This window comes from Corvus moneduloides, chromosome 13 (genome assembly GCF_009650955.1).
Source record: "Corvus moneduloides isolate bCorMon1 chromosome 13, bCorMon1.pri, whole genome shotgun sequence".
Classification (NCBI taxonomy): domain Eukaryota; kingdom Metazoa; phylum Chordata; class Aves; order Passeriformes; family Corvidae; genus Corvus; species Corvus moneduloides.
Window position 1 is genome coordinate 7253715 of NC_045488.1, and position 251377 is coordinate 7505091.

General features: G+C 43.0%; 1 long non-coding RNA gene across 4 annotated transcripts; it reads left to right on the forward strand.

Moving 5' to 3' along the window:
* The first annotated feature begins 16392 nt into the window (after positions 1-16392).
* LOC116450611 lies at positions 16393-229978 on the forward strand. 4 transcript variants are annotated; one of them, XR_004242848.1, is made up of 10 exons: positions 16393-16633; positions 25235-25373; positions 82991-83208; positions 172597-172719; positions 191392-191502; positions 199039-200301; positions 204361-204500; positions 207345-207412; positions 224359-224471; positions 224671-229978. It is a non-coding gene; the product is annotated as an uncharacterized LOC116450611 (long non-coding RNA). The 4 variants fall into 4 exon arrangements; XR_004242845.1 differs by lacking the exon at positions 172597-172719 and having other exon boundaries at positions 224359-229978; XR_004242846.1 differs by lacking the exon at positions 172597-172719 and having other exon boundaries at positions 191395-191502; positions 224359-229978.
* Positions 229979-251377: the final 21399 nt, after the last annotated feature.

Sequence of the window (251377 nt, forward strand, 5' to 3'; positions counted from 1 at the left end):
GTAATGAATCTGTGACAAATAGCTGATCCACTTATTCCCTTCTGAGAGAGCAGTCTGGGAGGAGCACCATGAGGGGCTGTAAGGGCACGGCGTAGCTCTCCCTCCTCTGCTCTGTGATCTTCCAGCTCTGAGGTTTTGGCCAGCAGAAGTCTGTCCATCACTTTTTAGGAATTCTCCATCACTATTTCTTGCATCCATTGTAGCGACTGAAAAAGAAGGGAAAATAAATCTTGAAAACTACAGATGAGAAATGTTACAAGGGCATCATCCTTTGGTTAGGCATGTACTTGGAGATATTTTAGCAAGGTTTCCTTTTGAAACTGAATTTGACTGTATTTCTTAGGGAAGGGAGACCAGAGCTGCAGCTGCAGAAGTGCTGTGCAATGAGACCTGGAGCAGCTCAACTCCCTGCAGTGCAAAGGGACCTGGATTCTGACCTCACCCGGGCTGCAGGCAGTTGCAGCAGGAATAAAAAATAAATCTGGGCTTGTTGACATGAATAATATGATGTCTTTACATCCTGACCTAATTGTATTAATTCTTCATGGCAAATATCATATGGAAGTGGCTGATTAGGAGCTAGAAATGAGAGTGGTATTGGCCATCTGGTATGCTCGGTTTGGAAGGACAAAAAAAAATCAGGATGAAACAAAACTGAAACACATGAGTCTTTCAGATAATGAATTAGCCAGATTCATTAAATTTTGGTTCAGATTTGCCTCTGCTGACACTTGTGTATGGGCAAGGCACAAGGCGGTGGTGTCTAGGAGGAAAGTGATCCCTGCAAGCTGATGGTGTGCAGTGAATTGTGGTTCTTTTGCAAGTAAGAACCCATAAGAAGCAGTGGTATCAGCTCTATTTTACCTGAGCTACTCACAGGTTTGCTTTTGTTAACCTCATTTTAAGTTTCTATGAGCTTTACCCTGGGAGTGCAGCTCATTCATGAGCAAAATTAATTAAAATCAACCTGGTTTTCCTTCTGTGAGTCAAAGTAGAGAAGGGAAATGGATCTTTTTCTTATGTCTTACCTTGTTAAAAGCATCTGAGCTTTGTCTGGCAAGGCAGTCATATAAATCCTTCCCTTTAAACTCTGCTCACCTCTGGCTGCATAGTGACAGGCAGCTCAGAGACAAAAGACCTGTCTGTGATTTTGCTCTTGTTGATTTTTAAGAAATTCTTTTCCTTTCCCTGCAGCCCTGGGAAAAGGTGGTATGATGGAAAGGCACTCTGCACTGACCTGAGGAATGCTGCAGCTTCTCCTGGGGTTTGGCAGCAAAGATCTCCCATGAGGTCTCCTGAGGCTGAGGGTCTTCTGGGGTGTGCGCGCTTACTGAGTGAGATTTGGCTTCACACACCAAGATATTGGGGATTTTGCTGAAAAATTTTGTTGTTGTTGTTGGAATTAGTCAGGAGAATCCCAGGGTAGTTTGGAAAACAGGGTGGGAAGCTTAAAATGAGTACTGGAGGGCTCCAGGGGGATGACAAAGTGGCTGGGTTCCTTGGCTGGGTGGGGAGAGCAGCCAGGGAACCTGGGGTTGAGTCAGAGGTTTCCATCTGTGTAAGGGTTGGCCAGAGGTGAGCTTGAACTCACTGCTCGGCCAAATGTCCTTGCTGCACTGGTCACTGAAAGACCTGGGTGTGCCAAAAGTTTGCTGTGCTCTGCAGCGCTTCCTCCTGGAAGGCTTTGGGGAAAAAAGTTTAATTTATTTTTTGTTACCAGGGAATTTCCTGTGCTGCACCTGTGAGGGCTGGAAACAAGTGAGTGGTGGCAAGTTTGTTTGGATGAGAGGGTGCTGGAATGGGTGGAGGAAAGGGGATAAAATCTCTTGGCTGAGACTCCAGAGACCATGCCTGTATGTTTCAAACCCAGAACTCTGCTAATCCCATGCTAAACCTCTGGAATCAAGGAGGTCTTGAAGGCAACGTTAAGGATGGTAAAAAAGGGTGGATACATTTCTCAAGCAATTGAATCTGAAATACTCAAGGACAATAGCACCATGAATTGGCAGGAGAGCCCTGATCCCTTGGTGCCAGGTATGGTTACAGGGAGGAGCCGAGTGCCTTTGTCTTTATTCCATATTTATTAGGTGCCTAATGAGTTTTGGTTTGGTTTTTAATTGAAGCCAGCCCTTCTTCCCCCACTCCTCCCCAATAATTAATGATCAGCACCATAATCCAACCTGCCTGCCCGACAGACAAGGAGTGCTCTACAACTGTGGCCTTTTTAACAGGCTCCTTATTAAACATTCTTACTGGATAAACAAGCTGAGGGGAGGCTGTGGGGGTCATGTATTTCCCAAACACTCCAGAGTTGCCAAAGCCCTGGACCAAAGTGTGTGTGCTCAGAGCTCTGAGAGGCGTTTGTCAGTGGCTTTACTGACAGATGCTCCTAATTGTGTGTGCCTTTCTCTGAGGGGTGAGTCATGGGCTGCTGAGAGCAGCAAGAGGTTCCAGAGTAACTCTGAGCAGTAGGTGGACATGATTATTGCAAGAAGCCCTAAATTTGTGGTGTTCTTGGAGGAGCCAGGTTCCTGGGACACAGCCATCACCTTGCCTCCCTTGTTAAAGATTGCACTTGATGATCTTAAAGGTCTTTTCCAACTTCAGTGATTCTATTTAGGCAGGTGCTGGAGGATCCAACCTGATGATGTTGCAGGATAAAGTTTTATGTGCTGTGGGCTTGGACTGTGCAGACATCCCCTTCCCTGGAGGAAGGACCTTCCTAGTCCTGCTCCAACTTGACTAGATGGAGTCTTTTGCTGGATTTATTTCAATTATGATTATAACGATGGATTTCAGACTTCTGTAGATACTAGAGCTGGTTCCAGGGAAGTATTTCATGGCTGTGGCTGCTCATGGAGACCTGGGCATGGTGACCCCACTATGTCTCACTTGGAATGCAGGAGTTACTCTTCTCCAGGGTGCAGGGCTGCTGCTGGAAATCATGCAGTTGAGCACTGAAGTGTGGCTGTTGTCAGCTAGGAGTTGGAGTGAGACTCTCCTATTTATTTTGCTTAAGGACACAATCAGATGGGAATCACTCTTGATCATTGATAAAATCTCTCTGGGTTTGGAGCCGGTGACCTGCAGGTCAAAGGCTTTGTGGCCTCTTCAGTCCCTGGAGAATTGAGGCTGTTGAATGCCAGGTACACCTGGCTGTCTGTGACTGCTGCTTTGGGAGCCAAGTGTGCAGCTCCTGTGTGTCCCCTCATTGTCACACTTCAGCTTTTCACTATTTTTTGAGGCTAACAAAGTGGGATGGGAACCAGCAAAGCCTGCAGCTTGAGGTGCATGAGAGCAGGTTCTTTCCTCCCTCACCTTCTTCCCAAATTGTTGTGGCTTGTGTAAAGCATTACCTAATGGTGGATCAGCCCATCGCCTCCTGCAGTCCCTCTCGGAGATCATCTCATTAAATACAGGCCATGGATCCTCAGCATTCACTGCCAGCCTTTTTCTTGTGTAGCTCCTATCTGTGAACCTGTGATTTTGTGCCTTGAGGTAGCACCTTGGTGATACCATGCCCAAGGGGGGAAGGTAAGTGAGGCCAAATTTGTATTTGATTCCATTTTTTGGCTGGATGGTGTGATGTAATGAGCAGTAGGTGTTGTGTCCACACTGCTGCTTTCAGCAGCAGCTCTAGGATCACTCTGTTTCCCAGAGAAGTGGCTCTTTATTTCTCCTGTGGACTCCTGGTGTTTGTTCATTACTAATCTAAAAATAAACAGCATCTTGCTTGGAAGCAAGTCTTTGCCAGCTGACTATGGGGAACCTAAAATATACTGAACTCTGATTCATCAGGGCATGATAAGATTTGATCCCTTTATAACTGGTATGTGGAGGACTGCTTTATAAATAATATTATCATGTGATTAATATGACATGGAAGTTATAATTAATAGCAACGTCCCATGTGATGGGAAAAGTGGATGCAACCCTATCTGAAACATGTTGAGGCAATAAAGCAAGTGTTAAAAGGACACCTGGCACAGCACTGCATTTAACAAATGCTACAGAACAAATCACAAATAAAAATACAAGCTTCCATTGATGAAAAAATTGGGATAATGATAATGAGTAAGTGACCTCAGCTGCAATGGATGGCACTGTGCAAATACACATAATTATGCAAGTGATTTGCTTAGCATTGATGGTGTCTGTTATGAGGTGAAACCATCCTGGAGCACTGTGGGAAGGTCCATGCAAAGCACAACAGGGCCAGCACTTGCTCACTTCCTTTAGAGCTTTGCTGAGCTTTGGGTAGTCCCTGCAACTGCTCAGCCTCTGGGGGTCTGGAATGGTTTCTGCTACCTGCATCTTCCACATATTTGCTGAGATCAAGGCAGAGAGAACTCCCACCTCCAGGGATCACCAGAGTAGGCAAATATGTACTTGTATTTATTTGGTTTAAACAAAACCAACCACGTAATACCAACCTCAATATATGTTTGTTCATTTGCTCCAGTGTTAGCAGGACCCAAATGTATTGTTTTCAAAACATCCTTGCTTCTCTCCAGCAGTTTTACTGCTTCCAAATATGTTCTGTGCCCCTGCTCAGCAGTAGGTAGTTATTTAAAACAATACATTTCTCTTCTGTGCAGTGCTTTCTCAGAGGTCTTGGCTTGTTCAGGCTTTAACTGGGCTTTAGCATGCAAATTTAATGTGTCATTGTGGCATACTTAGGAATAATTAATATAGAGGGGTTACTTGTAAATTGGTGCTGGGGACAGATTTGAGGCCAACCCCAGCAGTGGTTTTCCTTTAAATGCTCAAACTGATGACGGGTTTGATGTGAGAGTGTCAAGTGACATTTACTAGTGGGAGGAGGCCAGGAGTATTTATATTTTGGATGTGTGTGGTGGGAGGTTTTTAGTTTTTTTTTTTCCCCCCTCTTCACTTTTTTCTGTTCCCAAATTTTGCAGCTGTGCTTTGATTTACGTGAAGCGGACAAAGCTGCAAGTTTACAGTGTTCCAGTTCCTTCCCTTGTCAGGGACCAGAATGGCAATTCCAGCAACCCCCTGGGAAATGGGCTGGGATATTGCACATGTGACATGAAGGCAGATGAACTTATCAAATCTTGGCTAAGATATGGCAAATATTGATGTGTCTGCTATAGCATGAAGGCTCTGTTAAACTGGTCACAGAAGGCTGGAAATACCATGTTGGGTGCAAGGGTCAGCTCTTTTGCTATCCACAAAAGCTGGCTGACCCTTGTTCTCTGCAGTCCCCTTCTGGAAGCACAGTGTAAAATATTTGTGATTTTTTTTTTTCCTTGTAAAATGTAAAAAAAAAAAAATGGAAAGCTGCAAATTCCCTTTTAAACCTGGAGGGATAGGCAAGCCCTCCTGTTTTGGGATGCAAACGGACTTGTTACAGAAAAGGACTGGGAACAAACCTTCCCTGAAACAGCTGGGGCTGATCCCCATCAGAGTCAGGATGCAGGACCAGATGGTCAGCTCTCCTGTGACAATTCTATTTTTTATTTACATGAAAACACACTTTTAGTTGGGGAAAGAAACCCGTAGCCAATTCTGCTGTGAAGAAATGTAAAGAAAATGAAAACCTTCTCTTTTCTGAGAAGTTCCCTGCCTGTTTGAAGGATGTATCAATAGGAATATCGAGTAAGGAGATCAAGACAGGAAGGCATCAGCTCTTTTTTGGCTTTCAGGGACCAGCAGAAATACAGAGAAAAATTGCTGGTAGTTGATATATTGACTGGTTTTCATTATAACTTCAGTGTTACTTTCATCTGAAAGAGAGGATATGATATGTCTTGATTAAATGAAATGTCATCTTATTGTTGAATTAATTATGTAGAACATGGGCAAGGACTTGGTATTGTATTAATTTGTCTGCTCCAGAGAAAACATCAATAGGCTGTTTGTGGATGACAACTTCATACTCTGTCAGCTTCTGCCTAGGATCTCACAGCTCCTTGCAGGTTCAGGTGTGTTAAGCTTGGTAGAGGCAGTGAAATCATTAAAATTTCCCATTTTGTATAATCTAGAGCAGCACTAAGACAACCTGCAGGCTTTTCCTCTGCAGTTCAAAGCAACGGGACTTTGTTTCCCAGAGGTGTGGAGGACTGGACTCTAAATAAACCACTGAAAGCATTTCTGGTCCCTACCAGCTTGCACAGGGCTGGTCTCAGAGATGGAAAGAGAAGACCAGATTTCCGTGTTATTCAGTACTGAAGATTTTAAATGAGTATTGGGTTGTTCCCTGCCTGGTGGCTGATTAAGAACCGGCCACAGCCAGGGGTTGGCAAAGATCAAGATCAGTTTTACAAGCAGAGATTGACTCAAGTGAGTTGTCACAGTCTGCTTTTCTGGGAAAAGGCAATTATAACTCAGGAAGTTCTGATGTGAAAATTATTTTGGCAGATATACTCCTTTTTTAGTAGCTCATGCATGCAAAAGCAGTGGTGAAGATAAGGTGATGGGAAAGGTGAATCAAAGCAAAAGCCTCTTTGTGTGGGATCATATTTTGTTTCAGACATGTGCTTAAAGAAAATTTAAAGATATTCCCTGGATTTGCCACCATATTTATTAGGTAATTTCAGGCTTGAGGAGATGATTCCTGGAACTTTGTGAAAGGGCTTAAAACCTGCCTTTATGAAAGACCCCATGGGCAGAGATACAATGACTGCTCTACCCACAACATCCCAGCCCTGATCTGGGTTACACTTGGGGCAGGGCAGGATAATAGTGGTGGTTCACTGCCTGCTCAACCCTTCACCCTCCCATAGAGATGGCTAAAAAGGTTCTGTTCCGTATCAAAGTGCAGAGCCCTCCCCTCCAGGTAGTGTCTCAAATCACAGCCATCGTTACTGGCAGTCGCTGTGGGAGGCTTTATAGCACAGACGTTGTTTTATGGTTATTATTTATTTTTATGGTTCATTGGATCAAGGCCCCCAGTTTGCTTCATAGCTCTCCAATGTCAACAATTATCAGGCAGCTGCTAATTGGGGCTGGATCAGAAAATCAGCAGCCTCCTATTGCTGAAAATCTCCGTGGGTGACATTTCTGACACCTCCAAAATCAATGGCAACAAGCCCAATGACACTGAGAGAACCAGGAACATATCCTGCTCTCCCATACCCATCTGCAGTGACAGGTCTGCAGACTCTGAATGAAACCTGATTTCCACGCTGATAAAAGCTAATGAAGCATGGAGGAGCATCATTAAGCCATAAGCAGTTTTTGCATTAGAGACTGGATGCAAGGAGGGATCCATTGGGTTTTTTGTTAGTGGTTGTATAACTGAGTGAGACTCTTCTGGAGAGTTCAACCTTTGGATAAGGATGAGAGAAAAGGAGAGACAGACAAAAGACAAGGGGAGAAGACATAATGATGGCGTCCTTAGAAGAAAACGGAAAGGGTAAAAGGATTAACTTTTTGGACAACATTTCTTAAATTTCAAATTCTTGCAAAAGTAGCAAAAAATGGAAAATCAAATGTAGACTAGCCATAATTTGGTTCCAAACCTCCACCTCCTCAATGACCAAAAGAAAGGTCAGACATGATTTTTGGTCTCAAAACTTTAAGATTTTTAAGTTTTGGTTGAGTTTAAGCCTTTAAGTGAAGGTAACCTTTTAAGCTAAATTTAGTTTTGTATGCATTTTCTATGAGGCAAAATTTAAAAACCAGCATTTTCCACATGCTCTAAGAGTGGCAGAGATCAAAATGTGCTCCATGATCCTGGCTGTCCTTGGTGCCACCTGTCCCATGGCTTCCAGGTGGCAGATCCTGCAAACTTCGTGACAGCTGGAGTGTAGGAGGGACAGGAGTTGGATACATCCGACCTATTTATTCCACAGGCTTGGATAGCAGGTCATGGACATTTCTCCGAGCTGAGCAAACAATTGACATATGTGCACTGAGAACAATTTAAAAATGTGCATTTGGTAGATTTTAAATAATAAGACACTGATGTTTTGTGCTGTTTTTCTGAGAAACCACTAAATCTGTCGCGCTCTGCTCATGTGCCGTGCAGGGAAGTTGCAACTCCCCGCCCAAGCTGATTCCCCAGCCCTATATTTCACCTTCCTTTTGATGGCTCATTCATTTCAAGCCTTCAGATAATAGGCCATTATTCTCAGAGTTCCTATTATATTTTATTAAGGGGGGGGGGGGGGAGTTATTGTCACAAACTCTGGAAGATTTGCACTTGGAGCACTCATGGCTCTTGAAAAGAGAGCAATTCATTCAGCTGCCTTGCTTGATGGGTGTAGATCTCATCTCTTCCCCTACTTTTCCAGGTCCTACCGGCCTTTGCAAGCCATGGGGACAGGTCCCCTCCCAGGGTGGTGGCAGGAGCAGCAGTTTGGTCTGCCAGGAGTTATCCAGAGTGGGATTGCTGCCAGCCGCAGTGCAGGTTACGGGCATGGAGGCTGGGTTAGTGCTGGTGGCTGCAGCCCAGAGGAGCTGAGTTCTCCCCTCGCATCTGTGCGTGTGGGTGTGTGTACACGTACAGACAGCCAGAACAAGCCTGTTCCTGTTTGGGAGATCAGTGTCAAAAGTGTATTTTGTAAGAGCTGGCCAGGCTCCTGTTTCCACATTACTAACCAAAAGCAGTTAGATGTTTTTTTGGGTGCCTCTGCTTTTCCAAATCCCTTCATGGCTCTGTCACTCCCTTTAGAAATGGAAAGGACGTGCTCCAGAGCCTCTGTGGAGGCATGTCAGCAACTCATCCCATTTGGTGGTGCTGGGCATCACATAATAGGGTGTCCAAGGTATGACTGCAGCAAGAAGGGAAAGAAAAGCCTGTGCTGGGGGTGGGGACCAGCTTGCAGAAAGGTTTCTGCTCCCCTGGTGCTCACAAGAAAGGGATGAGTACAGACACGTTGGATCCAGCTGTGTCTCTCCCTTTGTCTCTGTACAAATTGTACCTTCTCCAACCCTTCAGAAACATAGGACAAGGATGGGGTTTTTTTTACCCTGAAGTGCCTGAACACCTGAGGCTGAAAATTCCGTTCTGTCCTCTGCCTCTCCTTTTTCTCCTTCATTTGTTATCCTTGGTGGAGGGTCAGCTGCTAATTGCAGTGTCCTGCATGTGTCCATCATCGCCCAGTGAAAAGCATCTTCTGGGGGTATTTTAAACACCATTATACAGCTGGGAGGGGCAAAGAACTAGGGTGTGCTGGAGGAAAGTGGCTTTGTGGCTCGTCTGCCTCTGCTAGCTAGAGAGAGGAAGGGGAGTATGGCTTGCTCCAGTCTATGCATTAACCTGTCCTGCTGCCTCTGGAGTCACAGCATCTGGGGAGAGGGGGACACAAACAGCAACAGGTGGCCCTGAGGGGAAATAAGACACCTGTGGTGGGAATCTGCTTTTAGTTACTAGCTATTGCCTGACTGGTTTGGGTTTTTTTCTTGTCTTAGACATATTTTTTCTCCAGCTCGCTTTTCTGTCAGACCCAGAACAAATGGTGTTTAATCTGCAGATACAGCCCACAGCTGGGATAAATGTATGCATTCCTGCACCTTTGACTAGCTTTAGGTATTTGTCTGGGGGACCAAAAGTGCTTCCATATTCTTGGATAAGGGTCGTGTGTTTTATGCGAAGGAGGAATATAAATAGCTACCTATTACAACAGTAGCAGCTGGTCATATTAGACTTGCTTGTATCCTAAATGGTCTGTTGCAGTCACCAAGGTGCTGGTTTAGAGCCTGAAAGAGGATGCTGCAGTCTGGTCTGCGGCAGCAGGAGCACAGGTGGGCTGTATGAATCCCCCATGGCCATGCTCTGGGGTGGTGGGTGCTGGAAAATTCCTGTCCCGACACCCAGTCCATGCTTTGAGCTACAGGGGGTTCTGCCTTTACCTTATGGTGAAGTGGGGAATCACCACCCCTGGAAACGAGCAAAAACCATGTAGATCTTGTGCTTGGGAATGTGGGTGAGTGGTGAATGTGGCAGTGCTGGGTTAATGGTTGGACTTGATGATCCTAGAGGTCTTTTCCAGCCTAAATGATTCCGTGATTATTAATGCAAAGGCTTCACGGTCATAAACCAACACTGACAAATTGATATCTGATATGGAAGGATTTGAAGATGATCTTTCCTAGAAGAAACTCTCCCAAACATCATTACTGATGGAGTTGGAAATAGAAATGGGATTTCTTGACTCCCTGTTCAGTCTGCAACCAACAGATTCAACTGTTGAAAGAAATCAATTGGGAAGTGAGTGGGTGCTTTGCTATTTTAGCTGTTCATTTTCAGTGTTTTTTTGTCCTTTTAAATCATGAACTTCAAATATTCCTGGTTGGCTACGAATGGTATAGTCTAGTTTTCAAAGCTGCTGAGCTGTTAAGAACATTTTGAAAATTAGAATAAGAATGTTGGATGGTCAAATATATCCTCAGGAGCCCAGGTTTAAGCATCTGGATTTGTATACTTTGTTTTTACTATCTGCACCTTTAAAAAGAGGAAAGCAATTACCATTGCTGCTCACCACTATCATTAATCCAAGCAATATGAAGATAGTTTGTTATGAATCAGTCAATTAATTCTGTTTGTTAATTCACTCTGTTGCAAAATATCAGGCTAAAGAAATTTTCTATACATTAACACAACAAATCTTAATTTGTTACTGCTGTTTTCTGAGTAACCCACAGGCATCAGAAATCAGATTCACTTATTTTTTCCATTTTCTCTGGTTAAGTCCAATTCTTATGCAGTTTCTTCTGTCTCTCTGCTGATTCTTCAGTTTTTAAGATCCCATCACTTCTAGGGATGAGGTTCAAATGTCTTTTTTGGGAAGAGCTGGTTTGCATCCTGAACTCAGGAGCAAGTGTTGCAGGTCCCAATTTGCAAAAAAGGAACTCTAATACTAATTATTTTTGTTGCCTGTTTATCTCTTGATAGTTCCTACAATCCAATTAAAATCATTGCTGTTCCTTGCAGGTGGCATGGACCTTCATTTGAATTTCAGGAGACATGAACAACAGCAGCAGCTTGGGAAGACAATGCTTCTGTGAAAGGTAAATTCACTTGTGAAAATTCACCATGAAATTCACTTTTGTTCCAAAAAATAAAATGAAAAGAATTGCAGAAACTGTGGAGCGATCACAAGCCTCCAGCAGTGAAGATTTAAGATGGTAAATACTGTAAACCTTTTAATAACCCTTATATCATGACTTCATTTTAAAGAAATTGAATTAATTAGGTCTTGAATTACCAATAATTTGTGAGAAAGCTGTCAAGAGAAAGCATACCGAAAAAATGTGCTTTTAGAAAAAAACAAAATGTGCTTTAGAAAAAAGACAGTTTTTTGGTTTGGTTTTTTTTTTTTTTTTTAAATCACCATCCACTTTCAAATGGCTCCCTAAGAAAATTATCTTTAAATGGCTGAGGGCAATTGGCATAATTATTTAAAGTTGGGCTGGAGAGCTGCAGGCTGCATGTGGGTCCTAGCAGTGAAATGAGAGGTAACGGAGAGGCTGAGCTGTGAGACAGAGATTGCTCTAATGGAAGGCGTCATGGTGACACTGCATGAACTTAATATTTAGCCAGTGACGTTTACACTCCACAAGAACCCAAGGGAGGCAATTAGGAGGGCTGGAGAAGGAGGGAATAATTTTACTTGTCAGGTTTGTAAGTGGGCAGCTCTCTGAGTGTGTGAGTACTTGTGTGTGTGTGTGTGTGAAATATCCAGAAACTAATGAAATAGAGAGGCTTGGTGGGGACTGTCAAGCCTGTGGTTAGAGGTGGGGAAGGAGCTCTTTCCAAACCCACAAGATTTATTTCTGGAACTGGTGGGTAGGTGGGAGGCAAAGTTAGCAGGCTTTACCCTTCAGGGCTTTCATCTGCTTTAAATTCAGTTGAAAATATTGCCAATTGTAGCAGCAGGCAGGCAAGGTACCCATGTACATCTTGCAGGTGACTTTATTACGTTTTTATTTAAAATTTTTTCTCTGATTTTTTTTTTTTTTCTCCCCCTCAATTTCTCAGGGTGTGACTAAGGAGCCCTAGGTAGGGAAGACTCCAAATTCAGTGCTTGCACCCAATGGTGCAGTACTGCCCAGAACTGACCTGGCAAACCAGAGGTTTCCTTTTGGGCTGGAAAATTAAACGGTGCTAAGCTGGTGTTAAGAGCTGTACAAAAATGGTCCTTTCTCCAGGAGCTTGCTGATACCAGAACTGCTGCAGTGTCCCTGTGCTCACAGGAAGGTTTGGCTGAAGTCTGATCTCAGCTTTGTGATCAGCTTGGTCTTCAGTGAGTGATGAACCCTAGATCTTTCATCTCATTGTTTTTGGGAGGTGTGGATCTACAGTGTTTTATATCCAAGGCAGATAAAGCTGATGAGTGCCACCAAAACTCCACATCCAGAGTCCTTTTTATTGTCAAATTATTAATGATTTTCCATTTGGACATGTGGGGGTGACATTTTTTTTATTCCCCCTCCCCAAACAAACCCTTCACCCTATTTCAGTGCTCACTTGAGGCATGTCTATGTTCCTTGCTGTGCAAGAGGGCACTGGGGACAGGACCTTGGATATAAACAAGATTTCAAACAGCCTGAACCATCTGAGGTCCCTCCCTGATTGTTTCTAGGACAAGCCCCTACTGCAGGGGCTGGGAGGGATTTCAAAGTAGTGGCCAAACATCTCAGGAGCTTGTTTCTGGTGCCCTGAACCAAACACCAGCGATGGGTCCAGGTGTTATTGCTTCTCCTCAGCACCCACGTAGGCACCTGCCCTGCCTCTGCCTGCCAGAAATTATTGTCCAAAACCAGTTCATAGAATCATAGAATATCCTGAGTTGGGAGGGACCCACAAGCTGTTGGTGTGAATACGTGGATCAACTGCTGCAGCAAAGCAAATTTATCATCAAGCAGTGCTTTGAGCTAACACACTTCTGTGGCTCTGAGGCAGTTATTTTGGGGGGAATATATATGAACTAGAGCTTGAAAACTTGGCTTGAGCCGAGGGCAGAGAAGACGCCTCACTTAGCCTGAGGAATGCTTTTGACAGAGACACATTGTCGCCACATCTCTTGGCTGGGAATAAGTTGTACCTTTCCTGCAAATGGAAATATTTCTCTGAAGTCCAACAGCTGCAGGAACAGCAACTTGTCTCTTGATCATGTTTTCAGTTTTAAAACCCATTTCTAGTCCAGCAGTGAGGAGAAAACCCAAAGCTCATTCAAATTAGCTTTTTAATGGAAAAAGTCACATTAAATCTAAACCAATTTCATGATCTTGTCTGAGTCATGACTTTTTAAAGGCTGGGGGCTGAGGCTGCAGTTAACATTGCCTTAGCAATGCTCAGTGCTTATCTGTGAGTAGAAAGGTAATGGTGGGGAAGGGCTTGTGGTGTTCTTTTTCTAAGGGCCTGATCACTTAGCTATCTAATTTGGGAAGCAGGACTATCTCTGGCTGACTCTTATCACCCTTTCAGCAAGGCAGATAGCAGCCAGCACATTACTCACTGTTACCCCGTGGATATCTGGTGTCTGAGTATGTGTTACAAAACGTGGCAGCCAGAACAGTGAAACCTCTCAGTGCTGGGCACAGGGAGGTGACTTCAGCCCCATATGGTACGAGGTGGATGGATTTGTCCTCTGCACTTGTCCTCATCCCCTGACAGAGCCTTGGTGGCTCTGCTCTGTTGCCACTCAGTTACTTCTCCTGGGGATTGAAGGTTGGGGAGGGGATATACTGTGATATGGGAAACTTTCCTTACTTGCTTTATAACTGCAATAATAATAATGGGCGACTTTATTTATAGTTAGAGAAGAACTTTCATTTTTTCCTATCTCCTGCTGTCTTCTCCCTGACAGCTGGTTGTGAGGCAACAGGGAGGGATTTAACCTCTTACTGGTACTTTGCAGCTTTGTCTTCCCCACAGGGTTTCAATGTGGGTAGCTTGTGTGGGAATTTTTTTGTTTTCTGTTTTGCAGATGGAAAATAGAGACATGCAGTTCAGAGGTGTTAGTAGGGAATCTTCTGACTTGAAACAAAACCCTCAAACCACTCTAAAATAATTTTGGCAAGTTCTCTCAATGCCTTCTAATGGACCTTATGGATTTTCAGATGCTTGTGATGTATAAAAGTAAAAATGGTCACTGCAGAGGTTGGAAAGTCTGGAGAGCCACGGGTAGAGCCACAAGGCTGGATTGGCAGGAAGGAGGCCAAGGTTGCACTTGCTCATTGTGAGGTGTGACACATCCCACACTGACCAGGGTGACTGAGAAGCACCTGTGGCTTTGTTTCATCATCCTTGAATTTATCCCAGTGCAAACTGGCCCTTTAACAAGAACCCACTGGCATGTGTGTAGAGGGGAGCAGAGACAGAAAGGAAGTAATATTGAGTCGCAGCAGTCAAGAAGGATCAAAGATTGGCTATTTTTGACACACAAAAGGGTAAGTGATGCTGAACTCTCTCTAGACTGATTCCAGCTGAACACAAAGCATTTTAACCTCTTAATCCTCACTTCTGAGTTATAGCCCAGACACTGAGGGCTTTGTGGCTTTTTGGAGATTCTCTTCTGCGTGTGACCCTCGTCCCAAGCAAATAACACACACCCCTGGCCGCTGCACAGTGTGTGTCAAGTGTTGAGCATGGTGTCAATCCTGCAAGCTCTGGATTTTTGCCTCCCTCACTGACCATGAGTGGAATTCACGGGAATTCTTACTGAGAAAAGCAATCAGGTTGGATGAGGCTCCGAGCAACCTGGTCTAGTGGAAAGTGTCCCTGCCCATGGCAGAGGGGTTGGAATGAGATAATCTTTAAGCTCACTTCCAACCTAAACCACTCTGTGATCTATGAACTGTGGATGTAATACCTCGTTTCCCATTTTGATTTGTGAAGGTGGAACCCCAGTTTCACCTGGAACCAGTTAGGGTTAGATAGCCCTAACCTCCTTGAGTTTCCCCTCAGAGAAGCTGTTCCTGGTCTCTCCTTTGCCGTCTTCCCGCCTTGGCCATTCACTTATCCCCTCACCAAATCCTGAAACGTTCCTCCATGCTTCCCAGCACATGGACTGGTGTTGTCTATGAATTCATATCCACTGACTGTAGGTATGAAAGCACTATTTTGGTTTGAGCCTTGTTTGTATTATTTTTGGTTTACGTATTTGGGCTTGACGTAAAACCCAGCGGAGAGACTCTTGCTTAGCCAAGGCCATTTCTGCATTCGCTGCAGATGAGCGTGGTGCTCCAGGGAACCAGTTTTATTCCAGGCTTTGCCAGTGATTCATTTCTGGATGCTGCCTGCGTGATTCCCTCTGGGCCTCAGTTTCCTGTTCTGTAAAATGGAGATAATACCCTTTCATGGCACAGGGCTGCTTTGAAGCCTTTACAAAATTACTCTGATGTGTTTGGATGAAAGTTTCTATAAAGCAGATTTTAAAAAGCATGCAGCTCTCATTGAGGGGTTTGTATGGAGTGATCAGGACCCCAGAATTACTTCCCAGGATGAATGTGTCTGTGTTGAACCCTCAGACAATGCTGAACACTGAAACAATATTCATGTAACTCTTCTAAAAGCATCCACTGTTGGTGCCCATGGCAGGGTTTGCTGCTATTCATTCTTTTTGTTTATTTTATGTAAATCCTTTTTCCTTCTCATTGAAAACACAAACAAAAAAAGGGATGACCAAAAAAAAAGAATTTTGCTCTGTAGGCCCCATAAAATTGATTCATCTTGAAGAAGTTTTTAGCAGGACCAACCCTCTCTGCCTATCTGTGTGATTTTAAAAGAAACTCTCCTCTTTCTACTGACTGTCATATTATGGGCAGAAAAAATACCCTGAAAGCAGAAATGAAAGAGATGCAGAATTTTTGTCTCCTTGCCTTTCTCGCTCCAGTCCCTTTATGTGCTCTCCCACCGCCCCCTCCTCCATCGCCCTCCCTCCTGCTCTGCCTCAGTTCCCATTGAAATGTCAAATGCAGCAGTTGTCTGCGAGTGAAAGAGGGGCTCCCTGGTGGGAACAGGCTGCCCTTCTAACCTGAAGGCCTCGGCTGTTCTCTTCTCCCCTTTTTGGTGTTTCCCATCCCACTTTCTCAGCAGATGTTGTGTGGGGCAGCACAGGCTGTAAAGGAATGAGTTTCTTTTCACCTGGCCATGTGAATGGGCTGGCACAGAAACCCCGGCTTATTCTCTCAGACTCTGGCAACAGCTTACACAGAAAGAGATTGTTTCGAAGAGCTGTCTCTTTTCTTTCTTTTTTTTTTTTTTTTTTTTTAGACTAAGATAGGGAAAAAAGGCTGAGAGACGCTGGCTGTATTTTAAGCTTCCTCCTTGGGTGCCAAAGGAGTCCTTGGAGTTTTGTTGCTGCTACTTTTGTTCCTTTTATAGTTTCCATTCAAGCCCCAGGCTTTCAGCTCCCCTTTGTCTTAGTCCTACTTTTCCCAAGCAGTTGACATGAGAATTACTTCAGAAAGATGGTGGAGGTTCATCCAGGAGCATTGACCCATTTTAGTCCAGGGCTGTAGTTTTTGACTCTTTGGTGGAAACTTGGAAAAGAGTGACATGTCCCATGCTTCTGCAGGGAAAATATTTAGTTTCAGATGACTTCTGTCTGAAAACATGTGACAACGGTGTGCAAAATTGCACAAACTCGATCCTAGTATTGAGTTTTGTCATGTGCTACTTGAGATTGGAGAGGCACCTTAAAGGTGGAAGAAACAGGAGGTGAGTTTTCACCTTTTCTCTCTTTTTTTTGGCTCCCTGTTTATCTGTTTAACGTGGCTGGTTGTTTTCTGTAGCCTGCTCTCTCTCCCTTGCCAGGACCTTGGGCATCTTAGAGTTGGTCAATTGAACCACACCAGAAAGGAACCCAGAAGAGATGTTCCCTCCCCTGCATGGATGTCTTTGCTTGGCACCTCCAGAGCACTGTCACTTATACAGCTCACTTTTGGCTATGTCTCTGTGCTCTGAGCCCAACTCATTATATCTAAACTTTATATATATTCAAGAGCAAATTATGTACACGGCTTGTGAATAATTTGATTGCCGGCGTGAGAAATGCACACACTGCTGATCCTGAGAAATGGAGCTGTCGTTTGCTGATTTAATGAGTAAATAATGAGTTATTCTGAAATACTGTAGGGATATTATGCCAGTGGTTCTCTTTGGGTCTTTATACACATTTTAACTCCAGTTGGTTTTTTTGTTGTGTGTGCGTGTGGTTTTTTTTTTAAATCTGAAGTTTATTTTTGCAGTGGTGCTTGGAAAGCTGTAAATGATCCACAGGGAATTAACAGACAAAAGTCCCTGGCTCTGCTCCACCCTATTGAAGTTGATGGCAAAGCTCCCATTGAATTCAGTGGAAGTAACAACTAGGCCCTGTGAGAGTAAACAATAAATCAGTTTTATAATCACAATATTTCTCTATGTCCTGTTCTTAGTGCTTTATGTGGTTGAGGTGTTAGGTGGCTGTAAGATGATGAAAGGCACAGACAAATCACAAAGATCTCAGGTGAAATACAGGTTTGTGAAGGCGAAATTTCTAAATTGAAAGTTTTGGGTAGACTTCACCTTTCAGGCAGTATTTTGGAAACCTGCATTCCAATTGTGTTAACAAGAATTCATTGTGAGAGGTTGAACTGCCTCTCCATCCATCATGTAGCCAGCAGGTGTAGGAGAACATTTTCCCTTTCCAGTTTGTAAAAAGTGCAGTTTTTAGAGATGTGGGACTGTAGGAATCAGCAAATTGAACCTCCTGCCTGGACAAGTGGACACGTCACAAATCCCATTCAAAAACTAAGCAGGAGGAGATGGATAATCTCCTGTCAGATATCCTGCAAGTGTGGTGCCTGTAGTTAAAAGTTTGCAGAAGCTTTTATCCCCGTGTCTGCTCTGGCACATCTCAGAGTTAAAATTATTCTGTTAAATAATGGGAAGGTATAAATAGCTCAGAGGCTTAGTTCTTGTTCAGCCTGTTCCATCAGTGGCCTCCAAGCAATTTGATTAAGGAAACAAATACCAGTATCTTACCTTTTACATGGGGGAACCCATGAATCCATGGCACGGCCAGATATTCAAGGATAGAGTTCAGTCTTACCCTAAGTCCTAGTCTAGCATCTTATCCCCTGCCTTTTAAAGGCTTTATCCCTAAAACGTGTCTTGAGCTAAGGGCTCCGTATTGTAAAGTTTTCCTATTGATTCCTTCCCTGGAGTTTGTGCCTTTTGGAGGAGAATGGGGCATTGCTAATTGCTTCAGCTGTTCTTGACTCTTACGGGGCACTTTGGCAGAACTGTGTAGCCTGAGTGCTTGTGCTTTGTAAAATAACCCTTTGGCCTTGCAGAATGGGAGGATTTACAGGTTTAGCCTTCTTGATTTGTTTTGAATTATTTTGTACGAGCTATTAATGGAGGGTACAACAGAGCTGAAGGTAAGGCAAGGTTGTTGCTAGACTATCTGAAGATGAGAGCCATGGAAATAAAGTGCTATTGTTGCTCTTCAAGCAATGACACTGACTGAAATAAAAGACATCTGGCTAGGAAATAGCAGCCAGCTTCCAGGGAGCATCCATGGTGTACCTCAGCTTGCCATGAATGCTAGCCCTGCTAGGCAACCAGGAAAGGGATCTACAGGCAGCCATGAGCCAGGCCAAAGAGAGAAAAAGAAAAAAGTCTAACCCTGAGAAAAAGGGGTGCATTCTTCCTAATTGTGCTTTGGAATGGAAGTCCTTTTATCCTTGTCTTTTGTTGCATTTTTTTCTCTTCCTTTTCATGCCCCAGCAGCACGCTGTGCTTCTCAGTGCTAGAAAGTGTTGGGTGGCCATACCCCACCCTTCCAGCTCTGCCTGGCCTCCAGGTGGGTTTGGGGCTCGTTGTAGGAGAGCTGCAGCACCTCTGCATGTTCATCTCACAGTGTGTGCCCAGGGAGCTGGGTCAGACTGCAGCGTTGGCCGTGACCCTTGGGAAGGGAGGGTGAAACCTGCCTGAATCTGCTGAAGAACAGAGTCTGGCTATGGTTGATGGCAGAATTGCAGTTTCACCTAAGGATAAACATCCAGCCAAAATTGACAGGATTTTTTGACGTGGCTGGTGGCTAACATCAAGTTCAAAATGTTTTGAACGAAGTACAACTATGTGTATTTAGTTATCATCAAGAGCTGGAATTGAGGGACTAGATTTAATATGTTCATGATGAAATAGCCAGATATATCTGAGCAGTGTTTTGAAGAAGGCAGTGGTGGACAGGAAGAGGTGTGAAATAAGATGCCCAGGGTTAGGCAAGAAGTCAGTGGCAGAGAGAATTGAACGTGACTCTCCCCTGCCCAGGCTGTCACCCTCACTTCTAGGCCATCTTTTCTCTCAGCAGTTTGTGCTAGTAGACTAAACCTCACTCAAAATCCAAGTGTGAGGGACAATAGAAAGTGGGAGGTTGCTCAGGAGAGAGAGAGAAATGTCTTTAGGCAAGAGCTGAGAGGAGCTGGGGCAGCACAGGGCAGCAGGGCAAGAGCAGTGGCAGCACCAGTGAAAAATGCTCCGAGGTCATAAGGAAGCAGGACCAGGAGCTGTCTGGGTGAGGAGAGAAGTTCCCCATGGTGATGGTTTCACCTCACACACACATTTCTTGTTGTCTGTTTTGTCTTTGATGTTTCCCTGTTCTCACTTTATTATTAGATGTGCACTGGCAGCAAATGGGTTCTCAAGCATTTATCAAAGTTCTTGACTTGAATAATCAAAATTTATCGTATATGCCTCCCATCTTTAAACACTGAAGCTGTGATACCTTCTGGAGATCCAGAGGTGCTGGAATTAACCTGAGACATCCCCTCCCTTTCAGCACAGGCTCAGGGTTGAAATGCAGGGAAGGCTGCTGGCGGGGCCAGCTGTAGCTCAGGCAGCAGCCTCAAGAGGGAGAGAAGGCTTTCTCACAGGCTTTTATGACCAATGTTGAAAGGGAAATGCCTTTAGAGAAGAAAAGGCTGGGCTTTCTGGCTGTACAAAACTCAGCCCTGCAAATCTGTTCTGTGGCTTTGTTTTCCCTGATGCTCCTCTTCTACCTAATCCTTCCCTTTGCTCCTGCTGATAGCTGGGGATTACTTTTCTCAACCTGAGGACTTTAAAGCTTAGCCTGGGATGAGGAGTCTCACCTAAACAGATTCAAGTCTGCACCTTTTCTCCTCTGTCAGAGATGCATCATCCCTGTGTATGACAGGACAAATAGCCTGGACAGGAGGGGAACGAACTGATTATTTCCCTTGAACTGAGGGATGCCCTGGCACTGTGTGGTTGATCACTGGACAAGAGCAGCACAATTGGACAAATGACCAATATAATAGCTAACAAATGGAAAACACCACTGCCAGCAAAGGAGCTGGCTATTTAAAGGCAGCAAGAGGTTTGCAGCACCAGCCCTAGCAACAAGGACAAAAGTTATTCCAAACACATGAGACAAAGCCACCACGAACCCACTGTAGCATGCTGTTAATAGGAAAGGGGCCTTCATTAATTTCTTAAAGGGTGATGCCAAAACATCAGAAGAAATTTGTGGTGCACATAAAGAAGCAGCACGTAGTACTGTATCTAATTGCCAGAGTAATTATTTTCTGCTATGCAAATTACCAGGAGCAAATCCACTGCAGTACATCTATGTGTATTTAATTATCATCAAGAGCTGGAGTTGAGGGACTAGATTTAATATGTTCATAATGAAATAGCCAGAATTTGTGTGTGTATTTGCAGAGAACTCGTTATTTTACCACAGCTGGATTTGTTTATTTTAAATAAATCATTATGGCAGATACAGTTTCTGCGTGCTCACCCATTTGCTGATTTATCGTAAAAATTGCGGTTTCATTTATATGGGTGGTTTCTATCAAACGCACATCACCCCTCTTGCTTGCAAGCTTCATGTTTCTGTAGGATTTAAGGAGTAGTTCAATGCAAAGAAAAGCCATTTTGCCCACGGATAAACCAAGACTGGAGGAATAGAAGGAAGTAGGACAACCTGGATGGGTTAAGATTTTGTAATTTTTTGGGTCCTCATACTTACAAGCTTGTTGTGGTTTAAAACCAGGACAAGGATGAAAACTGGAATTCTAGCAACACCCATTTGTAAGCCAAACCTCTTATTGTTCAATGTCTATTTGATGGTGTACATGAGGCAAGTTAATGCTTTTGGTTTCTAGGCAATATTTAATATTTTCTCATCATAGCAAGAAACAATAGAAGTGTATGCAGGATGCAGGATTACCATTCTGAACCTGAGATGGCTCTTCCCCTCTTAAGCTTCAGACTTTCTGGGCCAGAGCTTTACTAAAGATATTGGGATATCATTTCAAGGCTCAAGTTATAAGAAAAATATTAAAACTGGGAAGAAATGCTTTTGCCACTTTGTCATGTTTTAGTGGTTTTCTGTTAATGGAGCTCTTGGAAAAAAAAAAAGGACCTGAAAGCCAGCAGTGTAGGTGGCTGCCTGGCCAAGAAAAATCATGTTGTGTAGTCCCCAGGAGCAGTGTGTGTGACCTGATCCTGTTAAAAAGTTGGAATCTACAGCTCTGGAGGAGATGCTCCATATCAGTCCAAGCTCCAGCCAGGAAAAGTGTTCGGTAAGGACAGATTTATTTCCTGTGTCTCCTGCCTTGTAGCTTTGTTCACCTTGATCTGGCAGCAGCAACCTGGATGCAGTTGGCTTCTGCTTAACACCCAATTGTTTGTTGTGGTCACTGTTTCAAGAAGCAGGAGGGAGGCTCCAGGCTGTCCCGTTCTTGACGTGCCAGGGGAGTGCCAGGTGAAAACGCACGGTTGCAATGCAATTAGAAACACAAACCACTGCCAAGCCTTTGTGTTCCTTTGTTTCCTCTTGCGGGTACCAACTCAAGTTACGAAACACAATAAGCCAGGGGTAACAAAGGGTCACGAAGGTACCGTGCTGTGTCACCGGTAGTGGGTTGGGGCCAGCTTCTGGTGACATTTCTCTGATGGTGCCCACAGGACCCTTTTTCACAGTGTCCCCGAGCTGGTTTGTGCATAATTGATGGGTACCCTGAGGTTCTGCCTCCCCCTCCTCCCCAGGACGTCCTTTTCTGTGTTAGTTTATTTTTTAAATAATTAACAGACTTTGTGACTGCCTGTCTATCTGTCCCGCTGGAATTCCTCTCCAGCTGCTCGCACCCCTTTCCACCGCCCCTCCCTTTCCTCCCCAGCACGCTTTTCCTTTCGCTGTATCTTAAAGGGGTGTCTCTTATTTTTGCTTTGTGCGATGGAACTGCTGAGCACTTTTTGAATGAGATGCCCTTTGCTGCCTGCTGGTGTCCTGAAATCTTTCCTGCCCAGATTCCCTCTCTCCTTCCCATTGAAGGGAACCTTTGATGCAGGGTAACTCTTGCCCGATGGCACCTTCTCTCCCTCTGAACCACAGCTATAAATTTCCTGTCCCTGTAGCATGAAGGGGTGGGCGCAGCTGGGGATGGACAGGGGACCCCGTTCCCACCCTGTTTGTCCCCTCCTGTGGCTGGTGGTGGCTGCTGTGGTCTGACCCATGCGTGAGTCGGTGTGGCTGATGTGGACATGAGGTTATTCCAGCAACACTCTGTGCACCTTCTGAAGGTATTGGCAGCAAGGACAAGAGCCTGTTCCCTCTCTCTTCCCAGAGCATCCATTTCACTGTGGTGCCAAGCAGCAGAGAAGCTGTGGTGCATCTTAATGCTACTGCGAAAATCAGCTCTGGAAGGTGTTGGCTTCCCTTCTGCTGCCATGATTGCCTCTGTTCCCAGAGGAAAGTCCTCTGAGCAGAAGAAGAGAAGCCTCAAAGCACAATGGAGCTGCTGGAGATATTTGCTCTATGTTTTGGGCTTTGTAAAAGTGGTCTGCAGCAGGGGTGGATGATGTGGCCCTGGTGGAAATGGTGATTTTTGTGTAAAAGCCTGAGATCCCAGGGCAGTGCTGGTTTCTGGGCACGTATTTGGGAGTGAGAAATGCTGATACTAGGCTCGTTGAACTTGAACTTCTTTTCGTTGTCGACAGAAGAGTTTGTCAGGTTGTTCCTCTTGACCTCTTATGATGACCATCTACCCATTTTAATCGCTTAATAAATAAACTTGCTGCCCATCTCTGCTTGCCTGGGCTTGCTGCTCTCCAGATCCCCATTTTAACTGACACACAGCTTGCGGCGTGGCTGGAGGCTGTGCCAATAACTCACATATTCCAGGCATGGTAGGCAGATAGGCCCCCTCCGTCCAACACCATCATTCCAAGCAAACATCAGTCAAGCATCCGGCTTTGATGTGGGTCCTGGGCTTGCAGCCTCAAAAGAGGAATCTTTGGAGCCCTGTTTGTGCTGTTTCTTGTGCCAGAAATTGCAGCAATGTCATAAGAGCCAAGCAACTGGGTGCTCAGCATGGCAGAGGGAATATTTTGCAGCTCCTCAGCAGACACGGTTGTGCTGGAGAATAATCAAGAGCAGCCTGAGCTCGGCAGGGATTTGGGCTTTGAAAATAGTAATAATAATCAGGGATGGGGAATGGGTGATAGGGCTGCTGTTGGACCATCTGAGGCACTTGTCAGAGGACATTAGCCCTGCAATTAGGAGAACCTGGGGAGGAGGGAAGGGAAGACAGCAAGAGCAGTGCTGCAGCAGGGAGGGCTTTGTGTCAGCATACAAAGCTTTTTTCTCAGCAGGGCTGCTGGGATTTGCTCAGGTCTCCTCCCAGATAAATTAACTCAGTACAACACCTGCTCCTTTAATATGGCCAGGGTAACTCCACTGAAGACCTGGCCTTTCTTTCTCTCTTGCTCTCTTTTTTAAAATTTTCTTCCTTTTTTTTTTTTTTAATGACATTGAAGCAGACTGTGAACTCCCTTGTCCTGTTTTCTTCCACCCCTAAACCACCCTTTCTCATGGAGGGTGAGAATGTTTCCCCCCATAAGAAGGACTGGGGGAAAAAAACCCCAAAAACAGTTGAAAGATTTAGAACAAAACCCCACCAAAAAGAAAAAAAAAAAGAAAAAAGCCCAAGCTGGCAAGAGGTGAAGGGTATGTAATTGCTATTCCTTCTGCAGCCCACGAAAGCTGCATGTTTTAACCATCTGAGGACAGCAGGGAATTTTTCTCTTCCAAGAGAGTCAAATGTGAGGTTTACATTTTCTTTCTTTTCAGGAGGGGTGTGGGGTTAAAGAGGTGGGCTTCATTTTGCTTGGGATTAGCTAAAGCTCTTTCCACTTTCATGTTGGCAACATGAAGTTTCGTCAGCCCTCTGATCCTGCCCTGAATAAAAATATAGCATTACTGTCAAACTGCAGAGCAGAGAGCTCGAACTTAACTGGATTAAAGCACATTTGAGGCAGCATTCTTGGCTTCATGGAGGGATGTGTGAGGGCTCCTGTGCTCCCAAATTCAGCTCGAGCATAAGGGAGTTCTATTCGTGCTGCTGACTGAAGAACCTCAGAATTTTCTTCCAGGATGTTTGACTTGATGCACAGCTCTCCCCTCACTGCAATTCCGTGTATTTATCCTTGACAATGCCCCATTGGCAGCAGGCCCCCTCGTCAGTGGGGTGCACCTCGTATTTATGGAGATGTATGCACGAGTTTAATTGCAAATAAATGCCACATTTACTTATAGCTTGGTGTTTGCCTTTCCCATATGAACAAACATCCCTGGCTGCTCTGCTCTGTCCCGCACACACCCTTGAGAACACTTTCACAGCCTGTTTGCTGCCCTTGGCTCTTGATTTGCTCTTTGGACACTTTTCTTGCCAGATTTTGCAGGTTTTTTCTGACCTCTGCTGATGGTCCAACGTGTTGTGGTTTAATGGTGTGTTTTACAAGGAAGCAGAAGCCTCGGAACATCTACTCCTGCCTTGTTGTGTGTTGTGCCTCCCATCTTGGTGAGCGCCTGCAAGCTTGGATGTATCCCCATATGTCCGGTAATGAGCATGGGCTAATTGCCTAGGCAGATAGAAAAATAGATAGGTAATTTGTAGCTATTTAATTTTACATTAGGTGGAGGGATGTAGGGGCAGAGGCTAATGTTGTTGGCATTCCTTTTCAGGGTTGTTAACCAGATATGTTGCCTCTGGGGCATAACAATGCCTCCCTCAGTAGAGCTCTAATACTTTTATTATGTTCTTATTAATTTAGCAATGGCCTAAAGTATGTGAGGCACCTTCCAAGGCATGATCCCTGCCCTGAGGACCTTACAGACTAATTCCAAAGCATGATACAACCAGGGATTACTCAGTGAGGGCAAGGGCCTAATGGAGTAAGAAATGGTTTGTATTAGATAAATGGATAAGGATGAATCAGTGCAAGAGTTAATCACGTTGTTCCTTACAGGCACATGGGGATAAAGCAGCTCCTTAGGAGATCTGTGATGTCTTTCAAGCAGGGACCATAGCTGAAGGTGTCTCCTGTCTCCCAGATCCATATGGATGGCTGCTCTGGGAAGCAACGTGCTCCACATGCAAGAAGCTATGTGAGTAAATGGTCTGTCAACAAAAACCTTGGTTGTAACCTCCAAAACTGGCCATGTCCTGTCTCCCAGAAACACCAACAGCTCTCACTCCATCTCCCCTCTCGGCCCTTTAGGGGCAGAGGGCTGGGGGAGGTTTTTTATTCGGAGTGAAATTGTAAAGCTCTGCCTTTTTGCCGCAGATTTCAGTTCTTGGGAAGCCACAAACTGATGGTCCCAAACAAAAGAGCTGTGCAGGAGGTTGGGGAAAGGGCCGGAGGCGAGCGGGGGCTGGAAAAGGGTTTATGCTCAGGGGTGGCCAAAGAGCTCCCCTGCTCCCCCCAGCACCTGTCCTCCCTGTCTGAAGCCTGTAAGCTGCCCAGCATGGCCAGAGGCTCGTGGGACAGATGGGTCTGCAACAGCTGAGGGAGCTCAGGGCAGGCGGGATGAAAGCGAGACGAGGAGCCCTCCCCTCAGAGCCTCGGCAGCGCGGGCTGGTGTGAGCCAGTGGGGAACATTTGGTGTCCATGTGGCATCTGGCAGCAGAGCTTGCTTCTCTGGCATTTCCTCTGGTGAAAGGAACAGCAAAGCAATTCCTTTCCAAGCAGCTGCTCTGTTCCACTGGGAGGGAACAGCATCCTCCTCCTGCTCCCTGCCCTGGCCCTTTGGCAGGGTGCTGCATCCCAGCCCCCTAAATTAACACCCCCAGCCCCAGGTAAACATCCTTTACACTCATTTACTCTCTCATATTTTTTTACTACTGAGAAAAGGAAACCTCTCTGCATCACTTACTTTAAGAACGAGTTGCTGTGGCAACTGGACGCTGCACTCAAAGTGCTCAGCTCTGTCTTCTTGACATCATTGTTTGACTTTGAGTTGCTGGAGCAACAGATCTCTGGGAAGAACCAGTGAGGCTGAGGTTTCTCTTTCTTTCTTCCTCCACATTGCTTTGCTTTGGGGCCCGAGAGCACCAGCAATGGTTTGCTTTTCACTGAAGACACGCACACACTGCTAACATATGATGGGAAGATGTCAGGCAGTGTTAGAAGAAATGGGGGTAAGGTCAAAGGCTCGTTACAATGGGGGAATTCCTACAAAACTGCAAAAATGCGGAAGAGAATGAATGAGCCGTTATGTGTCCCAAGATCAGAGGGTTAGAGGAGTGCCTCCAGCACACTCAGTGTCAGGCATTTACCCTGCAGTATTTTTCTGTTGGTGGTTCTGAGCCCCAGGTTTTCCCAAAGCAGACACGTAGCTGGGGTGATAAGCAGAGAATGTGAAATGCCATCAGCTATAACTGTATAAGTCAATACCACAATGTAGCTCCTTCATTTCCTCTTAATGAAATATTAGACTTACAGCTTCCTTCCAAAAACTTTTTTCTTGCTGTCAGTGTTGTCTCTGGCCAAAGAACAGCTGTGTAACCCATCCTACATAACTTTCTTCTGCAGTGGGGTGCAGGAGGGCACATGGGACAGCTGTTTACTTAATTATGGCTCTCTAAAAGCTGCATGTCCTCCATGGTAATTGTTCAGGGCTCTGGCTGTAGCCACACAGGGTGGTTGAGGGAGCTGCCCATTGGGTGCATCAATGTCATCCTGTGCCAGCAGCACAGAGGAACCATGTCCCCATTGGCACAGGGGCATCTTGGTGGTGCACTGGGACTTCAAGAACCAGAATAATGTTGTTTGCCAAAATGCTTACAGTCAGGAATGCTCACCTTCATTTTCCCAGAGCGGGACTCTCTGCTGGGTTTATGCACTGTGGTGGCTGACAACATCCAGGTCCTACCTCAGCATTTTGGGTGAACAGACACCATGGTCCTGCACAGAGCTCTTGGTGAAATGTGGCTGCTTTTCATAGAATCATAGACTCCTAGGATGGTTTGAGTTGGAAAGGACCTTTAAGATCATCTAGTTCCACCCCCATTGGCACGGGGTTTCCTCTGGGATTAGTATTTGCAGAGCTTGAGGTGACAACAGCTACTGTCTCGTAGCCTGATGCTGAATTCACAGTTCTTTAGGTCTGGGTTTTGAATTTCTCCCTGGCAGGAGGCTGACCAGGTGTGGTGTAAAGGCCAGGGCAAGAGGGAGGCTGGAGGTGTGATGATGGATGCACTGGAATAAACTTTTGGCATTATGCATTAAATCAGTAATAAGTGAAATGTCAAAGCAGGGATTTTTTGGCAAACATTTTAACCTTAAAACCTTAGCGATAAACTACTGCACTTTTAGCAGGATAAGCGTTTCCTTGATTACCTGATAACAAAACCATAGGATTTCAATTTGTATCAGTAAATTAGGAGAGGCCTTAAGTGATACTGTTGGATGGGCTAGGATGTGTGAAATTTAAAGTGCAGTTTTTAATTGAAAGGGATTTGAAGTTAAATGTTAATTCTGAAAACTAAATTTGAGAAGTAGTAATAAAAATATTAAATCTGTTGGTGTCAAGATAAAGGTAAAGGCAACTGTCATTAAAAGGTAGTTAGACTCATAGAATCATTAAGGTTGGAAAAGACCTCTAGGGTCATCAAGTCCCACTGTTAACCCAGCACTGCCGAGTCCATCACTAAACAATGTCCCTCAGTGCCACAAAATTACTTAAAAACCTGAGATTTTCTTTTTCTGGGAATTCCTGCTAATCTGTCTGTCCAGCTCATACCAGATTTCCCTATATATACAAAAGTGCAAGCTTTTTCACAATGAAGTTATGGTTTCAGTATTACACCCTCAATGCCCACAAAATACACAGAATTCAAATTAACAAATATACATGCCTCAAAGTCTACACAATGTCAGCCACAAATATGCAGGCAAGAATGCTGGTTGCTAGAACTTGGAGTTAGCTATTAGTGAACATTTGTATGGTGCTCAGATAATTTGTTCTTAAATGCCACACATGTACCACATGGTTCAGATGTGGTTTGAGGAGCTATAAAACGGGATTTCAGACTGGTTCTGTCCCTACTCTTAAAGCCATGGCTCAATTAGGGCTCAGATGCATCTCAGCTCTAGGGCTGCCATCCTGAGTCAGGGATTTGTGACTAGCTGGGGTTTGTGGGAGCTTAAAGGCAAGGATGCAGCTGCTTATTAGTGAACTTGTGCACGTGCCAGTCTGCAGTGAAATGTACTTGAAATAACCTATCCTAGATGCCTCTATGAGGATGATGGCCCTGATGATTTAGCTATTTTGGTTCGAGCTTAAATTATTCATGTATTTGAAAACACTCATGAATTATTTGTGTTTTTGCTAAATATATAATTTAAAACCCCAAATCCTTCCGACAAAATATAATATTTATTTATTTCTCACTGCTCTGATGTGCTGCCCCTAACCTGAGACAGTCCTTCAGCCAGCAGCTCGTGGGGAGATACAGAGTCAGGGCACAGTGAAGGCATCAGCATCCCTGCCTTGATCTGTGCCAACAGGGAATCAGCCCCTGTTGCAGCAAGAAAAAGGAAGACTTGTATAAAACTCAGGTTGAGCCCCAACTTGTTTTCTTTAATTCTGGCCGCTGGGTTTTGGGGAATGATCACTATCTTGCACACGTGGGTTTAGGATTTAGAGGCTGCTTTCACAAGTTGACACACCTGGACTTAAGGTGCCCAGCAGTGGATCAAAGGAGCTTGATCCCTGTGATGGAAACTCCTGATCTGGTACAAATTCACCACCTGGTTCAAGTGCATTCAACAGCTTTGTGACATACCTTGATCCTGAGAACCTTTATGCCAAGCCCAGAGCTGTGTGTCAGCTTCACACTGCCATAATGTGGCCAGCTAACTTAGAGCTGGAGCACATCATATCACGTGCTCAGGCTAATTCAGCAAAAATGTGTTTGTGCTTGATCCAGATCGAATCTGTCCTGCCACGAAACCTCAGAGTACAGCAGATGTGATATTAATAGATGTGGAACCACAGCCTGAGCCTCTCCCCCTCCCCAAACATCTGCAGAGAGGGGGGACGGCAGTGCTGGGAGGAGGCATCCTGCAGGGACAGCACTTCTGCTCTCGTTTAACTGTGTGAACTTCCCAGAGCTTCCATTAATTTTACAGAAAGCACTTTGGCATAACTGACAAAAAACCTCGTCCCTTCACCTCAGGGGATTTGTTTCTTCCAGGGAAAGTTTGAGTACCTGCTCTCTAATGAAGCATCTTAATATACTGTGTAGTTTTTCTCTTTTTTCTTTTCCCTCACAGCTCTTTCACTGCAGTAAAACTGCTTTATCTAGCCACAGTATCAGTAGTTTTTTAACCTCTTTGGGCTTCATATTATCTTAAAGATCTTGATTTCACCTGGGCATGAACTGCCCAGTGCCGCTGCTGAGCCCTTGAGAAATGTCCTTTCCATTTATGTGCTTCTGAGAGACCAAGATCTGTGTTTTTCCCTAGCAAAAAAAGAAAAAAAAGGCTCAAAGCCTCATGGTTTTCCATGAGATTCCCTGGTCTTTTTTTCTACTGCATTGACAGTACATTCCACCAGAAATCTTTCATTTTCGTGGCTTCTGTCATAAGAATTTAGATTTTCCCCCCTCCCTATTAGCTGATTAATGTGCTTTCATTTTGTCTAAAGTGTGTGTGTGAGTGTGTGTGCGTGTCCCCAACAAAAGCCTTTTCTCTCTTCATCTCTGTGTTCTGGGACTGAGGCCAAGTTGTGATTGTAATAATGTAATCTCTCCTGAATACTTGAAGTGATGGGAAAAAATGAGATTTTTGAAAATGAAATAGATTAATCTATACAGCTAGAGGGGGAAAATCATGCATTTTAATTAGCTCTTGAGAGTAATTTTCCTTAAAGTAGTACAAGCCAGGTGTGCAAAAGTATTCTCCTGCCTTAAGAGTCTTGTTTCTCCTTCTGGAGTCCTTGGAAAAGATGGTGACAAGTGACAAGTTCATTTGGAATGCTTCTGTTGAAGGGATGGAACATAAGGTAACTTGATGGGACCTGATTTTTTAGAGGTTGTACTTAAGGATGTATCTGAAAATCAAGCTCCTCTCCCCCTAAAAACGCCTCAAACCCTGAAGCAGCTGCTCACTTCAGCTTGCAGGAAGACTCTGGTTTTTTGTGTGCTTGTGCACACAGGGGAACGGTGATTTATCAAGTTGTTTTATTTAACTTTTGTTCAGGATGAGATCATTCCCTAAAAGGTGTTCACAGTTTATTCCCTTTCTGGCTGGGGCTGCTGGCTGTTCTGCAGGCAGGAGGGCAGGGAAAAGAGGGTGTTTTTCATGAGGCACGGGCTCGGGGCTGTATTGGAAGAGAAAAGCTGAGCTGCTGTAACTCACTGTGTACCTGCTCCTGCTCTGCCTACAGGGAAATGAAAATCTCTGCTCCACGGCCTGGTGGCTGTGCCAGTCCTCACAGTCTGGGCTGGTGGGACATCCAGGCAGTGTCTGGTGAACACCTTCTATACAGCCAACATACTCAGCGACTTTTGATTGTCAGACAATGATCTTCATAACCCTTTGTTGTGAAGCCACCTTAAATATTCACCCTAATTTCCTTTTCTGTTAATGGTGAAGGAGCAGTTTTCTAATGGTACAGAAAATAAAGTGTCGTGACTGGGGCTGGAGAAGCATTTGATTCATTGATGAAGATGTTTATTCATAGAATCATGAAATAGTTTGGTTTGGAAGAGACTTTAAAGATCATCCAGTTACAACCCCACTGCCATGGGCAGGGCCAACTTCCACTAGACCAGGTTGCTCAAAGCCCCATCCAACCTGGCCTTGAACATTTCCAGGGATGAGACAGTTTGGGCAATTTTTGGCTGATTGAGTCTGTTTTTTTCTCAGAACCACCCCCATTTCTCCTGTTCCAGCTGCATAACAAAAATCTCCCATCCTGGAGTGCTAACAAGCTCCTCTACCTCCTCTTTCAGCCTTGGTCTATAACCAGCTGCAAAGGACACATGATTTCAGAGAATGTGCTGTTTTACCTCAGTCTGAGTTTTATATCCCAGCCAGGCATACTGAAATTTTTCAAACTTCCTTTTCAATCAGTCACTTTGGCATCGTAATGGCTTGGGTTGCTCTTTTCTTAAGTCTGTTTTAATTCTTTACCTTTGTATTTTAGCAGCAAGTTGCCTTGAATTTACAGTTCCTGTTGAATTCCTCTATGAATAGCACCTAGGTTTCCTACTCTGCAGCTGCAAACAAGGTTTAAAAGCTTTTGGGATTTCTTGGCAGCTAATAACTCCCAGACTCCAGCATAGTTCATTTTCAAAATGTTTCTCATGCCTCAATCTGGACAGCGTTATGCAGGTCAGGGAATCCTGTCAGACTGGGGGCCAGGGGAGGATGTTCCATCAAAAGCTTTTTTGGCAAATTGAAAAAAAAAAAAAAAAAAAAAAAAAAAAAGGCCAAAAGGACCTTTAGGAATACTGCTTAATATCCTTTCCATCCAAAATAGGAAAAGCACCTGTAACTGATGCCAAGCACAGGACAAAATAAATAAAAAAAATTCCCCAAGCAAAGACCTCCAACTGGAAATATTTCCTGAATGATCTCACTGAGAATCCCGTAAGTGGCTGGATCAGTTTTTGGGAAAAGGGAACATGGGCTTGAGCTCCATACTGAAAGACAAGAAAAAACTTCAGGGGAGAAAAAATAGCCAAACCCAGATGCAAGCTGTCAGAGGTGCTGGGATTTTTTTCATTCCTGATTGGGACCTTTTGACATTTGCATGGAAAATGCCACAGGAATACAGCAAGACTTGAGGTGAGGAAATGGGTCTAAAAATTGACACAAAATGATGCTTGTAGCTTTTAGCTTGTGCCCACCCTGGTACAGAGGCAGAGCTGAGCAGGGGCAGAGCTTGAAGGAGGAATATTGTCTTTACAGACCTGTATCAGTGCAGGAGGGATGTGGCAGGTGATGGGTTGAGCAGCAGAGGACTTGTTTAGTGTCACCTTGGACTTGAGCTGTTCATTCAGCTGTGCTGTGTGGTAAATGTGGATAGTTTTGGTGACAGAACACTTCTAGGCTCATGCCCTCAGCTAAATTTCAGGCTCCTCATTATTACAGACTGGCACTTTTAGCAAGAACATCGAGCTCATCACCAAGTTGGGGTTTGTCCTTAACTCTGAGTGGATCTTTGCTTGCGTCGGACCTAGAGTCAGATATTGTCTCTCCTTTTTAATGATGTGTCTGCAATTAGTATTTGTTTTAGATTTAATCAGTCAGTGCCTGTCAGCTAAAACCTCAATAATTATGATCTTGTTGTCAGGGAGGAAGGAAATTAAACCTCAGGAGGTCATATCAAAGCCGTGAGTCCGCTCTCAGTGTATTGCGGATCCTGGGCAGGACTGAGTGTATTTAGGGGCATGACCCAGAGGAAAATGCACAAGGTTTTTTCTCTGTATATTTGAGCCAAACTGAGGCACTAAGACACATTTGGGTGGGTATTTTCACTTAGCAAAAATACCTGCTCAGAGCTGGATTTCACTCTTCAGAATTTCTGTGGTTCATGCTCTGCTTCACTTCTGCTCTTCTTCATTTATCACTCCAAAGAAGTTAAACTGGATGTATCCTGAGGCACCAAGTCCACCCATCTTTGCTTCCAGCTGCACTGGAAACGTTACAAGGCATTTTCTTTTAGAGGTTAAGAAATATAAGATGACTGGATACAGATGAGATGTTTTCAACCTGTAAATTGCAAATGAATAGGAGAGGCCTCCCTCCTATTTTAACTGCCAGGAAAAAGAATCCTGAAATCTTTCTTTTCCATTGCAACATAGACTCATGAGATAGAAGAGATTGAGACCTGCCAAAGTAAATCCTCATTGAGAGCCTGCTTGGAGCTTTGGAAAAGATTTGAAGAACTTATCTGAGTTGAATTAATTTGCCTGATCCTAGTGATAATTTGGCTGGAGGTGTTCGCTCCCCTCAGATATGCTGCAGGCTGCATGCTGTAGTACTTAGGCACAGATTTAACAAGAACAGAGAGTCTCAGGGAACTTCCACACCACCATGTGAACGCCTTCAGCTCGCCAGACTGATGCACTTCATCAAAGTGGACTTTTCTGTCACAATATGGTTGCTGGATGTGAGGTACAAGCCTGCAACTGCAGGTCTGCTTAGAAGGAGAAGTAATGCATGTGCCATATGGTAGAAATTGATGTCTGGTAATAGATGTTTCATATATTCCAAGAACAACATTTGCTCCAAATGAAAATTCATACTCTTTAACTCTTTTTTAACCTACAGCTTGTTTTTTGAGTTGAGCTTTCTGCTCAACTTAAGGTTCTGCTTTCTCTTAGACTCCTCAGCATCCGTCGCAAGTACTACACCCTTCCTCCACAAATACTCTCTGTGGGCTCAGCTTCACATGTCCCTTTATCCCAGGTGGCCTGCTGGGAGGGCTATGCAGTGCTGACAGCTTTTAATGAGCTGCAGAAACCCAGGGCAGAGAGGGCTGCTTTCCACAGGGGAGGGCAAGCTTATCTCTTAATTTCCAATCTCAAAAATACTCTGGGGGTGCTGGGAGATGAAGGGCTTGTGTGTGTAAGTGTAAAAGCTAATTACAGCAGTGTTTCTGGCAAGTGAAGATGATGGAAACACCATGACAGAACCATCCCTTGGCAAAGGTCTGGTTAGAGGGGGCATTTCTGTCTCAGGCTCAGTGTGCTCCAGGACTGTGCCATCTCACTGAATGCTTATTTAGGGGAAACAGAGGGAAGAGGCTCCAGCATTATTGAATAGCTCAGTACTTTAGTGAATTTGGAGTTTCATGGTCTGATGCTTCATTAAAAAAAAAATATATATTTTTAATAAATTATAGTATTTAGTTGTAAAACAATTAGTTACTTATTGGAGTCTAAAGGAAACAAAAAGAAAAATTACTAAACAATTTGTAAGCCTCAGAGCAAGGCTGAATCTTATTTTCAGGAGAGATGTGATCCTTAAGTACTTCATAAGAATGACCCTGGTAAGTTCTCTTCACATAATTTAAACCTGCCTTGGTTCAGCAATAACAATGCTTCATTCTTTTTGGATATCTTCAGTGAAAATCATCTCTAAATCATCCTTTAGGAACAAACGTGGAAATGCAGTAATGTCTGGGGTGGAGGATGAACAGTGTTCAAATAATGCTGGCACTGCTCAGCACTGAACTTTCCTGGACTGGAAATTAACAAAAATACCATGTTTCTCTGAAGCTTTTAGGGGCATGCAAGGTACCAGAATATGTTTAGTGGATTTAGGAATAACCATGCAAGCCCTGACTGTAGGACTGCCTGCGGTCTCCTCAGAGCTTTATACAGGGATTTATCAAGGGGCAAGTGTTCCCCACTGCTCCCTGACCTCTCCAAGCTTGTCCAGGAGAAAAGGGCATCTACCAAACCCTCATCCTAAGATCTGCAGGATACATGGAGATATGGATATTTTCAGAAACAGCTGGGCTCTTGGGTATATGATAGGCAAGCAGAGGTCTTCACCTAGGCACAATAGTCCTTTGGCTGCTCCACACACGACATTAAACACATCTAATGTAACATATAAAATACAAAATAATTATGTATATAGTTTGTATATGTCTTGGACACAGTTATACTTTTCTCCCTGGCACGTTTGCTTTTCTTCCTCCCCGTATATGACTCTGATCAAGCCGTGCAACTTGAAGTGCATTTGGGTGGGTCTTGTGAGGCCTTTTCATTCTGGTGGGGCGAAGGACCATGTGGTTCAGAGTCCCATCAAATAGAGTGGCAGAAGTTGTATCTGGTGAAGTCCAGGGGGTCACATCATCGGTTCAAAATGAGGGAACAAAAACAGAGCAGAGAATTGCAGCCAATGTGCTGGGAAAGACTCCAACAAAAGAGCAAAGCTGCTTTTTTGTGCGGACAAGACGTGTTAACTGGACAATGGAGTGAAGAAACACCAGGAAACAGAGACCTTTGTTTGCAGAGACAGACTTTATCCAGCGTTGTCTCCTTTCTGCTGGACTGGCATGTGTCTGTTCTGGCTGGTGCCAAGAGAAGGTGCAGGGCAGGTGCTGGGCTTCTGTGACAACCTTGAAGACTGTAAATGTCTGTACTTTGATACACAGATCACATATGGCAACACAGGGAGGTTTTCAAGTCTCCTTTCCCATCATTTAATGACACTCCGGCTGCAGCAAAGAGAACAGAGTCCTGGGCCTCTTCCCACGTCTGGATGTTTTGCTGGAACAATATCTGTGATGCACAGACCCAGCTTTTTCCCCAGGTATGAGGGGGAAGAGGAACTTAGGGAGAGATGAGACTGCTGGTAGGAAAGAGAAAGCCTGCATATATTTTGCATTGTGATCATTTAAGCAGCCCACGCTTACTCAGGTTATAGTTTTTGGCTTCTCAATTTTAATATGATGGAAGGGTGCCTAGAACGATGGATGATCTCCTTTAGTGGAAGAATGCTTTGTGTAACTGGTAGTCATAAAGTCATATCTAAATCTCCAACAAACTGAAAGGTGCTTTTATCTGCCTGAAGAAGATGATGTTGGTTTAAGTATTTTTTTTTTCTGACCGTACTGTTTCCTATCAATACAAAATCTCTACAGAGAAGGAGGCTGTGAAGAGAGCTTATGCTGAAATACAGTTCTGTGGGAGATATTTCACGTTCTCCTGAAGCTAGGCAGGACTACCATCCAGAAATGAGGCAGCTGCTGGAAAATACCCACTCCTCAAAACACCAGTTGGTGTGTCCTTCTGCAACCACTCTCTGATTTCTACCTTGATTTAACCAGTCAGCCCAGTCAGTGCTGGCAGGCTGCATTTTCCTCTCACTTTTCTCAGCCCTGGGAAGAGATGAGTATCTGCCTGACAGTGGCACAGGGAAGAGGAGGTTCCAGGACTCACAGCTTGCAGATGCAGAGATAAAGATGAGAGGACATCTGGTCTCACCCGCAGCTTGTGAGACAGGCTCTTGGCAGAGGTTTCTGAAGTGGCTTGAAGTGGGGAGGAGGGAGGGGCTGCTGGGGATCATACGCCCTTCTTTTGAAAACGCAGGAGGGTCCTGGGGAGAGGGCTGGGTGGGAGAAGCTGCCAGATGTGAAGGGATGCTTGGCCAAAGGAAAACTTCCAAAGGCTGAACCTGATTTTCAGGTGTGCAGAGGTGTTCCCATGCAAAGCTTTCAGACTGGTCTCCCTCCTCAACATTGCTCCCAATCAGAATGATTTTCAAGTTAATGGTACACTGCCCTACCCTCAGCCCCCACAACTTGCACATATCAACCAAAGATATACAAGTTTTGGCTTTTTTTCAGGTTCTTGTTATTTAAAGAAAGAATAATCTCAAATAAGCAAAATCTGTGATCAACCTGTAAAGACGCTTCAAGGTTGTGTTGTCTGATAAGCACAAATAGAGATTGACTATCTAAAATTCATGTATCGCCGTGAAGCCCCCCAACTCAGAAGAACAAATATCTCCCACACACAGAATCACCTAGGGTCAAATTCTCTGCTGGTGTAAACTGGCAGAAATCCATTGACTTCTCCCATAAATCAATTTAATTAAAAGTGTCTTCTGATGTGTCTTTGTTTAGCAATAATGTTAATTTGAGAAGGTGTGATGGCAAGAAAACAAATCCCTTTACATTCCCTCCCTCCAACCCTCTGGCTCAATTTTGTTTGTAAAGAAAATATTTATTTTTTAAAACTGGAACAATAAATGTATTGTTCACAAGGAGTCTTTTGTTCTGCCAATACATTCACCCAGAGGAAGCTTGTCTGAAGTTGTGTATTGGAGAGGGAGGAGAGAAAGGGCCAACTCACAGGTATAAATTGCCCATATACCTAGGGACAATGAGTTCACCTGATAAAATCAGACCACCCTCCCTGCAAAACTATACCTGAAGCATAAAAAAATTTGTACTTTCTGAACTTCTGAAATGCTGTGATTTATTTAAGAACTTTTATCTTTCCTACAAATCGGACTACTCCACCCGGACTATCCCATTAGGCTCAATTCAGCAAAATGCTCCCGAGCTTAAATTCACCAGCAAATCACTTAAACACATGCTTAACTTTAAGCAAAAGCTTAAGTCTCAGGCATTCAAACCGTTCATGTGTGATTTATTCCTGTCCTTTTGGAGAGCAGAAGGAATGTAACTTGGCCAATCCACAGCCGATAAGGAGGCAAAACCGAAGTGACAGACCGAGGTGTTGGGAAATATTTGCTTGGCTCTGAACTTGTGTTGGCTGGAACGAGTTCAGATGTTTCCTTGAACTCTGTAGGGAATCCTCATGGGGTTTTTCCTGCTTTTCTCGTGGGCTTTAGACAACACGAGGGCTCCTAAGCCCCAGGTGCTCTTGCTCAGCACTTGACAGCATGTAACACTTCAGGACTGCTTTGGGAAAAGAATTGGGACAGATGGCCAGCCTGCTGGATTGCTACGGTTGTCAAGGGTCAGTTCTCAAGTAGGTCTCTCTCAGCCTTCGGTGCATCTGTGATTTTAGATGACTTAAACTGTATGGAATATGTGTCATGAGCATTTTCTCACATTTATGTCCTGAGGGCTCTCCCAAAACCCTGAAGTGTCAGGTGTCACTGTGCCAATCTTATTTGTCATGTACCAAGACAGCCCCCAAAACAGGTCGTGCCGGAGACTGTCACCACAGTCATTCTTTTAAGCACCCTTGTGATCGTTTCATTTCCTCTGGTGGAGGAGCCATCCAAGCTGTGCCCTCAGGTACCAGGTTAAAGCACTCGTGCCTCTGCAAATGACACAGGATGTTTGCACTGCACTTTCTTCTGGTTTCAGCCCACCTCATCTCTGTCACCAGGGAGGAGCTGTCTCTCAGCCTTCCTTTCTCTGCAGAGCATCCCACGGGTTCCCAGCCCACCATGCCGGCAGGTGCTGTAAACAATGGGATCATCCAGTGGTTTCCAGCAAGAAAGTCCTGGAGTCCTTGGGACTAAAGGAGAAATTTGGGGGAAAATCCAGACATTGAATATACACTTTGTGAGCTAATGCGAGGGTTTTCTTGGAAGTACAGGAGCCTTCAGCTCCCCCGTGGTTGACTTTGGTGGATGGGCTCCGGTCCTACCTCACAGCTCATCACCTCCTGTCTCTGCTCCCGAGGAGGTAAGGGCGACTTTTCCTTGATCTTCACTTCTGCATCCTCCCTGAATACAAGGGTGTAGTTCTTCCATGCATGGGAAAGGAGCCTCTGTCAGTGCTGCTACAGTGAGACCATCCACTGAAACCACATTTGCTTTATTAAATCCATTTTTCTCAGAGGTTTCCCCACATTTTGCTGGATGTGTTGAGCTCATGAGACCTCTCACTTCCTGAGATGTTTATAGGCTTTAATAAAGAATCTGATGGACAATTTTATCCTTTGAAAACACGGATTTAAATTTTAGCCTGTGTTAACTGAGGAGATATTGGGGGATCAACTAATATTTCTTATGCAGAAGTCTTATTTAATTCAATCCAAAGCACCTTATTTTACAGAGTTAAACATTACTGCTGGAAATAATTTCAAATTTGCACAACATTGAATCCTAAGAATAGTTCTGAATGAGCTTAAAACTTGTGTGGGGACTGAAAGAGGGAAAAGAATCAAAAAGGGATAAAAGAGAAAAGACTGCAGGAGCTAAAATAAAGAAAGACAATCCCTTCATCACCTGAATAAAACCCAGTAAGTGTTGAAATGAGGTCGAAAGATATTCGTTAAGACTCTGAAGTAGAAAGGCAGCAATTATTTCTTTGGAAAGTCTCTCTTAAGAACTTAAGCAGAAGCCTGGAGGGGGCTGTCTCCAGCTAGAAGGAATTGCCCCTGGCTTTACCAGGAGAGAGGGAAAGAAAGGAAGCAATTACCCACTGAACAATGGCCCATTAAGACGCTCCTTTCTGTTTTCAAACCCAAGCTCTCTCCCCAGTGTGATTTCCAGCTGGGAGAGAGGAGAGGGCCCCGTGGGAGGCAGCAGCTGCAGGCAGGGAGCTCCTCTTTGCTGGCTGGGACAGCCCCGATGGCCAGGCAGGAGATGGAAGGGAGATAGAAATCCCGTGTGACCTCTGAGGATGCTCATTCCTTCAGGGACGGGTAGCTGGAATAGGGTTATCCTGTGGGCCCAGTTTTGGAAAGCCTTTCTTCATTCATCAGGTTGTACCAGGGGAGGTTTAGATTGGAAATTAGGAAAAAGTTATTTACAGGAAGGGCTGTCAAATATTGGAACAGCATGCCCAGGGAAGTAGTGGAGTCACCATCCCTGCAGGGATTTAAAAGATGTCTAGATGTGGCACTTGGGGACATGGTTTAGTGGCGGGCTTGGCCGTGCAGGGTTAGTGGTTGGATTTGATACTCTTAGAGGTTTTTTCCAACCTAAATGATTCTCTAATTCCTGTTGCTCTCTGCACTGTCTCCTCTGCACCCGCTGACTCCCTCGGCTGTCCTCCATAGCCAAAACTCATCCCTCTGCTCCTGGGGAAGTTAGAAGGAGCTGGGGAGGATTAGTCAAACATGCATAAAGTGGAAATCCTGAGCCCATTTAGAAAAAACACCACTTTTTAAAACTAGAACCCAGATCAAACCATTGCAGTCCCCCTCTCAAACCTGCCTTGCCATCAGAGCACATTGCAGAGCATCTTGCATGCAGCAGAAAGTTTCTGGGGTTTAAAGCATTGCTACAGCGAGATCTCTGGTGGGGTGAAATAAATCAGCAGCACACATGGCCCAGTGTGAAGGGCAGAGAATACCTTAGAGACAGGAGGTCCTTGCAGCCTCCACCACCCTTCCAGGGCAGGGGGTGGAAGGAAGGACTGCTCTGTTCACTGCCCACCTGGGAGCACTAAGGGGGTTTCAACACACACAGACACACAGACACACACACACACACACGTTCTCTGGATGGCTGTGCTGCACCTTGGCCTTCCAGGAGCAGGGGCTTCACCCATCTCCATTATTCCCCAGCGCCTGGCTGTGCCGAACAGCCCATGGCACCCGTGTGTCAGGCTGAGTACAGGGAACAGCTGGAGCCTGCTCTGTTTTATGAGGTCTGTAAAGCTCTTGTAGGTGCTTGCAGCCTCTCTGCCCCTCCTCTCCCACTCCAGCCACATCTGCCCCTCCTCCCACAGCCAGGCACCCAGCCTTGGCCTCTGGTCCCAGGGCTGTGCACAGCTGGACAGTATTTTTGGGCTGTTTGAAACAGCCGATTCCCACCGCCTTTCTCAGCCAGCCTCGTTGCTCTCTATGTATGACCTTAAACCCTTCTTCCTGTTCTTCCTCTTGCTGCCTTTTTCTTACACTTTGCTTTCCCTGACCTGTTTCTGCACTTCTCCTCTCCCCATCCTTTCACAATTAGGTCAGAGGGATGCTTTCCCATTTCTAGGACACTTATTTCTAGTTGTCCTCTCTGGGTAGAGTTCTACCTCTTTCCTCATGATTCTGTTACCAGATCTGTATTTCTGTCAAGTTGGTATGAAGGCATTTCTGCAGCCACAGGTAGACCTGAGTGACTGGATGGGTTTGCTTATCTGGGTGGAAACCACTCCAATGCCTCGGTGGTCTATGTGCACCCTCCACTCCTGTCAGGCTGCTGGAAGCTGCTGCCTTGTTCATGTGTGTGCTGCCTCACATGTGTTGGAGGGTGTTTTTCCCCTTCCATTCTTCTCTGGATGGAGCTGACTTCAATGAGATTTTGTTCTTCATATCTGAAAGTCAAACCACTAGAGAAAATGATGCAAGCAGGGCTGATCCCTGCAATGTCTGTGGGTCAGAGGTCAGCAAGGAGACTGGTTTTGTTCCCTGGTCAAAGAAAACTTGTTGCAGTGCCTCTTGGGGTGGTCTCTGCAGGAAGAGCAATAATGGGAAAACGAGCCAAAGCAGGGCTGCTGTGCCCCCAGGGACTTCAGTGTCCATCCAGGCTAGAAGAACCTGATGGATGAAATGTGGAATTTGAGCTCATCTAACAAAATGACCTTGATGCTCTAGGTGTTCTTGCCCATGGCAGAGGGGTTGAAATGAGATGATCTTTAGGGTCACTTTCATCCAAAACCCTTCTATGATTCCATGATTCTAGGCAACAACCTGGATATTGCCGTGGATGCAGCCACTGCTGGGCATCAGTGTTGCAGGTCCCTGATGTTCTCATGTCTTTGATAGCACAAGTCTATTCACCCCTGTGGAACAATGGGCCAGACCTGTTCTTGAGTCCCATGAGCAGATTTCTCCTCCATTCATGCTGTGAAGCCTGAAGTTTGCACTATTTTTCACCTGAGCCCTGCTTTGGGGTTTACTGGTGGAGGGGATCTGAAGACAGTAAGGAGTTTGGGTAGGTCTGGGAAGGGTAAGAGTAGGTCACAGGTGAACCTACCCACAGGTGGCTCCTCTCTGCTATTTGTTGGGCAGAGGTTGGAAATAATTAAAGTCACAGAGCTTAGGTGTTGAGCTGATGGCCCTGCTCAGAGAGTACAAATACCCACCCAGGAGCTGGGAGTGCTGGTTTGTCTGCTGAGTGGTGGGGTCTGCAAGTTGTGGTTCATCCTCCATTGCTTCCCAAGGTAGGCTTGTGCTATGGTCTTGCTAATAGGCCTTTTTTGGTCACTTGGGGACAGGGCTGTTGCTCTGTTCTCCTGTCTCACCCCTCTCCTGCTCTTAGCTGGGAATGTGCAGTAGAGCTCGTGTGCAGCCGTGTGTGGCTCCCCTCTGCAAGCTCCTCTGCCTGGCAATCCGTAATCCTGATAAAGCACCATCTGGGCTGGAAGTGTGTGAATATCCAACATGACAGCACCTCAAATTCCTTCTTTATGCTTATTAATAACAAGCTGTAAAAATAGCAGTCAGACAAGATGAGATCATAAGGCTGATCGTGGGATGCCATATGCTGTCTGTTTTACTGAGTGAGGCACACAGAGGAGACCTGTGCTGTCTTGCTTGCACAGGGTGGGGCTGGGGGGCAGCAAGGGGTGTATGGCCTCTATCCTTTTTAGGATAAACCATGGGAACAGAGAGGCACTGCTGGAAATTGCTGAAAATCTCTGAGGAGCAGCAGGTGTGAACAGGACAACTATTCCATGGGTTTGTGGTGGCTCTATCTGGTTGTGACTCCAGCTGCTCTATCCTGACCACATAGCTCTGTTTCTTTGAGGTGATGATACCTTAACAGAAACCAAAGATTTTTATTTTTTAAGATTTTTTAAAAAAATTCTGTTTACTGTGAACTTAAGATTTGAAAAAATGTGGAGAGAAAACATTGGGCCCATTTATGTTTGTACGTGCTTCAAAAAGATGATGTAGCTGTTGGCCAGCTGTGGGATAGCAACATTTTCTGTGCTTAAAGGAATGATATTTCCAGCACCTAGCAGTGTCCTGTTTGTCTTTCATAATCCTCTGGCTGAGAAGTGTTAGTGTAGATTAGGGCTCTTCAGACTTTGATAGCTCGTGGACAACAATGCAGTGTTAGTGAAGTGTGGAGGGCAAGAACCTGCTCCCTGCTGACCCAGGCCAGGGTGCTGTGATGCTTTTGCCTAGGGGATTTGCCTGTGTTACACCTGGGCTGTGGTTCGTGATAAACTGCAGAAACAAACTTTCTGACTCTTTCCTCTGTTTAAGGAATTCATTTTCTAGCTCAGGGTGTTGCTCCCTTGGTAACGCCCTGGGCTGTGGAGCTGCGTTTTCTGCTGACCCTTGTGCTGGTGCATTGCTGCCTCGCTGGAGGGGCTGTTTTTGGGGAGGTGACTCTAATACCCAAACCAGCCCCTTGCTCCTCCGGTCCTCAATGAGGCTCAGGTGCCAATTAAACCTTGCACAACCAAGAGCAAGCGGGACCTTCGCTAATATCCCTTCCCAAGACCGCAGGTTCTGCTGTCCCAGGATGTGTGCATGAGTCATTGTCTGGAAATCCAGGTGGCCAGATGTCCTCCAGATACCGCTGGGCTCCTCCAGAAGGGGCCAAGGAGCGGAGGCTGCTCCTTCGCTCGCTCCCTCCCTCGCTCCCCGCGGAGGTGCGGCGCAGGTGAGGAGCTCGCACATCCCCGCGGCGCTGGGGCAGGGAGCCAGCGATTGTGGGGCCGGCCCCGGGGGAGGCATCTGCGGCAGCTGGGTCCATCTCTGCCCCCCACCCTGCTGGGAGGGAGGTGGGGAGGGGGCTGTTGTCACAGCTGCCCCGCAGCACTCGCTCTCCAGCTGCTTTTGGCTGCCGCGCTGGTGGCTTGCAGGGAGCAGAACCAGGGACCCCTGCAGGCCCCCGCTCCAGACAGCTGGGGAAAGGCTCCTTTGGGCTTTCCCGGTGCCAAAGGTTTTTATTTCTTAGCAGAGCATTGATCCAAGGGCTTTGCCCCTCCCTGCTCCCCTCCGGCCCGTGGGCTGCAGGCTCTGTGCAAAGCACAAGCGGACAATGTTGCTGGCGAGTTTATGTCTGGAGTTTCTGGAGGGAGGCAGAGTCCTGCCTTGGGCTTTGGGTTGTGCTGGCTTTGCAATCAAGATGGTATTATTTAATTAAAAAAAAAAAAAAAAAAGGTTCGTTTTTTTCCCCGTGATTTTTCAAATTGTTGAGAAGTCTGGTGGCAATACAAAATGAGGACGTTGTATTGCTTTTAGACAGTGACACATGAGCTTTTCATGAAAAATCAATAAAATAACTAGTGTTGAACTTAATAAACTTTAAAAAGCTGTGAACACCAGGGAATCCTCTTTTGAGGAAGATCATTTTCTTTCCAGAAGGAAAAACAGATTTCTGAGGAATAAGTGTGGCTAGATCTAGGTGGTAACTTGTTGGCAGTGAGTAGTGGTCTCTCTCCTTGCCTCAGATCCCCCTTCAGTCTTCCCCATAGCTCTGGGCTGAGCTGTGCCATCAGTGTGCATTCCATCAGCCGTCATAGCTCAGGCAAATCTCTTCCTTCTTGAAGAGGTAAAATCAGCCAAAGCCTTCAAATTCTGTTGCTGTGAGGACCAGGGCACTGCAAGAAGCAGCTCTGCTTTAGGGCAGCTCCTCCTCATCAATGCAGTTATCCCATGGGCACATTGTTCCCATCTGTGCCCACCTTGGGGGAGGCAGGGATTAGGGCTCCATAAAGCACTACCATGCTCCAGGAACAGGGCAGAAAACCCCTTTTTGTATCTGTCCCTGAAGCAATCTTGCTGGAAGGTGAATCAGGGCAATGGCTCTGCAGGAGCCTGTTGTAATTGCCAGATTTAAGATGTTGGGCTCTGAATCAATCTTAGCTTTTACTTTGCTGGGCTAATTCAGGCTTGAAAACTGAAGTGACAGCTTATGGCCAGGCTTTTCAGTTTGGCTTGTCCAAGATTGTGCATGTGTGTTATGTGGCTAAATGCAAATAAGCTGCTCCCAGGAAACACAGTCACAAGTGCTAAACTTATTATCTGCATGGGCTGACGGCGTGAGCGACTGGAGAGCACATAAATTACCTTTTTTCTGCTCAGAGTGAAAGTGATACTGGTGCTGTAGTCCCTGACAGTAAGGAATGACTCTTTCTGGTTGGACAGGTTTGATTGGCTGCTAATTTACTCTTGCTCCTCTCATAATTCAGCACAGCTTTCTTGATGTGCTCTGCCAGCTCTCCCCAATTTGCTGCTAGGAGGACTTTCATGCAAGTGAATTGTGGATTCCAGTTAAAACATGTACGGAGCACGCTCGTGCTTGATGGCTCTGTGCTTGGATGTCGCAGGAAGAGACAGCATTTTGTATAACTGCAAGAAAAAGACCATGTTCTAATTAGTGTAATTTATAGTCCCTTGCAGGCTAAAACAACAGCTGATGAGTCATGGAAGTTCCTTCTTCTGACACTTGCTGAAAGAAATGTTATTTTAGCTCCCATGACTTTTGGGGAGGGGGGAGGAACAGGGTGTGGAGGAACTGAAATGTCTCACCCCCTCTCCAGCACCTACATCCTGCAAAGTGTTTCCTGTTTGAAGCTTTCTGGGGTGGTTGCTGTGCAGTGAGGGAACACTGATTATGGCCATGTCTAATTATCAGTCATGGTGGATCCCAGTTTGGGTGCCTGTGTCTGAACTGGAGCTCCTGAGCCCACTGTGTTTGCTGGGACAGGAGGTCTCAGTAGCTGCAATAGTGTCAGTGTTGGATTTATAGCTGAGCAGGCAGAAGGATGAACACTCAAGTTCCCTGTGCTCTACCTGGGCACTGGTGTGTTGTGAACATGTGTGGGCAGATGAGAGTGGAGTGAAAGGTGGGACTTTTCAATTCCATTTTCAGGGATGGTCTTGCTACTGAATTTCAACCTAGTCCTACCCCTCTGGCCCAAGACTTTGTTCAAACTGGTCTCTGCGAAGGTTAGTCACTTGGATAAAAGCAAAGTTTTACTCCAGGTTAGTTTTTCCACCCTGAACTTGTCACTGATGATTGGGTGAATTGAGATAAACAGCCCAGGACCTGCCTGTGAGCTGCAGGAGTGACAGGCACAAGGGTGGGGGACCCTCCCACCTTATCCTGGGGACTGTCCCTGGCCATGTAAGTCTGGCTCCGACCATGAGAGGTCAGCAATGGACCTGCCCAGCAGCCAGCTGCCCTCCTTGGAGCAGGCATTGCACAGCCCCCTCCATTCAGGTATAGGGGATGCCATATGGATATTTTTCTCAGGGCGTGCTGTCCATGCATGTGTTTGGAGTGGTTAGTGATGTAAAATAAGCTCCCTGGAGCAGTGGTGTCTATAGCAAGCTGTGTCAAGGGTTTTGCTCACAGCAAAGCCGAAGATTTCTTCACTGAGCATTTCTTTTTTTCCTGGTGGCTTTTTTGTTTGGCCACCATGAGCTACTGGCATTCTTTGGTTTTTGCTGTTGGAAGACAGACTATTCTCCAAGAATACGTAAATTGTGACTATCTTGCATGCTTGTCTGTGAACTTCAAGAACTTATGGAGGCTTTTGGAGGAAAAAAAGATTCTACAAATTGGAATCTTTGTGTAAAAACGAAGTTGCAGAGAGCTCACCCAATGACATGTCAGTTACGAAGGGTCCTCAGACAGCAAATGAAGTGGCCATTGCCTGGCTCTGCTGAAAATGTGCCAATGACTGTGTTGGACCACAGACCTCATGCTCCTAGATGTGTAACTTCAAGTTCTGGCTTAATCCATGATTTTGGAGAATTTCTTCAAGATCCTGTGTGCTCATGGCAGCAAAATCATTGCTGTTTTGGCTCTGACAGACAGTGGGAGTGTGCACCTGAGAGTGGAGAGACAGAGATGGCTCTATGAAAGTGGTCAGGAGTGAGTCTGGTGGTATGTGAGAATGGGAAAAATGAGAATCCTTAAGGAAAAGGAATCTTACAGGGGTAAGAGAGGGCCACAAAAAACCCACCCCAAGCAACTTGCTAGAACTTTGTAGGGTTTTTGGTGATATCTGTGTAACTTGGTGCATCTGGAGCAATGTGTGACCTTTGTTATGCAGGTTTACCAAGGTCAATGATAATAAAAAAAGGCAGGAAGAATACTGCTTTGTATCCATATCCAAATGCTCTGTGCTTGTGTAAAAACCCAGAGTAACTCCTGAGGCAAGTGATGATCTCAGCTGAGTGGTGCCAGATAACAGGATTTCTGGCAGACACACACAATTCTAAGGTGCTTTTTCCAGCTATTTTTATGACTGTTCATGAGATGGTATTTAATCCATTACTGATATTTGCAGCATGACTTTAGAAAAACAGTGGAGGATTAAATAATTTCCAGAGGAGCAATTTCTCAGGAGGAAAATTTCTTTCTTAAGGACTGCACTTAACCTGAAAACTTCAAATCCCCAGGTAAATTTATCAAGCTACTGGTTTTAAAAATATATTGGTTCGAACAGATTTTGGGTGAAAGGATCTCTCAAGTGAGTAGCACTCAATTAAACTTAATCTGAATCTCCTCTTTCCTGATGTATTCAGTCTTAGTTTATATTTTTTCTTCTATCTTTGTAGCAGGAGGCCTAAAATCCTATTTTCAGGTATTTGGTTGTGACAAAACCAGATGCATTTTAAAGCAACATCTTCAATGTTTTTTCTGTATTTTTGGGGGAGAGATGCTACTTTCATATATGATTAAAGAGAGTTTGCAGATGCCTTGTAGCTCTTCCTTTCTTGGTCTTATTCCACCCTTCAGCCTCTTCTTTTCTTCCTCTCATAAGTCACTGTTGTGTGAATTGTCTCAGCCCCTCCAGAGCACCAGGCTGGCATCTGAATAGTCCCAGAGAGAACAACTGATTTTGTTGTTCTGGTTAAATGTGTTTGATTTTTCCCAGAAAAATGGGAACATAGGCAGAGATTGCTGAGACAACAGTGGAAGAGTTAGTAGCTGCTTATCAATAGTTTTTTTTTTTTCCTCTGGGCCTGTATCCTAACAGGTGGGGTGACTTTCTACAGCCAAGTGTGGCAAATACTTGCCATTGTGAATGGGGATATTTTTCTTTCTGCCTGTTAGGAATTAAGGATGGTCTTGATGAAAAGTCTTAAAAGGCCTCCATGTGTGTTGTTACACCACGTAGCTTTGTTGGAATGGCCCCTGGATTTCACAGGGCAGGGAGGTGGCTATGAGCTTTTGGTTGTGGCTTCCTTCCCAGAACTGGCACTGGCCTGGAGAGTTGTCCTCTGCATCTCTCCTCCCACTTCCATATCAAATGGCTTATCTTCCCTCTGCAGAGTCTTTCTTCTCTCTGACAACAACCCATAGCACTGATAAGATGCATTTTCAAGCCAGTTCTTGCCAGTTCTTCTCTGGCACCACATATGAGGCTCAGCCACAAGGATGGTTGGTGCTCAGCCTCAGCTTGGTTGCCCAGGAAGATTCTGGGCTAGACTAACCCAGCTCTGGGAAAAATGGAGCTAATTAATGTTCTAGTGCTGAAATTTGTTTTCCAACATATTATCTCCAGAGATGTCTCCTGAAAGAGTCCAACCCTAGGCTTGGATGTCCAAGGGGTTGGTCAGGACATGTCAGTGACTTGTTTATCCCTCCTATCACACACCCAGGGGTGGGAGAGGTCAGTCAGTGCCTTGGACAGATACTAGAAATATGGATGGTATTTCTGCCTCTGAGGCAATTCCTTTGTGATCCTATAGGCCACTCTTGGGCATCCCCAAGTGTTTTGTCGGGATTTAAGCCCTTTATTTTTGGGAGCAATATTTAAATTTGGTCTTTCATATCCTGTGCCTTTGTTTCTCTGAGTTAGTAGTACTCAGCTGTGTGCCAGGGCTGTTGCAGGGCACCATTCATGGTGCCAAGCCTTGAGCCTTAGATCTTCTGGTGAAACTTGCTGTCCAATTGCAAAGATAAAATTCTTCAGAGAGCTTTAAAACTCAAACTCACAGAGCATTCCTGAAATTGTTGTGAAGTGATATTAAGTAAATACCTAAGGCAATATTTAGATGTGGCAAGCAAAGATGCCCTGAAGCTGTTGAGGCTTGCTGGTTGCCTCTCAAGCGTATTCTGGAGCATCTAAAAAGGACTTTGTTTTTGACATAACTGACCATGCAAGGTGTGTGAAATGCCCAGGTAAAGTGGCAATCTGCTGCTTGAGTTGGAACCTGGCAAATGAACTCCCACTGGGCAGGCACTGCAGCTCTGCAGTGAGACCCTGGGCAAAAACATACCTGATGCTTTTAGAAGTGACTTTTTACCACCTGCCATATATCATAATTGGTGGGATTGGGGAGCAAAGGGGGGAATGTCTCCTCTGCTCTGCTCCTTTGTGTTAAAAGAAAATCTTATCTGAAAAGCTTTAAATCTTTCCAGGAAGATAGCCCTCTCTCAGAAAAGCTGAAATGAGTCTGGGCTTTACACATATAACAAGTGAAAGTCACTTTAAAATCCTCTATTAATAAATTGTCATGCTTATAGATAGTCTTGTTCTGCTATGTGTAATTTATAGAGGTGCTCCAGTGGCTAAACACAGCACAGGGCACAGGGACAGGTAAGTTCAGCAACTTGTAAACACAGCTTGTGTTCTCCTCTCAGGATGTTTGAAGGCATAAAAAGAAAAAATTCATTGCCTAGACCATAATTTATTAAGGAGTGTTAAGATCCTGGTCAGCACAGTCAGGCTGGTGGAGCAGCTGATGAAGAATCTGATCAAAGCCTGGATCTTAGGGATGAATCCAAGCAAGGTGGATCTTTCTCTGAAGTGTCTACAGAGTATTGCTGGCAACTGCATTTTCCAAGTCTTATCTCTGGATACCTGATCAAGAAGCTCTGATTCTCTTGTTTGGGGCTTTTTTCCTACAAGCCATCAAAGCTCTCCTTCCAGTTCAGGAGAAGCTGAGTTTGCTTTTAGCAAAGATGGACAACATGGGCGAGCACAAAGTGTCTCAAAAAGTGTCTTGACCTTCATGCAGTGCAGAAAAACTCATCAACCAAGCCAGAGGCTGCCATGCTTCATCAGGCAGTTCTGAGCTGGTGTTCCAGCTCCACATGGTTTAGGAGTCAAATCTATTGTGATCAATTATGCAGAGAACTAAAAGTTGTTGTACATGTTCTTATACTCCAGCAGTGCATCTGAGCACAGAGAAAAGTTTCAGTATGTGCTGACCTTGTTGAATTGCCAGCCAGTGTCCTGGAACAGAGTGGAGAAGCCTTGGGATTTGGACTGTCAGGCAGAAAAGGGGTGGCATAGGACAGGTTGAGTTCACCCTCCCAGCTGTGGCCAGAAAAAGGCAGGGACAAAAGGGAAGAGAAGATCTCAAGGGAAAGGATGTGGTTACTTGTGGAACTGATTGCAGAAAGCTGTGAGCTGGGAACGGGGAAGAAAGCTGCTGGATTTTCTAGGAAAGACAGTGTGACAGTAGAAGATGGGCTGCTTTTAATAATCTGTTCAGAGCTATTTCTGCAAGAACAATGAATCTCTGTGCCCCAGTCATTCCCCATCTGTTTTCTCATCTGAAAACTCATCTTTCCTTCCTTTCCTCTCCCCTTCTGCTCTCTCCACTGTCATCTTTATTTTAATTTTGCTTCTCTGCTCTCCAAAGTTTTTGTGGGGATGGAGTTTGAATGAGGCAATAGAAAAGGTAATATTAACCAGCAAAGCAAGAGCTGATTTATTTTTATTGCACCCATTTATTTTCTTCACACTCCAAACATCTTCATAAAGGAAATGGTTTAACCTTTCGAGTACGAAGTATATGCCAAGGAGTTCTGGGTTTGTGTTGTAAAATATTGTGAAATGTAAATTGAGAGAGGAAAGGCATGATTCCCTCCCCAGTTTGATGAAGCTTTTGTGAGGTGCTCCAGGTGATATTGTTTGCTGTAGGAAGGGTTCATGCCTTCACTCCCTTTGTAAATATGAAAAGTAAGTAGCCTTTGTATTTATATACAGATATAAAAAGGATTAAGGAAGGGAAAGACATTTTTACCTCGAAGATCATATTCCTTCCTCTCTTCCTTAGTTCATGGTGGAATTCAGGTGCTTTGGGAGAGGCAGAACATGAATGAAATGAAGATATGAGGTATTAAAGGGTTGAAATCTCTTAATGCATTAAACATGGGCTTAGATAGTCTCTCATTATGCTTTTCCAGTCCCCCCCACCCAATGTGCTCTCAAGGGTATGCTTCCCCTGGGTTAGAATAATCATCTCTCTGGTCTCCCCTCAGAGAGCCTTTGCTCAGTGAGTATTTCCAATTTTTCATTAGGATAATTTTACTGTGAGGATTTTGGTTTTTTTCCCTCCTGCCAAAATACCCAGCCATATGGTATTAGTTTCCTCACATAAACTGCCACCACTTCCCTTTCCTGAGCCCGTGGATGTCAGGGAGAAGCCTGACAGCCTCCTGTCCCGATAAAGGATGGAAGCCTAAAGGGCAGTGTCTCCAGTCGGATCCTGCGCTGGCCGAGTCTGCAGAGGGAATTTGGGAGTTCTTCTTGCTGAGGGAAGTTTACGCTAAAGGTCACAAGGAGATTCATCGTTTGAGTTTTTTCTGCAACGACAGTACTGAAAGGAGCTGCGTGCCAGGAAGGGATATTGGTGGTAATAAGGAATAGCAGTTTTCCTAAGCTTGTAAAGGATTTCACTTGCAGGGGTATGAAGTTCTTGCTGGGGAAATGACCAGAGGTTTGAAGCCTGTCAGCTTAGAATAAAGTCGAAGAAGTGTCTCTCTTTTCTTTTTTTTTTAAATAATTTACATTGAAAGATTTCTCTGGACTACAATCCCTTTGGTTTTCTATTTTTTTTTTTAAGACTTGCCTCCCTGCTGTGTCTGCCAGGAGTGGGCACTGTTAGTGCTGCAGTTCTTTCTCCCACTGTCTGTCTGAAGCCCTCAAATATTTGGAGCTATCTTGGGTGTCGGGGCATTAGGGACAGGGAGAGCTGTCCCATGAGAGCTGAAGGGTTGTGCTCTTGAACAGAGAAGTGGGAGGTGATCAGTCTTTGAGCTCAGTGGAACAAAGCCTGTGTTTGTTGTGTTGCACAGCTGTGGTTGCGTCCCCCTTTAAAGCTTGGGAAGCTCTTCTGTGAGCCCTGATGCTGAGGAAGAAATTCTACCTCCTCTGTCCTCTTCCCCTGTAATGGCTCCCTGCACCCCATCTCCAAATTAAATGAATTTTTCGAGGGAATTCTAAACACTTAGCTACAGATCAGCTAGAATACCTCTGACTGAACCGGGCTATGAAGTAACACTGACAAGGAGTTAAAAAAAAGGCATTTAAACATAAAATAAAAGGCTGAGAACCAAAAAATCTGCTAGGAAAAAAAGCAGACTTCCCAGATCCTATAATTTCTAAATAAATTCCCTGTTAGCAGCAGCATTGCTATGGCTCATGCCATTTCCCTGCTGTAGTTAGCCTGAAATATTTTATCCTCCCTTTCCTACAGATCTCCTGACTGCTTTGAAAATGAGACCTTGTGTTTTTCCCTTCAGCATCCACTTTAGTCTCTGCTTGTGTTCACAGACCTTAGGATGCAGTGCATGGCAAGGAGGAAAAATGGAGTTAATTTGCAGGTATCGGTTCTGAACATGATTGCTGTTAATTGTCAAGCTTGTCCTCTCCTGACTGCAAAAATAAGCTGGTTGAAACTAATCCACTGTGTGCTTCTGTATTTCGCTGACAACCTGCCAGCTACCAACTAGGGGTGTGATAAATGCCCAAATGGCTAAAATTTCCAACCAGCTTTCCGCTCTGCTGCTTTCTGAGCTGTGCTTTTAGTTCCAGGTTTGTCATCCATGTGCCTGTTGCCTCCTGCACCAACAAAAATTCAACAGTATCTGCAAATCAGCTGGAATTTCAGACTTTGGCCAGCCTGTGCAGCCCCTGAACCTGGGCCCACTGATATATGGTGATGCAGCTTCTTTTCTAGCCATGTCTTAGGAAAATTCTCCTGAGCAAGTTCATGCTGCTCCTGAGCCAATTGCAAGCAGGTTTACATTTTGGAGGACTGTGGGGAGGAATGGTGTGTGTGTGATTAAAGCTGTTAGACTTGAGAAATCATACTAAAACACCAGGTTCATTGCCTGGCTGGAATTAAGCGATGGAAGATTTCTGCCCACCTTGTACAGCCAGAGAAGCAGTTGTGTCTGGCAATTCAGGATGTGGCAGTGCTGTGCACAACCAGTAACTGATAAAGGCCCTCAGGTTTTGTAAGCCTAGGTCTGACCTTCTTTTAAGATGCAATAAACCTCAGAACCTGGCTTTGTGGAGATGGGGAGAGGCCTGCTCAGTGCATAAGCTGATACTGGCTGTAAGTATTCCCTCTCTGTTTTGCTGCTGCCATGAGCACATTGTGCTGTCAGTGCTTTGCTTGAAGACCACAGTTGTGCTTTTGCACCCCCTCACGCTTTAAAATGATTGACCACTTATTGTCTGGGAAGTGAGTAGCCTTGTGTCGTGGCTCTTTGGGAGGGGATGGACAAATATTGAGGCTGTGCACTTAATAACTTTCACTTGTGTCATTTTCCCTGGAGATCCATAAGCAATATATTTCTTGACTCCAAGGTAACTCTTCAAATGAAACTTTGATGCCCTGAGAAATACCTGCAAAAAAGACAGAGCAGAGATCTACTCACCTTAGCCCAGAGCTCTTGTTTGAGCCTGAGATATAAAATACAGATGGGAATCTGATGTTTCTTTGAACCCAGATACAGCTGAAATGAAAGATGTAATTCATAAAAGCTGAAAACATCTTGGCTGTCAGTTTGAGCTTGGTGGTTTTCTACCTGCTGAAGCAGAGAAAGCAAGTGAGAGCAGCACAGGCAGATAATGTGGATTTTTTAAAATTATGATTTTTATTGTTTATTTCTTGTTAAAATGAAGTTTATAGTACAGTTTAATTGTGCTCAGAGGAAAGAGTGTGAAGAATATAGCTGTGATGGTTCAAAATAATAAAATGAAGGATAATAGGGCAAAGGGAAAAGTTAATTATGAGTATTTCAAAGGGAAAGCATGAACTGGGTCAGTTCTCTGCCCTCTGAGGTTTTTCTAATCCTGCTTGCTTTAATACCTCATGCAGTTTGATTTAAAATGTTCGTAGTAATGGGAACTCCACTGTTCCATAAACAAGGAGACCTCTGCATCCTGACCTGTGGCCCAATCCTCAGACTAACACGTCACCACCTTTATTTCATCTTTGTGGTCTCATTTCTTCACCCTCTGCGATGCTGGGACAGATTCTATCTCATTTTTAACAAAGAAAATTATCCCTAAAGTAAAGATCAGCAGCCTTTGTAGATCTGTTTCCTACATAATCTTGGAAATGGATCCATGGCAGAATGGTTCAACCTTCTCTCACTTCACATTAAGGTTTGATGGAAACGCTAAGGTTCTGATCTATGTAATAAACCCAGGACCATCGTTATTTCTGGGAATTCCTCACTGTGTAGATTTCAGGCCAGGTGAGCCCACCCTTTCAAAACAAAAAACCCCTTGTGTATCAGCATGGTACAGTGCAGCAGTTGATCACACCATAATATAAATAACAGGACAGGCTCATGGAGCAACATGAGGAATAAAACTGACACAAGGACTCAAAGATAAATGAAACTAAGAATGAATTCCATGCCATGAGAGCAAAATGTCACAGCTGGAGAACATCAGGCCTCCCAGTATCTAACAATGGTGCTGCATTAGACATATGGGTGAATGCATTTTCCTCTTTTAATGGGAAGAAAAAGCAGATTAACAGACCAGAAGGGAACCACAGTGTGGACTGGTTAGACCTCTGACAAACAGCACAGGAGCTTTATTTTTATTTTAATGATTTGAGCATTTGATGTGGTATTTCTGAAAGCGCATTGGGACCTTTGTCTGAACAACCATTCCTGAACCATTGGGTGGAGAAAGAGGTCCAGAAGGCAAAAGGACATGACTGAGGTCACACAGAGCCTGGAAAGAAAAGCTTCCTGCTTTCCAGGCTTATTTCATCTGGATGACTGAAGAATTCTCCTAGAGCCGTTGCTACCATCCACCACCTGCCTTTAAAAATGGAATGTTTCCTTGCAGTATTGTGGTTGTTTACACAATGTAGTGTTGGCTGTTTTTTTGGGGTTTTTTTGGCACTTGACAGCTAAAGGAGGTTCTACACAAGTTTGTTTCTGTGGGGAAATGGGGCAGGGTGACTCAATGGGTTAAATCTTGACTTTATTCCATTGTATCTGCTTTTCCAATTAAAACTGCTGGCTGGCAGTTTGCATTATCAGGAGAACACTGGGAGCTGGGCTGTGCTGAGGGCTTGCAGGCAGGATTTCTCCTGGGCTCTGGGAGCCACCACGCAGTTCAGTGACAAAAGCCACTGGAAATTCTATCGTGGCCTGGCAGGTGGATGGAAATCTTCAGCCATTTCCCAGCCAGTGTGAGCAAACTGATAGTAATTCCCAGGAGCTGGATCCTAATTACATTTCTCTGCTTGGGGATCATTTCAACCTTTAATGAGAGCTTGGTAAGGAGAGAAGGAGAGGTAGTTTTCTATTACAGCTGAGGATAGGGGAAGGCTTTGCTGCCAGGGAATGTGGGCTCCTTCCAGTGCCATACTGGAGGAGATGTCTTTCCCACTCACCATAGAAACAGTAGCTGCTTCCTTTTGGTTGAGGGAGTGGGCAGGCTTGGCTCATTTCGTGGTTAATTTCCCCACATGTTGCTTTCTGGTAGCAGGCTTCTGCTTTGCAGAGCTAGATTTGACTTATCATCCCCAATTCTAAAATTTGGTGGCATTTCTTTCACTTTTTGGGAGACAGGATGGAGGGGGAAGGATATTTTGTTGACTAGTTATTTCCAGTTTGGTAATGTCAGAGGTGGATCCACTGGTGTGGGGAGAGTGGTAGGCCAGAAAGGATTGTTCTTCCCTCTGACTTCTGGCCACTATTTCTGGCTGATGGCTCCAAGTCAGACAATTGATGTGTACAGACATTAATTTGCAGGGACAGAACTGAGGGCTGCCACAGAAACCTTACTGGGATTAGCTCAGAGGTTGCTCCCCCAGTTTTCTTTAGCCACTAACCCTTGATGCTGAAGACTGTTCAAGGGATTGTTGGTACAAAGTCATGCAATGGGTTTTTGGAGTCCACCATGTCCCTATAAACTTTTGAATCGTGTGATCTGGGAACTGAGCCAGTATTAGACAGTCTAAATCAACCAGACAGAGAAAAATGCTTGAATAAACTGTTACAGGAATGACAGGAGGGAGTTCTGGGATGTCCCTGACAAAACAGCTTAAAAAGTCTATAGTGGTTTTATTGAAGTCTCTTCAGCTTGAAGAATAACAAATTTTAAGACCTAGCCCACTCTCCTTTTAAGTCCTGGCGTAGTTGGAAGCCTTTTGATGCTCACTTTGTTTTCCGACTACTTAAAAAACCTAATTCAGTTCTATTGCTGCTGTCAGCATTTTGAGACTTTGACCATCTAAGATTTGTCAATATTGTTCTTGCCATTCTGCACTAATTTATTGTAGTTTATCTTTTGCTAACTGTGGGTTTTGCAGATAGAAGGTTTTGTAGCTTCAGTGAGCAAATGCTGACCACAGCATATGAGCAGAAATAAACTCAGCTGTGAACAGGAAAAAAGTAATTTGAGGATTTCTTTTGTATCCCATCTTTTGTGATGCTAAGTAAGTGGCTGAGGACCAATGTGAGAAACCTATGGATAGGACAGGCTGCTCCTAAGATGAGGAGTCACTTCGTTCTTACAGTATCATGAAAAGTTCTACCAAGAATATCACAGAATTTTTCACAGGGGGCCAGTATGAAAGTTACTGCCTCTGCTTTCTCTGGAGGTGTTTATAGTCTAAATGTCTTAGCTGTGTGGTGCCACCACAGGAATGAGGACACTAAATCCTCAGCAGGCCCCTGGGAACCCTCTGTACAATATCACTGTTTCCAGACCTTGGCACCAGGAAATATTTTACTGTACCACTGAGTTAGTAGTGAGGGTGGTATAGTTTAAGCTGCTCATCTTCCACTGCTCTCTTTATTCTCATCTTTACCTTCTTTCATAAGTTTCCCACCTGAGCAGCTTTTCAAATAACATCAGCAGGCTTGAGAAGGATAATTTCATAAGAAACTCCTCTCTGAATGGATGCTAAAAGGAGTAGGCAGGGATGTTTTCTTCAAAGTCCCTTGTGCAATGACTGTGGGTGTTGGAGGAATCTGCTGAGGAAGGGATCACACAGGCTTCGTATTCTGTAAACAGCATCTTCTGTGGTTGCTGCTGGAGAAATGACATTGCACTACATGATCCACTGATCTAATAGGGACTTCTCAGGCCCTTCAAGCAATCATATCTGTTCTTTTCTGAGTATAAATCCGAGTCCCGGAAAGCAATCATCACTCTAAAAAGGCTGGATGTGTCCTGCGTATATCTGACTCACTAACACAACTGAATTTCCAGCTGAGACCCTGGCAGAGCTTGCAGCCAGGTGCAATACTAGCTGAGCTAAAATAAAGCCTCTCAAGTCAATCCAGCTGGCATCCTGCTGAGTGTCTCACCTTTTGGCATCATCTTCCCATTTACTCATGCTTCTTATTGTGATAGAGCTCTTGCTGTTGCTACAGTTCCTTTAGCTATCGTAATTCACACTGATGCCTGGCACCCAAATGGTTAAATGCATTTGGCTTTGCTGTCCTGCTCAGTCCCTGTAGATTGTATTGGAAGAATTGAATGAAATTGATAGAGCTAGCATTACAGTGAGCAAAACCCCCTGAAGAAAGACTAGATGGGTGGATAGAGAGAATGACCCCAAAGAAAACAGCTGTCAAGGGCAGCTATTGGTTTATCTTTCATTGAAAGAGAGACGTAATGAATTCTAAATTAAGAGAAACTAGAAGCAAGGCTGTTTATCAGCTCTCTGCTGCAGCATAAACAGGCACTTTAGAGGTATCGACTGCAGTCTCACTTAATGTACCAGTAGGTGCATTTCCTCAGTGCCTGGGAACATCACGAACCTCAGGTTGGACTAAAGCTCTGATATTTGAAATATGCCAGGTCAGGGCAAGAGCTGTTTTGCATCTTGGTGTCCTTTCAGAGGGTCTTTGGACATGGTTTTCTTCTGTTTGTCAGCTAAAAGAGCAGCACGAGCATGTGCAGCCCAAATGGCCTTTGGCTCAAGGGAGCCACAAGGCACAAATATAGGTGAAACCCCAGGGACAGCTGTACACAGGCTCTCCTTGAAATTACTGGGGATTCTGAGAACAAAACAGCCCCTCAGTAAATCTACTCTGAGAAATTTCAAAGAAAATGTTATCCCACCTTATCTGTTCCCATTGTGAGAATAATTACCTCTTTGTAACTCCACTGGGCAGACCCTGGCCGAGTATTTATCAACTGACCATTCAAGGGTGGCAAGCAATCTGACAACTGACTCCAAATAATGTAATAAGGCTGACTGATGAGTTGTTCTTGCCATTCTTGACTTTTTTTTTTTCTCTACAGCCTTTCTCTGAGATACAGGATAGGAAAGCTGCGTCTGCCCAAAGGTGGGTTTGTGCCATGAGCATAGATTCTCTTAGACTCCTAATTCAAAGGAGTTCTTGATGCTGGAAAACATCATCGCCTAGACAGGATCCTCAATTATTTACAGAAACATCTATTTCACGGAACATATTTCAGATATTGTCCACAGAAGTCCTATATGAAGCTTGCCTTTGAAAGAAAGTCATATTCTCAGCATCCAGTTCACAGCAGAGGGACTGACACCTGAGCTTGTGTTTGTGAACAGTGTTCCCAGTAGCAAACTTTTAAGAGCTGATATAATATATCCAATTGCCTTGTTTGATATTTCAAAGTATATCTCTTCAGAACTAGTGAGCATTTAGTAAAACATTACTTTTTGCTTAGATTTGATGGAAATTTTGATTCTTCCATGTCTTGTGCTCTGGCATTGGTTTTTTTTTTTTTTTTTTCTTATGTTTAGACAGATGGCAGCAAGAGTTTTCTGCATCCCAATAACTTGCTGATTCTCTGGCTTTTGCATATCTTCGTTATTGAGCTGCAGGACTTTGAGGGGGTTGAGTATAAATGGCTGAGCCACAGAGCTCAGGATGCTGGAAGTGGGTCCTCCATTCCTTCATCAACACCACTTTCCCTTAGCTGAAGTCTTGAAGATGAATTTGTCTCAATGTGTCAGCTTAATAAGGTCAAAATCCAGATGCCAGGGATGAATATGGCTCATTACATTATCTCCTTGTGAAAATAATCCTCACCATCCTCTGCGGTGCTTTGACTCTTGTCCTTACTTGGCCACATGCTCTTTTGTCATTTTTGCACATTTTCATGCCTTTAATTAAAAGAAAAGGCCTTCCCCATGGAAGATTAATTAGGATAAGTGTGCCACCATTAATATCTGCCATGTTTGGAAAGAGATGATTCACCCTGTGATTAAAGCCAAACGGAATCTGGAATCTGAGGAGTAATTAGCCCTCAGCGGCTCGTAAGTCTGAAGGAAGCACTATTTATCAGTGGCAGTGCTAATGCAATTACTTCTCCACTGCAGCCTCCTGAACTGATAAATCATGGCCTGAGCATTGGGAGAAGCTATCAGTTCAGGATTATGCTTCTCTGAGTCTACAGAGACAAAAAGGGAGGAAATGAAGGGACAAGCAGCTTCTCAACAGCTTTGATTGTATCAAAACTATGGAGGCCAATGGAATCTGAGGGTCTTTTCTAAACCCATTTCCTGATATATAAAGCTCTGATGCTTTGCAAAAATCATTGCAACTGGTTGAGTTGAGAGTATGCATTTTTTTTTTTTGGGAGGGGGAGAGAGCTAAATCCAAGAAAAGCTTATGTTCAAACTGTGAAATCTGGGCAGAACAGCTTATCTCTGCTGAAGTTGAACTTGTGATGCATCTTTCCTTAGAACATTTTTGCATGTTTTCCTATGATGGATTTGTTTAGGAGTGGATGGTGAGCAGTGGGTGTTTAGATGCTGCTCCTGTTTTCTCTGTTGCCGGGGGGTTTTTTGGGACTATTTTGCAAAAATCTGGAGCACCTCTCCTGTGGGATTTAAAAGATTATGAATATATTAATCAACAACAAAAATATTCTCTTTTTTCATGTGTATATCCACTCAGCCTCTGAGTTGAGGCAGAAGGTGATAAAATGCTGTCTGGGCCCCTTTGAGAAGCCAGGTGCATCCTTGATGATGTTTTCCTCACTTGGAGAGAATTGTGTGCCCCTTTCCATGAAGGATTTGTCCTTGAGACTTTCCATTCCCCCTCCCTAACAAAAAGCTCATAAAGCAGAGCAAGTAACCCCTGTCTCTTCATCCTGGTGTTTCACAGGTGCCATTTTCCAAATCTGAATTGCACAGCACTTCACCACATTGAAAGCTCAGAGAGCCTGGGCCACTCCTGGAGACTTTCCAATGAATTCCACAAAACTGTGCCATGTGCCTTTCATTTACTTTGCATTTCTCAATCCCTTCCATTTCCTGTAATTCCTAAGATGGACCCAACCTGCCAATAAAATATCTGGAGGTACTGGAAGAGGATATAATGTGCTAGGAACTGATTGCTGGCCTGGACCATGGGGAAATAGCTTGGTCCTTTGCATTATGGTCATATAGAAATGGTCTGGGTTTAAATCTGACTTCTTATATCTGACTGGTATCCAAATAAACAAGGGCAGCTGGGAGAAGTCTAGTGGGGTTCAGACTAGATGAAATCTTCCTTCTTGCAGCTGCAACCTGCTGATAGAGTTGTTCTGGGATTGTTCTCTTCATCTTCTCTGACACAGAGGAATTTGGGCCAGGACCAAGCTGTTTCTTGCACTAGTTGAAATAGTGACCCTGTTTTAGGCGTGCTGGAGCAGCCTTGTTGGAGCTGAAGTCTGTGTAGGGTGGAAGACCTGTCCAGTGGCTTTTTTGGACCCCTGTGTAAGGACTTTCCGTAGTATTTCAGATCTGCTGCTTAAACCAGAGAAGGGAATGGGGTTAATCGTGGAGCAGCAGTGAAAAGATGGAGTTGTCCTTCAAATCCCAGGCAGGTCTTCCTTCAGCAATATGGAAAATGAGCAATGTTGGGATGCTCTTTTGGTAAGCATTATGTTGATGTTTTGTTTTCAGCGGATGGGCAAACAAAGTCAGACTGAGATTTCTTGAAGGAAAAGATAACACATAAAATTACATTAGCAGCTGCTGTGTTGCATTTGTTGACGTGTTGGCTGACTATGGTACGTGTCACAGTGAAACAGCTCCAGCACCACTGAAAGAACACTGATTTTTTTTTTTTTATTTTTTTTTTTTTTTAGGAGCTAAAGGAAAAAAAAATCTGATGTCCCCTTTGACTGCTGGGGAAAAAAAAAGCCTTAATTACCTATTGGTCCTCTTACAGAAGAGATCTGGCATGAGATAAACATTTTTCTGAGATGATTTTCTTTAACAAGTGTGTCCTTGACCTTGCTAGTGAATAATAAATGCTGTTTGTCCTGTATCAAACACTTTGATTCTTTTTATTTTCACAGTGCAAATATAAGGTAGTTTTGAGCATTGGAGAGTGGTTTGCCTTTCTAGGTCCTGTTCTCTCATGTCAAATTTTTGGGCTGGTATGTTGTTCCACAGGCAGCTTGTTAGGTATGATGTTGGCCCACAGACCCTCATGAAGATCAAAGGGACTAAATTCAAAACTCAGGGAAAATATGGAGAAAAGGTAAGGGCTGCTTTTTTGAAAAAAAAAAAAAAAATTAGAATTTAGACAAGTGGCTCTGCCTTAATGTCATGATAGGAACCAGTCAAAATCTTTTGGCACTTTAACTGGGTCTTGGAGCCACATGGTAAAATGAGGCATGGGCTCATATAGTGGACATGGTAATACTAAACTTCTGTGTACCTATTCTTATATGTATTCCCCACAAGAACACTTGGCTTGGGTGAAGAAAAGTGATATTAAGAAATTCCCAGTACCTGTTGATACTGTGTGATATAAAATTAACTCCAGAATTGAAATGCAGGCCAAGAAGTGACCCATTGCCTTCTCTGTTCTGCACTTCCTTAGGTAAGGTCAAGTACATCAATCTTCTGTCTAGAAGGTCAGTAGTGAGAGTTATTGGGTTACCAAGGAGGTGGATTTCAAGAGACTTTGGAAATGTGACTGCTTGACTGCTTCTAGTTAGCCACAAAGTCAAGTTTGTGAAAAGGCTGCAATGGGGAAAAAGTAGCCAAGACAAGTGAAAAATTACTAAATTCAAAACAAAAAAGTAATTTTTTTCCCACTTTGGTTTGTGATGCTCCTGTTAGGGGCTCAGGGGGCCAAAGGAAGAGATTAGCAGGGAGGATTTGGCAGGATTGTTCCCTGTTATGGGTTCTTATTGCATAAATCCAAATTCTGCACTCCATCCCAAGCATTTCTTTTCCCTGGATGTAGGAGCTCTGGATAGAGAGAGGTGCTGGGGATGGAAAGCAAAGTACTCCACCCAGCCCTTAAGATGATCTGCTAGTTGCTTATTTATAGTCTGTGGTTTGAGCTAGTGTTAAAGCCCTTGCTGACTTTGCAGTGGTAAATAATACTAAAGAGTTGGTTTGTCGATACCTCATAAAGCTGGGAATGGTTCAGTAATGCATGATGGGAAGTGAGGTGAGACTGGCTTCAGATGTAACTTGAACACTTAAACTTCTTTCATAAAGGCTGATTTTTATTTCTTTTTCTCCCTCAACCTCCTTTGTAATTTGGGATGGCTGAATGGATTGAAATAGAGACATCAGGTGTCTCACTCATTCTTCATTCCCAGCTGGAAAGGCTTCTTAAGAAGTAGTAGGCTCCCATTTTAACTGGTGTCTGTTGTTTCCCACATATTTGGTTAAACACTCCTACCCAAAGTGAGTTTTGAAGAGGTGCTGAAGCAAAAGTCTGTTCCTGGGAGCAGTTTGGACGTGTGGCTGCAGAAACTCTGTTGATAACATTCAGGTTCCTCAGCAATGGCCTGCTTCTGCTGACCTTAGAGTCAACAATCTCACCTCTTCCCATTTCCAGCACAGTAATCTCAGAATATCCACACCACCCTTGGCTGGAATAAGCATTTTAAGAATATTCTAGCTCTTGAGTTGTTTAATTCTGTACTACTAGTGATTAATTGTACTTCTTTCAGGGAGTAGGAATTGAGGCTTTTTGCTCACTTCTGGTTTTGTTCTTGAGATCTCTGAAAACCTCAGTCAATGTTGATTTTTTTTTTTTTTCTCTTCTCTTTGTTTCTTAACGCCTCAGATACTGCCTGTTTTGTTAAATTCTGGCTGTGGTTGGACTTGGAAGTATTAAAACAGCATTTAACAGAACTACCGGAGAAGTCTGAAAAAGCTGGGGAGAGAACTTCCTCTTAGGAGATTTAAAGCCCTTTCCTGGAGCTGCAGGAAAGTTTTCATCACAGTAGAAAGTTCCTTTTGCTTTCCTCTGTATCAGCCTGGGGTTTATTCACCTCCTAGTGTTTTTTTTTCTGTGTTTTCTTCACACCTGCAAAACCGATCAAAATTCACCACTATTTTTCTAAACTTGCTTGTTTTCCTAGTTTCTTCAGAGGAACTTGAAATGTTAACAAACCAGTTTCTTAAGGTTCTATGCCAAAAGCCTTATGTGTGCAAATGTGGGTGTGCAGTTTGGAAGCAATCTGTGGAGCCGCTGGCTGCAGGCAACCTCCTTGCTCAGTTGCAATTGCCAGGTGTTTGTCCAGTGTGCCGTTAATTCTGTGTGAGCTGCTGAGTTGCACAAGTGTAAAGACCAGGGGAAAAACCCCCTCAGAATTGGTCCTGTGTTCTTACAGCTGGATAACGATGATTCTGTCATCCTGAGATATCCTGAAGAGTCACTGTTTCCTTCCCTCCTTGTATCCCTGCAGCACACTGTATTAGTAATTTCTCTTTGGAAATGACTTTGTATGGCAATGTGGTGTATTGGTTGGGTGTCAGTGACACCAGTGTCATGCCAGTAGCGCTTGTCACCAGAGGGCCTGGGAAATTGGCTAAAGTGGAAATTATATTCTATGTTCTCAGCCAGGAAGTTACTTCTGGGCTTCCCAGGAGCCTGCTGCAGTTTGGTTTTGTTGACAGTCAGAGGTACCCGTTGGCCCTGCCCTTCTTTACTGTCCTGTTTGGGGTTTCATTCCTTTATACTAACACATCAAAATGCTGAATTAAATGTAATGTACAAGGAAATGTTGTGCAGGAACTTCAAGCCATGCAGAAGGTGAATGGCACCTGCTGTCCAAAGAGCTCGTGGCAGCTGCAGGCAGTAGTGGGTTCCTTGCACCTCTCCAAAACATGTGGTGTCATCCTGACTTTACAGGAGGCTGGAGGCACAGGAAGATGTGCCTGAAGTGTCAAGCAACAGAGCCTCATGCTCTCTTCCTTCCCTCCTTTCTCTGGGCACCCTCAGCTCAGTAGCACCTTTCAGCACCCAGCAGCCGCCCTGGGAGGCTGCAGCAGGGATAAAGTGTGTGCACAGCTCAGCCTGACAGGAGCCCCAGTAGGATCCTCTGCTTGCTCATTAGCAGCAGACACCCGTGATGATGCCTGGCTCCTGTTCAGGAGGCAGCCAGCCATCCCCACTCAGCAGCTCTCAAGCACAGCCAGCCCTGCAGATGCTTTCCAGCAGCATCCAGCATGCCACAGAGGGGCTTTGAGTCCAAAAGCCCTTTGCTGTTTTCTCTTGGAGCAGACCTGGTTGCCTTCATTGTCAGCCCTATATATAGATTAGCAACTACCCTTTCAGCTGGAGGGAACAGGGCAGACAGCTCAGGAGGAATGTGATCTGAGTGGGCTAGAAAGTTCAGACCTGAAGCATCACTGCAAATATCAGAATCCCCCACTGGTCAAATGACAGGCCTGGGTAGTATTTCACCTCTGGGCCTGTTTAATCTTTTTCCTGTGCCATTGGAAAATGGAGAACTGTGAATTTCCTGCTCAATGCTTCATTCTTTGTGCAGATGGAATCAGAAAAATGTCTTTTAGGACCTAATATTATCCATCATTGTTTTTAAATTTGGTATATTTGCAGGTGCAACACGTCTGGGGGGAAAAGAAAGTATTTTTACCATCTGTGCTGCTCCAATGTTTCTGCAGCCAGTGGAATTAATTATTATCTATTATTATTACACTTAGTGATAAATGTTCTGCATTAGTGAGGAATGAAGGAGGAGTTGACATTGCTGGCTTGAACATTACTTGGAGTTGAATGAACCTGCTCTTGTCCTTATCAGAGATAATGTGTGGTGATTTCTGACCCTTCAGTATATGCATCTCTTTCTTCTCATGAAGGAAGTGGTGGAGGGATTACGCCCCAGTATTTTTGTCCATCATCACAGGATTTTCCAGGTCCACACTGAGAGCTTGAGGTATAGACTGGGAGTGTAGAAGACAAGGATGAGAAGGCCAGAGGCAATGCACATTATTCTTTTCCTGGCTGAAGGAAGCTGCCTCAGCTGCTGTTGCAGGATTTTGGCTACTTCTGTCCCATCTTGGGCTGCCCAACGTGAGGGCATCCCAAAAAGTGCACACTGATTGCTTGGGAGGTATAGGCAAAGGGATTTGTCAGAATTAATCCATTGGGAAATGATGAGCGCTCCAGTGATGGCAGGGATTTCTGCTTCTCCATCTTCCATTTTTATCCTATTTTGGTTTTGTATGGCCATGTGTGCTACTTGCCATTTCCTGTTACCCTCCTAAATGAACCTGTTTAACAGAGATCTCCTAACACCATATGTGCTGGTGATGAACTCCTTCCTCTTCAACCATTTGCATTAAAGTCTATTAAGGTAATTACACTTGCTCTGGGAGACAAATCATTTCAAGAATCTGAGCTGCAGAGAAGTGAAATTCTGTTTCACTGTGCCAGTGATGCCAAAATATCTGCTGACATTTGTGTCCAACACAGCAGGGGAAATAAATTTCGACACTAAACTGCATGAATCAGATTGAGCATTGAGGGCTCTGATCTTCTTGCCCCACCTTTTCTCCTGGCCCATGGATTTTGTTAGTAATTCCAGCTTGCTCTGGTGGCTTTGCCTGAGGCTTGGGATATGAAAGCTTTCTCTCTCTGCATGGCTCCAGTAGAAACAGGAGTTTATTAATTTCCACACCTCACTGGAAAATAACAGAGATGAGGCATCTTGAGGAGTTTACATTTAAATGTTTGGCTGGTTTTAGTCTGGCTGGGAGACTGAGAGCTAAAATCACAAGTGGAAATAATGCAGGTTAGGAGAATTTTGAAACTTGGAAAACTGCTCTTGTTGACTGTTTGCCACCCCTCCCCAACACAGGTACCTAATGAAAAAACCTATAACATCTCTCTGCTCAAGGATGTGTAGATAGTAGTATTGCAATGAAGAGATAGATAAGCATTTACATTAGCCTAAAATATGGAGGTTTATCATGCTATGAGACTATAGTCAATAATCTAAATATTTATCACAGCATTTGGAACTGTTTGTAAGTCCTTTATCCGCTTAGTGATTTTCCCTTGTGTGTTATACTTTATGGCACGGCTCAAGAGTTAAATACAGTCAGCTCACCAAAGAGGTACCAATGGGAGTGGATACTCTTAATGAGTGTATCCACTCATTATATATCCACTGAGTGGATTCCCCTCATTGCATCAACAGACTGATTCAGAAAAGATATTTTGATGACAATTGCTTTCTTTTATTCCAGTTTGCTTGGATTGCAAATTCTGTGCATCAGGAGAAGTCAATTTTTTTTTCCCCCTGTATCTGTATTATAGCCTGTGAATTCCTGGGGTGAGCAGGGTTGCTTGGCTTTCTCGTGATACAGGGAAGAAGCATTGAGAATTTAACTAAGTTTTCTGTCCCTGGGAATTTGAAGATGGTTCAATTACAGGTCAAAAGCAATTCTGTGCAAACTTCTAATTTGAAAAATGTTACAAGAAGGAAATATACATCATTAACTCATTTCTGTTACAGGGATAACTGTTTTTCCTCTTCATCTTTCTTTCAGCAGTAGTTCGGGGAGTCTGTCCATATAATTAATGATATCTGATTTATGTTAATCACTTATGATGTCTTTCTTGCTATGAAAAATGACTGTATTAAGCACACATGTACCTACCTTTCATATAAAACCTCCAAAACACGCTCACCAGAGTAAGACAAAAGAGTGCTGCACTTTAATGCCTGTGCTTGACAAACAGCAGGCACGCTCAGGAAGGAGCCGGAAATTGAAAAGTCAGGTCCTCCAGCCTCTTGGGGATGAGACGAGGGGAAGAATGGGAGATAGCAGGGGCAAGACAAAGGGAGGTTACAAAGGAGGCTGAAAGGGGATTTCTCCTGTCCTTGCCTGTTAATGGACACTCTGGCCATTGGCCTCTGTGGGATGTCCAAGGACTGCAGTAAATGGATCTTCTCATTGTTTGTAACAATGTGGTTTGTTGGGCAGGTTTGAAGCAGGCCAGGAAGGAGGTAAGGATTTAATGACTACGAGCTCTTTCATTGCCCGTGCCAAATCTTTCCTGGAGGCTGCAAGCCCAGGATATTTCAGTGGAGATAAATACATTTCAATTACTGCTATTTTTAATTAAAAATAGATGTCACAACTGATTTGGCACTTCGCTCTGACTTGTGCCTTGTTTAATCTACAATTATTTAGAAGAGTGCTTAAGACAGGGTACTGAGATGGGGAGTCTTTGTAAATTGCAGTATGAATCTAATTTCAAATGACATTTTGGCAACCCCAGTAAGCATTTGTTCGGAATTCTGCATCATCTTCCATCCACACAGAAGAGCTCAAGCTCCCAACAAAAAGCAGAGACAATGCCATGCTATGGATTGAAACCATGGGATGGGTGATTTGATGAGTTAGAGCTGGGGGCAGGGAGCTCTACTCACCCTCTGTGCTGGTAGGTGTTACCTGTGTATTTGAGGAAATTTTGTCTCTCATATGTGGCTGTAGCTTCTGTGTTGGGGGGGTGAGCTAAGTGAGAGACTGTGAAATAAAGAGGAAAGGAGAAACTTTCTTGAACGTGAGCTCTTGTTCAACAGCTCTGTCTTATCAGCTGGATTCTTCTTGAGTGAAGGCTTTGCCAAGCTTTGTCTTCTTAGTGTATCTTAAAATTGCTGTTCTATTTAATGTACATGGGTAGCTGCTTATTAAGAATCAATCTCAACTAAAATGTAGCATCTGGTTTTTTTCAGTGGGCTTCATATTTCTCACTCGGTTTTTCAGCTTATAATATGAAGGGGTGAATTGTTTTGCTGAAGGCCACACAATGAGTGGCTGTGCCAGGGGGAATATCCTGCATAGTTTTTTATTCCTGTAAATGTCCTTTATAATAATGATATTGTGGCACCACTGAGGCAGATGTTCAGTGGTAAAAAGTGTCAGCAACCCCTACAGGTTTAAAGAAGTAGGATAGGAGGAGAAATGGTCTTTCAGATGTGGCTTGTCATGTATTAAAAAAAAAAAAGAAGGTTTATTTCTTCATTGAAAGTAAATGCTTCTCACAATGCAGAAAATAAAAATAAGGAAGAGGTGGTTGGAACTGGTCTTTGGCTGATGTGGCTAAGAGCTGCCAGCAGTGGGCTCATTCATCCCCCTCACTGTCCCTTCCTCCCACCTTGATGTTGCCTGCTTCCCAGGCTGTGATGCATCACAGTGCTGACCACATCTTTGGCCAGGTCTGGTCCTCTGGAAACTTCTTCCAGGCCACTGGGTGGATTTTTCAGTGGTCAGTCCTGTTGTGTTTTTGCAGCCTATATGGGGAGTGGTGGAGAATTTGGCTGACTGACGGAAGCCTACATAATGTATCTCAAACTTTCAGCTATAACCCTGCACCTCCCTTTTGGCAGGACTTTTTATAAGACTTTTGCATTCCCCCAGACTTGTTCCTCCCGAAAACCTCCTTCCCCCACTAACACCTTAGGCTGGCTGGGATCCTGGAGTTTCTCCTTTCCAAATGAAGGGTCTGATAGGAGGAGGGATTGTCCCCCAGAGTCAGCTTGGTGGTGGTTTCAGCCATTAGGAGAGCCCTAAATGAAGAAATTTTGCTTGGCATTAAGGCCAGGATTTCATAATTTTCTGCTTTTATTAGTTTGTTTGTACTTCCTTAGCCCCTGGATGACAGATTTTAAACCACAGACCTTGCTGCAATCCATCTCTGTTCTTTCTTAACTGTGCTGTTCGGTTCAGTCTGATCCTGCTAGACATTCAGCAGAATGTCTAAAAAGCTGCAAAAACTAGGAAAAAAAAAATACAGAGAGGAAAAAGAGGGAAGAAAGCCTTCTTTTCCCCCTTTCACCTTCCAGAAACTTTGGCTTGGCCATGCATGGCCCAGAAATGAGGACTTTCCAAGACAAACGGGCTGCATTATCACACCAGACTCCCCTGGCAAGGAATGAATTTTGACAGCCTAAAAACATATTTTTTCTGTGGATGGGGGAACAAATAGTTGCAAAGCAAACACTGAGCGTGTTTGCAGGTGCTGTGCTCCATTGTGTTTGCCAACCAGATGTTCTGTGCTGGGACGCTGCCCTGGCCTTTTCTGGGATGAAATGTCAGTCTGGATGAAATAGAGTAAAACTCTGCACAGTCTCTTAGAATGAGCTGAGCTTTTAATTTGTCAGCTATTAATATAGCTGTGTCTTTGTATTGCGCAGGGCACCCGGCAAAATAAACATGTAAAATTTGACCTTTAGAAAATTAACTACCATTGGGCCATGGAAATCTGCCTTGCTACAGCAAGCTCTGGTGTACTTAGGTCCTATGGCAGTGCTTTAAAATCTCCTGCCATATGTCACTATGGGGCTGAAATGATTTCAAGGAGTTTTTTCTGCATGGAGTACCTCGACCTGCTCCAGCTGAGTGCTACCATGTGCATCTTGTGGTGTTCTAGGGAAAGGTGACAGAATGTGGACTTCCACCAGGCAAGCGTTAAGGATGTCTGTGAGTAACTCTCCCAGAGTTGTGCTTTCTCTATTGCTCCTGCAACAGGTTGGATTTGGGAGAAAATATTTCAAAATGTTGGGATAGGGGTGCTGGGTCTTGTAGTCAGTGATCCAAGAAGAAATTAGGTGACAAACAACAGGATTTGAGCAGCTAAGCTTTGCTAACACAGTGATAGGACCAACCTTTATAGCAAAAACTTTCTGTGCTGCAATGACTGAATGCAGCTATTAACTGCTGCTTTGGATCAGTGAATCCACTGTTGCTTCCACCCTTGCTTGAGTGATGGCCAGTATATGTTCCTTTCCCTTTCTAGTTCTGTTCTTACTGGAGAACAGCAGCAAAATTTGTCATGAAAATGAAGCAGATCATATTTAGCTTTTAGTAAAGGGCTCTAAGGAAGAGACTGTGATATTGACTTTCAAGCTGGTTTTCCCTCTCAAGGCCAGTGGATGCTTTTCTCAGTTTCTTGGTTCATCCAGCAAAATCCTGACTCATAGGTTTTCCCTGAATGAGCAGACACCTGTTTTCCCTGTGAGGAAACTGCTATGGTGTCAGCTTCTCCCCCACCTCAAGAATTAACTTTCTTCTTCCTTCTCCCTGTTGCCCAATATGAGCCCCTCTTTTCTTTGTTGTCACATCTCTCACGTGGGCCACAAGAGTGGCTTCTTTGTTTTTCTTGGGTTTTTTGACCTTATTTTACACACACACAAAACACTGCCCTCGTGCTTGAAGCAGCACTGCTAACTGACAGGGATTTGGAGGAAGCATACCCATGTCAGCTACTGTCTGCTCTGGGATCTCTGGAGAACATTAATCATGGAATCACAGAATTGTTTAGGTTGGAAAAAACCTTTAAGATCATAGAGGCCAATTGTTGACCCAGCGCTGCCAAGTTCACAACTAAACATGTCCCCAAGCATGAAGGAACTCTTATCTTTCATCCTGGCAGCTCCCCTTAAAGATTTTCTTTGCTAAAATACTGCAGGCCATGTTGTCATGTACACAAAAGCCACATTTCACCTCTCCAGCAATGCATAGCATCCTAGAGTAGATATAAATAAAAATGGCCTTCAGAGTTCCCTTTGTGCTCCCATAGAGTAATGTAAAACAGCCCAAAAAGAGAAATCAGGGCTCTGTGAGAGGGAGGATGCTCAGATTGTTGATGAGGTGCTGTCCCCAAAGACTTGAGCACTGTTGATTCCTTTCCAGTTAATAAAACATTTATTCATGGCCTGCTTTTAGCAGGAACCGAATGCCTTTTTCACTCAAGCTGTGATGTATAATTATATAGCTGACATCAAACATGAGCAGATACCAAGTCAAAGGAATGAATTTGGTCTTGTTCCTGTAACTCCATTTCCATGTTAACAATTTTTCTCCCCCTCTTTAAATTATATTTTTATTGAAAGCTTCAAAGGTCAGCATAGACATTCAGAGAATATTTGTAACTCGAATTGTTTAGTATTCTCTCATACAGCACAGCCCTCCATTACCCTGTGTCAGCAAATTACGGAAATGAAAGTTGTGGCCAAGGATTACAATAGTGCTGGTGCTAACCTTTTACAGCACATGGCATGCTATCAATTTTAGCCACGGGAGAAATGTGCTGTTCACATACAGCAAGTGGGTGTTGAAGTTCTTAATCTAAAAATGAAATCTTGCCTCTAGGAGAGACAAGTAGAGCCCATAGATTTTCCTTGCTGCTGGATAAACCTCTTGAGCAGCTGAGATCTTTTCAGCCACGTGTTTTTCCTTCATCCGCTTTTCCTTGCTTTCTTCCTCACTTGGAGGCAGAGGCGACATCTGTTCTACTTGACTGGAAGGACAATACTGTAGCATAGAGATATGTGGGTGCCCATATATTCACAAGATGGAGGGCAAAGGAAGATGGATGGGTATCCTACAGACTTTTTCCTAGTTGCAAAACCCTCACAAGGTCTAGCAACACACATTCACCCAGCATCAATCTTCTGTGTAGTCCTAGGGAGGTTAATGGGATTGCTCAGCTGTTTAAGTACCTTGCTGAATGAAGGTGATAATTAATCAGGCTGCAAATTATTCAGGAGAACTGAATTTTAATGTGAGGTTTGCTTTACTCAATAGTTGCTATATAGTTGTTCAGAGCACACTTGATTCACCTGGGCCAAGAAAAAACTGATAGACCAGTTTCACTTAATTGCTATTCAGTGTTAGGTTGTGGTTTCCCTGGTAGTGTTTCTTTTCTCTTTCAGACAAGGGATTTTTGACCTGCTTTTCTCTGTCTTCACTCCAAATCACAGCGACACATACCCTGTAGTCTTGGAAGGGCTTCAGTTTGGTCTCTAAACTTAAAAGGCTGAAGGCAATGCATAGATGGTTCTACACTGTTGTCAGAAACAAACTTCCCTGGAGTGCAGTGTAATAAGGTCAGAGTTTATTGGGTAATGCTTAGTTAGTAGATGGCCCAAATATTAGGAGTTATTTTAGCTGGGGCATGAATAATTGAGTTGAAGGCAAACTAAAGTCAATGATCCCACTTATCAGGTTCTGTCACTGTGGGATATGATCGTTCAGTCTTTCACGTTCCACAGAACTGGAGTTAAGTTCAAAGTGATGTTGCCAGCTGAGCAGGTGGGGAGCAGCCAAGGAGCCCATTCATGCTGAAATGCCTTGATGCCTGAGCTGGATAGTCTGTAAATGCTCTTTTGGAGAGAGAGGTGGTCCCTCAGGCAGGATTTCACAGCCCCTGATTTCATCTCCTGCTTTTATTTGGATTTAGAGGGGGTTGCCTGTGGCTTGTCTTGCCTGCGCAGCATCACCCCAGCAGTGATGGGAGAATTAGCTTATTGCTGGGCCAGGTTTAACATCCCTTGCCAGTCCTGGAGACTGATGTGTTTTAAAGGTGGTGTGGGCGTGCCCTTTCCTACCCATTCTTTAAATGAGTCTTGCTGTGAGGATGGACTGGTGGGAGCAGAGGCTGTGATGAAATGAAAAACATTCCATGCAAGCAGAAGGGTGGAACTGGGAGGTGAATCTTGCTCTAAGACCCCCACAAAAATACCCATTTTTGACATTTGTTTTCTGCTGCAGTCTGTGAGTTGAAGAGGTGTCTATCCCCTGCTACTTTCCATAGAGCCCCTGTGGGGCTGTTCCTGATTTTAACTCACTTTGATAAAGATGATCCAGTTTGCTCAAATTCTTATGAGATCATTTTGACAGGAAAGACTCTGTAACAAAGGGGCTAATAATATCTTAGAGAAGGAGAATTAGAATGCACTGAGGATCATAAACTTGTCATCTCACATAACTGCAGCCAAAAGAAGATGGAGACTCATAAGAAGGAACTTGAGTTAGCCTTGAAAAACAGGTCTACTTTTAGATTTAGCAATTATAAAATCTGTAAATAGAAGGTGTTGTTTTCTGGTAAAAAAATGCTGAAAGAAATGGAGTTAATGTATTTTAACTATTTTATAATCTCTTTAGATATGCATAGAAGGACCTAATCCTATTATTTCACGTGTAAGGGGTAGTAATATTTCACATGAACCATTTTCAAAACTATTGTGTTCAGCAGAAAATGGATTCAATTTCCCCTGGGCTGATAAACTGGCAGCCACTAATTTGGGAGTCCATCAAACAATACTGGACTCATAGATCTGAAATAACTGGAAAATGAACAGGAAGAGAACTGTGCTGCAGCTAGAGACCATTTCAGAGGTGGATTAATGGAACAGCGATTCAGAAATGGATCCCTGATGCCTGGGTCACCAACCTGTTCCATAGGGCTCAACCCCAAACAGCAATAGGGGTGTTGAGGGGTATTGACAGACAATATCTGTCTCACACACAGAACCCAACACAGTCCAAGTTAAACAAAACCACATCTGCCAAGGTTGGGGGCATAGAAGTTGTGTGTCAAGCCAGACCTTTGGGATGTTATACTTATCCCTCAAAAACAATGTGAAGGTCTGGCCTGTTCTTTTCAGCATTACTTTCCTTTTAATTGGGAGAAGTAAGGCTTGTTTGCGTGAGAAATACAGCAACTTTATGCTGGGCAGGAATGGCAGAAGTGAAGCTGACAGGAGGCAGTTGGACTACAAATTAAAATTGAAGCAGACCAGTCTTTTCTCATTCCACCAGCTCAGGAAAATATTGAAAGTAAACCGCTGGCAAGTCGGCAGTGAAAAGCAAATTAGATTTGGGACCAGATGGTGTAGATCAGTATAATACAAGTTGATGTCAATAAAGCAGTGTGATTAACGCTGCCAAGAATATCACTCACGATCTTTTCCAATTTCAGGTGTTATTTGTAGCACAGGTGAGGAGCACACAGATGCGTGCACAGATCATTTTGGAAAGTGGGATTTAATTGAATCTCTGTTCCAAAAGAAAGTCTGTATCCAGATTTATCTGGCAGTGTGCAGGCGCCAGAGACTGTCCTGGAGGGGGGAATCTGGGGCTGAGAAGGAAAAGAGCAGCACATAGGGTTATCTGATCCATGTCTAACCGTGAAACTCAGTGCAAGACTTGATCCCGAGCACTGAAGGCTTGTGTGTCTGATAATTGGGCAATGTGTTTTAGGTTTATGGATGTGATTTCAGCATGCTTTATATCATTCCAATAATTATAAATTTTGTTATTTCTCAGTAAGTATGAGTGTATCAAAGTAGAGTGTTACCTCATCAATATTGGCTTATTCTTATCAAACTCTTCGGTGTTGGTGGGTATTGTCTGACCATAATATATCCTTGAGACTCTTCATTTTTAGAATGCTCTGTGAATTAATTATGAAGAATATTTCATATATTTGCTAGTCTGTGTTGTAGTTCATCTTCTGATGGCACGCTGAAATTCTATGTGAATATCTGATAGAAAAATGAGGCTTATGTAAAATGAAGGCCTCACTATTGGATTAGATACCAGTCTGCAAAACAGAGTTGTAAAATATGAGTTTGATGATAGAATGAAGAATAACTTTAAAAGTGAGTCACATTGTTTTGAGTGATGTAGTTGTTTTCCAGGAAAAATCTGTTGCCAAGGATCAGGGCATCCTTGGCAAGCTTAAATGTGCAATAACATCCCTTCTCAGTGCTGAAGTCTTTTCTTTTGGACGTTTTTTGGTGGGGAACTTGGTAGGAGACTTCAGCTTTTCTCAGGGGGTGAGTATCAGTTAAAACTGACTTTCTGCCACCTTTGCCCCTAGGCAGAATGAAATAGGCCATCTCTGAGGGTATATAGACATTTATTCTTATATCCTATGCATTGCCATAGGGATTCAGTCAGATAGAAGATCTGACCTTTATGGCAGAATATTTTGTTCTCTGACTCTTGCCTTTCAGAACATATTTTTTGTGGCTTGATATGCAAGTTCTTCATTCCCTGGATGTGCCTTTTCTGGTGTTTCTTGTGCTCATTAATCACATTAGCCATTCCTAGTCTTTGTAGCACACTGGGAGTTAATATATTCTCTCCCTTTTGTGTGTGTTTATAAGCATGTGTCTTCCCTTTGGTTTGTATTGACTCTGAAGGCTGGAGTGAGGATCAATGGCTCAGATTATTTCCTTGCTGTCAGCTATTGACTTTCTCTCGGCCTGATATCAGAGCTCCTTTCCCAGGGTGATGCTGGCAGGGTAGGAATAGGAGGGGGAGCTGAGCAAATGCTTCACAGAAATCTTGCAGTTTATCTCAAGGCATCTTTAACTGAATGCACATGAAGATGAGAGAGAAATTGCCAGAAACCTGCAAATTAGGGTAGAAAATTAGAGAGGCTGAAATTCTCTATCAATGGTGACAAAACTGGGATAGCTTTTGCCCCAAGAGGTTTATTTGTTTATATGATGATTGTTGTTCTGCTCAGATGGTTTTGGAGCTGAAAGTGATTTCTTTAGCTAAACTGCTGTGCAGGTTGGGCAGTGTGGATTCCCTTCACTGCAGCAGAAATAATCAAGACCAGTATGTGTGGACACAAAATCCTCCAGTTTCTGTAAAAAGGTTTTTCCTCCATTCATCTACTGTGCTGTGGGTTCTTAATTCATAATTCTCTGCTATATCTGTAATTATCTACATCAGAGTACAGTAGTCACAATTTAATTCCTAATTAGAACAGCAGCATTTTACCTTTTCTGCCAAAGATGATGCTCAAGTGTCAAAATAGAGAAAAAGGGTAGATACTTTCAAGGGAAAGTGAATTTCTTGGAATATTAATAGCTTCATCTTCTACTATAACAATAGTCTGTTTTCCAGTGTTCCCAGTTTTTTTACAGGTAAGTAAACACTTTTATCTGGAACTCTTTAGGCTTTGAATTACAAATTGTAAACATCTAGGTGATAGTATAGATGTGGAAGAGGAGATGATGGAGTAATAGGGAAAGAGAAGCTGGGCATGATTAAGTCTCTGAAGTACTGGCAGCTGATTCTGGAAGAAGACAAGGTCCTGTGTTGGTCAGCATCTCTCCAACTTGGCTTCTTGTCCCACCTCCATCGCTGAGGATTGGGAGACTCCTTCAAGCCAAAAGGAAAACTTCCGCTGACTTCAGTGGACTGGAGTTCTTGGCATTGCTCCAGAGCTGTAAGGCAGTGGGAGAATGTGTGTGGCAGCCCTGACCCCACAGTCTGGGTGTCAGGTGGGAAGCTGGAGAGGCAGCTGGGATGTCTTGTGTCCCTGAGCCAAAGCATTGAGGGTGAATTGGGATCCACTGCTCTGCTGGGTGTGGGCATGGGGTTCATGGAGAAAAAGCTGGAGGAGGGAAGGATGAGCGTATCCATGGGCTGAGAAACACTTTGGGTTTGGATCTGGCTTGGGTTAGCTTTAGATACTGAGTCTGGCTGATCTGTCAATGTTGGAGCTGTAATTGGGCAGTTCAAGGTGTTGGGGGAATTTAGAATAAATGCATTGATCAAAGGCAGAGTATGGTTTAGGCAGCTAACCACAAAATTGGCACGATCTCTATTTTGCACAAGGGAGATCCTCATAGATCTTCCTGGGCTGGGATCCAATCCTCCCCTCCTCTCCCCATGCTTATTTTGTTGGTCAGCTCAACCCTACCTTTTCATCAACACAGCCCATCATTAATGTATGTACCTAGCTATGTGTAAACACAAATATATAAACTAACTTCAGCTAGGATGGAAAGATAAATAAGTGCCTTTAGCAGAATTTCCCCTCTTGGATCTGCCTGAAAGCAGACAGTGGAGTTGGTTGTTTAGCCTAATTTAGTTTTCATTTAACCAGACCAGAGAGTCTATATTACAAATGACATGTGGCTACCACAGTAGCAAAGTCGCTGTTTACTTAATCAAACATGATTAATGCATTGGTTTTACATTAGGATCTGCTTTTCTCCATTGTGGGAGTAGTCAAGGGGTTCTCTTTGTCTGCTAGCAAGGAAGAACATGTTTTTTATCCTATCCTGCTTATTGTGCAGTCATGTCAGCAGTAAAAAATGTCTTTTAACATGCCTTCTTTTATCAGTAGAGAGATCAATACAGCAACTTTCTGAAAGCATAATTCAGTTACATGTGTTGTGGGAGACTAACGTGAACTCTCTTGGCGAGAATGCTTTTCAGATAGGCAGGGAAAGACATCATGGACTTTATTTCAGAGCAGGGTAAGATTAAAGGGATTTCAAGCATGCTTTGAAAATATCTTATAAAGGAGGTTGGTTCAGGCTTGCAGAGGGATCTGTGGTCCAGAATGGAAATCAAGCATTGCTGCAGATAAGGTTTGCATTTGCATCAGTGGTGGAACCAACAAAAAAATCTCTGCTGCTGAATTGGACCTGAACCTGAAAATGACAGTGGTGGATGGTGAGGATAGCAGGTAGATGGATGTGTTGGCTTCAGGAGAAAGCCACCACTGAAATGGAAAATTTTCGCCCAAGAAATAACTGTAAGGAGTAAACTCTGCCCTGAGAAAAGCTGAGAGATTTTAAGGGGTTTTGGGAGGTGTTGGACAGACATATCCTCAGTGAACCTGCACTTGGTGAGTGAGGACTACTGAAGCCATTAAAGGAAGCACTGAGGTGCACCGTGACCTTTTCTGCTGTTTTATCTTGGGTAGGACATGCTGTTAAAAGAAATACAGCAGCACTATTTGATGGCTTTTCCTGGCAGAAAACAAGGAGCTGACCTGAGTTAGAAAGTGGGCAACCACTTAGAGTTTGGCTGGGGCATGAGTACAAAGGGCTTGCAAAATATATGTCAGGTGTGGTGTAGAGGGTTTTGAAGCACCACCTGTCACAGGTCTGGATTTTATTTTCCCATTTATAAACACCAAGGAGGTTTTCTTCCTCCCTTGAAAATGCGTGAGTCCTCCTTGACTCCAAGAAATGCTGGGCCAGTACCTTCCCTTGATTGTCATTCACTGTCCTTAATAACCAGTCAGGGTAAATTTAATAACTTATGACTATTTTTTATAGTGTGCTCACAAAATCTCATCTTGAATCAGGAGAGATATCCATAAAAGCTACTGAAATCCAGAATATTTATCACGTAAGTGACCGTAACATGTTTCTCCCTTTTTCCTGATGACTTTGCTGACCTTAGCACATTGTCAGCCTGGTTGGACCTCACTACCTGTCTACAGGAATGTTTTAATTTTCAGACAGATTCCTGTACTTACCATAGTCATTAACATGTAAATACATCTCATAAAGCACAGAAATGAACTAATAGTTACAGCTTTTCCAGCCATTAACACATGTGATAGTTAAGCCTGATTATGAACTTCACTTCATTGGCAACATGTTTCTGTGGGTCTCTGTATTTCTCTGCCTGCTCTGAGCTGGACTAACTTGAGAGTCCATAAGGCTAAAATCTAATTAATTAAATAGCAGCATTAGTGCTTGCACTGGGGTTAAATGTGCCAGGGAACATTTTTTTCTAATTCTCAAATAAATCTGCTTATTGAAAATACCATCCTAGAAATAGGAGTCTGACTTTGAGAGATGCCCTGGAATTTAACAGCCCATTATTTTTATATGGGCAATTTATTGCAGTCAGAAGTGATACAGTTCATGGAAAGCGGGTGGATGGATGTCTGAATCATTCCATCACCTGTCATGACTCATTCCCATCATTTCCGTCTCCTCGGGAAGGGTGCATAAACATGTCTGCAGACTTAACCATGGCCCAGAGCATCTCATTAAAATATTGCCTCAGTTAAGGTCAGGAAAGTGGTTATGTAGCCCCATGACTAGATTGTAGAAGAGAGGAGGGATTGAGATCTTGACTGCTTCATTCAGAGAAGGGTGTCCAAACCAAAAGCACACCAAGGGTCTTCTGCCTGGGCTTTTTCTTCTCACTTTTGCAGGCAAATTCACAGCTGTGACTCCTTAAGGAATTTTATAGAGTAGTTTGGTCTGGCTGCTCTGTTCCTTGAGCTCTGCCTGCTTTCAAGGGTCCTCTCATTCTCTGGATTATACTGGATATGGTGATATTTTTGCTGGTAGTTCTGTGTCAAAATATGCTGATGTAGCTGCTTCTCTAGATACAACCACATGTTTTGGTGATAGTGAGCCAGATGACTCCTGTTGGAACTCAGACAGTGAAGCTAGCATACACCTCATGTATATTCTGTCTTCCTTCCTCAGCAGACTCCCATAGGGTGAATGGTGCAAACCCTTTTGTGGATTGGCTAAATCCACCTTCAAAGTGTGCTCAGAGAGTTTATCCAGCCTGTTCCTCACAGCAAGAGCTCTCTTGACCCAAGCTCTCAGCTGACCTGCTGTGAGCTGACCTGGCCAAATGCCACGTGGCCAGAGTTAACTCAAGCAGAATTTATTAGCTTGCAGAGGGCACTGCATAATCCAGTTACACAACTTCACTTTTGGAGCTGGCTTGTGTCTGGCCAGGTTGGAAGATGGGTAAATGTCTCTGGAAAATTATTTATTATTATTTATTAACAATGAAATCTTGTTATTTGCTTGCTGTAATGGCTAAGAAATCTAATCACTGATTAAGATTGCACTAGGGTAGAGATACCTCAAACAGGGCAGCAAAAATACAGTGTGTCGAAAGGAATTTGTATTCTGGATGTCGCACACCGTCAATAGCAAAAGGAGCTTCAGGCTGAGCGCAGCAGTGATAAGCTCATGCATCTGTGTGCTTTGTGAAAGAAACATGGTGCCAGTGGGGAAATGAAGGCATTCTGTGGCTCAAAGTGGGGTTGGGACACACAGTAGGTGCTCCCCAATGGATACAGACTCTGGGACTGCATCCCTGGAGCGCAGCGAGGCACAAGAAGGTTTGAGCTTGCCAGCCCTCGGCCTCTGGTGGAGCTCACAAAACACGAGCAATCTCTGTCCTGTGTCTTCCCCAGGTCTGTGCCTTGCAGAAATCACCTCAGCAATTGTTGCTGGCTCTTCCTGAGCTGAATCCTTGGCTTCCTGAGCTTCATCCCTGGCTCTGCATGGTGATGTGATGTAATCGTGTGAGTGCGGCCCTTTTATTGCACTGAGAGCATAATGCCCCATTATTCTCCAGACAAGGGTAGGGGGAAACAGCTGTTTTACTGATTAAGTAAATAAAAGCATGACTCTCCAGTCGTTCTCCCTCGTCCAGCACACGGAAATCTGCCCAGACTCTGCACATTGTCACCGTCCACTCAGCTCCTTGCCCCCAAGTGCCATGAAGGCAGGCAGTGCCTGCAGCTGGAAGGCTGCCCTCGCCTTGCTCGCTCTGCTCCAAGTGGTTTTGTGAGTCAGGCGCTTCGCTTGTGCACAGAAACCCGTATTCCATCCTGCCTTTCCATTTGCTCATGCCCCTCTGCTGCCAAAGTAACCATGGTAGGGGCGGCGTGGGGGGTGGAGGGGAGGGGAGCGGCGTTGCCAATCTCTCATTAATTTCTAGATGCAGAATGATGGGGGTGATGCATGTGAGAGTCTAATAATAATGACCTGAGGTCCCAGGCATGGAGAGCAAGGCAAACTTCTTTAACTAACAACTTAATTATAATAAATTTGAGTCTAAGAGCACCAGGCAAGTAAATCAATCAACCCTTGCAGGCGGGCTCATTAAAACTAGCAAAGTACAGACCATAAAGTTCATCTTATTAAAAGGGATTAGCATTTTCCTGCTAAATCCTTTGCTGCCCATGGGTGCTAGGAGAGAATGTGCATTCTGAGGTTCTCTGTTGTTGCAGTGGTAAAGGGCTGGCCCTGCACAGCAGTAAATGCCTTCAGTCCCCACGGTCAGTCTCTTGGCTGCCGGTGGGCAAGGCTGGATAAATGCTGGTGGATCTTTGCCAGTCTGGCCCAGCTGTGGGTTGCCAACTGTCCCGTGGAGCAAGCGAAACACGATCGGGGCCGAGGTCTTTCTTGCAAAATACGAGTCAGCTTGCTCTCCAGGCTTTTCTCTAGTCCTGTCTTACAGACTGAGACATCACCTCAGTAATTGTTGTTGGCTCTTCTTCCAATGACTCTTCCCTGGCTGTGTGGGATGTCTCTTCTCCTGTCAGGTCTTAATATATTGTAGCCCTCAAGCAGCATTTTCTATCTTTGCCTTTCTTTCCTGGCTGTGTGGTACAGTACTTTGGGTTTTCTAGTGTTTTGAGAGGCAAATTTTCACAGACCCAATTATGATCTTGTTCCTTTAGGAGAGTATATTTACCTTGGAGGACACATTAAACTGAGAACAGCTATCAAAACAGCTGGCATCCTCCTTCCTGTTTCCCTCTTCTGTCAGATACAGTGTTGATGGCAGGAGAGGCATTTTTTTCCCTTTTCAAACTTTCCTCTGCCCACACTTGCATTCCAGTGGTGACCCTCTGCCTGTGCAGCACCGCTCACTGCTATCGTGGAAACGTGGTATGAAAATTGCTGTTTTTTCCACGGATCCTGGAGCCTGCAGGGGATGGTGCTGGAGGGGTCTTTCCTGCTCCTGCACTGGATTTCTGATGGAAACTGATTTTTTGGAGGAAAAGAGAAGTGTATCACAACAGGGTCTGTCACTGGTTGAGCAAAAGATCTGGAGTTAAGAGGATTTTTTCCATGGAGAGACAACTGCAGTTAGGAAGGTGGGGAGGAGCAGGCTACACAGACCACCCTATGCTGCACCACCCCCACAGCTCTGCCCCTCTCACCCCCTTCTTGATGAGACTGCTCTCTCCCATTAGATGGACACTACCCAGTGCCAGCAGCTCAGTCAGCTGGTGAGGAGAGCGGACACATGGGCTCAGACTGAATGTAAAAGGCACAGCTCATGGCACACTTCCCTCAGCTCCTGCTGTGCCCAGGCAGCACTTTAATTGCACAGCAGTTTACAAATAACTGTACTTCATAGGATGGAAGTTCCCCTGCACTATTTTTAATCCTTTCCAAAGGTCTTTTTCTTTTAAGCCCTGGGAGGCCTCGGGGGCATGTTGGAAATTAAGCAGAGCTTTGCAGCAGTTCAGGAGTTCATTGAGAACAAGGAGTTATGTGTGGGGAAGTATGGTGGGAGAGGTAAGGATGAGAAAAAGTGGAGCATCTCTTTTATCCCACTAGGCTTCCCTTTTGCATAGGAAGTACTGAGGGTCTTTCCTGCTCTGCTTGACCCATCAGCAGAGCACATCACAGAGAGCTACAGGCTGCTTGGGGGAGAAAAAAAAAATGGAAGAAGAAAATACTTATTTTCTACTGTGTTTCCAGTCAGCCAGCACTGTGCTGCTTGAAGAGCCTGTGCTATCTCTCTGTAATAGCAAAAAACTGCTGAGCAGAAGGAATGGATTTTGAGATTGCACTTGATAAGGAAGTGCTGGCAAGTGGACACAGGTAGGTGTCTACCAGTCTGTGCTCCCTCATCAGCTCCAAGAGCTTTCTGGGGAACCTTTGGATGTTGTCACTTAATTTTTCTGCGCCAGGTTTATGATTTGGAGTGTGTAGTACTTAACACTGTGCATATCAGGTAAAATGATTAGATGAAAGGCACTGCTTACTGCACAAATGTATTTCAGCTTAATTCAAGAACTCAGCCTTCCCTACTGCAAATGAGTGCAGAATTTGGAGCCACTTTTATGCCTTTGCCTTCAGGCACCTTCAGCTTCACACATCCCTTGAACCTCTGACTGGCACTAGCTTTGCATGGTTTTGTCTTGATGAAGGAGTTACCACAAAAGAGGAGGAGCCCCTTGTGCTCCCCATCTCTAGCAATCTTTCCAACTTCCACAGGGGCAGGAGCAAATTCAGGACAGATCCAGTACCATCACCACTTGTGTGAGTTCTGCCTGCCAGTGTGATCAATGCAGGATTCAAAATAGTACAGTTTAATTAGAATACTGTAGAAAATATTTATTCTTTTTTTCTGTTGTTTCCTCGTATTTTCCACTCACTGCCTTCCCTTCACATCCCTTTAGCTTTTGCCCAGAATTCACCTCAACCCACAGGCTTTCTTCTATTTTTTCCTTTTTTTTTTTTTTTCTGGGAGGTGAGGGGTTAAAACAATAAATATATTGGTTCCTGTTTTTTCTTCTCTGCAGCTCCTGAGCCCCAGCTGGGTGCAGACATGGAATAGTAACAAGTCCATGGGAAAGGCTCATCTTCTCACAGCCCTTGTAGCAGCACTCTGAGCTCAGTGTGAACTTCCCAGAGCACAGAGGCAGAGCTGAAACCCTCACTGATGCTGCCAGGAACTTTCTGCAGGGATTAAAGCAATAGGGTGGAGATGAAGTGTGTGTGAACCCAAACTGGATTCCAGGTGTGTATGAGGAACAGTGTACTTGGTCTTCAGCTGAGTTTAAAATATGTATATATATACTTACATAATCTGTGGCCATTGGCAGTTAGCTCTTTATCATCCAGAGACACACAGTATGGAACTTCCAGACCTTGAAGGAAAGCGCATTTCTGGTGCTGTCTGGAGACAAACACAAGGCAGCAACTTCAGCTCAGTGTTTGTTCTGGTTCTAGACACTTAATGATAACTTGGTTTTGCTTTTGCCCTTTCACAGCAGGTGCTCTGTTTCTATGAACTGTAGTTCTGCTGAACACTTTCTGTTCCTCAATGTTCCTGATGGAACAGAGGGAATTCTGCATCCTTGCAGATGGATACGTTTGCTTGGATTGGTGGCTCAGCCTGGAGAATGGCAAGAGGGAACAGGCTCACCCCTGCACAAAGACTGGCATGATGCAGGCAGCCTGGGTGGTCTCAGCTGGGTGCAATCCCATTTCTATTTCCCCTTGGCTCTGTGTGTGCTCATGGAGAGTTACTGTGGCTCCGTTGTCACTGCTGTTTTGTTATAATAACCCGATTGCTGTCTCAAAGCCCAGTTCCTAACCTGGCACTAGGGAATGCCAGTTCCTGGGGGGTCTCCAGTGTGTTGTGCATGGCTTATCTCCTGGGGATGCAGTGGAAGGCAGCATCCAGGTGATGGTAAAGTTGTGGCAGGGGGAGACACCAGGTTGGCAGAGGTGTGTTGGCACTGCAAGGTGACAGGGTGACCTTATGTGGTAGAGCTGTTCAGCTCCTGTTTTGCTAAAACTCAGAGTCAAAAGTACTGAAACTGGAGCAGGTAGAGATGAGAAAGCACTGGTGGATGTTTGTTATGTCAGCTTAACTGGGGTGGAAGTGCCAGGAAAGCAAATGAAATGAAATGCCCTACAATTGTGCCTGATGTTACCTAACACTGCACTCTTTTCAGTCACTTTGATTAAACACAAGACATTTCTTTATTTTCATGCATTCTTCACGGAGAAAAATAAGGGGAAAAAACAGAGAGCAGCGAGACAGTCTGTACTTCCCCAACCCCTTGCCAAGCAGTAGAGAGCAGTGGGAAACAGTTAGCAAAGGTGTCAGATTTTCTCTAAGGGCAGTCACAAGTCTCTTGTGCCAAACACTATTTGACATTTAATTTAAGATCCATGTAAAGTAACAGCCAGGGCAGGCAGAGTGTTCCAGTTGACAGACTGGCTCTATTTGCTTTAATTTCCTTAGTGTGATGGCCAAGTTTATCTGTGAGTGAGAAATAATCAGAGTATTATTTTTTTTGTTAGCCCATCATGAAAAGAGAGTGCTGTGTTGTGCTCAGGCACCGTTTTGGGCTTCAGGTGGCCCTCATTAGGGAACATAATGCAAGAGAGCTGTGCGTCAGTGCCGGGGGAGCCAAGGAAAGTTGTGCCTCTTTGGTTAAATTCTGCTGAAGTCAAACACTCTGTTCATGTTCTGAACTGAGCCATTCAGCAGGTTTAAAGGTGCAGAGACGGTGTCTGTGTGTGGTGCTTTGCAGCCCCGGAGCCAGGATGTGTGAGGAGAGCAGGGAGAGCTTCCTCCTTCCTCAAATGTGGGGTCAGGACCACTCAGTGCAGAGGGGTTTGTGTGAGGATGTGTCCTGTGTGTGTGCAGAAGGACCATCCACAGAACCTTGAGGGACCAACCTGGTCTAGCAGAAGGTGCCCCTGTCACTAGCAGAGGATTGGAATGAAATGATCTCTGAGGTTCCTTCCAACCCAAACCATTCTACGATTCTGCTCTGTGTTGTTCATGCTTGAAGCCCATGGGTAGGGAAGGAAAGGGCAAGGGTGGTGAGGGGAAGATTGCAAAGGGGTTATTCGCATTCTTGTTTCTTTTCTCCTGTTGGAGCTGAGAAAACTGATCTAGTGTGTTGCTGAGGAGGTGAGATGGGAATAAAACCTACCTGGAGTACTTGGAGGGAGTGCTGGGAGTTCATCTGAGGCCTGTGTGAGGAGGGAAGCAGTAGTGGAAGCTGTGCTGGCTGTGTAGCTAATACTGGCAAAGGGAAAATGCTGAGGGGTGCATGTAGGAATGAGTCAGGAAATGTATTAGGTACTTAATTTTTTTATTTTTTTTTAAGAAAATAAATGCGTATAGTCAACAGCATTTTATGTTACCTCCAAGGGTACCTGTTTGGTGATGAAGATATGGAATTATTATGTTAACCACGCAGATAAGGAGTATCAGGGGAGGAAAGTCTGTGAAACAAGTGATTTGTCACATTGAAGACCAAAAGCAGCTGCAGAATATGAAGCAATGGCAGGAGAAAGGTTCCCCAGGCAGTGGGACAGAGACAGCAGCCTGCAGGCAGCACTGGCTGGGTGGAGGAGCACTTGGCTGCTTTTCCAAGGTCATTAGGAAGTCTAGACTTTCCCATAAAAGGGTCCCATTTGCTGGAGAATCCTTGGGCTAACACTGCCCTGAGGGTTTCACAGAGAACTTAAAGGTATCCAGAACAGCCTGGCTAGACTGAGGGCACCTTCCCTGAATTCTTCTGTGTATGGACCTTGGAAGACAACTCTGGGGGAGCCTGGCAGGAATTATTCCATAGAACATGTAGCCTGCCCCACCAGAAGGTAGCTCTGGGGCTGGCCCACCTGGTGGCTGGGCCACTGCTGTTCCAGACTGGCTGAATTTAGCTCCTCTTCAGGTTCCTTGCCCAGTAGACAGAACAGAGGAGCCAAAACCAACTGCATTCCTCTCAGAGAGCCAGAAATTAAAAAACTGCTTCTGTGTGCTGATGGAGGCATTTGAGGAACTCTATATATGCAGTTATTCCTGAAACTCAGAAAGGAGACTTCCACCTTTGCTACAAACCTCTCTTGGTGCCTCATCACTGGGTTGTTTGACCAATTTCTTGCTGCCATCCTATGGCTTTAAGCACTTTAAATACCAGCTGTCCTCCCTATGCTAGAGAGCATCTCTGTCTAGCACAACACATCTGGAGAGAGCTTCTCCATAGCAGTTTTCAGAGCAAATCACAAGTCCAAACTCCTCTGAGATCACAGAGTGTGCTCTTGTTCCTGTTTGCAGGGGCTGCCAGCTTATGCTGCAACTTACCTTGTTAGGAAAAACCAGAGGGAGATGCTAAAGGCAGGGAAAAAATGAGTGCAGCTTTCTAATTGAGTCAGGGAAAAAAAAAAAATCCACGGTATGTTAAAGAAAGGGTTTGAATGACTGGAAGACTGGTAATTGTTGGATCCCATTCTTCTTGCAAGCCCAGCTATGTTATCCTTGTCTTAAGGCCCCCTTGAAGGTCGGTGTCAGGAAGACAGGGCAGGTGGACTGAATCAGTATTTGTCGATGTGAATGGCTCCTGGGGACAGACAATGGTGTCCACCCCAAAAGAAACCAGCCTGGGGGCTGCAGTGGTGGATAAAGAGCATGGTCAGGCTTCTGCCCAAGAGAAACAGTTTGCTGAATGTGAGAAGCCTTCTGGAATCTGCACAAATTTAGATGATGTCGATTCAAGCCTTGAGGAGTTTGTTGTGTAACTGGGACCAGCAGTGTGATTTGGACAACCATAACACAGCTGGGGATGATTGCATCCTGGGAAGGTGTGACTACCCTGGGGCTGTTGCAAAGTGGTTTCTGTGTGTATTTACTGTATGTTTTTGTGGCAGGATTTCTTTTTCATAATTGGGTCTTCCTGAACAGCAGTTGGATGTTTTAGCAAATAGAAGAACGTGTAGTAAAAATCAACCGACATACCCCTAAGTGGGGAGGAATCCTGGATGGCGCTAGGGGAACTTCCAAAACTGGTGTTTACCTTTGCTTTGCTTTTAGCAATCCAATTTCTCTCTGTGAGTTGTGTGTGCAGAAGGGATAATCTAAACTGAGTTTATCACAGCAGCAGAGCTGGAGCAACTCCAAGTACATTGGTCTATATCCTGGAAATAGGAGACTGCTTATCCAATTATTTGCAGCTTGTTTTCAAGGGAAAAACGATTGACTTGAGTCCTGCACAGGGTAAAATCCTGTTAGAGTGTGTCATTTTGTCCTTCAGAGTGGGATGTAGTCCCAGGTTTTATGAGATGCTGTTTTGCCCCCTGGAATTGTTGAAAAGCTGCTGGGTCAGACTGGGGATCTTTAGTGTTCAGAGGGGAAAGTACCTCTCTGTTGGAGTGAGAGATGAGGCTTAAAACACGTGATAAGCTTTATCTGCCTGTCCCAACCCTTTTCACCCACTGCCATGATTAAATTTGTGAGAAGAGTCACTGTAATAAATAAACTATACATTATTGAGGGTAAAGAGTCCCAGGAGGGGAGGCATTGAGTGGTACAGAGATACAGGCACACTTAACAATGAAACAAAGAGAGCGACTTTGGCTGAACATCAGGAAAAACATACTGAGAGTGAAATAAATTTGGCCATAGGACAGTTCCCAACAACAGTAGCAGCAGTCCTGTTACCCAGACTAATTTTAAACACTCCTGTAGGCATCACTCCCATCTGGGCCTGGTAAGAGATGTCAGTCACACGCATAGTTTGAAGATGTCTCCTGTTCTTTGGCCCAAAGTTTTCCATGAAATTTTTTTTTGGATCAATGGAGATAATTTCTTTCCACTTGAGCCATTCTCTTTGTTTCATAGCAATTTTAAAAAGAAAAAATCACTTTGGTAAGGTGAGGACAAGGGAAATTTTCAGCTGTTTTAATGTGTCTCTTCCTTTAAAGGGGTTTGGAATCAGCCATATTCAGACCAGATTTTTGCAGTAGGTAGCAGAATCAAGATGCATTGGAGGAAGGTATTAAAAGACAATTTTCTCTCCAGTCCCTATCACAAACCTGCATCTTCTGGGGTAATAAGTGGGTCTGCACAGACCGGTGGCATCTGATGTTCCTTGCCCCCATACAAACCAACCAGAAAGGAGTAAGGAGTCAGGAACAATGTTTGGCCAATGAAGTGGATGCTCCACATCAGCCACAGTCTTCTCCAAATTCTTGCTTCTTCCTTCTGGTACTTCTTTTTTTGCTATGGCCAAAGTGAATCCAGTATGAAAGCCCTGTTACTTACTCACTGGGATTAAGCACTGAGGAGAAGAGGTTCGAGAGGTAAAGAAAAGATGGTGCAAATGATTCAAGCCCTCCTTGAGTGCCTGTGTGGGCAGCCTGAGGGCATCCCAGGCTGTTGGTTGGGAGGGCGTGGTGCTCCTCCCCAGGCTCCTGGCCATCTGGAGGGGCTGGATGGTGCTGGATGGTTTTGTGCTTGCTCCCTGGCTTAGTCTCTCATAACGTGGTTTGCAGCACATATTTTGTGATGTGAGAATGTGCTCTCTGTTCACTTCTAATGCACCTGTTGGTTCCACAAACAAGCCTGCCAATTAAGCCCAGGAGTCAAATCCCATAGGAGCTTGGTTGCCTATGCTGGAAGACGTATGTATGTATGTAATAAATGGTATTATGAGGTATACACCCAAGCCTATTTATGAATTACCATATGAGAGAGAAAGCATGGTCAGAGTACTGAATAGGTTCAAATAATATATGGATTTATATGCTAGATCCACCTTCCAACCATTTGTTTCATCTTAGGCAAGTTATTTAGCTTCTCTGGGCCTCAGATCCTCTACTGAGTACATCTGGGATGATAAAAAAATTCCTTTTTATCTGGTTTTTCTGCTCTGATTCCTCATGCTCAGAAAAAGGAATTGCCTCTCTGTGCACGCACTTGATTTTGTCGGGTTTTTTACTAATGCTCAGGTATTGCTGTTGCATTTCTGCCTGTACTCTTGCAGAGCAGAGATGATTCAGGAGCAAAAGCAGAGATACGCCTTCGAGTCCCCTTTTATATTTTATTGTTGGCACCTCCTCTCACAAGTAAGTGAGCTGTATTTTAGTCATCAGGTCGGAACTAAACTTTGGTTTCCATGGAAGTCAGGTACCTCTGTCTTCAGCAAAGTCCTGTTATTACTCACCAGGAGAAGGGCAGCCAATATTGTACCTCAGCTGTAGCTGACAGGCAATATATATGGGATGAATCCCTTAACAGTGGACTTCAGCCTTTCCTGAAATCTTATCCCTTGCCTCTCCATGTGAGTGGGGCCACTGGCTTCATGGAGCAGCTCATTCCAGACAGATGCTGACAACTGGAGCTGAGTGGTGCTGAGGGAACGTGACACAAAGCTGCAGCAAATGTATTAATTGCATTGCTTGGGGAGGGCTGGATTCTTTCCCCTGCCCCTCCTTTCTCTCTGCCAAAGCTTTGTGTGTGCTGGGAGCCTTGCTGGGTTTTTCTCGTGCATGGCAATTAATGAACACAGCCCGGAGTTCTGGGCATCTGCTTCACATCCCGGGAAGGTGCGTTATTAACCCAAAAGGATTTGATACCCTCCCGCTGTGTCCCATTTTCTCTGCTCTTGCTTGGTCCTTCTATTTGATTCAGCCTCCCAGGTCCATTAAGATCTTCACAGTTGCCCATGCACAAACCTGACAGGCTCATGGGGAGATTCTAAAATGATGCTGGTTCAATTAGCAGGATATAATTTGCCCTTTGGTGAAACCCTGGGCTCCCCTGCCAGGCTAAGCACTTGCTGCCAGGGCACTTAGCACAAGGAGGACAGTTGCCATCACATCTTTCTCAATGGCAGGTCACAGAAACCATGAACCCAAGCAGCTACCGTAAGAAAGGAATTGTATTTTTATCACAATTTTATTTTTCCTCGTGAAATGAGTTTTAGAGAAACCAGAAAGCCTAGTTTGGATATTCGATGTGAACAAACCAGCTGGCAGCTGTAGTTTTTATTTTAGGCTGGGAATCCTGCTGGCTGTTTTTTTTTCTTCCTTCCCCATGAGCCCCTCTTGCAATTTGAGTTGTTATGCCCCATAGGTCACAGACCAGTTTGCTATACAATTTTCTGTTTCTGTGTTGATCAAATGTTTTTCTGAATGATTTGCTGTTTGTTGTGGTTGTTAACCTCCTGAGTACTCAGCCTTGCTTCTCTCTCTCACCTCTGAGGTGTGCTGAAATACCTGAAGAGATACCAATATCAGATCATGCATATTCACAGTGGTTGTTCCCTATTCAGCTGCACAGACAACAGTTTTCTCATGCTCTCCAAAAGCAGATATGAGTCAAACTTCAAGTGAAAGTGATATATTCAGGATGGGGGGGAGGAAAGGAGATATAATTTGATTTTTTTCCTCAGCCGTCAGTCACTGTGGACAGTAGCTGTTCCCATGAGATCCTCTGTATATTAGCAAAGGGATAGATTTCTGTGCTTTGATGGTGGAGCTTCTCACGCTGGAGGAGGTCTTCTCCTGGAGAGATGATGTGGAAAAGGCAGGTGGCATCTGCCCCTGCTGGGACAGGGAGGAAGTCTGGCCAGAACTGCTCTGAGAGCAGTGCCAGAGTTTGGTCTGGTTGCACTGGGTCTCTCACCCGGTGGGAAAAACCTGCCCTTAACTCTAGTTTTGGTGGTTTTTTTGTTACTTCTCTTTCCCAGGAGACTTCCTTGGGTTTATAAATGACTGCATTTCCCTTTGGCATGACAGCTGCAGCTTCACCTCTTCTCGTGTGAACCTGGAGTCAGGTCAGGCTAAAATGCTGAGTCTTTCCTTTCTCCTTCCCATGGTTCTCTGGCCCCCTCCTTCCTTCCCCATATCAGCTGCCTGTATTGCCATAACTTGAGGATTAGCTTTTCCCTGCAGGACTGAGCTGAAATGCAAGTGCTTTACTGAGCAAAACAAATCTCTTCAATATTAGCGAGGCAAAGCAAAATGCTTGAGCACATGTGGTTTTTGTTAGCTGACTTCTCCCCCAGCCTCATGTTTGGTCCCAGTGTCAAATTCCCTCTTAAATACGTTTAGGAGGTCACAGAAAGCAGGTGAATAGTCATACAATAAAAATCACATCACACCTCTTAAAAAAAAAATTAAAAAAAAAAAAAAAATACATCTCCTCTTTCAGTCTTCCCCCCCCCCTCCACCCATCCCTATACACAGTAGAGGCAAAGACCTGATTATGCACTTAGTGAGAATGAACTAAAAATGAGTTTTCCTAGCGGGTTGGAGTACAGGGATGTAGTTAACAGATCAGGTTGTTGCAAAGGAAGACACAGAATTATACGGTACCCAAAGTTAAGCAGGTCAGGCTCTCAGCGAATACGAGTTGTCTTCCCTGGAGTGATTCCACACTGCAGCAGGCTCTGGCTTCCAAAGGAATGTGCTGGTGCCAGCTGGGTACTTTTGGGAAATGTATATTGAGTAAGATGCTGAGGAGATGGCAAAGGTATGTGTGCAGAACACACCTCAGAGTGCTCAGTGCAGGTGTGAGCAGTAAAGCTTGGATGGGGTTTTTGAAACCATGACTCAGTTCCATTAGGAAGATCAGATACTGGGTTTCTGTTGTGTTAGCAAGGGGAGCAGAGCCAGGGCCCCAACACCCCCAGCACTGCTTAACGGGTGGAAACTCATACAAATCTCTCTGATTGATTTGACCTCATGAAAGAAATTCTAATAAAACCTTGAAGTCCTGGTAATGAATTTTACGAGTCCCCCTAGCAAAGGCAATACCTGTTCATTGGCAGATATGTGAGCTAACTCACAGAAAGCTGGCTTGAGCAGTAGAGACAGCGTGAGAAATGTTTGTGAGTTTAGCCTCTCAAGGAACATTTAGTCTCTCAAGTAGCATTGCCTGAAGAATCTTCATTCATTTTACAGCCTAGATAGACACTTGTAACACCAAAGAAGCTGTGGATGCCTCATTCCTGGAAGTGTTCAAGGCCAGGTTGGATGGGGCTTGGAGCAACCTGGTCTGGTGTTGCCCATGGCAAGGGGCTTGTAAATAGAGGTTTGCACCTGCGGGTTTTATGCAGGTTGGTTTTTTGTGTATACACTGATTTTAATTGTCAAAAGGTGACAGAGTGAAAAATAGAAATATTGAGGAAAGTTCATTGTGTTCAACTCTGTGCTTGAGGTATTTACTTCTCTCAGCAGGGAACTAACATGTGAAAAGGTTTTCAACAAAAGATTGCCATAACTCAGGGCCAAGACCTGTCTCTTGTTTTACTGAGCAGTGTGTTTGACTCATATTTAAGGTACCTTTAGATAAAGAAGCTGTCATGGTATGTGCAGGTGTGTAAGCTATGAACCTTTGTATAAACCAGTGAATTTATTTGAGTTGAGATTTGACCTCGGAAGTTAGTCTGTGGGCTGTGAAAACAATCCCTGTTACTCTAAGATAGATTTTTCCTGGCAATAAATATCCTGGTTTTTATCTTGATTATTATTTTTTTGTTCTCACAGCCCTGCACTCTGTTCCTGAGCCTTTGGTGCTCCATAATTTCTAGTTTTTCCTGATGTAAACTAGAGGATGAAAAGAGCCACTGAAACAATTGCAGTAGAGAAGGTTTTCAACATCTGCCTGCACTTGCTGGCATACCGTGAGTCTTAAATAGCATGTTTATAGAGTGGTCTGATGTGTGATGTTCAGATGAATGCAAGTGTCATTCAGAAGTGCACAGCCCTGCAATTTATATAGTAAATATACCTTTAATGTTCAGTAAATTCAAAGTCAGTCACCCTAGTTTCAGGGTGACAGTATTTTAAGCCATAGCTGTGCAATTCTACTAATTAAAAAGCTGGGAGGCAGAAAGGTCACAATAATTCAGCCTCTATCTCTTTCAGATTCTTTTGCCTATGAAAAAAGAAAGAAGCAAACTTTTGGTGCAAAAAAGGTTTGACCTTTAATTTTTTTATTCTTTCATTGGTTATAAAAGCTGTGTAATTACTTCTAGGGACTCTTGGTGGTCGTGATGATAGTGTTTAGAAGCAAATAATTTGGAGCTTAATTTCATAAGTAGTAGAGGGCAGTCACTTTAACCCTTGCTAAACAGCAAGGGAAGCAGCCCTGGACCACTGGATTCTTTCAGGTGTTCATCTGAGACTGGAAAAAGAGTTCTTTGATGTGGTGGGTGAGAGGGTAGATGTGCTTTCTTGACAAGGAAGTGAAGAGGTATTGGAAATATTTCTTGCTTCTAGAATATGTAGATGGGGTGCTTTCCTCCTCTTTAAAGGAAGTTGTAGCAGTAAAAAAATGGAAGTGACAGGAATGAGTCTTAGAATTTCATCCCCTAGTGAGAAATCTGAGATTATTACTAACATCAACTTTTTTAAGAAAATCAACAATCCATAGACATCTACTTGAAAGCATAGCAGAAGACTGTAAGGGGAAAAAACCCCCAAGACATTCACAGGTAGCAGCTGAAAAGCATGGTTTTAAGAATCATTGTTATTTTTGCAATTTTTTACCAGTGGTTGAAGTTTGCTATTAGAGCAAATTGGTTACAGTGGCAATATCCTTGCAGGGAAACATTGCTTCTATCCAAGGTGTTTGTTTTTCCTAAAAAATCTGATTTTCTGTTTCAACCAGGAGCAGAGTGCAGAGATCTGCATAACGTTATGGCAGCAAGTGTTACCCATGAGGTCATAGTGAAACACCCACTGCAGCCACCTCATGCCTTTAAAATCTGAGAGGATGAAGCACAGCTCAGTTGCCTGTTGTAACAAGAAGTAAAATAAATAAATAGAGTCAGATAAATTACCAAGACAGAGTAATATGCTCCCCACACACCAGGAGTAAAAATATAACGGTGTCCTGTCCCTTCTGAGATGCCTCAGAAGGAGAATCAGGGAAGACTAAGATGTGCACTTTGGCTAATTCTGCCCTTTGCACTGCAGGATCTGCCAGACCTGCTCCAGCTCAGGTCCTCTGAGGGCCTGGGACATTCACCAGTGATGGGGACAGTCAACGTGGTGAAATGTACCATCGTGCTGGGGCAGGAAACTGGCTGTGGAAGTGTTGATGGCATTGATCTGCTTGGGACCAGTCTCATGGGACGCCCACGTGTTGTCTATTGCCTACAGGACAGGAGCTTGGCAGCAGCAGTTGAGAGGAGGATGTACTGAGGTGGAGAGGCTGGGGATGCTGAAAGACAGATCTGCCCACTCAGCTTAGGAGGATGGGGTTGCTCTGGGAGACAGTCCTGTTTCTCTTAGCACAGCTGCTCAGTTTTGATACTCTGTTGCTTTGTTTTGTAATGAGCTTTTGGATTTGGACCTTTCTGTCTCATTGTCACATGTCTTTTGCTTGTGTTTGTGTCTTGGGAACTTGGTGAGTGAGGTTGGGTTTGGAGAAGGACCTGCTGTGATGATAAATAAGGTGCAACCAAAGCCATGAGCCCCAGATAACAGATGTTCCATTCCACAGGACTCACCCATTTGAGCAGTTTAATTTCTAACTAGTTAAAGATCCATCTTGTGAAAAATGACTTCCTATTCCCAACCTTATAATGACAGTAAAATAGTGGAAAGACAGATGAGTTTGCACTCCTAGAAATATGTTATGTAGCTGGGTGAGCAATAAAACAGTTTGTCTACGCCTTGACTGACTTTTCTTACACCAAATAACTGTGTAATTGTCTTAAACCCTGAACAGAGAGCACAGTCTGGAGTCTGGAGTTCTTATATTTCAGCTGGCTCCCAGCTGTTCATCTGGGGAGGACAAGGTTGCATGTGTGAAGGGAATGCACTGGGAACCCATTTCTCAGAGCTGTGACCCTTTTCCTGTTTGTCAGATGCACTGATTATCTGGAATACGTTTTCTTGCTAAGTACTGTGTGAGATTCTGGCAATACAGCTGCCTCTGAGCCCAGGAGTCCTCAGCTGGCTGAGGCTTGGGTGGACAGCGTGGGATTGTGCACTCCATGAACAGTAAGAGGAGCTGGCTGGAGAGCCATGGAGCTCAGAGCTGCACCTTGGATGTAACAGTGATGGGGGCAAATGCACTCAGGAGCTAACAAGATATAATAATCCAAGTACTTATTAATATTTTAAAAATTTGCAGTATTAAAATTTTTGCTATCTTTTAAAATTGTTGAAACAATGCAAAGGAATTTTGTGGGAGTGAGACTACTTTTTTCTGGGTTTACTGTAGCTGGATATGTTGCTGTTCTTTCCTTACATCACACTTTGAAGTGCTAATTCTGAATGCTCTCCAAGTAGATTCAGAACCCTTTCTCACCATGCATTACATAGGCTCAATTTTAGAGCTAAACATGGCAATGGCTTCCCCTTAATGGGAGAGATGGATATCTCTTCTGATGGTACTGGAACCAATGGAGTTTGGATCAGGAAGGGGAAGAGACTTCAGGAAGTATCAAGAAGACAGGTTTTCAGCACGTGGCTTGAATCTTACCCTCTGTGTCCATATCTTTGTAAATTGTTTTCTAAAAAATGACCAGTTTTATTTGAAAAAGTGTATTTTTTTTCTCAATATGTGGCATGTGAAATTCAGACTATTAGGTCTCTAAGTTTTATCCAGGGGCTAGCAGTGTTCTATCTTTCAACTCAAGCTTTCAAAACAATCAGTAGTTTATTGTGTTAGGACAGATTTCTTCTCTTCTGAGAGCAGATTCTGTGTTTTAATAGCAATGTTGATTGTAATCTTTTAAAAAGTTTGAAGTTGTGGTTTGGAGAAATTCAGAGCTCTCAGCACAGTGCAAACTTTTTTAGTTAAATCAATGAGCTCCCCTGTTGAGAAGTGAATGACCAATGGCTCTGTATCGTCTCTGCCCCCTTTACATAATCCCAGTGGTGTGGAAAGTGGAGCTGCTTCCCAGAAATTAGCAAACAATTCAAAACAATGGAGGCACAATGAAACAGCCTGAACACACAGCCAGGGAGGAAGTTCAGGTTTGTATAATTTGAAAGGAGAGGAGGCAAGTCAGGAAGAAACACACCCTTGAAAAACCCTGGGGTGTGAAGGGGATTTCTGTGCTTTTCTCTCTGCTGCAGGGGCGAGCTGATGGCAAGGAGCAGGCGTCGTCCTGCTGTGGCTGTTATGTGATGTGGAACCTGCCTGACTCCTTTTGGGATTTGACTTTCAGGGAATGTTGAGTCTTTTTTCATCCCTGGAACACAGCAGGTACCTGAAGTTCCAGCTGATGTGACATCCCAGCTCTGGCAGAGAGCAGGAGGGAGCAAGCTGCTTTCAGCTGACCCAGGGATGCTTTAGGCAGCATTCTATTGATGTCATGGTATTGCTCTGGGGAGAGAAGTTCTGTTTGCTTGCATTTGCCCTCCTTGTGGATGGATTTCCTCCTGCTCTGGGTCTTCATGCCTGAACCTGTCTTAAGATTTGATTATGGCTTAACTGTGTGGGACTAAGGCAGGGGAAGCTGTCCCCCGAGCATGAGGCAGCAGGGCACAAGTTCATGCGTTACTTGACCTCTTGTGATGATCAAGCTCCTGTTTCAGTAAAAACTCACCAAGTGAGTTTGGCCAAAGCATAGAGGTGTCTGTGGAGACACTTCTGTGCCTGGGGTTTTTGCCTCCAGTTTGCTGCCAACCCCGGTGCAGGAAGGAATGAGCCCCTTGGCAGGTCATGCACAACCTCTCCTGCTTGGCTCTGGCCTCGCTGCTCCCCTACACACATGCAAGGTGTAGAGTAAATGGCTGGATGAATGGGAAGGAGCTGAAATACACATGGTTTGGAGGCTGGTTGTGTTAAAGAAAAGCTAATGACATATTTACATGGCAATGTCAATAAACATTTTCTCCGTGCTTTTGACTGGCCAACTGGGAATGTATTCCTAATGGAAACAAATTGGATCGTCAGCCAGCCCAGTGCCTTTGTCAGTCCTGAACTCCATTTAAAAATAACATTATTTTAACATGTTTTTAAAGCACCTTTTCCTAACATGATCCAGAAGGCTGTGTAAAAACAACTTGGAATAATCTTGAAACCCATAGAGGGCCAAGCCAGAGAAAAGGAGCCAACACCTTTGGGCAAAGAAAACCAGAAAAATCTAAGGAGAAGAGCCAGGAAGAAGGGAGGGAATATATTTTCATGGAAAAATCTAAAACAATGTGCTCTCCAGAAAAGGTATTTTTTCCCCTTGAGAAATCTCCATGTAAAATGAATGCAATGCTGTACATATTTATTTAGTTTTCTCTATACATCTATTTAATTTTCTCATTGAAATAATATCCCATTAGTTGAGATAGCACCTAGAGCCAGCAAGCTTTTGTCTTTGGAGCTCCCTCAAATTGTGATCTTGGTTATTCTATTAATGGAATATGAGATTAGAGAGTTCGGGTTAAGTATATCATAAAGCAACAGCAGTGTGCAGCTCAGATGCCAGTTTTATTTTTCTGTGATTGGTTAATTCATGAATTGAGGAGACCAGGTGTTTAAATTCCACATTCTTGATATTCCTCTAGCAGGGTCTCCTAGTCTGAGGGAGCACACAATCATTTGAGCCCACTGCTGAAGGAATGCTAAAGCAAAGCACAGCTCAAGAAAGAATCTTTTAAGAAAATGGTAACTCTGCAGTTTGTGTCAGTCCTGTTCTGAGCAAACTGACATCTAAATGACTGGCAGCAGCAAAGATAAATATAGCAGCAGCACAGCAGGGGAGCTGAGATGAATAGAGGCATATTCCAGGGGGAGACTCTGTGACATCCTGCACCGATGTCACTGATGAACATCCTGAGCAGCAAAGAAGTCCCAGGATTTGCCCTGTTGGATTCAAACAGGTGTTTGAATGGAGTCTGAGGCAAGTTTCAAGGCACACATTTCTCTTCACTTGAAGCCTATTCCCCCGGGCTCAAGTCCTCCCCAGAGATTTTTCAGGTGTGGTCATGTAGGATCATGAACTCCTCGTGAAGTTGGTCTTTTCCTCTTTTGGTACTTCTGCACTGTTTAGATTTGTTAATGCTCATCAGGACTTAATATCTGTTTGAAAGTAGGATTATTGAGCTCTGTTCTACTTCTTTTCCTTCGGTAAGATCTGGAGCAGCCCATACTTGCAAAATAGATGCAAAAGAAAGAACAGTCAAGAAAAAGTCGGCCAAGAGTTGGAAGCATTTTATTGTGCTTAATGGTCCACCAGTAGTAGGTAGAATCCACTGCAAGGGTAAGAATGTAGTTTCATGCCTTTCACTGGCCAACACCTGTTCAGTGAGTTTAGTCTGTAATTTTGGGGTGGTGGGAATGATGTAGCTTCAGGCATAGCTCCAATTTCTGCATCTAGTAGATGTATGCTCTGCTCCTCTAGGTAAGGATATGTAATGAAATATGAATGATTGCTGAAGATTTAAGAGGGAAAAACTTTTCTTTTTGCTTTTCTCTGCTTTTTTTAATAATAAACCCAAGATTGTTATAAACAGAGGTTGTATCTTGTTCCCTCTCCTTTTTGGATTTTCTGTGCATCTAGACAGACTAAGGCAAACCACATATTTGAGAACAAAACTTCTCTCTCTGAGGAATTTTGTGATGCACCTTTGTACGATATTATACCAAAGCAGAGAAAACATTTATGGGAGATTTAACCAAGCAGTGAGCGTATCTGTGTGGTCAGCCATGAATGCATGTGGAGACTCTCTGCAAGATAAAAAGCTTTTGTGATGGTTTAAGAAAATATTGAGTAGCACTTTTCCCAGACAGTGTTCAGAAATAACTGTTAGCTGCTGAGGCAAGAAATAAATAAAAAAGCAGCAAATTTTCTCTGATGGGGATTTTTTTGGCTTTGGTATGAGCCTGGGTCATGTGACTGGACTGGGTTGATTTAGGAGCAATGCACTGCAAATCTTTTTGAGAGTGCTGAATTCAGAGGCTACAAGGCACTGCAATTACTATTTGTAGGATAGGGGGGTTAGAAAAAATAGTCACGTTACAGCTGCCCTGCGTCTCAAAGCTTGTTTGGAAACCTTTTTAATTGGACTATCTGTCATGCCATTCCTTTGGATTAAGAATGGCTGATGCTCTGTGTTGCCCAGAAGCAATAATCTCAGCAAGACTATGTTCTCTTCACAGCTTCATTAACCTCTACCTTCATTAACCTCACTACCTCTACAGTAAACAGTCAAGGCTTTACAGTATAAATGTTCAGAGAAAATGTTTTGCAGCTCTTGTATGGGCCATCTGTCTTCTGAGGTAGCCACGGGTGAATGCTAGATAGTTATTTCCTAAAGAGATCAGTACTAAAATCAAATTTTCAGGGGCCTGCAGATATTTCAAGTGGACTGCAGCTCTACTTGTGTACATCCATTCCCAAAACCCTCTTGTGGGCTCCTTCAGCAGAGTTCAGTGTAGCAGGAAAGGCACTCTGTGAGTGTGTGCTTGGGATGTCTGTAGCCTCTAGGAGGGTGGAAATGAAAAGACAGGTTGCAGTTATTTCCCTAGAAAATAAACAGTGCTTTTTCACATGCTGCATCTTGCTGATTTTGGCACTGGACTGCAGTATGTCCTAGCTGGAGGGAAGAGCTGGGTGGATAGACCTCATGGAAAGATCTCTTCTTGGATAAGCTTCTCTTCTCATCTGGGAAGTGCTTTGAGAGAGGAGCAGAAAAGGGGAGATTAACCCAACCATGCAGGGATGTGGGTTTATAGCCAAAACTCGGCTGAGTGACCTGCAAAGGGGGAGTTGGATTTGGGAACTGCAGGTTTAGATGGCTCTGTCAGGGTGTGACTAAACTGGTAACTAAGACAACAAATTCCAGATAGGGAAAAAAAAACCCAAACGAGACAATAAAACTAAAAAGGAAAACCCCAAACCCACAAAACTTGCCAAAATACAGCAACAATTAATGTATTCATAGTAATTGGAAAAAATCTCCACGCCAAAATCCTGAAATGGTGCGGAGTGATGTGGGGAGAGAATATGTGGCACTGCTTCTTTGGCTATCTGTGCTTGACAAGAGCAGGAGTGAGAGTTGCTTTATGAGGTCAGGTTGAAAGTGGAGTCAAGGGAAGGAATTTATGGTGTTCCACACTGGGATTTGGGTGTGAAGTAGTTGCTCAACCTTTTAGGGTTATTTCTTTGAGAGTAATCCCATGATAGTCCTGTAAGCCTGCCCTATTGCTTGCTCTGCTAAGGCTCTCTGGGTGATCTCTCCATGATGGTCTGTCTTATAAAATATGCAATATCTGATTGAGCTGAGATTGATTCAGGCTGTAATGAGGTTGTGTATGTGTTAGTAAAACCCTGTTAGGTTGTTGATATGGCAATGCTGCTTCTGTCACAAATTGTTTTAACTTCAGCTTGTGGCAAACAACTCTGGGCTCATAAAACAGATTTCACCACTGGCCTTTGAGCCATTTAATAATGATTGGAAACAACATTTCGGGGAGACACTGCAAGATAAATTCCAGTTTCTACTTGGATGAAACTCCTTTTAAAATCCATCTTCTCTGTGTCTTGTGTTCATCCAGGCACTCACAAGAGTTTTCATTATCCAACCTTAACTCGGCTGCCTTGTTGATTCTCAGCCTACCAGCAAGGAATAGGCACCTTTCAAGTACATTTTTGGATGTCATGGAATTTTATTGGCACTGTGTATGCTTTTTGAATCTCCTCTCCTTTCCTTTCCAGAAACGTTTTAGGGTTTGATCAGAGTCTTGAGAGGAGCTAGTCCATGGAATAGCAACCAGTTGTTTTATATACAAGCTACTGGAAAACAGACAGGATCTCTTAATTTAGCTGAGATGGCATCTTCTGCATTCTCTGGGTCTCTAGCCAAATTCATCCCAAAGATAATGGGTACCACAGGTAATTTAAGGAACAAAGAGCCTCTCCCTGCAGCTATGTGCAACTGCAGGTGGTTACCTAATCCTGCACCTGCACACAATTGCTGATGGTTTCATGATCCTATCTCCAGCTATCTCACACAGTCCACTTGCCTCTTTTACACTGCAAAATGTCTTGTGTTATAGACTGTCTTGTGGCTGCACACTCCTACAGGCTACTCACCTCTCTTTGCTCCAGGTCTAATAGAATTTCTCTTGCTTTGATTCCCCTTTGTTTCTACTTTTTTTTTTTTTTTTTTTTTTTAGTGTACTGGGAAAGCGCTCTTGTGCAAACCAGAGTGGGTGGTGAGGTAGCTGAACCTGATTAGTATTTCTGAGCATCTCCATGAGACAATCGGCAGTCATTCTTCCTCCCTGTTCCCTCTCCCTCCCGCTATTGCAAGATGATTTTATAGCCAGTGAGGTCATGCATTCAGAGATGTTGTCTCCACGCAAACTTGTATCTGCTAACACACCTGTGTGAACCATTTCACATCAGCTTTCGGTAGCAAACTAGGGTGTTGTTCCCTGTTCCTACGTGTGTGCTGAGTTTCTTTCCTTGTGGAATTTTCCTATGATGAAACAAAGTATCTATCAGTCAGGAATTATATCTAGGCTTTAATTTTCTTTTGAATTATCTCGCTGTTTAATTGTCTCAAACCATTTAGTTCTCTTTATGTCTTGTCTACTTTCAGGAAGATTTTACTGATCTATTTGTTAGTTACTGGTTCCACTTTCTACCTCTCTCTTAAAACTCTGGATCATGCTAACTGTATGTGTTGAAACCAGCAAATATTTAGTGGTTTGCCAGAGGTCATTAGCAGCTGTTTTAGATCCTAGAAACTCTTGGAGCCCTTTGCTCTAATTATGAGAAATAACACCATGCACCTGTGTTATAATTTTTATCTTCAGATCTTGAAATTATTAATAAATATCTGTCAAATACTCACCACTTCTACATGGGAAGGTAAAACTCTGAGTAAATGGAAGGACCAAGTCACCAAAGAAATTAAAATAACAGTAACACACTGTCCCTTTCATCCATGCCAAGATGCTCTGGATCCACAGCTCTGAAGGAGATACCTAAACTTCCAGGACAATGCACTTGGAGAGCTTGGGATGTCAGTGTAGTACACAAAAGCCAGAATATGGAGAGGACAGGAAGGTAGTTTCACAGAGGAGGATTAAGGGTTTACACAGATGCTTCTCTGGGCGTGGGTGCTTTTAGATGCCTTATTTGTTGCTCTTGGAAATGAATTTTTGTTGTTCTTTTCATGCTTAAGCTGCTTTTTTTGCATTCTCAGGGCAGATGGCAAGAGAGACAGTTACATTTTTGGCTTGGTAATTCCTTCAGAAGCTAACTCCACCTTTCTGATTCCCTCCTCTTTTGCTCAAACCTCTGGAACATAATTAAAGTAGGTTAACTAATTATTAAGTCAATTAAAAATAGGTTGGAGAGGACCTTAAAGATAATCCTTTTGCACCTCCTCTGCCGTGAGCAGACAACTTCCACTAACCCAGGTTGCGCAGGGCCCCAACGTGACCTTGAACGCTTCCAGGGATGGGGCATCCACCATGTGTGATCGTGTGGATCTGAACTAAAGCTCTGAGACTGTCTGACTTGTCCATGTGGATATGGACATAAACCCTCAAAGATGATTTCAGACCCAGTGGTAGAGTTACTGCAGGTGTAATTACTGTGGGTACAGCAAGCTGCAGGAGTGTAACTCTCTGTGTTGAACTGAACCGGAAAAATGCTCATTTGGAAGAGCCTGATTCATGCATTACTTCATGTCTGAAACAATTTTCACATTGAGAAGAGATTATTTGCATTTGATTACTAAAAGCTGATGTTTAGCCAACAACTATTTATATTTCTGTATGAGGGAGATAAGTAATTTCATTTATTAATAGGCAGATATATACAGATCTTAATCAGAAGGCTGCAAGGATTTCTATGATGAATTTTACATGAAAGCACAGTGCTGGCTGTATCTGACACCGGTTGTCCAAACTGGAAATCAATATTTCTGGGTTTCATGACACTTATGAAGAAGGAAATCAAGCTTGTTAGTGCCTGTCATGAAATGAAACAGGTATTTAGCTTTCAGCAAAAATTTGCAAGATTTTTGGAAATCTTGAGGACTGAGAATTTTTTTTTTATCAGTCTTATCCAAGGTACTCTTTTGCTGTATAAAACACTGTTATTCTTTTTATGGCCATTTCCTGTGGGGTGGGTGTGTGTAGGGAACCATGTTTACTGTGGGATCTCATTTTTCTCCACAGTGTTTTTTGATATATAATTACACTGTTTTGGTCACACACAACTCTACTGTCTTATGCTTAAGCTCATGGATGAATTATTGTCTCAGGTAGTGCAATGCTGAAATACAGACATGGTTTAGTCATTTGGCCAATTACCCAACTTAAAATCTGTCTGAACACTGGAGGTATAACTCTTAGGGGGATCTTCTCTTCTACAGGCTGATACGTTTCAAAAATAATAAAAAACCCCTTAAAGAGTGGTTTTAAACTGAAGGCCTTTGGAATGTCAAATATATATCTTTCAGAAATACCAAAGATGATGAGAGGAGGTTTATAATAATCCGGCCACATCTTCAAAAACTGGTACCTCTCACCAGAACATATTCTACTAATTTTTGTTTTTCTTTAGTCCTTATTTTATAACCCTTTCTGGCTACTAAAACTGGGAAGATGAACCGCATCTGTCAGTCATGAAACAAAATACAGAAAAATGTTATTTTTAGATTTAACAGGATGTATGTTTTGGGCCTCTGTGGAAGGAATATTTCTGAGCTATTCCTTGGCCAGGTTAAATACTGAATTATGGACTTAGACTTTTAGATACGCCCCAACCAAACCACTGCTTGGCAAGTCCTTGTAGTCATTTGTAAGTCAATGCCATGGTTCAGTCTGAGACGCCTTTGGTCCCTTCTGCTGAGGAGGTGAAGGTGGGGAAGAAGGGCTGCTCTCTCTGCTGACTGCCTGTGGATGAGAAATTGAATGCTCCAGCTCTGCAGTGCTGAGCATCCATCCCATTTGAGGGAGACTGTGGTTTGCTGCTCACACCTATCCATATCCGTTAGCCATTCAGGGTAGAGTGAATGGAGTAATTGGTGTCCAGGCTTTTCAATGAACCAAGAGTGAAATTTTAATTTGTCCAGAAAACACAGTGTAATGTTTCCATTTCTTCTTGTCTGGCTTTAACTGGTCTTCAATATGGGCCTGTCTTGCTGAGTTACTGCCAAGAGAAGGTGAGAGCGTGCTGCTGTGAGGGGTGAGTGAGCAAGGACAGCCACCCTATAATCCAGTAGAACAGAACTGTGTCCTTGCTGGATAATATGACAGTGTCCTACAAATTAATTTTGTTTTAAAGTAAATCCTTTGTTGATTGAGTAGCTGAGGCAGATATTTGAAGACCTCTCTCTGCTCCCAGTGTAAGTATAAGCTGATGAACTGTGGGCTTCTGGGTTTTTTCACCCATGCAGTGTTTGCTAATGAACCTTCACTGTGTCTTTGAAGAACCATGTATGGTGGTGAGAGGAGCAGCAGATGAGCAATGTGATTAGTGGTGCTGTCCATGTGAACTCAGTTGTTTTCACCTTTTTATTTCTCAGGGGAGTAGGTTCATATCACAGGGCTCTGATCACTGCAGGCTGGACATCTCCAATCACATCATTGCTGGAATAATCTGGGAAACTGGGAACAGCTATTGCACAAGAAATCAAAGAGTAATCAGGGGAACATTGTTAATTTAATGATGAATTTCTTCCTGAGCTGGATCTAGCAACTGTCAGCTGGGAAAAATATTGATAGAAGTAGCTGGGCATGGATTTCAGAGGTAGCAGAAGTAAATGATAATGTGAGTACAGTTATGGGCAGAATGTTCTGATAGTCTTGCCAAACAGTGGTACAAATTTTAGGCTCCTGTTATCTGTCTTCACAAGGCCTTTCTTTCTGCAACTATCTTGGTCTGCAGGCTGAAATTCTGTGATATTCTGGAATGTAATTAACTATATTGTGCTTGCAAATAAGGTACTTAAACTTCCAAATCCTCGTCATCTTAGTATCTTTGTTTTCCAGATTATATGAATCCTAAGGGTCAGAAAAGGAGATTTGCATCTGTGAAGCTGTCATCCTGACACATTTCATCCAGGACTGTGGTATTTTGTAAATGCCACCTTAACAATCAGGGATGAGGTATTGCACAGAAATATTTTTGGAAAATGACTAGAGGCCCTTTTAGAGGTAAAAATGGAGAATGTCATAGCAAACATCCTCAAGGCAATGTATTTTCTAGGCTGGACACTGTCACCCATTGGATCAGTGACAGAATACCCAGGTTTTTCTCTTCTGCTTCACTTAACCTGCCCAAGAAGCTCCTGATTAGTGAGAATTTCTCACTTAAGAAGCTGGGTCCTGTAGAAATTGTGGTGGGCTCTGACCTGCCCTGCTGGAGAACAAATGTCAACTTTTATATTTTGCTTCCAACTTCAGGAAACACTACAAGGCACCAAGTAATTATTTCAGTGTGGTTTAAAATATGTCTACCCTCAGGTAACAGTAGTTTAGCAAATGAATCACCAGAGTTAAGTGGGATTTGGATCTTCATAGTCTTATTTATAACACAATTTTAGTGTGAGGGGAGGGTGAATCAGAAATTTTGAGATAAATGGAGGCTTAAAAAAGGCAATAAATGGTGGCTTCTTTCTCAGAATGGTAGCCTCATTTATTTACTTTTAAAAGTGTGTGAAGTTATGAGACTCCAGGAAAAAATAACATTTTATCATTCAGAGTGTAGTTCTCCTTCTTTTATGAAATGTAATTAATAACACTCTTACTGCAGTTGATGTCCTCTCCAGAAGGAGCCCAAATAGTGCAGTAGAGCTTTGTATTTTTCTCTAAGGCTCTTCACAGATGACTGCAGTTATTCTTACTGTGAGATATGGTGATGCTATTCCCACTGGAATATTTGTCAAAGTGAAGCCCTGACAGCTTGAAAACATGATGGGGAGAAGAGCATCTCTGGTTGATTCTGTCTGGGCACAGGCAGTTCTGTGGCAGTAAAAGGCAGTCACGCAAGTGAAAGCGTGGACAGAATGATGCTGTTGTCTCTTGTGTGACAGCTTGCCCAACTGTCTTCTGCAGACCTTCCTGCCAAACTAAAATATGGGCCTCCAACAGCTCCTTGTGAATGTCTAGACATCAGATCAAGACTGTTGAAATTTTCCTAACTCACAGTCACAAATGCCTTTATGGCTGAAACATCCCCATCATGTTTTTGCTCACTACAGATGTCTCCCATCCAGGCTGTGTTTAGATTCCTGTAGTTCGGCAAGTCTTACATTCATATTTGTCTAATAGGTCCTGTGTAGTAGTTGAGCCAGTGGCCTGTTCTATCTATTGGTTTAAACACAGTTCTATCTACTGGTTTAAATAAAACTCATGTCCAGGTGGTAACTCTTATTTCATTTCAGCAACATCATTTTTCCTCTGGCTTTGACAGATGCCATGTGGCTTGGTTATAGGACCTGAATATATCACTGTGACTGTGCTACCTCTGTACTCATTCCTCTCTCTCTAATCCTCCAAATGGCTTTTCTTCATTTCCCAGAGCTTTCACAGGCTCTTCCCCACTTATCTTGCAGCCTGTATCAAACAAGATCAAAGTTCCTGCCTCCAATCAGCCCATAATGCTGGCCTTCATCACCTGCTCATTACATTTTCAATCACACATTTCTCCTCCCTTCTCTCAGGCAATCCTTCACCTGGAGGAAAGCCACCATCAGCCCCCCCACAGCAGTGCCATTACCAGCCTTGGAGTCCATACTTTTTACCCCGTTGCCTAATGATAATGATTAGGTCTATAGAACGTGCATGCCACGGTCATCATCTTGATCTCACAGTTTCCTTGTAATTTTTCCTCTTTCTGCACATTTCTGTCATCTCATGGTGACCTCTTTGGGGCCAGGCTGGCCTCAGTACATTGTGTGATGGTGGTGTAAAATTAGCAACAATAATATATGAAGAATATTCATATTCATTCTTTTAATAGCATAAATCTGGTCCAAACAACACTTCAAAAATTAGCTACTTATTTAGCAACTTTTCGCTGTCCTATGTGATAATGAGTTGGTTATATCTGACTTTTATTCAGCTTTTTAGTAGATGTGGGAATACATTCCATCACAAGAACTACTCCACAGTTATCTACATTCTCACTAGCAGCATCAGAGCAAATTTAAAGACATGGTAATGTTCTGAAAAAGATACAGAGAAAATGGTTCAAATTAACTAAATCTCCACATTAGTGGATTATTGAAACCTTCTGGGGGGAAGCATTCATGAAAAGTTAAAATTGCCTTAATTGACTTTGGAATAAATATTCAGTTTTAAAATATTCACACAGCATTTGGGGACATTGTTATCTCCTCTTATTAATTTTTTTCTGGCTCCCTGGTTTGCCTGGGTGGGAAACTTAATACTGGGCTGGGGCCTGAATTTTCTCACTGACCTCTCTTCAGCTGATCTTTGGGATATGCTGGAGAGATTTGCTTGACTTCATGCTCAGATACATTTCTGGGAGTCTTGTCCTCACCCAGCCGTGTTTGGAGTCAACTCCCAGGGCCTCTCTGGGTGCAGCTGGTCCTGGGGTGTCCATGTGAGCAGCAGGATGCTGCTCAGATGGTTCTGGATGTGCTTCACAGCTGCTGCAGGGAGACCTGGGACTGGCACTGGCCCCATTTAAAAACGTGCTGGAGCACAGGGACTGCAGCTTGCCCAGCTCATTGTCTGAATCCAGCGCTGCAATTCTTTGTCCTTCCAGAGGAAGACACGTGACTACTTTTAGCAGGAGAGCTGGTAAACGGAGTCATTCTTTTGACCACCTTTTAACACCATCAGAACTGTTCTTCACTCAAAAACCCACTCAAATTGCACTTGTTTAAGTTTAGTTGTCAGACTGTGTGGGAGACTTCTAACACTATCTCTACTGCTTGACTGTGTGCTATGAATATTTCAAATTAAAACCTCTTCACCCCCCAACATTAATTTTATAGGTGGATAATTAATTATCCTCCCTATGGCAACTGGCTGTGGTTTTTATTAACTTGCAAATCAAAAGGAGAGCCTGAAAAATGACAAGCTAATTTTTTAATAAGGTATGTCTTCCGTGTTTATTCGTATTTTATTACCCAGCAGTCTGTAAAGTTATCTATTTAATTTGGAAAAACACATTATCATGGTTTGAGTAATCTCCCATGGAAAAAAATAAAGATCATTTTGCAACCACAGTGTTGAAATATATTGTACTGCAGTCATGAGTACTCTAACCAGATGGATATCTTTGCCTGATTTAAGTAAATCAGAACGTCACTCTTTCATTATAACGATTGTGACAGTAGCGTTAATGTTCATAGAACACTTGCACGAGTTTTCTCCTGATATGAGATGTTCCCAGACATGAGATATCTGCCCTGCGGTTTCCTGCCATAATTTTAATTTTTTTTTTTTTCAACTTTTGAGATGGGCCCAGGATTTATTTCAGCAACCAGCGTTTTGCAATTAGTTTTGATGGAGCCAAGATTTCACTGGTTCTCTCTAGTCCGCAAACCCCAGAATTGTTCCACCAATGTGTAATGAAGTTTGTACAAGCAGCTCTTCCACATGAAGGGAATGAAAAAGTACAGAGGAGCTCCTGCCAATGCTTGCTTCATATAGAAACTATTCTGAGGGAGATTCTAAGAAATGAGGATGAAAATTGTGGAGAGAGAGAGAAAGAAAGAAAAAAAAATTATCGCTGCAACATTTTCATAGCTGTTTGTACCCTTTTCACAGAATCATGTTTACCACTTGTGGTCCTGCTGTTTCTGTGGCTTATCAGGAAATAATGAGCTCTGCAATCCTGGCCAAGTTTAGCAAAGTCACTAATTGCTAATTGCTTTGATTTCATTTTTCAGCTTCTTGTCCTATTGAGTGCTGTCTCCTGCCTGGGACTGTGCCTGAAGGTGGTGGGAGATTCCTGCTGCCTGGGGGCTGCTGTGTGTCCTTCCTCTTTGGAGAAAGGCAGCTCTGCTGTATGTTGCTCTCTATCCTGCACTTCTACCCATGTTCATGTGGATCCATCTGCTGTTTCGTCCTGCTTTGACCAGGGGAAGTCCCAGATGTTCTCATGGACAATGTTGGGTGCCCATAAGGGAAGAGAAGATTTCTCCCTCACCCCAAGCCCAGCTTTTTGAGATGAGCTATGTCCCCTTTGAAGCTCTGAAACAAACTGCTGTGTTTGTTGCCCTGTTGAAAACTTGGCTGGAAGTCATTGGCTTTCCTTCTGAAGCACAATGGTTTATCATCTCCGTATTCCTTTTGTTCTATTGGCATAGTTTAGAGATTTCTTTATTATTCGTATTTATGCATCGCTTCTTGGAAGCCTGTGGGGAAGACGAGATAGAGAAATCATACTTGAAAGAAAAAGCTGTCAAGCTTAATCTGCTTCATTTCTCATTTTCTGGATCTGTGGAAAGAAATATTTGCGAGGCAGTTGTTTGGACAGTCTCTGATCCAGCTTTAGAAACCCTGGCACGGTTATAGTGTTTGACTATATAAAAGGTATGGGTGCATGTGAGCACTATAAATCTGGGCAAGTGCAGCACTAGGGAATTCAGACCCATGGTCTGCAAGGTGCCAGCAGGTGACAGCAGCAGTGGATACCCACCATGCCTGAGGTGAGGGGGCTTGTAGCCACAGGTGCCTCAACAGGTAGGAGCTGGCTCCTAACAGCAGTTGGGAGCAGACATGAAGTAACAGCATTATAGATTATCGTATTTGCAGGTTTAGTATAGCTGGTTTGTGTCTACAATGGGAAAAACACAATTTTGGATAGCAGTAGTGTTTTGTCTGCCTGAGTGATTAGTGTTTCACTTAGCACTCTGTTAACTGCCTGCCAGATTCATAAAGGATACAAGCTGGTGTGTCATATCTTTCTCCAAGACCGTTAGGATATTTATTTAATCAGAGATTGGGGGAAATGTTGTGCAAAGTACCTCAATGAGCAGTGTGATCGTATTGGGTAAGAAAGAAACATGCTTTGATGTCTGGGGGGGTGAGTTGGTTTGCTTTAATCTTCATCATGGGGCTTCAAGGGAGAATCTGAGTTTGTTGGACTCTTAGAGCATCCACAATGTTGAGCTTGGGTGGAGAAGACTCATTCAAGGGTTGGCTGACTTGCCAGAATCAAGGTCATTGCTCTGTGCTGAGCCAGTGAAGGGAATCATGCTGAGTGTAGGATGGCATCCAGCTGCAGTGGCCTTGACCAGCTGGAATTGCTGATACCCCAGCATGTCCCATGGGATGTGCTCTCTCTTTCACCGTTGCTCACATCAGAACTAAGACTCCACACACTGTTGCAAAGTTCTTCTCAATTCAGAGAGTAGTATCTGGCACCAATAATGAATTTTGAATTCCCTGGGCTAATTAGGCGTAGTCTGAAAAAGCCAGAGAAGACTTTGCCTTTAATTAGGATTTATGTTTCATAGAGGTAATAAATCTTGCTGGGCTTTAGGGCCATCCATGCACTTCTTTTGCTTCTTACTGACTCAAACTTTGGTCTCCCTCCTTGGAGTGTCACTGATCAATATCTTGCCCTCCCATATCATGCTGTTTAACTAACACTTTTTCCCATGCTATCCAAAATCTAGATCCCTACCATTAGTAAGCGATATGCAAAACACTTGATTTCTCTCCAAGCTCAGGCTAATGGAGAAATTCCCACCTTACCAGCTTCTCTAGAAGAATGCAGCAGTCACGTTTCCTTTTTCTTTCTTCAAATTTTGTCCATAACCTTGGTGTATCGCAAATTAAAGAGAGTATTCTTCTCAGCCCTGGAAGCAAATTAATTTAATTTCCATATTTTCATTATCTTCCTATTAACCACTAGCACTCTGCAACAAAGAAGCTATTTGAAATATATAAAGCTACAGCCATTCCCTTCTGCAAACTCTCAGGAGCGCTTCGATAAATTACATCCTCATAATGAAGAAGTAGGGGGAAAGAGTGGCAACAATAGATTTTTTTTCACAATGAAATGAAGCGAGAATTTGATCTGATGCAACATGACTTGCTCACAGTGCAGATAGAATATCAAATTCTCCCTGTGAAATTTAAACCTTGCTGTATTCCTCCCCTTGTATTCATTGTTCTGCTGAAACCTTGAAGGCTGCGTATAATAATTCGCAATTGGGGATTTAGTTGATACAGTTTATTTTTGTCAAGTTTCTCAATTTAATTATCTTCAGCCTACAGTCTAATTTATGTGTTTGATGTCACTATTCATTAGCAGTACAGATGCAGCCTGGAAGGAGATCGTAAAAAACCCCAACAATGCAGCTGGGTTCCCTCCTTAAACACACTGCAGTTACAGAATGGGTTTGAAACAACACCATCAGAAAAATTACTACCTCAAGAAGCATGAGAATGTGAGTTTGTATAAGTAATGCCTGTAAAAGTTGTAATATCAAAAGGATGTAGTTCTAATTCTGTGCCAGGATGCATATCTGATTCATTAGCTGTCACTTAGAGGAGAGACAGACAGACCCTAAACTGGAGTTATGATTTTCAAGGTCACTGGCCAAATGAAGAACTGGCAATACATTTCATTGTGGGTTACTGTGAAATGGATTTGTTTGGGTTTTCTGTTTCCTCTCTTATATAAAAATGCCTTACACTGTTTTTAAACAAGTCTAAGGTTTTATATATTCGAAATGAAATAGTTGGGATTTTTTTTTGTGTGTGTGCGTTATAGAAACAAACTACAAAATGAAGGTGACTCCCATCTGAAAAAAACCCTGTATTTAAAATGGTTTTGGTTTCCATTTGTGTGGATTTTAAATTTTATTTTAAAAATAAATATTTCCACAACCAAAACAACTTACTGACAGAAGCAGGCAGATTAGTTTTGATTAACTGAAATACACATTTGTAAGAAAGTTACAGATATTGGTTTGGCTGACTCTGCTAAATACAGTCCCTGAGTTTAGTCTCTGAGTTGGCCAGAGATCATATCAAGGTGCTGTCTCTGCTGGTCTCCATCTCTGCAGGTGAAACCCAGGATTATTTTGTGCCTGCACAAGGCATAAAGGAAGGAGTTTTTCCAGTTCAGGCTCATCTTGCTGGCAGGAAGACACCTGCTCACAAAAATCTTTTCAACACAGCTTCCTCCCTCCATCCATCTTTTCCCTGAGTAGGGGGAATTAGTAAATCCCTGGAAACAGGAAGGCTGAACCCTTTGCTGTGACCTCTCTGTCACTTGTTGCTCCCTGAGGATGGGCACTGCTGGGTTATGGGACAAACCAAGTGGGCACACTCTGCTCTGGGAGGTCTGGTTGCCCTGGCAAGAGTGATTTGTGCTTTAGGGTGTGTGTCTTTGCCTTCTGAATGACATAGTGGTTACTGGGATATTAAGAAATAACTCATTAAACCTAAAAAAAAAAACCCCACCCCTCCTCACCAAGACCAAATTCCCTGCTGGTGCAGAGCACATGGTGTTCTGCCTGCTGTGGGAAGTCTCACTTGGTCTCAAAATCCTTCTTTGGGTTTTGCTGAAATCTCAGGTTTCAGGAGCATGGCCTGTTGCCCTTGTTTCCCTGGCCATGGGGCCGAGGAGGAATTTCTCAGTGCCTGACACTTGCCCAGCTGGCTGGAGCCGCTGCTGATTTTGGGGGGATCCCATGGGCTGGCAAACAGCAGGTGCCAGTGGCTGCACCCGACGGTCTGAGTGGGAGGTGCTGCTTGGTTTTGGGGTGTTTGGGGTCTGAAGATCATGAACCTCTGCATGCCACTCTGGTGATTGTTCCCAGTTTACCTGAATTAAACCCCACCTCTTCTTACTATGAAAAATCCAGCCCACATAGCTTTAAAAATTTAAACGATCGGGTGAATCGTTATATGTATCAATTAAATCAACCCTTCCAGTGACAAGTGGATATTTGATTTTCAACCCCCAAAGGACAGTACATACCATATTACACTACGGTGATATTTCCTAATAAATTACCTAGCTGACATCTTGTCTCTGAGGCGGAGAGGCAGATTGTTAACAAAGAAGACAAACCCGTCTTTTTCCTATTTATGCCTCATTTCCATTATGCATAAGGGCACCAGGCTCAGTGTTCTGTACTTTGTGAATGATGAGAGCTGGGAGAGGAAGAGTTCCTGTGATGCTTGTGCATATATTTATATTTATATTTTTATATATATAGATATACTTTTTTTTTTAATATAGAGTCATAGAATGGTTTAAGCTAGGAGAAATCTTTAGAGGACTTTTATTCCAAGCCCTCTGTCATGACTGGGGATGTCTTCCACTAGATCAAGTTGCTCAGAGCCCCATCCACCACCTTGAATATTTCCAGGGAGGGGGCATCCACCACCTCTCTGGGCAGCCTGTGCCAGTGCATCACCACCCTCATTGTAAAAAATGTCTTCCTTATATATGTTCTACCTCCTTCAAATTAAAAACAATTGCCCTTTGTCCTATCACAACAGGCCCTGCTAAAATATGTACAAAGCAGCCACAGCTTTGCCCTTCCCTCTTTCTTTCCCTACCCAGAAGCAAGTAGTTATCTCACTCATAGTAAAGGAAATATTAAATCAGATCTTCCAGTAATTTTGTATCTGCATTGCTTCACCTTCACATTCGTAGAGCCTCACCTAGGGTGGGAAATCACACAGCTTGTGCAAGTTTTCTGGCTTGAGACAGACAGTGGCTCTGCACAGGAGCTGGGATAAAGGGAAAGGCTGGGTTTGCTCTCTTTTGGTCTTGAGGAGAGCCAGGATTTGTTCCTCAGCAGCTCTTTCCTCATTTGTGGAGATGGTGACCCCAAATATCTGTGCTGGGGCTAAGGTTCAGTGAAGAGACAGAAGAAAGACTGTGAAAGGAGTATTTGTTGGACCCAAGGGAACATTTGTGAGGTTTCAGAGAGGGCTTCAGTGGTTTGCAGTGTTTGAAAGAATTACTGAAATTATGAAATTGGAAAGAAAAAATTCTCAATTAATTCAACATTTTGACCAAGTATGCTGGGGGCGAGGGAGAGAGATGACAGCCGGTGGAACCAAGTTTTGCAAACTTCCATGAATTCCACTGCTGAAAAAATCTTTTATGGTTTCCCAAGTTGTTTCAAAACCATAATGGTGTCTGTTAAGGGATCAGGAGCCACACAGTAAGGCACCTGTAAATAAACAAGCAAAGCAGGAGTTGGAAGACAGTTTTGAATGAATCTACGTCGAAAACACTCCTCTGATTCACTTCTCACATATTTAGGAAAGTGCTTCTTGTGACTCAGTTTCACTTGAATACAATACATTAACTCACTCTGTTTACTGGGACCTTGTTACGTATTAATATCTATTTATTAGTATTTGATTCAACAAGTTACATGCAATTTGATTCAAGCATCTTTTTTTTAACAAATTTTCATGCAGCTTTATCCCTTCAATATGTGACAGAACAACTGGTTTGCTGGGCTGTGTTTTCCCTAGTTCTGCCTCCAAAAGGGTTTTCACAGCTCTTAAATAGGCGTTGTTGTGGTTTAGTGTCTCAGAGCTGCAAGTAAATGGCAGTTCTCCACAGGGAAGGACTTGTCTGAAAAAGGCTCAGCCTTCTGCAGGCAGTGGAATAACTGCAGTAGAAGCCTTAATTGGGTGCAGGAGGGAGGAAGGAAAGAAAGCCCTTGACAGGTTGAAATATTTTTCTGTAGCAGCAGCATTTTAGAGGCACTTGTTAATGAAAATGATTGATTAGAAAATGAGTCAAAGCTTTTAAATCTTAAAAAATTATTATTTTTTTTTCCTTCTTGAAAGTGGATTCCTCATCTGATCAGGAAGACAAGAGAATTTTCCTCTCCACCTCCAAAGAATTAAAAGTTCCTTCAGGCTCAGTGTTTCTGTGAAACACTGCATAATTATGCACGGGACACCTGGTGCATGTGTGTGACAGGCAGGATGAGGTATTTGGTTTGCTTTTGAGACACAGAATAGCGAGAATAAAAGGTGAAATACCTTTTGTACTAAGTGTTTAATAATGTCTTTTGTCAAACAAATTAACACCAGACACCCTCCCCAAAATCCAACCTAAGCTAATGAGCAGCTGGAATATTACCTGACATACCACCAAAATTTTTACACAATAAGTATTGTTGGTTCTGATGTAAAATAATAAAAATAAAATAAATGACAGGCTGTTTTTAAATGGCTTTATTGTCTATTCTATTCTACTGGAAGTGGTAGTCTTCAGTATTAGTAGGGAAGGTAGAAATAATGGTAGGAATATTAATATCCATCTTCCACTTATGTCACACTTCCAACCCCATGAAGTATATGCTAAGATGATACATGACATCAAAGTAACATTAATAAGAGCTCAGATAGAAAAAATTCCCAAAGTGAAAGCTTTTCTACCAGTTAATTCAGATTTGCTGCCTATTTATATTTCATAAATAAAATATAACTTTTGCCACCTGCTTACGTAGCTGGCACTCATAAATAAAATACTGACCCAGTAGCATCTGAACATTAAGAAAGGGGATGAATATAATTTTAAAATGTTGAAATTAGGCGAAGCAGAACAAAAGTAGCTGGTAGGCTACACTGCTTTCTGTGTATTCAGCTTGCATGCATGGCTTATATGCCTTCAAATTGTTTGAGCTTTAATGGTCATAAAGATTAGAAAAAATTAAAATTCGATGAAGTAGAAAGCAGGGCTCTCCCCACACACGTTTTCTTAATTTAATTTTTTTTTTTAAATGGGTCTGCTTCCAGCAAAACATTCGGTTCAGAAGTTCTGACCTCAGATAAATAATGTGTTCTGCCATTGTTTTAAATCAATGGGTATTGTCCACGTGCTCACTGTTGGCTCTGTGTGTGAACACCCTGCTGATCAAGGTCTCTTCTGGTAGAAGCCCTGAAGTCTCCACACCTCCAAAAGTGAAGCTGTTCACCTTGGGAAATGCTCAGGCTCCATATGAAATGGAGAAGCCTGTGCTAAAGATGCCTTCCTGAGGATCCAGGATGAAAACGAACCAATGCCTAGTTTAAAAGTGTGCATAACTGGCTGGTTTTGGCTGCTTGTGAGGGGTGGGAGGCATTACAGGCAGGGCTGAACTCTCCTTTCAGATTTGCACTGCAGTTCTGGTGACTTGCAGCCTACAGCTGTGAGCCCTGTCTGTGCAATGCTCCTTTCCCAGGGTCACTCATGTGGTTTTTGTCTTTAAATGATGGCAGGAGGCACTGCAGTGATTTTTCCTTTGTTGGGCTGGCTTTATCCTCTGAGTACACACGATACAGTTCTGGGCTGCATGCGTGGGTGATGTGTTGAGCCTTGGATCTCTTCACAAGATCTGCACGGACAGAGATAGGGAGTGTGTTTCAATCCAGCTCCTGGGCTCTTGTTTGCAGTCCTCCGTGATGGTTCAGTAATCTTAGGAGCTAACAATAATAATATCAAGTGTCATTACCAATGGCTTTTTTAATCATCATTATAATTCTTATTCTGAATAGCACTTAAAGCACATTTTTATCTTTTGTCGACAATAAAGTGCAGCCTCATAAATATTTAAATTGTCTGATTAAATTATCCATGCTGAAACAGATAACTGGGCGCTTTAATAAGCTTAAACTAAAATCTTGGCTGTTATTATCTCCCTTGAGAAGAGAGAGAAAGTGATAAAGGTTCCCTTGGCCCAAGTGACCCTCACATCATTCAGATCAGCAGCAGGCGATTCTTGTCAAACCTGAAAGAGGCTTCAGAGATGAACACAAAGTTCCTGATAACTAATAGGAATCATCATAATGTGTCATTATATCTCTCCAGCTGATGAATAGAAGGAGAAGACAGAAAGCCTGCATGGCTCCTCTGCTCCAGAGCCAGAAAACCAAAGTGGGAAGAGATGTTGAATGGGGCTTTGAGCAACCTGATCCTAGTGGAAGGTGTCTCTGCCCATGGCAGGGGGTTGGAACTGGATGATCTTTAAGGTCCCAGACTATTCTATGGTGGTGGCTGTGCTGATGGAGGTGTCCCACTGGAGAAGGGGAAGAGCTGTGATGCCTTAGAGGTTGATTACCAGACCAGCTTCTTCTGTTTAAAGCCCCTTTCCGATACTCAGAGGTAACTGCTTCAAGTCTGTACTGAGAATTTTAGAGGCAGAGTGAACTGTTGTGTTGTTCTCTTGAGGCACACTGAGACATGCCAGCCCTGGGATGTCACCCAACTCCTTGTTCACGTCCTCTGGCTTGCAGCTGGATCAATGCATGCATTTTTTAATTGAAAAATGAACTTATGATGGCAGCTGCTGTTTTTCTCTCTTTGTGTTCCTGGAAAATGTTGAAACAGCCTCTGAGTCACCTGTTGCAGACTCCTGAGGTCATTGCCCTCACTCCAACAGAGGAATCTTCTGTACCTTGCCAGCCTGAGTCAGTGAAAGCTCTGTACAAGCACCTCTACTGGGTCCTAACTCTCCTCCAGGCATGAGAGCATCTCCCAGAGCCACTTTCAGCCCAGAAATGCAATATATTGTGATTTCCCCATTTGACACATGACATATACAAGATACACTCTGGGGTTTGCTGCAGCCTCAAGGCCTTGGTGGAGAGAGAGGAACCAGATGAGCAAATGGGGAGAGCAGGGAAGTTTCAGAGCAGGGAAACATGAAGATACGGGGGAATCATATTTTAAGCAGGACTTGGGACCAGTCTACCCTATGTGAGAAGTAAGAGAGGACCATGGGTGGGGGAAAGGGAAAGAGGAATGAAGATTTGGGGCCAGGATCAGAGCTGCGGGGTGTGGGTTTTACTGTGGAGATGGGGAGTTTCTGCAAGACCCTCTGTACAACAAAAGCCTCCTCAGCAGGAGTGGGTCAAGCTGGCTTTGTTTAATCCCAGCCCCCAGATCACTTTGCTGCTGACTTGCAGTGGGTTACCAAGCTCTTGGCTGTGCTGCTCAGCTATTTCATATCCTATCCAAAATTCTTGTGCCCCTCCTTTTTTCTTAATCACTTCTACTGCCCACTCCACTGGCTCTGCCAAGCAGCTGCAGTGAGTACGGCTGTGAGCCAGAACCCGGACTCCCTCACCTCAAACAACAAGAAGTGTTTTGAGCTTACTTTGTGTGCTCAAGGGAATAGCTCTGAGCAAGTGTGGACTGGGTTAAAGCAGAGAGGAAGAGAGACAGAAGATTTCCACTGTAACCTGTTAGATTGGACAAAGTCAGCATAGAAAATTTGGAGCACGAAAGCAGCAAGCACAATCTGATTTTGCTTTTAGTCCCTTCAGTACTTTATGAGAAATTAAGCAAAATTTTCTTAACATCCTTCAGCAGCAGCAAAAAAAACCCAACAAAACCCCCATTTCACACACATCTGAGGAAGAAGAAAAAACAGATTGGTCTGAAAATAAAAATGAAAAGCAGGGCAAGAAATACAATTAACAGACTTATTACCTCAGGGGAAAAGAAGGGTTTGTTTTGCAACTTCACAGGATGGGAAGGATTTAAATGTTAAGTGGGTGCCTGCATGTCCCTGTGCACATGGATTTCTAGCTCTGTGTCTGTGCTCTTGTTTCTGAGTATACAGATGGAGAGTTGGCAGGGCTTGTGTTACTCCATTTATATGTAAAATGTATATACTTTATTTATACATTTGATAGGAAACATGGAACAAGCTGTCAAGAGCAGGTGTGGGGTATGTGTGTATGAGAAATGCCTAATATATACTTTCTCCCTCCTTCCAACTTACACAAACACACCCAGCTCTTCAGACCACATTTCCACTCCATTTTAGGCCAAATGCTCCCAAAGTCACTGAGCACTCTGCACCTTTCCCTGTGAGTGAGGCACTGGCAAATAACAGCTGAAACCCCACCATCCCCATACCTCTCAGGCTTTTTTTTTTTCCTTTAAACCATTTTCCACGATTTTGCTGCACTCTAGTTTTTCAAAAGAGAAACTTCAAGCAGAACTGCAGGTACTTGTCTTGCTGAGAACAGAACATGTAACACCACACAATTGTTAGTCTGGCAGGTAGTGCACCGGCCTCCCTGTTAATTAATCTTTAATGCCATTAATTGGTTGTCTGCTTGGTGGCGAGGAAAAAGGGTAAACATTGTTCAAAAATCAATTTAATTCTGCTCCTAACCAGGTTGTTTGCAAGGGGATAAAAACAATTATGAGCACTGCAATGACTGGACACCCAGGCTTTGCTGATAACAACCCTGGAACAGCAAGATGCACGAGCCATGCTCGCGAATGCAGGATTGCTCATTGAGTTTTTTCCTCTCACATTGACTCATTTGTTTGTTGTGGACCCAGGTATATGAGAAGGGAGGGATATCACTGGATTTAATTCCTTCTTTGCAGCTGACTCCTTTATTTTATATCCTGGGCCTGGCCTAAAATACTTTTTGGAGTCTGCTGCAGTACGCAAAAATAAAAGCAGTTGTTCCTTGCTTAAAGGGCAAACTTTTGGATGTTCTTTTCATTCCAAAGCAGGACATTAGATTTTTCATCCTGTTAATCACTGTTACAATCTTTGTTCCAGTATCTTGGTACAGAGCTGGCATGATGCAGTGGTCCTTAGTTTTAGCACGAGGGCTGGGTGTGACAGCGTTTGCGACAGAGCAGGAGTGGTAGCGTGGAACTTCCCATCAATTAATCAAATTTCATCAGAGGTGTGGGGTAATATGCCAAAATGAGAAGGTGTCAGGATGGAGTATGTGAGTTCTGTACAGGAAATATCAGCAATGTCATGGGTATTGCATTTTACGTTATCCCTGCCCATGGCAGGAGGGCCGGAACTAGATAATCTTTAAGGGTTCTTCCAACCCACACCATTCTATGATGTCTCCTGGTGACATCCCTCTGATAGAGAGCTCTGCTGGGCTCCTCACAGCAGAGGAAAGATCCAGAGACAGGTCTGTCTGTGTGTATGTCTAGAAACTCTTATTCCACAGCGTCTCCCAAGCTCCATCTTCTATTTTAACACTTTTCCTCCTGCCAGAACTGGCCTCCATGGCTTAGTCCCATATCAAATACCCCGAAATACCCTCTAGTTAGCTGATGCCCCTTCTCCATTTTCTAAACAGCCTTTAGTAAAGCTCAGCCAGTGGTACGATAATGTGACCATCTCCTACACCAGCACTCTGGCTGAGCTCAGAGAAAGCTGGCAAGTGAGCTGCAGGGAAAAGGTTCTCCTGAGCCTTCAGAACGATACTCAGAACTAAGCAAAGCATCAGCCTTTGCTGCCCTGAACTTCAGAGCAACTCAAACCACCTGCTGAATGAGCCTGGTAACTCAGGAAAACTGGGATTAGGGCAGCAGGGAGACTTACAAATTATCTGTGAGTAGCAAAGGAGAAGGTTATTCCTCTGGTTCAGGGTAGGAGCTGAAGCACTCACGAGTAAAATTTGTTTTCCTTTAGGGGAGAAAACGTGTTTTCCCAGAAATTTCTTTAGGAGGGATGAGGCCTTTTGGTTTATGTGCTGTGCACATGGTAAGGGTTGTGGGCTGGCAGCAGAGTCAGGAATGAAGTAAAGCAGCAGCTCTAGTAGAGGAAGAGGCATTTCTAAGGCACTGAAGAAGGATTTCATGGTGACATTTGATTCCCTGCTTGGCTCCATGTAGAACTCGTGGTGTGACCCAGGGCAAGTCTTTCTGTGAGAATTATGGCTTGATAACCTTGTCCTGGTCTCGCTGCTGGTGCATGGTGTTGCAGGGAGCGCAAGGACTTGGAAATGCTCTGCAGGTGGTGGCACCAGTACCTCAGCTGGCCCAGAGGAGCTGCGGTGGCATTGAATGGGCAGAAGCCAGAGATCCAATTTGTGCATTTTCTCACCTATGTGCCGATTCTAAGTTTTATTAAGAAGTTGTTAATTTAAAACATTCTGTATATATTTTGTATCTTTTGCCCTTCCTGAAAGACTTTGAAGGCTTTTTCTGTGGTCTGTAGTAGCCAGGGCTTTGGATTATAACCACGAGTGTTTACCCCCGATGAAGTGAATGGTTTGGATGTGAATACGTGGTGCTTTGGCTCATGCAAGTGTAGGGTTGGACCTGGCTGCTCTAAGTTAGGCACACTTAGACAAACTTTAATTCCTTCAGCAGAACTGTTCCCTCAGACAAGAGCTTTATCCAAACTCCTTGTGGCATTTTCTGTTCTGTTTTCACAGTTCTGAATGCTCTGCTTGCAGCATTTTCTTATCTAACGTGATGGTATTCATGAAACCTTTGTTACTGTCTTTCAAGGGGGGCTGGGGTCTCTTTGTGTCCTTTTAATCTTAAAATTCCTTGATGTGGAGAATATCCTTTGTACTTCAGATATTTCCTCAGAAACCCACTGGTGACTTTCTGCTACTGGTTGAATTTTTACTTTTTCTATTTGTGAAAACTGAATAGAAACCCAAATCTCAATCTGGGTTCAAATGCCACATTCACCTTCCCCAAGTGGTTGAACTGGTATTTCCTACATTCCCCTCTCAGGAGCTGAAGCTCTTGCCAGGATAGCCGCTTCTTCCACATAATCTATCAGCTGCTGTTGGGGTATTCAACGATCATCTGAAGCTTATATTACTTTTCTTTTGAAAATTGCTTTAACTTAATTACTCATAGCAATTCAAGAGGGTAATACTCTCACTGGTTGGGGTAATTAGGAAGCCTTAATTAGCTCTTTAAAAAATATCAAAACGTAGCTGTGTCATTGCTATAACACCCTCATTATTTCAATCTGGCAGCTTTAACTGGTGCATTTATGTTTCTGATTTACATATTCTTTCCCATGGTGCTGAACAATATGACTTGGAAATAATAAAAAAAGTTAAGTTACTCCAGAGAACCATTACATGAGAGATGAGGGTATAGACAATATGTGAAGAATATTCCAGTATCTTATAGTTAAACTTGGTTTATTACTACAGTACTTAAAATGCAATTAAATTGTGTATGTGGATGTTACTTTGTTCTATCGCTATCCTTGTCTGTGCTGAAATTCTGTGGGTGTGCAGCAACACATTTTTGCTCTAAAAACCCCTTATTTCTGGAGGGTAAAAATGCCAAATGTAAGTTTCTCCCAAATACTATGCTAAAGCTGCCAGAATGTTCGAAAAACCTTTTTGTTGGACTCAGCTGAAGGTTTTGCTCATGGTCTTGAGTCAAGCAAAGGTAATTTTTTTTTTTTCTTTTTTTCTCTTTCAGTCTTAATTAGAATAGAAATTTTGGGGCCTAGCAGTACTTTGTTCTAAAAGAGATATAAATTCTTTATGTATATTGTACATATGGCAATATAAAAAAAAAAATAGACTTCTTACGGTGAAGAAAAAATAAACCTTTCAAATAATCCTTTAATGAGTAAATAAATACAATTTGACCTTTAGCCATCGTGTGCTTCACTGTGATTTAAAGTGATTCTTTAGGTAGAGACTGGGGGGTAGTAGAGGAAATTATACTTCCTTGGATATACAGTTTCTACCTATCCAAGAGATGCTTCCAGGAGTGGAACTGGGATTTTAAAAAAAAAAAAGAAAAGGTGGATTAAAAAAAAAAAATTATTGTACTTATTATTTTTTAAATTTATTTAAATTTTTTTCATTGCATTTTGTAGAGAAAAGTCAGGACTGAATTGCACAGGTGACCTGAGGAGGCTGCAGCAAATGGAGGTGAAGGTCTGGGGCTGGAGATGTGCTTTTGGGAGGTGGTGGTTTTAGGACAATCAGAACATTTGGGAAACTACTTTGTAGATAAAACTATAAATAGCCCAGTTAATGCTTCCATTCCAATTCCCTATTATGTCTCTTATTTATAGAGTTCTGTATGTATTAAAAAGGGGAAGACTATAGGGAATAAGTTTGAGCCTGAAAATGTGGGGAGCTGAGAAGTAATTTAAAGTCACTTATCTGATATATATTAACTGATACATGAAATTGAAGGAAGGCAGATGAGTGGCCTCTTGGAGATGATTTCATGATGTTGAAGGATGAATTTGTCACATTTGAATGCAACAGTTACTCAAGATGGTTTTCACTCTTAAAATAATACTCAGACCAGAAGTTTAAATTTTTTTTCTGCATCAAAGCAAAATTATATTTTACTATTAACGCAGCTCAGTGTGACCATCATGTAGGAGTTCACTCAATAATTTACAGTGGTTATCTCACCGCTCTCCTCATCCTCTTGCTGGTCATTGAGGCTGCTGGCCCTGCTCTGATGTCCTGGTGCTGTGATGACCAGCAGGTCCCCTGGACTTCTACAACTCCTTTGCAGAGCCACCATAACCTTTATCTCCCCTCTCCAGGGAGCTCTCTTTGAGAAAAATCTGTTCAAACCACTTTGATCCACGCTCGGTCGTGCAGTTCACTCCCCAGGTTTGATGGCACTGGAAGGTCATGAAAGATGCTTTTTTCCCCCTTTAAATTGAACAACTTTCTGCTGTCTGCAAAAATGAGCTCAGCCTTTCTTTTCTGACTCTTCCTTTGCCCCCTGACATAGCTTCCTCAAAGTAGGACACTACAGCTATCTCTCTGTTGCTCTTCCAGATGTAAACAACATGAACTTGCTTGAATAAAAACATGCACTGGATGGGAAAAATGACCAGTAAGTGGCAAATTCAATGGGTTTTTCAACAATATTGCACCTAAATTAAGAGACAGCCTCTGGCAATGATCTGGTCCACCTCCAGTTTATTAAGATGCTGGGGATTCGGGAAGTTTCTAGATAAATCTGCAAACCTTGCTGAAACAAACCAGATGAATCTTTCCATTCGAGTGCTTTTTTCTTTTAAGGCATCATTTACTTTCTTACAATGGCTAAGCAAGCATGTTCCTGTGAAATCAGCTGGTTTGTTCTTCTCCAGCCATGCTTACCCTCTGCAAAGCCACAGTATAAACTAATTAGGGATTTGCTGTTTGGAGAAAGTTATGATAACTTTGCCGACAAGGGCATCGCCTAATCTCATTGCACACATGTCAGTGGCCATACATGTGTGAAATTAAGTGGGTTTTTGCTGCTTCCCGCAGACTGCCTGTTTTTATCTTGAGACAACATTCCCAATCATAAAATGCATTAACATCTGCTATCAGGGGCTTACTGTAATATGTGTAACACCAGCAGCAATTCTTTGATATCGCCTTCAAATGTGTTGTTGAGGGAGATCACAGAAATGGCTTTGATAGGCCACATGATTTACCTAGAAGAAGGAAAAACTGATAGGGAAAATAATCCTGCAAGGTTTTAGCTCCAAATAGAAATGGTGTAGATATATCTGGTACCTCAGCTGCTGATAGGAGCTGGTCTACCTGAGGGTATTTCGTTCTTTTAAGCTAGTTTTAAGTGAAACAATTGGCTTGCAAAGGCCTTGGAATAAAACACACACCTGCATTTGGGAGGATGATGGGAGGTTTGAAGTGATAATAACGAAGAACAGGGAATCAAAAAAAAAAAAAAAAAAAAAGGCCAAAACCCAGCTACCTTCTATGCAGTGAAGAAGGATCATCTTAAATTCTAAAACCTAAGCTTAATTTTTCTCTAGGTCACAATAAAACAATACTTACTTAGCTTACACCAGATTTGCTGCAGGCAAAATGTGCCTGTTTTTAAAGCAACAGACACAGGAGGCCAAGAAGACAGTATTCTGCTTATTCAGTTATTTTGTAGTGTGATTATTTAGTACTTTTCAAGAGATTTCCAGCCAATTGAAGTTTTCTGGGCTTTCAGCTGAAGCACAGTTTTGGAGGCAGTAAGGTCCCAGTCGGGATCAGGGTAAGAATATTAAAATACAGGGTTTATCACACATGCCTGAGCTGAACTGCAGGTAGGCTCAATAAAACAGCTCCTCTGGCAGTGAGCAATTACTCCATCCCTTCTCACTAGGGATGCTCCCGGGCTCTATCAGGACACCATCTCCTCTATCCCTGTCTTGAGCTGCTCCAGTTCCAAGTACAGTGGCTGCAGGATATCATCACAGCCAAAATGTGGGGCACAGGGAGGGGGGAAACAAGGAAAAATAATGAGAAACACCAGCTTTTTCTTCCTCTTGAAGCATCCCACCTCACAGCTTTTTCAGATCCCTGTGCTTTCTGCGGTGTTGAGTAGAGCTCAGCGTTCAATTTGCAGGGAGTAGAAGGTGTTTGGAACTGCAAAACCTTGGATCAAAAACAGCTGTGGGTGGAGGGAAGGGTGTGAAATAGAGGGAGTTTGTTATTATCTGATGGCATGTAAGGATTGATTATTTTTGTTCTATTTTAATTATATGGAAATATGAGTAGTGGGGATCTGCAAACTACGAGAGGTTTGGTGCCATGCAAAGGGAAATCTTTCCTTCTGCTTTTTGCCTTTCTTCCTCCTAATCTCAGAAAAAATCCCCACTTTTCTTCCTAAGTGGAACTTGCAATCCTTCTCTGTAATTAAACTGAGCCTGTTATCAGCAAAGTATATGGCAGAAGGTGGTGAAAACCTCCAGTTGAGACAGGACTGACTGGACATGCGATTTACATAATTAACCTTAAGGATGTTAATGAATGTGTAGCTTGTGGGGAACAAAACTAAATGGCTCCTTATAAATGGACTAATTGGGACTGCTGAGGCTGCTGTACTCCAAGTGAAATAACTAGGCTGAATTTGGGATATTTGCCCCATGGTATGCAAAGCACGGAAGAAAATCCAGGGAAATTGCAGGAGAGCCTGACTTAATCAGAAGTCCCTGCTGTAGCAATGAGGACCAAATGAATAGTAATTGTGTTAATCAGCTTGTGAACTTTTGTGTCATGTTCGTAATTTCAAATATCACCAACTCCTGTGCAGTGGGCCAGTTGCTGCTGCTATAATGAAATATTGTCTGTGGCAGGAGGGATTTGTTCTGTTGTAAGCCAGTTGCTGTTTTCCCTCTAGCAGTTTTTGTAGAAGCCTTGGATATTTTTATTTTATTGTTTTTATGATGGAACTAGAAGAAATATTCCAAAGTACAACAGTGAAGTCTCTGTCCTATTTTTCAGGAAGGGGATTATTTTTTGGTACCTCTGCTGAAGGATTGCTCCCCTCTAACTGAGCAGCTTGTTGTCAGCTCTGGAAAAAACCTCAGGAAAATCCTTCTTTTACCTTCAGGTCAGGTTATGGCTGACCCTGAGAGAACTTTATTCTCTCAGCTTTGCTGATGTCCTGGGGTGACTCAGCATGGAGATGAGGTAGCAGCCTCCCACAGATGAGCCTTTAACCCCTCTGTGTCTTCCGGAAAGTTACTAGAAAAATCAGGAGAACACCCCAAATTCTTAATAAATATTAAATATTTGCTACCTTAAAGCTGGAGCTGCACATGCAGGAGTTACCTGCAGGATGGGTGCTACTTTGCTGCACCAGTCAATCACACCTCACAAATAAGGAAGGTTGTTTTGGCAGTGATGGTTAAGGCATCAAATTTACCCTGCACCTGGGGGAGCAGCGTGGCCCAGGGTTGAGCTTCCCAGCTGGTGGCAGCTCAGGTGTGGGAATCCCTGTCCTGGGCTGTTATTTTCCAGTGCTGCTGTTTTTATTTCCTAAAATTGATGTTTTCCCCCCTCTTGTCTATTGAAAGTGTGAGCTCTGTAGGGTTCTGAGCCCTAACCCAGGAACAGCTGGACCTGGGAGAAGTTGTGCTGTGAAGCTTTTGGCTCTCCTGTGTGTATTTGCATGTTTGCTCTTTCCTTTTTGTATAACTTTTTCATGGGTAACATTTTTATTACAAATAACCATAAAAATGAGCAATAAATGTCGTGCCTAAAAGTACTGAATGAGGCTCTAGTGGTTGGAAATGCCTAATGCCATGATGCAGCACACAGAACTTCTCCATACTCTCATTAAATTAAAATGTCACTTACTTATGGGCCCAAACCTTCCTTATAGAAGTCAATACAAATCCACTCCTCATCTGGGACCCCTTCCTCTCTCCTGAAAAATTGCAAGCCAAATATCACAAAAGCAGCATTAAAAATAATCTTCACCTTCCTGGAGTCAGAAAAAGAGACTGGTGTCTCTTTAAAGTCAGGTTCTGTTGAAGCCAAAGGGAATTTTGCTTCAGTGAAAATGGAGTTGATCCAAATGTAGAATGGGAATGTAGGAAAAAAGTGGGTGCAGGAAGTATAAAGTAGGAAAACTTCTTGAAAACGTAAGGTAAATTAGGACTTGAAGTAGCCTGGATTCAGTTTTGTCCACTACTCTGTTTCCTTTGTTAATTTAAATTAATTAAGCTGTTAATTAGGGCACAGTCAGGTTATGAAACATATATCTTAGAAAGTCAGAAGAGTATGTTTTGTTCTGGTTTGGTTTCTTTTCCCCCTTAAATGAGCTTGTGCCTTGCAGCACAGGGCTTGGATTCCTTGGGAGCTCTCAAGTGTATCCAAAACACAACTGCAGCCTGTGTGTTGGCTTTTCATTTTCTTTTTTCTTTTTGTTTTTTGAGGTCACGTGTGATCTATGCCATAACCAGGGGGAAAGGGTCAGGAACAACAGCAGAGGGAGGTGAGAGGGGCAGCTGTGATCACATCCCCACCTCGCCACATCAGTTAAAGCCTCTGTTGTCAGCACTGATGGGTGAGTGGCACCAGCACCCTCAGTTCCTTCAGAGCAAGGCTGACAGTCATTTTATTGCTAATGTCTCATCTTTATGGCGAGATGTCTACAGGAGTCTTCTCACACCCAAATTCCTGTTGAGTAGCGTAGAAAAGAAAATAGCTTGTCTCTTATCCTACATTGATTAATACTTACGAATTATGTGATTATTTCTGCCTGATGCCATAGGTAAATTTTTAAATGCTTATGTTAGTCCTGGTGTTGCTGTCCCTGCTGTAAAACATGGGGGTTGTGCACAGGGAGGAGTTTGGCTTTCCAGTTTCCTGACCCCTTGTATGGGGAAATCATATTCCCTTCCTTTTCTTGACAGGAGAACAGGGCATTTTTGAGGTCTTCCTGGAATCACTGCAGCAAGTTGTGATGTGAATAATAGATGACATGAAAATCCCTGCCCAGCTACGAGAGAACAGTACAGCATGGTGCAGTTTTCCTGTTGCACTGGGACACTGAGCTGAAAGCATTCAAGCAGTCATCTGCAATTAGAAATGAAAGAAAAGCACCTGATAAGAAAGAAAAGCTCTCATACATTGCTATGCTCTGACTGGTGATAGTGATGTACCAGGTCTTTGTTCTGACAACAAATCTTATACTTGGGAAATCTTTGTCCCTATATCGCAGAGAAAGCAACAGCCTCTCTTTTATATCTTGCCTTTCTTATTCCCCTCCAGCTCTCCAGGAAACCTGTTTGCAGTGCACAGCCTGATCTGTGAGGTGACAGTCCCAGCTTCTGAGACTGCCCCAAGCCTCATCCCACTGTCCCTCTGCCCTATGGGCTTTCTGCCTTGAGCAGAGCTTGAACTGCCATTGCCCTTATTTGCTCCCTCCCTTAAAGTAGGTCTTGATCCTGTAAACCCCTTCTCCTTGAGGGGATACTTGTATAAAAAGCCCCCGTGGCTCCTCACAGGTGTGGTGGCAATGGCAGAGGGCATGAGGATGCACAGACAGGCTGTGATCACCCACAGCCCCTTCCATCCAAGGGGCTGCTGTCTCGTCCCTCCTGCCCTGACTCTGCCCTTGGAAATAGGGCTAAAGAGAGGCTTCCCTGTTATTTCCCATTTTAGCTGCATTAGCTAGTGTGCCACCTTCCTGAAAATTTCAGAGCCCTTCTGAGTACTATCATTTTTTTAGTCATCAATTTAATGATGGAGTCATCCTTGTCTGGTGGGAGACCCTTTCCTGTCACTCTATCAGATTTTCTTCTGATCTTCCTGAAGCCTTTTTTCCCCACCTCCTTTCTGGCTTATTCTTTTCACATTGACATGGGTTGTTTGTTTTTTTCATGCTCCTCTTCCCCTCAGGGTGTTCTGTGACCCTATTATCTATCTTTCTGTATTTTCATTTTTCTTTGTGGTTTTCCTCCTTTGGCATCTTTGCTTCATTGCACACACTGCTCATGTTCCTTCTGTGTTTGCTATCCCCCTCACACTCTCTGCTCTTTCATCTTTTCCTTATAGATCACCTATGCCTGCTCAGTAATTTATTTCAGGGTTTCTTATCTCAAAAATATACCTATTTCACTTTATCTTTTTAATTAATTTTAATGTACTTACTTAGGTGACATCTTGAACCCATCAAACATAAACCCTTCAAACATAAACCCCTCAGTAGAAAAGAGTAGGTGAAATTACTAAATCAAATTCAGTAGAGAATGAGCAAGAAGTAGCTTCACATCTTAAACAGAGGCATAGCCTTAGTAAAAGTTATATTATTACTGGAATTTCTAGCTTGATCTTTGTTCTTTCCTCTTCCCTCATTTTTTTTGAAAGCAAATGGGAAAGGGAGTGTGTAAATGAAATCAGTATTTTCTACCTCTCTTGGTTAGGGAAGTTTTTTTTCTTGTCAGCCCAGAAGGTCACAAGGATAGAGTAGAATATAAATGACTCTGAAAGTGTTTAGATTTCATAAAATTCAAGCATGTACACTTAACATGCTGTCTTTGATTGGACTCCACATTCCCAAACTTCCTAAGCAAATTAGGTGCTCTGTGCTGCAGACCTGAGAAAGATTAGTGACATTTAAAAAGTGGCTATTTGGAGGGAAATACATCCTAATGATGACCGTAAGTCTTTTGTGTCTATTCATGAATTCATGAGGTTGGCCTAGTGCATCAAGAATGAGCTCTAGGGACAATAAACAGAAATGCTGAAATATGAATTGCTAATGAGGTTCTTCAGCCTAGGGCTTGTGTTGGAGTCTCTTTGCTTACCTGGCTGGTGGGTCAGTGAAGGCATTGCAAACGATTTCACTTGGTGGAGATAAAGTAGGTTAAATAGGTTTGGGGTTTTCATTTCAGCTTCAAAGTTGTCATTTCAAATTCAGGCAAAGCACAGTTCAGCACACAGGAAAGTTAATTTGCTGGGTCTCTCTGTAAGTAGTTTCCTCTTTCTAATTTGTATCTCAATATCTACGCGTGTTTTCCTTCAGAATTTTATATTACTTTTAATTGGTTAGATTTTCTTAGGCTAATTTGGACTGAAGCTGAGAAGATTCAGCTCTGCAGAATTTAAATGGCTGCAATTATGTACATAACTAATCCATCAACCAGAAGTTCAGTGTGGATCATCAGAGGAAGGACTTATGATCTGTTCTGTCTTCTGTAATTTGTTTTTTTCCAATTACATAATGTCATTGTTACAATTGACAGCATTAAACATCGATTCCGGTTTTGTCATCGCTGTTTTCCCTGCTTCACTGCTCTAAATGAGGTTTGGAGTTATTGCAGCAGTGAGCAGGACCTATGAGGAACCAGAGGTGCATTTATGTGTCAGCTGCTGCAAACCTGACTCACGCCCACTGCAGTGTGGCTCTGTAGCTGGGATGAGATGTGGTGTAGGGCAAAAGTCAAATTTTGCACAAATTCAAAATTATTCTTCCAAACTCACATTGTTGAAGTCTGTAGCAAAGCTGGGAAGAGAAACAAGTTGCCCCAGCCAGTTCATCTCTGCTCTAAGAAAGGCTCCTTCACTTGTTTGCATATTAGCTCTTCAAAGATTCTAAAGGACTTTGCATATACCCACATTTGGCCTCTTTTTGTGAGAGCAGAATTCCTTTTCCCATCCTGTCTTGTACCTGCAGGCTTTGTTTGCAATGTACCTTGCATTTCACCTCCTGCAAACTTCTCAGGAGATCTGGGCCACTCTGCATATTCCTGGGCTCCATACTGGGTTGGAACTCACTCCCTTTTATAGAAAGTACTTGGTGGTGAAACTTAATTAATTCTAGAAGTGGTTTAATTGCTTTCCCTTTCAGAGTTCTTGCTCTGTTGGGGCCTTGCTTATTTCTTGAGCCAAGAGGGCATGGTTTGATAGTCAAAGCTGCCTACAACTGGTGTAAGATTTGTGTTATTAAAGTCCAGCTCTGCTGTTGGCAGTGGTCAGAGCCCAGAGGAAAAGGGCTGGAAAGTGACAAAAGTATTCCAGTTTCATAGGTATTACAGCCTATGAAACAAGGGTCTCACATCTTCTACAACTGTGTCCTGTGTGTGAATTACAAACCCTTTTTAAAATTTCTGAGAAAGAACCAGTGAAAATTTACAGACAAATGAAAGGGGGAAAGTGGGGAGAGGATTATTTTTATGAGAGTAGTGAATGTATTCTTAACTTTGCTGTCGAATAGTCTGGTGACCTTAGTAAGTTTATAGCTCAGGTGGATACAGGTGAGCCATTGTTTGGGAAGCCTGGGATCAAACAAGCTAGAAAATGAGAGTATATAACTGTGTGAAGAATCCAAATGAAATTAGTGAAATCGGTCTATCTAGAGATGACTTAAGGTTGGGAAAAAGGTGCCTGCCATCAAAATAAGTTAGTTTCTTGGATCTGCAACGGAGGGAGGGAGGGAGGGAGAGAGAAAACTCTGCCTGCAAAGTGCAGAGCAGCAGTTTGCTACTGCAGCTATGACACATCCTCCCTGGTACATGTTCTGGTGAGACGCTCCAGCACTTATGAATAATTCAGGCCCCTGAGAGGAGGCCATTAGACACTGACCCAGCACAGGCCTGAGCCCATCAATCTCTGTTTCTGAAGGAAGCTCGGGCTGTAGCAGCATCCCTTTGAAAGCACCAACACAAGACACTTTTGATTTGCAAGCTAAAGTGGCCTTCAAGTAAGAAAATCAATTCCAACACAAAATGACACGTGAGTTTTATTAAGTCAGCATCGTCTAGCCTGCATTATTTAATAGTATGAGCTCCTCTGACCTCTGTGAAGAGTTAAGCTGCATGAGCAGAATAATGTATGCTTCAGCTTAGCTCCAGAAGTAAGTCAAGAGTTAAGGTAGAAACAGTCTGGCAAAGTGGATTTACCTTCTATTTATGTCCTGCAATAACAAGTAGCTGAAATGTAAAATCTCAGGTCTAACTAAGTGTTGTAAAGAAGATCAGGTGCTTCCTTTCATTTGGTTGACATCAGCTCTGTTTTCTTTGACCCACCCCCCTTTTTACCCCCTCCCAAACCCCCTCTTCTGGTAGCCTTTTGGCTCTGATGAGAGTAGGAAGCTTGCCAAAAGCCATTCTTTCCTGATATTTTGGATCTTGTGTCCTAGACATGAGTTGAAAGGCTGCATTTTGGGAAGCAAAACAATGTACATAAACACAATGAGGAAATTGATTGTTTTTCTTCATACTATTAACATTTGAAGATTGTAACATTTTTTTACCAGCTCAGAAGATATTTGGAACTCTGAAAGTTCAGGAATGGAAGAGGGGGTGCTGCGCTGAGGAGTGGCCAATAGCTGGGAGATATTTTCACCTGATGTGTGAGACAGAGATTTTAGTGTCTGCTATTGCCTATGTAGGATGTGTCTCCAAACTCTCTGGATTTGTCTGGAAATCTTGCAGTTGACAATGCATCCTTGAAAAGTGTGTCATTAAAACTACTGAAAAACAATCGTTTTAGCACATGGGGTGTTTTTTCTGCTGAGGAAAAAATGAGTATTTAGTGTCTTTTTTTTTTTTTCCTTTTTTTCCCCTGAATTAAAGATGTGTGAAACTTTTCAGTCCAAAGTTTTTTTCCCCTAAAAATGTTCATTTTGCTGGTTTATTTTGGCTCCAAATATTTTGCCTTATAAATGAAATGCCTCAGTATAATATTTCAAATGGGCATTTCATTTTAACATTTTCTGTACATTCCAGTGGTTTTAAATTTTTTTTAGCACAGATTAGAAAAAGAAAATCTGATGAACTTTTTTTTTTTTTTCTATTTTTTTTTTCAGCCAGGAATGTGGAAAATCAATTATTCACACTATTCTATTTGAGTGAAGGCTTAGGTCAGGTTAGTTCTTACTTTACCCTGCCATTCCAATTATTTTATAATATATGCAAATTCCCTTTGGCTCTTTGGCTCTCTGATAGTCTAGTCTGTCAAACCTTGGCTGCCTAATTGCATTAAAAATGAGACTCATCAGGCAAATAAGATACAATTCTACCGTTAACAGTTCTAATTGTTTAGAAGGCTTGAGCAATTGTTAAAGAGACCCATTCTTTGACAGTATTTTTTATTTTTTTCCCTACAGATAATGACTTTACTGTGCATTTCTGCTCCTAGAAGCAGAGGGTAATGTTACCTTTCAGCTCTTAGAACTTTCCCTACCAGAAATGTGTGAGGCTCCCAGTTCTGGGTATGTGCAATCCCTGCCGTAACAAGAAAAGCTCTGAGCCCGAGGATGGGGCTCTGAGTCACTTGTTTCCTTCAGTAGTGAAGCCATTTCCCCAGGGACTTCAGTTTCGCAAGCCCAGCTCTACCTTCTTGATTAAGGAATCCCATGACTTGGACCACAACAAGTGTTTCATTTATTTCGGATACAATTAAAAGCAAAGAAATTTAGCATGTCATTTGCTGGCAAGCTGCACCCCCTCCTCCCACCCCCCCACCATCACCCCCTAACCCTTATGCTTGTTTTCCAAATTTGGGTAATGATGAGACTCAAGGGAGATGTGAATTATAACTTGTCTGTGGCTTGGCTAATGAAGAAGGAACAGGCTTCGTTTCCATCTGGACTGTGCTTTTATTTGTTTTCTCTGCTTTATTTAAAGGAAGCTGAATTTCTTAAGAAAAAAAAAAAAAAAAAAAAAAAAGTATTGCATAAGTAAATTAACCTGAGCTTGCTGGTGGTGGAGTGTGACTCCCAGGCAGTCCTTGTCCACACAAATACTTGTTGCTTACACAAAGTGTATTGGCAATAGGAGAATATTTTCAAGCTGTACATAGTTGTGAGGGTTTGCTTACAGGGCTTTACACACAGACTCTGTGATGTTTTTGCGAAGTGGAGTGCCCCAAAATTCCTTCTACAGGGAAAATAAAAGGTTGTAAGTGTAAGGCAGCCCTGCCTTTGGAGCTGAAAGGAGATAATTTGTGTGGACACACAGTGCTACAGCTGGGAAAGCTGATCACTCCCCTTTTAATTTAGCTTATTCCATTGAGCTGAGAGCAAGAGCTGAATGCCCTTTTCAGGCTTTCCAAAAAGATACAAGGGTCTGGAAAGACCAACATCTGATAAATGGGAGTGGAAGCACAATTTGGGAGGCTAACAGAGACACAGTGAGGACGAGCAGACAATTAGCAGCAGTTCAGCAGTTTACACTCTATCAGGATTAGTTTCTGACTGTGGAATACTATTCCCCGGTAAATGCATGAGTTTGACATCATCCGGTTCTCCCTCAATCCACTGATGTGCTCCCTTGGGTGCTGAGGAGGGTCCCACATCTGTAGGGATTTCACTGCAGGCTCCAGGAAGGCTCATGGTGGTTTTTGAATCCTGCAGTGAAGTGTGAGGGCCACTTCCACACTACAAAACCTCAGCACCAGCTGTAATATCTTATTCATCTTCTGACAAAATTAAAATCAATTTGCAGCTTTGTTGTAGAAGATACAAAAGAACACTTGGATGGGCTTCTCATGCTTTTCTTCTGCTTCAAAGTGACCATCAATCTCCCCAAAATGTTTTGATATGTCTTACATCATCGCACTGGAGAATGTTCATATGGTTGTAGCCTTGAGAGGGATGGTGTCAAAATGGAGCTGGGATGGAAAAAAGATACTGAAGTCGCTCTGTGGAAGAAACAATTTAATATTGTTATGTACCTACCAACTTGTTTCCTTTTCCTGTGTGAAATTTATCCCCGGAGGACAGAAAATCCTCCAAAAACCCTATCAAGGTCCCATTTTGAGATATCAAAGGAGACCTCTCTGAGGAGAAAGCCAGAACACAAATCCCTTCCTGTTCACATTATTCATCCCACTTAACATTATTAGAACCTTTGGAAAAAGGCTCTGTTTTTGCTTTTCTCTGGGCTTTACATTCACTCTTCCAGTTTGCCTTGGTGGAGGCAGAGGCCATTTAATCTCCAGTTCCAAACCCACAGTGCACACAGCATGCTGCCTCTCTGCACACCACACCCCACACATCAGTGTGCAATTTGTGTGTGAGGGGGCACTTTTGTTCTTTCTCGGATTGATTTTTCTTTAATCTGACACAAGATGTGTAGACAGAGAGGACGCAGCTGTTGGAGCAGCGCAAAACCGAACACGTGCAGTGATGGAGAACAGCAACGCATCCTGTCTGCTGTCAGGCCTTGGTGTACATTATGTCATGTTTGCTGCCTGCTTCTCTAGGAGGAATTAAAAAAAATATTCAGGAAAGAGCCATTTTTAACATGCTATCGTGAGAAACAACTGTGCCTGACCCTTCATTGCTATCATTGCTATGAAGCCCCTCATGAATTAGATCACATGTGAAGCTTTTCCTTTTTGTGGTTTTGGGGTTTTTTTGCATTTAATAAGGTGCAAAGCAATTTGTCCCAATTCTGTAACTGATTTATTTAAATACCTTGTCTCAATTCCTGAAGCTTGCTAAAATATATAATTCAATCTTATCAGATCCTGTTACGCTGCTTCCTTGTTGACCATGTGGTGACAAAGCTCTGAGAAAGGAAATAGATTTAGGAAAAAAAACAATGAGAATTGTTCCTGGTTCTGAATGATATATTGGGTTTACTCAGTTCCTACTGTTTCCTGAAAGGGCACTCTGGAGAGTAAATTACTCTGTTAATGGTCTAAAGACGTGTGCCTAAAATAGCTTCTGTCCTACTGTTAATAAATAATCTGCAAACATGTCACACTTCTCAGCTTTTCATTATATTAGGGAGAATGCAGGCTTTTCACAGTCTTGTCCCTGGGTGTGCATTTAGTTTACTCTGTCTTCCCTCATCCACCAATACATAGAACTTCTGTCCCAAACTTTAATTCAATGAAAAGACTTGCATTGGTCATGTTCATAAGCTTTTCTTCTTCAAAAAAACCTAACCCAAACCCAAAATCACTTGTTCCTCATACTAGCATGGGCCTTTTATTTTTCCTTTTTAAAATTTTTTTTAAAAATTTATTTTGGTTAACAAGCCTGAGAAGAATTTTTAAAAAATTCTCTGGGACTGAAGTCACAGGACCATCTCAGAGTCTCAGCTCCTGCTCCTTAATGAAATGAATTGGTGTATGGGAGCCACATGTCCCATGGCAAGCACATACTGGGTGAACTAAGATCAAACTGCTGTCACTTTTTGGCTTACAAACAATCCAGAATTTGCTGACACTGAAAAAAATGAACAGGCTGAAAGCACAAGCAAGAAAGGGGATTATCTTGATCTATGGATGCTTCTCCTTGGAATGTACAAACAGTGCAGATGACACCACCTTACATCTAAAGGGGCTTTTTGACACTGGTGTAGACTGAGTGATGTTCCCCTGTTCCACTGTAATCCTGACTGTGTAGCTACCCTAGAAAGATGGGGTTTGGCTTCAAAGAGCTGTTTCATTTCTCTTTTCCTCTCATCTCTGGTCATTGCCCTTTCATATTCCTGGTTTATTCCTCTTGCACTGTCCTGTCCCTTTGTGGCACCTCTGAACTGACAGCAGACCCGGCAGGGAGATGAGAGACAGGGATGGTTTCACTTCTTAATGTTCTTTGTTCCTGCCCCCCAGGCAAGTCGCGTCCATCCTCTGTGGGATGTCAGTGTGGGGCAAACCACTCTGGAATGGTCTTCGGGGCTCCGTGTGTTTGGGGATGGTGAATCCCTGGTTGTGGGGTATGGAACCTCCGGGTGGTGGCTGCATTTCCTCCCGAGATCTCAGGGCTGCACTATAAAATGTTCACATTAAAAAAGAAGTGGGTTTTCTCATCTTGTTATGCTTCAAAATATTTTTCATCTGACAGCATTTATGAGCTGATTGTCTGGAGCAGTTTGAGGTACTGAGCACTGATTACTCACTGGTTGCAGTTTGCTTCAAAGTTTCTTAATGGAGACAGAAAACCTTTTATCTGAAGAGACCTGAAAAGTGCTTTGCAAATAGCAATTAACCTTCATGCCATTCCAGTCAGTTGTCAGCTGTTAACCTTGTAAGCTCTCTCCTGACTACTTTGCCTGTGTGTGTTTGGTGCCTGAACCTTGATTTAACACAGGAGATGTTACCACGCTGTTTGTTAAAACCCTTCCTTGACCCAGGGAGAAACCGGGGGTTTGGAGGTCATTTTGGTTTATAATGTAAAGGGGAAAAGGACAGTTTTGTGGACCCCAGGTGGATTCTGAGTGGAGTAGGGAAAGGATAAGTCATCATTTGACTTTTTTTTTCCTCACCCCTTCTTTTCTCTCTGAATGGGTCTATCAGTAACAGTTTCAATGTATTGAAGGTTTCTTTAGGGCTTTGCAGTGCAGAGCTGTGATTGATCGCTGCAGTTGAGGCTTGCAAATCTCAGGATAGCCTGGCTCAAAACAAGCGTCTCTTTTGGTGAAATATTTTAACCTGATCAATAACTGCTCCTTTTGTTTATAATTTAATTACGCTGTGAGCAGTGGAAACAGGCAGCTGAGTGTTGATCTGATATCTGCAGGTCTCTTCCTGCTCTGCCTTTGAGGGATGACGTTAGACCTTAAGAACTGTATGACATTAGCCATGTTTGCTGCCATCCTGTGTTCCACCAAAAACAGTCAGCTGCACCAGGATAAAACTGAGTTAATCTGTGGCCAACCAGACTCCCAGCTTGCACATCTCCCTAACATATACTTATTAGCTGGAAGGACTGCAGTAGCTCTTCTGCCTCAGTTTTATTGTCCTTTCCAACACTAAAATGCCATGTGATGTTGAGTCATCACCAAGCTTCTCTGCACCTCAGTTTTCAGTCCCAAAGGCGTGAGACAATATTAACCTGCTGTTCAGGGCAGATAGAAAGGTGAATTACTATCCACAAAGTATTTATAGATTCAAAGGTGGAAAGTGCTTTTTTTTCTGTCACGAGCTTGGCCACAGAATGCCCCAGTTTTTTAACCTCATTTAAACAAAAAAGTAGGTTGTTTTGGGTTTTTTTTCTGTAGTTCCTAGGCTGCAAGGAAATAGATATTTATGCCATGCTAAAATAAATTAACTGGGTATTCAGGTAGTGAAGGTGGACGAGGACTATCCCTGACTCTGGGCTTCTAATGTGTTTTTATTTTCCTCAGTACTCTAGAGATGTTTTCCTTCACTGAAGTTTATAAAAGAAATGGGAATGGTTTGGTGCTGATAATGGATTCAGGAGAAAGAATAAGTTAAAGTGGAAAGCTGATGCTTCTGAAATGAGGTTACTAGAAATCAGGGGAACTTGTACTGTTTAGTGCACTCTGATGTGGGCAATTTAATTATTGCTGAGTAGGAAAGGTGAGAAGAGAAGCTGGTGGTGCTGATGACATGTTAAATAGCTGGGGATGGCAGTGGTGGAGTGCTCACAAAAGCCTGCCCTGCTCTAACAAGCTCCTGTTTTCCTCCAAATATTTAAATACAGGCTGTAATACTGATGGCTGTTTGTGCTCCATTCCTGTTGCTGCTTATCCTACAGGTAAAATACACAAGGTCACTGAGCTGGGCCATTTGCCAAGGAAGTGTAATTGCAAAATCTTTATTAAAGAAAAGGAAACACTGAGAGCAATGTGTCTCAAGGAATGGATTACATTTTCTTCTAATTATCCAGAAATATGAAAGCTGTGTGCAAGGGAATTACTGCAAGAATTAGCATGAGATTATTCATTCACCCATTTTAACGAGGGCCAAATTTACAAAGCAACTGTGATCTACTTATGGATTGCTGCCACCAGGGACTGAACTGCATCACAGTTGTTTGGGGGGCTGGATCTGCCAAGGTCTGATTTAGTAGCTTGTCCTCTGTGCTGAGCTCAGCCTGAAAGGGTGAGCAGCATCCTCTGTCAGCGACGTGAGCAGCTACCTGAGCAGGGCTTCTCTCTCAGGGCTTCAAATATTCATACACTGGTGGTACAAATTCATGCCTTTTTGAACCAGAGAGAGTCTTTGATGCTCACAAATTCATATTTTAAAGATTTCTGTTCTGTTCTATCATACCACTCAGCAGATAACCATAAAGGGCTGGTAAGGAATTGAGTGTCCATCTTATGTATGGGAAAACTGCAGGTGAGAACGGAGATTGCAAACTTATTTAAATCAGATACTTCACTTTAAAAACATCTGAAAAGGAAACAAATGCCAACAAATTTCACTTTCTACTGGTTTTCTAGGTGTGACGATGAGTTATTTCTCCAAGATTTTTTAACCCATATGTCCTTGTTCATTTTTGGTATTTTTTGTATACAAATAATGAGGGAATTCAGGAGCAGACAAGTCTACAGACATCACCTTATACCACTATCTCTCACTAGCCTCTCATTAGTATTTGTTTCTTGCTGTAGGTGCAGATATGCTTTGATTTTTCCATTCTTGTAAGAACTTTGTGTCAGCAGGAGGCCATCAGAAGGAAAATTCTTCTCCCAGACTCACTGGAGTTTGTTCTCTCTTCATTGGGATGCTTGTCTCGGAACACAGCTGCAGTTATATGGAAAATAGTTCTCTCTGCACAGATATTCATGAATTAAATCTTGCATATGCAATAACAAATTTTAACTTCTAGACAAGATATTTCATTCCCCAGGGTTTCATAACCCTGTAGCACAGGTGCAAGAATTGGTTCATTTCTCAGGGAAATTTAGTCACCTCAGGGAAACATTATGTGTTACCTGCTAAATCCATCTATCCCGTTTCTTATTCTGAGCTGACTCTGGGCTTTGCAAACACACAAGCATTTCCTTCCCATGTAGCTTTACATTATCCACTGAAAATGAATTATGCCTTCAACCCTCTAATTCACTTACTCTATTTCCAAAGTTGCCTTATTGAATATTATGATCTTCTGTGCGTTCATGTTTTAATTTGCATTTGATTAAGTTCCTCAGACCTTGTAGACTGACCTTGATCATCCTTGGAAGCAGAAAAAAAATTGCAACCACGAAAGGACAGCAATACACAAACACGTGTATATGTGTGTACTAAAATTTAAGCTGGTTTTTTTTTAATCATTTGAAGAAGAAAAAGGTCTCCATGTTTCAACATAAACACACTTATGTAGCTTGTTTTATAATGTGCTCCCTTTAGAGGTTGTGCTTCTGCCAGAATCTTTGCCTCTCTAACATTGAATTTCAGAGTTTGAATTCTTCAGCCCGTCTCATCTGTGACTCTGCTGTGAGCACTTTGTCAGCTCCTCTCTGTGCTTCACTATTTTGTATCTGTGGCTCAGAGTTTCCCTCCAGTTCTAGCCCTAGTGAAGTCAAGCACAACTTTTCCTTTCCAAAAGGGAAAATGTGGCCACAATTTTACTGTTGATGGCAAAATAACACTGCTTCAGCTCTTACTAGTGATGCTAATATCCCCAGAGTAGCAACACAGTATGGGAAGAACTGAGCAGTTTGTTTGGACTGCAGTCAACCTTTTTCCCCCATTTTTCTAAATATCAGTGCTCTGTCCATGGTATTGCAACGCTTGTGGCAAGTAAATGTAACTGTCCACAAACTGAAACAAATAAACAAATTTATTCCTTGAGGACTGTAGGATTGCCAACTAAAATTTTCCTGAGCACTTTATAGACCAAATAACATCACCTGCTCATGAAGTAAGTACACCTGTGTGGCATTCATCCAGGGAATGCCAACTCCATGAGTTGCCTGTGATCAGATGGTGATTTAAGAACCCATGTTTTTATGGATTGCTGCCTATCCAAAATTGCCAGGCAAGTGTGTTTGAGCAAACTTCAAAGCCTGTTCTGCTTGTAAAAGAATTCTGTGATTTCTTATTCACATAGCAGGTCTGAATTCCCTTATCCCTTCAACAGGAATTCGGTCAACCATTGCTTTTGCCTTTTTTCCTTATTCTTGCTGCATAGCTTTTCTAAACTGAGGGTGAGCTTTCTTCTCTTGATAAATAATTTCAGTTTTAAAATGAAGCCCAACTAGCCCACGAATCTTGTTTTCTGCTGTTTATTTAAATACATCTTGGCTTGTAAAAACACTTGCAGAACACAGAGTTACAAATGCTGGATCAAAACATAGGTCAGAACACATGCAAGCAGTCCTGGATATCTTTCTTTCTGGATTCAAAGATCTGCAAAGACTGTGGTGGATTTGGGCCTGCCTCACAAGAAAAAAAAAAAAGTATCAACAAAATTTATCCCCCCCCCCCAGAGGATCAATATCTGTGTATATAATTCTTATATACACAGCTCCACACTAAAGCCCAAGTGATTTCTTTCTTTCATGTTCTTTTTCTAACAACTAAAAAATATCTAAACTGTGCCATCCATCCCAGAGGATGGATAAACAACAGCTTCTCCTGAGATGGGCCTCTCTGACTTGATGACAGAACACAGATTTTGTGATACTGGAATGGCAGGAACGCATCAATTCTTTGCTTGCTCATGGTCAGTCATTTAGGCCTTATCAGAAATTTGTTTCAGTAGGATGAAAGACTTGCTGGTTTTTTCTGTCTCTTGCAGACACATGACTGAGGCAGGTTATAAATGGATTATGGAAGGATTATGGAAAAGATGAGTTGTGTGGCTCCGTTTTGACACCTTGCTGTGCTTTTTATTAAAACATATTTCTAATAAAATGCAAAGAGGCATTTACATCAGCTGAGTTTGACCCAGGGACCTTGTAGCTTTTTGTGGAGACACTGCCCTCATATAAATAGCTGTTTGTTCATGCTCTTCTTCTATTCATTACAGTTGAAGTCTGAGCTCATGTCTGTTTCTTAACGCACAAAAAGTCTATAAATTCAGCGATGCTTGAGTCATCCTTGAGTTTCATTAAGTCAGATGTTACATTATGATAAGCCTGGACAATATGAGTGTTAGCTTTTTAAGATCCTATCTCAGAGAAAAAAAAAAGATTCTTTCGCTATTTTGAGCTTTGCAATTAACCACAAATGTAAATCCTCACCGTTAAAGAAACAAAATATATCCCATTACCAAAAAGCAGCAAATGGGATTTAGCTTGTGTTAGAAAAGACATGCTGTCGTTTTTGTTTTCCATTACCAGAATAATTGTAGCAGATTTATTTAACCAATCATTCATCAGCTAGTTTACAAAAGCTCCTGGGGCTGCTGCAGTTGTTGGACAGTTGACAGAATTATTTAGCTGATAAATACAAAAGATAATTTGATTCAAGTATGATTTCTGTGGGACTGAGAAAAACACAGCAGTTGTTTTGTCTCCCTTTGGATTCAAAGAGGATGCAGAATTAGATCTTGGAATATGAGTTGGTTTCACAGTTGGCCTCTGGAAACATCCTGCTCTTTTAAAAATAATTTTAGTCATTAGTCCTGTTTGTAATTAAATAAATATAGCTACATTTTGCACTAATTATGCCCTCAGTCCAATAGAGCACTTAACAGGTGTATGACTTTAGAACATGTATAATCCTGCTGGCTCGATCTGTGCATAACAGCTTGGCTCATCAAAACACAATAAATGCTTTGGTCTCACTAGAAGCAGTAAGTTTTAGGTGTGTGCTTGAAATTAAGCATGTGTTCAATTGCTTTGCCTGGCTGGCAATGAAAAATAGCCTGTTAAATTAGCTGCATATTGGAAAGCTTTACTGGATCCGGGGCTGGTGGAGTGAGGCTTGGAGAGCCACTTATTTATAATTGACTCTGTGGTACAAATGACCTGATATAAATGCTGCAATTTATTATTGGGGCTACTTGTTGTGGCACTTGGGATGCTGAATAAGATTTTTGCTTGTGTATTAGGTGACTTAGAAAAAGGCAAGAAGATCAGAAATCAGGAAAATGTGAGAAATAAGCTGAGGAGATGTTGGAGCCCTTGCCACTGGAGGTGTCCAGCGGAGAGCAGCACAGACAGTGTCCCCATGGATGACAACTAAAAGCAGCACTGCTCTGGGGAGATCTGAGACTTTGGCTTTTGATTCCTAAACCCAGAAAAAAATTTTACTGTTGAATATCTGAACAGTTCCTATGTCAGTGGTTTTATCATTAAACAAAGAGCACAAATAGTTCTGATCTATTTTCTCCCTTTTTACGAGGTAAATCTTACTGGAAATAAATGAAATGTGGTATGAGCAGTGTGTAGACTCATTTAGTTAGCCAAGAAAATGTTTAATATTTATTTTATTTGTCTTGTTGGAATCTTACCTCCCAATTGCAGAGTAATCCGTTTTACACAGATTTAAATGAAAATTTATACTGACATGATTTCCTGACAAGAGTCAAACAACTTAAGGGTCGCAATAATACTGCCAAGTGCCGCTATTTTTTTTTCTTTTCAAAAAGCCACACTTCTTAAATGGGTTGGAATGTGCTGAATAGAAGAAAACGGTGCAAAATAATTTCCTTTTCCAAAGATGCTCCTCTGTAAGTTGCTGTGAAGAGGATCTGACAGACATAACCTACTCTAGTAAAGTGTGTAACAAAAAATCCTTCACTTAAAAATCCTAACTCTTACCTGGACTTTAAATTCTCAAGTGCCCTGTGTGTTATGTGAGTTTGAATTCTTTATTTAGCAAGGAGAGAACAAGTGTCACTCTTACATGTAGTAACCAGCCATGGAAATCTACCAAGACTATGGTAGAGGTGGAGCCAAAAGATCTGTTGTCATTCACCCTATGAATCTTTTTCCTCCTACTGCATTAAAAAAGACCTGAGAAAACCATTCCAGATTTTCCATGCCTCCCTCCCTGCTTGGAGCAGAGATTTAATTACCTGTAATATCTTCCTTTGGCCTCTACATGTTTTCCTCTGCAAGATCTGCTGTTTGTCCAACTCCAACCCAAATTTATCTTCCAGCATTTCACCATTTTGGAGCAAGATGTATTATGTTGTTTCTTTGTTTTGTTATTTTTTTCTTCCCCTTTCTCCTTTCCTCCCTGATGAGATGGAAGGGCCCGTGATCTGCAGTCTAAGACACCAATATTTTCCATGCTGGCTTACATCAGTACATCATTATTATTATCATTATTATGCTCCCCTTCTCCCCCTCCCCCTTATTAATTTATTTATTTTATTGCTGGTGTTAAATGGTTTTGTCAAAAACAACTCTTTACAGACCATTAATGCCAGAGCAGATGATTGTTTTCCACCAGCCCTCATGAATAATTCAAGCTGCCAGCTCACAGCCTCATCCTGAGCACTGAGGGCTCTTATGAGGAATCAGGGTTATTAAAGGTAACAATCGTGATGAGTCTCATCTTTGAGCAGGTTGTACTCATTATTCCTCGGAAGAAACCCTGTCTTGAAGCAAATCAGACTCAGTGCTGAGATTTCTTCCACCTCCTGCTTTTCTCTCCCTCTTCTGCTGCTTTTGATGGTGTTACAGCTTTTGAGTTTCTCTTAAAAAGTTGAGGAATGTGATAAATACTTTGGGACAAGTGGAAGGAAAATGGTGAGAGGAGTTCTCAACAAGCGAGCTGCTTTCCTTTTTTCCCCTCTTCCTCTTTCTAAACTCATTTATTTCACCAGTTCTCATGCCCCTTGCATGCTGGCTCTCTGCAAACACTTGAATGAACATGTTTACTGGCAGAAATATTCTGGAATTCGGGGAATGATAAGACTAGAATATTAAAGCAATAAAAACTGTATACATATTCATATACCAGGAACTTGATTATTAATTCTGATAATCTGTTCTCAGCTGTGTTTACAATGGTGGTGAAATCTTATAAGTAAATTGTGGGGTTAGTTCTGAAGCTGGCAAACGGTCTTACTCATGCCAGTCATAGAAGAAAACCAGGAAAATACTTGGAAACCAGCCTATTCTCTTAGATTCACCAGTATTCAAAACAACCATGAAACATCTAGGCTCTCCAAAATGGTATTAATATCATAGTGCAGTAATAATATCATAGTTTTTGTTTTCTTTGCCTTGAAAGGTGATTTCATATTAGATATTCTGAGGTTTTGTGAGTATATTTGTATAAAAATAGAGACACAGCCCCTAGACCTATGCACACCTGAGCTGCAGGTGGCTTATAGTCCAGCAAACTGCTTGCAATTTTAGCGAGTGGAGTTTAGTCCCCCTCAAATCTAAGGGAAGCTGTTGCTCTGGGATCTTTGGGTGATAAACAGTGCATTTCTATTATAATGTGCCTGGCATAATTGCCAATTGCTTAATATAGTTCTATAGGTTACTGGAATGGACTGAAAAAAAGGAATTTTTTTGTATACTTTTATGATGCTTGTGCATTTTTTTTTTAAATGAATGTGGATTGTGCAAAAAAAAAATCCCCAAAACCCCCATTGTTCCTGCATTTGCTGGAAAAGCCTTTCAAACACTGGGAAATACCAAAGGCAGTGTTATACCAGGAGCCAGCTAAAGGAAGGAATCTTCAATAGCTGACCATAAATATCCCAGTTAAATCCATATTTTTCTCAACTTGCCAGCCTACCTAGAACAAATTCATTGCCCCTGGGGACTGGTACAATGCCTGCCACTGATCACATTTCCTTCATCACCCCTGTTCTGACGATGAGGAAGGACTGGTGTTCTTTCACACCCTTTTGAGAGAGCTAAATGTCTCCTTCCCTTCCATCTATTCAGTTTATTGAAGAGGAGGTTAAGAGGTGATTTGATCCACTAATAGATAGTAGACAGCTCCATTAATCTGGAGGTGGTAAGTAAAGCATGTAACGGGACCCAGTGGTAGGAAGGTAAAGCTGCCTGAACTCAAGCTCTGCTATTTTTGATGCTGAAGGTAACTAACAACTCACCCAGGACTCCTTGTGGTTTTTCCTCCGTGTAAAATACAGTCTTAAACAGTAGCTGTGACTTTGATAGAGAAATGACTGGGTGGAGTTTGCTGACTTCTGTTCTGCAAGAGAACAAGAGAACAGGGGCTGGAGGGGGACTTTTCACAAGGGCATGTGGAGGTAGGACAAGGGGAAGAGGCCTTAAGCTGAAGTATGGTAATTTGGGTTAAATATTAGGAAGAAATTCTTTACTCTGAGGGTGGTGAGGCACTGGAACAGGTTGTCCAGAGAGATTGTGGACTCCTTATCTGTGGAGGTGTTCAAGGCCAGGCTGGACAGGGCTCTGAGCAACCTGGTCTAGTGGAAGGTGTCTCTGCTCATGGCAGGGGGTTGAAACAAGATGATCTTTAAGGTCTCTTCCAACCAAAACCATTCTGTGACTCTGTGATTCTATGAACACATTTCCTTCTGGCCTAAAAATCTATGAAGGATGAGAAAAACCCCCACACTTACCCATCTCCCAAGTTTTCAGTACTTAAACATGAGGGAAAAGATATGGTATTATGTTATTGTATGTCCAAAGAACAACAAACAGAATATACCACTATAACTTAGAACTAAGTCAGAAGATAAACATGGACCTAAAATGTCTTTCTTTGTTTCTCCTAATGATTCAGACCACTGTAAGAAAGTAGAGAGCATTTTTGTTATAGTCTATAGCCTGTATGGTTCTATAACCTTCAGGCTCTGCTGTTGTTTTATCTGTCTTAGGAGGGGGCATTGGGGAACCATGTTAACGAGAGCAGAACTCATTGCATAGAATGCAATAGTCAATATTTTTTTCCTTGTCACCAGGACCAACACTGCTTGTTGTTAGTTTTCCTGGTGGTTCTGCTGCAGCAGAAAGTGTGGGCTGATAACTGCTTGTATAAAGACCTTCTCTAATTATTCTTCCTCCTTCCAAGATAAACTGAAGCCTAAGCAGGAGGAGGCCACAGAAACAACAATTCTACCACTGTTCTACAATGGTTCAACTCCGGCTTCTTTTGCTAAGCATATCAATGAGTAGATGCCAATCAAGCCTGTATTCCTAATTACTGGGGCTTTAGAAACGAGGCTTATAGAACTAATTTTAAGTAGCCAGAACTTGGAAGACAGGTTTTATTGATATGGATCTGCTCAACAAGCATGTTGGGAACATATATGGGAAATATTTAATTTCTCTTTCTAATCCCCCGAGGCTCCTGTTTCCTGAAAAAAACACCTTCTGATTCTTTGTTTGATACATGTGACACAGCTGACTGCTTTTTCCCCTTCAAAGCATGTAGGACAGGGCACTTATTCCAGTGGTATTATTCTGCACTGTGTCATGTTTTTAATGAAATTGGGTAGTAGGAGGTGATTGAGGCATCACCCTCCCCAGGCAGTCCCAGATAATCCTCTTTGGTTTTGATGTCTGTTTTCCTTGAGTACGAAACAAGTTGTTGTGCTCCTCAAAGTGGATTCTGTGCATATTCTGATTCATTTCAAGGTCACCTGGAGAACATTTGCAGCAGCATTTGATGGAGATTATGCTCTAAAGGCAGGGAGTGTAGAGCAGTTGATAAGGGTTTAAAAACATTAAATTTGTTCACTTGCTAAAAGCATAAAATCACAAGGTTAAACTTGATCGTGTTCTGTTAGCTTCTGCACAAATGTCAAGTGATGTGAATATTAATAAAACATTAGGAGTATTTTTGTCCTCACAGTGCCTTTTTGTGATATAAAATGAAAGTATTTGTAAACTCTTAATAGCTGGGAATGATGGGCAGATTACAAAGCAACAGTTTGCTTAGAAAAAACCAAAAAAACTGTAAAGTTTGGATTTTAGATTTTCAAGATTAAGTGCTTTAGAGGGCATTCATGCCTCAAACTTTGGCCGTCTAACACAGTGAGAATGAATCCTTCTCAGAGATCTGTAACATCTCTAATTAGAACTTCAGGAGTGCAGGTACTAAGGAACAATAAAATGACCCATGCAGGAAGGCTGGGTTTGGGCTTTTTTGTAAGAATTTTAATCTTTGAAATATTTCATATTCTGAATGAACTGAAAAGGTACTGTAATTCTTTAACATTTGTTAGCTGATTTAATACTTGCATTCCTCCTGTGAGTTGCACGGAGGTGGTATCTGCCTCCAAAGATGCATCTTCATCCATTCTTACACCATGCTGTGCTCTTGAACACAAACGGATTTGTCTTAGCCTGTTACAGGCAAAAAAGATGAATAGAAACAGTTCAAATGTAGGCTGAGCTAGAAGTGTCCTCAAAAGCTGGGATTTTCAGGGTTTTTTTCTCCTTCTGAAAAACCCATCAGTGCTGTTGATGAGGATCATGTGAAGTTGGTGTGAAAAATCTGTGAAAAGCCTCAGTTTTGCCCCAACCAAGCCCTGAACCTTGGTGTAAACCTGGGGAGATTAATGGTTTCAAGATGAAATCAGGTAATGCTGAAATTCTCTCGGGATTTCAATACCAGGTGAAATATGCTGTTTATTCTTAGGTTTTCCTTTGAACTTGGTGTTTGAACTCCCAAAAAGAGATTATTTTGGGGGGTGCAAATTACTGCCAGATGGCAAAGGATAAGTGTCTGACAACTCTTCTATCCTGTAAACATTTAGTCTAGGTGAGTTTCTGGAACTGGAGGGTGGAAAAGACTGCAGGGAGGGCTGGAACTTTGCAGCATTCCTGTCATTGTTTTTTGAGATAGCTGAACTGGCTACCAAAGGGTTGATGAAAACTAAGGACATTCAGAAAATAAAGTGTTTCATTTATTTCATAGCAAAGTGCCAAGAGTTGCAACTTGCACTGCTTTGCTCTGTAAAATGTTATGTGGCAACGAGTTCCACACCAAAAATAAAGATTTGTGTAGAAATGTGCTCTTTTTAAATATTTGAAATCTGCTTCTTGGTAAATTTAAGGCTCTTTAGCTGTGGGTTTGTTTTGTTTTGGTTTTTTTTACAGGAAAAACCTACTCTAGGTTTTCAATGGAATATCTTTCAGAGCTGCAGTTTTTCTTTTATGTACTTGTATAGCAGTCAGTAAAACCTGCTCATGCACAATAGAGGCCCAGAAGGTCACAAAGAAGAAAATAAGAGCAGAATATACATACTTTCAGTGGTAGTCCCTTGATTTTTCTGGCTTGGACACATTAGGTCCTCCTCACACTTGTTCCTAGAAAACTTCCCAATTAGTGAAAATTCAAGGAGAGAATGGACTCAAGATGTTCTCTGTTGAACATGGAACAGAATTTAATCCAGCTGTTTGAGTAGTGTGAGGATGGGGCTGTGCTTAATTTTGTTAGTGTTAAATGTTTGTGAGTCTGCTGTCTTTAAATGCTCTCACTGGAACTGGCTTTATGGCACAGATTAGACCTTCAGATTTTTGTTTTCTTCAAAGTTATGAGGCCTGACAATGAGGAAGAAAAGGAAAAATAAATGACTTCTCCTTTTTCTGTGCCACAATCTTCCTCTCTGCCTAGTTTTCCAGTGAATTATTGGCCTTTTTGTGTCTACACAATTATAGAAATCCTGTGAAGGTCCTAGCTGAAATTATTGCAGTGTAATTGATGTTTGGAACTGTTTTGTGGAGTTCAGTCCCTTTTGTGTCAAGCCAGGCAGCACCTATTAAGCTCCAAAGCTTATTCCAGCTGGACTTCTTCACTAGGCTGTCTGACTTGATGGAACAGAAGATACTTTAGGTAAGTGCATGAGTCCAGAAGTAAAAATCATTGCAACATCCAAAAAAAAAAAAAAAAGGAGAAAAAAGTTCCCAAACTTCATGTTTCTGACCTGGCTGGGAAGGTATCTCATGGAAACCTGGGCTGGGTTATCGGTTGGGCTCAGCTCAGCAGACGTGCGCAGCTCTTCTTCACCTGCCATCTGAACTACTGCTTCCAAGGACTCTGATTAATCTGTGTTACTAGATTGCTGCCTTAAGGAAAAGCCTTGGACGAAAATCCCCAGAATCTGCATATTAGTCCAGATATGTATTCCACAATAACTCTGTATTTTTTTCTGTACATAAAGACAATTCTAAATGCACACGCAGACACAAACACGCATTCATTTTCCATTTACAATTTCAAGATAAACTCCAACACCATGGGAACGTTATCTTTTTTTTTTATGTATATAGCACTGGTGTACAAGATGTGACCAATGTGGCTCCATCCACATCACGGTGCAGCTCAAACATTAAAAAATTTGGGCCACCTGCCATAAAAATCTTCAGCTTGTGGCTTGACTGCTGGGGAGAAATTTCGCAGGTCCCATGGAAAGCAAAGCATGGAAATATACTGTGGGACTGCAGCAGCTTATGGGAGGGAGAATGTGCCTTGCAAAGTCAGAGCTGCAGAGAGTATTTCATGTCTTTGGTAAATGTGGTGCGCAGGATCTGAGCCATTAATCAAACACTGACAGCCGGCTCGGGGAAGTGGAGTGTCAAATGGAGGAGGGCTTGCAGAGCCCCATCCAAATGGCATCTGGGGAAAAAAGAGGGGGAAAAACAATGGAAGGAATGTTTATGGTACTGGAACGATTTTACTTACATTTATTCTAAACGTTTGGAAATTTATATTGATCTGAGTAGGAGCTGGTGCTGGGGGGAGTTAAATCAGCATTCCCTGTTGCCCTGTCAGGTTTGATTTATGCCGGGCATCTGACAACCACTCAGTTCAGAAACCTTTCAGAGCCTTCTTTTCTACTTCCTAAGCAAAGCAAATGAGCTTTTTGAAAAAAAGCAAAATTAAAAAAAAATAGCCCACCCCAAAACAACAACAAACCCCTTGAACTAAAGGGGTTATTTTATCCTGAACTAAATTTAGGGATTTCTGCACATCTGGTGATGCTAATGTCTCTGTGATGTGTGTCCAGATGTCTACTTAGAGAAGGTGGAAGTGTATTTAGCTTGTTTATGTATAGTATTTGCTCAGTTTTGGCAATCCGTGTAATAGCTGCTTTTGTCAAAATAACACGGCTTTGTCTCCAGTTTCCCCTCCTTTTTAATATTCTCTCTTTCATGGAATTCAAATGTTGCATAAGGCAAGAAAGATACTTTTATTGCGTTTATTATATAGGAAAATTAAAAAGTCTGGCTTGTTGCCTTTATGAATTAATGTATATATTGGAAAATGCAAAGTTGACCCTTTTGAAGTCCATGTTTTTTCTGCTCCATTTATTTTGGGAGGAATCCATCCTTGGTTTTCCCAGTGATGAGAGGTACATGTAGTCACTGATGTGAGAAAGGAGGTTTTAAATCTTGTGGTACTACTGGAAATTAACAAAGTCATTAGCATCACTAGGGTTATGTTTAATTTTCAGCAATGCCATGGAGGCCAGCTGATCATCAGGGCGGTAATATTTACATAGCTCTAGTGGAGATCCACAGCTAAGAAACGTACTGGGGTTTTTGGTGATTTTTTTTTGGTTTTTTTTTTTGTGTTTTTGTTTTCGGGGTATTTTTGTAGGTTTTTTTTCTTTTTTTTCTTCTTTCCTCTGATTTACTACTGGTTGCCTTCTGTCACCAAAAACATTGTTTACCTCTTGCCCATCTAAGATGTATTCTATATATCTAGAGATATATATCATTTGTATTGGGATTGTTTATCAGAACTGCTATTAGCATGTTCCTAAATATGCAGGTGCATGCAATATTCCCTTTCATAGAGAGTATTTATTAGGGAAATGAAAATGCTGTCTGTGTTTTGGGATGGGATCTTCAGGGAAGATTTGTTGGGCAGTACCGTGAGGTGCCCCCTCTGAAACTGAATTCATGGATGTTACACTTAGCAGTTGCATTTTACGACCTATTTTGAAATACCTTTCCAGAACAGAATGGTCTCTCCAACCTGACATGGCTGATGGGCAGCCTCAAATCCTCGACTGCAGAGAGCCTGTAGGGACTAGGGGCTGGAGCTGGAAATAGAACCAAGATATTCACCTCTGCCATTCAAGGTGGTGCATAAAAGTGTGTGTTTATGTCAACGTGCAGCTAAAATCCATTGCTTTGGTGGTACAGCAGCTTCAGTGACATGAGTGTAGTGAAAGGACTTGCCACGGACATTCAGCCTTTTCAAAAACCTTTGGAGGCTTTTGTGGGCTTGGTTTTCAGTTGGAGTTTTCAGTTCCATAAGTGTACCGTGGAAGCCTGTTACCATGACTCACAGTCATTATCCTAAGGGCAGAATTGGAAAATTGCAGTGCAATGTGCAGCCCTGCTGCAGATACAGAGACTGCAACCAGGCTGCTGCTTCTCTGGAAAAACTGGCTGGAAGATGGAAAAACAAGTCCATTAGACCTCAACCATTTCTGTTCTCTAAGGAAACAAGCTCTTCTTGGTAAGACAACAGAGGAATAGAAGATGTATAGAAAAATCTTTAAGAGATTAGACAAGCTAAACTCTGTCACAGACTATCTTTAAAACAGAGATAAAAGAGAAAAAAAAAAAAAAAAAAAAGAGGCTGAACTTCCAGTTAGATCTTTTGTGAAGAACAGCCAGCTTAGCCAAGTCAACAGTGAACTCTGTCTGCTCTTCCCCTGCTGAAAAATTCAGGCTTGTGTCGGGGACATTTCTGGAGTGCAGTGAGTGTGCAGTGGGTTGCATTGGCAGGTAACACAATCCCTCAGCTACAACGGGCTCTTCCTTCCAAGGCATTTTAATTTTTACAGCTCAAGTGCTCTGAGGGTGCCAAAATAATCAGGGCTTTGCGTTTCATGTTCTTCCCATATACGGCCTGGGATCTGATTGCTAATCCCTCAAGGTGGCAGTAGTTTAATTAAAGCTATGTATCGGCCAGGAGATAATTGTCATGTCCTTTGAGTGGCTGCTCCCAATTTACGCCGTGTACAGCCTGATACAGTCATCTATAATGTATCAAAGGTCCACGCTAGATTTTAATGTAAAGCCGTGTAAGATAAATGAAGAGTACATGTGGCAGGTGCTCAGTACATGCATTTAGATTAAGCCCTGCTCATTGAGGTGGTGATTAGATGAGTTATGTCAGGGAATTGTAACTGCTTCAGTGGATGAGGAAAAGGTTATTTCGAAGAGCTCATTTTAACGGCATAGCTGGCACATAATTCAGATATCAAACAATAAATGAGAGCAGGAAAGCAACAGAGTGCAGATGCTGAGCCTGGCGGACAATACACACACAAATGCAAAAGAACTTCCAGGACAGCTAAAAAGCTGTCTGAGTAATGCTCTCTCTGATTAGCTTTAAATACCCAGGAAAGATATTTAACTACATCAAAAGTGAGCTGAGAGTGTTATATGTTCAGAAATGGGGGCTCAGTCATAGTTCATTTGCTCTCTCTGTGTCTCTGTAGATGCAGGAGCATGCAGTCAAATCCATCAGAGCAAAGGTGGAAGCACAAGGCTTGCCTTCCACAAACAGTTTTGTTATCAAGAGAATCATTGTGTTTATCAAACTGGCAGAACTTCTGAAAGAGATAGCTGGGGCTTGCTTTTTCAGCACTGCAGCAAGATCATACAGAAAATATGCACTGATGGGTTTATTAACTCTCCAATAATATATGAGAGCTTTTTGTCTGTGCTGTTTCTCCCTCTGGGCTGGGACAAACACTGGATCAGAGGATTTGGTGAGGACTAATAGGCTGTGCCCTTCTCTGTAGACCATGGGACTGCTGCCTGAAGAGGATGAGGCAACTCTAAAGAGAAGAGAACTCGAGGGCAGAGGAGAGGGCTCATAGCAATGATTTCTAAAAGCAAATAGGGTGAAAGTGGAAAGGAAGGTGTGCATGTGTAATGAGCAACTGTTTAGATCTGTTCAGCATGTATTTTTGTTTTATGTCCTCAAAGAAAGTACAGTACAGCCTGGAAATACCAGGCTCCGGCAGTCGCTGCCCTCTGTGCCTGTGAACACACTCAAAATGTCAGGAAGGTGCTGCTAGGTGTTCACAGGAGCCTCTCTTACCAGAAACTGGTTCTTGAAGTTTTTTTTTTCTCCAGCAAGTGCAGTAATGTGCTGTGAGGTTTTGCAGCTACTCTTGCTGCATTAGCCATTTTCACCTTAGTCTTTTCTCTTAGGGTCAGTTGAGATCACAGTCCCTGGTATGCCAAACACAGCACAAGAAAAGGCAAAGTGGGAAAAGGGTGAGATGTAACTCAGCAGGGTGACTCCCAGCAGGTAAAAATGGAGCCAGGTAGTGCTGTGAGGATCCAAGCTTTAAATCAGATGTACATGAGAGGGAATATGCTTCCAGCTTCTTTTGGTCAGGGGTGGAAACTCCACAGAAAACACTCTCTAACAAGCTAATGTTACTGGGTGTATCTATGCATGATAAGAACCATGAAATACTGGAGGGTGCCAGCACATTCCTCACCTTCACATCAGCAATACCTACCCTGTCTCATCCTGCTCACTCTATTAAACCTCACGAGCGAGACAAATACCCTGTGACAAGTGACCAATCTTCCATGTCTTGCTTCAACCTCACAAAACAGAAGGCTCCCTTCAGCCAAGGCTCCTGGAGGGAAACATTGGAGCAGTTGTGTTATCTCTTCCTGTTATGTGAAGACTTAGCAAACTGTGCCATAAAAGACATAACATTCAATTGACCTTTTGCTTATCTATAAACGTAAAATGAGCTACACAGACCCTGATTCACCAAGGAGCCGTTTCTGAGGAATTTATTTCCTTTTGCCAGCCATAAAAATAAATTGCTCCGCACAAAGAATAGGCTCAAAAAATAGCACTGCTCGCCTATAACAAGATTATTATGAAGGAGATGTTTCTCCCTGGGCAATCACTGCTAGCCAATGTGTTATCAAATTTCTATCTTGTCAAATTGCTAGGCACTGATTAGTGTTCTAGGGAGAATTTGTGTGTTAAGCTGGCCTTCTGTAACCTTCTAGGGCCTGAGCACCCAAAAGTGGCTGGATTCAGGGATTGACTTCTATTCTTTGAAGGATGGATTTTTTTTTTTTGCCTCTGTCCTACTTTTAAGCCAGATTTGCAGAGCAAATCTTTACACAAAGCATTCAAAGAATAAAAAAGTAATTCTTACATGTCATATCAGTCTATTTGGACAAAGCCAGGCAAGACTGTTCTGAAAGGCAATGGGAGGATCAGGCAATAAGTCAGGATTTATCCAGCCCATTTCTCTTTATGGAGCCTAGGACAATGAGGCTGACTATCAATCTTGCTAGGATTGTAACTGGAGAATTTGGCTCCAACCTTTCATTCAACCTTTCATTCTGCTTTTTCAATGAAATTCATAGTGGAAAACACTCCTCCTAATAACAAATAGCCCTCCTAAAATGATAAACCCCAGCACATTGGCCCTCTGTGATTAGAACTCAGGTATTATCTGGATTAAGCTTTTTTGTGTTCATTTGTGTCCTGATGTGTCATGTATTGGTGGAGACGCTGGGCAAGGGGCTGGTGATTCCTAGAGTCAGGGAATTGGTTCTCTTTGTAGTGCTGTTACATCCTGCTCTCCTTACCCTTGCACTCCCAGCACTTCATCCACATCAGATTCAGCCTCAGGCTTTCTATAGGTCAGTTTTTCCACCCAGATACACCTTGTTACCTTGGTGGCTGTTTCTCTGATGAGCAAGGGAAATGCCAGAATTGGGGAGGGGAGGTGGTGTGTTTGCCTTGGGAGCCAACGTGTTTTGGTGCAGCTCTGTGTGGGGTCTCCTTTTCCTCCTATCACGACATTGAAGCACTAAATGAAATATATTTACTTTAGATCTAATCAGGCTGTCACTTTATGCTTTCTGAGTATTTATTGTTTGCAAATGTATTGGGAGTTTAAATCACTGTGTAATGGTGATTAATCTACTGTGTTGTGAAAGTTCAAAATAGCCTACTCTGTTTTCACATGTTATTAATTAGGAAACAGTGGATTAGTAAAATCTGCATGAAATGTGTATTTAGAACCATGATTTTAAATCGTTTCACTTGGTTTCTCAGTTCCTACATATCTATTTCAGGATAAATAGTGCAAACCTCATTTCTTGTTCAATGGCCCTTGAAACTACAGACTACCCATGATGCTGTGTCTCATGATAGCAATGTATGTATATGTGTGTGTGTGTGTTTGTGGGTATAAATATATGTAAAATTCAGATCTGTTTCTAAAGGGACTGAGCTTTCTCAGTCTCTCCAAGATGAGCATCTTGGAAAGCCCCATGTTTGGGCCAGGAGGGACCTGGGTGCTCTGAAATGAGCCTTTGACAAGCGTTTGGGGAGCTGGCTGTGATTTTAACAACCAGTTTGACTACACTGCCTCCAACAGATCTGGATGAGGGGCCTATATCGGCAGGAAGGCTTTATAGTGGCATGGCTTAACCCAGTGAGATGCTGAAGTAATTTTCCTATTAGGAATCTGGCTTTGCTTTGCATGAGTACAGCATGTCTGCAGTTGGGGTTTCTGATGGGAGTGTTCTTAATTTAGACCAAAGCTCATGCAGATCGATGTCTCTTCAGTTAACCACTTATTTTTATCAGAGTGATGCTGAAAGAGCAGGTCCCGTTGCTTTTAAATCACTCCAGAGTTCATGCTGAAGAAATCAAATCAGTCTTGAAATAAAAGATGACTAAAAGAGGTGATCTGTATTTGCTGCTAAACAGGGTCACCTCAGTCCAGGTATTGAAGAGGGAATTGTGATCAGCTGATACTTTCCTTAACATTTGTGTTCTTAACTCTTGCTCATGCATATTCAGCTCCAAAGGGATCAAAAAGAGCTTAAAGTCCTTTGCACAAGGAGTCTTTTGCTCCCCTCTGTATTGATGGGTCTAAAAGTGACACAGAGCTGTGCAAATGGACTGTGATAGACCAAGGATCCCCTCTGGGGTGCCCACAAATCCAGCTCCTTTCCTGCCTTCGCATCTCTCCCCCACTCCTGTGGTAAATAGCCTCTAAAACAAACACATATTTTTAAGCATTATGTCACTTCTGGGCAGCAGCCAGGGGATAAGATTAGCACCATTGTCATCAGAAAGAGCAAGGGCTGTCTCTCTGATGGATGATATCGGATCCTCAGGATTTGTTATTTTTTATTTAATGTGCCCATGTATTTTTGGAGATGAATGTCCCCAGATAGCCTCAGGATGGGGGGGGCAGGGGAAGGAGAGGGGTGAAGAGAGAGTGATAAGGGAGCTTTGCTGTCAGCCCATTTTCTCATGTCTTCATCTTTATGGGGGAAAAACCCCAGGGTACGAAACACAGGCCCCTTACCCAGCTGGGTCACTCTTGGACCCTCTGTGCCACAAGAAAGACCAAAACATATTGAACAGTTAACATCACTTGGCTCATCACTCTTTTCTCTCCCCTTGTGAATTTTTCATCCTTATTTAGCTGCCTGGCTCTCTGGAACACCAAAGGTAGTGTCAGTCCTGGCAAACTGGGAATCATGACATTTTGAGCTAGGCAGCTGCTGGTGAGTGGCCATACGACATCACAGTGCCTGAAGCCCCAAATCTTTTCTTTCTCCCTTTGTCTGTTTTCCTCTGTCCTTTTCTTTGCAACCTCTGCTACAACCCTTGGGATAGAGGCCGTTTTGTGGTCTGTGTTTTTCACAGCATCTATTGCCATTTCTCACAACTGGGAGATCTCAGATTTGGAGAAAGCAAGTAATTACATTCATATATCCAAAGACTTTCTCTTACAAATATCAAGATGCCCTTTCAAAAGGGAGTAGGGAAAACAAATTCTATTTTTTGGAGATATAAGTCAACTGTAGCTGAACTGCCATTTATTTTTTGTTGTGGTTTTTTTTCCCCTCCCCAGACTCTTACTTTCAAAAGAAATAATGTGTTTAAAACTGAGGAAAAAAACCCCCAAACACAATCCAACAAAGTAATTGTTTCTTGGAAATTATTTTAGTTGCTGATTTCACTGCTCAATCCAGTGTGATGTGAAGCAAAGACTAATGCTGCCACTAGGAACAGCATGAGATGGCTTTGTGATTTTAACCCCCTGTACCCTTCAGATGGAGCATCTGCGGCTTCACCCACTGTGATTCATTAAAGAGACTATGTATTAAAACAGATATGCCTTCTATTACCTGAGAAGCAGGGAACATCCTCATCACTGTGCCCTGATGGCAGCCCATGCTGGTTTCACCATTTCTTTTTGCCCATTAAGTGTGACCACTTGATATCACTTGTCCCACTTGGCTGGGGACAAGGATCCTTATTTCCACCTGCATTTGTATAAATGCCCAGTGCAATGGGGTGCTTTTCATGGTGCCAGAACTGCAGCACTGGAAAAAACCCAACAGAAATCCAAAATGAAATTTGAGATAGTAGCCTTCCCTCAGCATAATTTCTTCAGTATAACCCCTGCGTTCGCTGATATAGAAATTATCAATTCCCAGTGTTACTGGAGCAAGAGTGAAAATCAGCCTCTCTCTAATGAAACTATTTCCTTCTTTTCTCTCTATGGGGAAGATCATAAGCTGTTCTTCTATTAAAGGGGGCTGTGTTTTTTGGAAAAGGGAGAATATGGTCCCTTAAAGCATTGAGGATGAACACGCAGCACGTGGCTGCGCTGGGATCACTGCAGTCTTCCCATTGTGTGACCATCCACCTGGGTCTCTTCATTCTCTCTTTCCAATTTATTTCCTCACATAATAATGACCCAGAGGAGGGTCATCACTTTGCAAACACCATTTGGCTGAATTTTGATGAGGGATTTGAATCACTCTGACAAATGGGAGCCTTCTGCATGGCTGGTTCTAGAGGTGGGGGAATGAGAAACCCCTCACTGAGCCTGGCCTGTGCTTTGTCCTGAAGGTCTTTATATGTCCTGAAGGCCTTTATACCTGAGCAGACACATGCATGAAGGATTTAGCAATATTAAGGTTGGATGATGGAGTGGAGCACTACAGGGAATAGTAGCATTCAGCAAAGGGAAGTTCAGACAATTTGAGCAATTACAAGCAGATAATGGATTTATTTTTTGTCCCTTCTCCCCTTTCCCTCTCCTTTTTTATCACCTCCTTCCCTACCTTGTACCTTGGGGTACTTGGGCTGAAGAGGGGTAGTTAGGATATAGTTGCAATGTACTATTTGCGCTTCCCAGGGCTTTTGAAAGGGCTGTGAAAAGCCAGGAGGTAATTTTACCTTCTGCTGAAAGTTGGTCAAGCCCCAGGAGAGCTTGTGGTGGGCTGGCAGTGGTGTTTTGAATCTCTTACTACCCGATAACAGTTTGAGATTTAGAGTGTCTGGCTCTGCGCTCTGTTGGTGACCTCTCCGACCACTTGGGATCCTCCAGTTCTAAAATGCAGCACGAGAAATTCTTATCTAAAAGTTGAAGGGATTAAAAGTGCTACTACAGAAGCAATTAGTACTACCTCGTGTCTTTCTATCAGCTGTGTCAGATGTGTCCTACCTTTGTTCTGGAAATGAGGATCACCTGAGAATCCTTATGCAAAATGACACTGCCAGTTTATGACCTTCCAGCCCTGGGCTCGTGTGCATTCTCACCAGGCTCTCAGCATGCTGGACTCCTATCAGTATCCTGGGATGTGTTTTAAATTAGTGCCTGAGGGGGGAATGGGACTGAGTCGTGCACCACATGCCCAACTCAGCTGAACTTTCTTTTTATGCTTTTTATTAAAGCTGTATATCATCAGGAGAGTGTGAAAGTCACATTAGAGAAAGGAAATCATCTCCCCAGCACCCTGGCTTGTCGGGCTATTTTGCATAATAACTTATGGAAATGAACTGGCCACTTCTAATACTTGAGGACAGGCTGGGTGAGCAAGAGCCTTCTGAGGATTTTATCACAAAACAGCCTTATGTGGCACATCTGGTTTGTTTTAAGCATCTCTGTGTATTGGGAAGAGAGCAGCAGGGGATGGGGTGGGATAGCTTCATTTGAAATCTTTTGAGTCAACCGTTTATGATGAGAACAACGGTCTTGGGAAAACTGCAACCAGGAGACAGGGCAGCTGAGCACTTGAGCCACTAATGTGGAAATTTTTGTTGGGTTTCTTCACCTACTTTACTTCCCTGCTGTCTCCAAAGGGCAAGTCCATGTGAATGCTGCTGTGGAGGTGGCATTTACCTTGTGGAATAGCCTGAAGAAGGCTGAAATTCAGATCAGCCCCCTTTGCTCCGGCACAGTCTCTCGTTAAACATCCCTCTATGTGCAAAATCCAGCTGTATAAATCATAGCTAATTATAGAATTATTCAACTATTGCCAGGGCTTGCTTGTAACTTGGTGTAGTTGTGGTGAGCAGAAAATGGATGGAGGTTACTTCTATGGGGCAGGAATCAAAGAAGTTCTGGGGATTTACTGCACCTGTGCCCTGGCCCAGGACTACTCAGATTGCAAAGCACAAGGTTGCCATTTGTAGCTTGAATTACACACCTGCCCTGGCACACGTTCAGGAAAAGACATTACTTGAGTCACCACCCATGCGTTTCTGGGCCTTAAATTGCATAATGAAGCAGTAATGGACTCTGGATAGCAAAGTGCTCCCTGGTCTTCAGACCTGGACTAACACCCCAAACCATGGGCAAACCTTCTGGGTGTGCAATTATAAAAATACAGTTTTTCTCTCTCTGTCAATAGGCTCATCAGAAAGCTTTCAGAATTGTTTGGCTCTTCCTTGAGAGCACAGATTTAATACTGCCAAAAATCAAATAAAATGTAAATTTCTTTTACACATAATTAAATAACAAGCAAGGAAGATTTCCCAACCAGACTAAATGCATTGGATTCTCCTTTAGTGTCCAAAGTCTCCCTGCTCTTACCAGCTGTTGTGTTTTTTTCGTGACACAGCCTTACAAACTGCTATTTTACATTGGAGATCTTAAGGAAAGAAAACAATTAATTACACCTCAGAGTTAATTGGAATCAATACTTAATGTTTTTAGCTCTCAGTTAATTGCCAAATGATGTATCACTAGTTTGATGATGAAAAATAGATGGATATCTCAGGTTCTTCCTCTAGGGTGTCATTCTGTTGACGTACTAGCTGGCTCCAATGTTATCCTTTCCCTGCCCCTCTGTGTTCTAATTCTCCTGCTTTAAATCCTATGTCAAAGGTTTGATAATTTGATTATCAAAATATAGTGGTAAGTTATAAAAACTGCAGGGCATAAGATGATATTTAGTTATTGGAAGATATAAGGAGTTTTAAAGGGGACCCTTGGAAAATGGTTCATGTTATTGTTCTCTTCTGATTCAGCTGATCAAGTGTTTGTTTCATTTCTAGTCCATGGAGGAAAAGGAAATATATCTTTACTTGGTTCTCACACAATCACCCAGGAGCGTCTGCAGTAATTGAGTGCCTTAAATTGTGGCTGGGAGCTCTCCTGAGGGTTTCAGAGGTGCACAGGCAGGTCAGACCCTCAGCACTTGTTGATGTCCTGCCGATTTTCTCAAATAACAATTCTCCCCGTACCCTGTAAAACTTGTAATGTGCTAAATGAGTTATGTGCTAGGCTGGCTGTGAGCACCTCCAGCTCTTGTTCCTGAGGGTCACCCCCACACAGCCACTGTGCCAAACTCTCCAGCTCGATAGGCAGCAATACAGTCTTGATCCAGCCAGCTCACAACGTGGTGTAATACACCTAAATATACCCATGCACTCAGTAGGGCTGACTCACACAACACAGAATATTTCCACCAATAAACACCAATAACCAGGTGCCGAGTGTTAACTGCTGCCCTTGCTCATGGCAGTGTGGACAGCCAGGCTGAGGACCAAGAGTGGCTCCGGTCGCTGGAGGTGCCCAGTGGGTCTGACTCAAGTCTGACTAAAGGAAATCAGTTGGTGTTAATGTTATATAGAAATTAACACTTAGACACATTCTGGTGGTACATTTGACACCCACAACTTTTACTTGTGGTATCCAGCATTATTTCACAGTTGGAACGGTCATTTTATAAGCATGGTAGGGACTGTAGAAAACGTTTTGTCATTTCCTTTCCACTCAGCTTCTTCCCAGAGAAACAGGCATGCACAGAGCCCTGTTTATGAAACCCACATTAATAATCAAATATGTGTGTGTAGGTGTGAGGATTGCAAATAAACACATCTTAAAACAAGATCTATCTCCCTTTCCTGAACTGGCAAGCTCCCAAATGAACTCAATTGTAAAATTCTCTCATGCTGAATTCGGATTTTTTTCATGTATAGAAGCTGATGACCTCACAAGCCCTCCACATGGAGTTAGGGGAGTGCTAAAACCCTCCAAGTATATGGTGTGAGCGCTGAGCAAGACCCAATCCATGGGAAAGGCAGACATGGAATGGACTCTTTGCCTGCGTGCTGGTTTTCCTTATACTGTCCAAAGATGGCTATAAATGAGCATGAAGAGCAGTGTTTTTCTGTATCTGTTCTCAATTTTTCTTTCTGCAGTTGACAGCCCTTGTGCATGGCCAGTTGTTCTGTTTTCTGTCTCTTCAGTCCTGCTGTTTCTCTTGGATGGCTGTGTGAGGGTGTTTTTAGAGAAGTCCTTGAGAAACAAGGATGAAAATTAAGGAAGAGCAAGCAGTGAGGTGCTCCCTCTAGTTTACAAGTTTTCATGATGCTGTGACCCAGGGCAGCATCACCTTTTCAGTCAAGAAGCACAGAAAAAGCTCCAAGCAAATGTTTTCAGTCCTGGCTTGGGATTGACTCTAGGATGTAAGGGCACACTTCAGAGAAGGGTTCAGCTAAGAACTCGGCATTGTATTGTATTTCCCTCCTTCTTGTGGAGCCCTCATCGCTGTCATGAAACTTTCTTGGTTATGTGACCCCTGTGGCAAAGGGACATCTTTAGGTGATCCCTTGTCAGTGCTGGCAATGAGCAGTGGCTGGGTCTGATATTTGATCTTTCAGTACATGTTTTCTACCTTGAGCTGGTTGAAATACTTGTAACTTTTTTGTTTTTAATAGAAAAATTGCATTTCTCATTGAAAAAAGCAGACCTCTAGAATATCTAGTTCTATGCACCGTGAAAAGGACTCAAATCTGAATACTGTTGGATAAAAACAAAATCAAAACAAAAGAAACTCTCCCTCCCTTTCTTTTCCCTATCATTATTAAAAAGAGATTAAGAAAAACCCCCATTATGAGATAAATTTAAAATAATGTGTTTTCTGAGGAGAAAATAGAATAGATGGATGACTTTCAGCCTAATTTAGTAACTGCCACTCAAGATACGACTTGGAAAGAACTTTCTAAAGCTGGAAAGTTATTCTAATGACATTTGTGACTGGAGAAGCATATGATTTTCTTTTGTGCTTTGATTAATATTCTCTATTACATTAGGCAGCTTAAAAACTGAAGGAATACTTTATCAGTGTTGTTCTGCCATTCCTTTAATGAAAACCAACCTCCTTTTGTAAAATGAAAAAGCACATTGGCCAGCGAAGGACTCTGGGCTTTTTCTGACCTGTCTGATGCAAAGCTGAATGTGGTAACTCTCCTCTGTGCAATCAGATGTGTGTCCACACAGTTAAACCCGAGGCAACACACATCTGGGAGAAGGGAGATGTGTTTCTGGGGGTGAATGTAGAACATTTCTCGATGTTTTATTCCTTTTTGCAGGAGTTGCGAAGCAGGGTGTGATTGTGTGTAAGCAACTTGGACAAAGCAAAAGAAAGGAAGAGCAAAGGAAGAGGAGGAGGTGAGAGAATTCATCAGGGAGTTTGTTTGCAGCCTGAGAGAGCTGCTAGCACAGGTCTAGGAGATGAAATAAGATTTAGCATAAGAGAAACCTGTCTCTCAATTGTATCCAAGCCCCCCAGGAGACTCAAAGGCACAGGAATCTGCACATGGGTCTCTACATCTGGAAGAGAACATGGGGTGATGAATTATTCATGGTTTAGCTACTTAGTGCTCAGGAATTTCTCTTTATTTATAGTTCAGGAGCAGTGAAAGAAAAAAAGGGATAAAAACTTGTATCACACCTGCCTTTTAATTTAGAAAGGTATTACTTGCACAGCTGTGGGCAAAGTCATCTGGACACAATGGCAGGGTTTGCAGGATGAGGTCTTGAGTCATGGCAGGATTTTATTTCAATTTTTAGGCAATCTGGAATAGGGCAGAGAAAATCTTGGGGAAAAAGACAAATGTCTGGTAATTGAAAAATAGGCCCACAATTTTCCAAATATTTTTAAATTATGTGCAGCTTCAAGTCCTCAAAGAGCTGAAAAAGGGTTCTGAAAGATGCATTTGCAGGGTTCTCCAGGCATTGCCAGTGCCTTTGCTTTAATTTGGAGTAGAATTAATCTTAGTCTTCCAGGCTGATAAATGTAGGAAGTCCTCTGAGAAATCAATTGATTGTTTAGTACCCTTGCAACATCTTAATTTAGATGAGAGGGGAAGATTTGTGCTGACCAAGACAGAGTTGGCTATAAGGGAAGAGGGCGAGGAATTATTTTCCATGTTCTTGCTAAAATAATTCCCAATGCAATGGACTTTTTGCAAAGATTCTGTCTACCTTTCCCAGCCGATTGCTATGCCCGTGAAGCCAAACTCATCCAAACTTGATCCTCTGCAAATCATGCTTTAACATATTACTTGGGAATTGAGGGCCCAAAGGTCCTATGTGGCCTGAGGAAATGGCCCTTCCAGCACCATGTGTTTTAATAATGAGGAATTTTGGAGACTAACTCCTCCTCTCCAGTTTGTAGCCAGTTATGTCTCCTGTGCTGTTGCACAGATTTGCCTGTTAGCTTAACAGCCCTTTTCCTTTGCCAGGGCTTCTTCCCTCCTGCCCTCTCTCCTACACTGCATTAATAGAAAGCAACCTCATTACTCAATCTGCTTGGGGACACATGCTCTTCAGTTTTCTATTTCTTCATTAGCAGAAAGAATCGTGGTTTAACTTCCAAAGGTATGGAACTGCTGTTCAGCCTAGAAGAGCTCTCCTGAATGAGCCAAGACTTTTATAAATTCAGGCTGCAGATATGTTCATTGTGTTTCTCTGAGGCATATTGATTGTTGCTGTGGTTAGAAATACCAGTTTTATTTTATTTTAACAGCTCCTGGGTTCATACAAGGGAGTGACATAAAATGTTCTCGGATGAAACAAGACACACTGAGTTAGAATAAACTAGTAGTTTAAATGTTCATTAACCAGACTCCCATCTTTGGTTAACAGCTGGGAAAAAGTATAGGAGTAAATGAGCTATTGGACCTGAATTTGTACCTTTTGATGGTGCTTCCCTTGGATTGCCTGCTCACTTCCTGAATCCCTGTAAAACCTAATGCAGGAAAGGTTTTGTTTTTAGCAGAGCAATGTATAACACAAGCTCTTCAAGGAGTCTGTGGCTCACGTTACCTCCCCCCTAAAACTTCTGGCACACATCTTTATTCATGTTTTCATCCCTGGTAGAACTCCCTTCATCTCTGTGTGAAAGGCAGAGATGTGAGAGGCTGGTTTTCCATTGTGGATGTAACATAACCTTACAGGTTCAGGCTTGGGCAAGAATATACACCCATGTTTATTCAAACCCTGCCTGTCTTGGAGGAAGATATCTTTGGAGGGAAGTGATCTCATCTCAGGCTTTAGGCAGCACAAAGAGGGGAGCAGTTTGACAGAAGGCAGTAGTGCTGGCAATGACCCCCCCATACTACCCCTATACACTTCCCCAGTTGGGGAAATCAGCTTTAAGATGGGGAGTGGTTGGAAAAGTCACATCCATGTTACACAGCCCCTAAAGAGCTCTTGTGGATTCAGTGGGCAATCAAGGGGAAGGAAGGCAGATGTTCAGTCTTACTTTGCAGCAGAAGCAATCCTGAGCTTTTCTAAATTAACTGGCAAAGGCTGATCTGCCTCAGCTGATGTCAAAGTGCAGATTGGATTTTCTGAATGTTTCTGCTCAGCACAAATCAAAAGCACCGTTCCATGCCAATGCTCTCACTAAAAATGACACTTTAAAAGGTCATGGCTGTGGAGTTTGTGTGCGTTTCAATTTATTGGTCTTGTAAAACTGTTGCATTCTTCCCTTCTCCCTGCTAGACAGGCTATGGATTTGTTGTTCCTTTTATTCCTTTTCTTTTTTTGTCAATTGACTCCTAATAAGGCATTGAAAAAGTCCAAAGCAGATGACTGAACAACAGCCATTCTTGGTTCTGTTTGAACTCTGGGTTTTCTGTCTTTACTCTCTACCCTGGCTGAGAAGAAAATCCTTGAGCTGGTGCGTTGGGAACTGGATTTTCTAGTGCTTCTGGTAGAGATTAGAGATCCAGACTAGGAGTAACAGCAGAGTGACTTCAGGATCAGGACTGGGTCTTAGTCTTTGCTTACTCTCCTATGTTGAAATGTGCAGGAAAAATGCCTTGGTCCCGCATTGCTGTCACTCACTTTTCAAGGGGAGTTTGCTCCTGCAGGAATCCTCCCCTGGGTGTCAGCTGAAAAACCAGGTACTGCTGGAAAAGGAGGATATTTGGGTTCAGGAGGGACATCATTAAAGCACACAAGTTGTTTTGCTGTTGGGAAGGTCAAGGAAAGACATGACTTAAGGAAGGGTTGGTTTTTTCTCTGCTTTGGAATTGTTGGTTGCTGAGTGAAAGTCATTGGCTTCACTGTGGCTTTTCCTGGCAGGGGATTGAAAGCTGGGCTTGTTGCTTGAGATGCGGGTCGTGTTTCTTCCTGTCCTTTCCATCTCGGAGCCACCTTTCCTGGGAACTGTGCTCTCGCTTAGGTTCAGGACAAGTGGACCTAGGTGCTGCACAAAGCTCTACAAAAGGGCTGTGTCTTCCATAAACTTATGAACACATGGGATGAAGCAAGGGCTGGAGGATAGAGGAGCATCTGGGAAAAATGTGTCTGTGAAGAGAGGCAATATCTGGCCTGCCCTGACCCCTGTGGCTCTGTGTCAGTGTAGACCCACCAGGAGAAGGGCACAGCATTCACAGCATTTTAACCCCTATCTGTGTGTTTGCTAGCCCACGCAGATCAGGTTTGCTGTGCTGGGAGCAAAGGGCTTGGACCACACCCTAAGGTATGGTGCTGGGTGCCCAACAAGGTCCCTTCTTACTTCTCACTCCTTGTGCTCCAAGACACAAAAATAGCAAAATGGAGAGTTAATACACGAACAACAGAGGGAAGGAGGGCAGCAAGATCACGTTTCAAGGAGATGTGAATGTGGCTGATGCTTCTCTCCCTGTTGTCTCCATGTGTTTGTGCTGTGCAGGTTGGTCAGCACGAGCCAGAGCAGCTGAACTCAAACCAAAGGCTAAATTAAACTAGGATGTCTTTGCTCTCTGGAACCCTAAATAATGTCAGGTTCCCAGATCACAACTGAAGTTTAAAGGGAGGCCAAAACAGCAGTATTAAGAAGCCAAAATTTCCTTCTTGTTGGTTGTGGCTAATCCAAGGTGGACTGAGCTGGGTTCAGCTTGCCAAAGGCCTTCATCCCCAGCTGTAAAGCACTGACCAAACACCAGTCAGGGGAAGTTTCTATTTCGGTTTTAAAGGTAGGGGTAACACATGGAAAGACATCCTTTGACTTCATGAAGGATTGTTGAGGGCCAGGGAGGCAGCACCTGCCATAACTTCACTATGATGATGGGAAGGACCATTGCAACACTTCAGAGACTCAAAAGTGGATCAGATTCCTTTTCCTCGGAGGAAAGGATTAGAAGACTCTTGAATTTCCAAATACACCTGGACAAATGATGAACTGAAACAGATCTTCCCTGTTATTTTTTTTAGTAGTAAGCTAAAGAAAGCATAAAGAAGAAATACTACTGATTCCTTGTAGCAAGCCATGTAGAAAGTGTCAAAAGCTGAAGCGTTTGAAAAAGTAAAGCATGTTAATAGATGCTTTTATGCACATGCTTAGTTGTTCCTGAGCAATGCTGGGGATGTGAACTGTTGTGCTACTTACCTTCTTACCATTAGCCTGAGAAAGTACAGGTTTGGATATGTACTTCACCTGTTTAGAGAGCACTAATTCAACCTTCCTTACTCTCCCCTAGGGAAACATCCATTGGTTGAGTGATGAAAGAGGTGAAAAGAAAGCTGTGTTTAGTGTTTTGCTAGGTTTTTTTCCGCCCAATCCATTCTCCAGTTGATTTGTTTGTGCAGGCCTTGGTTGGTGTTTGTGTAGAGGTGGAAGGTAAAGCCAGCAGTCAATGGCTGGATCTTCAAGCACTGAAGTGACTCCTGTGCTGGGATGTTGCGTTGTTTGCTGTTCTGAGGGGATAAATCACACTTCAGGGACAGGGACTCACGCTGAGGGAAGTCTGCAGCAAAGGTTCAGCTCTCAACAGCGTCAAGCTGAGCGTGGGAGGCTTTTGTCTCCTAATGCAGAGACCCCAGAAAACTTCCCTGCACACTGGCAAGGGTTTTGTTTTGGTTGCTTTTCCCTCCATTTATCTTTTCTTTTGCCTTGCCAGATTTCATTGGTTGTTGAGGAATCATTGAGGCTTGATTGCTTGTGCTGCTCTGAGCCCCTTACTGAGAGATTAGTGGGAGCTTTCACGAGCTGTTCCCAGGGTAATATTTTGGGTGCTACACTGTGTTTTGCCTCAATGGTCCAAAGTGTGCAGCTTTTAATTAATGAGAAGACTCTGTGAGGAAGACTGGCTGATAGAAAGATTGCTGGTGAGCAGTGGTCTCACAGAAGTATTTATCTATTTATATTCCTAGAGTGATGCAATTCTTAATAGCAAGACCCAGATTACCCATTTTATGTGGTGAAAAAAAGCAGGGTTTATATTTAAAATTCCCTGATGGAGCTGAAGTGAGGGAGGCAATTGGTCTGATTCCCAGGTTCTCTCCTACCCCAGAGGCAGCCTGTGCTTACGCAGCCTCTCTGCATTTACTTTGAGAAGGCAGACCAGAGGAGTTAAAACTGCAGGAACCTGAAATAATGAACTGATTTTATTAATTTGGCCAAGTGCTTGAGAATGTGGCACTGATCTCATATGAAAAAAAAAAAAAAAAGGAAAAGCAAAGAAAAGAAAATAAAAAGAAAAAACCATGTTAACGTTTTGGCAAGGGAAAAATTGATCTGCAGAGTGGATATATTTAGCTCATATTCTCTATATTAGGACCTTCTCAGATTTTGAATCTTAATGTCTGCTTTACCAAAGAGGATAGCATCCTGCAAAGCTGGATTGCAGGAAAGCAACACATCTCCTCACTGCCAGACTATTATCACAGATGATGTTAAAAAAGAAACCTCTGATTCATCTGCAGTGGCTGCCAGGAACTCATGCAAGCCCCACAAATCATGCTGCTGGGCAGACTGCACTTCCAAAAGCAGCTATTAGGAGTGTCGGCTGTTTTCTTGCTCTCTCAGTTAAGAATCGATTGGGAAATGGCAAAGAATATTCAATGCTTTCAGAAGTTGCTTTCTGATTAATTTCTCTCTGGATCCAGCTGTCTCCCTAGAGTCTTGCTTTTAAACTTACAATGTATATTTATTTTTATAATCTGCTTTTCACCTGAAAAGAATAATAATCCCCATTTATTTTAAGCTTGGATGAACATGCACTGGATTCAGAAATTAATTTCTCCCTTCTCTTAGCAGTTAAGCTTTGAAGGATAGATCCTCAGCTGCTATAAATTGTTTAGCCTCACTGAAGGGTATTGCTTGGTGTCTTTAAGCTCTGGAAGCAAATCTCATCTTAGAAACCATATGAAAATTGATTTTACTTGTCATGTCATTATCTTCATTTGGGTAAATGGTGTAACCGATGAACTTTCAACTCAGTCTTGCGAGGCTCTGAGTGCACCCAGGGACAGGGAAAGCACCTGCCAGTGAAGTGTTTTAGAGCCAAGGTGAGGGTGCATAGCATCCTCCAGGGAAATACTTTGTACCTCACCTTTTGGGCTCTGCTCTGGCACTGTTTCAGTTCTGCCAGACTCAGACCTTTGTATCTCAGACATCTACCCTGCAAAACTCAGGTGCTGAACTTTAAAATTCTGAGATGATTTAAAAATAACCCCTGGATTGGCTCGCATTTCACCTTCTGGCTGTGAAGCTTGGAGGGATATTCTGATAACAATTAAAACTGTTTTTAATTTACCAGTTCAGGTTGTAACCTAGGCTCTCAACTCCATCAAACTTTGTGTGAAGCAGCAAGAGCCCTTCTCAGGATTTAGCTCTGCATCTGGTGGATTTGAAAGAGGACAGTCCTCAGACAGCAGTTTGGGACTGAGCTACTTCTGCAGGTCTATGGAGCAGAGAGTGCACTGAGACCTTTGCCAGGGTATTTACCAGACCAGTCAGTAATCTGTGGGGCTGATATAACCTTTGCAATTGGAAACATCTCTCTTGATAAAGGAAGAACCTCTAAAATTGGATTTGAAGGCCATTTAATAAACCAAGACAAAGAAAAAGATAAGTGCAAAGGATTTTATATTTAAGGATTTTTTTCTGGTCAGGCAGCAGCAAATGTGGAACAGGGCTCAGAGCTCTCAAAGCTGCTTCTGTAACCTGTGAAATCGTAAAAACTACATTGGAAAGGACTTTGCAAGGTTTTTTTTTTGCTCCATCCCTCTGGCTGCAGGCAGGATGTTGAACCTGCTGTTAGAAATTGCCGATGATGATGGTTCCATACCCTCCTCTGGCAATTTATTTTAGTGCTTTAACTGGCCCTGCCGGTCACACACTCACCCTGCTCTTAAATCATGGTGCTGCCGGTGATGGGCCCTGAGGAAGCATTTGGTGCAGGAGGGGAAAGTATCACACAGTCTGGTGTGTTATTGCAAAATGCTGCAGACATGGATAAATTGGCATCTCTGCCTAGCTCTGCCAGCTCTGGAGTTAAGGAGCTGGCCTGCCTGCCCAGCATATTGCAGGGTAATTCATTAACATCTAATGGACTCTCTCATTTCTTCCTGTCTCCTTGTGAAAAGCAAAGGGTATTTCTTTCTATTCCCCTTGCTCTCCCCATTCTCTGAAATGGTAAAGCATCTGGCTGCCTCCAAGCAAGGACAAACTACAAACACCTGGGTGTTGGGGGTTTTTTCTCCTTCCCCCTCCCTCCTGAGCTCTGCAGCTGCAGGAGAGACCCTTCTGAGGCTGTGAATGGCACCTTCTCCCTGTGGCTGCCCTTCGATCAGAAACAGCCTCTGGCTCTCGTCGCTTGATTTAAAGGGTCCTTGCTCTGATGCTGACCTGATTACCTCATGATGAAATGATGTGGGGCCACGACACCGAGGCATGATGTCATGGGCCTTGCCATGTCACTAGAAGAAATATAAGCTTCCTGGTGCTGGAACTGTATTACAAGGTGATTTTTGTTCCCTGTGTGCTGATTTAAGGGTAGGTAGTGCACTTATCCCATTCATTCCTCCCCACTGAGACCACCACGACCACTAATTCTGCTGGGAACCTCGATGCAATGTGGGTATTGGCAGCATCACAGCCATGTGGGGTGGGAGGTCTGGATGTGCCTTAAATGAGGGTGCTGGCTGTGCACAAACCCCTGCTCATCCAGCAGCTCTGTGCTGCTCCCAGACTCCTAATTAGATTGAAGCCTGAAGTCTCTGGATATCGTCCCATACCTTTATTTGAAATGATTTATCATGCCATCTAAATCAATCCCCGCAGAGAGACGTTACGAGGTTTTGTTTAAGATGCTGTACACACCCTGTCCAGTGCAGAAAATGTTCTTGGCTACATGAAAACCAAAGACTTGGAAACTGACCTTAGGAATCTTTTCCTGCCTTTTCCTGCACACCAGTCGTGCTTTCAGTGGAGAGCAGTCTGACAGGTCTTTGTCTCCTTGGATGGACACATCTCCTGAGGATGATGATTTTATCTCTCTTACCCCTATCCCCCATGAAGTGCTTGCTGTGCTCCCTACTGCTCAGAACCTGAATCTGGCTCCATTAGGGATCACACCAAAATCCTCAAGAGTTCAGAATTTCGGGTATAAGGCAAGAAAAGTACAATTGCACGAGGAGACACAAAGAGCCATCTCTGACGCAAAAAATACCCTGCTACAATTTATGTCTTGTGTGTTTCCCTAGTGAGCAGAGCAGGATTTTTATTCCTGAGTTCACTGGAAAAATCGGGATCTGGAATGAAAGGTGACACAATGTGCTGCCCAGGTCTATTACTGTCAGTTGTCTTGAGCTGGTAGATAATTCATGGCAAGTAATTTATATAGCACTTTTACTTATCCTGCCCTTTATCTCATCTGTGGTCAATTTGTTGGAAGTCCTTCTAATTAGAGTTGTCTTTGCCAATCACATGGTTTATTTGTATTAGCTCATTGGCTAAATGTAACTCTTACAAGGCATTAATGATATATAACTGTTATGAGAATAGGAAGGACTCCTTTCAACTGGAAATAATTTCTGCATTATTTAAGAAAAATGGAAGTCAGATGAAAAAAGAGATTTTTTTTTTACCAAAATTGATTTCTTTTTAATTTCAGAGGCTTTAAAAGATCTGCTATGTAAAACTGAAGCAAAAAAAAACCCCTAAGTGTAGCAGAAAGCCAGTGTTTTATTCTCCAAATGCTAAAAATAAATATTGTTATTCCCCACCACTGCTACCCATTTTTCTGACAAAGTAATTTCACATTAATCCATCCAAACTTGTGAAACGTTTTGGATGGAAAAAAAAAAAAAAAGAAAAAAAAGTCAGGTCTGTAAAATATTTCCTAGCTCTATACATGATGATAAATTTGAAAATCATTTTCCTGCAGGGTAGCAACATTATCCTTAAACGCCTTTGTTCCTTCCAGGGACCTCATTTGCTGGAGTATTTGCACAAAAGGAAGCACAAAAGAGAGGTGAACAAAGGGGAAGTGGTTGAAAGATTGGAGTGAATTGGAATATCCCAGACAGCAAATGGAGGGCAAGAGGGAAAAGACAGATAACAGTGCCACCAAGCTTGTGAGTGGATCTGTTCAGCCCTCGCCTGGGCTGGGGAAAGAGCTGCTCTGATGTTTCTTTTCCCTGGTAAAATCAGATGATGAGTCGTGGGTTGGGTAAATGAGAAATACAACAGTATCTCCTTCTTGTGCTGGATATCCAGGTGAATATTGGCTCAGAGCTACAACCTTAGTGCAAATCCTGCAAAGATTTACTTCATGTCTGTTTTGTGAGCAGTAGGTTTCTGGGTGCTAACACAGGTCTTTGCCCACCGGCTCCAGGTTTCATGCAGATTCCAGCTCTTGGGAGTCCATGTGTGGCGACTGCAGGGCTAAGCTTCAAAATCACTGTGTAGGGCAGCCTTGTTTCAGTCACCTGGGGACCTGCCTGCTCAGATTATCCAGGTAATCCATGCAATGTGAGATTAGCATCCAGACCTTAAGAAAAAATTTGGGTGTGTGCTTTATTTATACTTATTTCACCGCTGATTGACTGCTCTCTACCAAAATATCCTCCAGCAGGTAACTTTGAACCTGATTTTCTTCTCTTCATTTCTGCCATGCTTAATAATTTAATCTCAGAGGGAGTTTTGCCTCAGCAAAGTGTGTGGGGGACCAACACTGCCCGCCCGAATTGCAGTTATGCAGACCTGCCTGCTAGGGAGGAAAGCTGAGTATTTTCCCCTCTGCAGCATCCTCCTGCCACCTGGTCCCACTGTTCCAGACAAAACCCTTTGATACGTGCCTGTGCTTTTCATTCTGGGAACTGACTGCTTTCCCCTCTCCTCCCCCCTCCCCACCTCGCCTTCATTTCTCTCTCTGCTGAATGTCAGAGTATATTGAAGAAGCAGCATTTTATTATTTATTTTTAATGCTCTTTGGCATAAATATTCTGTGGGGCACAGACAGCGCCGCATCGATCCTGGAGTGGTTGGGCGGCAGGGCCATTCACGCCCTGAATTTAATTTGCCAAATTGATCTATGGAGATGAAGACAGGTTGCAAAAGACAAACAGCTCTCTGTGCTCTGCTCTGCCATTCCCTGGCCCTCAGAGCAAGAGGGAAACCGAAGTTACCGTGAAGATGTTGACTAGTTTTAGGTTTTGCATAAGCAACAGCTTTAGAAAAACTAGACGTGAAATTCAGACTCACTTGGGAGGAAGCCAGGTCTGGGTTTGGATTTGGGTTCTGGCTAGCCACAAATCTCAGCTGTAAATTCAGGCCTCTGGTAGGTTTGGCAGTGTTTTGTATTGTTTGTTTATTAGGACACAAGGAGTCACATTCATCCATGCTGTTTTTTATTTAAGTTGGTTAAAAACCTCCAGGGGTTCTCTTCACTTTCCCTTCTCCAGTAAGCTGACTGTGGGGCAATCCAGTGCAGTAACAATCATCTCTGCCAGCAGAGAATGCAACCCTGTAGTTGGAACTGCTTCTTAGTTATGGAAAAGAGAGGGGAGAAATTTTATGTGTGAAGCCTAATCCAGCTCCTATCTGTGACAGGGGGAATCTTCAGCCTTGGTCTGTAGAACAGGCTCTGCCTGCAAGTACTCACCCCAAGGGACAGATGCATTTGGAGCCTTATCTAAATTCTTCAGTCACATTGTGCCTTCAAAAAGGGGTGCAAAAATCTTTGCCGTGCAGGCTTCCTACTGAGATTTCTCCCAACCCTTCCTCCAGCGCTGCTGGGGCAGGGGGGACACTCCCTGCGACTTGCTGTGGCCACTGCTGCTGCCAGCTGGAGCTCAAGGACAACAGAGCATGAAGAGGAATAAATGGGATTTGGGGGTAGCATGGCTGGTGGGTTTTGTTTCACATGTGTGCACGCTGGGAATATCTGAACCGTTCAAGCAACTCTAACAAACTTTACTTGGAAGCTCTGAGACATTGGATGGCGTTTTCTCACTTTTAAGGTGCTTTCTACCAAACACAGCCCATAATCAAATATGACAAGATCATCCCAAAAGCAGAGAGATACTTGGAGCTTAGTCTAAACCTCACCTGCTTTTCTCGTAAAGTGCTGTTGGATTTATTTCTTTAGGCCCAGGCAGGGTCACTGTGAGCTCTTCTCCCTTTCCTTTGTGCCAGCTTTTATTCTTCTTCTAAGTAATAAATAACCTTACAAAGACTCTTTTAGCCATGGGTTAAACAGTGCAAAGAAGACTGAAGTTACCAGTGCCTGACTTTGTTCTTCTAAATCTGGTGAGCATGTGGAATAGTCTAATGTTCCTTGTCTTCCAGTATTCAGTGCTACTTTCTAGTTTTTCCTTTGAGTGATGCTCCCCAGCAATCATAGGGAAAGTTCCTGAATTTTGAAAAAAAAATTATATCTCAGAAATATTCTTTTTCTCACACATTTTTACATGTGTCAGTATCAAATTTGTGTCAGCACACATTTTTTGCAGGAATGTTTGTCATAGGTCTCTCTCTGGGAATATGCAGCACACTCTAGGAAGTCTGCCCAGTGCACAGCTCTTAGTCTGAAACAGGGGAAATAAAAGCAACTTGCTTGTTTCACTCACCACCAAATTTTGTTTGAAAGTGCCTAATACAGAGTTTTCCTGTTACAGCACTAAGAAAACAGTAGGGGAAACTGTAAAATGGAGTAAATGAAGTAGGAAAACGGAGTTAGAAACCCCCTTTTCCTGGGCATGTCTTGCACCAGCAGTTCTGGGGCTCTGCTCCCAGGGCTCTCTTTTTAAAATACAGACACAGTGACCTGCACAAAATCTGTCTTCCATCCTGCTCTGGTCAAATGCACGTCCCAGTGGCCAGAAATAGCTTTGTAGCAGTCGCACAAACCCAAATGAGTCACAAGCTGTAAAAACAACATCGTTGTGGAGGTGAACTTGACACACATCACAGCCTCTCCCGGTGCCAATCAGATAGGTTTCACACCTCATGGATCCTCGTCCTTTATCACTCCTGCCATCGTTTCAGCTACACTGAAAGGGCAGAAAAGCGAGAACAAACTGTTACACTTGGCCTAACAGACATCTCTACTTTCAATTACTCCTCTGTAAACAGATTACAAGTGCAGCCATCTCGAATGGCTCTGGCCGCAGCCGCTGGTTGCTCAGAAGCTGCCTGCACCTGCCTGCTCATCCTCCCTGCAGAACCTAATTGCATTTCACCTCACCTCTTTTGTTTCCACCCTCCCTTTTGTTAGAGTTATTTACACTCTTGTTTAATGTCAGTGAAAACCTTTAAGGAGGAATGTGAGATGCACTGACAGGTGCCAGTCACTATTTTTCAAGAATGCATAAAATCATTCTTTCTTTCCAACGTCTTTATTTCAGAGCTTTCCACTCAGGTCAGGTGAGGATTACATTTCATGCTTGACGTTATCTGGCCCATCATTGTTTGAGTAACGAAGCCCACCACGGCCATGGCTTGCCTTGGTGTCAGTGGCCCATGAAGCAATGGCTATTTGTCCTTCAGCACCACCTCCGAGTCATCTCCTGCCGTGATTTACAATGAACTCCTGTTCCTACAGTGGCAACTGGATGTGTGGCAGGTTGTGAGTCTTGCTGCCCACCACCTTATTACTCTTCTGAATTTTGCAAGCAGCAGATCTGTGATGAAGTGCCTTCATCTGTTGTTACATCATCTTTCATTTCTGTGGCCTGTGCTGTCTGACAGAGGGATGCCTTTTTTTAATGTGTCTACACAGTGTCTCCAGATTTGTTATCAAGATGCCTCAATAAATAGGGCATAAAGAACACCATATTTTAGCAGTCGTGCCAGTAGCTGAAATTGTCTGAGGTTATAAATGGTTTTTGCCCAACTTAAAATAAGTTTTACTTTGGTGGCTCGGAAGGGAGGTGCATGTTTTGCCTGAAGGCTGCTGAATTAGTCCTTGGGAGAAGGCAGCATTTTCTGAAACATAAGCTCTCTGCCTCATCTCTGTCCTCCTGAACTCTGGGACAACATTCCTGTAGCTTTCCATGGAGCTGAATCAAGTCCTTATCATGCAGGAGTTGCTGACCCTTCTCCAACACCAAGAGGCCTTATTAGTGCATTCAGACATGATAAAGATTTTGATTTATTCATCAAAATTTTTCCAGCAGCAAATAGAAGTGCATCCCCCTGTTTCACACTAGTATGCCTGTACAATCACCCCTGCTGCTTAGATGAGGGGCTGATTTCCATGCCAGAAATCCTGCTTTGTGCCAGATTCCTTTATTCTTCTTGGAACTTTGAAGATATAATATGATGCTAATTAATTCCTTTCTCAAGAAGAGAATAATTGCAAGTATTGGAAGCAACTTCATCAATGTGGGGAATGAAGGCAAATAGATGCTCTTTTTATTTTTTCTTTTCTTCTTTTTTTATTTCCCTTTTGATGCCAAAACCCACAAATTGATCTGACTTGTGGGTTCTGTCATTAACCCACTGGGAACTGGAACTGGCTGCCACTGGTGCCACTCACTGGGATTTTCCTACTGAGACAGAAGCAAATGTTCATTAGTGGAAGACATTAATTAATTTTTGCTCAACAGGAGTTTCTTGGCCATGTGAGGTGTGGAGTTGGACTTCTGTGGTTCCTCTGTGAATCTTGGGGGGAGGCGGTAGAATGGCTGCAACACAAATTTTCTGTTCTTTATGGATCCTCCCCTGGGAATCCCCTGACCTTTTATATGCCTGATTTATATAATCCTCACAGAGGATAGACTAAAGGGGGGGGTATTATCAGCCAATTAAAAGGTTCCCTCCTGAGGAGGGTGGAAAATAGCAGACGGATGATCTATTTTTTATACAACATCAATTACCATTCTGCTGCTGGATGTTGCACTGAGGAAGATCTGTGCTGTCACGTGCCTCTCCCAGTCTGAAACTCTGGGAAGAGAAACCCTGTGGTGGATTCCTAAAGATGTGTGGGTAATTAAATACTTGATGGGTGTGAAATGGACCTTTATGACAAATCAACTATCAAAACTGCATTGGCTATATCCTTATTTGCCCCTAGCTGTTCCCTTCCAATTGAAATCTGGGTCTAGATGAATAAGTAAATAATGTTTAAAGCCAAGGGCTGTTATTTTATTGCTCTTTTCTAGGAATCTCCCCGCTCACACCCACACTACACAATCTCTATGGTATTTACTCACAGCTCCATCTGATCTGCCTCTTACTTCCCTACTTCCAGCTGCTCTTTGCACCCAGTATGCTGCCAGTTATCTTCAAAAGGGAATGTGTCAGTGTGTACTCATGAAGATAGGCAGTGCCACAGTATTTACATCAGGGTTTTGGTTACACGTGTCAGATGGGAAATAAAAGATGCTACAAATGGGAAACAGTTGCTGCAGGCTCCAGGGTGTTAAGTAAAATACTCTGTAAAGCATCTTGTGAAGACGGAAAATTTTGCCTTTCACGGATAAAACTGGGTGTTTCTGAGGTTTCTAGGTAATTCTAGTTCAGAGAAATTGTTGAAAAGGGAGATTTCTACCATAGCATGTGGAGATTGTTGATCCATGACTGTAGACCTGGAAGAGAAGACAAGAAAACAGTACAGAGAAGGAGTGAGGCAGGACTGGAGCGAATCTGAGCATGGCAACTGGGAGCTTGGTCCCAGGGTACAGCTTCAGGGAATGGCTGCCTTAGGCTGTAGGAAGGACCTGTCCTTCCAGACAGACACTAACATGCTAGAGGCGGTCTGCTCTTAGACTTGAGATGCTGCTGGGTGTCTTTTGAGGCTCATTTTCCCCTGAGGTCCTGGGAACTGTCTCTGCTACCCGCTTGTCCCTTCATCTTAAACTGCTTTTCAGAACAGGATCCAACTATCAACGGCTTCCACCCACCCTGGTCCTGATGTCAACATCAGAGCTATTTTACCACCATTCCTGTCATGCCCCAATCCTATCCCAAGGGCTGTGGGTGAGTTTGGACACCTCCACAGAAGCTGATATGTTCATTTAACTCCACACTGGGGCAAGGACACTGCCCACATGTGCTGTCAGAAGCAGTGCAGTGTTCTGCATCTCAAACAGACCAGGGCTGGAGGGTTTGTAAGGCTGTGGCTGGACAGGGTCTCCAGTGCAGATGCATCCTGTGGGATGAAAGCTCCCATCACACTGCCCTTTTAACACGTCTGCCTCACCCCAGTGGTGCTCATTAGTTCATGTCCAGTCAGTCCTTGGCTAATCCGTCAATGCCAGTCGTGATGGATGTGCTTGTGAGGAAGGGCGTTGGTGCCTGGGAGCTGCTGAGTGTTCAGAATCCAGGTGGGACAAAAATTCATCCCATCATTCACTGACCTCAGTGGTGCCAATTCAGCAGCAATGGTGTCAGGTAGCTGTGGAAAGCAGCACAACTTCAGTCCTGAGTTTATTTCCCAAGTCCAGCATGGTCCAGTCAACATCAATCAGGTCAACAGATGCTTCTCAAGGTCCTTCTCCAGTCTGTGCTCCTTGCTGGATATTTCATTTTGGTTGCTCATGAGTCAATAGCCCAGGGCGATCCCAGGTCCAAGGCCACCCTCTGACTGCTGACTCAGGGCTTTCCCATTAAGGGCTGTCTGCAGCTACAGGTGCTAAAACTCATTTCGAGGAAGCCAGTCCACCTGCCACACAGAGATCCCACCTTAGACCCTGAAAGACATGTGGGTGCTCTGGTGCACCTTCTTGCCCAGGTTAACTGCCACTGATGGGCCACTTCATGGGCCACAGTGTGGCATGGGTGTAGTGTCTACAACTCAAACCCTGTGTTTGGTTTTGGGTACCCCACTACAAGTCACTGAGGTGCTGGAGTGTCCAGAGAAGGACAGCAGGGCTGGGGAAGGGTCTGGAGCACAAGTCTGGTGAGGAGCAGCTGGGAGGGCTCAGCCTGAAGTAAAGGAGGCTCGTGGGGGACCTTCTCCCTTTCTGTGACTACCTTACAGGAGGGTGTAGCCAGGTGGGGGTCGGTCTCTTCTCCCAGATAGCAAGTGACAAGACAAGAGGAAATGATCTCAAGTTCTGCCTGTGGAGGTTTCTATTGGATATTACGAAAAATTTTTTCACTGGAAGAGTGGTAAAGCATTGAAACAGGCTTCACAGGGAACTGGTGGAGTCACCATCTTTGGAAGTATTTAAAAAATGTGTAGATGTGGTATTTAGGGATGTGTTTTAGTGGTAGACCTGGCAGTGATGGGCTAATGGCTGGACTAGATGATCTTACAGGTCTTTTCCAGCTCTAATGATTCTGATTCTAGTGAAGACCTTTGTGTGAGCATGAGCGAGACAAGAGCACTCCCAGACCCTGCACCTCACTCACACATTCCCCTCTCAGTCATGCCCAGACAGGCAGATTCAAAGGTGTCTGGTTCTTCAGCAGCCCAGCAGCTCAGCTCTCTCCCACGTGTGCAGCAGGACCCAGCACTGGGGCTGTGGTGTGGGGGGGATCACAGACTCCTCTGCTCCTCCTGGGGCAGGTGACAGCCCAGGCCACAAAACCCACCACTGTTTGCTCACAGGGAGAAAGACCAGCTTGCAAGATAAGGTCCTGCTAGGCCTTGGTGATATGATGAGGGTGAAGTGTAACAGCCAGAGGGACTGCAAACATCTCTGTGTGCTGCTCCGGGTGCCAGGCTGCTACATCCCAGCAGCACAGTGCTGACAGCTGGAACCTCTACAGAGAGGAAGCAATCACCACGAATGACCTGAAGGCAGACAAATAAAGCTCTTTTTGAGTCCCTGGTATGTTCCACAGAGGAATCTGTATAGGAAAACCAAATGGGAAATCCCAAGTCCTTTTTTATTGCTGTGCTGCAGAGGAGAACGTGGTACTGACCCCTGATGAGTCAGTTTAGCTTTGTGCAGTGGGGGCAGAGGTGTTTGGGGATTTGGGGAGAGAGAAAATGTGCAATAGTAGTGAGGGATACCTCGTTTAGGGTGCACATGGAGTAACATGGGCAGCAGGTGGCAAACTGAAGATGCAATATCTTGGAACAGAACTAGCAAAATATATTTGCTGCACTTAAAGTCTCAAGATGCTGTGCTGTCACAAACCTGTAAAGTGCATCGTGCTGTGATCTGGGAGATCATGTTTCACTTCTTTAATGTATACAATCGTTCAATCCTTTACAGCCTCACTGATGCTGCCCATCCTGCTCTTTGGTGTTAAATTTCAGGTCACACACTTACTGGTAAATGTTCCAGCACTGAGGTCTTCAGGCCTGTGCTCTGCATCTTAGACACTGACTCACCTTTGGAATATGCCTTGGGTTTGTTAGCAAAGCCATGGATTTGACCACTGTGATGGACATCCAGCAGAGGGAAGGGGAAGGAGAGCAATTTCCTCATTTCAACACAGGGCTGAGCACTTGCATAGTTTTACATTCCTTAAAGACTTCCGAGGAATGATCTTACAACAACAGAAATTTTCCAATTGGCTCAGATAGTCCTTTCCCTTGCAACTATAACTAGAAGGACAAGATTTTGAAAGAGTCACAATTCATGGAGAATAATTAACACCCTTTCCTCTGTGTGCCTGCCTGTACCTTCTGAACTGAGACCCTGAGAGATCTCTGAGTTCAAGAATATCAGCATGTTGGGGAAAAATTAATTTTGAGACCAAAGAGAGGAAGACAGGATGTAAAGGAGGTGGAAGGGAAACCTGAAGTGATGGGAGTTTTCAAGAAATCCAGATGCTCTCGAGCTGAAATCATAAGAAATAATCACTTAATATCTGGGTAATTTGAAAAACAGATGACAAGGATGGTAGAAAACAGCTGTTCCAAGGAGTCTAACCAGGTTATTTCTCAGAGAGAAGAAAAAAATGTCCTGTCAACCGAAAGGAAGGTTTAACTCCTCATGTTCTTGTGAACCCCTGTTGCACTGTAATGACACTTGCATATTCTAAGGCTGTTTTCTTGTTCCTTGGGACAACATAGATCCTACTTTTTTCCATTCATGTCTCACCACAGCCAGACCCCCATTTCCCTTATTAATTATCACTGGAGCTCAACATAAGTGCAGCTTTCACACCAACAGCCCCATCTATCCTCCATTTCCTTCCATTTCCCTTAACCGTGCCAGTTCAGTTTACTGTGTTTGGCTTCTCTTGACATGAGATTTTCAACTTGCTCCATACAGTTTACTCATCTGCTCTCACCCTATAAAATTTCCTAGAGTAGGAGAAATTTGGAGGGTTCTGGGGCATCCTTTCACAGCAGAGCATTCCTTGCTGAACTTGAACATCCTTACTCCCCAGATCCAGAGCTTTATTTTTCTTTTGCTTTGTTTGTATTACTTTAAATCATGAGGAATCCCAATAAATTCATTGTGAATCGTGAGTGAAAATTTGGTATGGGAGAAAACAGCTTCATGTCCTTTTATTGTTTAAAGTGGAGCATTCCCAGTGGGTAAATATCCTGTAGTACCACTGTGGAAGAGCAAATATATGAAAAACCACTTAGTACCACTAAGGATCCTAATGTAGTTAAAACATTAATCTTGCTGCAGCTGTTGTCAAAACTGTCATAGGGCTTAAGGTGGTTCCCTACAGCTCCTCAGGAGAGAACAGCACGAGTGTTTCATACGATCTTAACAGGAGGAAACTGGATCCGGGGCATTTTTCATTTAGATGTACAGACAGACATGTGCTTCCTCCCCAGGATTCCTGTAGCCTGTTCTCATCTGCACAGTATCTGTGAGAGCCTGGACAAGCCTGGGGCTGGAGGCTGGAGAGGGCAGGTGGTGGGAGCTGCTGGGGACACTAAGCTGTAGGATTTTGTCAGGATGTTTGCAGAAAATGGGAAAAAGTCCCATGAGAAGTGGCCACAAATTTCTTACAGGATGCTCGAATGTTGCTGGGAGCAGCAACAGATGTGTCCTGTTGAACTGCTACCTTCAGTCCTTTGTGTTGGGGTTTTTCTTTCCTCCAGGATCCTTCTTTTGGGCTGATCCACAGCAATCAATATGTCCCCCACATTTACCTTTTGCAGCCCTCTCTGCCTGGTGTTTTAGCATCAGTCCAACTTCCATTTCAGCTCCAATTAATAATAATTTATAGGGGGAAGAACAGGGAGGAAAGGCCAGTTTCTTGATTGTGTGGTATACAGAAAGAATTGAAAAGTTCTATGTTAAGACGTGCCAGTATTGAAAGCTCTCAGGATTTTTTGGAAAATCTCAAAATTTTGGGCCTGGCACTAAGGAGAGGGCAGCCCAGCTGGGTGCAGGACCCAGAGATGGTTGAAATCTCAATCTGTGAATGCTGAGGAGAGAGGAGGACCCTGTTTTTTCCTCATATGTCAACCCTTGGCATGTCAGATGGTGAACATGGTGGGATCACCTGCAGATCTGCTCTGGAAGGAACAGAGGGACTTGCATCTTGTTTTTGGAGGTTTCTGTTGTCTGTGGCTGTGGAGCAGTAAAACTTCTTTGTGTGGTGTCCTGGCATCAGTAAGACCCTGCTAGTTGTGTGTTAAACTCTTTGTTCATAGAGAGGAGAGTTTCCCTTGGGCTGAGGGAGGCTGTAAGGGGCTTCTGTGGACCAGGCAGGACAGGATGATGTAGAAACAAGTTTTGTAAATGATCTCTTGTGGTAAATGTCTTGGCTCTGTGACAGATCTGTGATACCCAGCTGTGGCCATCCATTGTGCTGTACCCTACACTCAACTGCACACTGCACACTTGCTGATTTATTGTGGCCCTCTTCTCCAACCCCTGGAACCCCAAATCCTGCCGTGGAGGTGCCCTCATTTCTGACTGGATTCATTGTATTTGATGTGTGATCACAAATACGGCTTTTCAGCAAAGCTGCACGTGCCTTTTAGCTGGGAACACAAAGCCAGCGCTTCAGCATGGGAAAATTAACCTGTGTGTTTTCCATCTGAATAAAAGCCTGTGTCACTGGGGCTGGAAGGTGAGGCTGTGCCACTGCAAGCATTCAGGTTAATGTGTCCTTCATGGAGGCCTTCTTTCAGCTGGAGGTCACTGCTGCAAGCTGGGACACTGCAAATGAGTGCCACCCGAAATTAAACAGCTGAAGCTTCCAGTTCTGCCCAAGAAATATCAGTTTGAGGCAGCTGAAGTCAGATATTCAGAGCAACTCCTGTCATCATCTTAATTACAGGCTGAGCTCGGGGTTGTTTGTTGATGTGAGGTCGGGTGGGCACCACAGACTCCTGCAAGCATGAGCTGAAGCACTGCAGCTGACTGTCACCCCCGTGCTGCCCTGGGAGCCTTTGCCGTGCCTTTGTGTGCACAGAGCCTTGGCCAGATGCCTGGCACGGCACCAGCAGACTGGTCCTATTTCTATTTGTTGATAGATCTCCCTCATATCTGATACCTTGATTAACATACATTGATTTCTCCTCTTTCTGCTGGTGGAAAGGGTGCTCTGAGCAGCAGCCTGGTGTCTCTGGGAGGGGTTTCTGCATTGCATTTAAAACCCTCAGCATGAACCGGCGCTAAGCACAACATATATTTCAGGACTTGCTTTTCCCTGCCACTTAGTGGCTTTAAATGGCAAAATATTTTTGCAAAGACAAATTGCTCTGCAGGTACCATGCTGAGCTGCTGGAAAGGTTCCAGATGCCCAGAGGGATTCGAATGACTCCCTGCATCCCCGACAACAAGGCGAGATGACTCCGAGTGTTTATTTTCCACATATGAAAATTAGAGGAATGTGGAATTTTGACAACAAATTGCAGCACTGTTTCAAATGCAAGGCAGTCACGATGCTGAAAGGCTCAGGGGTTCACACCACCTCAGCTCTCCTAGCACCAGACCCTGAGTAATTTTTGTTTTAAGAGCAGCAAAATTAAGACCATTTTCAATATGCACAGGCTGTTTCTGAGTAAGAAACAGCTAAAGCAGGACCATTCCCCAGCAAATATCCTCTGTGCCAATATGATGAAATTTGAATGGACCTGTGACTGCCTCAGGACAAGCCATTAGATTATCAAACTGAAGAAGAATTTTATATTATAGGTTGCTTGGAAACACAGATAAAAATCTGTCCCTGGCCTCTTTTGCCCGGCTGCAATCCCCAGTGCTCCCAGTTTGTGAAAACGCAGGGGGTGTCTGCAGTACCGCAAACCTGGCAGTGGAAAACCTGTATTTGTTCTCCAGTTTCTCACACGGAGACAATGTGGTGACCCTCTGGGTGCTGGATATTCCCCACTGGAAGTATGGCAGAGATCCCAGCTTCTTTCTGCAGCACTTGTTTCCTTTACCTCCTCTCTCTACCTAAAGTACCCTAAAGTAGAGGGGCATCTTCTGCTTCAGGTTTTTAACCCTTTTCTCTCCAGAAGAGCCAGGGAATCTGATTCACTGCACGTGGGTTCAACATGCATGTTATTTATTAGGATCAGCAGCTCTGTAAAGTTAGGCAAGAAGTTGCTTTTCAAGGTGCTGGGTGGCTCTAAACATTATTAAACGTGGTCATTAGAACATGCTTTTCCAACCATTGAACGGCTGTGAACATTAAATATTTTGGTTTAATAAGTGCTTGCTTTTTCAGCTGCTGAGTGGCCTTAATCTTTTTTTTCTCCTCATTAAAAAATGTTGTTTTTCCAGCTCATGAGCCACTGAAAATACTGGTTTTTTCTTCCTTTTTATTATTTTTATTTCTTTTTCTCTCTCTCTTTTTTTTTTTTTTTTTAATTCACTGATCAGTTTATTTTTATTTTAAAAAAAGGGTGAGAATTTTGGAGCCTTTGGATAAAATAACTTGTTTTCAGCTACTAGGACAAGTATAGGGCAAGGCTTAAGATAACATGATAATCAAACCTTGCTTGTGTGAACAAGTTCCACTGAGATAAGAACAGCAAACTATCCAAACATCAGCAGATTGTCTTCTGTGTGTGCTCTGAAAGGATGGATGAATCACACTGCTGCGTGCCAGTTTTCCCACATGCCAATCAAGCATGTCCTATTGTGTCATCCCTATAGACTCAGGGGGCAAGGTATGAAGCAATCCTGGGGTCAGAGGTGAGGCCTGTGTGTTTTGGATTCAGAACGAAGATGATGCGTTTCACTTAAATTTCATTTCCCATAGTTGGTCTCTGAGGCAGCCCAGGTTACACAAGAAGAAAGGTAATTAGGAAGAAAGGTCTTTTGCTAAAGCCTTAGACTGGAAAAGCAACTTCTGCTTCGGGCTCATCGTATGGCTGTGGGAAAGTAATCTGTGCCGTGAGTGTTGCCTAACCATCCCAAACATCTTGGGATGCTCACCATGCCCCACCTGACCTCAGCTGTCTTTCCAAGAAGGAGGGTGTCTCTGTAGGTCCAGTAGTCTCTGTGCTAGGACCACAAACTCTTGAGAATCACAGCTTAAGAGACATTAATTGTCTCTGTTTAGGCAAATAGATGGCACTCTTAGTCTTTCTCCTAGTTCTCCTGTAATACTAAATCCCAGGAATCTGCTGGACGCACAGGCTGTCCCTTACAGTGTTGCTACCACCCTTGCTCCCACATATCCCTGATTTTTAGGGTGGCCTTGATGGAGGAGGAGACGCTGACAGCATGGAAGGCAGTTGGCAGGAAGTGGCCAACACCTTGCTCAGCTGGGGATCTCTCCTGAGGGAGGCCCAAAGTGGCAGCTTTCCCCTGTGGCTGGGGCATTTGGCTTTCTGCAGCTCCTAAATCACCCACTTGGAATGCTCTGTGCATCAGCCTGGAAGGGAGTCAAACCGTTTTATGAAAGCTGCAATTAGTGGCTTCCCACAAATAGCATCCAGCACTGACAAGTGGCTGCTATGTAATGCTGTTTATGGGCTTGTTTCAGGTAATGGAATTTCATTGCCTTTCAGGTGCTCTCGCCACAGGAAGCACATATATTTTTTCAGCTCTGTGATTTTTTCCACTAAATTGCACAAATCTTTATATTTGAGCAAGTGCATTGGAAACATTTTACTCTGCATTTGTTTTGCTGTTCAAGCCCTTCATGAAAGGAAGAATAAATATGTTCTTCTAGGAAAACTGGGGTGAGAAAGCAAAGGGAGGAACAGAGATACTGGGAAACAAAACCTGGTCTTCACAGCTAGTAAATCAGTGTATTCGTACTGCCTCAGTATACCTGTGCTGTATTGGCTGATGAGGTAATCCAAAATTTCCCTTCTTCTCCATCCCCAGCTGTGGCAGCTCCTACCAACCTCTACCTGAACCCATATCTACCTGTGGCTTTTTTGGGAGACTGAGGATGTGATGTAGAAGGGCTTTTCTGCACAGTTAAATGCTAATTGCTAGGCATGGAGCAAATCAACCTGAGACTTCAAATGACCTCTTTAGCTGTAGTTGATTTAATGATATGGAATGATAGCATCTTTATGGTTGGAAAACACCTCTGAGACCATTGAGTCCAACTGTTAACCCAGCACCACTAAGACATATCCCCAAGTGCCACATCCACACAAGTTTTGAACACTTCCAACACAATTATGTTTGGGTTTAATGTGGGAACAGAAGGCAAGGGCAGGTTCCATTGGTTCTGGCTGGCTCGTGTAGCGTGACATTTTACCTGGGATGATACACTACCTCCAGCAATCCACACTCCCTCCCCGTGTGGTCCATGCTAAGCAGAGTCCTTCTGGGCTGCCTGCAGTGGCATTTGATAGGAAAAAGTATCCCACATGAACAGCCTTGAACAGAAACCCTGTGAGATGTGATCACTTACACTGAGCCTGTTAGGTCACAGTTAGAGGCATAAAGAGCATTTGTTGGGAAAGCTGAGCACCCAAGTGCACAGCATCCTCTTTTGTTTGTGAGCCCTGCTGAAATCATGAGCCTCAAAGGCAAAAGAAGGCTGTGAACCCAAGGAACAGGTGAATCAAAGGCAGAGCAGTTGCTCCAAGGGAGAAAATTTGAAATCAAGGTTGCAGAAAACCACGGCTCCTAAGGGATAATGCAGGTAATACTATCACACAGCACTAAAACAATACAGAACTAATTAGCTCAAATATTTGCTGACAACATGGGTTTTGAGGAGAGGGGGGCATGGGATTTCATAAAACTTAATTAACTCATAGAGTAAATCAGTTTCATTCATTGCCACAACGGAGCCAATCAAGATAGGCTTACTGTTTGCTCATTTGGAAAACGATTAGGATTCCCATTTAGACTTAATTACAGTGCAAAGGTTGACAATTATCATCTTTGTGGAAGCACTGGATACCACAGTATCTCAGTTGAACATGTGCCTGTAATTATAGACATCATTTTCTTAGCAGAAAATGTAACCCACTTATTACCTGGATTTCATGCCTGTAATCACAGATAGTAGAAATTTAAAAAAAAAAAAAAATCAGAAGAGGGCTGGTGCTGAGTTACCTTGCATCTTTTCATAGTAAATTACTTTGTGCAGCTTTTTGTCACAAATTAAAATGTTGGTTTGTATTTTATAGTCCTCATAGAAGGGAATTTGTGGACATACCAAGGAATCAAAGCAGCCACATGGGTCATATTTTGACACTGCCAAGAGCAGCACTGCCTCAGATTGGTTTGGTTCATAAACCCTTCCTCATACCTCCCTGAAATTTCTCAGGTTACACAGGCATGTACTTATCATTGCAGAAACAAACTGCTGAGGGAAACTTGGTCAGTCACTTTGGAAAATCACAGCTTGATCTGAACCACAACCGAATGGACTCACCCTGCTGACCAAAATAACCCACATTAACGTTAAAGAGTGCAAGCAGTGCTTGGCTACCATCATTTTTAATCCTGCCAAACAAAAATGATAAGCAGGTAGAGATTCCTTCCTTTTGCCAGCCCAAATCCCACTAGGAGGCTGTTTCAACTCATCACATCTAGAGGCTGTGCCGTGGCTGAGATAAGAGAAAAAGAAAGTTCAAAACATTTTACAGATATTAGTTACAGATAAGGCAGGAGGTAAAATGAGGACGTAATAAACACAAGCTTGATTCAGAGCGATATGTCACCATCCCTGGGTCTCTGTTTATCCCACGGGCTTGTAAAGATGGAGGGAGCAGCAGTGGATCAGCACAGCACTGAGTACTAAACAAGCACCAACACATTTAACAATAAAGTTGAATTAGCTTCTTCCCTTAATTATATTTATTTGCAAATTGTGGTTAGCAAGGTGGAAGTAGGCAAGACTCAAACTTTCCTGTATTTGTTTCACACAGGACATGTCTGACCTTAGATTAATGCCTGAACCTCCTGGGGAGAATGGCACAAGTGACTTTGGGACCAGGGCATCACATTTTTGGGTGGGTTTTTGCCTGCTTGCCAGCTGAAATGCTGAGTTTGCAACAGATATAAATGATTTGCAAGGAAACAGAAGGAAAGAATGACTTTGCACTTATATGTCCTCTTTATTTTCCATGCTCTGCAAAGGAATTTAGCATTCAAATTTTTTTCCTACCTTTGCTGTGCTTCTTTTGAAAAATTCTGTTTGCATCCAGAAATGAGCACTGCCCCACTAGGAGGGGAAGAAACCCAGCTTTATCAGGTCAGGTAATCCCTGTGCACCATAATCAACAAACAATGTCAGCAGGACTTCAGGGAGTGCATTTTTGTAGCTGTGTGGAAAGGCAGCTGGGAGTCTGGAGGCAGAAAGGGTTCTTTTTTTTTTGTTTTGTTTTATTTTTTTTTTATTATTTTATTTATTTTTTTTATTTTTTTTTTCCAGGAATATTGACTTGTGTTTTCATTCTGGTTTTTTTTTTTTTTTTATAGATGTAGATAAAAGGGAAGAAAACAAAGTTTTGAGCATTGGCTGTGTCTTTTTGAAAGTTTAATGTTCAGGTGCTTTTAATATTGCTTGAATGCTGAGTGTTTTGTAAGGAGAATAAAAACAGTCATAAAAATAATAAAACAGGAAAAATAAGTCCTTACATTGTTTGAGGTACTTTTAAAGCTGAAAAGCCTTTGCTTTTATTTTGTTTCTTATACCACATTTACTGGAGCTTTATGTAGCCATGGAGCCTGTGTGGTATTATTGCGTTCCTTTGGAAAAAGCTGAGAGGGTGGATTTTTTTTGATGTCTTGGCTCCCAGCTGCCTGGCAGCACAAAGTTCCTTCAGATGTCAGCAGAGAATTCTCCTTGTTTGCAGGCTGAAGAGCCAGCTAAAGCCCTTGAATGCCAGGCACTGCCTGGTGTGACAGCAGGAGGACTTCCACATGTGAGCTCACATGGGAGCTCAGAGCTGGAGCATCTTGCTCACTCCAGGCAAGTCAGAACAGAGCAGCTGTGCCCCTGACACAGTTTTCAGAGCAGGATGAATGAGCTCTCTTTTGAACTGCTGAACTACAAATTCCCCTCCTGGCACAGCTGCCGTGGTGGGTGGGACAAGGGGGAGAAGAAAGAGTTCAGGGAATAAGGCACCAATAGGGATGTGCAGGTGTGGGTGGTGGGAGCAGCTGACTTGCCAAACCCACTGGAGTTCACTCCACCCAGCTGAGTGCAGTTGGGAAATCTGGCAGGGTTGGATTGCCTGGTACCTGGAAAAGCTCATTTGGAATGCCTGGTATCTCCAACCAACCCACAATTAAGTGATTAGTTACAATGATCAGAGGTTTGAAGAAATACACAGGGTTGAGAAGTATCCTCACTTGTTTAAAAAGTAAGGATAATAGTTTAAAAAAAGTGCCCAAGGAGAGAAGAATCCTGTTAGCAGAAGGAAGGAGGAGGAAATGAATGCAGCAGAGATCTGTTAGCATACAGCAAATCAGGCCTATTCACTGATTTCATGCAGAACTAGTTGTGCCACTTCAGTGCTTATTTATCCACTACAGGAGTCCCAAATATGAAAACAGGCACAGAAACTTATTGGCACACAAGTATTTGTCATCTGGCAGTAGAGACATGTGGGATCCCAGGCAGGAGCTGCAGTGTTGGGCGTAGTTCCTGCCTTTGGAGTGAACAAGAATCAAAATCTTAAAGATGGGGTTCTGAGGTTCAAAGCCAACACTGTAACATGTGGTTACAAATCACTGACCTCGGGAAGATGGGAAAAAAGGTTCAGGAGCAAAGAAATGCACTGAAAACAACCTGCTGCAAGCTTCACAGAGCTCCATTTATATCAAAATACTTCAGTACCAGAAATCTTGGGTTGCAGTTACTTTCCTCCCTCACCCGCCTTTAGTATCATCTTTGTCTTTTTTGGAAGCCACTGCCAAAATTGTACATTTCTGTCTCAACCAGAAGCAGTCTGAACATCCCTGTTGTTATAACATTTCTGAATTAGTTTTGCAAATGGAAGAAGTTATGACTTGTCAATGTGAGTTTTGAAAAGCAAGTTGATTTTCATATCCTTATCTGAATTTAGCCTGTCTGTATATGTTAAGTGATTAGTCTGTTTTTGACTCTTGGAGATGCTGCCAGCTTAACAGTCATCAGCTTGCAGAGGTGTAAACACCACAAGAAGTCAAGAAAAGTCCATTTCTTTTTATAAAGGTTTCTGGAGGTTAAGCCCAGAGCAGAATATATGTGGAGTTTTAAATTGTAAGGATAAGTAGCTGAGATAGCTAAATTGTTACTTTATTATTGCCATCAGTCTAAAACTGAGCAGAGAGGGACTTTTTTTCTCCCTTTGCTTTTTACCACAGGTATTCTTAGCTGTGCTATTCAAAGGTGAGAGTGACTTTAGTGTGGTGGTTGTGAATAACTCTTGCATGGATCAGAGAATTGGTGATTAATAGAGAAGACTTTGGATGCACACAGGTCTCAGGTGTGTCAGAGTTTGCCTTAAGAAGGGATGAGAAGCAAGGCTTGAGCTTATGCTAAACTCCTCCACAGGATGACTGTAAAATTACTTTTGAGAGAGATCCAGGTAAAGCTTATGCATAAAAATTAATCCAAGTGCTCAAACCCAAGCAATACATTTTTGATACAGAGCATGCCATCTTAGTGAGCTGGAGAGACATAAAATTAAAGGTGAAGTGGCCCAGATCACCTTGGCTTTGGTGTTTGAGGCTTTTGAGTGCCTTACTTTGAAGAAAAATACAGAAATAAGTGCCTGCTGAATATGCTAATAACTTGAGAGGATTCAGAGGGGAGAGGAGCTCCTTGTATGTGAAAAATATCCTTGGGAACCAGTGCTAGACACTATGCAAAGTGAACCTGGCAGAAATGATGGGGAGAAGAACAGAACTGCTGAACAGGTTTGTTGTGGCTTAACATGTGTTTTCTGCAGCAGGAAACTTTCAGTGCTGGGCAGAAGGAAGCCTGCAGAGGACTGTGGGGAGAGGCAGAGCCAGCTTTTCATGGGAAAACTTCATCCAAGAATAGGATCCAAAGAAACTGGGTGAGTGATCCAGTGCTGTGCACTGAATGTGCATCGAGGTATTTGCTCTTGGCTATAGCCAATCAATAACTTCTCTTAAGGCCTTCCAACCCTCCCTGAAGGAAGCCCTGGGGGTGCCCACTCCAAGACACACCTGGTTTGCAAGCAGACAGCCCCTTGCAGGGGAAAAAGGAATGTTCAGTTTGTTCAGCGAGGAAGTATGTTTTGAATCTCAGTGTAATCTGACTCCCTGGATCAGGAGAGATAGTGCACGGGGTTTGAGACAGAAATACATCCAGTTCTTGAAGTGGTTGGGAAAAAGCAGCAATCTGTGTGGGAAAGCTGGAGAAATGGTGGGAGAGAAAAGAAAAATGACATGCATTAGTGGTTTATGCCTTCCAGACATTTACAAACTCTGGGTAATGCAACTCAGAGGGAATTGCAGTCATTCCAAGGAGGCTGCATGATTTAAGAGGGCAGCAGGGTTGCAGTTCGCTCTATGGTTTAACCCACAAATAAAACTTCCATCACGGGGTTGAATATCTGGAAGGAATTTGGGGGTGCATTTTTAGGAGCACAGGCATTAATAAGGCATAGATTTATTGCCTCAGTGACCTATCACCTCAGCATCATCTGGCCCTGTGCTGCCCATGGGATGGAGAGGTTAATGTGTAAAACACACCACAGCTTCAACAGATTTGGGGAAACAAAGACAGCCTTGCAGTTGTTGCACTTGTGATTTTTTTTACAGATGACAATTGCTCTTTCTGCTCTATGCCTTAAAGACAACCTACCCAACCCATTTTCCCTTGCTGACCTACTCTCTGCTTTCCAGAGTGAGTTAAAACCAAGGCACCATGCAGATGAAGGGCCAGTGCCCATCATAAGGCCATGATCTAGTTAAATTAAAACTCTGTTATAAGTGCCTTTAATATGTTCTCCTGCCTGTTTCATTGAGTGATGTCTTCCAGTCCTTTTCTTAAAAAGCTGGTACCTGAGGAAAGATCCTAGAGTGTTCCTCATTGTATTCCTCTTGCAGAGGCCGCTTTGTTTTATTTAATACATATTGTTATCTCAAGCTTAGGATGAGTTCTCTAAGCGTTTTTCTTAATGAACTGTATTTCATGTAGTATTTTCCCTTTTCCATTCCATTCCATTCCATTCCATTCCATTCCATTCCATTCCATTCCCTCCTTGTATTTCTTGTATTTTTCACACTCCAGAATGCTTTTCTTCCTTGGTTTTTGACATGCAAAGATCAGACATATATCAGTATCAATAAAATCCCTCAATCTGTTTTGTGATGAACAACAGATGAGAATGACAGCAGTGAAAAAAACTAAGCATTCTCCTTTCTTGAAGGCCATTAAAAAATGGAGGAAAAGATATTTGGAACTGGGATGAGAACTTCAGTCTACTGAGGGTTTAATTTTTATCCTTATTTTATTAGGAAAAGGAAACAGAGGCAACAGGACTTGGCCAAATGAGTTAGTCATTCAGCCCAAGCAGATGTGCTGGCATGATTCTGGCATCTTTCAGAAATACCAAGACTCATTTTGATTGTGAAATACTTGCTGTAGTGTATTATCAGAGAGCCTCAAAGGGGTTCATTTCAGAGCTAGTGGTTTGAGGCTCCTCTGATGTGAAGGAAAAATAGATAATGCCTCATATTTCAGTCAGAGCATGAGCAAGGATGCAGAACAATCAAATTCAGCTCCTTTGCCCTTTATGCCATACTTCACATCTTACAGCACTAGGAGAAAGTTTGAGCCAGTGGAAGCTGGAGCAAACTTGAAGAGTTGCAGCAATGAATGGGACTGAGAGAAACTGAGTTTGGACTCATGGGAATATTTTAACAGCTCTTTCTGATCTACTGGGGGAATAGCAGGATAATTTAATTCCCGTTACTTCAGGTGTAAAGTGATTTAGTGATGATGGAAATTTCCAAAGTGGTGTACTCTTGATTTGCTTCCTTCCTTCTGCCCTTCTTGGGACAGCTCATCAGAACAACTGGCTTATGGTCCAGGCTGTAATTTGGCTCATGATTAAAGTCCTCCCTCTCCCATGTGCTCTCACTGTCCTCAGCACTCATTCCAGAGGGAATCTAACACAGATAACTGGTGACCATTCCTAGCCAGAATTGCCAAGACAAAGTGTGGAGTTGCAGTGTTGGGTATTGAGGGTAATTAAACAGCTGATCACAGCCCCATTTCCAATCCAGGCACTTTGGAGAGCTGGAATGAAATGTGTTCTGTGTGGCAGCAAAAGGCAAAGCACAACTTCAAAATACACCAGGGGCTAGCCAGCCAAGGCAGCAGAGAGGTCAATACAGGCTGCTAAATTAGCTTCAGAAGCAGAGTGAGTGATGGGTTGATGCCCCACAGTCATCTGCTGCTGCCTTGTAACTTCTTTCAGAAGAACTGTCACCTTCCTGCTGGTTCAGGTGTGCTGCCCTCCTCCCCTGTCAAATGCATGGCCTTAGAAGAGCTCCAAAGGCTTTCAGACCTTCCTTAGGCAGCAGTCAAAGTCTGAATATATTTAATATTCTAGTGAGATCTCACAGAGGAGAGAATATGTGCTGTGATGAATAAAAAATGAGGCATGCAGAGGGTAGTCTAAAAAAAACATTTGAACCAGTTGTTTGATTTTTCTTATGGATAAGGCTGCCATTTTTATTTGAAAAACATGAAAATCAGCTTTTTTAATAGCTTTTTTTTTTTAAAGGAGAGGGTGGAGGAGTCTAAATGGCAGGTATTTTCATTGTGACCCTTTTCAGAAAAATGCCGTGCAAACATATTTCTGTAAAGAGCACACAGGGCTTAGGCTGCTCTGACAGTAGCCAAAGCAAGCAGCAAAACATATGAGTGCCTCCAGACTGCTCCCAGGGTTTTGTTCCACTGCCAAAAGCTGAGACATGCACTCACAGCATGAGGCAGCAAACTCCTCTGGCTTTATGTGCTCGCACACGAGGTGGATTTAACAGAAGAGATTGTTGCGCTCCCCTCGCTTCTTCCCTTCTATTTCTCCCTTAAGGTCTTGGTCTAAGAAAATAATATGGAAGTAATTCTGGATCCAGTGATACTGAAGGCAGATGAAACAGCTTTGCCAGTTGCAGCACATATTTGTCAAAACATCTGAGCTTGTGCACACTTGGGAAAGACCAGTTTCAGTGTGTTTCATCAGGATGCTTCTGTCTTGTGCCTGTGGATGGCCGGATACGGGGAGATTTCTTAGATACTGTGCGTGTTTCCTGAGGCTGTTCAGAATATAGGATCAAGATGCTGGGAGGGACTTTTGGTGTCTGCTCAGGAGGACCTGGATAGATAGAGGTGTTTTCCTTTCTGTGTCTTTCTGGCACTTGGGGAACTTGGGATGAGCTCTGTGTCTTGCTGGTGGGACATCATGCCCTAGGAGACAGATACACCCCATCTTCACAGGACAACCTTTCCTACCTTCTCTTTCAACTTGCTTGAGATCCTGCTCAGCTAATGGGAGTTAATTGTCTCCAGGGTAAGGAAATCAGCTGTAATTCCTGGCTGCAAGGGTTTGGTTGCTTAAGTATCTTCACTGGCACTGGGAGGCTCACATCAATTCAAAGTAGTTGGCCAGCGTTCGGTGAATATAAACCTCTGCAGGCAACAGTCAGAGTGTGTTGCTATTACCTTGGAGGGGGAAAACTGCTGGGGGATGGTACACTTGCACCTTGAGACCTTGTGCAACCATTAGAGTGGCTCTGATCTGCATGGACACTTTGATGGACACGGTCATGAAGCAAATGTGAGTGCTTCCCTCACCAAACCCTGCTTCCCAATCCATGCAACAGCTGGAGATTCAGGCCTGGAGTCTGCAGAGCATGTTTCCAGGATGGGCCTTGAGGAATGTGTCCAGTATGTATGAGGAATGTGTGTCTGCTGGCAAACATAAAATCATCAAACCTATAAATATGGAAATAGATCATGTCAGAGAAACTTTGATCACCCATGTGTAATTTTCTCGTATGCAGATGTCAGCTTTCATAAAGCCTATGAGTTCAGTTTCAGATTAATATGAGAGTTTTGCCCCCATTTATTTTGTATCACTTAAGAAAGGTTGACTGGGTCCTTACAAGGTTGTCAGCCTCGATTAAATCAACCTTTAGAAATCATCTGGTAGAGCTGTGGCATGTATCTGTATTTGGAAATCTTCACTTGAACTGTCTTTTGTTCCACTTTGCTTATACACTAAAACAGGTGGACAGTAATGCTCTGTCATCTGCTATTCTTGGGTTATGTGGATCATAAGAGACAATTAGATGAAGAAATTGTTTCTGAGGGTTTATTTGGAGAATTGCTTCTGTAGGTCTCCTGCCTGTGCAGGAATGAGAGCAAGTTATGAAAGCTTTGGAGCAGTAAGTTTGAAGCCTCTTGCCCAGATCTCTCCACTCTTCCCCCCTTTTTCTGCTTCTGAACAAAGGGCCACAGATAGAGATCACAATCCTTTGCTAGGAAAAGCTGTCTTCTGAACACGTTTGTGCATGTAGAATATTTCCCAGAAGCAAATGCGTTTTTGTAATCTCAAGACTTCGCTTTGTGCATCGAGATCAGATCTTAAGCAATAGGAATTCATTGCCAGACTTCCCCTCTGCTATGTACAAATTCTGCATATCAAAGGTACCAGGGACAGGATTCATCTGTGCAAAATTGATTTCTTAGAATTTGTGAGGCCAGGTTTTATCCACTGGCACTGCAGGTCAGCAGCACGGTGTGACGGTGTGATGGCATCTCTGAAGGGCATTTCACTTGTTTAACGACTAAACAGAGTCAGAAAAGGGGAGAAACATCTTGAATATGATGACCGAATTGGGGTGCAATGATTTCTTCCAGGTGTTTCAGGCATCAAACAACTCCTTGGCTCTGTCTGATCAGCTTTGAAGGTTACTATTTAAGATTAAAAATGTTTAAACGCTAAAAAGTTTATGTTTTTAAAAGATCTGTTGTAGTTAGCACTGACAGCCATCCCATAATGCTACTGTTGAAATAACCCTCCTGTGTTCATGAACCTGTATTTCCATGTGGTACCCAGAGCATAACTCAGTCCCTGTGCAGGGCTCCAAGGCTGACAGCTCTGCTGTGTCTGCTTCTCCCACTGACAGCTGAGCTCACCCCAGCACCCATCTTCTAATTGTTCCCAGCGAGATTCAAACAGGGCAAGTCTCCTGATGGGGCAATGCTGTGTGGGTGACCCTGAACATTGGCTGAGGCAGACCCCTGTGCACTGATGTGCCTGCTTGTCTCTGAGCTGTCAAGGTGTCACCAGTAGCTTGAAGAGCTCTTATCTCTCCTTTAAGATGATGGAAATGACAAGATCCTAGTTTCTTATAGGCTGACTTCTTTAATTTCAGCTTATACTGGAACAGCCAAACTAAGGTAAATTATACACAAACATGCCCAGCCATCAGAACCCAAAGACTTTTGAACTATCAGTGTATTTCAGATGCAAAATGCTTACTATTCAATCTTCTTTCCTGCTGTGTGATAAAAAACTAGATACCTAATCACACTCTCTGTTAGATTTGATTTATATTCAAATAGTCCACTTGCTTTGCTGAGTAAGCTGCTCCTGTGTCTGGTTCTGATCTCAGGATTTAAGTCACATAACCTTGAAGCAGATAGAGACCAGTAGAAGTAACTTCTTTAAAAGTAGGATTAAACTCCTTTAAAAGTGGAATTAAACTTTAAAAGTGGGATGAATTCGACTGGCATGAACACAGAGAGCTGAATCATTCTCTCTCTGTGTTTGCATTCATGACTCTTAAAAGGAAATAAAAGGCCTTTCAAAAAGGGATGAAGAAGAGAGGTCATATGAGGAAAATGATAATGATATCGGAGGAAGTTTCTTATTTGATTTTTGGAGTGTAAAATATTAAGCTGGTCAGTGAGGGAATGCTACAGGCGGAATTATGGATTCTTGGGAATTTATGTTGATTCAGAGGAAAGTGAAATTTAGGATGTGCCCATATGGAAGTTGGCCTGAATATTTAAAACAGATTTGAGAGTGTGTAGGTAATTTTGCATTCAAAGAAACAGATGAATTGTTCCCCCTTGCACCCAAAAAATTCTTTGGGATCTGTGTGTGTAGATGCATCAACCCAGTGCTACCTTATTAACAGAATTGCTTTGAACAACCTGAGACCCTCACCAGAATCAGTAATTTACAAAGGTAAAAGCCACGATTCTGCAGGTGTGCTGGTGTCTGGGTGAGATGGGGGACAATTTAAAAATTTCATTCACCTGATGGCTGTGGAAGGAAAGCCATGAAAGATGAGGATATCCCACCCAAAAGAAGCTGTTTTCTTGCTGCCAGTGTCTAGGAAGCCTCTGTGGTGCAGAGGTGAAATTAAAGCAAAACCTATTTCATTGTCCTGTCCCTTGGAGAAGCTGTATCAGCAGCCACACAAAAGAGATAGTGGGGGGCCAGGGAGGACTCTTGAAAATACCAAATATTCTCTGTCCTTCCTGGTGTAGTGTTCTAGTTACTTGTGGCTTCCACTGCCTAAACTCCATCAAAGTAAAAACTCAGTGCTGCTACTTGTTGTCTGTCCTTAAATGTTGCAAATTTAGGGGATGATCTGCTTGGAGTGAGATTTTTTTATTGTGAGAGTTTTATTAGCTCACTTTTTCATCTCATTGTGGGGAACAGAAAAAAAATTTATTCACTTAGGCCATAAAAATTAAGGGTGTGCTTCATCAACAGAGATGTTCTGCAGTAACCTCTGAACACCAACAGTGGTGACAAAAACTGGACTGCTTTTAAAACATAGGCAAGCAAGTGAGGTGCTAGTGCTAAGGAGCTATAATGACCCTAATTAGGGTTAATAATTTTACAAGAGATATTAAGCTTTATTAGTCCTGGAGGCAATTTCACCCTGTGGTTCTTGGATCTGGCCTGTGGTGTCGTCCTCTAATAGAGCAGCAGTGTAACTACACTGGTGTTACTCTTGGTTTGCACTGTTAAAGAAGGATGGACCCAACATATTCTCAGGGCATGTTTTGTAACACCTTATTCAGATTTTATAGAGCCCTACTGGTTTCCTCCCTCTTAAACACTTTAAAATTTTCTAACATAAGAGTGTTGTTTGGAAGGCTAAGAGAATTCAGGAGGGAGGAGGTGGTGAGGCAAAGGTGTGTGTGATAAATTAATGTAATTACTCAGGTTTGCACTACAGCTCAGAGACTGCACTGTGGGTGCAGTGGATGCACATGAATGCAGTAATAATGGTAATATATCACCAGTATAAATAGAGATGGGCATGAAAACACCATCTGAGACCCACACTGTTTCTAGATATGTTGCCTTGCCGCATCTGGCCCCGTGGTAACAGAATGGGGCTTTCATGCTATTTTTACTCCAGACTTTCCTTTCACATGACTTTTGTTTGACTTCCTACTCCCTCCCCCTCCTCCTCTTTGCCTCTGACTGCACTCCACGTGCATGACAGTAAACATGTAAAATCACATCAGCAAGGCAGTCACAGAGGGAGAGAAAATACAAACTTTTTTTTTCTTTTTACCTTCTCAGATTGCTCTCTCTGACTGCTCGTGCTGGCTGAAGGACTTGATTTGGCTATTTCAATCTGCTGAAATTGCTGCTAAAACAACCTTCTGGACTTCTTGCTCTGGCCCTATCTTCGGACCCTCCCTGCAGAACAAACCTCTCAATCAAATTGTTTTCCTTTAAATCCTCATATATCTCAGCAACTCATTCCCTTATCCCAAACATACCCACTTAACTCTCATCCACTGCTCCTGTATTGAAGTTTGTAAGGGACAATTTAAAATGAGATATGCCATTCTCCAGGTGTGGCAGTGGTTCCATTTGTTCTTTCCAAGTATCTTTGTCTTTCTACAGACGTTCACTGTGTGAGGATCTCTTTACGGGGGCAGGTAACCTAATTATAGAAAAATGTGTGAACAAGGCCTGTGGTTGCTATCTTAAGTCTTCCAGATTGGTAATGAAATCCAAATTTGTGAGGGGTTCTAAGAACCAGATCTTTGATTTTTGACCAGTTGATCAAGGAACTTGATCAAGTAATGCTTTATTCTGCTATGGAATTACTCAACTGGGAGACAAACCCCATAAATCACCACTGAGGAATCTGTGAGAATGAGCATTTTTCTCCCATAAGAGATGTTTAGTAGAGAGATTGTCCTGCATAGTTTAGGAGGTGCAAAAAGTTGTTCAAACCCATTTTTTTCCTTTCCTCCCCTCCTTGCCAGAAATGTGAACACAGCAGCACGCTCCCAAAACGTTCTGTAAAGAGACTCCCTCCCACCTTAACAAATATCTATGGAGAAGCCTTCAGTCTGTATTTATGCAATATTAATATAAGAAAATCAGTGCTCTTCTTTAGTCTCAGAGTGAAAGCCTTAGAAAGGTGTTTTAATAGATTTTTGTCTTACTGGCTGGCTTACCCTGTGGTGCACCAATAAGGAGTTATGAGCAACTTGCCGATGAAATATTTCACTTCGAACCTCTGATTCAATATATGTGCGAGTCCATCTGCAGTGGACTATTTTAATATCCCTTGATCTGCAGTAACAACTATAATTAAAGCCAAAATGAAGTTTCTATTGCTCCTTTTCTTTTTTTTTTTTCCCCTCATGTAAATGTTCTCATGAAATATTATGAGCCTGAATGTTTTACGGATGAGACTACCAGGCCAAAATTGGAGTTTTTCTGAAAATACTCTTAACAAAATGCAGAACCAAATGTTTGATGTTTCCTGGGATTCCCAGTAGTTTGAGTACTTTATGCAGCAGCTTCTTCACAAGTTGTTTTGAGGTAAATATTCATGGCAAAAGCAAAGTTGTATGTCAAAAATATCAGTGAATAATGGATGGAACACACTAGAACATAATGCACATGCTTGCATGTAGTCTCTCCTGCAATAAAAATGAGCAGTGCTCTGCTTTATACCTCAGTGTCTATAATAACCACACACAGGTAGGAATTCAGTGAAAGTCCTGTAACATCTGTGTAGCCCATTTTTCCATTACAGATGTTGTTTCCTCCCTCTGTTGTTTTTATGCACTCTAACTAATAAGGACATTGCAAATACTCAAGCCTTGGAAGTAAATATTTTTCTTTTGGAATTAAAATAAACACCATTCAGTCTCGATAGCTTTAACTTTTGTTCCCTCTTGTTTTATCTTTTGCTTAAAACCATAGTAATAATAATTATAATAATAAAAACCATTCTGTCTTGTTTAGGCATTTTTCAAGTCAGTACTAAACTAAACAGAGAAATTACTTTCTACTGGCCACTGGAGTTATTAGAAACACAGAGATGTCCTTGTTCTAGGAGCATCTAGAATGAGGTACTGAGAACACAAAATGCGCTCAGTTAAATGGATTTTGACTTTAGAGCACCCCAGCCCAACTGGACTAATGTATTCATGGGGTCATCCAAGCAGACATGCAAAGTATAAGTGAAGCCCAGCAACTACAAAAGAAATGCTTCCAAATTCATACATTTCATTGTGTCTCCCTGTGGATTAATGATTGCAAGACATTTGCTTTTTGATGTAGGCAGGTTCATTGGCATAAAGTGGAATGTCCACATTAGAAGAAGAGGCAGCATCTTGATGTTATCGTGAATGTTTAAAGTAGCTTTTCAAAGAAATTATTGTTTCAGAATGATTCTATAATTCTCTGATATGTACCTGCAGTGTAAGGGACTGGACACAGTGCCCAAAGAAAGTGCCCATTGTTCTGACCACATTCTGTGTGTTTGAGTAGGAAAACAAAATACCTCTAAACACTAAAGCTTTAGTTTTAAGTTTTGAACAAATCTTGAGTTCAGCTCCTTTATGCAAATCTATCCCAAAGGGAGGGAACATAACCATTGCACACAGAACCCCCAGAAGTGTACTCGAATAATTTGCTTCCTTTGATTCTCTGCAAAGATTGCTAAGCTAAAACACGTGAATGGGCTAATTTGTTTAAAATGCCTTTTCTTCTTTCTTTTTATATTGCCTTTGGCAATTTTAAGCCTTCAAAGACAGCTATGGTTTCTTAGCAGTCTGCACTACTGAAGGAAGACTTTAATCAAGCTTGCTAGCATCCAAATATGATGTGCAGCTGTACATTGTGCAGCTGATTGATTAATATTTAGCCCCCCTGGACACCTCAGAAAAAGTGGACATACTGGAAAGATGCAGGTATTCTTGATTTAGGTATTTACTGCTCCTTTCCCAATGTGACCTCATTTGTTCTACTGTGATAAATAGGAAGAGGGTAAATAGACATCCTAAATCTAGACAGTGAATTTCATGCTAGTCAAAATAAGATTTTGGGTATTTTTCCCCACAGGCTTAGGGCTTAGGATCACCAAAAAAAAAGAAAAAAAACAAAAAAAAAAAAAAAAGAAAAAAAAAGAAACTAAAAATATTTCTATTAAAGAAGCCATTTTACTGAAAACTGGAAAAGAATAAGTTTTTCAGACCAGACTGCCTTATAGTTATAATGAGATTTGTTTAATATAAAGGAGGATCTTGAAACTGAATCTTCTGTCTCGAGTACAAAAATGTGGCATCAGCCCCTTTTTTCAAATTCCCCCACTGTGGCTGTTCCAGTTTGCTGATCTTACCCACCCAGCAAGTTCATTACTCTGGCTTGTCTCTCTCTCCTGAAAGTTTTCATGAGAATTGTTGAAAGGTTTCATTTTCGTTCCACTGTGGAATGAAAATCAAGTGTCAAGATCATGACAGCTGGGGCTTTGGGGTTCTCTTTTCCCTTTAATGGAATGAGATTGCTGGTTTAATCTGCTTCCATGTGCTGAAACGACTCCTGTATTCAAATTGGCATTATTGAGAGGAAGACAACTGTAGTTTGGGTATCAGTTCTCTGGGACCTGCAACCTGCCTGGCAAGGAAACGTCATCAGGTAGGTTTTACCTCATTTAAATGCCATTATTCCAAGGACTTGCTCAATCTATGTACCCTGAAGTGGGAGAGACACCACAGAGAACAGAAAGATGGATGGCAGGTTTGGATGACTGCCCTGGTTAGATTCTCTATATTAGATTGTCATGCTTTTCCTGGCCCAGATGCTAACATCTAACACATTTTTAATACTATTGCCTGTTGAGATCCTATTAGAAAATGATTCAGAGTCTGGAAAGTTAGGGGGGAAAAAAAGTTAATTCCCTAGAAATAATATGGTCATTATGTGTACACTGAATTCAATATGTAACTTGGGTTTTTTATGGCCTCTCTACCATCCTGCGCACCAGCTTTTTAAAATTGCAGTCACATTCATTATGAAGTAAATGCCTAATACAAGTGATTCTCAAAACAGTTTGTAATTTAAATTCCTATTGGAAATAAAAGTAATGACCCACAATAGCTCATTAGTGGCTTTGCAAATGTTCATTATTTCCTCTCTCTTTGTCTTTCTCTTGGTTTTCTCCCCTAACTAAAAGACAGGGGAGTTTAAAGGTTTAGACTACCTTTAGAGCTATCCATCTCTAATGACCCATGAAAGTGAACATTCGATTCCTGAATGAGGAAATCATCATTCCCTGGTGTTTCTGAGGGGATAAGTGTGTTCACTTAGCAATCTGTGAGGAAGCTGGGTATTCCAGATGATTTTAAGAAATTATTTTATATTTATGTCTAAGGGAATTAAAAAAATTATTTTAAAATATCAAAAGAAATATAGAGAAGGCCAAGAAGTCCCTGAAAAGTTGTATATGAGGAATCTGGATTTTGAATACAGGTTGTTCTAATGATACCCTGGATTCTGCTACACTACCAAAGATTTGTCTGGCTGCCCATTGCTTGGAGATGCACAAGGAGAGAGAATTCCATGGTTCTAAGGAGAGGCACACAGCCCATTTCCACTGGCTTCTCTGTCAGATGAAGGCCTAGCATCTGCCATGCAGATGACCCTTGGATTTCTGGGGAAAATGACACAGGAGAGAGGGAACATGAGGTTCCAGTGACATTCTGCCTTGTGTACTCCCATGAGCAGGATTTAACAGTGCCTGCTCTGGAATGGTGTTACCCTTAATAAGAGGGTTACCCTTAAAAATACTCTGCCTTGTTCGTGTGGCTCTCTCACTGCCCTGAGGTCCCCAGTCCCTCAGCACCACTCCCTGTTTGTCTCCTTTATGCTGGCTCATGTGGCAGCATTTGCTGTTGCTCTGGAAATGCTAAAATGCTCCCTGCCCCGAAATCCTTGCAGCAAAAATTCTGTGGGATTAAACCTGTATCCCACATGGCTCAAGCACACTCTGCTGTAGGGTGTGCTCGGAGAAAAAATGAGAGCAAAATACCTTATTTATCTTTAGTTTCCCTCTTCCCCGGTGATTTTTTTTTTCTCCTCATTAGCAATCAAGACTTGGAGACTGTTGGTATGCTGCTGATTGCTGGTGGGGGCAGGCCGTAAGGAAACCTCTTTAGAATATAAAGTAACAGATTGCTTGCTTATAGAAGGCTCTCATAAGTGCTCACCAGAAGTTAAGTTTCACTGACTACTTTCTGTGTATGCAAAGGGATTACTTTGGCAACATATGCATGAAACAAAACCTGGTAACATGCTTAAAAGCATTACCTATTGTTGGAATTCGGATTATTCAGTGCAGTCACTAGATCACACCCAATAATTCTGTAAAAAATTAATTTTTCCATCCTAAGGTCAATTCGTTTTTATTGCATTGCTTCAAGCAGGTTTCTCCAAAGCACAATGCTCCTCTGTGAGCCACCAGCACCGTGGCTGGTTTGCTGATGTTTACATTAGGTCATCTAAGATTTAGGTTTGACTGAGTTTGGACAAAACTAGGTCATTTGACCTATGACGCATTACTTTTAAAAAATAACAAGGAATGTTCTTTTTCAGTCCTCTTATCTACTTCTTGCCTGAACTCCGAGATCACTTCTCTCTGACCGGTGAGACTTAATGGAAGCAGCTTCTTCCCGCTGAGCAGGAGAGTGGCTGCTCTCTGCCTCTTCCTACCTCTCAGCAGAGAGAAACAAAAGGTCAGTCCCCAGCTTCTCATAACTTGCATGCACTACATTGTTTTATTTTTCAATTTTTTAGCTCTATTCTTATTCAGATCTACTTAACACACCCACTGTGTGCTTCCCCCTGGTTTGGTGTGTGCTCTGGTGTGTCACCCTTAAGCTTTGCCCTTCAGGGAGGTGTCAGATGTGATGCTAACCACCCTCTCCAAATCCCAATTTAGAACAATATTATCGTTCTCACTTCGTTCACTATAAACTGACTACACAGTACCACCTGCTGATGGACCAGCATCACAAACCTGGCTTTTAGTTTTGTTTTTTTTTCCAAAGGCAGAGTTGTCTGTGACAGCATTGCCTTCTTGGGAAGGGGCCCTGAGTAAGAGGCAGGAATGCTCTCGTGTTTGTGCAGTGCTTTGGACTCTGTCATCTGCTACCACTTAGCAGAAGGATAATGTTGTGGCAGGAGGAGACTTGTGCCTTAGAAGAAAGAGTGAATAGTGTCCATTTTTCAGAGCCTAAAAAGGCGGAAAAAAAATAAAGAGAGCATAAGCCAGCAGGCCTAAGGCTATTCTGATTTACATCAGGATCGGTATAGGCCCTGTATGGCTTACAAAGCTTAGGAATCATCTACATCTACTTCTGTCACCCACCCCAAAGTTCAGGAATGAAGTAGCTGAATATCAAGGTCATTATACTTCATTAGTCTTCATTAATGTGAGAGCTGATATTGGTCTGATCTCTTATTTCAAAAGCTTTTACTACTGAGGCACCAAACCTCTTGCCCTCCCCAAAATTCACGACATAAACTTGTGTCATTTCAATTAGGAATCAGGCTTGCACTTTTACCCTTTGTAAATATCAATTATAGTTTTGCAGTTGTTGATTCTGAATCTGTCACTCACCCCAGAATGTTCCAGTAACTTCTTTTAATAAAAGCTTGCAGAATCTGTCCCTTCTTAGGGAACAAACTCACTGTAAACACAGCCAGATAACTGTCAAAGAGAAATGGAGTAAAGCCAAGAAAAAGAGGCATCAGGGCCAGATCTCAGTATTTTGCAAATCCAGATTCTCTTCTCCTTCAATTATCCATCAGATGATTAAGAACTCTATCCTATGGGCAACACTGCCGTGTTCAAGAACTCCCTTTTCCTCCAATTTACATGGTTTTCTCTCTTTTTTTCTCTTCCCTTTTTCTTCTTGTAAGATATGAAATACTCTGGTGCATGGGTTTTGGTTTAGGAAGGCTTGCTTTTTTATTTTCATTTCATCAAGACAGAGTTCCATTTGTTCAGCATCTGCACAGGACAACATCTGGAGCCCCAGGAAATTCAGCTGCTCTGTGTATGACGCTTAAATGAAATTACTTTTTCATGCACTTCAGAAGAGTATCAAGAGCATCTCTCTGACCAAACAGGGCCTTTTGTTCTCCTCCAGCAAGTGTTTCTCATTAAAAATGTCATCTCCCTAACAAATTGCTTCATTGCCTTTGCAGCTGAGGTTATTGTTTTCACGATTTTGTACTTGTGTGATTCTCTAAGGGAGCAGAAAGCTGGGAGAAGCGGGGCTTGGTTTCTTCTCCCTTTGCCCTGTGTATGCCCTGTTTTGTCTTCCCACTTTTGGGGGGCAGTTTCATGTATTTACCTCTTTGCCCCCTTGGCTCAGCACTTGGTCTGCCCACATGGGGCAGAACATGGGGCACAGGCAGCAGCACGAGTCTGTGGGGACTGCCCTGTCTCTGTGCATGGGGACAGTCCCAGGGGGCTCTGAGCAACCAGGTCTAGTGCAAGGCATCCTTGTCCATGGCAAGGAGTTGGCATTCAATGGTCTTTAAGGTCTTTTCCAACCCAAACCATCCTATGATTCTGTCTTCTGGGGCTGTTGTGCTTGAACAGGGATGGAAGGTGAGAAAAAGAAGAAAGCAAAGTGAGAAATGTCCGTTTAAAGCTGGAATATAAAGAATAGTTTTTAATGAGATAAATCTCTTTCTTTTGTGTGAAACACAAGGTTTGGTAATTTTTCCATGTATTATTCCTAGGTGGAGTATGTGGGGCTGTTGAGTCTGCAAGAAAACCTAAGTTATCTTTAGGGACTTAGGAATTTGTGGTGACTCTTCATGGGAAGTCTGATCAGAAATAAAACTAGAGACCAAGGGAAAGAGCTGGAGGGATTCAAAGGGAGACAGCATCAGTCTGTACATACTGCACCAAGTCTAAGAGTGCAGAGTGTGTGAAGTCCCTCACAGTAGTGAGCAACACTGTGCTGAACCTCACCCAGCAGCACAGAACTGAAGGGTCTGTATAACTCCCTTGAAGAACTGCTTAGAAAATGCTAAAACTTCAAAACACATTTTGCAGGGAGGACATTATTTAAAGCCCAAGCATAAATAATCATTTATTTATTTTTCTCACCTCATTTTTCTCACCTCTGACTTTTCATCCAGGATTGACTTCTTTCTGCATTTTGAAAAGCCTTCCTCCCCACCCCCCACTGAAGAGAGATATATGCCAAAATCTTAAACTCACAGAATGTTTCAGGTTGGAAGAAACCTATAGAAGTCTGGTCAGCTTTGAAACCTAATTTAAATGGCAAGTTGTAAATAATGTAGAAGCTCCATCTCACTGGTTTAAGTGTTCCCTGCATGGTAACACACCATCTGCTTAACCTGAGACCTCTTTTTTGTAGGTGACTACAAATTACTCCCTAATAATTTCACTGGCCCTATAAACTTGCAGGGTAATCAATTTACACAGGCTTATTGCCCACTTTCACAGTTCTAGTGCTGGTCACACAGTGTGTGCAGTTTTTCTTAAAGTGTTGATTTCCTGAGTCATGAATTTCCCTGAGAATGCAGGTTTTCAGTTTTTCAGGTGGCAGGAGCTACAGAGAAATGTTGAAAGGCTCATTCCTAAAGATTCATAAATGAGAATGTAAGTACAACTCCTTCATTTTTATAATTCTTCACAAATTTTATGGTTATGTAGACATTTTGATGTTAAAAACTTCAACTTGTCATTCCAATCTCTCCTTCAATCAAGAAAAAGATAGGAATAGTTGCAAACAATTTTTTTTTTCTGGTCTAGTGAGTCATTTCTTAACGGGATGGTTTTCTAGGTTTGTTTCTCTATTTCATGTAGGACACGAGCAGCCATTTAGCTCACAAACCACAACAGTTACCTTTGATTGTCTTGGGCACAACTGATTTAACCGTGTTACCACTCCTCCTCTCACTTATAAGCAACAAAAACAGCTCCTGTGTGTTAAACTTAGCACCAGGCACAGCCTTCCTGTGAGGCAGCTCCGTTTCAGGCTGCAGCAGAAACACTGGGCACCACACCGTGGAAAATAAGTATGTAGCAGTTGTAAATATACATGTATATTTATATATATAAAATGGTGCTAGAACCCACAGTCTGTAATTTGTGGGTGACCTTTAACTATGTGAGGATAAATGGTTACAAATGAGGACCTCTGGTCTTGGCTTTAGTAACCTATTTTGTTACTTCTGTTAGTAAATCAAAAAACATGTATATCCATGGGGTTTTTGGAGTGTAACATTTGGCTTAGATTTAAGCTGGGATAACTGAACAAAGTGGAAAACCAAACAAATAAATATGATTATCCTGCAGTGTTTTGTTTTATGGAGTCAGGTTCTGAAATAAGCAAAGCATGTGGTCTTTAAGGTCTGTAAGACAGACACATGCTATTCCCATAATGAGATCTACTCCCTGAATTAGGTCTTTGCGCTATTAAGAGGTTTTTCTTGTGTTTATTTTGTTACAAGACTGCGTTTTTGCTGGAGTCAAGCAGCATGTTAAGCTTTGGATTTTCAGAGGCTCTTGTGTGATGAGGTTGGTGACATGAATCCCTCTTCTTGAAGGACCAACTATGGTTAGGGTGTCAGTCTCCAAGATCCAGGGTGTTCCAAGAGGTTTGGCTTTGAAATGCACCAATGAGGATTATTTGGGATGGGGGACGTGCACAGAAATTCAGGAATGGGATGGAAATAAATGTATTTTTTACAGGTAGATTATTTGCTACAAAAAAGTCTATGTAGCTGCGGGGTGATGGTGGCTCTGTGATAGAAGCAGGTAGGAAAAGCTGGAAGGAGATGCATCTCCACAACCTCCTGAAGTATTTCCTGTCAGTATTTTCCTTGCTGTTAAATTGAGCTTCCTGATGGTTTATCCTTCTGGTTATCACAGCAGTTTAATACATGACTGTTGCTCATGAGAGAAAAGAAAGGTCAGCAAAAGCAAGGTTGGGATATCTCTGGTTCTCATCTTTTTTATGGTTAAAAATACCTCTCTCCTCAGATGTGAAGGGATGGTGATGCTGTGAGTATCATCCTGCTTGCGATGGAAAACATTTTTCATTGTGTCCCAAAGGTGCTCTAACTGGATTTGTCTCATTTCCTCTGCAAGTTTTTTCCACAGCTGCATCTCCAGCCAGCAGAGTTTGTCTCTGGCTTTTGCACTTTTTGTTCTGGACTTTGTGATCTGTGCTGTCATGAAGAAGAAGTAAGTTTAACTGTCCAGCCAGAGCAGACATGGAGAGCAGGTTTGCAGTGTACCAGACACTGCACCAATTACTCCAAAGACAGGCCCTGAGTACCTCAATTAGGAGGAGGACGAGAGTCAGAGCAGGTGGAAGTCATGGGCTGGTTTGTTGCTGGTGGACTCAGGCAAAGGAACAAGTCACAGGGGAGTCTTTGCTTTTGGTTTCTATTTCTCCTGAGTTACTGCATCTGAATCATGGATACTGTGCACACCTCCAACACGACGTATCTGGGGATTACAGGTGCCTTTTCTCTCAGTTATTATTTTGTGTAGTTTCTATAACTTTGTTGTTAATACACCTTTCTTGTGCAAGATTCATTATTCTGGCTTCTGTGCCTAAATCCTCCTCCCTGAAGAGGTGGGAACTCTCATTTCCAGGAATTTGTGTCTGTCTCAGTAAACTTAAGAGCTCACCAAGATTAAGGATGTCTTTCTGCCCTCCCCTCCTTCCTTTCATTCCTTTTTTACTGTACCTTACATTTGGGGAGACAAGGTGCTCTGGGACCTTTCAGTCCTCTGGGACCTACACTGATCTTCACTGCAGATGTAGTTTCTATCTTTCCCCTTTGTGGCTTTGGCACTATTCCCTACTCTCACAAACCAGTTCCTCCTGATTTAGATCTGTCTGGGGGCAGCTGAATGGGTTTTTCAAAGTTGCATATTAAAAACTACCTTCCTTATGCTCTGTTTCCTTCTGCTGCCTGCTGTTTGCCCATGTTTTCATAGAAGGGTGATTGCACCTTCCCTGCCCTCCAAGGCCTGGCTTCAGCAGTCCATCCCCAGCTGACCCTGTCCCTTCTCCTTGCTGCCTGGCCCTACCTCACAGCACTTGGCAGCACACCTTGTTCTGAGAGGTGTTTCAGTTACTGATGGGTGAGTGACTTGATTCAGAGTTTGGTTTGGAAAAGCTCCCATAAATTGTAATGCTTGACTGTAGGTTATCCAAACTATCTGGGCCTCTTGAGACTCCAAATTGGCCTAGAAGACCCAAGCTGTTTTCCAAGCGTTTGGCACTTCCTGATCCCAGAGAAGCTGCAGATAGCATGGCAACAGGCTCTTGCATGAGAGGGCAGCGTTTTGGCTGCTTGTTTTCACTGGATCCTGCAAAAGGAATGAGCAAGCAAACAAACCCATTTAGAGCTAGGTGGTCCCATCAACCAGGTGGAAACTTGAGGGAGCTGTAAGGAACTCTCTGACTCCTTATACTTGAGATGTGCAGTGCCAGGACATGCTGGCATTTGACATAGTGGGGGATGACTGTGTATTGGCACAACACTGGATTTGGCACCTCAGTGCAGTAGTCCAACGGTAGGTCTGGGTGGAGAAGGGATGCTGCACCACAAAAAGTGGCCACTGGAGCTGGCTTTGTTCAGACAAAACCCCAAAACTATAGAGAAGCTGTGAGTGACAGATTAAAGAGTGTATTTTTGCTTGCACTACAAGCCCTCATAACGGTGTGTGTACAAACAGCTACAGTGTCATGGCTAATGCAATATCCTGTCTGTAGGGAGAGTAGGAGATTTGGACGTGATCAGACTGAGCAGTTCCTTGGCAGAGCCTCAGCAGTTCCAGCGTGCAGTAGTTCAGTGGCTTTCAAGCCAAAACTCTTGTCCAGATCATCAACAGCCACTGATGAACTTATTCTCCCAGACCTTGTCTATACAGTTTTTAAACACATTAGCACTGTCCCTTTATAATCACTAAGGCAGCAAGATTGATGGGGAGAGAGAGAAAATCCTGTCCTTCACAAATCTTTGCAAAGATCCAGCTGTTTAAAAAAAAAGTGGTCAAACTTCTGGATAGGCTCTGTAGAATAACTACTCATTCCTATAACTGCAGTTGTGGATGGATTCCCTGTAGAGTTTGGAGGTGGGATAGAGCTTATACCTTCATTGCCAAGTCTGTGAGACAAAGAGAGCAGTCCCCTGACCTGATGATGTCATCTATTTTCACTCACCTTTGAATCCACTTTTTTCTCAGCCCCAAACCACTGGAAAACACAACTATTTTGCCAAATATGGGCATAAAATGGAAGGCAGGGGGAAAAGCTACCCCAAAACCTACATTCCCTTTACATTACAGTACATTCTTTGGAGTAATTTGCAATGTCCTGGTGTTTTTGCTTTACATACTGCAACCCTCCCTCTCTGCAGCCTTACCCTAGTGCTTAGCCTTTCCTGCCCACATGGTATTCAGCTTCGTGTGGACGTCATGAAGTTATTGCTAAATCACAGCTGGCTTGTCAAACAACTGCTTCTTCCTCTTGCCAATTTTCTTCAGCCTCTGAAAAGCTACAGGACTTGTGCTGGGCCCCACTCAAATGATGTGTTCAGTTACAAACACAAATTAAAATGCAGGACAGTAATAAAGTAGTTAAGTTTTGATTAATTCTGTGAAAGGGTTAATGGGATTATTTTTTTTTTTCTTTTTTTCCCCACTCTCTAAGTAGGAAAAAAACCGACAGAGTGAGAGACCCAAGTGGACACAACTAGGACAAAGCCCTGTTTATGATTAGTATGGCTGAAAATATCCATGTTAGGCCAGGTGCAGATGGCTAATTCCCCCAGACTACAAGCCAATTTAAACCATAATTCCTGAGATAGACCACTTTTCCCAACATTAATGGGAACCAGCTGCCTCCTATTAATAATATGGATGATTACAAGAAAAAAAAAGTGGGGGAGGGAATAGTGGAGTTAGAGAAGATATTATTTTCCAGACTGTTGGCTGTGTCCTGCTGAGGATAATATGGAAAGCTATGGAATATGAGTCTCGAAAAACCTGTCAAGTTAAATACGCCCAGTGTGTTTGCTCAGAAGAAGGATGGAGTTATCAGTGTAGTTCTGTGTTTTGGTGACAAGGTTATTTAAGGGGTAGCAATTGTATTTATTTAGTTATTTGCTGGTGCTTTGCTTTTAGCCTTCCCTCTGCTGAGACTGGATGGTTTTGATTAGCTCCCTAGGAGGGGAGCCCATTGCCTTTGGTACGCTGAGCCTGGCCGTTCCCACTGAGCCCTGATTTCGTGTGAGATTGTAGAGCACATCAAAGTAGAAAGACAACAAATGTTCTGAATTTTCCTCCTGAGAGCCTGACTTGCTGGTTCAAGAAATTTGTTCGGGCTTCCATTATCGTTTGTGCCAGTGTGAGGTGAAATGGGAAGACATGGCAATTCATGGCATGTAATAGCACTGTGTCTCAGGAATGGCTTTTCTTATTCTGTGTTCTTTGTGATTGTTTTCCTTTGGTTGTTATTGGAAGTCTGAATAGAATTTATTTAAAAAAAATAAATGCTACACCATACTTATTTTACTTGTTTGGGACGCAAAAGGAAAAGCCCCATGGTATCAGTTGTTTTGGCTATGCTCCTTGTTTCCTGTGTAGACAGGGTTCTTAACGCATGGATCATGTCTTTGATGAATAAAGGAGACTCACTAAAAATGTCCCTTTTGCCCCTGAAGGAGATGAAAAGGAGCCAATGCCCTTTTCCCAGTTATTCTGCTAGGATTGTGGGGGATTCTTGGAGATGTTTAGCTCACACAGGCTACATTTCTTCTTAATCCATTTGGGGATGGTCTGCAGACATGTGGAGAAAAATCCAGGTCACGGCACTGTAATTCTTGCTGGAGGGTTGTGAGGGGAATTTTTGTGTACCTGAAGAGGTGCATAGCTGGAGCAAGCTGGGATTGCCCTTTACCCAGCCTGAGGGTACAAAAGGGCTTGATGCCTTCCCATACCTGTGGGCCTTGTACATCCCTGCTCCAAAGGCATGTACTCTGAGGGACCCTCAGAGCTTTTCCTGCTCCTCTCTTATGTGTGAGAGGAAGTGGGGGAGAAGCACAGACTAGGCCTTTGATTCTTTAATATCCTCATCATTTGACTTGATGACAGAGAGCCAGGAACCATGGTTCATGGGAACAACTTCCCTCACTTTGATAACTTTCTGTCCTTTGCTAGGTTACAAGAAGAGCTCTTTTCTAAGTCAGGAGCAAAATGCCTTCTAGATCACAAAATCTTAGATGGAAACTCTGAGGAAAAAAAATCCTTGGGCCTTCTAGATAAGGCATGAAACTAAGGACATTCCAGCAACATATCCCAGTAGCAACATTTTGTTTTCATTCACACGTCTTAGTAGCCCAGCCCTTACATGGGTCACCAGAATATCTCTCTGGGGGATTTACTGCAAAGAAGAAAACCTCTACTGCCCCTCTCCAAACTTCAGTAGTATTTAAAGCAGACACAGCAGAGGTAATGAGAAAGAGATTATTGATTTTATGTATGTAAATAGAGCAGAGCTGAGTTGACAGTGTCTCTTTAAATAATTGAAAAATTCAGCTTCATCTGACAGTAGTTCACCAGATAATGAGGCTGGCAGTGGAGGAACGTGAATAATTAGAGACTGGGATTCTTGCTGCGTGGAAATGACCCTTGGGGGCTCAGAGAAAGAAGAATTTGTGGCTGCTCTGAAATACTAGTGGTCTGCTCCAGCATTCCTCTTGTCAATATGAACCTTGTGTTTTTATTGGAAACACATGTCAAAACAAAACAGTGTTTGAGGCTGCTGCTGAGAGAAGGTGGGCAAGTCCAGAAACAGCAAACCTGTTTTTCTGTTTGTTGCCAAAAATTCCATGCCATCAATGCCCATCATGCTCAGATGGAAGGAGAGATGATGAGCACCCTCATAATAAAGTGATTCTTTCTATATATGTATGTACAGATGGAAAAATACCATACACTGGTGATTCTGCTACTACTGCCTCCTCAGTGAAGCTATTTACACTCATAAAATTAGAGAAAACAGGGTGACCAAGGCATCTTGCTATACTTTGATGAAGTCTGGATTGAAGGCTCACATTGCAGTACTCCTCTGGAGAAAAGCTGTAGCAGCAAGTGAGCACTTACCTCTCCTGGACAGGCAGAAGGGCATTCAGTCATATATAATATTTAACTCCGTGTTGGCTGCCAAAACATTTTGAGGACTTTGTAAATTTTGAGTATCAGCTCCATTACCTGCTTTATGGAAACCTCAAAGTAAAGAGGTAACAGACGCGGTATCTGGTGTTTGTGTAAATAGGTCTTTGGGTTTGCTAGTTTTCTTTTTGTGTTGTTTTTTAAATTGAAAATTATTTCATTGGGCTGATGTTAAACATCTGCCTCTTTCTCTGCCCTCCTTCATACCCCACCTCCTGAGATGGTTTTATTTCATGGGTGAATTAAATTGTTTTGGGAGATAAAGCACCCAATTTGTAATGTGCTTTAGGGGCTTTCAGAATGAAAGGCAGGGATTGAAGTAGAGTATTTGGTTATTAGTGTCTCCATATTTCTTTCCCTTGATCTACCTGTCCCATCGTGTTGTCAGATCTTCACGGTTGAGGTTTGAGGCAATAATGGTGAAAGCTGGAACATGTGAGCCCTATTTAAACCCAGCAACATCATATTTCTGGAGTGAATCTAAGCCTAATTGAAAAGGCAAGTGGGTTTCTCTGGCAAAAGAAAACGTGGCTGTCATAGGCTTTACCAAGTTCAGTTAAACAGAGTAGAATGTGCTCTGGCATCTTTGTTTGGTTTCCATTTTAAATATAAAATTAAAACCATATTTCATCTGTTGTAGGCTTTAAGGATGATTTACAAACCTAAAAAAAAAGAACTCTACAGCATTCCAAGGTCTGGCCCTTGAGATGCCAGGAAATAAGTCTCTCCTCGTCTCCACTGTATCATCTCCACAAGAGTTTGTGCAGGCTGCCTTACACACCACCTTATGGGCAGCATGTAGAGTTGTCACCATTCCTCATCATCTTCTTATGTCTTTCGTATTGCTCTTAAATAGTTCAGGAAATAGAAACTGTTTGCTTTCAGGTTTCTAATCAAAGGATTAGAGCCAAGCTTTGGATTGGAGGCCCATGGAGGTGGGAGGAGAGCAGCCCCATTTCTTCCCTGCTGCCACAAGCATGAGCAGCTTTGAGACACTTTATTTCAGATGTCCAAATGTCCCAAAGCTTCTAGGCACAGCTCAATCTGTTTCCATCTTCTGAGATCTTTTTCAGTCATCACTGTTAATTTAGATATATTTCTTGTGGTGAGTATCCACTTTCAGTTTGGAAGATGACTTTTTTTACAGTTGATACACCTTTTTGTTAGTTTGAACCACCATATGATGATTGTCCTATGCCCTTCAGAAGAGAGTTTATAAGAAAGTTTCACCCTCACTATGGGTTTAGTTTTACAAAAATAATTTCCCTTATTATTTAATTATACAAGCTCAATGGATTCTTTAATGGAACATCACAAGTAGATACCCATTCTAAAAAATCTAAGTCCACTTGTTGTGGTCTTTTGATCAAGTGCTGTGGTTTTATTTGTGTCTGATGCATTTTAGTGCCCTCATTTCTTACTGAGCAAAAGCACTGCTATGAATCAGGAATATTTTAAGAAAGGTTATGACAAAATAAAAAAATCTCACATTGAAGAAAGATAGCAGTCAGTCAGCTCTGGAGGGCTCCTTTTGAAGACCTCATCTGTCATTTGGGAATTGGCACTGGCAGCCCCTGGATTACAGAGGAATTATATGCACTCTCTCCTCGCAGCGGTGGCACAATTGTTTTGAAGCTAGGCAGATCTTCTGTGTTTACTATTTGGCAGGTTCTGTGTTTTTGGCTGGCAGCCATGCTGAAATGTGTTTAGTTTTAATTGACAGCCATGGTCAACACTGCAGATCCCAGGTAGGTACTGCTAATCCTGACAAGGCAAGGCAGAAACAGACAGGCTTTTGTTCCAGCCAGCCAGAGACTCAAGCCTTTGGGAAGCAAAGGAATGTTGCCTCTAGACAGTTCTTAACCTCAGGAACAGATGAGACTCCAGTCTCATCTCCTCAGCACCTCTTTGTAAGCAGCCCCCAGCCACAGGAGCTGTAAGAAGTTGCAAACAAAGTGATTGTGTGATCAGATTTTGTAGAATGGTTTAGGTTGGAAGGGACCAATGCCCCTGCCATGGACAGGGATGCCACTTACTAGACCAGGTTGCTCCAAGCCACATCCAACCAGGCCTTCAGCACTTCCAGGGATGTGGCGTTCACAGCTTCTCTGGGCAACCTGTGCAAGGGCCTCACCACCCTCACAGGGAAGAATCTCTTACTAGTACCCAGTGTAAACCTACCCTTTTCAGTTTAAAGACATTCTCCCTTGCCCTGTCACTCCATGCTCTTGTCCACAGTCCCTCTCCAGCTCTCTTGGAGCCCTTGTAGGTATTGAAAGGTGTTCTAAGGTCTACCCAGAGCCTTCTCTTCTCCAGGCTGAACAACCACAGCTCCCTCAGCCTGCCTCCAGAGCAGAGGTGTTCCAGCCCTCGGATCATCTGTGTGGCCTCCTCTAGACTTACTCTTAGGGGTCCATATCCTTTGTATATTGGGGGCCCAGAGCTGGATGCAGCACTCCAGATAGGGTCTCACAAAGGCACAGAAGAGGGGGAAATCCCTCTTTTTATCCTGCAGTGGGAAGCCAGGTGCTACTATCCTTGCACAAGAGATCTTATTAAAGCTGAGAGACATCCATTTTCCTGGGTTTGAGACTTGAAAGCCAGAACATTTACACACAGACCTCTAGTTTAAAATATAAGAGACATTCCAAAAGTGCATATGGTAAGATTTATGTAAGTCACAGTTTGTAATGGTTTAGATTTCACCTCCTAGTCCTTGTGAGAGTTTCAGCCTTGATCTCAAGGGAGTAAAAAAGTAACACAGAACATTAACAAAAATAAAATTTAAAAAAACCCCCCATATGCACAGACTTAGGATGGCTTAGTCATGACATCTAATTAGGGACAGCAATGATTTCTGTGAACCACAGAAATGTTAGTTTCAGTTGGCATAAAATTCCACAGAGTAATACTCGGGACTATCTCTCAGCCTATCTGTCTCTCTGTCTATCAGCCATGCTCATATGCTTTATTATTAGTGATGCATTCCTTCTCATGTTACTGTCTTCCTTATAAGATAATTTCTCAAGGAATTCTTTAACTTCCCCCTGAGGTGCCATGCATTTCAACTAGCTGCTCAGCAGAACTCCATAGCAGAGGGGCTTGTATTTATGGAGGAAAGGTTGCACCTGGCTGTTGGGACAACAGGGTTCCCATCAGCATTTGGGTCTCATCCTTATTAAACTGTTATGTCTCTGACAGAGGACAGAGAATCAACAACATTGAGTTAGACACTACCGAAAGAGGACACTGTAAGCAGAGATCCAGAGCAAAGGAAGTTTGTTGTGCCACTTGGGAGTACATGGGATGTTTGTTCCACCCCTGTGTTGTGGGATGCCCCAGGAGACAGTAACAGACATGACAGCTTTAAAACATGAGGTCAGTGAGTCAAGGTATTCCCCAGCCTCCAGATACAATTCCTGGTGGTAACTCTGCAGAGAGACATCTTCAGAACAGCACAACATTTACAAATTTTCATTTTTTTCTGAGAGCTGTTTTTTTCAATCGTGAAGAAGTTAAAGAGTATCTCCCAATTTCTCATTTTTAGTGGGAATGTGAGATTGAGGTGGAGACCTGGCTGTTCCAAACTTTCCAAAAGGCATTTCCAATAGTAGAGTAGCCCTGTTTTCTCCTTCAACAGGTCTTTAAACTGTGCAGTACTTGTTCATCAGCCTCAGACTTTGATTTGGCACTGCTATGTCGTGCAGATGTAGCAATCACATTTGCGAGCCTGGAACTAATTAAAAATGGAATATTTTAGATCAGTCATGGTGAGTGTGGCCAGATTTACAGGGAGAATACAAGGGAGCTTAAGGAGCAGAATGATCCAGCCTTTTTAAAATGTTCTTCCTTCAACATCGGTACATTACCTACAGCCCAGCTGGGCTGGACCTTTACAGCACTGTCTTTATGCAACCTCTGGCTGGTTAAAGGGGAGCTTTAAGAGGACACCAGTGTTTCATGGTTTGCTACATTCCAGATGTATGCAGAACCGTCTCTAAACTCTGTCTGGCAAGACACTGCTTTTTTTTTTATTCTCTTTTTTTTTAAGAGGGCATGGTTGCCAAGCCTGTCAATCAATTTAACAGGAGACAATGAGTTAAAGGCAGCAGGGAATAGAAAAATCTGGAGATCTGAACAAAAACCAGATGAGGAGATAGATGTGGCTCTAGCCCTGTACAACCATGCATCTGACAGCTGCACAGAGTGGGGTAGGGCCGTCAGAGGTAATACTGTTACCTAAAACTTGGAGGCTGCACTGATTTGCAAGAGCCTCTCCAATCCTGTGAACTCGGTGTGTGAGCGACTGAAGCGAGAGCTCGCCTGCAGACAGCCCTGCAGGGCCTTTGGGGAGGAAAGATTATCCTCAGAGCAATTATATGGTGGGTCACCATCATTTCCTCCTTGCTCAGCTCAACATTTTCTAGCCTTTGCTGCTCCTGGCTGCCAGCTCTGCACCTGCTCCATGCTGAGTCAAGCTGAGAAACAAAGCAAAACCCCTGTGGTCTCTCTCACGGTATAGCCAGGGCTGGTGATGGATCAGTGCTTTTTCTCTTTGCACTTCACCAGCAGCTTGCTCTGGTTGTGACTGGCAACCAGTGTGGCACAACACCAGCCACACACCCATTACAGCACTCAGCACAGCCTGGGGGGGACACTGTGCTCCTGTCACCACAGCTCTGTGTCACCTGGCTGTGCCCTGGGCAGCATCGGTCTGCGAGCGCCTGGAGTCAGGATCTCCTCCTGATGTTCAGATTCCACTGGGCTGTTTGATCAGATCCTTGTGGGATTGCCTTTGAGAAAACAAATTAATAGGATGCCCCAGATGTTACTGCTGCTGGTGGATGGAAAGCTTACCTGTGGATTGTCATTCAGATATGACATTCCTTGTTGGAGGTTCAGATGGCAAAGACTATTGCTGGTTTGTAAATATGAGGATGATTTTTTAGTCCTCGTGCCCCGCAAAAGTTTTTGATTTGCATATGTCAGCATAAGCACATAATTTAGTATCGTACAATGGTATTTAAAAAAAAAAATATTCTGAAAGACCTTTAAAATGAATTTGTAGACAAAAATGTGGTAAAGTGTTGAATCCAGGTGGAGCCACTACACGGAGAGGTATCACACCCAGCTTCACTCCAAGGGATGCACTGTCACCAAAAGGCCCCATGTGCTTCTGCTGAGGGTATCCAGCAGAAGCCTCAGTTTATCAGCTCCCCCATAAAGATAAATAAAAGATCAACTTTTCTTAAACATGGCTTGGCTTGCAGTCTCTGCACAGGGTTCTGTGCAGCATGGCTTTTATTACCATTAAAATGATTTAAATGGAGACTCTGCCCAGCAGCATTGTAGGTGACATGTTCCCTAGCTGCTGTGTATCCAAACAGATTGCTGCAAGGCCTTGAATAAACATTTTGTAAGTCTAGCTCTGAAGCAATTTACATCAAGCAGCATATATTGCATGGATGCCAACTAGTTCTTGTGTATTCCTCATAGAGCAGACAATGTTTTCTATCAAATCTGTTGGGTGAAAACAGAAAACCTATTAATAATGTGTCAGGAACCTGACTGAATGCAATATTTATGTGGAAGTCTCATAGAGAGCTTGTTTATAAAGAGTACATGAATTCTGTGGTTTGTGTTTGAAATGTGTAAGAGAACAAGAATAATTTTAACATTTTTCTCACAGGTACACCTACCCACACAATTTCATTCCTCTTGTAATATGAAGGGTTGATGTTTTTCTCAGAATAAGCTGAATGCAGAGCTCACCAAAGCTGGTCCATGAATTAATCTCAAGAGGTTTAGTCCAGGGTCATGCATTGTGGTAAAGAATTAGACTAAAGCATTCAAAATCTAGCAAAAGGAGCAAATTCCCAGGGCCCTTAATTTTTTCTTGTGTGTTACTATGGTGAAATCTCAAGTCCATCTATTGATTTTGGTGACGAGTTGAGGCTGTGTTGAAACGGAGCAGAACCAGGTCTTGGCCGGCACGGTGCTCGTTAGCTGGTGAGTTGAGTGCTAAGCACCTCAAAACTGAACCTCATCCAAACCCCAGGCCTGCAGGATGGAGATGGAAATTTCATGAAGTGAGGCTTCAGCTGGAGTATTGTTCCTTTTTTGCTTTAGCACAAATCACCAGGGCTCTAAAAACAGCCTCCAACGCTCATTTCTACTGGCACGGCTGCTATTGATCGTGTCCAGAAAGAGGAATGGAAAGACATGACAGAATTGGCAACGATCCTGAGCCATGAAGCTTGGATCTAAACCTCGATCCAAGCTTTGCTAAAGAACAGGAGGGGTTTTTTTTCTGTTGTATCTGGAGGTTTGATTTAATCTCTTGTACTTGCATGGAAAATCCATAGTGCTGGAGTACAGTGTTTCCTCAGTGGATAAGATCTATTGGATCTGGTGCTCTGGATTAGCTTAGTGGTGAAACTTTTAACCTGGGAAGAGAGAGGCTTAAGCAGCATCAGCAGCATCTGTGAGGGACAGGGATCTCCCACCATGGGAACCAGGAGAGCAGAGAATATTCCCAGTGTTCCTGAACACAGCCCAGCTCAAATGTCTCATCTGGCTTTTTTTCAGAACGGTCTCTTTTTTGGTTTGGTTTGGTTGGGTTTGATTTGGTTTGATTTGGTCTGTCAGCTGGAGCAGGTACAGTACTTAAAGCCTGATTCAAAAATTGACTCATGAATAACACGAAAAGTTTAATCAGCATGAACACTTTGGTCACATTGTGATCAATACTTGCCAACTCTCTGCAGTATTTTCTTTTAATGAGTTGCAACTCATTAAACTAATTAAATTCATTGATTTCAACCAGATGTTTGCACCTGGAAGTGCATTTATTATCATTACTTATTGGAGAGGGACTGTGCATCAGGAACTGTAGTGATAAGAGAATGAGTAATGGGTTCAAACTGAAAGAGAGGAAATTTAGATTAGATGTGCAGGAGAAATTCTTTCCTGTGAGGTGGTGAGGTTGCCCAGAGAAGCTGTGGTTGCCCCATCTCTGGAAGTGTTCGAGGCCAGGTTGGATGGGACTTGGAGTAACACGGGAAAGTGGAAGGTGTCCCTGCCCATTGAACAAGATAATCTTTAAGATCCCTTCCAACACAAACCATTCTGTGATTTAGTATTAATTATTTTTAGTTTTAAGTTTTTCTGTCTTCCCAGTTAATAAACAGAAATATTAGCATGTGATTGAGCCAGCTGGTATCATCATCATTATTAAAATCAACTAACAAAATATCATACTGTACAATTTGCAGAAAGACAACAGATTGGCAATTTCTTGTCCAAACTGTATGGTAAATACGTTCCAGTAATGAGTGGCTTACCAGAAAGCAGGAGAGAAAAGACCACAAATAAAATCAATATTATTATAAATATTACTTGCCACCAGTAATTTTAAAAGCTATTTTTTCATCCAAAACATTTGTTTTAAATTATATGTTGACATATTCTGGAAATAATTATGATAGACTATTTTTAAATTAGTAGTGCACAAAGGACTTTCTTCTTTATGTCCTTTTTTACATCCCCAGTTTCTGGTTTCTGCTGTACTAAAATAGACTTGGATAAGGATCCATAGATGTGTATGTGTGTGCATGTAGATACTTTTATTTATTTATTTTTCTGGTTTGGACTACAGAATTGTGTGCTTTGGGAGGCAGGTGGTTTCCAACATTTGCAGAGATCTGCATGTTAAATGAGTTCTGTTTTGTATTGCAGGAAAGTATTGCTACATGTATTTTCATGACATTCCTTTCAGGCATCTCTTTGGGGTTGTTTCCAAAATGCTATGAAAAAAAAAAAGTGATTTGCTTTCAGAAAGGAATTGCTCAGCTAAAAATAATGAATATGTTAAAGTTAATGTGGAAACTCTATATGTCAGAGGTGATGTGGAAAACTGTGGAGACTGAACTGAAAGGATAAATTATCCCAAAAAGGATTCACATGAAGCTGTTACAGAAAGTCTTGCTTCTGCCAGTGTCAGGACAGTTTGGAAACCACAGATGAAGGACCGCTGGTTCTCTGAAGGTTCAGGAGAACAGGACACTTTCTGCTGGTTTTGGTGAATCAGTTGGTTCTTGGTCAACCTATACTCACATTGACCCTTTTCTGGGCAGAGGATCCAAGTGTGGGCGGTGCCCCAAGCCCTGTATCCCATTACGGGATGGCCAAGTGTCCCACAGAGGCTTGTTCAGGCAGGGAATATTTATAGTTCCAGTGCCAAACACAAACTCATGTGCAGGATGAGCTTCTTGTTACAGAAGGAGTAGTACTGGAGATCCTGGCTGGGAATGAAGGTTCCGTGCTGCTGTCCCAGGAAGCCTTGATGGAAGTGCTCAGCAGAGCCCTCCCTGCACAATGGTTGACAGCCCTGTACAGGGGATGCCAGCCCTGTCCCCATTAGCAGTGTCCTTACCACAGTGGTGCTCATGACTCCGTGCACTGCCATGTGTGTCTGTTGCTTCCCCAGTTTTACCACCAAATATCACATTGGCTGAAGGTTAAAAGATAATTCTGATGTGTGCCAGCTCTGCTTTCAAGAGCATTCATCTTACCAGATCGCTCTGATCAATTCTCTAGTTTGACTACCAAAATGAAAATTAAACATCCTGTCCACCAGGAAAACTAATTTGAAAATACATTTTAACTCTAGAGCCATCTTTTACCTGCAAACTTAATTGTGTTCCTTTAAGAAGATATAATTAAGTATCCTCATGGCAGACCATCAGTTTTAACAAAGCATATCTAGAGCAGATAGACATCATTACTAATACAATTCTTCGAGGTGAAGGCAGGAAAATAAATTGGTTGTCATTGGGACATCATCAATATAATGAACATCTGACATGTAGACTCTTTTGTTTCAGATGACACGGACATAGATGAGTAGGAAAATTGTTAATAAGAACTGCAGACAGGACATTGCAGACTGTATCTGTCTCATGAAATGTTATTTGCTGCCAACACATTGCAGTAAAGAAAGACTTTTCTACCTGGGAATAGATGAGAAAAATAAAGTGAAGAGTCACTTTCAGGTATGTCCTGAGAAACTCTGCTCAATAACACAGTTTGAATCGTTGACTTTTTTTACTGCATCTTGGTAGCTACTTTCATTTCAGGCAGGAAATTGGTAGTTTGCCTGTTTTTTATTTCCATTTAACCACTACAGCAACCTTTGATTTTTGGAACTATACCATCTCCAACAGAAGTCAGTAGCTAACATTGTCATTCAGACAAACGCAAAGCAGAGCTGGTTGAAGTTTTGCAAAGCCTATGGGGAAATTTTGACATGCAGAAGTGAATACCCAAATACCCTCGGCTGTCTTGGGGATTTCCGGCAGCATCTGCAGGATGTGGGGAAAAAATTCCAGGGTTGAAAACAGCTGAAAATGTTCTGCAATGGAGTCCCAGCTCAGCACTCTTTAGTCTCACTTGTCTTACGTGGATTTAAGCATGTGCTTATTGTTAAGGGTAAATGTTTAATCCGACAAGGACCCACTGCTTTTCCAAGCAGGACCAAGACTCCTTTTCTGTTTCATAAATTATTTGGGAAGTGAACCTACACTCTTTCAAGTCTTTTCCCCCAATATTCATTAACAGTCTTGGATGGTGTGTACCCTTTGAATCAGTTGTTTCCTATTCAGTTCACATGATGAGTGAATTGAACCACACAATAGAATTCTTTTTCCCAATGAAACACAATGAAGGAGAAAGTTTTCTTTACTTGGAAGAATTTTAGCTCACGTCAAAGAGATTAAAGCAAAGGGGTTTATCAACATACACAGATCCCCACTTGTCAGGATACGTGTGAGCTAAAACCCCACAAGTCAGAGCAAACTAAAAGAAGCAACACCAGCAGGAAGTATCTTTATGCAACCAGAGCAGTTTGAAGCACTGTGCGCACCCTGAGCTGATCAGGAGATATAAATAACCTTCCTCATGGAATGCATCTGAGAAACCATGGCAGACAGAGTCAAAGTGTACAGGGAATGTGAAAGAGATACAGGATCAGAAGCTCAGATAAACATCCTAACAATTAGATACTAACGTGGATGCTCTCCGAAGTTCTCCAAGGCACCTGGGCCCAGCTCACTGACCTCGTGGTGTCATGAGAAATAGTTTTCTGACTGGCTGCTGATGCTTCCTGTTGTTTGACAGGCAGGAAATACAATCCAATGAGCCCTTCTCACTGAAGTTTATAATTTTTGGTAGGAGAGAGAATCAGAAAGTGCAGAGGAAGAGCTAGAATGTAAAACAGAATGCTGGGGTTGGGATGAGGGAGAAGAATGGAAATTGAGAAGGAAAGTTAATCAAGTTTTCTAACTCCACAGAAACGTGCCAGTTTTGAAAGGTATCAGCACATGTGGGGATGGGATGCTGTGCCAGGTAGCAGCAGGATGTGCTTCTGGAAGAGCAACTCAGCCCACTCACTGGTCTAGCCCAGGTAATAACATTCCCCTGGGACTGAGAAATGCAGCAGGATGAAATGAGAGGCTGCAAATGCAGTTCTAAAATGATTTTTCCATGTGAAAGCCCCAAGTAACATTAATCTTGATGCTGTTGTCACTTCTCAGTGTATCATCTTGGAAAGGCTCGTCATCCATTGTTCTTTTTTTATTATTATTTATTTTGTTATTTTGCAGGGCTCTAATTAGGCTGGCAGTGCTTATCTGGCATCCCCTTACTGCCCCAGGGTAACAGGGCAGTAGCCACCAACCCCAGTGACAGGCCCAGCTGGGTATGGCTTTTGTTTTCCTACGGCGAGTGCAAACGGAGCATTCTTTGTGTGCAAGTCTGAGGCTGTGTACACCTGTGTGAACTCTCCAAAAGCAAACAAATCACCTTTAGAAAGCCAAATTCCAAGGAAGAAAAGTGTTCAGCAGCTGTAAAAGGTGTCTCTGTGTTTCATTGTTGATAAAAGTAAAACCCACAGTGACTCAAACCTCAGGATGTGGTGGGAAACCAAGAAGAAAAGGAAGATAGAGAGTGGGGGAGAAAGGGGAAAAAACCAGCCTTCTTAGGATGAGGAGTTCAGACATGCCAGGTTTCTTTGGCACAAACTTTGCTGTCATGAGCGTTGCAGACATTCAGTGTTTGAGTCTCTGCTTTCTTTTTGCTGGCTCTGAGCACAAAGATTTTGAAAACAGTATTGCAAAGTGTTTCAGGTTGCAAAGCTGACCAGTGAGTGTGATAAGCAGCATCCCCTTCACAGGCTGACAGTGCAGGCAGAAACCTGTCACCTGAGGGCTGTCGCCAATCTGTCACTAACCTGCATCTCCTCACTGTGGCATAAACAACAATGACCATTTTCCTCCACATCAGTCCTTTCTTAAGCTCTCCTGGGTAAGCAGAAGGCAGCCACTGGAAGGACAGGGACTTGGCAGTGAAAAAGGGAAAGGGAAAATCTGATCTGGAAATTGAGTACTAAAAGTAGGCATTGATTTCCTGTCAGAGATGTGATGTGTTCAAATTTGCTGCACTGCTTTAGATTGAAAGGCATTTACCCAGTCACAGGGACTGCCAGGTGTGCTGTGTTCAGATAAAATTATGTTTCAGGATTTGTTCCAAGGCCCTGGATTTCACTACACCAGCTCCAGTCATCTGGCTCAAGTGCAGCTTCCTTCTGAGGTGACTTGAAGCTTGGTGGCCTCGGTGTTTCTCCTATGATGCTGTCAGATATTTAGCTATAGGAGCACAAGCTCAGGCACAAGGAAGGAACTAAACTATTCTAAACTATCCCATCACAGACAGTACCTAAACAACAGGACAGGTCTTTTTTCTACTGAACATGTATATTCTTGACTTGCAGTGGAAGAGGAGTGCAGCTACAAGATGTGTGGAGAGCAGAACAGTGCAAGGAATGCTGAGAGTAAGAAATGGAGCAAATTGAGTGAAGGCTGTATGGGCTGGTCTCTAGCGTTCACTGGAAGGAATATTATAGGGTCTTCTGTCAGGTCTAATCAAACCTATGGAGCTGACAGATGCTGGTTCAGCACAGAGATGCAGTGCCTGGTCTCCAGAGGAGGGCTCACCCTGAGGCTCAGCAGCAGTGATGATTGCATTCTTGGTGCTGGGAATCCAGGAATGCTCAGACCAGGCGCATGGAAAGTAACTAAGGAACACAGGTATTGATAGATTTAAATTGCTACCCCTCCTCCATCAGGCCACTACAGAGGCCCAAGAGGCTCACACCTGGAGAGAGATGGAAGCCAAACAGAGCTGCTCTGCATCACCTCCACTGGTGGTGGTTACAGGAGTGGGATTTCAGCATCCCTGGGAGAAGTTTGGCTTTGAGAATAGCAGGTTGTGTCCTTTTAACTTCCAAAGAGGTTACAGGAGTCATGTGAGCTCTGAGTGTCTGGAAAGGTCCAGATACAGGAATAATTGAAGTGGTACCAAGATACCTCAGCAGACACTGACTCCTGATCTGTGCCATGCCTTGTGCAGTTTGGTCTTTGGTAGTTCAGAGATGCCACTGCAACCTGGAGGGTGTCACACACAGCTCCTTTGGACACTGCCCACAGTGGGCACGGGGAGAAGCCACAGCCTTGGCAGAAGCACAAGAGTGAGTTACCTACTGCCCCTTGCTTCTGCACCACTTTTGGCTCAGCTCTGCAACAGCATGTGGGAAGGCTAAAGAAGAAATATTTATTTTAATAGTCAGATGTTCTCATTCACACTTACATATGTGTGTGTGTGTGTGGATACCTCACATATGTAACATGAGTGTGTTTGTTTATCAGTGCGTTTCCTGAATGGCTGTGGTTCTTTAATAGCTCCATCTTCTTATCTCCACAGATAAATAATAACATTAGACCTGATCCCTAGTTATAGTCTGAAGACCAATAACCCCCTGAAGTCTTATGGATGTCTTTAATTAGAATAAAAGCCAAGCAAAGCAATCAAAAGAAAACAAAGGGGTTGATGGAGTCTCTCTACCCACTTGTCTCTCTACCCACTCCACGTGGTTAGGAGTAGAACTGGGTAAATGTTCATTGCAAATGTTCATTGCAAATGTTTGATTTTAGACCTGTCTAGCTTTTCTTGGTATCCTGCAATTATTTTTATACTCATTTTTTGTGCACATTTATATTCTTTGAAATTTTGTATACATATTTTGTATAAATGTGTTTCAACATCCTGGTAGTAAAATGTTGTTTAGCTGTATTCAGGGTTGTTAAAGGCATTTGTGTGACATTCAGTATCCAAGTAGACATTTACACTTGGAGACCTGAAAACACTATAAAACAGAGGGTGAAAAATCAGAGATTCCTAGGTGATCACATAAGCACTTGCTTAAATTGTTAGAAGGCTGCAAGAGTGGACAGCATGACCCAGTGTCATTTTAGTATAAAGGAAAGGGTGTTTTAAATTTCTCATATTTTTTTTCAGGTTCTGATAAAGTTATAGTTCACTTTTAATGGCATAATCTGTGTTCAAGGATATTTTACCTTTTCTCATTTCTTCTTCAGGTGATTTTCATTGGAACAAAGTAGTCCCTTGCTGTAATGCAACTGCCTCTGGGGTTAAACACTTCTGGTCAACTCCAGCCCAGAAGCATATCAGATCTGTTTCTTAGACAATAAAAGAAAATCAAGAGAGAAGAATTGGATGGAGGGGAAGAATTTGATTTGTGGTGGTTCTCTTCAGAAAGTACCATGAGATCTTAAAGAAGACAGCAGGATTAGAATTCCTATTGCTTGTGAATTGCCTGAACTGCATGAGTGAGCCTTAAGGAGAGCAGTAATGAAGAAATAAAACAGCTTACAAGCTACATCAGCCCCGGAAAATAGGAGCATTTCACAAATGGTTTCATCTTCTTTGACTGGTGATACCTGTCAGTGATGTACAATTACTTCTTGTTGTAGTTCTTCTATTGTATCTGAAACACAAAGCCTTCACTCTAAACCTGGTTAAAGAGTAAAACAAGAGAATGCAGCAATTTCTAAACTAGCCACTAGCTCAGCAGCAGGGTTTACTCAGGCTGTTTTGATAGAGGCAAAAAAAAAATTAAAAAAGAGAATAGTTTAAACTTTTGCCTCAGGGGTTGGAAACCTATTTTTCAGGCTGGTTAACTGTCATTCTCCGTGCATCTGTTCAAATTAGCTTCAGACAGTGAAATAAATAGGAAATATGGCCCAAGGGTCCTTGGTTTTGTCAGAAGGGACTTAGAAGTGGAGGAGAAGAAGAAAGAAATCTGGTTCATGAAGGTCTGCTGGGTATTTTTGCTGACATGAAATCAAAGCTGACTGAGGTCAAGTTCATTCAATCGTCATAAACACCCAGTGGACAAGAAAACCCTGAATGTGGTGATACTGGGTGGAAAGTGCAAGACAACATGTGATGTGAACTTCCCCAGGCTTGAACTCAGAGTTTCAAGGAAGGAAAAAGATTGCCAAGTAAATCTGGGAAATGGGTTCAGGGAAGGGGGAAAGAAAAGGTTATTTTCTCACAGTACAGAGTGGCAAAGTAGCTGAGATGTTTGCTGCAAAAGATGTGCTAATGGGCCACATCTGGGCATCGTGAGTCAGACATTTAGATCTTAGTGTCTCTTCGTGTTACAAGACATTACTGTCGACTCTAGAGAGCCAAATGAGGGAGAAGCTTGGGCACTCACACATCTCAGCCCCAGCTCAATACGATGGCTTTTCTCAGGCACAATTTTGAGCAGCTCATGACAAAATCCTGGATACTTGGTTCGTCTTCTCTCAGAGTACTACCAGATCATGGAAGTGTCTTTGTTTCAAGACTCCTGTGGTACCGGTCTCCTCTCTACTCATTTTCACAAGAAAACCCTTCATCACTGCACTGATGTAAAATATTGTATGTCAGTGGTACGACACATATATGCACAACATAGCAAGAAGCTATCAACCATAGCAAGAAGCATCTCCCCAACTTTGTAAGGCTTCCCTCACCCCCTGATTTCCATGGCTTGATGCCTGGAAATTCAGTTTACCTGTTGCTCCTCTGTATCCTCTGTGTGCACAAATCAGGCTGTTCTCAACAAAGGGCGCTTATCTCTCCTCCTTTATTGGATCTGGAGTTGCTAATACATCCATCACCCTTACATAACAGAAAACAATTAACAGATGTTTCTGTTCATTTAAGAATCAATTTGTCTCGGTTCAGTGTTTGTTTCTCACAGCACAAACATAGCTTTGCATAGCACACCTCAGGTCCAGAGTTCTTCTGGACCACCTAGAACATCCTCTAGGTCAAGCATGAAAGGCACTCCTGGAAGCAACTACATTAAAAAATATATTTTTTTGTCACAAACATATCTTGCTATCACTGATGATTTTTCTCTAACCCATTTTAAAGTGCCTAAATTCAGCATGGAAATGTGCAGACAAAAGAGACTTAATTAATCTTATTTTTGCCTAATTTGCACCTCCAGGATATTTTGTGAGAAATAAAATGCACTTCACAGCTCTCTCTGGCATGTACTATAATTACGATCCACATTTCTATGTATCCTAATGATGATAATGATAATGATGGCCACTGTTTCCCACCTCTTTGCTGCGGGAAAAGAGCTGACTGCAACAGGATGTTCTGCAAGTTAGATTTATTCCTAGATTTATTCCTCCCCTCTCTCAGAGGTAAAATAGGTCAATATTCTATTATAGTCCAAGCATTATTAACTTACTGTCCTCATATATTTCAATATTCCAGTGAAAAAGCCCTGCAAAAATCAAAATTGAACTTCAGAAATGTGACTCATTCCAAGTGTAATTTTTAAAGTTTTCTCAATCCATATTTTCCATTTCTTTCTCCAGGTTTTCTGTCTACATGCACTTTGCTTTCTCAACTGAAAAAAAAGGGAAAACAACAACTGAGGACTGAAAATGGAAGAAAACAAAACAGATCTTAGTGCTTGTGGTTCTTCACACTGTGAGAAAAAAAATCCACGCGTTTCCTGAAAGAAAATAAAGATTGATATTTATATTTATTGCAATATGAGCTCCTTTTTGACAGGTGTGTCTTTCCTGGAGTTGTTGGAAGCCACGTAATCCAACATCTTGGGCTTTCTTTTGGGAGAAGAAAAGAAAATACCAGTGTGAGGGTATTTCTGGGTAGAGCAAACCTCTTAGGCAGTGACATATATTAAAGCAGAACTACTATAAATGTCTTGTCCATTTATTCAGATGACTCTTACAAAGAGCATTTGTGGGGTTTTGCTATCTTCTCTGACAGAAGAGAAACTGCAATGAAAGGAAGAAATTCTTCTGTCTGTGTCCAAGGTTAAGGCAATCTGTAGAAAAGAATGAAAACAACACTGGGAAATTAATATCACATTTCAGCAAGGCCTAAATCATTATCTGCAACATTTTGGGTGACTCAGCACGTTTCCTGAGCTTATTCTTGCCTCTCTCTCCTTTCTCTGCTGTATCTGAAGTTTTCCTCCTGCTGATTGTAGGATAAATCAGGTTTATCCTACTGGGCTGGACAGAGACACGGCACTTGCTGGGTGTTACACATCTCCAGATCACTGCAAAGACCTCTGGCTGGGGATAAGAGGTACCTGGCAAAAAGCCTACAAGAAACACAACTAATTTTTAGATTCAATGACTGGATTTTGGAGTTAATGACCAGGACAATGAAAAGAACAGGAACAAATACAATCCCATGCAAGGAACAACCTTCCCTCTTTCCCCAGGCCCAGCGTGGAAATATATTGCTCCTCACTGGAAAATAAAGCTGTGAACACATTGTTAAAAATAGGATGGAACAAGGTTTTAACTTTTTGATTTAAACATGAGAACAGAATTTTTAGGATTAAGCATATTAATCATTCCAATGATATGTGATATTTGCTATCGAGGGTCAGATATGTGAAAGCTGTCTCCGTTTCTTTTTACTTATAGTCTACTACAGAAACGATTAATCATAAACATAAGCAAGACATAAGAGGGGAGAGAGAAAATTAACAGCTGGAGTGGGTAACAAAAAGAGAGAAGCATGAGGGAATGAAATAGAAAAATACACATAACCACATTTGCTGCACAGGTAATGGGAAGAAGAGCATGAATTTGTATTCTTTGAACACGTTCTTGTTGACAGAGTCCCACAATTTTTATTCGCCATAATTTCCTTCTCCAAGGTATCCATTTTTACTTCAAATCCTGATATTTCACATAATTTACATCCTAGAGAATCTTCATTCCCTGCTCTTCCTCCAGATATATGATGAGAGTTAAAATATCTAGATTATACAAAAATAGAATGAATATTCCATAAAAATCCATAACAAATATCACTGATAATGCACAAAATTATAAAATCACATTTTCATGCTCATAACAGGTTGGGTTATTTTATTTGTTCATTCTGCCAATTATTTCCTCTTAGAAGGAGAAGGGTAAACAGAGACACCAGATAAATGGCTCAAGGTGGCTAGAAATGGCTAAAGCAAAAATAATGATAGCTCAGACTGTTTCTGTATGGAGCTTGTATCCCAGCTCATGCTTATGGAACTAATTATTATATTGTGGATCTTGTTTGTCAAGCACCATTCACAAGAAGTTCTCCTTGCCCCAGAGCTGTGTAGCTGAATCCCTGATATGGAACTAAATTGGCAAACTCTTCAAAATTACTTGAAAAGTAAGTATTCGGTCAAAGGTACAGGTGAAAAGGCTGAATGGGCTGATGAAAGGTATTCCCCAAATGAAGGAAATCCTGTCCAGATGAAGAGGTCACTTCATCTGCAAGCCTTAGGCACTGCAGGGATAATAATCCCCAGGTTCAAGCGTTAATGGGAGAATAAAAGACAAATGGAGCCATTTGTCATTTATTTCCAAATAAATGCAAGTTCATTTTGCACAGAACCTTCACCCTGTCTCAACAGGCAGATCCTAGAGGGTAATTTCAGGGTAGTTTTCCCTGGTGTGTGCTTGCTCAAGGTTTATATGAGTTTCTGCTTTACTTCTTCAAGGCATTGGGCTGCTCAGAGACTGGCTGGTGCTTTGTATTTTATGATGCTGCTTTTGGTGAACAAAAATCTTTGTAACAATTCCACACAGTTCTCTTGTAAAGGGATTTCCTTACGCTAAGAGAAGCACCTACAGTGATGCTGTGGACTGTGAAGGAAGCAAATGTAAGTGTGTTTTTACTGCCTTGGCACAAGCCTGGGTACGATGTGAATGCAAAAAGGCTGAGGTTGAACTGGGGGAAATGACACCCATGAATTGATTAAAGCACTTTGCTGATATTCAGCAAGGGACACACGGTCCTGATGGAGAATGGTTGGATCTGCCCACCTGCGGGCAGGAGAAATGTGCTGGTGACTCCTACCTGCATTGGCACCAGCCTGGGAAGGTAAAGAACACCAATTAATCTTCAATCAAGCCCCTGAGAGGCAGAGGGATGAGCCCAGAAGGCTGTGGCAAAAAGTAGGTTTGGTCTGCCTGGAGGAATGCTTGGAGGTCTCCTGGGCTGGGACCATCAGCTCTCCTGCTCCGTCCCTGAGAGCAGCTGCTCTCAGGAAGGAGCTGACAAGGGCTATTTTTTGTTAAGGGTGAGTAATTTTGAGGCTTAAATATAATGTTCATCTTCTGTAGCTATGATAGAGCCACTTTCTAGTCCTTACATTGAAGCCTCACATTGAAGCTGAGTGGTTTTTTTGGCTTCTAGAACCAGGTTGGTTACTTTGCATGGGGATGGAGCAACAAGTGCTCCAGCTCATTTCAACCAAGTCCCAATTTATTCCCCTTCCTTGGCAATATTGGGACAAGAGAGAAAGCAACAGCTCTTCAGCTGCCTGGGCTTTTTGTGAGCTTCCATGTGCCAAGGTTGAGCTGCTGGGATACTTCGTGTATCTGAACATGAACATCTGAGAGCAGTGGAAATGGTATGGGGGTGGCTCCAGGGCTGTAGAACCACTCGATGCTCTGCTGAGGAGCCAGCCAGCTCATCCTCTGATCATTACTGAGACCTGAGGCTCTGCACTTCTTCTGGAGCAGTGGTGGCAATGAAGGGGAAGCTGGAGTACTGACGGACTCTTCTTTTCGCTTTTCCAGTGCTCACCAGTAAAGTGTTTGAGGGCCCTCCAGAGGAGAGGGAGGAAAATAAACCACAAACAAGAGAACCCAAACAACAAACAATCTGGTTTCTGTAGTCCATTGCTGAAAAACAAATCAGTGCCTCTGTGGTGATAAGGAGAATTTGGTATACAGATGCACTCTGGCTTACCGAAGAGTCTAAAGCGGAGGCAAGATAATAACTAAAAAAAGAAACACACATAAACCCTTATAAAGCTCTAGGCTTGTGGCCTGTTTTGCTGTTTCCCTGCCTCCTCAAGCCCAACACACCTTCAGACATTCCTGGCTGAGTTAGCTATAAAAAAAAGCAAAACATGTCTAATTTGGATTCATAGAGCCCAGTCCTATCCTAAACAAACAATGCTGCCTGGAATTGCTTGCCAGACAGTTGGCATATCTCGCAGATCAGCTAACACTAACAATAACGTGTTTCAAGAAGGAGAAGAGGCTGAACTTGGCCTCCCTCACCAGCTGGAATGGCAGTGTGGGGATGTGTGCCCATCTGAGCCCCTCCTCTGGAGAGGAAGGATTGGTGGAGAGCAGGTTTCTCGACCCCGGCACTGAACCCTGTGGGGAGGTGGTTTGCAAGCTGAGCTAGGAGAATAATTCCACTACAAATTGCTCCAAGTGTTAAAGCTCCAGGGAGCAGATTTAATAGCTGCCTTCAACTCCTGCATTGGTTCGTCAGACTCTGGTTTATGGGCACAGCTGGATGATGGGGAGAAAGCCAGGGAGGGGAGGTTATTCTGCACTTAAATTTGTGGAAAAATTAGTCTGCACTTGTCCAGGCTTTCCTTTGTGTTGATTCATCCCTGTAAGTTTAGATGCATGGAGGAGAGGTGCAGGCTGTGAGGGAGGAACTTTAATCCAGCTTGCCTGGATCAGGAATGTGGGAACCAGCACCAGCCAGACCTTACACGCTTTACCAACAGTGAAACGGGGTTTCAGCAGCTTGGTCTGGAATTTGGGTGGCCACATGTAAACACCAGCTTAGCTTTCTGTGAGAAAAAAGAAAAGTTAGGACTTCAGGCTTATATTTGTCTCGGATTTCAAATGGTGGAAGGGGGAGGGTGTATAAATGCCAACTCAGCAAAATAAATGGTTCACACAGAAAACCCCAATGTCAGGAGTGAAACCTGACTCGCTGAGAGCCTCTTGTGTGCTAAGTGCATGTGCTGTAGTGACAGGAGAGGATCCCTGCTGCCCTCATCCTAACACAATCAAAATGCTGCTTATGCAAGTGTTTAGAGATCAAAATGCCAAGAGCAAAAGAACAAAGGTATCTCTCAGAAGATGTGAATAAGTGGAAGCTGAAGTTTCACGTATCAGCTTGGGGAGTGTGCAAGGCAAACAGCAGTGGTCCTTGCTAGAAGCCCAGCCAAGCACATCTGCCTCATACCTGCAGGGCAGATCTGGCTGCTGGGCAGTGCTGGCATCTCCTTTTGGGAGGGAGCATCTGAGGGGGTTGCCATTCCAAATGGATCTGTGTGGTGCTGCTGGGAAGGAAGCACCTTTTAAGAGCATCTGTTTCTCTCATCTTCTGTGGAAATGCTTATCTCACCTGGCAGGCTCTGCCAAGCCTCGCTTAGGAAACACTTTCTTGAGGTTCCCAGGATCTGTCTCAATTTTCTTCCCTCCCATTCCCAGCCCCAATGGCAGCATCACCCTCAGATCCCGAAGCTGGTGAGCAAGGACTGGCAGTGCTTTTCCCAGTATTCTTTCCTCTTTCCTCCAGCCCAGAGCTTGTGCATCAGTCCTGTTTCACTGAGGAAAAAGCAACGTAGTCCTGTACTGCCCACTGAAATGCTCATGGTGCTGGAATGGGCTCTGTCCCTCACTGCTATCAAATTCAGTTCTTAGCAAGACTAAAACTTCCTCTTTTGGCTTCTGAGCAATGCAACTTCTCCAGGTCCAAATCATTTAGTTGCTCAGCTCTTGTTAACCATTAAAAATGGTCAGAAACTGGAAAAAATCAAGACAAGGGGAAATACTAGGAACATGCTTGCAAAGGAAACCTACAAATCACCCCAAAACTTAAACAGCTGCACCAAACAGAAACAGAGAAGTTGTTCAGATGGCAAAAATACTCTGTGCTTATCTAATACCTCTTCAGACCATTTCTAGATGCCCAAGGCTGTGCAGGTTTTCACTTGCTTGTTCCTAAGCTTGGCCACACTTGCTGCTTTTCCAGCCCCTGATCCTGTGCCAGAGTTGGGTGATGCTCCCAAGTCAGCAGTGTGGACCTGCCTGCACAGGCTGGGCATGTGGGGACCAGGCAGGTCCCCCTGCAAAGCCCCCGAGCCAGAGGCTGTGTGAAAGCCACGGGTGATTCAAGGGTGACAGAAAGCAAAGCGAGCCTGTTGTGCTATGGCTGTCACAGCTGTGCCAGTGTCTGCAGCAGCTGAAGAGCTCATGTGTCTTGTAGGGGCTTTGTCCATCCAAAGGGGTGCAGAAAGCTTGCAGAATCACTGTTTTATCCCTTGTGGGGAGAAGTGAAGCATCTCCCAGCAAAGGGCTCCTTCCTGGTCCAGAAGGTAGCTGCCTGCTGACCCCAGGGAGCTGTGGGAGCCGTAGGGCTCCATCCTACGGCAGGGAGGCCATGCCCTCTCACAGAGCCACTCTGGCTGTGAAGGGAGCTTTGTGAAGCTCTGCAGGGAAAACATGTCCATTACAGTCCAAATATTGCTGGAAATAACCCCAGGGAAACCTGGAACCAGCCAGAAAGTACTTATTAACTAAAATTGCAAATAATGTGAAAGTTTTTTCCTGGATTTTTTTCCAGAGCCTTCTGAGTGCTAATGTCCTTTGTCACAGCAGGTGTGGAGGTCTAGCCCCAGAAGGGAGACAGTAAGTTGGGAGCAGGCTGTCTGCTTGGGGAGTGATCAAAAAGAATAAAACAGAATACAAAAAGAAGTCTGGAAGGAGGGGATCCTCTGTGGAGCAAAGGAGGAGGCAGCTCCATCAGTCAAGAGTATGTGGAGTCAAAGATCCTCTCCAGAGCTCAAAGCAGCTTCTGGCCCTTGTTCACTCTGCATTTGGCTATTCTAGATGGGAAGACATCTGTGCATGGACCTTTTAGAGCAAATTCAGCAACACTTACCTAAGATGCCCTTCTTCAGACTCATTTTGCAGTTTTGACTGTTGTGCTGTTGAACATCCTCCTAAGGCAAATGGAGCAAATCAAATTGAACATTCCTGACAAATTGGTGGGCAAACACATTAGCAGCTCTGAAATGAAGTGCCTGCACATCACATGAATTCATTTCACAGTGTTTATATATTTATGGAAATGCCTTTGAATTATACCCCCAGCTCTAGCACAGATGATTTCTTCCTGCATTATAAACCAGGTTATGTGGTGATAACTTCTAGACCCCTAAGAGCTACTGGAGCATGTAATTATCTTGTTCCACTTATTAATGATGAAAGGTCTATGCAAGTCCCAGAGTAGCTGTATGTACTGTGCTCAGTAACCTAAAGAGTCTATATAAATTTAATTTAGTTTAAAATTTAGTTGCTGACTTTAAATAATCTTCAAATACAGAATATAAATGTTTTAGGGCATTTAAAGGTTTTAAAAATTATTAATGGATCTGTAGTACTGGAAATCTAAACTCAATTTTGTGCTGCTAAGATATAGAACTGAGAAAGTGGACTACAAGGAAAAGAAGCTGACCAGGCTCTATTCTGAAATGCATATTGCAAAAACCATCAAGATAATACAAATTAGGAGTCAGGCTTTTAATTGTGAAGTAATATTATCAGTAATGGAAGAAATGTTAAAAATGAGTTTCATCTTGACATCCTTGGAAAGTGGCCAATTTATGAAATTCTGGGCTAGAGATCTGCAAACCTCCATTCCCCAACCTTCCTAAAATGGTATCACTCATTTGATGATGTCTCCCAGCTCTAATCCTGCTTCTCCAATCTGCCATAATAATGCTAATTAGTTCCGTACGTAAATAAACTATTGTTGACAGGACACTTCATGCAATTCACACATGACTCATGGAGGGAGAGAGAGAGAGAGAAGTTTTAAAAATGATTTATCCATAAACAGAGATTCCATATGTCCTAATCTGGCATGGATTTCTCTCCTTCTCTTCATAGCAAGGAATGTGTGTGTGCCTGTATAGCAGGACTATAATGTGACAATTTGTCTCAAAGGGAAAGCAGGATTTATGGTACTTAGTGGAGACCACAGAGGTAAAATGAGCAGCAGGCTGTATTTAATCATCTGAATTTTCAAATATTTCTTTTGCTTGGGTAAATGTGTCTTTGTTCCTTCTTGGAAACGTGCTCGGCTGGAGGACTGGTTCCTGTAAACGTGTCTGAAAACGCTGCAGGCACAGTGAGTGAAGTGCACACAGGGAGTGTGAGAGGATCCATGGACAGGGGACACTCCTGCAGGAAAGGGGTTGGACCCCAAATTCTCTAGGCAAGATATTAACACTTCCTTGAAGAAAATGAGTGTATTGGATGTGCAGTGCACATTTCTGGAAATCAGGGTATATTGCACTGATCCCAGATAAATGCCACAGGAAATCCAGGCAGAGGAAAAAAAGGCATTCTGAACAGTTAAATACTATTTATTTCCCCTGTAGGGCCTGATCCTGCAGCCTTCAGTGATACTATTCCAACCTTGAGAGGAGCTGTGCTGATATGAGTGTAAGGCAGATGTGCCCTTAGCAGGGTTTGGAAACTTCACTGGGAATTAACCTTAGGCTGAGATACCCTGTATCTGGATTTTATTTTTGCCCTTGTAGTCTGGACTGCAGTACATATTCTTCTGATGGTGCTGTTTTTTCTCCCCTCTTCTTCCTTTTGCCTCTTGACTTAAATTATTTTCGGTTTTAGCACAGGGTCACTCACATTACTATAAGTAATTTCTGTAATTTGCTGATTCTACTGTTATTTTAAATCAAGCCCAGGCTTCTCCTAACCACAAGATTTCAGAATATGGAATTTTGGGTAAAACAAATAGAAATCATGGAATTTTGGTGCTTAGAAAATAGCACATGAATTACCTGAACACAGATAAGCCAGATTAACAACCCCCAAACCAGTGGCAGGTGGTGTTTGTGCCTTCATAATTTGAACAAGACAATGCTGCACATGTGACCCATAAAATGGAATGAGACAAAGTGCTACTGGCAGTGAGTTGTGATGACAGAACAAGAGAAGAAAAGCTGAATTTTGAGTATGTGGGGGCAAAGCTGGCACCTGCAGAGAAAAAGGCTGGCTGTTTATTTGTGGCAAAGATGCCAGCTTTGCTACCAGTGGAATTGGAGCCTGCTTTCTTCCTTCAAAGAAAGAAATCTCTCCAGGGGTGACAATGGTTTAATTGGGATGGCTTGTTCCAGCCTTTGGGCTGCGAGTCCTAGTGCGGCTGCCAACGAAGTGCCAGTGTAGAGGAGATTTGTCTGCTGCAAATCCATGTCTGCTGAGAATTGGACCAGGCACGGATGCATTGGCACAGCTGTTTGTGGGAAAGGCAAGGCCAGAACTACTTTTTCCTCCTCTCTTGAATTTTCAATTACTTTCCCCCTTCAGGCTGTGCGGGGAGAAGAAACAAAGGCACTGAGCTGGCTCATCCAAAGGAAGGGATCTACGAAATCTGAAAGTTTTAGAGCCCATCCTATTGCTAAAATCACTGTCTCTGTCCTTTACTTCCCACCAAGGCATTTCTGGTGTAAACATGTGGTGGTGATAAAAATGAAATAAAAGCAGATTTTTGTGAGGCAGAGCAGAAATTTGGGTGTGGAGCAGGAGCTGCCTTTGCCCAGCTCTGCTAAAACTTTCCTTTTTCCCCTCTGTAAACATTTGACAGCTTATAGAGGGATCATAGATTACATTTTCACACTGTTGCCATTAATTAGTGCTTGAAAGGTGAAATGAAGAGTTGGGTTGGTTGGCTGCTGTGAGGTGAGTAATGTGCATTTACTGAGTGGTGATCTGCTGCCAGCCAGCACATCTTGGCTACCTGTGCTGGCTGGTTTCAGCCACAGAAAAGAGCCTGGGGTTATGTTGTGCTGAATCCATTTAAAAACAAAGGAAAGGGAGATTCTTTCCCATCTCTCTAAACAAATTCTTTAATGAGCAATATCCCCAACATAGGCTTAGCAAAAAGGTAAGTATTTTGGACAAGCAGGGTAATCCCAACCCAGAAGCCAAGTCATTCTCAGGGAGCTGGGATTGCTGGAGAGAATGGATTTTGAGAGTGAAAGGTGAGCTCAGAGGTATGGCTGGGGGGTTCCAGTATAATTTTTCAGGGAAATTTGAACATTTCTGCAAAGTCAGGTGCCCTGTGCCCCCATGCAGTGGCAGCTGCTCCTCATGCAGAAATGTCAAATATTCCCTATGTGCTGGAAGAGTTTCTAGTAAGGGATGATTGCCTAGACCCCAGAAATTCCAACTGAGTCAAAGCAAGATGACAGCACAGAAAATCTTTTGCTCAAACTAAGGCAACTTTTAATTGTTTTGAGGCAAATAGTGTGTCTGTATTTGGAAGAGTAAGTGCAGGACAAGTCCACAGCAAATTTATCTGCTATTCCCAACCTTACGCCCAGTTTTTCTGCTATAAATATTGAGAGAAAGGCTGGTGGTATGAAAATTTTGTGATTTTGCTCCTTTGTCCCAGAGAGCAAAATGTGAAATTTAAATTTGCCCTGTGTGCAGCTCTTCTGCGTGTCCATAAACTCTGAACAGAAATATCAGGATTATGGCCAAGGATGACTGAGTAATTAGTTACAGAATTTTTGCAGAAACACTCTGGAAGAATCCTCCACAAATTTCTGGGGTTTATGTCAAAATGTAGGTCATAGGGAAAAATGTAAAATTTGTTTTGCAGATGCAGCTGGCAGTTTAGTTCTCAGATTACCTGTGTGTGTTAGCAGATTTTTGTGGTTGCTGCTTATCTCCCCATCCTTTGGAGCAGATTGTTCAAGCCTAATATTTGCAGTGATGGCTGCGGATTCCCCTGGCAGAACCAGAAGTGTGTGGGCATAAAAATGCAGATTGATTTATGTGAATTTTTGTTACTTATCAAAAGTCCCTATTGAAAGGGACTTCCTGTTCAGGCCTTGTGCTACTGTTTATTGATCTGATACGAAGCTTCTACTGATATAAAGCTTTATTTTTCCTGTGGTGAAGCTTCGCTTAAGTTTGAGAAGTCTTTTCATGGAGCATCTACCCAAGCCCACAAGCACATGGGAGCTGTACTAGTTATCGTATTGAGAGTGTGAATTGTCAGGCCCCAAAGCTGCTGGGGTGTCTTGTGTGAGAGGGGAAAGAAGTTCAACTTGTTGAAAAGCTGGTGACAGTGAACTCTAACATGGGAGGGTGTGACAGAGGTAGCTGTGATCATGTTTGAGGTGAAGTAGGTGTTTATTGAAATCCTGTTGCCCCCAAGGGGGCAGTGAGGCTGTGTGGGATTTTAGGATACTGCTTTTCTGTTGACCTATAAAGAAGTCTCCAGAAAAATGTGGCAGTTCGAGGCCTGCTTTGGTGTTTCCTGGTGCTCCCAATGTTTTCCATTAGGATGCAGTGGAGAGGTCAGCCACCATTGCAGTAGGTATTGGGACACTGTTTGGGTACCCGCTAAGCAATGCGTCTTGCTCTGGTCTTCAACCAGTTCCTGTGATCCTTTGCAATGACTGGAATCCTTTGCAGTGACTGGAGGAGGGAAACTGGACCTAGAGTTGCCATAAGGAATGGGCAGGTGAAAATTCCGGTGTATCAATGACAACTTGCATTCAACAAGACGGTGAAAAAGTACATCCAAATAAAGCACACACTGGTATTGTTCTCTCTTTATAAGTTTTTTTCAGAGCCAAACAATCACTGCTCTTAGCAGATATCACCCAGAGAAGCTGTCCCTGCCCATGGCAGGGGGCTGGAATGAGATTTAAGGTCCATTCCAATCCAAACCTTTCTGTGATTCTACAAACTTGAGCTCAAGAGCACACTTGGAGCTTGGCTGCTCTTGCTTAGGGAAGGAGTGGGGCCATCTGAGAAAATCCAGTTCACCATGAAACAGGCACCACATGGGTGGCTTTGCAATAATTGCAGAAAGAAAGATGGGGGGAAAAAAAGGATACCAAATTGGTCTGCAAAAAGGAATTGCATCGGAACAAGTGTGGATAAGTGACCTAATTCAGAAATTCTTTGGGTTTATTTAACAGCTTCTGAAGAGCTTGTCTGAACACAAACTTGAAAGTGGATTAGAAGGTGAGCCTGGCAGGATCTAAATTTACAGCTATTTCTTGAGATCCATGTTTTGTTCCAGGCTCTGCTACTGGCCTGGAAGGAAGAAGAAATTTGGAGAGGATATTTCATCTGTCTTTAATTTCCTGTAAAATCAAAGCAGTGATACCAGCTACCATGAAAACATGTGGAGATAAGCTGAAGGAAAGTTATTAATTATACTAGTAAAATCACTTCCATGATTGTCTGTGGCAAGTTTCCCAAATTAAACTCTTGAGTTGACTTCTCTTGGTAAATAAAATTCCCTTGTTTATGCCCCCTTCCCGCTCATGACTGGAATACAGGAGGGATCTCAACTTTCTGTTGCTTCCACTTAATTGGATTAGTCAACTACCTCCAGAGGTATGTGCCTCAGGTCCAGTTCTTGCTGACAGCCAAACCAATGGGCCATTACATGAGGTAGATGGAATCCAGCATCAAAGGAAAGAGCAATTTGGGCTGGAGTGATGCCAGGACCTTTTTGTGCTTAACCAAATACCTGCATGCGTAGATATTTTTTTCTCATTGCTGCTGTGCTTCCTTATTGCATGTTGGAAAGGATTAAAGCCTCTGCTCATGAGCAGGGTTGTGCTACCGTTATCTCCAGTGCCCAAATAAAAATGGTGTGGGGTTGTTTGTGATGTGGGAGATCCCTTCTCACTTTCCAAAGCTGGTGGCTCTAAGGAGTGAAAGGAGTGCTGCAAAAAACTACCTACACATGGGATTCTTTGCAGTGCTTCCATATGATCATCTCTTCATCTCTTCCTGTCACAGATTCAACAAAGAAAATTAACACTTATCATTGTTATAATGTGGCAGGGGGCGGTTGCAAGGAGAGGGGAGTGCAGTGTTCCTGCTGAGTTCTTCTAATGAAGCTGTTGCTGCAGAATAGCTTCCAAAACATCTGTGAAGCTCCCTGGAGAGCCTGTCAAAGATGTGGCATTGCAATAGTTTGTGTTGCCCTGGTGTAGCCCTCAACAGTGTGCTCTGTGCTCTTGGCTGTGGTAGCCCACAGACAGTGTCCCTGTGGAAGTTCCATTCACTATAGCAAAGGACCACCTGCAACTTGAGAACAGTTCCTTAACAGACACTGGGAAAGCTGGAACTGTGTTCAAAGTCTCTTGAAGAGCAGGAAGAAAATCAGATAAATATCCAGTCCAGCATGTGTGAGAAATGATCCCCTAGACCTCTATGGAGCTGAGTGCAGCTGTTTTGCAAATTGACCCCTTTGGTTTCTACACTGAGCCAGATAGCTCAAGAGAATTGTGTTTACTGTGTAATTTCTATCCTACTATCAGTATCCTCCTGGGAAAATGATCTTTGTGTTCCTTTTCTGCTGAGGAGTTTGGAAGCAGTGGCAGGAGAATTGTAACTGGGCTTTGTTCCTTCTCAAAGTTACTGTGGGGCCGAGCCGGTGTGCAGCTAAGGTAATCTGGAAAGATCTGCTAATCAAATTGTTGGCCAGCCTGCTTGACACAGCCCATCCCCTGCTCTGTGCCTTAGATTTCATGTTGAAACGTGGGAGATGATGCTGATCTTTGAATTACTTTGTCTGGAAGAGGAAAGAAATGTTTGAGCGTTGCTTATGTGGGACTCTCCCTCCTTATTACTAACTTATGGAATTGAGAGCTTTGTTGTAGTAGTGGGCTAACATAAAGAGCAATGAAATCATAGGAGTTTGCAAAAAAAGCTCTGGACTGCCTTTAGAGATGCAGCCTTTCCTGGAGTATCTGCTAAAGCTGTGAGAGGTCTGAATTAACTTACTGGGTGCAAAGCTGTTAGAGCTGGGGCACTCTTTACAGCCCACAAAACATTTGCAGCTACTTCCCCACCAAGTCAAGTGCTCAGTTTTGGGTTTTTTCGGTTGGGATTTTGATTTTTGTTTTGTTTTTCAATCAGCCCCTGGTTGCTTCCACTCCTCCTGTTTTTGCTGTGCTGAGATTCAGAGATTCAGCTTTTTCACAAGCCTCGGGGCAACTTGCCCCTACAGATCAGGCAGGTACAAAGACTCCTCTTGAAAGTCTTGTCCTGCGGGTCTGCATCTGTAAAACCTGGCTCTATAAAACTAGCATCTGGGTATGGTTGTTCCCAGCATAGGATAATATACGAATATATGAAGTCAGGAATTTCAGTGTTAGTCCTGGGTGTGGATTTGCCACTCTGACTCTTTTTTTTTTTTTTTTTTTCAAGGAGAAGATATTCTTGCTTTATTTCCAGAGGCGAGCCTTTCCAAAGTTGTGAACACAAGAGCTTGCCAAATATTAGCTTTCAAGGTTTTAAGTCGCACAGTGTTTACTCGAGTTACCTCTTCTTGAAGTCTATATAAAGAGTCATGTTTGCTCAGGCACACTCCTAAAAGCCCCAAGACATGGCTCTGGAAGGAGGTATGCAACAGCAAATGTAAATATTGCTGTTCTTAAAACTGGAAGCCCTCTGACTAATCTATAGAAGGAAATAGTAACATGAGGAAAAGGCCTTAGATTTGGAGGAAACTTTATATGATTTGGAGGTGAAGACTACACAGCAGTACCTGGAATGAATAAAATCCAGACATCCAGGGATATTGTAAATACAGCTTCTCTTGGCCAGGGCTTAGCCCTGCAATCACAGCTGCTCTCTTCTGTTCCCCAGCGTTTCCCCTTGCTGTCACCAAGGCAGCATTTTCCCATACCCCAGCCTCTGAAGCAATTGCTGGGAACAGTTTTTAGGGACTTTGCTGGCCAAACTATGCTGGCCTCTTGCTGTGGGACGACAGCTAAAACCAAACTATTTGTTGTACTTAGCCAAGTGATTCCCTCCCACCTTTTGTCAGTAACTGGTGTCATTTTTCTGAGAAGATTGTGGAAATATGAGTTTCAGGTGCTCCGTGATATGATAAACAGGAGAGGAATTTTCATGAAGAAGTGCCTAGATACAGTGTAAATAAAGAAAAACAATTGAATTAAAATTCAACCGCAATATTTACCAGTCTCCCCACCTGCCTGTATATGCGGGTATGCTGAGACCAAACTCACATCATGTTTCCTGCAGCTGAGACAAGTGAGAAGAGCTCTGGCTTGGCTGAGGAGAATATTTGCCCTTGCCATGCCACTTTTTCTATGTACCAACAGGCAGCCCACCGAATTTCCACTTCCTTTCCTCCCTCTCTGTACATAGCTATCATCAGCCTTCCCACAGCAAGGGCAGGAAGTAAATAAATGGAGCTGCACCAGAAAAACCCTGTGCACGAGTTAGTGCAGAATTATTGCACTTATCAGTGTATTTATCTACCGCTGTGCAGCCTCGATGAGTGAAGGATTGCTGCAGGGCTGGAGGCAGCGGGAGCAGCTGCGATCCTGCATCCTGCAGATGGATTTATGGTTTCCCGGTGCCATCTGCTGGCACAGAGCTCGCTTGTGCACGGAGCCCTCCAGCTCCTCTCTCCCTAAGCAGATGCTGCAGCTTTTTGCAGATGGTATAACCCCGATCCACCCTCTCTGGGTGATTTCTTGGGCTTTGCAAAGCAAATGCTCTCTGCAGCCAAGCACCTGCAAAACCGCTCTGCTCATGGTCCCTCCTGGAGTCTTGTTCCGCTGGGAGCCCCCTGGGCTTTCCACAGCTCCCTTTCTCCTGCTGTAACGCTGTCTGCTCCATGGGAGCAGCCTCAGATCCAAGGGGAACTGCAGTCGGAGCTTTTTGCATAACCTAACAGGCTAAACTTTTAAATCCATGTGGTTTTGAGGGGGAGAGTTTGTCTTCAGTGTGGAGTGGTACCAGTAATACTGCTGAGGTAGGGCTGTAAAAATACTGCTGGAAAACTTTCGGAGCGATGGGAGCTTGATTTTTGTAGAAATCTCTGAAAAAAGAAAAAATCCCACAAAATTAATATCCATGTGATAGAGGATGTAGGGAAGTTTGTCCTTTCTCTATCTTGTGAAAGGGATGTGTGGCAAGCAAAGACGAGCTGTGATAACAATATTAGATGGTGATAGTCCTTGGCTTTTGCTGTTAGAACTCCAGATAACCCGGTAGAGCTGTTTTTGTGCTTTAAATTTGCACTTCTTATGCTTTAAATTTGCACTTTAAATTTGCATTTTTCACTACCTCCATCATAGCATCTGCTCTGGGATGGTGTGTGCTGCAAGGGGACCAATCTCTTTATCTTCCTTGCTGCTGGGAAGCACATTTTGGCGTGTGTCAAAGTCCTGATGGTGCCCATGTGCACTGCATGAGCCTAAAGACAGGACGTGTGTCAAAGCCAAGTCATGAATTCACTTTTAAGTTCTCCATTTTTTAGAGGCAATATATCATTCTGTGTAAACACCACATTAAAAAAATATATAAACTTGCTTCATGCACCTTGCTTTGACTTCAGTTCAGGTTTGCCCTGGGCTTCCCTTATTTCTGCCTGTGGGGAACTTGCACCAGTTAGCCACAAATGAAGTGGAGTTTCTGACACTTAAATTCTGGTATGTCAGGAGTGGGTAGTGACAAGACTGAGCGGGGATCCGTGTTAGCATGTTTGCAGATACGGATCAGAGGTTTGAAATCCAGATGACATGAGGATGAATGAAGAGGAGAAATTGCTAATCAAATTCTCCAGGGCTGCAATGCAATAAACCAGGGTAACTTGATGGAAAATGTAATCAAGCCTTCTAGTCTGTTTTTCAGCTACATCTAGGCTTCAATTTTTCAGCCTTTGTGCCTCCCTCTCACATGGATTTTAAAAGGAAGGAGGATGTCTGTGAGGATCAATGAAGTAATTTAGTTTTACCAAGTGAGTCCAGCAATGCTGCTGGACCAAGCTTCCAGAGATTTCTTCCTCTTAATTGGGGAAATAGTGTAAAGAAATTCTCCATCTTCAGACCATTACTAGTATAGATAATGCCAAAGCAGAAGCATAACCTCACAGTGAAAATTGATTTTTTCCCCTTCATTGGTCAATAAGTGGCTAAATTTGAGGGTTGTTTTCTCTATCTTGCACATATATAAATCTGCTTTTCTGAGTTTCAACACCTAATTCTGTGCTGGGGGAAATTGGTACTTGTGTTCACTGTCATGTTTATCAAAATGATGCAAACTAATACAGAATATTTATCAGTAAAATGTGTTCATAGACATTATAATGGACTGAATGTATTTTTTTGAGACTACAGGATGCAAAAAATACTGCCCTCACATTGCTGGGTGAGGGTGTGCCCTTGATTAGAGACTTTTACTGGATGCAGAATTGCAGATATTCTGACATTCCTGCAGGAATCTAATTTTGCTTGAAAATAAGCGACATAAGCCACTTGTGTAAGAAAATAGAGGGGCTGGAATCTGTGATTGTAGCCGTGGAGTTGTCAGAGTTGCAGCATCTTGCCTTGAGATCTTTGCTCCCAATGGCCACAGTGCGGCAGCAAAATCCAAACAGGCTTCCCCATCCTAAAGCAGCGTCAGGAATGAATCCATGAGAGCTTTAGCCCACGCTGGCAGGTGTTAATACTTGAATGAGCTAAATCCTGCTGCAGGGAAAGACTGATGGGATTCACCTCTAGCAGTACTCGATTCCTTTTGTGCTTTGCTCCTGGAGGAACTGGACTGGGTGGGAGTGACACAAACTTTTCTAGACACTTCTAGTAAGTTTTGGTTGAGTTGCAGGGTTTTTCGAGGAAATTAATAAACTTTTTTTTAGCCTCTCTCTGAGGATGAATTAAAGGCATAGCAGAAATCAGTCTGGCTTTGGAGCATATGTGCTTTACTTCAGTCTTGTCGTATTGTCATTACAGCTTCAGGGTCCTGTTAGAGTCTACAAACACAGTATGAAACCATCTTCTAACCAATCCTTGAAGCCTGAATAAAAAGCAACAAGGAAAGGACCCTTCCATTACAGGTAAATAATAAAAGCATGGAGGCAAAGGAAAACTTCCTTTTTGTGGCTAAGGATTTGTCCAGGGACAACTAAGAAATCTAATCTTTTTAAAGAGCCTACTTCCCTCAGGATGAAGTCTTCAAGTGTTTGAATGCCTCTTGCCTAAAACTGCACTGGAAATACCTTGGGAGGTGACTGGAAAGCAAAGTTTTATCACAGGCCTCTAGAACTGTATTAGTCCTGGTTCCAAACCCACTTGCTGCCCCACGGCCTGAGCCATAACTAATAAGCACGGACAGGGCTGAAAGGCAACTAATCATTTATTATAAAAGAAAAATAGTGCAGTTCAAAATGGATTTTTGCCTCCTGGTACAAAAATCTTCATAGTTTCTCTGTTTGTCTAGAAGGACAGGAATTTCTTTGCAACCAGAAGAAAAGATGTTGGCTGTGTCTGTAGCGTGCCCAGCTCAGCAGAAGGGAAATGCTTGTTCATTATTTGCAGCCATAACTAGGATAGGACACTAGTTAAAGGAGAAGCTGTTTGCTAAGCAATCACCAAGTGAGATATGAGGCTCTGGGAGCAGCATGGGAGAGCACTTGCTTGAAGGAATGTGATCATGCAGGAAAGCAGGGCAAAGTACCACCGGATGGGTGAACTCCGAAGCAATTTTTTTTGCCTTCCTCATAAGTGGATTAGAGACAACCTGAATATCTTCCTCAATTAACACCATTTCCTATAGATGGAGTAATTTACTAGTTTAAATAGGAAATAATGCAGTACAATTTGTTGAAATGACTCATCAGATAGAGTTAGGCTGATTCAGCCCTCTGATTTATGCCTGTCCTGTAGGAAGGGGTATCTCAAGGTGCAGTCACACACGTGCTGTACCCCCAGAGCACAGGCTGTCACTTTTGGCTATACCTCTTGCAAATCACCAGGCACCTGTTTAATACTTTTTTTCTCTTGTCTTTACAAGTTTGCCAGAATTGAGGCACAGATCTGTCAGAGTGATGTGGGTGCCAAGGAATTTTATGGAGAGATCATCTCAAGTGGGATTGCAGGACAACCAGGGCATCAGGCCCAGCCAGCACAGGCTGTGAAGGGCAGGTCCTGCTTGACCAGCCTGATCTCCTTCTGTGACCAGCTGACCTGCTCAGTGGATGAGGGAAAGGGATGTTGTCCACCCAGACTGCAGTAAAGCCTTCAACATCATGGTGGGTTAGTGGCTGGAGTCAATGATCTTAGAGGTCTTTTCCACCCTTAACAGTTCCATGGTTCTACAGCTGAGATGTAGATAAATTATCTTGCAGCTTAAAACACCTGGATGCAATATAGAGCCTATTGCAATTTTAAGCTTTTCTTTTGCTCTAACCATTTATTATAAATGAAAAATAGTGCAACCCAAAATGGATCTTTATGTTCTGGTTCATAAATCTCTATGGTTTCTTTCCTTGTCTAGAAACAGGAATTTCTTTAAGGTGCTGTTGACCAAAATTAATGCTTACCTGTCTTCGAGGCTGAACACAAGGCTGGAACACTGGCACACCCTCTGCAGACTCCTTATGGTTTTCCACTATACTTTGCACATGAAATGTTCTAGCATGAAATCTGTAGTCATTTCACTGCAAATAGCTTTTGGAGGGCTACTCTGACCGTGGAGATAACCCTGGAAGGTAGGTATATTCTTTTGGAGAAAGGAATTAAACAAAATCCTTACAACCCTATTCCTAGGCAAGCCTGATGAATCCCTGACCAGCCTCTTGCTGTTCTTGGGAAGGTACAAACACCTCTACAGGAGATGGCACCAACACTCTGGACCTCACCTGATACATTTTCATGCATCTCACTGTTTTTCTTCCTCTTCTAAGTATACTCTTAACCTCTATGATAAATCTTTTATTTCCCTCCCTCAAGTGGTGGTCAGACTTTCAGCCCCCTCAGCACGATGCCAGCTTTGGAGCACAGAGGAGTTGCGTGAGCTGTGTGCACCTCCCTTTCTCCAGGGCCCGGTTCCATCAGCTCAGTCTGTGGTTGGGCTTTTCCCCTGAATGTGCCCAGATCCTGTTCTTTGGTGTCATTCCTGCTTGCACATGCTCTCTGAACTTTTGCTGGCTGTTTGCATAACCGCGAGCGTATTTCCTGGCTGGCATGTGGCCCTGGGATCTGTTTATGAGCAGTAATCCTGGATGGGGGTGAGTTGGTGTTCAGAGCTGTGGGCTTGTGCTTCACATGCTCTGCAGGGTCTCCCAGGGGCTTAACTCCTTGTCTCATTTAGTCACCTTGTGATTTAATTTCTGGCCTCTCCCCCACCCCAAATATCACAGTACTTGGAGCTCATGCAAAGATAAGATTCCCAGATGAGATCCCGATGAAGTTCTGAGGGAAAGTGCCTGGTACCACATTGCCTAGTTCAGTTCCTCTCAAAAGTTTCTGAACATTATCCACCTTCTCACCAGGCCACTGTAAACTGAGACTGTCTTGAAAGCCAAGTTTTCAGGATATGGAATCATTTATGGAGTCTGAACAGTAACAATGCCTCAAATGCACTTTGAGCTGAAGCTTTTGATATTTCTGTAAATCCATTTGTTGTCCATCTGATTTTCAGATTCAGCATTGATTTCTTGCAGAATACAATCCTCCAAGCCATCGATCTATTGAGTATCAACTGATCACCTTTAGTGTCTCAAGCAAGCCAGAAGATTATTTCTTTGCTTTTTCTCCTGTCTTTGCCATTTCTATTGTTGACACTTAATGTCCATTCAGTAATAGGGCTACACCGCTGCACTTTTCTCATCCACTGTACCTTTTTTCTCTTCTGTCATCAGGCCTGCTCTCTCCAGTGTTTGGACCTTCCAGCTCATCTGAGGGTAAAACCTGCAGTGCAGCCACAATGGAGGAGCGTTTCTGTGCTGCTGAGACAAGGACAGCCTAAGCCCATTTGCTGCCTGCACACTGCAGGAATGGCCTTCCTTGCCAAAAATGTAGAGGTAGCCAGAAACCAGCTTTGCCAATAGCTTTGGAACCTCATGCTGGAAGATGCTTCAGGTGTGTTTCTATTTAGCTCCCTCATGTAAGAGTGGTGCTGTTCTGAGTACTATGGCATAAAGTTCCACGGTAAAGAAAGTGGAAGAAATGTGGTGATGCTAATTATATAGGCTAACAAACCTTTTTAACCTTACTTAATTTGGGTATAAAGCAATTCCTATGCAAGACAAACAAATGGAGAATCTGAGCTTTCTTTCCATAACAGCTATTTCTTTTCTGTAGAGTTCAGATGCTCTGACCATTTAAAAATGGAAATACAGTTAATAGTGAAAACATGTATTTGACACATCCACTTATACATGCAACAGAGCCCATGGCTTTCTATAACCAGAAGGAAATAAAATTCTATAACAAGGCTGTGATGTGGTTTCTCTCTGTCAGAGAGAGGCAAAGGAAGAGAGGGGAAACATTCATTTCAGGGGGAGGAGAAGGAGAGACTTCCATCAAGTCTGTCTTGTGTTGTCAACACTGGAGAGAAATATTTCATGCTTTTCTATAACTTTACTAAATCATATGGGAACATCAGGCTCTGAATAAAGAATAGCATGGAGGAAAAGAATGACTCAAAAGTCGATCTGTCTTACTGAAAGCACAGCTAAACTCTGGGCACGCACTATTCCTGAAACTGTTTTCCCTGCTCTTAAGGTTTATCCCTGAAGTCTCTGACTTGCAATAGCTATTGGAGGAAATGAATGTTGGAGTCTGTACAGGATGTTTGTAATTCTTCTAGTGGTATAAAAATAACTTTCCCAGTTTTGATTAAGTTGAGTCCTCGTAAAGATCATTTTAGGTTTTTGTAATGAAATTTGGCAAATTCCTAAAGATATTTTCTATTTAACTACCAGTCTTAGAAACAAGATTGTCAGTGTACATCATTGATATATCAGCTGTTAAGAGTGATAGACTTGTAAAGAAGCAGCATTTTCCTTCATTCTTAGTGTTGTAATTTTGAAAATCAGTGTAGTAATCTTCACTTTTAGATTACACTTCATTCTTTGCTCTGGATTTTCCTTTTTTTTTTTTTTTTTGAAGTTCAGACTCTTAAAGGAAGTTTATTTCCTTCTGGAAATATGACACTTTGATCCTTTAAATAAAATAGTCCTAGATTTCATTTCTCTGAAAAATAGTGGGACAAATTTGATACCCATGTAAATTTTCACTATTTCTTCTAAAAGCACAAAAAG